The sequence below is a fragment of the Phyllobates terribilis genome, unplaced genomic scaffold (assembly GCF_046119375.1).
Source record: "Phyllobates terribilis strain yellow unplaced genomic scaffold, ASM4611937v1 Scaffold_1__5_contigs__length_1240528914, whole genome shotgun sequence".
Taxonomy (NCBI): domain Eukaryota; kingdom Metazoa; phylum Chordata; class Amphibia; order Anura; family Dendrobatidae; genus Phyllobates; species Phyllobates terribilis.
In genome coordinates this window covers 362,617,851-362,906,208 of record NW_027362761.1, presented here as the reverse complement: position 1 = coordinate 362,906,208, position 288,358 = coordinate 362,617,851, and the positions used below count along the sequence as shown (strand labels likewise).

General features: G+C 44.1%; 5 protein-coding genes and 1 long non-coding RNA gene across 7 annotated transcripts; 3 read left to right on the top strand and 3 right to left on the bottom strand.

Moving 5' to 3' along the window:
• Positions 1 to 85,138: 85,138 nt before the first annotated feature.
• Positions 85,139 to 88,263, bottom strand: LOC141262657 (uncharacterized). 2 transcript variants are annotated; one of them, XR_012319797.1, is made up of 3 exons: positions 87,429 to 88,263; positions 86,721 to 86,911; positions 85,139 to 85,884 (listed from the first exon to the last, which is right to left on the bottom strand). It is a non-coding gene; the product is annotated as an uncharacterized lncRNA (long non-coding RNA). The 2 variants fall into 2 exon arrangements; XR_012319796.1 differs by having other exon boundaries at positions 87,739 to 88,263.
• Positions 87,705 to 123,578, top strand: PPTC7 (protein phosphatase targeting COQ7). The gene is made up of 6 exons (XM_073676311.1): positions 87,705 to 88,217; positions 107,932 to 108,111; positions 114,069 to 114,267; positions 117,393 to 117,516; positions 117,860 to 117,989; positions 119,778 to 123,578. The coding sequence occupies exons 1-6, from the start codon at positions 88,016 to 88,018 to the stop codon at positions 119,834 to 119,836; spliced, it is 894 nt and encodes a 297-aa protein (XP_073532412.1). The 5' UTR covers positions 87,705 to 88,015; the 3' UTR covers positions 119,837 to 123,578.
• A 12,243-nt stretch (positions 123,579 to 135,821) lies between these two features.
• Positions 135,822 to 200,500, bottom strand: RAD9B (RAD9 checkpoint clamp component B). Its single transcript, XM_073677582.1, has 11 exons — positions 200,193 to 200,500; positions 196,203 to 196,273; positions 183,624 to 183,773; positions 182,001 to 182,115; positions 180,061 to 180,160; positions 177,506 to 177,612; positions 162,100 to 162,209; positions 144,241 to 144,305; positions 144,022 to 144,132; positions 137,847 to 138,021; positions 135,822 to 135,854 (listed from the first exon to the last, which is right to left on the bottom strand). The coding sequence occupies exons 1-11, from the start codon at positions 200,224 to 200,226 to the stop codon at positions 135,822 to 135,824; spliced, it is 1,071 nt and encodes a 356-aa protein (XP_073533683.1). The 5' UTR covers positions 200,227 to 200,500.
• Positions 200,390 to 223,374, top strand: VPS29 (VPS29 retromer complex component). The gene is made up of 4 exons (XM_073676310.1): positions 200,390 to 200,544; positions 210,309 to 210,500; positions 221,094 to 221,329; positions 222,956 to 223,374. The coding sequence occupies exons 1-4, from the start codon at positions 200,542 to 200,544 to the stop codon at positions 223,071 to 223,073; spliced, it is 549 nt and encodes a 182-aa protein (XP_073532411.1). The 5' UTR covers positions 200,390 to 200,541; the 3' UTR covers positions 223,074 to 223,374.
• Positions 223,375 to 227,124: 3,750 nt separating this feature from the next.
• On the bottom strand, positions 227,125 to 244,136 carry FAM216A (family with sequence similarity 216 member A). Its single transcript, XM_073676306.1, has 6 exons — positions 243,875 to 244,136; positions 243,210 to 243,244; positions 240,793 to 240,917; positions 240,063 to 240,177; positions 227,745 to 227,817; positions 227,125 to 227,445 (listed from the first exon to the last, which is right to left on the bottom strand). Exons 1-6 carry the CDS (start codon positions 243,964 to 243,966, stop codon positions 227,352 to 227,354), a joined length of 534 nt encoding a protein of 177 aa, XP_073532407.1. The 5' UTR covers positions 243,967 to 244,136; the 3' UTR covers positions 227,125 to 227,351.
• Positions 244,137 to 244,149: 13 nt separating this feature from the next.
• On the top strand, positions 244,150 to 256,939 carry GPN3 (GPN-loop GTPase 3). Its single transcript, XM_073676304.1, has 8 exons — positions 244,150 to 244,301; positions 244,784 to 244,892; positions 249,053 to 249,220; positions 250,007 to 250,131; positions 251,856 to 251,971; positions 252,386 to 252,482; positions 252,784 to 252,912; positions 256,602 to 256,939. Exons 1-8 carry the CDS (start codon positions 244,254 to 244,256, stop codon positions 256,665 to 256,667), a joined length of 858 nt encoding a protein of 285 aa, XP_073532405.1. The 5' UTR covers positions 244,150 to 244,253; the 3' UTR covers positions 256,668 to 256,939.
• Positions 256,940 to 288,358: the final 31,419 nt, after the last annotated feature.

Genomic DNA, 288,358 nt, shown 5'->3' with positions numbered 1-288,358 from the left:
GTATATATACCCCCACAGTAAATACACACACAGTATATACCCCTCACACACAGAGTATATATAAATATACACCGCCACAGTAAATCCACACACACACAGTATATACCCCACAGAGTATATATACCCCCACAGTAAATATACACACACAGTATATACGCCCACAATACATATACACACACACAGTATATTCCCCCACAGTAAATATATACACACACAGTATATACCCCCACACTAAATATATACACATACACACACACATAGTAAATCTCTCTCCCCCCTCCATGTATTCTTCGGTGTCTTCAGCTCCAGTGTGAAGCAACTTCTCTGAGCTGGGTGTCAGCTTGACACCCTGGTCAGAGTTCGGCCGAATCCCGGTTCGGGGGGCGGCAGAACCCAGCTGCTGGGGGAGACACCTCGGACCGCCACATTAGACGGCCCGACTGCACCCCACTGCCGGCTTGCTGCTCTCGTGAGTATTTTGCTGATTTTTATTTTTTAATCTGACATACGGTTCCAGAGATATCGGCCTTTTTATTTGGTGTGTTCATTATGCTAATTTTTATAGTCTTAATCAAGGGGGCATTGCTCATAGGAATCCCAGGAATTACGGTTAGAAACACCCTTTTGGTGAAAATCAAAAAATAAAGCATACCAGTGCACACTAAATAAAAAGTCCCATTTCTTTAAAACCATATGGCGGATGTAAAAAAAATGAAAAAAAAACATTAGAAGTTACAAAACAAAAATATATAATTGCATTGGATTCTAAACTTTCTACAATTAATACTGTTAAGATGTTATTCCTGTGGTCACACATAATACAAGTCATAGACTTAATGTTCCAATGTTGTGAATTCCTATTGGCTGCAATGAACGATGAGCTCATAACCAGGTTCCAATAGCATGGCTGATGACATCACAGAACTTAAAATATTAGCTCTCCGAGTGTTCCATCACATGCATTAGCCTGGTGAAGAAAATCTGTGAAGACGTCTTCAGGAGCTTCTGCATATTACAACATGGACAATACTAGTATAAATTCTTGTGATGAAGAAGCCTTCAACACCGAGAGCAGGCGTCTATTATCAGAGAATGCTCAACTGCGACAACTGATGGGGTTAATGCAGGAAAACGTGGAGCTGCGCTGTACTTTAAAAGAACATGAGAGAAAAGCTCAAATCCTGACACTGCCAGGAAAACATAAGAAATACCACAAGGGTAAGACTGGGATAACACAAAGCGGATTTCCCCCAAATCAAAAATTGCAATGGGCGGATGTTTGAAGTTTCCTAAAGTGATTGGTGGAATCTTGGTCAATAATGTCTAGAATGGTTTAGATTAGTGGACACTTTTACCTTTTATTCATTCTCATCAGTGAATGTGAATTTCTAAGGTTATCTAGTATTAGTCATAGGAAGCCATTTTTTGTATTCTAGGCATGAAAGACAAGAAAAAAACAGACATGTTGCAACATGGATGTGAGTAATATATAAATTGTTTTCTTGATACCTGATATTTTGTATATTACTCTATAGTTAAGATACAATTTTTGAAAATTGCATCTTTCCAGGATCATTATTACAATGACCCTACATTGTTTAGGTAGAACCTGACTTTTTTAGGTAGATCTTATAATTCAGGGTTTATCATGAAGTAACTGTAACGGGGTTCCCATCTACAATGTAACATACATGATTTGAGAGTTTAATTTTGTGGCAGGTGAACCTGTCGGGCACCCTCAGGCTTCAAGCCCTGAGTAGGACTTTTACCTGTTTATCTTATCCCGGGTGTATGGTTACAATCATGGGGATTTTATCATTTATGTTTATTACAGACAACTAATTTTATTATTTATATCTTCTAGACCCCAAAGAAGAAGAACGAGTGGTCAATTCACTCCCACTTCCAGGTGACAAATCCTATACCATTAGTCTCAATATAAGCCAATGTAGGGATTTGATATAAGCCTAATTATTACTATTGAACTTTTACACACCCTGAAAAAGTTAAGACATGTCAGCGTATTGTTGGCGAGATCGCCTTTCAGCTGGACCGCCATATACTCTGTGCCATCTTCCTAGAACAGCAACGACTATACGGATACAGAGTAGCTGATATAAAAGAGAAGATTTTACTGGTGAGAAACCTAAAATTATTATTAAAATAGATATTTAAAATCCAAGTTCACAAGGGAGCACATTTTACAAGTTATAGAATTATTCTACAAAAAGATCATTTTGCAATGAAATCCCATGATTTGATTGTATTGGTCCAGAGTCAGAGCCTGTCCAATAATTTAGAGATGTATTAATTTTGCAACTCACAGAGCTGAAATCTCCCATCATTCCTTTCTTATTCAGTTTCTGTACAGATCTTGCGATGGATTGCATTTTTGGAAGCGTAGTCTTTCCATCAAGCACTTTACAATAAATTGATGAAGAAAAACAAGCTATCCCTTTGCATTATAAACATTTATCTAGACACAAATGTCTGTCACCATGCTCGCCAACAGTTTCCAAAGACTAGCCATATTGTGATTACCCCAGTAAATTAAATGTCCATTTTATGATTACAGGTGACCACGAATCCATTAACCGGAAAAGTAGAGGAGAACTTAAGATCCGAGCTGTTCCAGCGCTACCACCACACCATGGATCAGCTGAAGACGATGGGCTATAATCCTGCAGTGCACCCTCACTTTGCAGAGCACTTAATCAACACCTATGGGATCACGAAGGATAGAAATGCAATACCTGAAGATTTATCCTGCTGTAAAGACCCACAATACCTAAACAAGATGATAGCAGAATGCATGCCATGTGACGAAGTGAAGGACACCACAATAATCCTCCAGTGTCTGGTATATTTCACGAGACAGGATGGAAAATCTCTTTTCAGATGGAGTTGCCATTCATCACCAAATCACATATAATAAATGCTCCCATCTGAGAATAAAAAAGTACCTGATGTAATTTAATAAAATGATCACAAATTGATCCTGTTTATTAAAGACAATTATATAAAATTACCCTCAAGGTTTGTGCCCCACTAGCACATGGAAATCTTACTTAGATTGCTGCCATATTGTGCTTAAAGGGAACCTGTCAGCTGATAGTTGCTGCCCAAACCCCAGCATGCATCAGCCAGTGGCTGTATTATCCCAGCCAGTCTCTGCCCACATGCGCATATAGAAGAGATTACCGGAGGCGCTCCCGTGGATAATGATAGAGAGTCCACTGTAAGTTTAGTGGAAATGTGCCAATAGGCTCGCAGGTGACTGCTCAAAAGCGCATAGGTTCAAGATATAAAAATGTATTTGGAATTAAAAACCTCTCAAGAGATGAGTGGTTGACATATAACAGCATATAATGGTATAACGCGTTTCTGCTCTCAAGGAGCCTTCATCAGGTGCACCCCCACATCAGGTGCATCTGATGAAGGCTCCTTGAGAGCAGAAACGCGTAGTGCCATTATATGCTATTATATGTCAAACACTCATCTCTTGAGAGGGTTTTAATTCCAAATAAATTTTTATATCTTGAACCTATGCGCTTTTGAGCAGTCACCTGCGAGCCTATTGGCACGTTTCCACTAAACTTACAGTGGAGCCTCTATCATTATCCACGGGAGCGCCTCCGGTAATCTCTTTCACAAACCCATGTGGAGGCAACCTGTCGGGCCAGGACAAGGTGTGAAAACACGGCTTTCGGATGAGCGGCAGACCATTGGTGGAGACCCTGTAAAACATTTTATTAAATCTCTACTAGAGTTGTGCCTGGATCTGCACAACCCACAAAGGTGAGCTTCTCCCGTTACCTTATCAAAATTCTATATGTGATGTTATTTACTGCGCTCAGATAGCGCTCCTTTCTTCTCCCAGTTTTTTTTTATCTTTCTTACTGCCCAGATTTTCTCCACATGCGCATATAGGCCGACACTAGTCACTGTCATTTGACAGGAAGAAGCTGCAGGGGACTCGACTGTACGACTTGTCAATAGAGCGGCTCGGTCCCCAGCGGCTATTAAAAGTATGTTTTTCTCTGAAATGCTGCAGCATGATTAAAGAACATGTATGCAAGTACCTTTATGAGAATGAAGTGATTAACCAGAGCCAGAATGGGTTTGTAACTAATAAGTCGTGTCAGACTGCCACTGGTGTGTCAGATGTAACAGACAGTCGCTTTGCATCTGGCTGCAGAAGGTCACTGCGTTTGGCATTGCAGAGGTCTTCTTCTTCCTTCTGACTTTTGGATCCAGCAGCGACCTCCTTCCAGCTCTGATTGACACACCCTGGTCTGGGTGTTTGTAAGCTCTCGGTCTGCTTCAGGGAGTCACCGGTGGTATTCTCATTTTCCCTTGTGAAGGCTTGGCGCTATCACAGTCGGCTAGCTTTCTCTTTGGTGCCCTTGGAGGACGTTTGGCGTTATCCCTCTGGTGTCAGTCGGCTAGCTTACTCTTTGGTGCCCTTGGAGGACGCTTGGCGTTATCCCTCTGATGTCTGCTCAAGCTAAGTTTTCCCCCTTTGTTTGTCTCCCTTGTTGCCTTTAGTTCATAGTTGGGACTGACCAGTGCTCACCCACCCCCTCCCTATCTAGGGCCTAGCTCTAGGGATATACAGGGCATAGGTTTCCTGCTTGGCGAATGGTGTGGAACCAATATAGGGATGCTAGGGCAGGCAGGATGTTATTAGATCTGCATAGGGGTCTCTACTCCACCTTACCCTAGTATTTGGGCTTCCTTCCCCACATCCCTTTGTGTTGCACTTAGTCTTTCCCACTGTGTGCGTGACACTAACTTAATTTACTTCTATGACAGAAGAACTGACCGGGCGGATCAGGGAAGCACAGTAGATTGAGTATATATTGACTTCAACAAAGCATTTGACAAAGTATCTCATACCATCCTTATTGAAAAAATGACCATGGAATGGTCAGCACCAGAATGGTTTCTAACAGGGAGAAATGAACAGTTCTACATCTGGGCAAGAAAAATGAAAAAAGCATATACAGAATGGGAGTAATAGGGCTAAGCAACAGCACAGGTGAAAAAGACTTGGGTATACTAATAGATCACAGACTGCACATGAGTCAACAGTGTGAGGCAACAGCAAAAAAGGCAAACATAATTCTTGGTTTCATTAACAAAAGCATAGTGTCTAGATTACGTGAAGTAATTATCCCCCTCTACTCCTCTTTGGTCAGACCTCATCTGGAATACTGTGTCTAGTTCGGGGCACATTTTTAAAAAGACATTGAAAAACTGGAGCAAGTTCAGAGAAGAGCTACCAGGATGGTGACCGGTCTACAAACAATGTCCTATGAGGAACAGTTAGAGGATTTGGGAATGTTTAGATTGCAAAAGAGAAGACTGAGAGACTTCATAACTTTCTACAAATATCTGCAGGGATGTCACACTGTAGAGGCAGCTTTTTTTCTCATTTGTATAAATAAAGTGTAGCGCCGGCGTCCCTGCCCTCTGCTAGGCAGGGACGCTGTTCCCCTCACCGCTCTGCTCCGTGCCCGGCGTCCTCCTCCCGCTCTGCTGGCAGCGCGCGCTCCTTCCCGGCCACTGTGCTTAGGGCGCGCGCGCGCGCTCTCCCTCCCTCTTAAAGGGGCCGCGCGCGCCGTCCTAAGGAATTTCCCGGCCAATGGCCGGAGGACTTCACCATATATAAGGCACCTCCTCCAAAATGGAGGTGCCCGAGCAATGTTGTTGCACTGTTCACTACTCTGCTTCAGCCCTCAGGTCCCGTTGCCAGTTACCTGCCAGATACCTGCCAGATTCCTGCCAGCTTGCTGTCTTATTCCTGCCTGATATTCTGCTACCTGCCTGCTAGCCTGAGGTCCGACGGTCTGCCTTACAACTCCTGTCAGTCTGTCTAAGGACCAGCTTGCCCGCTCACCTGGGAGCGCACATCAGCTACCTGCCTGCTTGCCTGAGGTCCGACGGTCTGCCTTCCAACTACTGACAGTCTGTCTATGGACCAGCTTGCCCGCTCACCTGGGAGCACACATCTGCTACCTGCCTGCTAGCCTACCTGGAGGCTCCGCCGTCACGTGCAGTGACCACCTGCCTGTCCAGTGACTCCTGCCCGCTCACCTGGGAGCGCTCATCTGCTGCCCGTCTGCTAGCCTACCTGGAGGCTCTGCCGTCACGTGCTGTGACCACCCGCCTGTCCAGTGACTTCTGCCCGCTCACCTGGGAGCGCTCATCTGCCGCCTGTCTGTTGGTCTTCCTGGAGGCTCCGCCGTCACATGCTGTGACCACCCGATTATCCAGAGACTCTCGCCTGCTCACCTGGGAGCTCACGTCTACCATCAGCCGCCACAGGTCGTACCAACCCTTTACCCAGAGACTGCCCCGGTCACTTGCCGTGACCTCCTGCCCGTTCATCCAGAGACTGCCCCGGTCACTCTGGTTCCCGTCCATCCCGTCCGTCCTTCTCCTACCCCAGCTAATCTACCTGGACTTCCGATTCCTTATTGGTCTTATGCTGATGTCTTTAATAAAAAGGAGGCAGAGACACTACCCCCTCATAGACCATACGACTGCCCTATCGACCTGTTACCCGGTACTACTCCTCCCCGTGGGCGTATTTATCCATTATCCGCTGCTGAGACCCGGTCGATGTCCGAATATATTGAGGAGAATCTGGCCAGGGGATTCATCCGGAAATCTACCTCCCCGGCGGGAGCAGGCTTCTTTTTCGTCAAAAAGAAGGACGGTTCTCTCCGTCCCTGTATAGACTATAGAGGCCTTAACCAGATCACGGTGAAGAATAAGTACCCCCTTCCGCTCATTCCGGAGTTATTTGATCGTCTGAGGGGGGCTAGAATCTTCACCAAACTGGACCTCCGTGGGGCGTACAACCTGGTTCGTATCCGTCAGGGGGATGAATGGAAGACGGCATTCAACACCCGGGACGGCCACTATGAATATCTGGTAATGCCCTTTGGTCTCTGTAACGCTCCTGCCGTCTTTCAAGAGTTGGTCAATGACATCTTCCGGGACCTTCTCTACTCCTGCGTATTGGTGTACCTGGACGACATCTTGGTCTTCTCTCCGGATCTCCAGACTCACCGGAGGGACGTTCGTCAGGTCCTGCTCAGGCTCAGGCAGAATCACCTCTTCACTAAATACGAGAAGTGCCTCTTTGAGCAGACCTCGCTTCCGTTTTTGGGCTACATTATTTCTCAGACCGGCCTACGAATGGATCCAGAGAAACTGTCTGCCATCGAGAAATGGCCTCGACCGGAGGGGTTGAAGGCCATTCAGCGGTTCCTGGGCTTCGCCAACTACTACCGCCTCTTCATACCACACTTCTCTTCCCGGACTGCCCCAATTTCCGCGCTCACCCGTAAGGGTACTAATCCCAAAGAGTGGCCGCCCGAAGCAGAGGAGGCCTTTCTTTCCTTAAAACAGGCCTTCTCTTCCGCCCCGGTGCTGCATCGCCCGGACGGCAACAAGCAGTTCTTCCTGGAAGTTGACGCCTCCTCCTCTGGAGCCGGAGCGGTACTTACTCAAAAATCATCTTCCGGGAGGATGGTAACTTGCGGCTTCTTCTCTAAACTCTTCTCCTCCTCAGAGCGCAATTATTCCATAGGAGACCGAGAGTTATTGGCCATCAAACTGGCATTGGAGGAGTGGCGTTACCTGCTCGAGGGGGCTCTTCACCCGGTAATAATTTACACTGACCACAAGAACTTGGCTTACCTCCAGCATGCCCAGAGACTTAACCCGCGCCAAGCCCGGTGGTCCTTGTTTTTTGCTCGCTTTGATTTTGTTCTTCATTTTCGCCCGGCTGACAAAAACGTCAAGGCGGACGCTTTGTCTCGATCCTTTCTGGTGTCTGATCTCGAGGAAGATCCGAAACACATCATCGATCCCGCCAGAGTAATGCAGGTGGCTCCCGTGAGTCTAAATCGTCTCCCTCCCGGAAAGACGTTCGTATCAGTACCTGATCGGGAGAAGATCCTTCACTGGGGTCACTCGTCTAAACTGGCTGGCCATGCCGGTCAGAAAAAGACCCTCCAGCTTATTACCCGGCACTACTGGTGGCCTACCATGCACAAGGACGTAATAGACTTTGTTTCTGCCTGTGTGTCCTGCGCCCGCAACAAGGTTCCGAGACATCTGCCAGCCGGTCGCCTCCTTCCGCTTTCTGTACCTGCTGCCCCCTGGCAGCATATAGCAATGGACTTTATAACTGACCTCCCAGTCTCTGCCGGTTGTACGGTCATTTGGGTGGTCGCTGACCGCTTCTCCAAGATGGCTCATTTCGTTCCCCTGCCAGGCCTTCCGTCTGCACCCGAGCTAGCTAAAGACTTTATTCGTCACATCTTTCGTCTTCATGGCCTGCCCCTCCACATCGTGTCGGATCGTGGGGTACAGTTCACCTCACGCTTCTGGAGAGCCACTTGTAAACTGCTAGACGTCACCCTGGACTTCTCTTCCGCTTACCACCCACAGTCCAATGGTCAAGTGGAGCGGATCAATCAGAACCTGACCAGTTACCTCCGGCACTTCGTTAATGCCCATCATTCAGACTGGGTGGATCTCCTACCATGGGCCGAGTTCTCTTATAACAATCACGAGAGCGAATCCTCCTCCAAATCCCCGTTTTTTGTAGTCTTCGGTCAGCATCCTCGGATTCCTTTTCCTGTCTCCACCTCTGTGGACAACCCGGCTGCGGAATCTCTCGTTAGCAAATTTTCCTCCATTTGGGAGAGTACCCGATCCGCACTCCTTCAGTCGTCCGAACGGATGAAAAGACACGCTGACAAAAAACGCCTGGATCCTCCACAATTTCGTCCTGGAGATAAAGTCTGGCTCTCATCTAAATATGTCCGACTCAAGATACCTTCTTACAAGTTAGGGCCTCGGTTCATCGGTCCTCTGGAGGTCATCAATCAGATCAACCCGGTGGCCTATAAATTGAAACTCCTGGCCAACTTACGGATCCCTAACTCCTTCCATGTATCTCTCCTCAAACTTGTGGTTCTTAACTCTTTTTCCAAGTCTACAGGTACGCCTCCTGCTCCGGTTTCTGCTGAGGATGAGTTTGAGGTAGAGAACATTCTTGCCACCAAAAGGGTAAGAGGAAAGACCTTTTTTCTAGTAGATTGGAAGGGGTTTGGTCCTGAGGAGAGAATGTGGGAGCCCCGGGAGAACATCCATGCCCCTCTTATCCTTGCTAAATTTCTGTCTGGCCTAAAAAAGGGGGGGCCTAAAGGGGGGGGTACTGTAGCGCCGGCGTCCCTGCCCTCTGCTAGGCAGGGACGCTGTTCCCCTCACCGCTCTGCTCCGTGCCCGGCGTCCTCCTCCCGCTCTGCTGGCAGCGCGCGCTCCTTCCCGGCCACTGTGCTTAGGGCGCGCGCGCGCGCTCTCCCTCCCTCTTAAAGGGGCCGCGCGCGCCGTCCTAAGGAGTCCCCGGCCAATGGCCGGAGGACTTCACCATATATAAGGCACCTCCTCCAAAATGGAGGTGCCCGAGCAATGTTGTTGCACTGTTCACTACTCTGCTTCAGCCCTCAGGTCCCGTTGCCAGTTGCCTGCCAGATACCTGCCAGATTCCTGCCAGCTTGCTGTCTTATTCCTGCCTGATATTCTGCTACCTGCCTGCTAGCCTGAGGTCCGACGGTCTGCCTTACAACTCCTGTCAGTCTGTCTAAGGACCAGCTTGCCCGCTCACCTGGGAGCGCACATCAGCTACCTGCCTGCTTGCCTGAGGTCCGACAGTCTGCCTTCCAACTCCTGACAGTCTGTCTATGGACCAGCTTGCCCGCTCACCTGGGAGCGCACATCTGCTACCTGCCTGCTAGCCTACCTGGAGGCTCCGCCGTCACGTGCAGTGACCACCTGCCTGTCCAGTGACTCCTGCCCGCTCACCTGGGAGCGCTCATCTGCTGCCTGTCTGCTAGCCTACCTGGAGGCTCTGCCGTCACGTGCTGTGACCACCCGCCTGTCCAGTGACTTCTGCCCGCTCACCTGGGAGCGCTCATCTGCCGCCTGTCTGTTGGTCTTCCTGGAGGCTCCGCCGTCACATGCTGTGACCACCCGATTATCCAGAGATCCTCGACTGCTCACCTGGGAGCTCACGTCTACCATCAGCCGCCACAGGTCGTACCAACCCTTTACCCAGAGACTGCCCCGGTCACTTGCCGTGACCTCCTGCCCGTTCATCCAGAGACTGCCCCGGTCACTTGCCGTGACCTCCTGCCCGTTCATCCAGAGACTGCCCCGGTCACTTGCCGTGATCTCCTGCCCGTTCATCCAGAGACTGCCCCGGTCACTTGCCGTGACCTCCAGCCCGTTCACTCAGAGACTGTCCCGGTCACCTGCTGTGACTGCCTGCCCGTCTTCCCTGGTCGCCACCCGCTCCCTTACAAGGACCGCCCCCTTGTATAGTAGCTTAGAGGTTCCGCCTCCCAGACCCGTTACATAAAGACTAGAAGCAATGGGATGAAACTCAATGGAAGAAGATACAGATTAGATATTAGAAAAAACTTTTTGACAGTGAGGTGATTAATGAGTGGAGCAGGCGGCCACGAGAGGTGGTGAGTTCTCTCTCAATGGAAGTCTTCAAACAGAGGCTGAACAGACATCTGTCTGAGATGGTTTAGTGAATCCTGCATTGAGCAGGGGTCTGGACACGAGGACCCTGGTGGTCCCTTCCAACTTTAACATTCTATGATTATATGACAAACATACCTAGCAGGATAATACAGCCAGTGGTTGATACCTTCTGCTCACAGTTTGGGCAGCATTTATCAGCTACCATTTTCCCTTTAAACTTGTATTTGAAATGTAACATTTTTTTATTCCCACTACCGTCCATTAGTTAGGTCCCATAATCAAGCCTCGCTCCATTTACTTGAATGTGGGTAAGGTGCAATACCAGACAATGCCCATAGATAAGAATATACATTTTGCTGAAGTTTCAAGGGTGAGATGTATATAAAAAAAGATATTTCTTACTGTATGGGTAGCAGAATTTACACATGCACAGTTAAACCTGATGCACAAAATAGTGCTAGGGCAGTATGAGGTATGGTTGTACACATGGGTGCAGCTACAAGTGGCACAGATAAGAGTGGCACTGTATCCTTGACCCCACCAGATAAAGTGGAGTACAATGACTCCGAAGCTCAGCTGGAGGATTGGTGTCAACAGCTCCATGTTGGGACTGACGCCACTCCTGTCCATCAAAAACACGGTGTCTACAGAGTGGTTCAGGAGTATGAACAAGTGTTTAGTAAACACCCACTTGATTTTGGAAAGATCAAAGGGGTACAACACCACATACCCACCGGTAACCATCCACCCATTAAGGAGCGTTACAGACCCGTACCACCAGCAAATTACCAAAAAGCCAAGGAAATGTTGCATGACATGAAAAAGGCAGGGGTAGTAAGGGATAGCTGTAGCCCCTGGGCAGCTCCCCTGGTCTTGGTCAGAAAGAAGGACGGTAGCATGAGGATGTGTGTAGATTATAGACAAATTAATCGAATAACACATAAAGATGCATACCCTTTGCCCCGTATAGAGGAATCCCTGGCTGCATTAAAATCTGCCAATTACTTCTCTACATTGGATCTCACTAACGGGTACTGGCAAGTCTCTGTTGCTGAGGAAGACCGGGAGAAGACAGCCTTCACCACCCCGATGGGACTGTGCGAATTCAACAGCATGCCGTTTGGACTCTGCAACGCACCTGGAACGTTCCAGAGGTTGATGGAGTGTTGCTTGGGACACCGGAACTTTGAGACAGTGCTGCTGTATCTGGATGACGTTATCGTGTACTCGAGGACGTATGAAGACCATCTGAAGCACCTGGCGGAGGTATTTGAAGAATTGTCCCGGTATGGGATGAAACTAAAACCTTCTAAATGCCACTTGCTCAAGCAGAAGGTTCAGTACCTGGGACACATAGTCAGCTCAGAGGGAGTAGCGCCAGACCCGGAGAAGGTGACTGCCATCCAGAAGTGGCCTGAACCGAAAAACATCAAGGAAGTACGGCAATTCCTGGGACTGGTCGGGTACTACAGGAGGTTCATAAAGCACTATACCAAAAAGGTAGCACCTCTACAAGACCTCCTGTTAGGACAGTCCAAAAGAGGAAAGAGTCCCCCATTCCAGTGGGGCAAAGAGCAGACTGAGTCCTTTGCATCAATGAAGGAAATCCTTACCGGTGAAGAAATCCTGGCTTACCCTGACTACAGCCAGCCTATTCTGCTGTACACCGACGCCAGCAACGATGCACTGGGAGCTGTGTTGTCCTAGAAGCAAAATGGCAGAGAAAAGGTAATTGCGTATGCCAGTAGGAAGGTTCGCCCTACTGAGAGGAACCCGGAGAATTACAGTTGCTTCAAGCTGGAGTTCCTGGCCTTGGTCTGGGCTATCACTGAAAGGTTCAAGCATTATCTAGCCTCAACGAAATTCACAGCCTTTACTGACAATAATCAATTGACACACCTGGAGACAGCCAGGTTGGGAGCCATGGAACAGCGTTGGGTGGCCAGACTGTCGAATTATCAGTTCACCATCAAGTATCGGGCAGGTCACAAGAACACCAATGCCGATGCCCTGTCAAGGATGCCCCACCAGTCAGACAACGAGGTTGAAGTGGATGATTTAGAGGAAGTTGAATTACCTGCTTTCCACCGAAGCGGAGTGGTCCACGAGCAACACGCCACCGGAGGACGTCATGGAAAGACGCCAAACCCTCTACCTCATCACAGCTGGAAGGAGACCCAGGACAGTGACCCGGTTGTCAGCCTCATCAAATGACTGATAACCCAACCCAAGAAGGTTCTCACCTGGAGAAGGATGCTCCTCCACAAGCCAAAAACCTGTGTAATGAGAGAAGCCGGCTGTTCATCTACAGAGAGAAGCTGTGCAGAAGGTATGTCAACCCCAAGACTCATGAAATGGTGTGGCAGATTGTTGTACCAAGGACTGATATCCAGATGGTGTTGGAGGCCTACCACAACCAAGCAGGTCACTTTGGATGGAAGAAGCTGGGGACCCTGCTGAAGGACCGGTTCTATTGGGTTGGAATGCGGAGCTCCATAGAAAGGTGGTGCCGGAATTGTGGGCCCTGTAGCCTCAGAAGGAAAGACTACGGCAGCCAGAAAGCACCCTTGCAGTCCATCAAAACAACCCAGCCCCTGGAGATTGTCGCTCTGGATCACGTCAATCTGTCACCCTGCAGGTCAGGCTATTCCTATGCACTGACCATGGTGGATCATTATTCCCAGTTCCTGGTGGTAGCCCCTGTCAAGGATCTGACAGCAGAAACTGCAGCAAGAACGTTCCAAGCATACTTCTGCAGGCCCCATGGATACCCGGACAAAGTGCTGACGGATCAAGGCCCTGCCTTTGAAGCCGAGCTGTTTAAAGAATTCTGTCATCTGTATGGGTGCAAGAAGATCCGGACTAAGCCGTATAACCCTCAGACCAATGGTTTGTGTGAGAAAATGAACAACAACATCATAGACCTGCTGAAAACCTTACCCTTGAAAGAAAGGAACCAGTGGCCAGACAAACTACCTGACCTGGTAGATCTGTACAATCACATACCTGTGAGTTCTACTAATTGTACCCCAGTGGAAAAGAGAGCCCTACACTGTGCTAAACTCCAGATTTGACAACAGTAAAACCTGCCTGATTAGTAAGGATGGAGGTAAGACAACCGCAACAGTCTCAAGAGACCATTTGAAAGTGTGCCCAGGTCTACTGAAGACAACGGAGGAAGAAGTACCTCTTATAGCATCGGAAGAACCCAAGGAAGATGTGCTTCACACAGTTCTAGGAGATTTCCCTGTGGACTGAGCCCAACTTGATGGAGCAGTTATTATACCAGTAATACACTTCTATCAACCACAAGAAGAACCTGTGAGCGCCCTAGAGGAACCTGCTCAAGAACAGTCAGAGGAGGATCACCCATTGAAGTAGAGCCTGCAGGCCCAGTGGACAGTGCACTTGCCAGTCCCATAGAGAGATTAAGGCAGTTTTATAATCTACCAGCACGTACACCTGCTAGATTAACAGAAAGTGCATGCACAGACACTAGTAACACCCCAGTGCTACGAAGGTCCACACGCAACACACAAGGCCAAATCCCTGCCAGGTTTAGGGATTAAAATACAACGTGCCTAAAGTATAAATAGTTACCCAGTTGGGTATTGCCTATTGTTTATTGTATGAACTGAAATAATATGTGCAGGGGTGTTTTAAGAGTAGCCAGGGCCCCGGGCAGTTTAGACGGTGGTCACACTATATAAATCCATGCAACCGGCATGGATTTATATACTGTGATGAAAAGAATGTTTAAAAATAAAAAATAAATCTATACTTACCTTCTGATGGCCCCTGGAGTCTTGCTTCTCTCCATTCTCCCGTGTCGGGAGATCGCGGTACACTGAAGGACCTGCCGACGTCAGCGTTGCGTGACCCGTCACATGACTATGACGTCAGCGCAGGTCCTTCAGTCCATCGCGATCTGCCGGCATGAGAGGAAGAGCGCACCGGGGGCCGCCAGAAGGTAAATATAACATTTATTTTTTATTTTATTCTTTTTTTCACAGTTTATATGGTACCCGGGTCCGGAGGAGAGTCTCCTGTCCTCCAGACCTGGGTACCATCCGCACATTGAAACGTGTGGATTCCACATCTACATATGCAGTGATGCGTAATCCATGCGTTCCAATGCAAGTCAATGGCGGCGAAAACGCAGCACTTCTGCAAAATAATTGGTAGTGCTGCAGATTTTTCTTCAATGATAATCCACAGTGGAAATTTCCGCAGCATGTGCACAGCACATGTGGATTATCATTGGGGAACATGGCAGACCTTCTACCAAGCGTTTTTTAAGCGTTTCTGCAGCGTTTTTGCCGCTGCGGAAACGCTTAAACGCATCATGGGCACAAAGCCTTAATATTGAGCAGAATTAAGTATGCTGACATCCCCCTATATACAGTTTGAGCCCCCACATAACTCCCTAGATACAGTATGAGCCCTCACATAGCTCCCTAGATAGAGTATGAGCCTCCACATAGCTCCCTAGATACAGTATGAGCCCCCACATAGCTCCCTAGATACAGTATGAGCCCCCACATAGCTCCCTAGATACAGTATGAGCCCCCACATAGCTCCCTAGATACAGTATGAGCCCCCACATAGCTCCCTAAATACAGTATGAGCCCATACATAGCTCCCTAGATACAGTATGAGCCCGAACATAGCTCCCTAGATACAGTATGAGCCCGTACATAGCTCCCTAGATACAGTATGAGCCCGCACATAGCTCCCTTGATACAGTATGAGCCCCCACATAGCTCCCTAGATACAGTATGAGATCCCGCATAGCCCCTATATACAATATGAGCCCGCACATAGCCTCCTATATATAGTATGAACCCCCACATAGCTCCCTATATGCAGTATGAGCCCGTACATAGTTCCCTATATACAGTATGAGCCCCACATAGCTCCCTATATACAGTATGAGCACCCACATAGCTCCCTACATACAATATGAGCCCGTACATAGCTTCCTTCTCTGATTGATTGTCGGTTCCACAGCCAGCTCAGAGAATGGTCGAATGCAAAATGCAGCTACCTGGGAGACACCTCTGACCACCGCATGAGGTGGCCCGAAGGCACCCCCCTGACGGCTGTACCCAGGTCACATGCCCCCCTGATTCCCCTAGGTATAGCCCTGTATAGTTTATTTGACAATACATGACTGGTATCTATAGTATAATCAGGGATGTATCCTTCTGCCAGAAGCCTCTATAGATTGTGCAAGCGCAATACCTGCGCAGTCTGGCCACAGACAGAAAGACACATCCACATCCCAGACAGGGATGAGGAGTGTGGCGCCGGAGATAGCGGTATACATAAGCACTGAGCGCATACCGCGATCTCCGGCACCATAAACACATACGTGTTCGGTCCTGTCATCTCTGGAGAGGCCAGGGGAGGGGTGTGGCGCAGGCGCCGATTTCCGGCGCTATTTTAGTGAAGACAAATATGAACAGTGTCTTCGACAAAATGGACAGCGTGGTATACACATGCGCTTACTTTGGCGCCATTTTGTTGAATACACTCTGCACATTTGTATTCATTCAAATGAAACCAGATATCACGCTATGCGGACATGTGGAGCATGGACCAGAGTGAGGGGGAAGCATATACCAGGATGGGGGGAAGCATGGACCAGGATGGGGGAGCATATACCAGGATGGGTGAGCATATACCAGGATGGGGAGAAGCATGGACCAGGATGGGGGAGCATATACCATAATGGGGGGAAGCATGGACCAGGATGAAGGAGCATACACCAGGATGGGGAAGAATACACCAGGATGGGGGAGCATACACCAGGATGGGGGAGCATATACCAGGATGGGGGAGCATACACCAGGATGGGGGACCAGGATGAGGGAGCATATACCAGGATGGGTAAGCATAGACCAGGATGGGGGAACATATACCAGGATGGGGGACCAGGATGGGAGAGCATATACCAGGATGGGAGACCAAGATGGGGAAGCATACACCAGGATGGCAAACCAGGATGGGGGAGCATATACCAGGATGGGGGAGAATATACCAAGATGGGGGACCAGGATGGGGAAGCATATACCAGGATGGGGGACCAGGATGGGGGAGCATATACCAGGATGGGGGGAGCATATACCAGGATGGGGGACCAGGATGGGGAAGCATATACCAGGATGGGGAAGCATATACCAGGATCGGGGGCATATACCAGAATGGGGGACCAGGATGGGGAAGCATATACAAGGATGGGGGAGCATATACCAGGATGGGGAGCAGGATGGGGAAGCATATACCAGGATGGGGGAGCATATACTAGGATGGGGGAGCAGGATGGGGAAGCATATACTATGATGGGGGACCAGGATGGGGGAGCATATGCCAGGATGGGGGAGCATATACCAGGATACGGGGCCAGGATGGGAGAGCATATGCCAATAAAAAAGCTCGCCACCCGAGCGTAGAACAGGTTCAATAGCTAGTATGATATACTGTGATACAGACATTAGATGTTATATGCTATACTCATTGTTATATCCCATCTGATGTCTGTACCACAGTATACCATACAGTAATCGATATACTGGATGACATTTTTTGTACATGGATATACACTGTACTGATCACACTTGGACCTGCCTACAGGACCTCACATATTATACATGGAGCAGTATAGTATGTGACGTCCTGTAGGTTCAGGGTTGATCAGTCAGTGCAGGATCCGCTCTGCTGATGTCTGTGGTCGCTCTGCAGGGGCTCAGTGTGATTTATTAGAGGATTCTGAATTTTCCTGCAGATCTGGTGACTCTGGAGCCGATGACCCAGAGTGACCTGATCTGCAGCAAAGGTCAGACTCCGGCCATAAGTCACACAGGGCCCCAGCAGAGCGGCCGCCGACCTGACACTAAGGGATCCGTGTGAACTCATCAGGAGGGGAGCAGCGTCCTGCAGCCCCCTCCTCACTCCAGACATCCTGCCCAGGGCCCGACCTCGACCTCGTATTTACCGCCATCCACTGATGCACGAGCTCCTCTCCGGCAGGATGAAGTGAAGAAGCTCCAGGCGCTGCTGTGTGACGTCAGTCCTGGAGACACAGCCACAGCGTGCAGGGGGCGTGTCTGTCTCCCTGATGCGGCCGGCCGGCATCTAATGGTAATGTGCCGTCCCCCTGCCCCTGCCTCTCCAGAAAACATTATAATGAGGGAGATCTGGCCGTGGGCTCTGCCGGAGTCTCGGGCCCCGGGCGGTAGCCCAGATCATCCTCATTATAATCCGCCTATGAATATGTGCATTTAGTTACCCATCAGGGTACAGAGACTTGTAGGCTGAGGACTGAGCAGCCAAGTACTGATCATGTAAATAGTTGCACTCATCAAAAGTGCCCCCTTATAAGACCACAGAACAAAAACCCGTTTGGCGTGGCCGAAGACGTGGTCCAGGACCTGGATCACTTATGCCCTGTAGCCACGCCCAGGGCCTACGTTGAGGGTTTTCAGGCGGGTCCCTCATGTTACCCTTGTTACACTTTCTTCGGTGAAATGGACACCAGGTTACGGGACATACTGTAACTTTATTATTATTATTATTATTATTGTTATTGTTGTAACCTGTTATAAAATGCTTCAGTCCAGGAGTACTGAATTGTACTAGGGGGGAATGTGGCGCCCTGCTGTTCACAGGTACTACAGGACCCAAAAAGGGTGCATGGACGGACTTCTCCACAAGAGGCCCTCATTACATACAAACACCTCCACCCTTCCACCTCATACCACCAGAGGAAGCCCGGATAGGGATATATATATATATATGGAGGGTGGAGCCAGGCAGTGAGGTGAGTCAGAAGTTAGTTAGTCTGAGGAGAGCAGTGAAGACGCAGCACGTCTGCTGCCGTATTGAGGGCCCCGAGTGTGGCCAAAGGAAAAGAGGAGAGGAGAGAGGAGTTGAGGGGGCAGAGGAGCATCATAGGCTCACCCCCGAGTACACAAACCGGACACCAGGTCCGCGCCTATAGGGTCCCTTTATACCCAGTAGGGATCACCAGCATACCAGGAGGACTACAAGTCCCTGGCCGACCTGAAGCTAGACCCATTACAGGACCAGGAACCACGAAGTCCCCGGCGCCCAGGGATAGTGGTTGCCAGCGGAAGGTCCTACTACCAAGCGACAGGTGAAGGAACAGCACGACACATAAGCTAGGCCCAGTTGCAGGCATGCCAGGAGCTTAGAGAGAGGGAGACACGGACCAGGAGGCCCTTTACCCGCTCACTGGGGAGAAGTCCTGAAGTGCAGCCTTCCTACCGAGTACCCTGGACCGTACCTGACATCCGCACCAGTGAAGGTATTGAAGCGCATCCCCTGTCTCTGTCAGTTATTCCTGCTGCGCCATCCGCCTGCACTACAAGCCCCAGCATCAGCACCCACCATCAAACTCTACACTGCCCTGAGGCCCTATCCACCTGTGGGGAGCTGTTCCATCCTAGCTGCCTATCAACTGCCTCAGAGGTCTGCAGCAGCGCTGGTACAAATTACCAGAAACCACAGGTGGCGTCACGATCAAACTACAAATCCCATATAAACTATCCCCTTTTTGTTGACAGCCCTGGGCCACGGACCGGGCCGGCCACTGTGACATATTCCCCCCAGCATCCATAGGCCTGGACACCGAGTACCCCACTGCCCTGGGGGCGCGTCACTAATAGCCGCGGGTGGAATTACGATCCACCCGCAGCTTTTAACATGTTAAATGCCACTGTGAATCTCTGAGCGCACCGGAAGCACATCACAAACCATCCCCATCGGCACCCCTGTCACATGATCGTGGGGCGTCGATGGGCTGGCATGACAGCTGGGTCTGCAGGAGACTCCCGTGCATGTCATTGTACATCTGCTATGAGCGCCGCCCCGTGGCCGGCGTTCGTAGCAGATGATCATTTCTGCTACACATAAAGCAGTGCTGAAGCACTGCTATGCATAGCACAAGTGATCAGAAGATCACAGCTTAAAGTCTCCTAAGGAGACTATTGAAGCAAAAAATATAAGTTTACATCAACCCCCTTTTGCTCCATTCAAAATAAAATAATAACAGGAAAGAAAATACACATATTTGGAATCGCTGTGTCCAGAAACGCCCGATCTTTCAAAATATAAAAATAATTAATCCGATCGGTAAACAGTGTAACTAGAAAATAATTCAAAAAGCCAGAATTCCATTTTTTTTGGTCACCACAGCAGTGCAATAAAATGCAATAACAAGAGATCAAAATTGTATGTTGCTCAAAATGGAATCAATAAAAAACGTAATCTTGGCATACACAACATAAGCCCTCAACCAAGAGGTGTATCTAGGTCTTCTGGCACCTGGGGCAAGAATTCAGTTTGGCGCCCCCATCTTTGTCCCAGCACATATGTGATTTGCACACTTAGTCACGTGCCGACAAGCTGCTCTCCCTAATTCTCTCAATGTTCAGTGGAAAATTGAGAGAAGCAGGAAGAGAAGCTCTATGTCAGGTGACCGTCAGTATGAAAATTGCGTATGAGTGAAGTGGCCGTGTGATGACTGATGGAAACAGCAAGCAGAGCTACATCATGACAGTGAGTATATTACTCCTTGTTAGGATTGGCTATAGGGCTTCATTTTACAACTAAAGGGCTTGTCCAGGCTTGAGATGAAAGTCTGCGGTCACTCTGTGTATTCGGGCTTCTGAATTCTCACAGTGCATGCACTGCACACTTTTAGGATTCTCCCTTGCACAAGTATGAGATTTGTATACTTCTGGCCACATTCCGACTAGACGTGTCCAGGCTCGCTCAATTCATTTTCATTGAGGCCACGCATGTCTAGTCGGCATGTGACCGCATGTATGCAAATCTCCGGCACCAGAGAATTCTGAAAGCGTGCAGTGCGCACTGTGAGAATTCAGAAGTCCGCAGTCACATAGAATTCCTGCAGACTCCTCACAAACTTGGACATCCGCTTTAATGCTCCTAACATAAATAAAAATATGAGAATTAGTCAGTATCACAAAAAACATTTACATCCAGGTACCTGATAGATGATGTTGTCTCTGGAGTCATTCTCTTTCTTTTCTTCTTCATCTTGTCCAAACTCCATGGTGACTTTTCTCATCCACAGCTCGTCTCTGCAGACTTCCATCTTCTCCTGTCTTCTGCAGCACATCCCCACATGATGCCCTTAAATATAGCACTGTCATTATAATACTCCTGAATAATAATATCTGCCCTACAATGAGCCCCTGAATAAATAATTGCCCCTCACTATATTTCCTGCACAAAATATGACCCCCACTCTGTATCTCTTATGGTACATGCCCTCCACACTGCCCTCTCCTTTCCACACGTGGCCCTTTCACCACACTCCCCTTCCTTGGCTTAATATCCATTCCTGGCTGTGCCCTTACACTGTCTCCCCATACCTCCCCCCACACTACTCAGTCTCTATTCTGTGCTCACTCACACTTTTCTCCCCATACTGTCTCCTAGATATTCCCCTCAATAGTCTCCCCACACGTTTCCTTCTCCCTCCTAATACATTTAACCTCTCACTTTCCACACTGCCTCCTCACACATCCCCTTCAACTCCCCATACTATGTCTGCACCCATCCCCCCCACTCAACATACTGTGTCCGCACCCATCCCCCCACTCACCATACTGTGTCCGCACCCATCCCCCCACTCACCATACTGTGTCTGCACCTATTGTGTCTCCTTGCTCCCCAAACTTGTGTCCTCAAATCTTCCTCCCATTACACTAAATCTCCCCCACACAGTAAATCCCCCCCAGACCTGTTATACTAAATCCCCCCCACAGTAAATCTCCCCAGATCCTTTATACTAAATCTCCCCCACACCCGTTACACTAAATCTCACCCACACAGTAAATCTCCCCCACACCCGTTACACTAAATCTCCCCCACACAGTAAATCCTCCGAGACGCGTTGCACTAAATCTCCCCCACATTAAATCCCCGCAAGATCCTTTATACTAAATCTCCCCCACACCCATTAAACTAATTCTCCCCCACACAGTAAATCCCCCTTAGATCCATTATACTAAATCCCCAGGCCTCACACAGTAAATACCCACACACACTCAGAGTATATACCTCCCAAACAAACAGTATATACACCCCCACACAAACAGTATATATGTGACATGCAGAAGTAGTGCTGTTGCAAAGTGTGACATGCAGAAGTAGTGCTGTTGCTTTAAAAGCATTCAGCAATGATTAGAAGTAACACAAGCACAGGAGACAGGAAGTGTTGTGCTCCAGAAGCATCCAGCAACTAGAGGGGTTAACACAGTCACAGCAGAAGGGGAGTGTTTTAGCAAAGCCCAAGGGGGATTGTGGGGAAGTTGTTTACTGTCTGGCTGGAGCCAAAGTGAAAGGTGGCTTATGATCTATATCTCACAGAAGGCAAGGGAGCAGAATTCAGGTCAGGGGGGAAGCCAAACAAAGATCAGTTAGATTCCCTGAGCTAATAGTGTGGAGTGTTATCGGCCAGGAAGATAAAAACTGGAAGGAGGCCTGTCATAGAGATCATCTCCCTCATCACACCCTTCCCCCTCTCCATCTCCATGGAGGATGCTGTGTACTATTGAGTCCTTGTGAAGGAAAAGCCTGTTCTTGTGTATGTGACGCGCCCCCTGGGCTAGTGTTGTTTGGGGGATACCCGGAGCCGGATCAGATGGGGGTTGTAGTCTCCGAGTGGCGGTGACCCGGTCCGTGCCCAGGGTGTCAAGCTCAGTGTGTGGCAGTCCTTATAGATGTTACTAGATGTTCTTTTATGTCGACTACGCCACCCGTTGATTTGCGGTCACTACGGCCGCCGCTGCAGCAGGGTCCGCTGAGGCTGGTGGTGTGTGTGCAGCTCAGGTAGTATAACCCCCAACGGGAGGGGTATAGCCTCAGGGGGTCAGGTGTAGAGGATGGTGGTTGTGGAGGTGCAGGGAGGATAGTAATGAGACTCAGAGTCGGGCTGTGCAGTTCAGGGTCTTTACTTACTGCTGTTGTTCTGGTCACTCCGGCCTTGAGTGACCGCCCGAGCCGTGCTGCGTCCACCAGGTCCTGGACTCGGCCAACTCCCAAGTAATTCTGGAGCGTGATCCTGAGCTCCCTTTCTGACGTTCCTTCTCTCAGGCCTTCCCCACCAGGGATCCACCTAAGTCCGGCTCCCTCGGGCCTCTTGTTGGTAAACCCTTGTCTCTGGGTTCCCTGACCCTATTCCTGGTCTGCCTTCCGGGTGGATTTAGTGGGTGGTCGTGGCAGATCCTGCCCACGACCTCCGGTCTCTGGCTGAGGATTAGTGCCCTCCACCAGCTTGGGATCCGGTACCCTTGTGCCAACTCTTCACCCGCTGATCTAATCCTGGGTTCTTGGAGTTCTCTCTTCTCCCCCTCTGGGTCCTTCTTTCTCCTCTCTCTCTCTGGGCCTTGGAGCTGCTCTTCTCCTCTGCTCTCTTCTTCTGACTCAACTCTGACAGACTGACCAAACCTCTACAAAGACCCTGTTCTAAGATGGTTCCCACCTTATATACTCCCTCTATGTGTGAGCTCAGGTGACCAGCACCCAATGAGCTCCTAGCTTTACCCAGACTGCTCCCCCTATCTGCCCCTACACTACTGGGATGTTCCAACCCCCTCCCACTCCAGCCAGGGACAGACGCTGTCGTACCTGCACATTTCCCTAGTGGGAGTACCATTGGTCTGTCCCCCGGAAATGGGATGTGTGTAGTGCATGCAGCCTACTGAGCTCAGTTCCACACTCCATCCTTACCCGGGAGTGGAATATCACACCTCTGGGTGAGGTGCAATACCCCTGTAGCAGCCGAATCCTCAGGGTGCTACATTCCCCCCTGGTAAATCACAGCACGTCCTCGGGCTGTAAGATATAAAAACATCCAAAACATACAAATTTTTATAACAACAATAACATATAAAACATTATATATACTATCAGCATAAAACTTTTTCATATAAACATTCTTGTTCCTCCGGCCACGGTGCAACTTGTGACCGGGTAAAGTGCGACAGTCTCTTGAAGAAAATGGTTTCCTATAAAACCAGTAGGGGGCGCTTTAAGAAGCGCAACTATGTACAAGGGGAGGTATGGCCGCTCTCAGTCCTCGGCCAGGTAATGGGAATAGGGACACACGGGTTAACAGTTCACTCTTGTCCCAAAGGGGACATATTTAAATCAGCAACAGTTCTTGGTACCCCGACGGGCAACTTTATACAGTCTCTCTCTACCGTACTTCAACGACGGCGTCCTCCTGCTCTTTCTTGTTGGTTGGTTTCAGTTTCAGACCCGTCCGGGTCCTCTTGCTCCTCCTCACACCGCAGCTCCTCCTCCGTCAGGCGATGCACATGGAGGGCGTAGGGTCCTTTGGCACACTTGTGCCGGGTGAAGGTGACCTCATCACCCAGGTAAAGGTCACGACCTCTGTGTCCCTCCGGCAGATGGCTTTCTACGTCTCTGCGGGTGACAAAGACGTCGCCGGGGGTATGATGGTCTCTTATGAAGCCCCACCCATGCTGCAGGTTGAATTTAATCACAGTCCCGGTGGTACGGGGACCATGAGCTGCACGGGGGTTCCTCCTGGTCCGGCTCTTCTGCTCCGCGCTCCTTATCTGTGCTTGCTGTTCCCGGACCCGCCTCTCTCTCCGCTCCTTCTCGAAGACCTCGAGCTGCTGGCGGCAGCACTCTGCACGCTCCGCTGCGGCCGCCCGAGTCTCCTGAGTGAACCCCATGAGGTCTCCTCCGGTAGGGTCCCACTCAAACTGTGCCTCCTCTAGCGGGGGCGAGGTCCTCTTTACAGGCTTCGGAGCCGGAATCAGGGGCTCGCACATGGGCCTTGCTCTCTGGAGTTCCAGCTGAATGTACTCCTGGGGCCATACGAAGGGCTGCCCATCCGGGCACGTATGCTGGGCGAACAGGTCCTCACCCAGGTGTCATGGGCGCTGTGGTGGTAGCGGCGCCCGGGTTGACCAGGCCTTGCGACCAGGCTTGGGGCACGCTAAAGGAAAAGGGCACCGTAAGAACGGCGGCGCCCGTGGTTACTCGGCCCTGCGACCAGGCTGGTGGCTCCGCGGAGGTAGGGGGCGCTGTTGGAATAGCGGCGCCCGGGGGTACTAGGCCTTGCGACCAGGCCGATGGTATTTCCTGCTTTGCCGCGCTCAGGGTCGAGGCGCGTGACGTCACAGGGGTCGCGGCCGCGGTTTCCGGTTGAGGCCTAGTCTGCGGCGGTGACGATGCAGCGACGGGCACGGCAGGGGGAACTTCGGGCTCTGCGACGGGGAGCTGGGGCGGGCATGCGGTTTCCCGGTTCGGGGTAGAGACGTCCCCTTTACCTGCCTCCATTCGTTCAGCTCCCTTCTCGGCGCCGTCTCCGGCCTTGAGTCCTCCTGCACCATCCTCAGAGGCGGTCTGTCTCCTCGTCTCGGGTGGCGTGCTCCGCTGACGGGTTTCGGTCTGCTGGGCCATCTCTCGGCTCCACTCCGCCAACGTCTCTCGCTGTACCCGGGCCATCCTCCGTGCGAGGCTCTCCAGCGCAGTCTGTGCACACTCCCGGTCTCGGGGGAGCTGTGCCAGGACCTCCACTAAGCCTAGTGGGGTTGTTGCTTGCAGCAGGCTCCTGACCACTGGGTCGGTGCTGCCTGACTCTCCCTCCATCTCCGGGTAGGCTTTCTCTGGACTCCTCTCCAGACTTCTTGTCTCCGGGTGCGCTCTCTCCAGACTGCTCCAGGCGACACCCATCTTCGTTCTCTTGTTCTGTCTCCGCCCACATTGAGGGTGGTCCCGGGGCAACTTTGTGATTGTCAGTTCCAGGGGCAGTTCTCTCACGCTGATGGACACTGCCAGCATCACAGTCTCTGTTGGTGGGGGAGGTTTCCGCTTTTGGTGCCATTCTTCGACCTGGCCCACGATGGGAGGTGACCTCTTGCCACCCTCTGGCACGCCCATAATGGCGTCCGCTCTTCCAAGGCGGGAAATCTTTGGAAATGGCGGGAATCGTCTCCCAGTGGCGGGAAACTCCATGGATGGCGGGAAAAAGCTGCAAATGACGGACAACCGGCGGGAAACGACCTGTGATGGGGTCCGTTGGCGGGGACCCTCCGGAACCGGCGGGAGACTTCTTTTTAAGGTAACGGTGAACTTTTCTTCAGGCACGCAGTACCCGGTTGTTGCGGGCACGTAATCCTGCCGACTACGCCAAAGTTGACGCGCCCCCTGGGCTAGTGTTGTTTGGGGGATACCCGGAGCCGGATCAGATGGGGGTTGTAGTCTCCGAGTGGCGGTGACCCGGTCCGTGCCCAGGGTGTCAAGCTCAGTGTGTGGCAGTCCTTATAGATGTTACTAGATGTTCTATCCTGCCGACTACGCCAAAGTTGACGCGCCCCCTGGGCTAGTGTTGTTTGGGGGATACCCGGAGCCGGATCAGATGGGGGTTGTAGTCTCCGAGTGGCGGTGACCCGGTCCGTGCCCAGGGTGTCAAGCTCAGTGTGTGGCAGTCCTTATAGATGTTACTAGATGTTCTTTTATGTCGACTACACCACACGTTGATTTGCGGTCACTACGGCCGCTGCTGCAGCAGGGTCCGCTGAGGCTGGTGGTGTGTGTGCAGCTCAGGTAGTATAACCCCCAACGGGAGGGGTATAGCCTCAGGGGGTCAGGTGTAGAGGATGGTGGTTGTGGAGGTGCAGGGAGGATAGTAATGAGACTCAGAGTCGGGCTGTGCAGTTCAGGGTCTTTACTTACTGCTGTTGTTCTGGTCACTCCGGCCTTGAGTGACCGCCCGAGCCGTGCTGCGTCCACCAGGTCCTGGACTCGGCCAACTCCCAAGTAATTCTGGAGCGTGATCCTGAGCTCCCTTTCTGACGTTCCTTCTCTCAGGCCTTCCCCACCAGGGATCCACCTAAGTCCGGCTCCCTCGGGCCTCTTGTTGGTAAACCCTTGTCTCTGGGTTCCCTGACCCTATTCCTGGTCTGCCTTCCGGGTGGATTTAGTGGGTGGTCGTGGCAGATCCTGCCCACGACCTCCGGTCTCTGGCTGAGGATTAGTGCCCTCCACCAGCTTGGGATCCGGTACCCTTGTGCCAACTCTTCACCCGCTGATCTAATCCTGGGTTCTTGGAGTTCTCTCTTCTCCCCCTCTGGGTCCTTCTTTCTCCTCTCTCTCTCTGGGCCTTGGAGCTGCTCTTCTCCTCTGCTCTCTTCTTCTGACTCAACTCTGACAGACTGACCAAACCTCTACAAAGACCCTGTTCTAAGATGGTTCCCACCTTATATACTCCCTCTATGTGTGAGCTCAGGTGACCAGCACCCAATGAGCTCCTAGCTTTACCCAGACTGCTCCCCCTATCTGCCCCTACACTACTGGGATGTTCCAACCCCCTCCCACTCCAGCCAGGGACAGACGCTGTCGTACCTGCACATTTCCCTAGTGGGAGTACCATTGCTCTGTCCCCCGGAAATGGGATGTGTGTAGTGCATGCAGCCTACTGAGCTCAGTTCCACACTCCATCCTTACCCGGGAGTGGAATATCACACCTCTGGGTGAGGTGCAATACCCCTGTAGCAGCCGAATCCTCAGGGTGCTACATTTGCATTAAAACTGTGCTGTACTGTGCTACCGCATAATAGACTGTGTACTGCTGTGCTGAAAAGAAGACTGTACTGTTATTACTGGAGCCTGTTGCTCAAAGAGACATTTGCATTGCACTGGCCATGCCTCATTAAATGTTACTGTTCTACCATTTATGAAGACTCTTGTCAGATGTGTCTGGTCTGCAACTGAATCTATTGTGTGCCTGTGAGAAGCAGCAGCCTATGGTCGCCCTGAGTAACCGTTCTCCCAGGATGCCAATGAATTCATGTAACTGGTCTCGCCCCTATCTGAACTTAGGCGGCATGCATGTAACATTGGTGGCCCATACGGGGAATACTGAGTGGGAATTAGAGTGTAGAGAGAGAAAAGGAAAAGTGTCTGGAAAAACACAGCAGCACAGCACCTCAATTCAACTCTGCTACACCAATTAGAAGGGAACAGCCCTAAAGAAAAACTCACTAGCAGCAATGGATGTGGAAATACAAATGGACAGAATTAGTGAGCTGCTTCTTCAGTAAACCTGTGAAGAATTGAGAACAGTAGCAGAACATATAAAGATGTCAGTAGAACAGATTTCCAAAGCACACAACCGCAGGCAACTCTTAGCTGCCATTAATGCAAAAATGGATGAGCTGTGGGAGAAAGAAGCTGAAGACGTCATGGGGACATTCCTCCAGGAACTAACACAGTTTCTAACCAGGTTGAAGTTGGAGGAGGAGGGGCAACATCAATTACCAAAAGCGGGAATCTCCGTCCACAGACTGAACTACAGGAATTGAAAGAACAATTCAAAGCCCTAACAACAGCCCTGCAGGATTCAACCAAAACCTCTGAACGGAAGAGAGACAATAAGTCACCAGCAGTATCTGTTTTAATTAAAAAATGGACGAAGCTCTACCTCAGTGAAGACGGTATCCTGTATCGTAAAGGAGGACAAAACCAGCAGTTCGTACTACCCAGAGTATTCCGTAGGTTGGTCTTCAAAGAACTCCATGAAAACATGGGACACCTGGGAGTGGAAAGGACAACAAATTTTATCCCTGAACGTTTCTTCTGGCCATACATGCAGAGAGATATTGAGAGGTACGTGACCAGGGAGTGTGGGTGTCTGAAAGAAAAACGTCCCAAGACATCAACCCGGGCACCTATGGGCAACATCCAAACTACGTATCCATTTGAGATGGTCTCAATAGACTTTCTACATCTCGAGACGTGCAAGGGTGATTACGAAAACATCTTGGTTGTGATGGACCATTTCACTCGATTTGCTCAAGCATATGCCACCACCAATAAATCGAGTCTAACAGCGGCAGAGAAGCTCTTCAATGATTTTGCTTTGAGGTTTGGGTTCCCTACGAGTTTATACCACGACCAAGAAAGAGAATTTGAGAACTAGCTCTTTGCCAAGCTAGGAAACTACTGTAGAATTCAGAGATCCCACACAACGCCCTATCGTCCAGAGGGTAATTGACAAGTGGAACATTTTAACCAGACATTATTGTCGATGTTGCACACTTTAACAGCTGATGAGAAGAAAGACTGGAAGAGTTCTCTGTCAAAAGTGGTACATGCCTATAACTGTACAAGGAGCGATGCAACAGGTTACTCACCATTTTTCCTATAGCATGGACGATAGCCAATACTGCCAATTGACATCATGTTCGATACTCTGGTGTCAGAGACTTACAGAACGTATTCGGAAGGAAGGAATGGATGGCAGAGGCATACAACATAGCGTCCAAAGCGGTTACGCAAGGACAGAGCAAGAGTAAGGAGTACTATGATTGAAAATGTTATGGAGCAGAATTGCCACCGGGAAGCCGGGTGCTAGTCAAGAACGTACAGTACCGACCAAAAGTTTGGACACACCTTCTTATTTAAAGATTTTTCTGTATTTTCATGACTATGAAAATTGTACATTCACACTGAAGGCATCAAAACTATGAATTAACATATGTGGAATGATATACTTAACAAAAAAGTGTGAAATAACTGAAAATATGTCTTATATTTTAGGTTCTTCAAAGTAGCCACCTTTTCCTTTGATGACTGCTTTGCACACTCTTGGCATTCTCTTGATGAGCTTCAAGAGGTAGTCACCGGAAATGGTTTTCACTTCACAGGTGTGCCCTGTCAGGTTTAATAAGTGGGATTTCTTGCCTTATAAATGGGGTTGGGACCATCAGTTGTGTTGTGCAGAAGTCTGGTGGATACACAGCTGATAGTCCTACTGAATAGACTGTTAGAATTTGTATTATGGCAAGAAAAAAGCAGCTAAGTAAAGAAAAATGAGTGGCCATCATTACTTTAAGAAATGAAGGTCAGTCAGTCTGAAAAATTGGGCAAACTTTAAAAGTGTCCCCAAGTGCAGTTGCAAAACCATCAAGCGCTACAAAGAAACTGTCTCACAAGAGGACCGCCCCAGAAAAGGAAGACCAAGAGTCACCTCTGCTTCTGAGGATAAGTTTATCTGAGTCACCAGCCTCAGAAATCGCAGGTTAACAGCAGCTCAGATTAAAGACAATGTCATTGCCACATGGAGTTCTAGCAGCAGACACATCTCTACAACAACTGTTAAGAGGAGACTTTGTGCAGCAGGCCTTCATGGTAAAATAGCTGCTAGGAAACCACTGCTTAGGACAGGTAACAAGCAGAAGAGACTTGTTTGGGATAAAGAACACAAGGAATGGACATTAGACCAGTGGAAATCTATGCTTTGCTCTGATGAGTCCAAATTTGAGATCTTTGGTTCCAACCACCGTGTCTTTGTGCGACGCAGAAAAGGTGAACGGATGGACTCTACATGCCTGGTTCCCACCGTGAAGCATGGAGGAGGAGGTGTGATGGTGTTATGGGGAAGGAGAGTGATGGGGTGCTACGCCAGATGACCTGGCTTCACAGTCACCAGACTTGAATCCAATTGAGATGGTTTGGGGTGAGCTGGACCGCAGAATGAAGGCAAAAGGGCCAACAAGAGCTAAGCATCTCTGGGAACTTCTTCAAGATTGTTGGAAGACCTTTTCCGGTGACTACCTCTTGAAGCTCATCAAGAGAATGCCAAGAGTGTGCAAAGCAGTCATCAAAGCAAAAAGTGGCTGCTTTGAAGAACCTAGAATATAAGACATATTTTCAGTAGTTTCACACTTTTTTGTTAAGTATATAATTCCACATGTGCTAATTCACAGTTTTGATGCCTTCAGTGTGAATGTACAATTTTCATAGTCATGAAAATACGGAAAAATCTTTAAATGAGAAGGTGTGTCCAAACTTTTGGCCTGTACTGTACGTGAGAAAAGCGGTCCAGGAAAACTTTGTTCGTACTGGCAAGACAAGGTGTATGTGGTCGTAAGGAGAAGAACACACCGTTGTATTTCTCGGACCGGCAAGGAGAGGGATGTACCATTCTCAGGAGAGTGAACTAAGTCCTGAGGCTCAAGAGTTCATACCAAGGAGTACAGATGAAGTCCAATTTAGATCTGATGTTTGAACACCGGCCCCTGAAGAGGCCGACTGACACTCAGGAGGAGCGGAATTACCAGACTGTCCGGAAACAAGCGACTCAGGAGAAATACAGGAACTTACAGAGGCAGCTCCAAGAGAATCTGAGGAAACACGGGAAATGAGTGCGGAGGAAGAAACTTCTGTGACCGAAGAACCTGTGGTCTCTGAGGAAAAACCCACCAGGAGTATGTCGACTCGAGAAGTGAGGAGGCCTGTGATACTGACGTATGAGACACTTAGTGAACGAAGTCAAGTGCCAAGGACTGTCGACCGGAAACAGGTATCTCTGCCTGCAGACCAGGTAAGCGCCCTTGAGTGCTATTCACCACCAAGAGGCAGTATGGAAGATGTTGCCTGGTGGAAAGACTTGCTTTCCTGCTTTGATTTTCCTTAAAAGACTTGGATGAAACAAAGAACTGTTAAAGCATAGAGAGAGAGAGCTGGTTGAAGACATACGAAAAGCTCCAGCTGAAGAGATGCTGATTGTTTTAATTGTGTTGTTTATTTCTTACAGGCATCCTACAAAAAAAAGGTTGTAAGATTAGGTTGTTATCAATGTTTATGAACGTTATACCAATTTCACAATGGCAATTTGTATATAAAGTTATCCAACTTTCACCACTGTCTCAGAATTGGTCAGATTGACCAATTAAGACGAATGTCGAGGACGACATTCAAAAAGGAGGGAAGAGTTTGACATGCAGAAGTAGTGCTGTTGCAGAGTGTGACATGCAGAAGTAGTGCTGTTGCTTTAAAAGCATTCAGCAAGGATTAGAAGTACACAAGCACAGGAGACAGGAAGTATAGCGCTTCAGAAGCATCCAGCAACTAGAGGGGTTAACACAGTCACAGGAGAAGGCGAGTGTTTTAGCAGAGCCCAAGGGGGATTGCGGGGAAGTTGTTTACTGTCTGGCTGGAGCTGAAAAGAAAGGTGGCATATGATCTGTATCTTACAGAAGGCAAGGGAGCAGCATTCAGGTCAGGAGGGAAGCTAAACAAAGGTCAGTTAGACTCCCTGAGCTAATAGTGTGGAGTATTATCGGCCAGGAAGATAGAGACTGGAAGGAAGCCTGTCATAGAGATCATCTCTCTCATCACACCCCCCCCCCTCCATCTCCATGCAGGATAAAGAATGCTGTGTACTATCGAGTCCCTGTGAAGGAAAAGCCTGTGGTTGTGTATGCATTAAAACTGTGCTGTACTGTGCTAATGGATAATACAGGGTGGGCAATTTATATGGATACACCTAAATTAAATGGGAATGGTTGGTGATATCAACTTCCTGTTTGTGGCACATTAGTATATGGGAGGGGAAAATTTTTCAAGATGGGTGGTGACCATGGCAACCATTTTGAAGTCGGCCATTTTGGATCCAACTTTATTTTTTTCAATGGGAAGAGGGTCATGTGACACATCAAACTTATTGAGAATTTCATAAGAAAAACAATGGTGTGCTTGGTTTTAACGTAACTTTATTATTTCATGAGTTTTTTACAAGTTTATGACCACTTATAAAATGTGTTCAAAGTGCTGCCCATTGTGTTGGATTGTCAATGCAACCCTCTTCTCCCACTCTTAACACTGATAGCAACACCGCAGAAGAAATGCTAGCACAGGCTTCCAGTATCCGTTGTTTCAGATGCTGGATCCAAAATGGCCGACTTCAAAATGGCCGCCATGGTCACTCACCACCCATCTGGAAAAGTTTTCCCCCTCCCATATACTAATGTGCCACAAACAGGAAGTTGATATCACCAACCATTCCCATTTAATTTAGGTGTATCCATATAAATGGCCCACCCTGTAGACCAGGGGTCTCAAACTCGGCTGGGTATATGGGCCGCACATGGAAAAAATTTTAATTTGGGGGGCCGCATTCTTTGTTCAATGTGACATTTTTAGTGATACCATTTTTTTTTGTGTACACCTTTTGAACATTTTTGCCGTGTTTATTTTTTTATGGCTTGGGTCGTTATGGATGTGGCGATAATAAACGTGCACTTTTTTGTGTTTACTTTAGTTTACATATAAAACAGCATTTTTAGTGCCCAATATTTTTTCATGCTTTATTTTATTTTTTATTTTTTTTACAATTTTATTTCCCCCAATTGGCCACATACAGTAATATTGTCTTACAATTAGCATCATATAGTAATAATGGAAAACATCTTGTAGTAATGTTCCCCATCCAAGTTCCCATCTTGTACTAATGTGCCCCATCCAGGTCCCCATCCTGTGGCTATGTGCCCCATCCAGGTCCCCATCCTGTGGCAACGTTCCCCATCCTGGCGCCCATCTTGTACTAATGTGCCTCATCCAGGTCCCCATCTTGGGGCTATGTGCCCCATCCAGGTCCCCATCCTGTGGCAATGTTCCCCATCCAGGTCCCCATCTTGTGGCTCTGGTCCCCATCTTGTGGCTCTGTGCCCCATCTTGTGGCTCTGTGCCCCATCCAGGTCCCCATTATGTGCCCCATCCAAGTCCACATCTTGAGGCTATGTGCCCCATCCAGGTCCCCTCTTGTGGCTCTGGGCCCCATCCAGGTCCCCTCTTGTGGCTATGTGCCCCATCCTGGTCCCCATGCTGTGGCTCTGTGCCCCCTGTGCTGTTCTTCACACACATAAAATGGAAAAAAAAAAAAGATGATTCTCACCTGTCCTCCGTTCCCTCGGCGGCCTTCCTGCAGATGTGGCCCGCAGGCACCACAGAGTCCGACCCCTTGACGATCCCGACCTGGTCCAGGAGGAGCCGCCGACAGCAGCGCTGCATTGCCGCACAGAGACTGTCTCCCAGCACAGCATTTTCAATGTCAGCCGCCGGCCAATCAGAGGCCAGCAGCTGACATCTGCATATGGCAATGACGTCATACTCGCTGCGCCGACACGCAGATATCAGCTGCTGGCCTCTGATTGGCCAGCGGCTGGCATTGGAAATACAGTGCTGGGAAACAGTCTCTGTGCGGCAATTCAGCGCTGCTGTCGGCGGCTCCTCCTGGACCAGGTCGGGATCGTCAAGGGGTCTGTGCCTGCGGGCCGCATAAAGCAGCCTCAGGGGCCGCATGCGGCCCGCGGGCCGCGTGTTTGAGACCCCTGCTGTAGACTGTGTACTGCTGTGCTGCAAAGGAGACTGTACTGTTATTACTGGAACCTGTTGCTCAAAGAGACATTTGCATTGCACTGGCCATGCCTCATTAAATGTTACTGTTCTACTGTTTATGAAGATTCTTGTCAGATGTGTCTTGTCAGCAACTGAATCTATTGTGTGCCTGAGCGAAGCTGCAGTCTATGGTCGCCCTGAGTAACGGTTCCCCCAGGATTCCAACGAATTCATGTAACCGGTCTTGCCCCTATCTGAACTTAGGCAGCGTGCGTGCAACATATACCCCCCACAATAAATCTCCCTGAGCCCCGTTATACTAAATCTCCCCCACACAGTAAATCTCCCCCAGCCCCGTTACACTAAATTCCGCCCAGCCTCACACAGTAAATACCACCCACACACACAGCGTATATACACCCCCAAAGTGAATAGCGCCCCACACCCTAAGTATATACAGTGGGCACGGAAAGTATTCAGACCCCTTTAAATTTTTCACTCTTAATTTCATTGCAGCCATTTGGTAAATTCTAAAAAGTTATTTTTTTCTCATTAATGTACACTCTGCACCCCATCTTGACTGAAAAAAAACAGAAATGTAGAAATTTTTGCAAATTTATTAAAAAAGAAAAACTGAAATATCACATGGTCATAAGTATTCAGACCCTTTGCCCAGACACTCATATTTAACTCACATGCTGTCCATTTCCTTGTGATCCTCCTTGAGATGGTTCTACTCCTTCATTGGAGTCCAGCTGTGTTTAATTAAACTGATAGAACTTGCTTTGTAAAGGCACACACCTGTCTATATAAGACCTCATAGCTCACAGTGCATGTCAGACCAAATGAGAATTATGAGCTCAAAGGAACTGCCCAACGAGCTCAGAGACAATTGTGGCAAGGCACAGATCTGGCCAAGGTTAAAAAAGAATTTCTGCAGTACTCAAGGTTTCTAAGAGTACAGTGGCCTCCATAATCCTTAAATGGAAGAAGTTTGGGACCACCATAAGTCTTCCTAGACCTGGCCATCCAGCCAAACTGAGCAATCGTGGGAGAGAGGTAAAGAAGAACCCCAAGATCACTGTGGCTGAGCTGCAGAGATGCAGCAGAGAGATGGGAGAAAGTTCCACAAAGTCAACTATCACTGCAGCCCTCCACCAGTCGGGCCTTTATGGCAGAGTGGCCCGACGCAAGCCTCTCCTCAGTGCAAGACATATGAAAGCCCGCATAGAGTTTGCTCAAAAACACATGAAGGACTCCCAGACTATGAGAAATAAGATTCTCTGGTCTGATGAGACGAAGATAGAACTTTTTTGTGATAATTCTAAGCGCCCCTTGTTTTTCAGCTGCAGGGACAGGACGACTGGTTGCAATTGAAGGAAACATGAACGTGGCCAAGTACAGAGATATCCTGGATGAAAACCTCTTCCAGAGTGCTCTGAACCTCAGACTTGGCTGAAGGTTCACATTACAACAAGACAATGACCCTAAGCACATAGCTAAAATGACAATCTGTGACCATTCTTGACTGGCCCAGCCAGAGCCCTGACCTAAACTAATTGAGCATCTCTGGATAGATCTGAAAATGGCTGTACACCAACATTCACCATCCAACCTGATGGAACTGAAGAGGATCTGCAGGGAAGAATGGCAGACGATCCCCAAATCCAGGTATGAAAAACTTGTTGCATCATTCCCAAGAAGACTCATGGCTGTACTAGCTCAAAAGGATGCTTCTACTCAATACTGAGCAAAGGGTCTGAATACTTATGACCATGTGATATTTCAGTTTTCCTTTTTAATAAATTTGCAAAAATATCTACATTTCTGTTTTTTTCTCAGTCGAGATTGGGGTGCAGAGTGTACGTTAATGAGAAGAAAAAATGAACTTTTTAGAATTTACTAAATGGCTGCAATGAAACAAAGAGTGCAAAATTGAAAGGGGTCTGAATATTTTCCGTACCCACTGTACCTCCCAAACAGTATATACACCCCCACACAAACAGTATATACCCCTCAAAGTAAATTCTCCCCCACACACTGAGTATATACAGTACATCCTCACAGTAAGTAACCCAAGAGTATATACCCCCCACGTACACACACAGAGTATATACACCCCCAAAGTAAATACCCCCAGAGTATATACCCCCCACCTACACACACTATATACACCCCCACAGTAAATATCCCCCACACAGAGTATATACACTGCCACAGTAAATCCCCCCCACACCCACACACAGTATATACCCCCCACACACAAAGTATATATACCCCCACAGTAAATACACACACAGTATATACCCCTTACACAAAGAGTATATATACCTCACACACAGAGTATATATAAATATACACCGCCACAGTAAATCCACACACACAAACAGTATATACCCCCACAAAGTATATATACCCCCACAGTAAATATACACACACAGTATATACGCCCACAATACATATACACACACACAGTATATTCCCCCACAGTAAATATATACACACACAGTATATACCCCCACAGTAAATACATACATATACACACACACATAGTAAATCTCTCTCCCCCCCTCCATGTAATCTTCGGTGTCTTCAGCTCCAGTGTGAAGCACTTACCACCACCGATGCTCTTCGCGCTGGGTGCCGGTGAGTGACGTCAGTAGCGTGATAACATGACCTGATCACGCTGCTGGCGTCGCTCGGACCTGCAGGGGTCAGAGCTTCAATTGTACTTGGTCTGAGAGATGCAATTGCAATCACTGAGCGCCGGCGCACTGCAGCTTCTCTGAGCTGGGTGTCAGCTTGACACCCTGGTCAGAGAACGGCCGAATCCTGGTTCGGGGGGCGGCAGAACGCCACATTAGGCGGCCCGACTGCACCACCCTGCCGGCTTGCTGCTCTCGTGAGTATTTTGTTGATTTTTATTTTTTAATCTGACATACGGTTCCAGAGATATCGGCCATTTTATTTGGTGTGTTCATTATGCTAATTTTTATAGTCTTAATCAAGGGGGCATTGCTCATAGGAATCCCTGGAATTACGGTTAGAAACACCCTTTTGGTGAAAATCAAAAAATAAAGCATATCAGTGCACACTAAATAAAAAGTCCCATTTCTTTAAAACCATATGGCGGATGTAAAAAAAAAAGAAAAAAAAACATTAGAAGTTACAAAACAAAAATATAGAATTGCATTGGATTCTAAACTTTCTACTGTTAAGATGTTATTCCTGTGGTCACACATAATACAAGTCATAGACTTAGTGTTCCAATGTTGTGAATTCCTATTGGCTGCAATGAACGATGAGCTCATAACCAGGTTCCAATGGCATGGCTGATGACATCACAGAACTTATAATATTAGCTTCCCGAGTGTTCCATCACATACATTAGCCTGGTGAAGAAAATCTGTGAAGACGTCTTCAGGAGCTTCTGCATATTACAACATGGACAATACTAGTATAAATTCTTGTGATGAAGAAGCCTTCAACACCGAGAGCAGGCGTCTATTATCAGAAAATGCTCAACTGCGACAACTGATGGGGTTAAAGCAGGAAAACGTGGAGCTGCGCTGTACTTTAAAAGAACATGAGAGAAAAGCTCAAATCCTGACACCGCCAGGAAAACATAAGAAATACCACAAGGGTAAGACTGGGATAACACAAAGCGGATTTCCCCCAAATCAAAAATTGCAATGGGCGGATGTTTGAAGTTTCCTAAAGTGATTGGTGGAATCTTGGTCAATAATGTCTAGAATGGTTTAGATTAGTGGACACTTTTACCTTTTATTCATTCTCATCAGTAAATGTGAATTTCTAAGGTTATCTTGTATTAGTCATAGGAAGCCATTTTTTGTATTCTAGGCATGAAAGACAAGAAAAAACAGACATGTTGCAACATCGATGTGAGTGATACATAAATTGTTTTCTTGATACCTGATATTTTGTATATTACTCTATAGTTAAGATACAATTTTTGAAAATTGCATCTGGCCAGGATCATTATTACAATGACCCTACATTGTTTAGGTAGAACCTGACTTTTTTAGGTAGATCTTATAATTCAGGGTTTATCATGAAGTAACTGTAACGGGGTTCCCATCTACAATGTAACATACATGATTTGGGGGTCTAATTTTGTGGCAGGTGAACATGTCGGGCACCCTCAGGCTTCAAGCCCTGAGTATGACTTTTACCTGTTTATCTTATCCCGGGTGTATGGTTACAATCATCGGGATTTTATCATTTAAGTTTATTACAGACAACTAATTTTATTATTTATATCTTCTAGACCCCAAAGAAGAAGAACGAGTGGTCAATTCACTCTCACTTCCAGGTGACAAATCCTATACCATTAGACTCAATATAAGCCAATGTAGGGATTTGATATAAGCCTAATTATTACTATTGAACTTTTACAGACCCTGAAAAAGTTAAGACATGTCAGCGTATTGTTGGCGAGATCGCCTTTCAGCTGGACCGCCGTATACTCTGTGCCATCTTCCTAGAACAGCAACGACTGTACGGATACAGAGTAGCTGATATAAAAGAGAAGATTTTACAGGTGAGAAACCTAAAATTATTATTAAAATAGATATTTAAAGTCCAAGTTCACAAGGGAGCACATTTTACAAGTTATAGAATTATTCTACAAAAAGATCATTTTGCAATGAAATCCCATGATTTGATTGTATTGGTCCAGAGTCAGAGCCTGTCCAATAATTTAGAGATGTATTAATTTTGCAACTCACAGAGCTGAAATCTCTCATCATTCCTTTCTTATTCAGTTTATGTACAGATCTTGCGATGGATTGCATTTTTGGAAGTGTAGTCTTTCCATCAAGCACTTTACAATAAATTGATGAAGAAAAACAAGCTATCACTTTGCATTATAAACATTTATCTAGACACAAATGTCTGTCAGCATGCTCGCTAACAGTTTCCAAAGACTAGCCATATTGTGATTACCCCAGTAAATTAAATGTCCATTTTATGATTACAGGTGACCACGAATCCATTAACCGGAAAAGTAGAGGAGAACTTAAGATCCGAGCTGTTCCAGCGCTACCACCACACCATGGATCAGCTGAAGACGATGGGCTATAATCCTGCAGTGCACCCTCACTTTGCAGAGCACTTAATCAACACCTATGGGATCACGAAGGATAGAAATGCAATACCTGAAGATTTATCCTGCTGTAAAGACCCACAATACCTAAACAAGATGATAGCAGAATGCATGCCATGTGACGAAGTGAAGGACATCACAATAATCCTCCAGTGTCTGGTATATTTCACGAGACAGGATGGAAAATCTCTTTTCAGATGGAGTTGCCATTCATCACCAAATCACATATAATAAATGCTCCCATCTGAGAATAAAAAAGTGTCTGATGTAATTTAATAAAATGATCACAAATGGATCCTGTTTATTAAAGACAATTATAGAAAATTACCCTCAAAGTTTGTGCCCCACTAGCACATGGAAATCTTACTTAGATTGCTGCCATATTGTGCTTAAAGGGAACCTGTCAGCTGATAGTTGCTGCCCAAACCCCAGCATGCATCAGCCAGTGGCTGTATTATCCCAGCCAGTCTCTGCCCACATGCGCATATAGAAGAGATTACCGGAGGCGCTCCCGTGGATAATGATAGAGAGTCCACTGTAAGTTTAGTGGAAACGTGCCAATAGGCTCGCAGGTGACTGCTCAAAAGCGCATAGGTTCAAGATATAAAAATTTATTTGGAATTAAAAACCTCTCAAGAGATGAGTGGTTGACATATAACAGCATATAATGGTACAAAGCGTTTCTGCTCTCAAGGAGCCTTTTTCTCATTTGTATAAAGAAAGACTAGAAGCAATGGGATGAAACTCAATGGGAGAAGATACAGATTAGATATTAGAAAAAACTTTTTGACAGTGAGGTGATTAATGAGTGGAGCAGGCGGCCACGAGAGGTGGTGAGTTCTCTCTCAATGGAAGTCTTCAAACAGAGGCTGGACAGACATCTGTCTGAGATGGTTTAGTGAATCCTGCATTGAGCAGTGGTCTGGACACGAGGACCCTGGTGGTCCCTTCCAACTTTAACATTCTATGATTATATGACAAACATACCTAGCTGGATAATGCAGCCAGTGGTTGATACCTTCTTCTGCTCACAGTTTGGGCAGCATTTATCAGCTACCATGTTCCCTTTAAACTTGTATTTGAAATGTAAAATTTTTTTATTCCCACTACCGTCCATTGGTTAGGTCTCATAATCAAGCCTCGCTCCATTTACTTGAATGTGGGTAAGGTGCAATACCAGACAATGCCCATAGATAAGAATATACATTTTGCTGAAGTCTCAAGGGTGAGATGTATATAAAAAAAATATATTTCTTACTGTATGGGTAGCAGAATTTGCACATGCACAGTTAGACCTGATGCACAAAATAGTGCTAGGGCAGTATGAGGTATGGTTGTACACATGGGTGCAGCTACAAGTGGCACAGATAAGAGTGGCACTGTATCCTTGACCCCACCAGATACAGTGGAGAACAATGACTCCGAAGCTCAGCTGGAGGATTGGTGTCAACAGCTCCATGTTGGGACTGACGCCACTCCTGTCCATCAAAAACACGGTGTCTACAGAGTGGTTCAGGAGTATGAACAAGTGTTTAGTAAACACCAACTTGATTTTGGAAGGGTCAAAAGGGTACAACACCACATACCCACCGGTAACCATCCACCCATTAAGGAACGTTACAGACCCGTACCACCAGCAAATTGCCAAAAAGCCAAGGAAATGTTCCATGACATGAAAAAGGCAGGGGTAGTAAGAGATAGCTGTAGCCCCTGGGCAGCTCCCCTGGTCCTGGTCAGAAAGAAGGATGATAGCATGAGGATGTGTGTAGATTGTTATGCACACGCCCGGACTGACTGGCGTGTGCGGGTGTTGTGGTTCCACTGGACCATGGACCGGAGAGTGCCTGGAGGGGCGTGACTAAGTATCTGGCCGATCCGACCAAGGTGGCACGACGGCATACGACGCCAGTGCACCAGGGAGAAACCGGGCAGAGGGACCAGGTGCTACTCCAGGTCAAACTCCGGACACGGGGGTTGACCCACACTGGGATTACTGGAACAGGCAGGTTAGGCTGGCACAGACTGGTGGATGTAAGCAAACACGGCAGGTATGCAGATGGGTGGATACAGGCGAGTATGCAGGCAGGGAGGTACTGGCCGAAAGGACGGGCTGGAGCACAGAAAGGTTAAGACCCAGTACAGACTGGGTCACAGAACCGCAGATGCGGTAGACAACCACAGCAGAGAGGGAACGCCCGAAGCGGTGGGCAAGAACAGAGCAGGACGGGGCTGCAGGAGCAGCGAGCACAAGCAGGGCAGGACAGGACTGCCGGAGCAGCGGGCAGAAGCAGGGCAGGACAGGACTGCCGGAGCAGCGGGCAGAAGCAGGGCAGGACAGGACTGCCGGAGCAGCGGGCAGAAGCAGGGCAGGACAGGACTGCCGGAGCAGCGGGCAGAAGCAGGGCAGGACAGGACTGCCGGAGCAGCGGGCAGAAGCAGGGCAGGACAGGACTGCCGGAGCAGCGGGCAGAAGCAGGGCAGGACAGGACTGCCGGAGCAGCGGGCAGAAGCAGGGCAGGACAGGACTGCCGGAGCAGCGGGCAGAAGCAGGGCAGGACAGGACTGCCGGAGCAGTGAGCAAAAGGGTCAGAGCGGAGCAAGGCTGCCGGAGCAGTGAGCAAAAGGGTCAGAGCGGAGCAAGGCTGCCGGAGCAGTGAGCAAGGAGTCAGAGCAGGACGGACAGGGCTCTGTTCACACGGAACAGACAGGAAGGGAAAGGCAGAGCCAGATACCCACAGGGTATTTGCAGTGAAGTAGCAAGTGGACCACAAACTCACAAACGGGAGTACAGAGACAACAAGCAGGAGTTAGGTACGAGTACAGACTCTGCAGAAAAAGGAAAGGAACGGACATAGAGGCAAAACAGGTAAAGGATAGGAGAGAGTTCAGACTGGAACTGAGTGTACGGAAGAGACCGACACTGCAGCGGGATACAGGAGCGGGTCTGGGAATACGGCCCCCAGAGAGGCGGGACGAACAGGCAAGGAGCGTGTTCAGACAGGACAGACAAGATACAGGAACGGATCTAGGTAATCGGCCCCTAGAAGGCGGGAGGAACAGGCTCGGAGCGTGTTCAGACAGGCCTGGAAATACAGCCTCCAGGAAAGGCAGCAGGCAAGAGTACACAGACAGGACTCAGTTCAGACACGGGAACTGATACCGCAAGGCAGGAGACATAGACAGGACTCAGTTCAGACACGGGAACTGATACTGCAAGACAGGGGAAATAGACAGGACTCAGTTCAGACAGGAACAGATACCGCAAGGCAGGGACACAAACAGGACTCTGTTCAGACGGGAACAGATACCGCAAGGCAGAGACACAAACAAGACTCTGTTCAGACGGGAACAGATACCGCAAGGTACAGACAGGCAGATCTAGGAATACGGCCCCTAGAAGGCGAAAGAACAGGCAAGAAGCGTGTTCACAAGAACAGACCACAGTTCAGACACAGAACTGGAAAACAGGATAGGACCTGGCATGTCAGAGACAAAAAGCCGACTGACAGGACACAATGCTCAGGCGCCATCTTGAGGAAGAAGGTGGTATAAATACCCAAAGATGGACAGCAATAGGCTGAAGGTGCAACAGGGGCGTGTCCGCAGCAGGTACAAGAAACAGGAAGTTCAGCGGGCGTCGCCCTATGCAGCCAAAACAGACAAACAGACAGCAAGGAGGGAAGCCAGAGAGACATTCTGGACTGGAGATCAAGTGCGCGCTCTTGCACAGTGGGAGATGGACCACCATGCAAGGACGCCGCCAGGTATGTTACAGTACCCCCCCCCCCCTTACGCCCCCTCTTCTTCAGGCCTGCCAGAATCTTCCGCAGGGAATTCGAGGACCAGTCGTTCACTTCAAGGAGATCACTTCCACTGTCCACAGGAAAAATTGATCTCATCTTGTTAGCTAGGATGCTACCTCCTATCCAGCCATCCTTAGCAACAGACGAAACGGGTGGAGTACCAGGAACAGCACACAAGGAAGTCTCTCTCCACATATTTTCAGGTGGCACCCCAGAGGGTACAGGAGACAACTGGAAGTCCTTCACCGGGTTGGAGGGGGACAGAGACTTGGGGGTAATCTCTGCTTCGAGGTACATCTTGTCAAGCTCACAGGAAGAAATAGACGGGTTATCAGGTACGTAATGAGGAAAAGTCACTGTCTCTTTGTTATCTGGTGGTACCCCGGAGAATTCAGGAAACAACTGGAGGTCCTCCGCCGGGTCAGAAGAGTGCAGAGGCTCAGAGAAAACATCTGCTTCAGAGTACACTAGGTCGGACTCACTGGAGGAAGCAGGCGAGGTATCGGGTACCGAGTATAGGAAAGTCTCTGTCCATTCACCATCAGGTGGCACCCCGAAGGGTTCTGGAGACAACTGGAGGTCCTCCGCCTGGTCAGAGGGGTGTAGAGACTCAAGGGTAACCTCTGCTTCAGAGTACACAAGGTCGGACTCACTGGACGAAGCAAGCGAGGTATCAGATCCAGGATATAGGAAAGTCTCTGTCCATTCACCACCAGGTGGCACCCCGAAGGGTTCTGGAGACAACTGGAGGTCCTCCGCCTGGTCGGAGGGGTGTAGAGACTCAGGAGTAACCTCTGCTTCGGAGTACACTTGGTTGGACTCACTGGACGAAGCGAGCGAGGTATCAGGTACAGAGTAAAGGAGAGTCTCTGTCCTTTCGCTACCAGGTAGCACCCCGAAGGGTTCTGGAGACAACTGGAGGTCCTCCGCCTGGTCGGAGGGGTGTAGAGACTCGGAAGTAACCTCTGCTTCGGTGTACACTAGGTTGGACTCACTGGACGAAGCGAGCGAGGTATCAGGTACAGAGTATAGGAGAGTCTCTGTCCTTTCGCTACCAGGTAGCACCCCGAAGGGTTCTGGAGACAACTGGAGGTCCTCCGCCTGGTCGGAGGGGTGTAGAGACTCGGGGGTGACTACCACTTTGGGGTACCGATTGTCAGGCTCACAGGACAAAGCGGACAAAGTATCGAGTACCGAGTGTAGAGAAGTCTCTCTCCATTTGTCATCGAGTGGTATCCCGGAGGATTCAGGAGGCAACAGGAGGTCCTCCGCCAGGTAGTAGAGGTGCACAGACTCAAAGGTAACCACAGCTTTGGAGCATCCTTGGACATGCACACCGGTTAAAGTGGGTGAAGCATCTGATGCCGGGTGCAGGAAGTTCTCCTGTGTGGAGTCTGGATGGGCAGAAGTCTCTTCAGGCAGGAGAACTGGAGCACTACCCACGCACATTACCCGTTGGGGCTTCTCCGGGATACAGGGAGATGAAGCTTCAGTAGGGACTTCAAGGTTGGGGTCAGGAGGTCTCAGGGAGGACAGACCCTGGCGTGACGGCTTGCCTCTACGTCTAGCACGTCTGGACTGCCTCTTGAGGTTGGGAGAAGTATTCCGGAAAGCGTAGTCACCCTGTGAGGATTCTGGGTGGGCAGTAGTCTCATTGGGCTGGAGGACTATTGCGCTACCCACACACATTACCCATCGGGGCTGCTCCGGGATATTGGGAGGTGAAGCTTCAGCAGGAGCCTCCGGGTTAGGATCATCGAAGACCATTAGAAAGCCCACCAGGAAGGCCATTAGGTCCAGGAGGATCGGATCCTGTGTTTCATATAGGGGGTTGATCCATTCCAAGGCATCACCCGCCAGGTAAGACATAATGAATGCCACCTTAACCCGATCGGTGGGAAAACATAGAGGGTAGAACTTGAAGTGTAGCATGCATTGCTCCACAAATGCACGACTTTGTCTTGGATCCCCATAGTAACGTGGCGGATCCGCAGGAACGAGAGCAGATAGATCCATCTGGACGGGTGCATAATTCGCCTGGAATTCAGCTGAGAAAAAATAAATAAATTTTATTTATTTATTTATTTTTAATGCATGTATTCGCTGGAAAACTTCTCAGAGAGCGAAGGCCGTGGGGCTCAACGGGAACCATGGCCTGAGCATGCTGTTATGCACACGCCCGGAATGACTGGCGTGTGCGGGTGTTGTGGTGCTGTTATGCACACGCCCGGACTGACTGGCGTGTGCGGGTGTTGTGGTTCCACTGGACCATGGACCGGAGAGTGCCTGGAGGGGCGTGACTAAGTATCTGGCCGATCCGACCAAGGTGGCACGACGGCATACGACGCCAGTGCACCAGGGAGAAACTGGGCAGAGGGACCAGGTGCTACTCCAGGTCAAACTCCGGACACGGGGGTTGACCCACACTGGGATTACTGGAACAGGCAGGTTAGGCTGGCACAGACTGGTGGATGTAAGCAAACACGGCAGGTATGCAGATGGGTGGATACAGGCGAGTATGCAGGCAGGGAGGTACTGGCCGAAAGGACGGGCTGGAGCACAGAAAGGTTAAGACCCAGTACAGACTGGGTCACAGAACCGCAGATGCGGTAGACAACCACAGCAGAGAGGGAACGCCCGAAGCGGTGGGCAAGAACAGAGCAGGACGGGGCTGCAGGAGCAGCGAGCACAAGCAGGGCAGGACAGGACTGCCGGAGCAGCGGGCAGAAGCAGGGCAGGACAGGACTGCCGGAGCAGCGGGCAGAAGCAGGGCAGGACAGGACTGCCGGAGCAGCGGGCAGAAGCAGGGCAGGACAGGACTGCCGGAGCAGCGGGCAGAAGCAGGGCAGGACAGGACTGCCGGAGCAGCGGGCAGAAGCAGGGCAGGACAGGACTGCCGGAGCAGCGGGCAGAAGCAGGGCAGGACAGGACTGCCGGAGCAGCGGGCAGAAGCAGGGCAGGACAGGACTGCCGGAGCAGCGGGCAGAAGCAGGGCAGGACAGGACTGCCGGAGCAGTGAGCAAAAGGGTCAGAGCGGAGCAAGGCTGCCGGAGCAGTGAGCAAAAGGGTCAGAGCGGAGCAAGGCTGCCGGAGCAGTGAGCAAGGAGTCAGAGCAGGACGGACAGGGCTCTGTTCACACGGAACAGACAGGAAGGGAAAGGCAGAGCCAGATACCCACAGGGTATTTGCAGTGAAGTAGCAAGTGGACCACAAACTCACAAACGGGAGTACAGAGACAACAAGCAGGAGTTAGGTACGAGTACAGACTCTGCAGAAAAAGGAAAGGAACGGACATAGAGGCAAAACAGGTAAAGGATAGGAGAGAGTTCAGACTGGAACTGAGTGTACGGAAGAGACCGACACTGCAGCGGGATACAGGAGCGGGTCTGGGAATACGGCCCCCAGAGAGGCGGGACGAACAGGCAAGGAGCGTGTTCAGACAGGACAGACAAGATACAGGAACGGATCTAGGTAATCGGCCCCTAGAAGGCGGGAGGAACAGGCTCGGAGCGTGTTCAGACAGGCCTGGAAATACAGCCTCCAGGAAAGGCAGCAGGCAAGAGTACACAGACAGGACTCAGTTCAGACACGGGAACTGATACCGCAAGGCAGGAGACATAGACAGGACTCAGTTCAGACACGGGAACTGATACTGCAAGACAGGGGAAATAGACAGGACTCAGTTCAGACAGGAACAGATACCGCAAGGCAGGGACACAAACAGGACTCTGTTCAGACGGGAACAGATACCGCAAGGCAGAGACACAAACAAGACTCTGTTCAGACGGGAACAGATACCGCAAGGTACAGACAGGCAGATCTAGGAATACGGCCCCTAGAAGGCGAAAGAACAGGCAAGAAGCGTGTTCACAAGAACAGACCACAGTTCAGACACAGAACTGGAAAACAGGATAGGACCTGGCATGTCAGAGACAAAAAGCCGACTGACAGGACACAATGCTCAGGCGCCATCTTGAGGAAGAAGGTGGTATAAATACCCAAAGATGGACAGCAATAGGCTGAAGGTGCAACAGGGGCGTGTCCGCAGCAGGTACAAGAAACAGGAAGTTCAGCGGGCGTCGCCCTATGCAGCCAAAACAGACAAACAGACAGCAAGGAGGGAAGCCAGAGAGACATTCTGGACTGGAGATCAAGTGCGCGCTCTTGCACAGTGGGAGATGGACCACCATGCAAGGACGCCGCCAGGTATGTTACATAGATTATAGACAAATTAATCGAATAACACATAAAGATGCATACCCTTTGCCCCGTATAGAGGAATCCCTGGCTGCATTAAAATCTGCCAATTACTTCTCTACATTGGATCTCACTAGCGGGTACTGGCAAGTCTCTGTTGCTGAGGAAGACCGGGAGAAGACAGCCTTCACCACCCAGATGGGACTGTGCGAATTCAACAGCATGCCGTTTGGACTCTGCAACACACCTGGAACGTTCCAGAGGTTGATGGAGTGTTGCTTGGGACACCGGAACTTTGAGACAGTGCTGCTGTATCTGGATGATCTTATCGTGTACTCGAGGACGTATGAAGACCATCTGAAGCACCTGGCGGAGGTATTTGAAGAATTGTCCTGGTATGGGATGAAACTAAAACCTTCTAAATGCCACTTGCTCAAGCAGAAGGTTCAGTACCTGGGACACATAGTCAGCTCAGAGGGAGTAGCGCCAGACCCGGAGAAGGTCACTGCCATCCAGAAGTGGCCTGAACCGAAAAACATCAAGGAAGTACGGCAATTACTGGGACTGGTCGGGTACTACAGGAGGTTCATAAAGGACTGTACCAAAAAGGTAGCACCTCTACAAGACCTCCTGGTAGGACAGTCCAAAAGAGGAAAGAGTCCCCCATTCCAGTGGGGCAAAGAGCAGACTGAGTCCTTTGCATCAATGAAGGAAGTCCTAACCGGTGAAGAAATCCTGGCTTACCCTGACTACAGCCAGCCTATTCTGCTGTACACCGACGCCAGCACCGAGGCACTGGGAGCTGTTTTGTCCTAGAAGCAAAATGCCAGAGAAAAGGTAATTGCGTATGCCAGTAGGAAACTTCGCCCTACTGAGAGGAACCCGGAGAATTACAGTTGCTTCAAGCTGGAGTTCCTGGCCTTGGTCTGGGCTATCACTGAAAGGTTCAAGCATTACCTAGACTCAACGAAATTCACAGCCTTTACTGACAATAATCCCTTGACACACCTGGTTGGTAGCCATGGAACAGCGTTTGGTGGCCAGACTGTCGAATTATCAGTTCACCATCAAGTATCGTGCAGGTCACAAGAACACCAATGCCGATGCCCTGTCAAGGATGCCCCACCAGTCAGACACCGAGGATGAAGTGGATGATTTAGAGGAAGTTGAATTACCTGCTTTCCACCGAAGCAGAGTGGTCCACGAGCAACACGCCACCAGAGGACGTCATGGAAGGACGTAAAACCCTCTACCTCATCACAGCTGGAAGGAGACCCAGGACAGTGACCCGGTTGTCAGCCTCATCTAAAGACTGATAACCCAACCCAAGAAGGTTCTCACCTGGAGAAGGATGCTCCTCCACAAGTAAAAAACCTGTGGAATGAGAGAAGCCGGCTGTTCATCTACAGGGAGAAGCTGTGCCGAAGGTATGTCAACCCCAAGACTCATGAAATGGTGGGGCAGATTGTTGTACCAAGGACTGATATCCAGATGGTGTTGGAGGCCTACCACAACCAAGCAGGTCACTTTGGATGGAAGAAGCTGGAAACCCTGCTGAAGGACCAGTTCTATTGGGTTGGAATGCGGAGCTCCATAGAAAGGTGGTGCCGGAATTGTGGGCCCTGTAGCCTCAGAAGGAAAGACTACGGCAGCCAGAAAGCACCCTTGCAGTCCATCAAAACAACCCAGCCCCTGGAGATTGTCGCTCTGGATCACGTCAAGCTGTCACCCAGCAGGTCAGGCTATTCCTATGCACTGACCATGGTGGATCATTATTCCCGGTTCCTGGTGGTAGCCCCTGTCAAGGATCTGACAGCAGAAACTGCAGCAAGAACGTTCCAATCTTACTTCTGCAGGCTCCATGGATACCTGGACAAAGTGCTGACAGATCAAGGCCCTGCCTTTGAAGCCGAGCTGTTTAAAGAATTCTGTCATCTGTATGGGTGCAAGAAGATCCGGACTACGCCGTATCACCCTCAGACCAACGGTTTGTGTGAGAAAATGAACAACATCATCATAGACCTGCTGAAAACCTTACCCTTGGAAGAAAGGAACCAGTGGCCAGACAAACTACCTCACTTGGTAGATCTGTACAATCACATACCTGTGAGTTATACTAATTGTACCCCAGTGGAAAAGAGAGCCCTACACTGTGCTAAACTCCAGATTTGACAACAGTAAAACCTGCCTGATTAGTAAGGATGGAGGTAAGACAACCGTAACAGTCTCAAGAGACCATTTGAAAGTGTGCCCAGGTCTACTGAAGATAACGGAGGAAGAAGTACCTCCTATAGCACTGGAAGAACCCAAGGAAGATGTGCTTCACACAGTTCTAGGAGATTTCCCTGAGGACTGAGCCCAACTTGATGGAGCAGTTATTATATCAGTAATACACTTCTATCAACCACAAGAAGAACCTGTGAGCGCCCTAGAGGAACCTGCTCAAGAACAGGAAGAGTCCCCAGTCAGAGGAGGATCACCCGTTGAAGCAGAGCCTGCAGGCCCAGTGGACAGTGCACTTGCCAGTCCCATAGAGAGATTAAGGCAGTTTTATAATCTACCAGCACGTACACCTGCTAGATTAACAGAAAGTGCATGAACAGACACTAGTAACACCCCAGTGCTACGAAGGTCCACACGCAGCACACAAGGCCAAATCCCTGCCAGGTTTAGGGATTAAAATACAAAGTGCCTAAAGTATAAATAGTTACCCAGTTGGGTATTGCCTATTGTTTATTGTATGAACTGAAATAATATGTGCAGGGGTGGATTAAGAGTAGCCAGGGCCCCGGGCAGTTTAGAAGGTGTGGGCCCCCCACAGGTACCCGATGTATCACGTGACATGTCACATGATCCCCTTTGATAGATCATGTGACTAACACAGATGCTTTGGTGACATCTGTAGATGGAAAATTATGGAAATTTTTTTCCATTATGTACACAGCCCTATACATAACATAGCGCTATATATAGTAGAGCAGCGGTGGGAGATTAATTTCCTTGAGGGGCCACATGAGAGACCATGACTGTTGTGGAAGGTGAATCAATAGGCTGAAATTAATTCTGCTCAATATTAATAATATTAACAAAATAATAAAAAAATATATTAATTGTATGACTCAGGCTATGTGCCCACGATGCAGAAATGCTCCGGATTTTTCCTGAGTGTTTCTGCATCTTCCTGGCAGAAAAAACGCATGTGGATTGTACATGCGGATTGTACAAAGAGTTTGATACCGTGCCACACAAAAGGTTGGTATATAAAATGAGAATGCTTGGTCTGGGGGATAATGTGTGCAAGTGGGTAAATAGCTGGCTGAGTGATAGAAAGCAGAGGGTGGTTATCAATGGAGTAAGCTCAGGGTGTGTCAGGGTTACTAGCGGGGTGCCTCAAGGGTCTGTCTTGGGCCCTATATTATTTAATAGATTTATTAATGATCTAGTGGAAGCGTTGCATAGTAAAATAGCAATATTTGCAGATGATACTAAACTTTGTAAAGTAGTTAATACAGATGAGGATAGGGCACAGCTACAGGAGGATTTAGATAAATTGGGGAGTTGGGCCAAAAAATGGCAAATGGGGTTCAATGCCGATAAATGTAAGGTCATGCACATGGGAAAGAAAAACAGCAGTCACCCATACACATTAAATGGGAAACCGTTGGGGAAATCTGACATGGAGAAGGACCTGGGCGTTTTGGTTAACAGCAAATTAAATTGGAGTGCCCAGTGTCAGGCAGCAGCTGCGAAGGCAAATAGAGTCATGGCATGCATCAGAAGAGGAATAGGGGCATATGATGAGAACATTGTTCTTCCTCTGTATAAAGCGCTGGTAAGGCCGCACTTAGAATATTGTGCACAGTTCTGGGCTCCGGTGCTCAGGAAAGACATATTGGAGCTAGAGAGAGTACAAAGGAGGGCGACTAAGGTAATAAAGGGAATGGAGGGACTAGAATACCCAGAGAGGTTGTCAAAATTAGGCCTATTTACGTTGGAAAAGAGAAGGCTTAGGGGAGACCTCATAAACATGTATAAATACATCAAGGGGCAGTACAGAGATCTCTCCCATGACCTGTTTATACCAAGGATGGTGACAAAGACAAGGGGGCACACTATGCATCTGGAGGAAAGGAGGTTCCTGCACCAGCATAGAAGGGGATTCTTTACGGTCAGAGCCGTGAGACTCAGGAACTCTCTGGGAGAGGAAGTGGTGATGTCCAACTCACTTAATGAGTTCAAGAGAGGCCTGGACGCCTTTCTTGAGAACAATAAATTTACATCTTATACTTAGTGATAGTTAATTAATCCAGGGATTTAATCTGACTTCCAGATTGGTGTCGGGAAGTGAATTTTTCCTCAGTGATGTAAATTGGCCTATACCGCATGTTTTTTTTTTGCCTTCCCCTGGAACAACGCTGCGGAATAGCTGCAGTGCACAAGAAATAGGCTGAACTGGTTGGACGCTTGTCTTTTTTCGGCCTTATAAACTATGTAACTATGTACATGCGGATTGTACATGCAGATTGTACATGCAGATTGTACATGCGTTTTCCTGCCATGGACATGCAGATGTGAAGCGTTCTTCACATGCATTTCCGCATGTGTGTTGACAAGCGCTTTCCAAGCAATTTTAGCATGACTTGGAAAGTGCTTGACAACTTGGTCACACTATATAAATCCATGCAACCAGCATGGATTTATATACTGTGACGAAAAGAATGTTTAAAAATAAAAAATAAATCTATACTTACCTTCTGATGGCCCCTGGAGTCTTGCTTCTCTCCATTCTCCCTTGTCGGGAGATCGCGGTACACTGAAGGACCTGCCGACGTCAGCGTTGCGTGACCCGTCACATGACTATGACGTCAGCGCAGGTCCTTCAGTCCATGGCGATCTGCCGGCATGAGAGGAAGAGCGCACTGGGGGCCGCCAGAAGGTAAATATAACATTTATTTTTTATTTTATTCTTTTTTTCACAGTTTCTATGGTACCCGGGTCCGGAGGAGAGTCTCCTGTCCTCTAGACCTGGGTACCATCCGCACATTGAAACGCGTGGATTCCGCATCTACATATGCAGTGATGCGTAATCCATGCGTTCCAATGCAAGTCAATGGCGGTGAAAGCGCAGCACTTCCGCAAAATAATTGGTAGTGCTGCAGATTTTTCCTCAATGAAAATCCACAGTGGAAATTTCCGCAGCATGTGCACAGCACATGCGGATTATCATTGGGGAACATGGCAGACCTTCTACCAAGCGTTTTTTAAGCGTTTCTGCAGCGTATTTGCCGCTGCGGAAACGCTGAAACGCATCATGGGCACAAAGTCTTAATATTAATCAGAATTAAGTATGCTGACATCCCCCTATATACAGTTTGAGCCCCCACATAACTCCCTAGATACAGTATGAGTCCGCACATAGCTCTCTAGATACAGTAAGAGCCCTCACATAGCTCCCTAGATACAGTATGATCCCCCACATAGCTCCCTAGATACAGTATGAGCCCGTACATAGCTCCCTAGATACAGTATGAGCCCAAACATAGCTCCCTAGATACAGTATGAGCCCGCACATAGCTCCCTAGATACAGTATGAGCCCCCACATAGCTCCCTAGATACAGTATGAGATCCCGCATAGCCCCTATATACAATATGAGCCCGCACATAGCCTCCTATGTATAGTATGAGCCCCCACATAGCTCCCTATATACAGTATGAACCCGTCATAGCTCCCTATATACAGTATGAGCCCCACATAGCTCCCTATATACAGTATGAGCACCCACATAGCTCCCTACATACAATTTGAGCCCGTACATAGCTCCCTTCTCTGATCGATTGTCGGTTCCACAGCCAGCTCAGAGAATGGTCGAATGCAAAATGCAGCTACCTGGGAGACACCTCTGACCACCGCATGAGGTGGCTCAAAGGCACTCCCCTGACGGCTGTACCCAGGTCACATGCCCCCCCTGATTCCCCTAGGTATGGCCCTGTATAGTTTATATGACAATACATGACCGGTATCTATAATATAATCAGGGATGTATCCTTCTGCCAGAAGCCTCTATAGATTGTGCAAGCGCAATACCTGCGCAGTCTGGCCACAGACAGAAAGACACATCCACATCCCAGACAGGGATGAGGAGTGTGGCTCCGGAGATCGCGGTATGCATAAGCACTGAGCGCATACCGCGATCTCCGGCACCATAAACACATACGTGTTTGGTCATGTCATCTCTGGAGAGGCCAGGGGAGGAGTGTGGCGCAGGCGCCGATTTCCGGTGCTATTTTAGTGAAGACAAATATGAACAGTGTCTTCGACAAAATGGACAGCATGGTAAGCGCATGCGCGTACTTTGGCGCCATTTTGTTGAATACACTCTGCACATTTGTATTCATTCAAATGAAACCAGATATTGCGCTATGCGGATATGTGGAGCATGGACCAGAGTGAGGGGGGAGCATATATCAGGATGGGGGGAAGCATGGACCAGGATGGGGGAGCATATACCAGGATGGGGGAGCATATACCAGGATGGGGAGAAGCATGGACCAGGATGGGGGAGCATATACCATAATGGGGGGAAGCATGGACCAGGATGAAGGAGCATACACCAGGATGGGGAAGCATACACCAGGATGGTGGAGCATACACCAGGATGGGGGAGCATATACCAGGATGGGGGACCAGGATGGGGAAGCATACACCAGGATGGGGGACCAGGATGGGGAAGCATATACCAGGATGGGGAAGCATACACCAGGATGGGGGAACATATACCAGGATGGGGGACCAGGATGGGAGAGCATATACCAGGATGTGAGACCAGGATGGGGAAGCATACACCAGGATGGCAGACCAGGATGGGGGAGCATGTACCAGGATGGGAGGGCATATACCAGGATGGGGGAGCATATACCAGGATCGGGGAAGCATATACCAGGATGGGGGAGCATATACTAGGATGGGGGGAACATATACCAGGATGGGGGACCAGGATGGGGAAGCATATACCAGGATGGGGGAGCATATACCAGGATGGGGGAGCAGGATGGGGAAGCATATACCAGGATGGGGGAGCATATACCAGGATGGTGGGAACATATACCAGGATGGGGGACCAGGATGGGGAAGCATATACCAGGATGGGGGAGCATATACCAGGATGGGGGAGCAGGATGGGGACGCATATACCAGGATGGGGGACCAGGATGGGGGAGCAAATACCAGGATGGGGAAGCATATACCAGGATACGGGGCCAGAATGGGAGAGCATATACCAATAAAAAAGCTCGCCACCCGGGCGTAGAACAGGTTCAATAGCTAGTATGATATACTGTGATACAGACATTAGATGTTATGTGCTATACACATTGTTATATCCCATCTGATGTCTGTACCACAGTATACCATACAGTAATCGATATACTGGATGACATTTTTTGTAGATGGGTATACACTGTACAGATCACACTTGGACCTGCCTACAGGACCTCACATATTATATATGGAGCAGTATAGTATGTGACGTCCTGTAGGTTCAGGGTTGATCAGTCAGTGCAGGATCCGCTCTGCTGATGTCTGTGGTCGCTCTGCAGGGGCTCAGTGTGATTTATTGCAGGACTCTGAATTTTCCTGCAGATCTGGTGACTCTGGAGCCGATGACCCAGAGTGACCTGATCTGCAGCAAAGGTCAAACTCTGGCCATAAGTCATACAGGGCCACAGCAGAGCGGCCGCCGACCTGACACTAAGGGATCCGTGTGAACTCATCAGGAGGGGAGCAGCGTCCTGCAGCCCCCTCCTCACTCCAGACATCCTGCCCAGGGCCCGACCTCGACCTCGTATTTACCTTCTTCCACTGATGCACGAGCTCCTCTCCGGCAGGATGAAGTGAAGAAGCTCCAGGCGCTGCTGTGTGACGTCAGTCCTGGAGACACAGCCACAGCGTGCAGGGGGCGTGTCTGTCTCCCTGATGCGGCCGGCTGGCATCTAATGGTAATGTGCGGTCCCCCTGCCCCTGCCTCTCCAGAAAACATTATAATGAGGGCGATCTGGCTGTGGGCCTTGCCAGAGCAACGGGCCCCGGGCGGTAGCCCAGATCGTCCTCATTATAATCCGCCTATGTTAATGTTACACGCACGCCGCTAGGTTTAGATAGGGCGATACGGGTTTCATGAATTCGTTTGAATTCTGGGTAAACCGTTACTTAGGGCGACCATAGGCTGCAACTTCTATCAGGCACACAATAGATTCAGTTGCTGACCAGACACATCTGACAAGAGTCTTTTTTAACAGTTTAACAGTGGAATTTAATCTGAAGCACGGCCAGTGCAATTCAGGGATATTACAGCCACAATCTTCATTACAGTACAGGTTAATAAACCAGGCACAGTAACGTCAGTTTCTTCAGTAGCATAATTCAGCACAGATTAGATCTCTTTGCAGCACACTTCTATGCATACACAACCACAGGCTTTTCCTTCACAAGGACTCAAGAGTACATAGCATTCTTTATCCTGCATGGAGATGGATGGGGGGGGGGGGTCTGTTGAGGGAGAAGATCCCTATGACATGATTCCTTCCAGTCTTTATCTTTCTGCTCAATAATTCTCCGCACTGTAAGCTCAGGGAGTCTATCTGACATGTGTTACTGTTTAGCTTCCCTCCTGACCTGAATTCTGTTCCCTTGCCTTCTGTGATATACAGAACACACACCACCTTTCTCTTCAGCTCCAGCCAGACATTAAACAACTTCCCCACAATCCCCCTGGGGCTCCGCTAAAACACTCCCTGTCTCATGTGACTGTGTTAACCTCTGTAGTTGCGGGATGCTTTTGGAGCACAACACTTCCTGTCTCCTGTACTTGTGTTACTTCTAATAGTTGCTGGATGCTTATGAAGCAACAGCACTACATCTGCATGTCACATTAATCTGCAGGATAATAGCATTGTAAAGTTCCCCGGCCGCCACACTGACAGTCCAGCTACTAGGAAGAAATTAACTTTATTCCTCCCGGCAGCCTCCGGCTTTAAGTTGTAGCATTGCCGCAGCAGCAGCTTCAGTCATCGCTCAGTACATAGTGATGCTTCAGTACTGACAGCCGACTCTGTACTGATGCACTGCTAAGCTGGCTGTCCGTCAGTGCCGAAGAATGGTTAACAGCAGCCGCTCACTATGTACTGAGCAGTGACTGAAGCCACAGATCTATGGTTGAAAACCGGAGGCGGCCAGAAGGAAAAAAAGTAATTTCCACCTGGTAGCCGGACTGAAACGTAGAAACATAGAAAGGTAGAGTTGGAAGGGATCTCCAGGCTCAATGTAGGATTCACTAAAGCATCTCAGATAGACGTCTGTCCAGCCTCTGTTTAAAGTCTTCCATTGAAGGAGAACTCACCACCTCTCGTGGCAGCCTGCTTCACTCATTGATCACCCTCACTGTCAAAAAGGTTTTTTGAATATCTAATACCTGGCGGCGTCCTTGCATAGTGGTCCATCTCCCACTGTGCAAGAGCGCGCACTTGATCTCCAGTCCAGTCTGCTAGCCTGGCTTCCCTCCATGCTGTCTGCTTGCCTCTGTTTTTGCTGCTTAAGGGCGGCGCCCGATCACTTCTTGTTTCTTGCACCTGCTGCAGACACACCCCATGTGCGTCCTCAGCCTATTGCTGTCTGTCACCTGGTATTTAACCCAGCTCCTCCCAAGAAACCCTGCCTGAGCATTGTGTTCTGTCAGTTGGCTTCTGGTCACTGATATGCCAGGTCCCGTTTATGTTTCCTGCCTTCGGTATCAGTTCCCGTGTCTGAACTGTGTCCTGTCTGTATTATCTTCTAGCCTGTTGTCTTCTGCCTATCCTGGAGGCTGCATTTCCAGGTCTGTGTGTACACGCTCCTAGCCTGTTCATTCCGCCTTCTAGGGGCCGCATACCTAGACCCGCTCCTGTATCTTGCTGTTGTGTCTGTTCTTGTCTGAATACTCTCCTAGCCTGTTTCCTGTTTTTCTCTATGTCCGTACCTTCCCTTTTCCTGCAGAATCTGATCCCGTACCTATTTCCTACTCGTTGTCTCTGTACTCCCGTTTGTGAGTTTAGAGTCAGTTCTGCCTTTCCCTTCCAGTCTGTTCCGTGTGAACAGAGCCCTGTCCCCTCTGCTCTGCCTTGCTTACCGCTCCGGTGGTTCTTGCCCGCTCTGCCCTGTCCACCACGTCTGCGGTTTCGCTTTGCTCAGCCCTGTCCACCGCGTCTGCGGTTTCGCTTTGCTCAGCCCTGTCCACCGCGTCTGCGGTTTCGCTTTGCACAGCCCTGTCCACCGCATCTGCGGTTTCGCTTTGCTCAGCCCTGTCCACCGCGTCTGCGGTTTCGCTTTGCTCAGCCCTGTCCACCGCGTCTGCAGTTTCGCTTTGCTCAGCCCTGTCCACCGCGTCTGCGGTTTCGCATTGCTCAGCCCTGTCCACCGCGTCTGCGGTTTCGCTTTGCTCAGCCCTGTCCACCGCGTCTGCGGTTTCGCTTTGCTCAGCCCTGTCCACTGCGTCTGCGGTTTCGCTTTGCTCAGTCCTGTCCACCGCATCTGCGGTTTCGCTTTTCTCAGCCCTGTCCACCGCGTCTGCGGTTTCGCTGTGCTCTGCCCTGTCCACCGTGTCTGCGGTGTCGCTTTGCTCAGTCCTGTCCACCGCGTCTGCGGTTTCGTTTTGCTCAGTTCTGTCCACCGTGTCTGCGGTTTCGCTTTGCTCAGTCCTGTCCACCGCGTCTGCGGTTTCGCTTTGCTCAGCCCTGTCCACCGCGTCTGCGGTTTCGCTTTGCTCAGCCCTGTCCACCGCGTCTGCGGTTTCCCTTTGCTCAGCCCTGTCCACCGCGTCTGCGGTTTCGCTTTGCTCAGCCCTGTCCACCGCGTCTGCGGTTTCGCTTTGCTCAGTTTTGTCTACCGCGTCTGCGGTTCTGCTCTGCTCAGCCTTGTCTACCGCGTCTGCGGTTCTGCTCTGCTCAGCCTTGTCTATCGCGTCTGCGGTTCTGCTCTACTCAGCCTTGTCTATCGCGTCTGTGGTTCTGCTCTGCTCAGCCCTGTCCACCGCGTCTGTGGTTTCGCTTTGCTCAGCCCTGTCCACCACGTCTGCGGTTTCGCTTTGCTCAGCCCTGTCCACCGCGTCTGCGGTTACGCTTTGCTCAGCCCTGTCCACCGCGTCTGCGGTTTTGCTTTGCTCAGCCCTGTCCACCGCGTCTGCGGTTTCGCTTTGCTCAGCCCTGTCCACCGCGTCTGCGGTTTCGCTTTGCTCTGCCCTGTCCACCGCGTCTGCGGTTTTGCTTTGCTCAGTCCTGTCCACCGCGTCTGCGGTTTCGCTTTGCTCAGTCCTGTCCACCGCGTCTGCGGTTTCGTTTTGCTCAGCCCTGTCCACCGCGTCTGCGGTTTCGCTTTGCTCAGTTTTGTTTACCGCGTCTGCGGTTCTGCTCTGCTCAGCCTTGTCTACCGCGTCTGCGGTTCTGCTCTGCTCAGCCTTGTCTATCGCGTCTGTGGTTCTGCTCTGCTCAGCCCTGTCCACCGCGTCTGTGGTTTCGCTTTGCTCAGCCCTGTCCACCGCGTCTGCGGTTTCGCTTTTCTCAGCCCTGTCCACCGCGTCTGCAGTTTCGCTTTGCTCAGTCCTGTCCACCGCGTCTGCGGTTTCGCTTTGCTCAGTCTTGTCCACCACGTCTGCGGTTTCGCTTTGCTCAGCCCTGTCCACCGCGTCTGCGGTTTCGCTTTGCTCAGCCCTGTCCACCGCGTCTGCGGTTTCGCTTTGCTCAGCCCTGTCCACCACGTCTGCGGTTTCGCTTTGCTCAGCCCTGTCCACCGCGTCTGCGGTTTCGCTTTGCTCAGCCCTGTCCACCGCGTCTGCGGTTTCGCTTTGCTCAGCCCTGTCCACCGCGTCTGCGGTTTCGCTTTGCTCAGCCCTGTCCACCGCGTCTGCGGTTTCGCTTTGCTCAGCTTTGTCTACCGCGTCTGCGGTTCTGCTCTGCTCAGCCTTGTCTACCGCGTCTGCGGTTCTGCTCTGCTCAGCCTTGTCTATCGCGTCTGTGGTTCTGCTCTGCTCAGCCCTGTCCACCGCGTTTGCGGTTTCGCTTTGCTCAGCCCTGTCCACCGCGTCTGCGGTTTCGCTTTGCTCAGCCCTGTCCACCGCATCTGCGGTTTCGCTTTGCTCAGCCCTGTCCACCGCATCTGCGGTTTCGCTTTGCTCAGCCCTGTCCACCGCGTCTGCGGTTTCGCTTTGCTCAGCCCTGTCCACCGCGTCTGCGGTTTCGCTTTGCTCAGCCCTGTCCACCGCGTCTGCGGTTTCGCTTTGCTCAGCCCTGTCCACCGCGTCTGCGGTTTCGCTTTGCTCAGCCCTGTCCACCACGTCTGCGGTTTCGCTGTGCTCTGCCCTGTCCACCGCGTTTGCGGTTTCGCTTTGCTCAGTCCTGTCCACCGCGTCTGCGGTTTCGCTTTGCTCAGTCCTGTCCACCGCGTCTGTGGTTTCGCTTTGCTCAGCACTGTCCACCGCGTCTGCAGTTTCGCTTTGCTCAGCCCTGTCCACCGCGTCTGCGGTTTCGCTTTGCTCAGCCCTGTCCACCGCGTCTGCGGTTTCGCTTTGCTCAGCCCTGTCCACCGCGTCTGCGGTTTCGCTTTGCTCAGCCCTGTCCACCGCGTCTGCGGTTTCGCTTTGCTCAGCTTTGTCTACCGCATCTGCGGTTCTGCTCTGCTCAGCCTTGTCTACCGCGTCTGCGGTTCTGCTCTGCTCAGCCTTGTCTATCGCGTCTGTGGTTCTGCTCTGCCCTGTCCACCGCGTCTGCGGTTTCGCTTTGCTCAGCCCTGTCCACCGCGTCTGCGGTTTCGCTTTGCTCAGCCCTGTCCACCGCGTCTGCGGTTTCGCTTTGCTCAGCTTTGTCTACCGCGTCTGCGGTTCTGCTCTGCTCAGCCTTGTCTACCGCGTCTGCGGTTCTGCTCTGCTCAGCCTTGTCTACCGCGTCTGCGGTTCTGCTCTGCTCAGCCTTGTCTACCGCACCTGCGGTTTCGCTTTACTCTGTTTGTTTACCGCTTCTGCGGCTCTGAATTTGTCTCCCAGTCTGTACTGGACCCTACCCAGCCTGCGCTCTAGTCTGCCTGTTCCTGTATTCCCCGGTGTGGGTTAACAGCCGTGTCCGGAGTCTGACCTGGAGTAGACCCTGGTCCCTCTGCTCGGTTCCTCCCTGGTGCACTGGCGTCGTATGCCGTCGTGCGACCTTGGTCGGATCGGGCAGATACTTAGTTACGCCCCTCCAGGCACTCTCCGGTTCATGGCACAGTGGAACCACTAAACACGCACACGCCAGTCAGTCCGGGCGTGTGCATTACATGTATCTTCTCCCATTCAGTTTCATCCCATTGCTTCTAGCCTTTCTGTGTGCAAATGATAATAAATTTGATCCCTCTACAGTATGACAGCCCTTGAGATATTTGTAGACTGCTATTAAGTCTCAGTCTTCTCTTTTGCAAGCTAAACATTCCCAAATCCTCTAACCGTTCCTCACTGGACATTCTATGCAGACTGGTCACCATTCTGTTCGCTCTTCTCTGAACTTGCTCCAGTTTTCTTCATGTCTTTTTTAAAATGTGGTATCCAGAACTGGACACAGTATTCCAGATGAGGTCTGACCAAAGAGGAGTAGAGGGGGATAATTACTTCACGTGATCTAGACTGTATGCTTCTGCTAATGCAACCCAGAATTGTGTTTGCCTTTTTTGCTGCTGCATCACACTGTTGACTCTTTTTCAGACTGTACTCTATTAGTATACCCAAGCATTTTTCACATGTGATGTTGCTTAGCCCAATTCCTCCCATTCCATATATGCTTTTTTTTTTTCATTTTTCTTGCCCAGATGTAGGACTTTGCATTTCTCCCTGTTAAAAATGATTCTGTTAGATGCTGTCCACAGTTCCAGTTTGTTTAGATCTTTTTGAATCCTCTCTCTCTCTTCTCTAGTATTAGCTATCCATCCTAGCTTTGTGTTATCAGCCAATTTAATCAGTTTACCCTCAATTACTTCATCTAAATCATTGATATACAATGTTGAACAACACAGGGCCCAGGACAGAGCCTTGTGGTACCCCACTTGAGACATTCTTCCAACTGGATGTACAACCATTTGGGTCCGATCAGTTAGCCAGTTATGAATCCACCTAACAGTTGCCTTGTCCATTCCATAGTTGGTCATTTTTCAATAAGGATGGTATGAGACACTTTGTCAAATGCTTTGCTCAAGTCAAGATATAGTATATCTACTGGTTTCCCTGATCCACCCAGTCAGTGATTCTGTCATAGAAGGAAATTAAGTTAGTCTGACAGAACAGAAGCGTCACTACTGGTCACGGAAAGTGAAGGAAGCGTCAGAGAACATCCAGAGGCAGACAAGTGGAGGCAAGTGACCAAAAGAAGCAAGAAGACCATGGAGACACCACCAACCACACAACTGAGAAACAGATTCCAAGGACTTGTGGAGGACGAAGATGGCACACCTAAGGATGAGGCACTACCAGCAAGCAAAGAAGAAAAGAGCACCCAGAAACACCCAGAAGCGACAAGAAAAAGGACAGCCAAGAAGGGAAGAAGAGTGGTGGTGGTGGGAGACTCACTACTGAGAGGAACAGAAGCAGCTATCTGCAGACCGGACTTAACCGCAAGAGAAGTATGCTGCCTCCCAGGTGCAAAGATCAAGGATGTTACCGATAGGATACCGAAGCTCATCAGTTCCAAGGATGTCCACCCATTTCTTCTGATACATGTTGGCACCAATGACACGGCAAGGAAGGACCTACCGACAATCTGCAAGGACTTTGAAGCATTGGGGAAGAAAGTAAAAGAACTGGATGCACAGGTAGTTTTTTCTTCTACCCTTCTAGTAGATGGGCATGGCGTCAGGAGATGGAACAGGATCCTTGATGTGAACAACTGGCTGAGACGATGGTGCAGACAACAAGGATTTGGATTCCTAGACCACGGTGTGAATTACCTCTATGACGGACTCCTTGCCAGAGACGGACTACACCTCAACAAACCAGGGAAACACACATTCGCCAGGAGACTCGCAACACTCATCAGGAGGGAGTTAAACTAGAAGAAGAGGGGATGGGAAGAAAAACGCCGGACACGAACATGCAACCAGAGAACATACTAATGAAAGATATGAAGTGCGACAAAGAAGGTCCAAGACAAGATACTTGGAAGGGAGGTAAGAAAATTTCTAATACAATCCACAGGGAGAAGATTGGAACAAAACAAAATCGTGTAAACTGCGTGCTAGCAAATGCCAGGAGCCTGACAAACAAGATGGATGAACTGGAAGCAGAAATATCTACAGGTAACTATGACATAGTGGGAATAACCGAGACATGGTTAGATGAAAGCTATGACTGGGCAGTTAACTTACAGGGATACAGTCTGTTTAGAAGGGATCGAAGGAATCGGAAAGGGGGTGGAGTCTGTCTATATGTAAAGAAGTGTCTAAAGCCTACAATACAGGAGGATGTATGGGAGGGAAATGAGGAGGTCGAGTCCTTATGGGTGGAGATACATGGGGCAAAAAACAATAATAAAATTATCATAGGAGTCTGTTATATGCCACCAAATATAGCAGAAGCCACGGAAAGTCTATTAATGAGACAAATAGACGAAGTAGCAAAAAATAACAAGGTGATTATTATGGGGGACTTCAACTACCCCGATATAGACTGGGAAACCGAAAGCTGTAGATCTCAGAAAGGAAACAGGTTTCTGTCAATTATCAAAGACAATTATTTGTCACAACTTGTGCAGGAACCAACTAGAGGGATGGCCCTTTTAGACTTAATATTAACTATCAGGCCAGACAGAATAACTGAGGTGCAGGTTGGGGGGCACCTGGGAAATAGTGACCACAACATTATACAATTCCACATGTGCTTCAGTAGGGTGCCCAGCAAGGGAGTCACAAAAACACTGAACTTCAGGAGGGCAAAGTTTGATCAGCTAAGAGATGCCCTTCACCTTATAGACTGGGATAGTATCTTCAGTAATAGGAGCACGGATAGAAAATGGGAAATTTTCAAAACAGTCCTACATAGTCACTGTAGAAGGTACATACCTTATGGGAATAAAAGGGCTAGGAATAGGAGGAATCCAATGTGGCTAAATAAGGAAGTCAAGAGGGCAATGAAAAACAAAAAAAGGGCTTTCGGTAAACTTAAACAAGAAGGCAGCGAGGAAGCGCTAATATCTTATAGGGAAAAAAACAAAATCTGTAAGAAACAAATAAGAATAGCAAAAGAGGAGACAGAGAGACTAATTGCCAAGGAAAGTAAAACGAATCCCAAACTGTTCTTTAACTATATAAACAGTAAAAGAATTAAAACTGATGGAGTTGGCCCATTGAAAAATAACCTGGGTAAAATCATAGAGGGCGATGAGGGTAAAGCAAACCTACTCAATAGCTTCTTCTCCACTATTTTCACAAAAGAAAACTATTTATCGGAGGAAATGCAGAGTGATAAAGTAAACCCTCCGCTACATATCACCCACCTAACCCAGGAGGAAGTTCAGAAACGCCTAAATAATATCAAAATAGACAAGTCATCAGGCCCAGATGACATACACCCCCGGGTACTAAAAGAAGTAATGTGATAGACAGACCGCTGTATCTTATATTCAAGCACTCTTTATGGACAGGGACTGTCCCACTAGACTGGCGCCAAGCAAATGTGGTAATATTCAAAAAGGGGTCTAAAAGTGACCCTGGGAACTATAGACCAGTCAGCTTAACGTCTGTTGTGGGTAAATTGTTTGAAGGATTTCTTAGAGATGCTATTGTAGAATATCTTAATGATAATAACTGTCTAACTCCATATCAACATGGATTCATGAGGGATCGCTCCTGCCAAACAAACCTGATCGCCTTCTACGAGGAGGTGAGCTCACAGCTGGACCGGGGAGAGTCAGTGGATGTTGTATACCTTGACTTCTCCAAAGCGTTTGATACCGTGCCACACAAAAGATTGGTATATAAAATGAGAATGCTTGGTCTGGGGGATAATGTGTGCAAGTGGGTAAATAGCTGGCTGAGTGATAGAAAGCAGAGGGTGGTTATCAATGGAGTAAGCTCAGGGTGTGTTAGGGTTACTAGCGGGGTGCCTCAAGGGTCTGTCTTGGGCCCTATATTATTTAATAGATTTATTAATGATCTAGTGGAAGGGTTGCATAGTAAAATAGCAATATTTGCAGATGATACTAAACTTTGTAAAGTAGTTAATACAGATGAGGATAGGGCACAGCTACAGGAGGATTTAGATAAATTGGGGAGTTGGGCCAAAAAATGGCAAATGGGGTTCAATGCCGATAAATGTAAGGTCATGCACATGGGAAAGAAAAACAGCAGTCACCCATACATATTAAATGGGAAACCGTTGGGGAAATCTGACATGGAGAAGGACCTGGGCGTCTTGGTTAACAGCAAATTAAATTGGAGTGCCCAGTGTCAGGCAGCAGCTGCGAAGGCAAATAGAGTCATGGCATGCATCAGAAGAGGAATAGGGGCATATGATGAGAACATTGTTCTTCCTCTGTATAAAGCGCTGGTAAGGCCGCACTTAGAATATTGTGCACAGTTCTGGGCTCCGGTGCTCAGGAAAGACATATTGGAGCTAGAGAGGGTACAAAGGAGGGCGACTACGGTAATAAAGGGAATGGAGGGACTAGAATACCCAGAGAGGTTGTCAAAATTAGGCCTATTTACGTTGGAAAAGAGAAGGCTTAGGCGAGACCTCATAAACATGTGTAAATACATCAGGGGGCAGTACAGAGATCTCTCCCATGACCTGTTTATACCAAGGATGGTGACAAAGACGAGGGGGCACACTATGCATCTGGAGGAAAGGAGGTTCCTGCACCAGCATAGAAGGGGATTCTTTACGGTCAGAGCCGTGAGACTCTGGAACTCTCTGGGAGAGGAAGTGGTGATGTGCAACTCACTTAATGAGTTCAAGAGAGGCCTGGACGCCTTTCTTGAGAACAATAGAATTACACCTTATGCTTAGTGATAGTTAATTAAACCAGGGATTTAATCTGACTGCCAGATTGGAGTCAGGAAGTGAATTTTTCCTCAGTGATGTAAATTGGCCTATACCGCATGGGGTTTTTTTTGCCTTCCCCTGGATCAACGCTGCGGAATAGCTGCAGTGCATTAGAAATAGGCTGAACTGGATGGACGCTTGTCTTTTTTCGGCCTTATAAACTATGTAACTATGTGACTTATTAGTTACAAACCCATGTTGGCGCTGGTTAATCACTTCATTCTCATAAAGGTATTTGCATACATGTTGTTTATTAATTTGTTCAAAGATCTTTCCTGGTATAGAAGTAAGGCTTACAGGCCTATAGTTCTCTGGGTCCACCTTCTTCCCCTTTTTGAAGATAGGACAACATTCGCTCTTCTCCACTCTTCTGGGACTTCTCCTGTTTTAAAATAATTTTCAAAGATTATGGAGAGTGGTTCAATAATTTCCTCTGCTATCTCCTTCAGTACACTAGGATGTAATTCATCTGGACCTGGAGACTTGAATTAATTTATGTTAGCTAAATATTCCCTCGCTATCTCTGTTTATAGGTAGCGTGGATTCTTCTAATACTTCAATAGTACAGTGAAGATCAGTTGATGTTACATTTACTTTCTGAGAGAAAACAGATGTTTTAAAATGTAAAAGTTCGGTCTTCTCAGCATTATTTTTTACCACTTTACCATTTTCATCCTGTTAAAATCCATCTTTGACTTTTATTTTATTTTTGACATACCCCCAAAATCCTTTCTTATTGCTTTTGACATCTCTTGCAAGCCTTAATTCAGTATCAGCTTTAGCTAATCTGATGCATATCCTACAGGTTCTGCTGACAGCATTATATTCTTCTTTAGATATTCCTCCCTCTTTCCATTTGATAAACATTTCTTTCTTCCTTTTTGCATGTGTTTAAGTTCTGTGTTCATCATCCATCCTGGTTTCCTTAAAGGCTTCCTATTCTTCCCTCTTTTACTGATTGTTAAAGATTGTGCTTTGTGAATTTCATTTTTCAAAATTCCGATCCTCCTGGACATTTCTGTCTTTCAGGACATCCAGTCATTGGTTCCCTATCCTCTTTCTGACTCCCTTGAAATCTGCCTTTCTGAAATCCAACATTGAAGTCTATTTCTTCACAGGTCTTCCTCTTCTAGTTATCCAAAATTCTATGATAGCATGATCGCTGCCTCCTAGGGTCCCAACCAAACTTTCCTCCTCAACCATTTCCTCCCTGTTTATGAGGATTAGATCCAAGGTAGCTGTTCCTCTTGTTCTCTCTTATTCCTTTTAAAGTTGTCAGCAAGAGAGGATAAGAATTTGCTGGACCTGTTACTTTTGCCTGAGAGACATTCCCAAAAAATGTCTGGATAGTTGAAATCTCCCATGATAACTACGTCATATTTTTTTGATAACTTGGCTATCTGATGCATTAAGAGTTCATCCATATCTTCAGCTTGCCCATGTGGCCTATAGTAAATGCCTACAATGGTGTCCTTTTCATTGTTCTCTCCTTGTATTCTTACCCAAACAGTTTCCACAGAACTTCCAGTCTCTGAAGTTTCAATCTCTGTGGAGATATACGCTTTTCTAACAATGCAACACATCCTCTCCGTTTATTAAATCTGTTTCTTGCAAATAAGCTGTATCCTTTTAGCCTTGTATTCCAATCATGTGTATGGTCCCACCAAGTTTCAGTGATTCCAATGACATCATATTCCTTTTCCTGTGTTAGTAGCTCCAATTCTCCTTGTTTGTTGCCCATGCTCTGTGCATTTGCATAGAAACATCTTAGTTTGTGATTCGTTTCTCTTTCTCCAATATTTTTATTATTATGATTTTTTTGTCTTTGTTCTTCCTTTACACTTCTAATAGCAGAGCTCTCAATAGTACTTGTTCACTGTATGGCTTTCCGTGACCTTTTGCTTCCCTTCCCACTATGTTCTAGTTTAAAGCTCTCCTGACTGTCAGCTGCGCACCTTTAGATTGTGTAAGGCAGCGCTAGTCATCATACTGGGGGATGCTCGCTTCATCGGGTAAATTAAGCACACATGCAATGTCCTTCCGGTATTTCACAATGCTGCAGTTTATTGTTTATCATAAACCGCTTTTCACACAGTCCATCTTAGTATATCACCGGCATGTTTACAAACATAACATCAGGGAGTCTCTCAAGTAGCAGACAGGCCCACTTGGCCCAAGTTACAGCCTTCAGCAAGGTAATAATATAGCAATGTCCATATCAATGTCCATATAGCGCAATGTATTACCTTTGCCGGGTTTTAGCTGCTTCAGTCCATTTGGTTCGCCACCACTGTGGCTTTGCAGCTTCCCAGATGGGGTTCTCTAGCGGTCGATCCCTGTAAGGCTACTGGTATGTTTATACCGTCAACATCCAGCCTGCGCCTTTCAGGAATCTTCACCAAGCCAGCTGCCTTCCAAGGCCACTAGCATCCACTCACAGGATCCAGTCTCGACCTTTCAGGCTGCCAGGCTTCACTCGGCCTCACTAGGCCTCACACGAACGGTGCCCCACACACGGGAACAGGCTTCACGCCTCTCACACTGTCTCAAGACTACCAGGGTTTATATATCCTGTAGCACACACACACATACACAGACAGGACCTTAGCTGATGTCACAGTCATGTGTTCAGACCTTCTGTGTGCAAAAGGACCTGTGCGATGTCACAGTTATGTGACCAGTCAGCTGAGGGGGAGGTACATGGTCGGCCAAAACACACCCCGGACCATACAGTAATGCCAAGCAAGGCGCTGCATTACATATCCCCCCCCTCTGTTCAAACTTGTGGGGTTGAACACATAATATACACAATCACCTCATATCCCACAGTTCACACAGAGACCATGTACTTGTCCATTGCGCTGTTCAGCCCCTGGAATATTAGCCAATGACATTCGCCCATTCCTTAGGGACCTACCGTCTGTCATTATCACTGACTTCGTCAAGTCACATTTCTGGGTTGTAACTTTGTTAGACCTCCCCCGCTCCCAGCGGTCAGTCGTAACCTTGTCAGGTCTCCCCCGCTCCCAGTCGTAACCTTGTCAGACCTTCCCCGCTCCCAGTCGAAACCCTGTCAGGCCTCCCCCGCTCCCAGCGGTCCATACAGCAGTGTGACTCACATGCCCTGGTATTTAAGGTCCGGTTCGACTCCGTATTGTCCCGTCCTCTATTGGGTCATTTGTCTGGGCCACTCAAACCTGAGTTACTGGAGGTCTCACTACCTCTAAACCTACGCCCACTACTCTCAGGACATCTTGAAAGGTCCCTAACTTCAGCTGTAGCTGTTCGATTATTTAGGGGGCCCTTTCTCTGTCGGGTCTCACTATTTCTAGATGGCTGCCACTTTCTGCCGCTCAGGCGATGTTGCCTTTCCATTTGTAGTCTGGCGAGATTCAACTGTTCTACCTCTCGCAGGTAGGTCACTCGGTACTCGATCAGCATGCGTATATATGCTAGGCTTTCTTCCGTTCCTACAGCGGAGAATGACACCATGCCGTCTTCATCTGGTATCCAGTCCTGACGATCACGTAGACTGCTTACTTTCACCACACCAGACTTCTTGACCATCATCTGCATGGCTCGACCATTTCTCCCAACGAGCTTTCTCACAAGAACATGAGGCAAACGGATGACCTCTTCCCGCAGACTGTGAGCTTTTCTCATAAGCTCCAGTCGTCTAACGGAGAAACCGCTTCGTGCGAATACATCGCCAGTGCATGTCACTTAGGAGAGCCACCCTCTTCACTGTGACTTCGGTCCTGGACAGGACCACCAGCTGTTTAGCTTCTGAGGTCGAGTACACCCTATAGGCTCCCACGGCTTTCCTAAACTCTTCATGCATGGACTCACTGGTGCATTCTTCCCTCAAATCCTCGGGTACATCTACGAGGCATTTGTAACGAGACGTTTCTGTCTCACCAGTGGTTTCCAGACAATCAACCAGCTCAGGTTTCAGGGACAACTGACTTTCAGCCTCTTCACCCTGTATGCTTCCCCTGAGCTGACTCACCACTACAAATTCGCGAATTTTCGTCTTGACCACTTCCATTTCATATTTATCATCTGTTAACACTCTCTTAGCTCTCCTCAGGTCCACCTTCTCATGGTATAAGGGAGTGAGTGCAACGTGTTTGCCCTTTTCCTTCTCCAAGGAGGCCTCGTTCACTGAGTGATACTTTGCCAGGCAACTTTTGAGCCCAGAAACTTCTTCCTCTAGTTCCGCCACTCGCCTCTCAGCGGCCCGTCTCTCAAGCTTCTCTTGCGTCCACTGGTCTTGTAGCAACTCCTTGAGCTCCTTGGTCTCGGCTCCTACATCCACCGAATCATCCGAACTCACATCACTCGAGGAATTATCTGCTTCATACCTCCCATCTCCAGTGGCCAACTCCTGGCCCTGGTCTGTGGCCTCTCCGATGGACTCCTCCATCTTTTCCCGCTCAGCTTCCATCTTGCTGAGCCCTTCCTTAAGGCACGTCTCTACCCTCTGGAGATTTTCACAGAACTTCTGCAGCTCCTTCACCTGAGCTTCCAGACCTAAGGTCTTTCTGCGGAGATCACCATTTTCATCACGGGTGTCTTGCAGAGTGGTCTCAACCACTTGGCGCACTTGCTCTGCATCCGCCTTATCCTCCTCTAGTTTTTCTTTACCCTTGAGGAGATCCTCATAATCTCTCTTAATCTGTTGCAGCTCCTCACTGAACTTTTCATGCCTCTTTTCTGCCTCATGGTCGTGACCAGACACTTCAACTTTTATTGCCTCTTTCAGGGCGGATAGCTCCTGGTCTCGCTGGTACAGAGAGACCTCCAGCCGCTCCTTCTCCTGCATTAGAGGCTTAATTGGTCCTGGAATTGCTGCAGCTCCCTCATGAGTTCACCATACTCCTTTTTGGATTCACACAGCTCCTGGTTGAACTGTTCGCGCAGTCATTCTAGTTCCTGATCACGTCCAGAAACTCCATCCTGCCGCGTCTCCTTCTCAAGCTTCAACTGCAAAACGTCTTCCTTGATTTTGCGGCGGTCCTCCTTAATTTCGTAGTACATTTCCTTCCACTGGTTAATTTCCTCGTTGCTTCCCTTCAGGTCTCGCTGGTATAATTTCTGCCTTTCAGACTCCAGGCTCTGCTGGTCTGAGGACACGATCTCCAGGTTTCCACATAGTTGCTGCATGTCACTCTGACACTGCTGCCTGATAGGCTCCAGCTCTTGGTCACGACTGGCCGCCTCCTCTTTCAGGGCTGTCAGATCCGGTACTGTACCAGAGGTTGCTACTGGCAATGTCACCTCCTCTTCTGCCTCGGAAGAAGGATCTACCCTTGAAACAACGGCACACAGCATTCAATTTTTTTTATTTTCTCCTTCAGCGAAGACTACAGGAGCAACCTTTTTGTGGCCCTTCCGCCGTCTATGAGATGGGGACTTTCTCACCTCATCTAGCCCCTCCTGACTGACCTCTCCTACTACTTTCGTAGTGTCACCGTCAGCTACGGGGTCTGTGTCACTCCCAATGGTGTTGTGGACTAACAGGTCACCTCCCACTTTGACGCCACCCCCTTCTACTGGAGCAACCCCGTTATCAACGGTCACATTGTCATTTTTAGGAGGTACCAACCCACCACCAGTAAAGATTTTTTGATTTTCTATACTCCACGCTGTTTTGAATAACCGCCCCTTTTTTAGACTCCGCCTCCTTTTTAACAACCACACCGGCAGGGGAATTTTTACAAGAAAAATCAACAATAGTCTTAGGACTCAGTTCACAACAGCTCTTACCACCTCCCCGGGCACTCTGGGACAACAATGGCGCCCCCGGAGAGTTCACAGAATGGTCCACTGCCGCCTTTCAATACGGTGCCCACCGCTCCTGCGGTTCCTGCACCATGTCCAGTAGAAGTTTCCCAAATACCTGCTCCGGTCCCAACCGGCACCTTAATCGCTCAATAGCTTCATTCACTTTTGCTGCTCCGTTCACAGCCATCGCGGTACACTGTTCACATTAGAACTTCACCGCTCTCCCTGGAAAATTTTCGTGGCCCCGCCGAGCCACAGCAAACCAGGTTTGAGTGCGAGGACAATTTTCCTAATCCCCGCTGAGGTACAGCAAGATGCTTTAAGCTTCGTGACGCCGCCGAGTCACAGCAAAACCGGATTTGAGTGCGACGAAAATCTTCGCAACCCCACCGAGTTGCAGCCAGATGCTTTGATCTTCGTGACCCCGCCGAGCCACAGCAACGTCGTCCTGTGCCGTTGCCCCTAGCAACCGGGCTGCAGTTGCCTTTAGCAACCGGACTGCAGTTGCCTCTAGCAACCGGACTGCAGTTGCCCGCATTCTCGAACCACATGTAAGGCAGCGCTAGTCATCATACTGGGGGATACTCGCTGCACCGGGTAAATTAAGCACACATGCAATGTCCTTCCATGCTGTTCATCCATCCATCCATGCTGTTCATCTATCCATACATCCATGCTTCTCATCCATCCATTCATGTAGCTCATTCATCCATTCATGTAGCTCATCCATCCATCCATGCTGCTCATCCATCCATCCATCCATGCTGCCCCTTCATCCATGCTGCTCATCCAGCCATCCACTCATGCTGCTCATCCAGCCATCCATCCATGCTGCTCATTCATCCATGTATGCTGCTCATCCATCCATCCATGCTGCTCATCCATACATCCATCCATGCTGCTCATCCATTCATACATGCTGCTCATCCATACATCCATTCTGCTCATGCATCCACCCATGCTGCCCATCCATCCATCCATCCTGCTCATCCATCCATCCATGCTGCTCATCCATCCACGCTGTTCATTCATCCATCTATGCTGCTCATTCATCCATCCATGCTGACCATCCATCCATCCATGCTGTTCATCTATCCATACATCCATGCTTCTCATCCATCCATCCATGTAGCTCATCCATCCATCCATGCTGCTCATCCATCCATCCATGCTGCCCCTCCCTCCTGACCGCCGGGGGAGTGTATGCTCCAGTAATGAGGGGGAGGGGGGAAGTGTAGGGCAGGAAAGACAGGTTCTGGTAGTGGGTGACTCTATTATTAGGGGGACAGACAGGGCAATCTGTCACAAAGACCGGAATCGCCGAACGGTGTGCTGCCTCCCTGGCGCTCGAGTCCGGCACATCGCGGATCGGGTTGACAGGTTACTGGGTGGGGCTGGCGAAGACCCAGCAGTCATGGTCCACATCGGCACCAATGACAAAGTGAGTGGTAGATGGAGGGTCCTTAAAAATGATTTCAGGGACCTAGGTAGGAAGCTTAGGGCAAGGACCTCCAAGGTAGTTTTCTCAGAAATACTACCAATCCCGCGAGCCACACAGGAGCGCCAACGGGAAGTTAGGGAGGTGAATAGGTGGCTAAAGAGTTGGTGCAAGGCAGAAGGGTTTGGGTTCATGGAGAACTGGGCCGACTTCGCGGTCGGCTACAGGCTCTACCGTAGGGACGGGCTGCACCTCAATGGGGAGGGTGCAGCGGTGCTGGGGAAGAAGATGGCTAATAGGTTGGAGGAGTTTTTAAACTAGAGACGGGGGGGGAACCAAGGAAATAGGTGGGATGTGAGGCAAGCAAGGGGGAAGGGGAGAAGTGAATATAATGAGGGTGGAGAGGGGGGTGGGGATAGTACAGTTAGATCGTTAGAGAAGAATAGGATGCTAAATAACCCCAAAGTTTTATCTTGCATGCTGACCAACGCAAGAAGCCTGACCAATAAGGCGGATGAGCTGCAGGCGCTTATATCGGAGGAGAGGTATGACATCGTAGGTATAACAGAGACTTGGCTAGACGATAGCTACGACTGGGCGGTAAATTTATTAGATTATAGTTTATTTAGAAGGGACCGGAAACAGGGGAAAGGCGGAGGAGTCTGCTTATATTTAAAGTCATGTCTAAAACCCAGACTAAGGGAAGATATAGAAGAGGGAGAAGAGGGGGTCGAGTCCATGTGGGTAGAGATAGAGGGAACTAAAAATAATAATAAAATATTACTGGGGGTCTGCTATAAGCCACCAAATATAACAGAGGAGAATGAGAATCTGCTATTAGGACAAATAGACAAAGTAGCAAAACATAATGAAGTGATTGTAATGGGGGATTTCAACTACCCGAATATTGACTGGGAAACAGAAACCTGTAGATCTCAGAAAGGAAAAAGGTTCTTGACAAATATTAAGGATAATTATCTCTCCCAACTAGTGCAGGAACCAACGAGAGGGAAGGCCGTGTTGGACTTAATATTGACTAGTAGGCCTGATAGAATAACTGAGGTACAGATAGGGGGGCACCTAGGTAATAGCGACCATAATATTATCGACTTCAAAATGCCCTTCAGTAGGGTTATCAATAAGGGAACAACAAAAACATTAAACTTTAGGAGGGCGAAGTTTGATCAGCTGAAAGAAAGCCTTCAACTTATTGACTGGGACAAAGTTCTTAATCAAAGGAATACGAATAGTAAATGGGAAACCTTCAAAAGAATTCTGAATATTCAGTGCGAGAGGTATATACCGTATGGGAATAAAAGGGCCAGAAATAAGAGGAAACCAATATGGTTGAACAAGAACGTAAAAGGGGCGTTAAATAGCAAAAAAGAGGCATTCAAGAGATTAAAACAGGAAAACAGTAAGGAGGCACTAATGTGTTACAAGGAAAAAACGAGAACCTGTAAAAAACAAATAAAAATAGCGAAGGAGGAAACAGAGAGACGTATTGCTAGGGAAAGTAGATCAAATCCCAAACTGTTCTTTACGTATATAAATAGTAAAAGGATTAAATCGGATAATATTGGACCGATAAAAAGTGAGGAAGGCAAAATCATAGAGAAAGATGAGGATAAAGCTAATCTATTAAATAATTTTTTTTCGACAACTTTCACAAAGGAAATCGAACTAACAGGAGAAATTAGAAGTGACAAACTTAATCCTCCACTAAGTATGACAAATCTAACCCAAGCTGGGGTACAGAAACGCCTCAGTAACATTAAAATAAACAAATCACCAGGACCTGATGGCATACACCCACGGGTACTAAGGGAACTAAGTAATGTGATAGATAGACCGTTATATCTTATATTTAAGGACTCTGTTGAGACTGGGTCTGTGCCACTTGATTGGCGACAGGCGAATGTAGTGCCAATATTCAAAAAGGGAGCGAAAAGTGAAGCCGGAAACTATCGGTCGGTGAGTCTGACGTCCGTTGTGGGCAAAATTTTTGAAAGCTTCATTAAAGAGGCAATTACGGAGCATCTTGATGCTAATAATCTTTTAATCCCGAACCAACATGGATTCATGAGGAATCGCTCCTGCCAAACAAACCTGATTGACTTCTACGAGGAGGTTAGCTCTCGAGTAGATCAGGGGGAACCAGTGGATGTCGTGTATCTCGACTTCTCAAAAGCGTTCGATAGCGTGCCACATAATAGGTTGGTATATAAAATGAGAATGATGGGGCTGGGGGAAAATGTCTGCAAGTGGGTAGCTAACTGGCTAAAGGATAGAAGGCAGAGGGTGGTTATAAATGGAATATACTCAGATTGGGTAAGCGTCACTAGTGGGGTACCACAGGGGTCTGTACTAGGCCCAATGTTATTTAATATCTTTATTAACGACATAGTCAACGGGATAAATAGTAAAATATCAATATTTGCAGATGACACAAAGTTATGTAAAACAATTAATACAAAAGAGGACAGTGCAGACCTACAGAGGGATTTGGATAAGCTGGGTAGGTGGAGCATTAAATGGCAAATGAGGTTTAACGAGGAGAAATGTAAGGTCATACATATGGGAAGGAAAAATGGAAGTCACCAGTACTCACTGAATGGGAAATCATTGGGGAATTCAGAGATGGAGAAGGACTTGGGCATCTTGATTGATAGCAAACTAAATTGGAGTGCCCAAAGTCAGGCCGCTGCTGTAAGGGCAAACAGGGTAATGGGATGTATCAGAAGAGGTATAGCTGCAAAGGATGAGAACATTGTTCTTCCACTGTACAAAGCACTGGTCAGACCACACTTGGAATACTGTGCTCAGTTATGGGCCCCAATACATAGAAAGGATATAAATGAGCTTGAAAAGGTACAAAGGAGGGCAACAAAATTAATAAAGGGAATGGAGGGACTGCAATACCCAGAGAGGTTGGCAAAACTAGGACTATTCAGCCTGGAAAAGAGAAGGTTGAGGGGGGACATAATAAATGTGTACAAATATGTTAGGGGACAGTATAGAGATCTTGCCCGGGATTTGTTCAAAAGGAGGGATATTACGGTAACAAGAGGGCACTCACTAAGACTGGAAGAGAAAAGGTTTCAGCACCAGCATAGGAAGGGGTTCTTTACGGTAAGAGCAGTGAGAATATGGAATTCACTGAGTGAGGAGACGGTAATGTCGGATTCACTACACCAGTTCAAGCGGGGACTGGATGCATTTCTAGATACCAGGCAGATTTCAGCATATACTTAAAAATAAAATAAAATAGTAGGTTGATACAGGGATTTATTCTGACTGCTGGTTTCAGAGTCGGGAGGGAATTTTTCCTCAGGTGAAGATTGGCCAAATCATTTGGGGTTTTTGCCCTCCTCTGGATCAACTTTAGCAATTACAGAACTAACAGGTCGAACTTGATGGACGCAAGTCTTTATTCGGCTTTACAAACTATGTTACTATGTTATGTTACTATGCTACTCATCCAGCCATCCATTCATGCTGCTTATCCAGCCATCCATCCATGCTGCTCATCCACTCATGTATGATGCTCATCCATCCATCCATGCTGCTCATCCATCCATCCATGCTGCTCATCTATCCATCCATGCTGCTCATCGATCCATCCATGCTGCTCATCCATACATCCATTCTGCTCATCCATCCACCCATGCTGCCCATCCATCCATCCATGCTGCTCATCCATCCATCCATCCATGCTGTTCATCCATCCATCCATTCATGATGGTCATCCTTCCATTCATGCTGCTCATCCATCCTTCGATGGTGCTCATTCATCCATCCATACTGCTCATCCATCCATCCATGCTGCTCATCCATCCATCCTTGCTGCTCATCCATCCATACATCCATGTTGCTCATCCATCCACTCATGCTGCTTATCCATCCATACTGCTCATCCATCCATCCTTGCTGCTAATCCATCCATACATACATGCTGCTCATCCATCCATGCTGCTCATCCATCCATACATCCATGCTGCTCCTCCATCCATACATCCATGCTGCTCATCAATCTATCCTTGCTGCTCATCCATCCATACATCCATGCTGCTCATCCATCCATCCACAAACACTCCTACTCACCTTTTCCCCACTCCTCTACAGCGTGTCATCTGTGTTAAAAAATTAAATGAAATGGTGCCGGAGTCAGCTCATGTGCGAAGCGCGCTATCCGGCACCATTTTGTTGAAGACACTATATGCGAATTTATCTTCAACAAAATGGCACCGGAGATCGCGCTATTTGCAGGCGTTGACTCAGGCGCCACACTCCTCCTCCCGCCTTGCCGGAGATCGTGGTATGCAGCCAACGCCTACGCCACACTCCTCCTCAATCCTCGTCCTCCTCCCGGTTTGTATGCGTCCCTCTGACTTCGGCCACACTGTGCAGCCATAGTCTATACTGGCATCGGACAGAAGGACACATCCAGTGTTATATTATAGACGAGGCAGTAAAGTTCAGGTCAGTAGACCTGCGGCCGGTTGGTGAATATCTGGCCTGTGACACATAGATGAGCTGCTGCTCTCTCTTCCTCCGGATGAATGTGATATGTCCAAAGGTGGGTAGAGTGAAGCCAGCGCTGATGACATAACGCTGGTACGCGATCCGAGTGCTGACTCCGCTGGAACGGCGCCGGAACTGGAAGTGAGTATAAGTTTTATTATTTTTTTAAAAGGGGAAAACATTCGGATTGAAAAGGGGTTGTCCGAATAGTGGCCAACCCCTGTAAAGTGGTTATCAAACACGTTTAAGCAAGTGGCGTAACAAGTAAAGCAAGATTCGACACGACCTGTCAGTGCTCTACGAATTGAGTTGAGGACATTTATTTTATGTGGGCTGGTGAATTTTGTGTGCCAAGGCTGCTTTTTAGTCCCAGTCCGGTCTTGCAGAGCACAGATGGGGTCTTGCAGATAAAGGCATAATGAGGACGGTTTCTGCTAGACAGAATTAATCATATTAAGAGAGCAACTGCTAAAATACCATTACAAAGCAGCAAACAGGTATTTGAGCTGCTGGTGCCTCTGGTATATACTGTAAGGCCCCATACTCCATCCAGGTATATATGTCCCCCTTCCTGGTTTATACAGTACTGGCCAAAAGTATTGACACCCCTGCAATTCTGTCAGATAATACTCGGTTTCTTCCTGAAAATGATTGCAATCACAAATTCTTTGGTATTATTATCTTCATTTAATTTGCTTGCAAGGAAAAAACACACAAGAGAATGAAGCAAAAATCAAATCATTGATCATTTCACACAAAACTCCAAAAAAGGGCCGGACAAAAGTATTGGCACCCTCAGCCTAATACTTGGTTGCACAACCTTTAGCCAAAATAACTGCGAACAACCGCTTCCAGTAACCATAAATGAGTTTCTTACAATGCTCTGCTGGAATTGTAGACCATTCTTCTTTGGCAAACTGCTCCAGGTCCCTGATATTTGAAGGGTGCCTTCTCCAAACTGCCATTTTGAGATCTCTCCACAGGTGTTCTATGGGATTTAGGTCTGGACTCATTGCTGGCCACCTTAGAAGTCTCCAGTGTTTTCTCTAAAACCATTTTATAGTGCTTTTGGAAGTGTGTTTTGGGTCATTGTCCTGCTGGAAGACCCATGACCTCTGAGGGAGACCCAGCTTTCTCACACTGGGCCCTACATTATGCTGCAAAATTTGCTGGTAGTCTTCAGACTTCATAATGCCATGCACACGGTCAAGCAGTCCAGTGCCAGAGGCAGCAAAGCAACCCCAAAACATCAGGGAACCTCCGCCATGTTTGACTGTAGGGACCGTGTTCTTTTCTTTGAATGCCTCTTTTTTTTTTCCTGTACACTCTATGTTGATGCTTTTTCCCAAAAAGCTCTACTTTTGTCTCATCTGACCAGAGAACATTCTTCCAAAACGTCTTAGGCTTTCTCAGGTAAGTTTTGGCAAACTCCAGCCTGGCTTTTTTATGTCTCGGAGTAAGAAGTGGGGTCTTCCTGGGTATCCTACCATACAGTCCCTTTTCATTCAGACGTCAACGGATAGTACGGGTTGACACTGTTGTACCCTCGGACTGCAGGGCAGCTTGAACTTGTTTGGATGTTAGTCGAGGTTCTTTATCCACCATCCGCACAATCTTGCGTTGAAATCTCTCGTCAATTTTTCTTTTCCGTCCACATCTAGGGAGGTTAGCCACAGTGCCATGGGCTTTAAACTTCTTGATGACACTGCGCACGGAAGACACAGGAACATTCAGGTCTTTGGAGATGGACTTGTAGCCTTGAGATTGCTCATGCTTCCTCACAATTTGGTTTCTCAAGTCCTCAGACAGTTCTTTGGTCTTCATTCTTTTCTCCATGCTCCATGTGGTACACACAAGGACACAGGACAGAGGTTGAGTCAACTTTAATCCATGTTAACTGGCTGCAAGTGTGATTTAGTTATTGTCAACACCTGTTAGGTGCCACAGCTAAGTTACAGGTGCTGTTAATTTCACGAATTAGATTAGCATCACATGATTTTTCAAAGGGTGCCAATACTTTTGTCCCCCCCCCCCCTTTATAGGTTTGGTGTGGAATTATATCCAATTTGGCTTTAGGACAATTCTTTTTGTGTTTTTTTCATTGAAGACAAATTAAATGAAGAGAATAATACCAAAGAATTTGTGATTACAATCATTTTCAGGAAGAAACTGAGTATTATCTGACAGAATTGCAGGGGTGCCAATACTTTTGGCCAGCACTGTATGTTACAATTTCTATGCCCTCAAAAAGTCTTACAATGCACAAATATCAGGAGAAAATCTCTGTAAAATAACTAGTCATGAAATTTCGGAGTGATTCTTGGCGCTGAGGTGTAATGATAGGTGGCAGCGGCCTTCTGCCCATAGTGCCATCATGCAATGTAGCTTTCCTGTCCACTGGCATAGGTGACGGTGACATTTGCTACAGTAACATTTTGCCCTTGTTATTACAAAAGGGCACTGAGGACTAGTATTCAAGTTCCTGCAAAGTGTTTAGATGGTAACATAATACAAAAAACCCCTCCATTGTTGATGGTAGAGGGCAAATGACCATTATGGCTGACAGGCACACAGGATATTCAGTCTCTTCGTTATCTGTGCCTTTTGACCCTTAAAAGTTTTTTTTTTCATCATTAGCGGTTCAGCAGGGACAATTAGAACAGTAGCATTGGAGCAGTTAGCGGATTCATGGGGTGAGTAGATCTTCTTTTATCCCCATTGCTTGCCTCTGTCAGTTTTGTTGGAAAACCCATTCAAAATATTCTGCAGCCCTCTTGCATGAGCTTTACCGCTTTATTGTTTTCTGTTCCATCTGCTCCTCACCTTTGTCTTCCTCATCCTTCCTTCAAACTCTAAAATAACAATGGAAATAATCATTTTAGCTAAAAGACATATTGCAAGAACATAAAATTATAAAATTTTCTTATTCTGTTGTGCAACTCATGACACAAGTTGCTGCGTAGCTCCAGCTTTTCTGAATATTTTGTTACTATAAATTATAATCTGCTAGATACACCTAACCCTAAGGCATCATTCAGATATCTGCTTGTCACCTATGTATTCTATCGTTGGTTTCCATAGATAAAACCCATACGCATTATCATCTATGAGGCTGTTCACATGTTCCTGTTTTTTTTTTCGTTTTTTTAGGTTTTATTTTACAGCAACAAAATCACGGAGGCATGTCCGTTTTTCATCATCGTCAAGAATGCAAATCACTGAGATGATTTATAACTTATTTTTTTATTTTTTCCAGATGTGAAAAACACTGGTGAAACTGATGATAAAAGCTGACACTGTCCAAACACTGATGAAAATAAGATCAAAAACTCGGACCATTTTTAGCATATATGTGAAAAATCATTGACGTCTGAATAAAGTCTAAACTGCAGATGAGACAGTCGACTGATGAACACAACTTTAGCGCAGCTTTACTAGACATAACATATATCACCTTACAGCCAGATCTAGGTCATAATGCCTGGCAAGTACAGAATCATTAGAAGTGTTTCCTATTTTAGCCTGAACTGTAGGTCATGGGTAAAGGAGATACTTGTGTGACTTCGGAACATAGGACATGCACGTCAATCTAGGAACACTCGACCCACAATCTTTCCATCTCTTCTTAGGTCTCAAAACAGAACTGCCAGTGAGATGGAAATACATAATTTATTACCCTTATTTTCTTCATACATTGGATCACACTAATCAATAATGTCTAGTTCTTCAAGAGGTTGTCTCTTAAAGAGGTAAAATTGCAAAATCCTTGCTAAAACAAGAATGCAGAATTAAAAGTGTATATAGTTTACAATGCATTGCTTAGGTTACTGGCCACCCAGCTTTACCTAGTTAAGAAGCACGCACCGCTAGCAAGCTCTGTGCTTTAGATCAGGGGTGAGGAATCTTTTTTCTGCCAAGGGCAATTTGGATATTTATTCCATCCTTCGAGGGCCGTACAAATCGTGCTAACTCCGCAAACAAAATACGTCCTGACAATGGCACTGGTGTCATGACGTAATCTTTCCCTGCACGCGCCTTAGTGTTCTGCAGTGATCACTGCATGCGCATGCTCACAGAGCAAGAAGAAATGAATGGGCCGGCAAAATACAGCTGCCGTGTCAAGCACTACGGTCCCAGGAAATCTGCCTGGGGGCTGGATAAAAGGTCATTGAGGGCTGTAAATGGCCCGTGGGCCTGAAGTTCCCACTCCTGCTCTAGAGCCTGCTCCTTTCTGCTCTGAATCTAGGATGGATAACTGGATCCGGCCAGCTTCAGTCCCGCTATGCTTCTACCATGCTGCAGAGCCTAAGTTCCCTCTGCTAGCTGCCTGGGATAGTGCCCAGTTGGGAGCAGCGGTGCAACCATGTTGGTGGTCTGAACTGTAAATCTTTGAGAGCATTCCTCCCCCAGCAAGCCGGCGGGAAGTCGGGAGGCAGCGGAGTAGTGTGTACTTGAAGATGCAACAGGAGAAACCCCCTTTAAGGCCACGGCCCCACTATCAGTATTTGGTCAGTATTTTTTCTCAGGAGTGGGAGCCAAAACCGGGGGTGGGTGATAAATGCAGAATTGGTGACTTGTTTCTGTTATACCTTTTCTCTGATTGTTCCTCATCTGGTTTTGGCTCCCACTCCTGAGAAAAAATACTGACCGAATACTGACCGAATACTGATAATGGGGCCGTGGCCTAAGCTGGCCATACAAATTAGAAAGCTAACCGGTCGAGCGCTCCTGTGTGCTCTGCGAGAAAGCTGCTGCCATACTCTTCTGGAAGCCGCTTATTTTCTTGCAGAACAAAAGTATCTGCACTTAATTTCTACAAGCTGAATCTTACTCTCCCCCAACATCATAAGTCAGGGAAGTTTTGGGAGGCTCATACAAACATTGGATGGTCAGCTAATCCCGCTGTAAACTGTGAGTTTGGATGACTTTTATCTAATCTGTATGAAGGCCTTTAGACAGTCCTAGAGCCAGATATATCATAGCGCTCATGCTGCATGATAATACTGGCACATCATTAGAATAGTCTGTGTACATAACCTATTAGCTAGTTTAATTTTTGGCAGAAACTTGTTCAACATTTCGGTGTACTGTTTTGCATGTTGGGTCACACCCTTTTCTTGGAAACAAGGCTCCTTTTATTTCCATTTTGTTGTCAAGGGACAAAAGTGTCTAAAACACATAAATATGGTGCAAATCATGAAATTTTTTGTTTCAAATTGCAACATAATTCTGGCAGGTTTTACTTTATATGTCTCTCTCCCACATATTTATAATTACACAATTATTATCATACAATCATATTAGTGTAACATACAAGCTGAACTTTTGTAATTATAAAACACAAAATTGACCGACAGATGGATTTTTTTTATTAAGATATATATTTTTATGCCATAAATAAATTATATTTAAAGGGAATCTGTCTGTCCCTCTGTTGCTGAAAAATCAGTGTTTGAATTATTATAAAAATGAGACTGAAGAACTATTTGTAAATATGGAACCTCTGTCACTCCAGCTCTTTTCCCCGCCCAGCGCCGCTTGCTTCTGCTTGACTGACAACTCCTTTGCCTGAAGTCACACAGCATAGAGGCTGTCAGTCCAGCAGGAAGAGGAGGCACTGGAAGGGGAGTAGACATGGAGTGACAGAGGCTTCAGATCGTCAGCCTCATTTGTATATCAATTCAAACACTGATTTCTCAGTAACGGAGGAATGGACTGGCCATGTAAAGGAATTGCTCGACTTGTCTTTGAAAGAGCTACAGCCACATATAAATAATTTGGTGTGAAATCCTGTTGACAGATTCGCTTGAAATGGTCACTGTAATTTTCACAAGCTTTGCATAAATCAAATGAATATAAGAAACTTTTCTTTCTCTACTTTTCAGCCACTCTCCTTCCCCATGCTTTCTGAACTCATCATTCTGATATAGTGCTAAACTCTACCCAGAGATCTGATGAACTAAGAAGCCATGCTGCCCATTATTTATTTATTATGCATTTGTTATATAGTGCCATTAATGCCACAGCGCTCTACAGACATTATCATCACTGTCCCCACTGGGGCTCACATCTAAATTCCCCATCAGTATGTCTTTGAAGTGTGGGAGGAAACCCAGGCAAACACAGGAAGAACATACAAACTCCTTACAGATGTTGTCCTTGGTGGGATTTGAACCAAGGACCCCAATGCAGCAAAACAACAGTGCTAACCTCTGAGACAACATGCTGCCCATAGAAGTATATGGAGAGGTGAAAGAAGATGTTAAGAGTTAGGCAGAGATATGGTGGAGCAGCAGCCAGTGTTTTATCTCACCCCATAGTTGGATTAAATCTATAATGCACTGAACTGCTGTAAAATGTCCTCCATACTCTTGCTGCTTCTGGGGGTGTTCAAGAGAGATATGTCAGAAAAGTTTCTCCTATGTTTTTCTGTGTGCTGTGTTAGTAAGGGAAACATCACCACAGCTAGTTTCCTCCCACTAGCTCACAGACAACTGAAAATGGTAGATAGAGCCGGCAGATAGGAAAACTGGTAAAAATGCAGGATACAAGTTATATAATGCCAAGAATTAGTGTTATTCTTCATGTACACATACGAAAAGTCACCTGAAGTGACAAACGATCTGATATAGCAATGTATTTGTCTGCAGGCTAGTATTTATGACTTTTACCCCTAAAAGTGAAAAGTCTGCATACTGTATAAAAGTGCTTTGCATTCTGGTTGCCAATTCCAAATACATGTATATATGTATATACTGCATATCTACAGAAACTGGTATATACATGCATAGATGTTCATATATTCTTTGCTACAAATGACTTTATCTATGAAAGTGTCTCTCCAATGTTACTCTATTGCCTTGCTCATTGTTTAGAAAGGGAGTAGAGAGCCACCACTACCCTCTGGGCAGTACAGCGGGTGAGATAATTATACAACAGAGATCAGGCTAAATTCCAATTCGCCTGTTAATGCGGCGTTTACAGGGAAAGTCGATTTGCAGACATTATTCGCTGTGAATTTAGCATCCCTCGTTATGCACTGGGGTCTCTCCAGACCTCAGAGTAGAACATACAGTACATAAGATGTAAAAAAGAATAAAAAATACCTCAGCTCCCCAGCCCCTCACCATCACTTGTCTGGTCCTCGTTGCATCTTCTGATCCCCGCAGCTTGCACTGAAATACTCGGGTCTCTCACACTGAGCCAGGACTTGCTCTGATGAGGCCCAGGAGGGTTCTGCGCAAGTGCATAAAATGTCACAATGTCATGATGAGCGCCATGTCTTTGCACACGCATGCTTAGATCCTTCCCAGGTCTCATCAGAGCTGGAAGACCCAGCTCTGTGTGAAAGGCCTGAGTATTTTAATGGAAGCGGCGGGGACCAGAAGATGCAATGAGGACCAGAAGAATGATGGTGAGGAGTGGCAGGGATGGAGAAGTGAGATTATTTTTAACTTTTTGATGGCCCTTTATGGTTCAGAAAAATGATGGCCAGTGGCTGCTATTTTACTGAATCCCCAAGTAAGTGGATTACAATGAATCCACATTTTGGAGAATCTGAAATTCAAGAAGATTTAAATTCTACTAACATTTATTCTCTCATCACTATGCAACAACTGGCAAGGATCATGCACAGGTTCTGTTAATTAAAATAGGACCCTTGCATGATACTCACTAGGCATTGAAAGTTTTCATGCGTAGTTGAGTTGCTTAGGCTTATTTCAATGTCAATGGAATGGCTTTTTGACCACAGTTCTTCCATTAAGACCACTTCTGGCCAGACTTTTCCGAACAGTAGATAGGTGTAACTGAGTTGTACTGGTTTCTTCCACTTCTGATCTGATGGCACTGCTGGATATCTTCTGATTTTGAAGTATGATGTGTCTTCCTACTGCTGCACTAAGTTTTCCTTGACCATAGAAGCTTCGGACTACTGCATCTACCATCCTGAATGTTGACCAGCTCTTGGTGCTTCCTCAAAAGAGTTTAAATAGCTCCTATTGAATCCCCAGTGTGCTTTGAAATCTTTGCCTGGGAGTGACCTTGCTGATGCAGTATAACTACCTTGTGTCATGTTACTGTGCTCAGGCTTGCATTTTGTATGACCTGTAAAATGAAACTGTCTTCCACAACCTAATCTTTGTAGCAGTTTGACTGTCCCTCCCCCAGTTTTAAACCTCTTACACATTTGTTTCAGTTAATGACAATGTTTCAAACTACATATGAAAATAATTGTCATTATCACCTGTTGGTACAATTTATTATTGATCTACCCGACTATAATCTTACAAAATCTCTGACTGTGTGGCTGTGTGTATCTACAAGAATTAATACAGTTTTAAAGGGATAAAGTGATCACACCAAGTATTGATTTTTATTTCCATGCACTTTGCATTTTGTTAATTGATAAAAAATATATTTATTCACACTTATATTTTTGATAGCATTCTTACTGTGCAGCATTTTTCCCACTTGCACAGTACTGTATAAAGCATATACAATTAGGTCCAGAAATATGACACTGACACAAGATTTGGCATTTTAGATGTTTACCAAAACATATTCAAGACCATTATATAATCAATATGGGATTAAAATTCAGACGCTCAGCTTTAATCTGAGGGTATTCACATCCTAATGGGAGTAAGGGTTTAGGATTTACAGCTCTTTGATATGTCACTGCCTCTTCTTAAAGGCACCAAAAGTAATTGGACAGATATTATTATTATTTATTATTATAGCGCCATTTATTCCATGGCGCTTTACATGTGAAAAAGGGGTATAATACAAGAACAATTACAATAATCTTGAACACAATGTGACAGCGACTGGTACAGGAGGAGCGAGGACCCTGTCCGCGAGGGCTCACAATCTACAAGGGATGGGTGAGGATACAGTAGGTGAGGGCAGAGCTGGTCGTGCAGCGGTATGGTGGAGCGGTGGTTACTGCAGATTGTAGGCTTGTTGGAAGAGGTGGGTCAAGAGCTCAAAAGCTCTTTAATAGGCTTCATGGTCTATTCCCACATTAATCCGTTATCAACTAAGTAGGTAAAATGTTTGGAGCTGATTTCAGGTGTGGCATTTGTAAGCTGTTGCAGTCAAAGGAGCTCTCAATGGAAGAGAAACAGATATTCATTAGGCTGAAGAAAAAAAAAAGAAGAAATCCATCAGCGAGATAGCAAAAATGTTAGAAGTGGCCAAATCAACAGTTTACAGCAATCTGACATAAAAAAGAGCACTGGTGAGTTTGGGAACTCGAAAAGGCCTGGATATCCACAGAAGACAACAGTGGTGGAAGACTGCGGAATCCTTTCCATGGTGAAGAAAAGCCCCTTCACAACATCCACCCAAGGGAAGAACACTCTCCAGGAAGTAGGTGTACTGCAAAATCAACCGAGGACTTAAAGGGGTTGTACACTACTATTTAAAATATACCAAAGCGTTTTTATGATGAAAAGCAACTTCTTTATAATTACCTCCCTCTGCCTTTTCTGCCTGTGAGCAGCACTATCACTGGCCGCTCACAGGCAGCACATGACCGGCGTGACTCAGCGATGGGGTCCCAGCGGTGGTGCTGGGTTGTGGGCAGGGTTACCCCACCGCATCACACCCAGCAACCACCGCGCGCTTTCTCAATGAATGGGGAGAGGGAGAGCGTGCGGTGGATGCTGGGTGTGACGCAGGGGAATAACCCCGCCCACAACCCAGCATCCACCATGGAACGCGGAAGAGAGATACCCCCAGCTGCAGCCTGGATTTGTGACGGCAGCGGATGTCAGAGCCGGCTGCAGCCGGGTGTCAAGTGATGCCTGTGAGCGGCCAGTGATAGCGCCGCTCACAGGCAGTAACAGCAGCGGGAGGTAATTACAAAGAAGCTGCTTTTCATCATAAAAACGCTTTGGCATATTTTAAATAGTAGTGGACGATCCCTTTAAGGTAAAGAAGTGGAATATTCTGTAATGGCTGAGTTAGTCACCAGATCTGGGGCCCATCGAGCAGGATTTCACATGCTGAAGACAAAACTTAAGGCAGAAAGATCCACAAACAAGTAACAACTGAAGTCAGCTGCAGTGAAGGCCTGGCAAAGCATCACAAAGGAGGAAACCCAGCAGTTGGTGACGTCCATGGCTTCCAGGCTTCAGGCCGTCATCGTCTGCAAAGGATTCTCTACAAAGTATTAAAAAAAGTATTAAAAATTAGGAGTTTATTTATAGTAAAGTTAATTTGTCCAATTACTTTTGAGCCCCTGAAATGAGGAGACTTTGTAGAAAAGTGGTTGCAATTCCTAAACGTTTCACAGGATAATTTTGTTCAACCCCTTTAATTAAACCTGAAAGTCTCCACTTGAATTGTATCTCTGTTGTTTCATTTTAAATAAAAAACCGTGGCCTGCAGAGCTGAAATCACAGAGATTCAGTCACTGTCCTAATATTTCTGGTCCTCGTTGTATGTGTATAATTGTATATGGATGTCATGTTATTGTAAGTGGTGGGTGTGTGTAGCAATGCGCCTGGTGCAGCGCTCCTCTGTGGCTAATGACGGGGGTCAGGGATGGATCCAAATCACAGTTGCTGTGAAGATACATTTATTATGGTCGGAGGTCTCTTCGGAGCTCAGGCCATAATAAATGGAGCAGGAGCGAAGGGGTTAAAAATAAAGTATTATACTCCCCCCAACCACTGACCTCCTGCAATCATGTGAAAGAACCGAGCACTGAGCGGCGGTGATGGCCGTGGGCTGGTGAATATAATGTACTTATCACCCCAATGGCCAGTTGTCAGCATTTCTGTGAATGGAATCCCCCCAAACATTAGGATTTACCAGAATTCAAAATGTATGTAAATTATAAATTCATAATGACGGGCAATGATTTATGGCAATGATTGATTCGCTCCCTGCCGGCATCTGCGCGGGTCCGCCTGACAGAACAGCGCCGTGCCTACTGCGGGGAATCCTGGTGACGTACACTGACGTCAGGCGGTCACGTGCCTCACCGCAGTTGCCTCCCTCCTCCGGCCTCCTGAGTGTCAGTGCGGTCCAAGATGGCGGCAAAGGTCGACCGGACTCCTGGAAATCGGCACTGAGTGCGTCGAACAGGACACAGAGAGAGTCACCGGGGCGGCGGGAAGAGTGCGGCCAGGAGGGCTTGTGACCAGCAGGAGGCGCTGAGGGCGGACTAGTGAGGAGCCGGCGTGTCCTTGAGGAAGAGGAAGGAGCGACACGGAGGAGGACGAGGAGGAGAGCAAGAGGCACGGGGGACCGTCCGGGGCCATGTTCTCGGTGCTGTCGTACGGCAGGCTGGTGGCCAGAGCCGTGCTCGGCGGTCTCTCCCAGACAGACTCCCGGGACTACAGCCTGGTCACCGCCAGCTGCGGCTTCGGTAAGGATGCCAGGAAGGGCATCCTCAAGAAGGGCATGTGCTACGGAGACGACGCCTGCTTCATCGCCCGGCACCGGACGGCGGATGTCCTGGGTGAGTGTCCGGCGGCTGTGTCTGTGGGGGGCGCTGCCTCCTGTGTCACTTTATACCACTTTTATATACGTCCGGTGTAGTGTGCGCGACACGTGATAAGACCCCAACTCTCCAGGCTTAAAGGGGCAGCATTTACTACAACTAGATACTGTCAAAGCTGATACCAGGGAACAATAGCTTATAATGCACTGCGTAGAGTAACACAATAAGCAGTGTTCTCTGGTAGATTGACCACAGGCAGTGCTTATTACATGGTGTCATGGCGGTGTGGTCCATTGCGGGGTATCTGCTGGTTCTTATTCTGCACACAGGGGTACATGTGGGGGGGAGGTGCCCCTCCAGCCCGGACCCTTCTTTATGTGGGCACGGTCTCCAGACCTCGTGATTTGGGGGAGACCCTGCTTGATTTCTCCTGTAAGGCGCCTGTGGTCCATGTTGTGTATAGGGATATAGGGGCGGCAGAATGGGGACTCCAGGCCCAGCCCTACTGCTGCACCGCCTGTATATTGTGTGGTGGAGTCTTCCTATAGCGCACATTGGCTTGGTAGAGCGGGACCCTCACTCAGGACCCCTGATGCAGTATGACCCCCGCACTGTGTGCACCATGCTTACAGGACAGGGTCATTCTCGCCCTCCACATATTAAGTGTCCTTGAATTGTGCTATCAGTGGTGACATTGCCAGCCGTGCAGAGGACATGGGACCAGGGCTTGTACTCAATGTCCTGACCTCCTCCCGACAAGTAACCCAACCCTTACCTTCTGGTGTAAACTGATCTGAGCAGGATCTCGGCTGCGGCTCGTTCATACAGTCAGTACTCGATTTTGCTTTTTTAGCCCCCTTTGGTAACCTTGCACTTTATTTTTTCCCCTCTTTTGCTGCCTGGCAGATCTGTCTATATTGTATTTCTGCTGCCATAGTAGAAGCAGAGCTGCAGGATTTCATGGCCGCTCCCAGAGACTGGCCCGGTCTAAACCATTAGTGGGAATCTGACGATGGCATCAGTTTGATTCCCTAACAGGATATATTAGTTGGTTGAAGTTTGATACCCACTGAAAGTGCCAAGCAGGGTACTGGCACAGAAAGCGACCTGATCTGCAATCATATAGTACCACATGATTCCTCTCAGCCAATCTGCATCACTAAATAGAACCATGTGATGTAGTTTGTGACAAAGGAGTCATGATGTGTGTGACACATGATCTAAGTCGGAGTCCTCTGGCTGAAAGGACTTGTGGGGACCTTGAGAATCAACAGAATCCAGAAGTGTTGGGTCATAAACTTGCTAGTATAGTTATTTTAGGGCATCACACTGATGTTATAATTTCAAGGAATTTTCTCGAATTAGAAAAACAAGAGACTTCTACCAAAAATAGCGCCACACTTGTACACAGGTTGTGTGTGGTATTGCTGCTCTAATTATTTTAGTTTTTTTCAACAAAACTGAGCTGCAATACCAGATAATAAGATCGAGGCAACAGATCACAGCAGAGATTTAATGACGTATTGTCACTTTAACTTCTGGCACTCTCCAAGTGAATGGGAGATAAAGCAAAGTATGTGGCTTCTGTGTCCCTCCTAGTATATTGCTTAGTGCAGGCCGCAGTCAGTGGTTATTCGTTAACGGTGTGGGGTGTCGGACCCCCACTGATATTATAATGGTAACCTATCCTATGGATAGGCCATTAATCTCATTCCCAAACTATTTCTTTAAGGTTTATAGCACTGTGCAAGAAGACCACACAAGGGATAAGTTGCATCAAAAAAAGAGTTAAATCCCTTAAAAAAAAAAAAAAAAAATACCTCTACTCCCCTGATCTGGCCAATTTTTTTCATTTTGCGCTACGTTGTTCCATTGGAAATTGTTTACAATTGTTGCTTTTGTAGCACAATAGGAGAAATCTCTGCTTGTAGTGCCACTGAGCCGTTCTTCAGGCTTTCTCTGAGGGCGTACACTTTCACTCCTCCTTTCCAGATGCTGCCAATCATGGCTCGGTCATCTAATGGTTTGAGCCTTTTCTTAGCTCATGCTTTCACCCTTCCCGGACAGTGCCAATTACATCTACCGAGCTGTGATTGGCAGCGTCTGGGAGGAAGAGGCGCATGCTCCCAGAGAAGAATCTGAAGAAATGCCCACTTGTAATATAAGCAGAGATTTCACATATTGCACTCCAAAATAAATGTGGATATCTCTGCAGAGAAACGACGCAGAGCAAAACTGAAAGTAATGGTGAAACCAGGGGAGCTCGTGGATTTTTTATAAAAGATTTAACACAATTTTTTGAGCAAGTGACAGGTTGTCTTTTAAACAGGTTCTCCATGATTTTACAAAATCTGTCCTAAGTTAATGTTATAAATCTACATTAAATCCAGCCCCTTGGAGGTCCCGGCTACTTCCAGAAGTGATGACTACCTGTTTACCAGTCACCTGTTCTCTGCAGCTGATCACGCGAGCCGCAAGCCAAATATGATGACCAGAACGCCATCACTTCTATCTGTAATGACCACAGAGTTGCTGGAGTTTAGTTTCAAGGAGTAAGCAAGTTATCTCTCTAAACCATACCAGTCCCTACCCTGATGGAGATTTTGTAATGTTGTGGAAAACCCCTTTAAAACCTGTTTATTTTTACTTCTCCACGTGCTGCACAGGAACCAGAGCTGCATGGTGCCCTGCTGAGCTTTTGTGCCTCTTTGTTATATTAATTATATGCAATTATATTTCTATTAATACCTGTGTACTGTATGTGACACTGGATGAGATTAGCTATTGTGGTTCCTGCAACATATGAACACATCGCACCTGCATTAACCAGGTTGTCCTGAGATGCCCATAACCCAGGCATGACAATCCTCTGTATTTCACCCTCTGGCTAAATAGTTTGTTGTGATATATTACCAGACATTTGTGTACTGCAGAGAATACTGAATAAAAATAAGTGCAGCTAATATGGAGCTAGTTATTCATAGTAAGATATTTCTTCTCTCATTCTGCTCTGGGAAATGAAATCTACATGTTGTAATTTTAAAGGTCTGTTCTCAGATTTGACCCCTCAACTGCTGACAATGCTATATGGGTGATGTACATGGTCCTGTAGGTTTAATGACCAAAGAATCCCAAGTTTTAATCATCCCAGGACTGCGACCATAGAAGATCCTTGGGCGGCCCATTTAGGTGCAGTATCTCAGGCTCTCACCATTGGGTGCTGCCTAACCTCTCCTCTTGCTCTTGAGTGATGGATGTACCATCTAATTAGAATATACCTTGTACAGCGTAGTCTGTAACTTTAAGTGTTCAAGAATTTTGATACACATCTTTTACAGAGGATCTATCACCTCCTGGAAAACATCATGACTTAAAAGGAGTCTAAAATATAAAGCTTTTCTCAAATTTATATATTTTAGGAAAACTGAAAGATTCCTGTTGAATTGAGTTATAATAGCTCTGGCCCTTTAAGAATGGTAGGCTGAAGTTAGCTAAACTTAGCTCTTCAGTGTGTCACTATTTTGACAGCGGTGTGAGGCTTCTTGCCTCTGAGCAGAAAGAACTGTGTAGGGGAGACAGTCAGTGTGTAAGAAGGATTCCTGTGTATTATGGAGTAGCAGGAGCAAACTGGAAATGGTGGTGAGGAACAATCAGAGAAAAGGTATAATAGAAACAAATCACCAATTCTGCATTTATCACCCACTCCTGGTTTTGGCTCCCACGCCGAGAGAAAAAATACTGATGGTGGGGCCATGGCTTTACCATTTTACCGGCAGGTGTTTGCTTCTCTTGCAGATGAACCCTTAAGAAGCTGCTGTATTCTCCTACTTTATTTGGTTTGCATAATACTCAGGGTTGTCTTATTATACGGCTGATAACTATTAATTAACAATATGATGTAAAGTCCAGGTTCCTGGCAAATTTATGTTGATTCGCTGCCAGGGCTGTGGAGTCGGAGTCCGAATCGGAGTCGGTTTAAAATGGACTGACTCCAACTCCTAAAATATATAATGAATTGGGTACAGTAGTACAATGCAGTTTGTGGGGACTATTTTTTCATAAAAATTTGGGAAAGTTATGAAATGTCCTATTCCTGATCTAAGGGTCTAGACCAGGGGCCCTCAAACTTTTTAAACAGGGGGCCAGTTCACGGTCCCTCAGACCATTGGAGGGCCGGAATATAGTTTTAAAAAAAAACTATGAACAAATTACTATGCACACTGCACATATCTTATTTTGTAGTAAAAAAAAAACAATACAGAAACAAATACAATATTTAAAATGAAGAACAAGTAAACTTAAATTAACCGGTATTTCAATAGGCAGGTGAATGTCCCCAATAGGCAGGTGAATGTCCCCAATAGGCAGGTGAATGTCCCCAATGGGCAGGTAAATGTTCCCAATAGGCAGGCTGTTTCCCCCTTATAATGCCATATGCAGGCTGTTCCACCCCCATATAATGCGCCATTCAGCATGTCACCCCCCCCCCATATAATGCCCCATGCAGGATGGCCCTTTCCCCCCATATAATGCCCCATGCAGGATGTCACCTCCCATATAATGCCCCATGCAGGATATCACTCCCCTGTCTTTATAATGCCCCATGCAGCATGTCACCCCTGTCTTTATAATGCCCCATGCAGCATGTCACCCCCCCCCATATAATGCCACATGCGGCATGTCACCCCCCCCCCCCATATAATGCCACATGCGGCATGTCACCCCCCCATATAATGCCACATGAGGCATGTCACCCCCCCCCCATATAATGCCACATGCGGCATGTCACCCCCCCCCATATAATGCCACATGCGGCATGTCACCCCCCCCCCCATATAATGCCACATGCGGCATGTCACCCCCCCCCCCATATAATGCCACATGCGGCATGTCACCCCCCCCCATATAATGCCACATGCGGCATGTCACCCCCCCCATATAATGCCACATGCGGCATGTCACCCCCCCATATAATGCCACATGCGGCATGTCACCCCCCCCCCCCATATAATGCCACATGCGGCATGTCACCCCCCCCCATATAATGCCACATGCGGCATGTCACCCCCCCCCCATATAATGCCACATGCGGCATGTCACCCCCCCCCATATAATGCCACATGCGGCATGTCACCCCCCCCCATATAATGCCACATGCGGCATGTCACCCCCCCCCCCATATAATGCCACATGCGGCATGTCACCCCCCCCCCATATAATGCCACATGCGGCATGTCACCCCCCCCCCCATATAATGCCACATGCGGCATGTCACCTCCCCCCCATATAATGCCACATGCGGCATGTCACCCCCCCCCCATATAATGCCACATGCGGCATGTCACCCCCCCCCCCCATATAATGCCACATGCGGCATGTCACCCCCCCCCCCATATAATGCCACATGCGGCATGTCACCCCCCCATATAATGCCACATGCGGCATGTCACCCCCCCCCCCATATAATGCCACATGCGGCATGTCACCCCCCCCCCCATATAATGCCACATGCGGCATGTCACCCCCCCCCCATATAATGCCACATGCGGCATGTCACCCCCCCCCCATATAATGCCACATGCGGCATGTCACCCCCCCCCCATATAATGCCACATGCGGCATGTCACCCCCCCATATAATGCCACATGCGGCATGTCACCCCCCCATATAATGCCACATGCGGCATGTCACCCCCCCCCCATATAATGCCACATGCGGCATGTCACCCCCCCCATATAATGCCACATGCGGCATGTCACCCCCCCCCCCTATATAATGACCTATGCCTCAATACATTAAAAAAAAAAAAAAAATCCAATACTCACCTCACTTCTCACTTGCTGCTCTACTCTGGTCTGGACTCCAGTGTCGCGGCGGCGGCGTCCCGCTCTGCGCTGCCTGTGACAGCACTCGGGAGGGCACGGTGTAAAGACGTCACCGCACCCTCTGACCTGAGACGTCACAGGAAGCGCAGAGCAGGAAGACAGCGGATCTGCAGAGGCACGGGGAGCGGTAAGTATCCGGCTGCCGGGGCCCTGAGCAAGCGGGGGAGAAGGGCGGGCGCTGACGCCGCTCCCCTCTCCTCCGCCCATAGCCCGGCGGGCCGGATAAAAGTCCTCTGCGGGCCGCATGTGGCCCTCGGGCCGTAGTTTGAGGACCCCTGGTCTAGACTTTTAGCTGAGATGAATCTGTGCTACAGTAAATTTATCACTTGAACATGAGCCGTGTACGAGGGAGTCGCAGTTGAAGTTGGTGCCATGGAAATTGAGGAGTCGGAGGTTTGGCTTACCGACTCAATAGCCCTGGTCACTGCCCTTTGGGATGCATTGAAATAACTTGCCATGTTATAGATTCTCCACTAGTGAAATTGAGGGGGGAAAAAAGGTAAATTTGATTCTCCGATTGTATTCTATGGACTGATATGTTAACAAAACGGTGATCAGGCGAGATCCCAGCACAAGGCTCTGTCTATCAGATGCTATAAGGAATCTGGTGTCTCCCAGAGTAGAGTCTTGCCGGATTATGCGCTCATTTTTGCTAAAATGAAAGTAAAACCTGTGTTCCTGTAATACACTGGTAATCGTCTCATTAATCACATGTATTTGAAAAAAGAATTATAATTTTTTTCTGTCACTTCTTGTTTTTCTTATAACCCATAGGTTCTCTTCAAGGATAAATATTCCTGATGCTGCAGCATACCAAGGCGTATTAGAGGTTCTGAGTGTCATTACTAACACAGAACGTCTTCCAAGTATATTGATACAAATTCATATTAAAGGATCACTAGTGAGTTTTTTGTTTTCCCATGTGCTGGGTATCATGTATGTGAGTGGAATTAGTGTACTGACATATTGTTCTCACCGGCTGCCGTCCTCTCCTGGTATCTGCCAGGACCGGCTGAATCACACAGTGGTTGCTGTATGGAGAAGAGGTCACTTTCTGAATATTCTCAATGTGATTCTATGGGACTTCAGAATGAGACTCTGTAGCCGCGTTCTGAGTTCCATACACATACATTGAGATTGTAACATCTTCAACACACAGTGATCCGGGAGGTGGTAGAGGTCGTCATGTGACGCCAGAACGCGGCTCATACAGGGAGAAGATGGCGGCCGTGAGAGTGTTACTACACTAATTACTCACAAACATGATACCTAACACACAGGAAAATTCAATGTACTGCTCCTTTAACCTTGGAGCCTCATAAAACATTGTACTATTTCTCCTTTTAGGAACAGTTTGGGTAACAGAGCGGCAAGTGTCAGAAAAACAGATTTCACACACTGCCCTGCAGGCTCGTTGGCAGAAAGCAGATGCAGTGTATGATGCTGGTATTCTCTGAGCATTAGGCAGCTCTGCTGAAGATTGTGACGGACTGCGGCTCATCATTTACAGAACACCGACTGTAGGGAAGGCGACTACACCGTCATTTCTCTGCCTTTCTCTTACATTGTCCAAGTCACTTCAATTTTATAAAGAAACTAGTTTGGTTAACCAATCGCCATGTTTTTCTCATGTAAAGTAGGGGCATCACTTGGAAGCTCTCTTACATTATTCTAGAATGCTGCATATGTCCCTAATGTGCTCTACATAACAAAAAAAATAATGGACGTCTCTGGTCTTGATCCAGTGCCTCCTCTCTCTTTTTACGATCACTGTCCTCCTTCGCTGCTTCGTGTGGATGGCACATCCTATGCAATCCACACTGTGCCCTCCATCGCGCTCCTGCACAGGAATACTTCTCTCTGCCCTGCCGAGTGCACATGTGCGGGGAAAGGGCAAAAAGCACCAGTACATGCACACTACAGTACTTTGTCAGGGTAGAGAGCAGTATGCCTATGCAGAAGTGTGATGGAGGACATCGATCGTAAAAAAAGAGGAGGCGATGGACCAAGACCAGTGATGCCCATTGGACCAGACCACTGCTTAGGGGAGTATAGTAAAAGCTATTTTTTGTGTTATGCAACGTGCACTGGGGACATATATTCAGCATTCTAGAACGCTGTTTATGAGGGCGTACAGGTGCTGGCCCTACTTTATATGGGAAAAACCTGGTGACAGGTTCCCTTTAATGATTATAAGTTACTGATAATTTCTGGAAGTTGTGAAAGGGGTTTTCCTGTAAGAAGTATAAATACAGTGGTGGTCAAGCATGTAGCGCTATTCACCATCTGTGGAGCTTTCAGAAGCTGCCACGTGCTGTATTCAGGAAGCATATACACCGAAGAGAACAGCAGAGTAAATGCTCATCCGCCTTCATTCAAAGCTCTCGTCGCTGCAGTTGTGCAGTGAGGAACAATGTGAGGGCTTGGGACCCCAGTTCTAGTGATTACTGGATCCCCCAGTGGTCAGACATTCAACACATAGCCAGTTAATAGATAATTGTCAGTGTGTAGTCAGGCATGCCCAGGTTAATTTGTGCTTTAAAATATTCCCTCAGTCTAAAGTTTAACTGCATCCACAATGTGCTTTTAAGAATTTAGGGTTTAAGATTTCTCCTGGTTTTCTTCAATATATTCTTAAAGCACTATTCTTTTTTTCTTTTTTTTTTTTTTTTAATCACTGGTGGATTGGTAGCACTAATCTAAGTTCTCCGCCCTTAGTAATATACTTACCAGCCGCCGCCTTCTGCTCTTCCCATGCTTGGCTCTGGTCCCATTCCGCCATCTTGTAAGTCAATGTAAGTCTGAAAGTCCTTCTGGCTGCCATAGACTTGCATTTAGAAGTGACCACCGGCTCGCCCAGCAGGTCACAACTAGCAGAAGATGACTGGAGTGGCATGGAGAGCGGAAGGCAACTGGTATGTATATTACTAGGGGCAGGAAACATGCATTAGGGATATCACTCCAGTGGTGAAAAAGAAAACAAAAACACCGGAGTGGTGCCTTCATTCTGCATGCCTATGTAATTGTACTATTTCCAGTTCTTGCTCATGACCCTGCAAGCTTCCAAGAGAAGCTCCATAATTCTTCACTTTTTTCCTTCTTGACATCAGTTCTAAGGCTGCACGCCGGCTGAGACTTACACTGTCTGATCATACAGGGGGACCTGTCACTAGATCTGAGTGTGACCTGCTGCCAGGTTTATTGAAATCTCATTGTTGGGAACATCGATAACAAAGGACTCCAGAAATTAAATTACTTATTTAGACAGTGGTGAAGCAGAGAGTGCAGTCACATTTCTGTAGCTAATTCTTGCATGTGCTTTATTTAGGCACAGAATGGGGTGTGGAGAAATGTAGAATAAAATGAGTCACTCCTCCACAGTGGAAACGTTCAGTTCTGGGCCTCGTGGATTTTCCACAGTTCAGTGACTCATGCGGGAGAATGATTCTCTTATTTCGGCTTTGCCATATATGGGATCAGTGTTCTTTATGGAGACATAAGAGGGCAGCAAATACTCCAGTTCGTACAGCTATATTTAATTCCCTTTTCTTATGCTTCCAGCTACATTTAGTTTGTTCTGTAGCTATTCGCTGCAGTGTTACACTTGAATGGAATACAGATTTTACTTAAAGGGAACCTGTCACTTGATTCATGTTGTCCAAACCAGGATTGCTGCCAGGGATGTCTTTCTGAAAGCGAGACCATAGAAAGACACCGGACTAGTGCAATGCTGTACCCGGCTGGCTTCTTCCCTTTCCTGACCTGTTAATCATCTGAAATTGTGTGGAGGGGAAAAGCCAGCCTGGAGCCACACCGGATTAGTCAGGTCTCTCCCTATAGTTCTCAGTCGGCTTTTCAAACTGTTTTCTTTTAAACACTACAGCGTTTCATGGAAAGACATAGGCTCTGATTCATGTTCTCCTGGTCTGGGAAGCATGACTCAAGTGACAGGTTCCCTTTAACCTAACACATATGATTGTATATAGTTTCTGGTGTTTAGATATTCAAGGTATGGGAATGTGACCGACTTTGGCGGCTAACCACAATCTCTAGTATTGCTGAAGGTCATAGAAAGGACGTCCATCTAATATGTAATTTGTGTAATCTCCTTTAGAAATGTCTGGTGGATCTTTTAAAGGTGGACTGTGAAGAATAAGGGCTAGGAAAATAAATAGTAAAATCAAAAAGAAAAAAAGGATTGGGTGTTAAAATCTGGTGAACCAGGGTCACAATCCCTGCCGTAGGCACTTTATATACCTTGAATCACATTATGCAACAGTCTGAAAGTGAATTGGAAATTTTTGTTCCCATACTTGAAGAGAATCAGCCACCAGGTTTATGCTACACTATCTGAGGGTTCAGATACCTTGATTCCAGTAATTTGTCAGTTACTGGGCTCCTTGCTGTAGTTTTTATAAAATCACTTATCTGCTGTAGCTCTGCTAGTCCTCTCAGTGATGCACTCCTGTATAACCTCACCCTTCCCCTCCCCCAGTGATTGATTGTTTTCTGCCAATACCATGCATAGCTAGAAAGCTGCCGAATAGTAGATGTGGGTGGGAATAAGCAGAGCTCATGAATATTGAAGATTACAAAGCAGGATCTCATGAGGACGAGAACTAGCAGGATCTAAGCTAGTGATTTGTAAAAACAAGAAGCCCAAGATCTGGGTCTCTGCCTCTACTTTATGCAGTGCTCAGTTGGGGCAGTAAAATCTTGGCGACAGTCTCTTTTTAAAGGGAATCTGTCACCAGTTTTTTGCTAGTTAATCTGAGAGCAACATGATATAGGGACAGAGACCCTGATTCCAGCAATGTCGCTTACTTTGCTGATTGCTGCAGTTTTGATTAAAAAATGTTTTCTCTGCTGCAGATCTACCAGTTCTCTGAATCCTGAGCTCTGTATAACCCCTCCCACACCACTGATTGGCAGCTCTCAGTGTACTCTGTGCATAGGCTGAAAGCTGCCAATCAGTGGTGGGGGCGGGGCTCTACCGAGCTTATGAATGTGAAGGACTACATGGCAGCAGGTTTACTAGTCCTCTAGTGATAACATCACTGTTTTATCAGCATGAGATTATGAAAACTACAGCAAGCAGCCCAGTAGATGACACACCGCTGGAATCAGGACCGTTGTCCCTACATTATACTGCTCTCAGATTAGGTGGTAAAAACCTGATGATGGATTCCCCTAAAGTAAAATCATTGTCATTACAGTAGTCTTACTACAGGGTAGGTGTTTTGAGGAAATGTTACTTTTTTTACAACTTTTATATCACTTGCATGTGTTTTTGTTTGCAAACATTTTACCAATGTCAAAGAACAATATTTTCTTTGAGGTCAGGTAACACATGAAAGAGCGACTGTTTACATGCCTGGGATTTATTTTCAATCTATTAATTTCCAGGCATGATATAATTTAGTTAGTTTATCTATGTCATACAAAATTAAATCCCCCATACACATTACACTAAGGTCGGGCAAACCCGCCAATATCGATGTGTTCGGCCAACAGTCTGTACAACAGATAATTGTCAGGGGAGATAAGGGTCCGGAGAGTTTGATTTAAAACTGCCGATCCTTTTGTTCTCTAATATATAAGCCGCCCCTGTGTATGGGAGAGTTGGGCAAGAGAGCTGCAGGCCAAACCTTCGTTTCACCGACGGCTATCTAAAGGGTATGGGCGGCATTGGTCATCACTTCCTAACAAAGTGAAGTAAAATACAGGAATCCTAAAGTCATCACATTTTTTCTTCTATGCAAACAACTCAAGACACTACAAATAGTTTCTGGTCTGTCCTCATATCCCAAGTCATTTGGTAAGGACCTTCAAAGAGTCGATTATTGACTTTTACTATTGCTACCTCCAATGAGCGGCACTAGATTTCCTGTTCTTTTACTCTCTGAAAGAGGCTATTTGCATATTTAAATTTATCATAATTCTATCTACGCCAAGTTGGCACTCTCCACAGGGATAAACTCTACCGCTTATGCTCCCTGTAATATACAGATGTAAGTCTGGTGTAACTGCAATGCAAAAGCAAGCATACGTGAAAGCTGCAACTTCACCCCTGCAGGAGCTAAGATTCATCGGCACTCTCAAGCTATATGTCTTGACACTGATGCCAAGAAAATCCCTCGGTAGACAAATTACACTTATTCCTAAGGTCCCATTCATATAATGGAGGCCAAGTGTGTCCACTTGGCCTACTGCGGTATTATCTATCAAAATCCTTTTTTTTTTTCAATTGGAAAGGAAAGCGCAGTAAACTACTTTTCTACACACAAAGGTCAATTGCTGATAGAAAGCATATTGTGCTGTATAAGTTTTTGCATGGTCCTATGTCAGGGCCTTCTGTTGGAGGTATTTAGAAAATCTTCCAAATAATTCTTCTAACTGGTAGATGTAATACAGTATTTACAGTTCAGTGGAAACATGGGGTTTATCTAATTTGATAGATAATTTTTACTTAGTGATTTGCAGATTGTTTATTTAGCATATTATGTTGTCTTCCCCTCCCCGCCTCTACTGTCTCACTTGCTACCCACGGGCTGTACTAGGTGTAATCCATCTCTGGCCTCAGACATTGACAGATTACAGGAATTCGGGAGGTGTCTTTGTCTCTGTGTTCCTGGCCTGAATTCTGTCAAACCAGTCTTGTCAGAGAGGTAATGGACAAGGTGGTCGCCCAAGCTCGATAACACTCCATTAACACAGGAGACTTCAATACTTATGAATGGGGAGAGGACAGTAGGCTGATGCCAGATACCCCTGGAAGCAGCTACTCTCCATTAAGAACAGTAGAAACATAGTGAAATTCAACATGCCCCATGATTTTTTTCCACTCTGCCAGGTGAAGGCTGTTTCAAGCACTTTAATCAGGTGATATTTGATATGTGATATCCGTGTCCTTCAGATACTTTTCTCCTAGCAGTCTGTAAATTGTTGGAATATTTAAACTTCTGTTTGGAAAATACATAAAGTCACCTCGTGTTATTTGAAGTTCACTAACGTTTATCTCACATGTTCTTTATTTGGTAAACAAAGACAGGGATCTGGTGATCAGCGGGGCCCATGATGTATCTGCTGACTGCTCCCCTCACCAATGCTACTTCTGTGGTCTTAGATCTTAGTCAGATGTTTCTCTGGTTACTGTAGAACAATGATCAGCATTTCATAGATGTTTTAACTTTTACTCACAAATACATCAAGTTTATGTAAAGACTCAATATTTACCGTGTTGACCCATATTTTTTCAAGATAGCTGCAATTCTCTCCCTGGCAGCTGGTTATCAGCTTCTGGGCCAAATCCTGACTGATGGCAACCAATTCTTACCTAATCAGTGCTTGGAGTTTATCACAATTTCTATGGCTTTATTTGTCCACCTGCTATTAGAGGATTGACCATAGATTCTCAATGGGATTCCTGGCATAAGTCCTAAATTTCAATGTGTTTTTTTTTTCACTGAACCTCTGTTATCACACTTGCCTTATGACATCGTGCTAAATCATGCTGGAAAAAAATGTTGTTAATCACCAAATTGCTCCTGGGAGAAGTTGGTCTTGGGCGATGTTTAGATTCCAGTCTTTTTTCATGGCCGTGTTTTTAGGCAAAATTGTAAGTGAACTCACTGCCATGGATAAAAAAGCAGCCTCACACATGAATGGTATCAGGATTCTGCAGAGCCTCCAAAAGCCTTTGCCTCGCTGTGCATTCAGTTGCCTTGATGCCTTGTCAATCTCTGACAGTGGCATTTACAGTGAGCGCGCCCCGTGTGGCTGCGCCATTCAAAGCTTTCATTGCCCCACACCCACGATGCGCCAGTGGTTTACCTTGATGTGGTTCTGCTGTCATAACAGTACTACTATGAAGATCAGCCTTTTCTCTGCTATAAATCTAGCAGTGCTCAGAATGCTGAGCTCTGCGTAACCCCGACCACTCCACTGGTGATAGGGGCAGAGTTACACAGGAGGCACAAGACAATTAGTCCTGTAGTGATGATAATCTCCTTCTGATTAAAACACTGATGTTATTGAATTGGCAACACACAGATTTGTATGTGTGACACACCTGGAATGAGGCTCTCAGCCCTTACATCATGCTGTTCTCAGATTGTCGCAAAAACCTGCTTACTGATTCTATTTTAACTCATTACGCTGTAATGAGGAAAAAAATACACAAGAATTGTTTTTGGGGTTTTTTTGTGCCACAACTCTAAATAAATGCAATAAGAAGCAATCAAAATGGTATCAATAAAAATATCAACTCGCCACACATGAAACAAGTACTCTCACAGTTCCATCAACCAAAAACTGAAAGTTACAGGCCTTTTAAAATAGTGACACAAGTGAAAAAAAACAAAAAATAAAATAAATCTATATATATATATATATATATATATATATATATATATATATATATATATATATATATATATATATATATATATATATATATATATATATATATCAAGAGAATGCCAAGAGTGTGCAAAGCAGTCATCAAAGCAAAAGGTGGATACTTTGAAGAACCTAGAATATAAGACATATTTTCAGTTGTTTCACACTTTTTTGTTAAGTGTATAATTCCACGTGTTAATTCATAGTTTTGATGCCTTCAGTGTGAATGAAAAACCTTTAAATAAGAAGGTGTGTCCAAACTTCGCATCCCCTGGACACCAAGCCTGTGCACAACATAGTTTATAAAAACACTTTTCTCTGCAGTAAAACCTCTACCATGGGCCATACAGGTATGTATAGATTTACTTTTCTATACCCTTTATGCCCAGAGTAGAGGTCTGCTAACTCCCAGGGGGTGACGGCTTCCTTTTAAACTCGTAGTGTGGCTGGCTCACTGCGTGCGGAGGCTTGAAAATAAGACAGTGTTTTATACTGTAATTTGTTTCATATGCTAGCCTCAGGACAGGGTGTTAGCTAGTGCTGCAATCTGTGCTGTGTCTTGGTGTACTGATTTCGCCTCTTATCAGAGAGATGATACAGGTTAGGAAAGCTTTCTTCATACTTCATCTAGTAATATAGAACAGAACTGTTCAACTAGTTGACATCCATTATTTATTTATTTTTTTATCCTGTCCACCACAAGACTTCTGATAGACAGAGGATCAAATACTTGTTGTCTGCCTAGTAATGCACATGTCATCCCTCCAACAAGGGCTGTGGAGTCAGTAAGCCAAACCACCGACTGAGACTCCTCAATTTCCCTGACTGACTCCACAGTCCTGCCTCACTACTGAGTGTGTACATAAAGTGCAGCACAGATTCATGTCACCTAAAAATATTTATACAAGTCCTCAAAATAACAGAGGATCCCTTCATGTACAAAACATTAAACCTACAGAGGATAATGATGGAACAGTTGATCCAAAATATTCAATAAAAATCAATTTTATTCAAAGTTATGCAAAATTAGATAAAATACTTTTTAAAAGACATATCCAGACATGCTACAAGAAACATAGAAAGGAGCCCTGTATTTCAATACAAATATAATATATCAAGCTAACTAGCAATATTCTAAATCTGAGACTCTTGTGACAATCATAGCATGCAGTAAGGGAGCTGTTCTGTTGGCACTGGCTCTCCCGGCCTCTTCATTCTCCCCTCCTTCGGACAAATCAGACATTCGGAGGGAGTGAGATCTACAGCTGTTCTCTCACTTCCTCTGGATGTCTGATTTGTCTGAATAGGGGAGAATGAAGAGGCTGGGAGAGCCAGTGCCAACAGAACAGCACCTGCACCAGAAGTAAGTATAGCTGTTACCATTTTTAAAGGGGGAATGTATTGAATGAGAAGGAATTGTCCAAGTAATGGACAACCCCTTTAAATATGTCTGCGATTTCACAGTCCAAGGTATGTTCACACTGATTTCAGCACACATTCTCCACATGAAATGGGTCACTTATTGAAGCAGATCTGCAGCACAAATTGGAGGGTCTGCCTCGGATTTTCTTGCACATCTGCATCAGGTTTAACAACTTTAAAGAATCAGTTGTGTGAACATGGCTTGAAAGAGAAGAGCTAACAATGCATTGAGACAAAAGTTCTTCGAGAACAGTCTTGGGAACGGCTATAGACAGAAGTTAGCAAGTTTGGTGTTGAAAACCTTGTTAGGGACCAGTGAGCCAAACTTTATCTCCCAACAATCAGTTCCTGACCTTGCTTATCTTGTAATTGAATGGACAATGATCCATACTGTCAGGGGATGGTGAAAGCAGCAAAGACTGTAACCAATGTCAATGGTTTTGTAAGATCTTCTGCTGGTGCATATGGGGGTCTTGTTTTGGTGTCCACATACTTCTGGCCATGTCGAGTATGGGTTTGTGCTGATGTGTTGCACTCACTGTTTGCATGTAATCATACTCTTAGTGTTAATCTGCACTAACCTCTAATACCTGGCATTCTGCATCAGATTTACCTACCTATAAAGAAGTTGTGACATGAACAGGAAAGACTGTTTTTTTATATGTATTACTAAATACTTTGTCAGACTCTTCTCATGAATATCAAATTGTCCAATTCTGTGAGTGGCATCCAAGAGAAATCCCAATCACACTGCATACATCCAATTTTCTTTCACTGCTGGAGTTCACAAAATCTTGAGTAACTTTTTCACATTGTCAGTGGGGATGACCTGTATATTGCTATCTGTCCTCTTTTATGATGAACAGGTGGTGGTAAAGTTGACCTCTATTCTTTTTAATAGAATCTGATTAATCTGTCCAGGCGGTAGTCTGGCAACATGTTTCTCTCAGATTATAGGGTTCAAAGCTGGGTCAGGACAAAAATCCCATGCTCAGTCTGTCAAGGCACCTTTTTGAAGGACATTATGTTCCAGTAAAATGTATGCTGTGTATTGTAAAGAAGGTTCATTAGGCTTTCTTCACATCTTCACTAGTTATTTCCAGATTTGTGTTCTGTTACATGAGAAGAAATGTCAGAAAAAAATGGCAATGATGGAACTGTCACATATCGGAAACCAACAGTGCTCGACAGACTCCATTGACTATGATGTGGTTCATCAGGTTTCTGTCATGGTGGCTGACATTTTAATAGATACAATAGAGCAGAATGCTGCATTATTTTGTTGAGCATTTGTGGCAGAATCTACAAAAGAGCCTCCGTCATAGATGTGATTGTAGCCTTACCTTTTACTTTAGTAATCTGGTGTTATACGTGCCTCAACATTGAAATTGCAACATCAAGAAGGACTTGCAGTAAGGTTATGTAAATGGTAAGTGTTGGGTGTCGGTAAGAAATGCAAATCATCCCATTCGCATCTACCTCTGGCTCCAATCTGTGGCATGAGGGAGGGGGCTTAAAAGCCTGATTGAAAGAATTTTTTTTTTCATTTAGCCACATACTTCCTCAAAAATTGGATCAAGCCTTGTGGGATGATTGTGTGATGCCAGCTGACATGCTAATTATCGCCACTTGATGCAAACTGAGTGATGCAGAATCTTTTAACTGAGAGACGTTGTTGTATCCAGGGCTGTGGAGTCGGTAAGCCAAACCTCCGGCTCCGACTCCTCAATTTCCACGACTCCCTCATACATGGCTCATGTTTAAGTGATAAATTTACTGTAGCATAGATTCATCTCAGCTAAAAGTCTAGACCCTTAGATCAGGAATAGGACAGACATTTATAGGACCTTTCATAACTTTCCCAAATTCTTATGAAAAAATATTCCCCACAAACTGCATTGAACTACTGTACCCAATTTATTATATATTTTAGGAGTTGGAGTCGGTCCATTTTATTCCGACTCCACCAAAATGGACACAGATTCCATGACTCCGACTCCACAGCCCTGGATTTATCACTCCGGCAGATCGCATCCAGTGTAGGCTGAGATGTTGGCACTGATCAGCGTTGTATGCCCCAACTAGAAAGACAGCAAGAGGTGCACAGAGGCGAAACTCGGCACAGACAAACTGTCAGATTACAAGAATGGTTTCTCCAAAGTTTCTCAGGAGCCATTTTTCAACACTACAATGCCAGGCTGCAAGTTGCCTGTACTACTCTGAGCAGCCTGCATGGCCTAAACATCCTACCATGGTCTGCAGCATGTCCGGATTTGTCTCCCATTAAGCACATCTTGTCATTGGTCAGCAATTGTAAAGGGAGCTGCCAACAGCAGATCTTGATGATTTGCCCGAGTGCATTCAGCGTGGCAGAACATACGTCAGACAACTAGCATTAATCTCTTTGATGGCAGCCAAGGCGTGTAAGTGCGGGAATTTGTGTGTGACACTCACAATTGATACTGAATAAATTGAGATGTTTTCGAAAATGTTTCCATTCTTTCATCATTTGCATATCAATAAAATGTCTATCAATTCTGTGATTTCCATAACTCCAAGACTTTTCCTTCTTGGTGTGGTAATTTCAATATTGAGGAGTGTACACATTGTAACAAATTCTGACTTTATTTTATTAATCTCATTCTGAAACATCTCGAATTTGCAATTTACATGCTCAGATCTTTTCATTGAAATCCTAAATAACAGCATTTGTATATCTTTTCACGCTTTTCTGAGCATTTTTTTTATATTGGAAGATACTATTGCATAGTTAATGTATGCGGAGGGCATCTGTGTCTAACCCTGCACAATCAGGATCACTATCACTGTGGTCCCTCTTTGTTACAACACTTTCAAAGGAAGAAGAATTATGAGGGAGAAAGCTAGAAAAAGGACCCGTATATTTTAAAATGGGGGAACATCATTCATTAAAGGGGTTTTCTGGGCTTGACATAATTTTCTGCATTCCCGTGCTGTTATATTCGTGAATCCTGGCATTTTGCAAACCCCTCAATTATCAGACTGAGCAGGTGGTCACATGCTGAGTAGTTCTTACCTGTTCTTCAATAGACCATTGAGAGAAGTGGGTGAAAAACCAGTTGGCAGGTGACCACCAACTTAATCTGGCGATTTAGGAAATCTTGATAGTGTGTGTATAATGCACACTGTCAGAATTCTCCATCCTACAGTCACATAATGACTGCGGAAATTTTACCTCACGCCCAGAAAACCTCTTTAGTAAATCTGTCCCAATATTTTTTTTAATGTGTTTGTATCAGGACCTGGCGCAAAAGGTTTGTGTGTTACACCTATTTAAAAAGCAAATGACCAAAAATAAAAAATAATTGACTGCACCTAGCCAACCCGTTGGGCTCTCTAGCATTGTAAGGGGGGTGTGGATTAATGTCACATGAGCAAGCATTGCAGCCGATTAGCGGTTGTTGATCAGCTGCAGTCTTCACCATTCCATCAGTGCAGACCCCCACGCTGACTGAATAGTGAAGGCTGCTGCAGTGTTCCTGTAGTAAAATCTGCTTCTTTCTCCATTCATTCCTATTGAACTTGCCATTCACTCAGCTAAAAAAGTCAACGGACAGCCCAGTGAGGTGTCTGGTCACAATGTATTATACTCTGTGGGGGTAGAGCAGATGGAGACAGATTGTGCAGAGATTTCTAACAAGTCTTTTACCTCACCCAAGAGCTGGAATCACATGTACAATTCTCAGTACTTCTGTATATTGTAATTCAGGCTGCTTCTTCTGTCTGTGTGCTAAATAATGAAGAGCAGGAATCCCTCTGTGTGCTGTGTATTTGGAGAGATCACTGCAGCTAATCTCCTTCCACCAGCCCAGAAGCAATTGTAAGTGACAATAGAGAACCTGCAGAGGGAAATACCACAGCCAGAAATACACCATTTATCCTAAAACATTATGTGAATGTAGTTACTCTTTAACGTATAAGTAAATTGACAATTGCCTTTTAATTGCATGTTTATCTGAAGCCATAACTTATTCCTCTATTTCCAGGTGTGGCCGATGGAGTGGGTGGATGGCGAGATTATGGAGTTGACCCATCTCAGTTTTCCGAGACCCTTATGCGCACATGCGAACGTTTGGTTAAAGAAGGACGGTTTGTGCCAACGAACCCTGTTGGGATCCTGACCTCAAGCTACTGTGAGCTGCTCCAGAACAAAGTACCTTTATTAGGTAAATAGTATGACTGATGATGTTAGTATTCTCTGGTATAAAATGTTTGGAGTAGTAAATTAGTTTTCATTTAATATTTTTAATATGTGAAAACAATATGGTACTGCAGCCATGGACAAATCTTAGCCAGGTCTAGGAGGCCGCAACGACTGCACAACCGGATTGAGGAATAAACTGCACTCATAAGAGGCCATGTCCTTGCTTCCTAATCACTTCCCAGCAAACAGAGTAGAATCCCTGCAATAGTAGTTGTCACTTGAGCTTATTCAGCTGGAACCTAGTCTGCAGGTTTTGGTTCAGTCCGATGCTATATATATGTATAATATATATATATATATATATATATATATATATATATATATATATATATATATATATATATATATATATATATGTATATGTATAATATATATATATATATATGTATAATATATATATATATGTATAATATATATATATATATATATATATATATATTTATTAGTGGCACAAATATGTCCTATAATGTCTGGACCAATGCCCTCAGCTGTACCAACTTTTCTCTGGAGGGTTAAATCCTTTTAAGAAAATGCAATATGCAACATATCAGGAATTGCAATCCTGTTATATTACACTTTGTCCTGAAGGGGGAGGTTCAATTAAGTGATTTGGGGTCTGTTAAAGATTTACTTAGAGACCAATGCGTTCCAGGATTTTGTTTACAGAATCATTCTCTCCTAGTCTAAAATGACTTCTCCACAGATGTAGAAATAGGCATTTTGGTGATACATGCTCTGTGTTCGATTTCACATCTCGATGAAATACAGAGGAAGGATTTGATAAATTTGAGCTAGACAGGAGTCTGTCCTGTATATGCTCATTCTTAGCTGAAGAAGCATTGTATAATGAATTTGTGGTGGTGTGGAGTAAGTCTTGAGTGGATTATTTTAGTTACCTCCGCTCTTTATAAATATAGTTTCATATATATGTATGTATGTATGTGTGTGTGTATATATACAACTGCTGGAAATTAGGAGAATGTGTGTGTGCATTAACACCTATAATCCAAATGTCACCCAAACAATGGCCCAAGGAGAACAGTACAGTACATCTAGAAATCCCCTAAAGCTAAGATCGCTGCAACACAACAATATACAAATCATTATTTTGGTAAATTCTTTATAATCACACTGGGGTCTGAGGCAGGGCTGCTTCACATCATGTCCATTACTTGCCTGCAATGACGTCTGTCCTGGTATTTCAGTTGTACTTGAGTTTCATTGTCGCAGTCATTCCGGGGTATTTGCCTATTTTGTAGTATACTTTTTTTTCATACAGGTATCAGTGGCAGATAATAGCCTCCTTCTTTCATCGCTGATTTTATTAAGTATTTCATAAAATGTGCATTTCTTATGAAAGTAGTGAACATAGTACTCTTTATGTTGTATTGTGTTGATCTCTAACATGCAAGGCAGGCACCACAACATAAATACCTGTGCTCTTGTGAGCAGTGTAAAGGAAACTAAGCAAAATAACACAACAAATAGATACATTGTAAAAACAAGGCACATCCTATTACCAAAGTAAATGTGCAAAAAAAAGTGCACAAATTGTATTTATAGATTTTTAAAAACCCCAATATAGGGAAGACAAACCTAAGATAAAACACAATGCACACGAGTATAAACAAAAAGGTACAAGATATAACCACTGTTGTAGCCGAAAATGAGCAGACACAATATTCTGATCATGGGATTAAGCATCCAATAGTGATGATGGGCCAGACCGTGCTATAAAAAGCCTAAACAAATGGAAACACATAATATATGTGAAAAAGGAGGCCTATGGATGGTTAAAGAAAAAGATGGAGTATATGTAGTTGTAACAGACAGAGGAAATCTATCAAATTCCAAATAAGAAGTGAAGTACAGTACAGACCAAAAGTTTGGACACACCTTCTCATTTAAAGATTTTTCTGTATTTTCATGACTATGAAAATTGTACATTCACACTGAAGGCTTCAAAACTATGAATTAACACATGTGGAATTATATACTTAACAAAAAAGTGTGAAACAACTGAAAATATGTCCTATATTCTAGGTTCTTCAAAGTAGCCACCTTTTGCTTTGATGACTGCTTTGCACACTCTTGGCATTCTCTTTATGAGCTTCAAGAGGTAGTCACCGGAAATGGTCTTCCAACAAACTTGAAGGAGTTCCCAGAGATGCTTAGCACTTGTTGGCCCTTTTGCCTTCACTCTGCGGTCCAGCTCACCCCAAACCATCTCGATTGGGTTCAGGTCTGGTGACTGTGGAGGCCAGGTCATCTGGCGTAGCACCCCATCACTCTCCTTCTTGGTCAAACAGCCCTTACACAGCCTGGAGGTGTGTTTGGGGTCATTGTCCTGTTGAAAAATAAATGATGGTCCAACTAAACGCAAACCGGATGGAATAGCATGCCGCTGCAAGATGCTGTGGTAGCCATGCTGTTTCAGTATGCCTTCAATTTTGAATAAATCCCCAACAGTGTCACCAGCAAAGCACCCCCACACCATCACACCTCCTCCTCCATGCTTCACGGTGGGAACCAGGCATGTAGAGTCCATCCGTTCACCTTTTCTGCGTCGCACAAAGACACAGTGGTTGAAACCAAAGATCTCAAATTTGGACTTATTAGACCAAAGCACAGATTTCCACAGGTCTAATGTCCATTCCTTGTGTAGTTTAGCCCAAGCAAGTCTCTTCTGCTTGTTGCCTGTCCTTAGCAGTGGTTTCATAGCAGCTATTTTACCATTAAGGCCGGCTGCGCAAAGTCTCCTCTTAACAGTTGTTGTAGAGATGTGTCTGCTGCTCGAACTCTGTGTGGCATTGACCTGGTCTCTAATCTGAGCTGCTGTTAACCTGCGATTTCTGAGGCTGGTGACTCGGATACTTATTCTCAGAAGCAGAGGTGACTCTTGGTCTTCCTTTCCTGGGGCGGTCCTCATGTGAGCCAGTTTCTTTGTAGCGCTTGATGGTTTTTGCAACCGCACTTGGGGACACTTTCAAAGTTTTCCCAATTTTTTGCACTGACTGACCTTCATTTCTTAAAGTAATGATGGCCACTCCTTTTCTTTAATTAGCTGCTTTTTTCTTGCCATAATACAAATTCTAGCAGTCAATTCAGTAGGACTATCAGATGTGTATCAACCTGACTTCTGCACAACACAACTGATGGTCCCAACCCCATTTATAAGGCAAGAAATCCCACTTATTAAACCTGACAGGGCAGACCTGTGAAGTGAAAACCATTCCCGGTGACTAGCTCTTGAAGCTCATCAAGAGAATGCCAAGAGTGTGCAAAGCAGTCATCAAAGCAAAAGGTGGCTACTTTGAAGAACCTAGAATATAAGACATATTTTCAGTTGTTTCACACTTTTTTGTTAAGTATATAATTCCACATGTGTTAATTCATAGTTTTGATGCCTTCAGTGTGAATGTACAATTTTCATAGTCATGAAAATACAGAAAAATCTTTAAATGAGAAGGTGTGTCCAAACTTTTGGTCTGTACTGTATATGAGATGTAACGTGAAAAATAGTTCTCTTTTCATAGAAAAGAGAGGAAAAAGTCTCTGATGCAGGGGATTTATAGGAGGGAGAGTGTATATGTATAAAAGTGCATTTACACTGCACAATTATCGTGAACAAGCTTTCTTAGGAACGCTCATTCTAGATTATTGTGCAGTCAAAACTGGCTGCCAATCACCTGATGAACGAGCAAAGCGTTCGTTCGGGTGAAATGATCTTTTGTTCTCGGCAGCGCATCAACAGGACTTGCACTTCTGAGAACAAGTGGAGTCTGCCTTTGGATGGATTGCCTCCACCCATCCTGAGAATAGGCAGTGCTGATATTTTATACTTTATGCATCCTAAATCGGCACTGCGTTCTTTTATTCTCTGGATGGTGGCAGCCCAAGAGGTTGGACCCCCACATAAATTGATGGCATATCCTAGAGATGTCTCATCACATTTTATAAAATAGAAATACCCCTTTAAAAAAATGAAGAAAATCTGGGGGTCATTTTGTCACTGAAGTAGTAGTTTACATGATTCACTATGTATCTGTTTAATATCTACAGTACATTTTTTTTTAAAGTTCATTTTCCATTCTTGTCATATTTAGTCCCCAAATCTTGAAGAGGGTCAGGCTGGAATGTATCTGGTGGGCTCATGCAGGTCTTGTGATAGACCATATGTCCCTCTTAATCTAATCGGCAGAACATGCTGCTCCTGTCTGACCTTTACGAAGTACGAAAATCCATTTTATGACTTTCCAAGTATAGAGGATATTAATAACTCACAAGACGGATGGGTTTTTAGTACAGAACGGGACCAGTGATTACAGCCAATGTGTCTGGGAAGGTTTCGCCGACCTTCTGAACAGCACTTGTTGCTGTGGAAGCAGAAGAACCTGATGCTAATTTATAGAAAATGACAGCTACTTGTCAGACTGCACTGGAAATACAATGTAATGAGGGATCTAAAAGGGGTTGTTTAATTTTAAACCCCCAAGTTTGTAAACCTTACTAGGTACTGGGTTAACAGAAGGGCTCTGAACACTAAATTTTTTAGCTAGTTTTTATAAATATTAGCGACATTTTTTGTACCGTATTACATAAGCAACCCATTGATTTTAATGGGCGTTATGTGATGCTTAAAGAGATTGTCCATTACATGTTATTTTAAAATTGGGACCACGAGGTGGGGTGGGAGGCTTTTTTATAAAAAAACAAACAAAAAAATAAATAAAAACACACTACTTGCCTAGCAGACCTCTGCCGCTCCTCCTCATCACGACCTGTGTCCCCCGCAGGTCTTCACATCTTCCTCTTGTGTGGCCACTCTTCACATTCATTTTTAGTGGACTGACAGATTCCCTTTAAGAATTATTAGAAATAGAAGCGCCTACTTCTTTCCAGCACTGAGCACATTAGGTGGGATGTTCTAAGAGGGAATAAAATTGCACATCAGGGGGCGCTATAAAAGTATTATTTAATCATGGGACAGCCTCTTTAAAGTCCCAATGGCTTGCTGACAATGATATTATGTAATACTTTATTCCTAGATTTAGAAGAGGATTTTAGATATATTATGTAACTTTTTTTTCTTCCCAAGGATCTTGTGCTGCTAATTGCAGTCCTTGCTATGAGCTTCCTAGCTATGTGAAAGTTGTAATTTGTATTAGCGCCTCCTAACACATGCTGCCAAATCTGAGGAAAGGCTAGTATAAAAGGCTTGTACAATCTTGCTGTAATGTATTATTCAAGCCATGCTCACACAGTAAGGCCTCATTCACACGTACATGTTTAGACATGGTCTGTGTGTCTGTTTTTACCATCAGTGTGTGATCAGTGTTTTTCACTAATGGATAAATAAATGATAAAGCATCTCCTATACTTTGCAACGTTAAAATTGGACAGCATGCAGATGTCTGAACGAGGCCTAATGGGGTACTCTGCACTCCCAGCGAAATTAAAAGATCTGTATGGGTTTTATTAAAACGACAATCCATAAAGTTAAAGTAACATTTCTGTTTGCAATCCTCAAACCCTCAGACCTTCCTCATACAGATTGTTTGGCGTCAGTGGGCATGTTTAGGGCAGTATTGGGAATGCTGAGTACCTTAACTCCTGAGTTAAATAGGAGGCGGATGTGCAGGATCCTGCGGCGGCCACTACAAGTAGACGGCTAGCTCCATAGGTAAGTACTGCCGTCACCGATAACAGCTGATCAGTAGGGGTGCCAGGTGTCGGACCCCGGCCAATCAGACATTGATGACCTATCCTAAGTATATGATAAAGTAGTGGACAACCTCTTTAAAGGACATATTACATACTTGTTACAATCTTACTAGTTTTATGTTGTTTGCTTCAGTTTCTGTATAACAATGTATTGGTCCATAAGAATTTTACAATTTTACTTTTGTTTCTTTCAAGGAAGCAGCACTGCCTGCTTAGTTGTTCTGGATAGAAGTAGTCATCGTTTACACACAGCAAACTTAGGAGATTCTGGTTTCTTAGTGGTACGGGCCGGAGAAGTAGTGCATCGGTCAGATGAGCAGCAGCATTACTTCAACACTCCATTCCAGCTGTCTATAGCACCTCCTGAGGCTGAAGGTGTGGTACTCAGTGACAGGTGGGTATCCATGTACCAGGTGATGACTAAATATTGTGACCTTCCTTTTTACTTAGCATTTAGCTCCTAGTTTTCTATCCAATCCTGGCCCCTTATACAGCTAATTGATGATGCTGGGAGTTGGATCCCTAATAATGTAGTATGCATGGCCTATTCCAAGACTAATCCATTTTAAAGAACTGAATAACTGATAGTATAGTGTAATATAAAATAAGCCAAAAAATAAAATGTTTGCATAATACAGGAGTTTTCAGCTATGTACTATAACTACCTGTGGTCCACCTGTAAACTAGAACCGTCCAGATGATTCGCGTTTTGCTCTGCAATGACGTTCTTAAAAAGTCACTGAATAGTAGATCAACTGCACAACATCTTGTGGGAGTATGGAGTCGGCTGTCAGACACAGCCAGACTCCCCATAGAGAAGGCAGGTTTATTACAGTCTCTGCCTTTCCTATCTCTGTATAAACAACACTGAACAAGCACTGTGCATACAGAATAAAGTGTAGAGAGAGCAGGAGCAGCTGGGACCTAGGAGACTGCCAGTTCTGCTATTCAGCCATGAGGCTGAATTTTCCCTGTAATTAGCTGAAATAAATGAAAAATAGCCGTACCACGTCGGTAAAAAGTGTCCGAGAGAATGTATGTGTGTGTGTGTGTACAGTACCGACCAAAAGTTTGGACACACCTTCTCATTTAAAGATTTTTCTGTGTTTTCATGACTATGAAAATTGTACATTCACACTGAAGGCATCAAAACTATGACTTAACACATGTGGAATTATATACTTAACAAAAAAGTGTGAAACAACTGAAAATATGTCTTATATTCTAGGTTCTTCAAAGTAGCCACCTTTTGCTTTGATGACTGCTTTGCACACTCTTGGCATTCTCTTGATGAGCTTCAAGAGGTAGTCACCAGAAATGGTCTTCCAACAATCTTGAAGGAGTTCCCAGAGATGCTTAGCACTTGTTGGCCCTTTTGCCTTCACTCTGCGGTCCAGCTCACCCCAAACCATCTCGATTGGCTTCAGGTCTGGTGACTGTGGAGGCCAGGTCATCTGGCGTAGCACCCCATCACTCTCCGTCTTGGTCAAATAGCCCTTACACAGCCTGGAGGTGTGTTTGGGGTCATTGTCCTGTTGAAAAATAAATGATGGTCCAACTAAACGCAAACCGGATGGAATAGCATGCAGCTGCAAGATGCTGTGGTAGCCATGCTGGTTCAGTATGCCTTCAATTTTGAATAAATCCCCAACAGTGTCACCAACAAAGCACCCCCACACCATCACACCTCCTCCTCCATGCTTCACGGTGGGAACCAGGCATGTAGAGTCCATCCGTTCACCTTTTCTGCGTCCCACAAAGACACGGTGGTTGGAACCAAAGATCTCAAATTTGGACTCATCAGACCAAAGCACAGATTTCCACTGGTCTAATGTCCAAACAAGTCTCTTCTGCTTGTTGCCTATCCTTAGCAGTGGTTTCCTAGCAGCTATTTTACCATGAAGGCCTGCTGCACAAAGTCTCCTCTTAACAGTTGTTGTAGAGATGTGTCTGCTGCTAGAACTCTGTGGGGCATTGACCTGGTCTCTTATCTGAGCTGCTGTTAACGTGCGATTTCTGAGGCTGGTGACTCGGATAAACTTATCCTCAGAAGCAGAGGTGACTCTTGGTCTTCCTTTCCTGGGGCGGTCCTCATGTGAGCCAGTTTCTTTGTAGCGTTTGATGGTTTTTGCACTTGGGGACACTTTCAAAGTTTTCCCAATTTTTCACACTGACTGACCTTCATTTCTTAAAGTAATGATGGCCACTCGTTTTTCTTTACTTAGCTGCTTTTTTTCTTGCCATAATACAAATTCTATCAGCTGTGTATCCACCAGACTTCTGCACAACACAACTGATGGTCCCAACCCCATTTATAAGGCAAGAAATGCCACTTATTAAACCTGACAGGGCACACCTGTGAAGTGAAAACCATTCCCGGTGACTACCTCTTGAAGCTGATCAAGAGAATGCCAAGAGTGTGGAAAGCAGTCATCAAAGCAAAAGGTGGCTACTTTGAAGAACCTAGAATATAAGACATATTTTCAGTTGTTTCACACTTTTTTGTTAAGTATATAATTCCACATGTGTTAATTCATAGTTTTGATGCCTTCAGTGTGAATGTACAATTTTCATAGTCATGAAAATACAGAAAAATTTTTAAATGAGAAGGTGTGTCCAAACTTTTAGTCTGTACTGTATATGTGTAGATAGATATAGAGAGAGAGATATGTATATGTGTGTGTATTTATGTGTGTATAGAGAGAGATATTAGTTGCAGAAATGGGAGCAAGATTTAAAATGTATTTTAATGGTCCTTTGTGGTCATAAAAAAACAATAAGCATGTATTTCCTTTATTTTCCCACTGATATCAGGGGCAATGAGTATGAAAATAAAGTAAAAATTAGGCCCCATGTATCACAAAACAAAGATGCAAAAATCATGATTTATCCATAGAAGTAAAAAATGTACAACTTTTTAAACTGCTTGTAGGAATTAAAAAAAAAAACTCTGAAAATGTGCCTGGTCTGGAATGGGGGCAAATGGCCTGGTGTTGAACTGGTTAAAGACACTGCAGTCGTGCTTTAGTGTAGACTGATGAGCATGTGTTGGATGGGATCCCTCATTTCCTTTGAGCAGAACTGTAGGCATGTGATCAAAGTGGTCTCATGTTGCTTTCACATCAGTGTGAAAAAATTTCCAGCAGCACACTGTGTTCTTGCAAGGGAAAGCAACAGTACACTTGGCAGCCAGCGAGCTGTGTTGCAGATGGGAGTGTTCAGAGGCCGCCTGTTCATAGGATGCGTGCAGGATCATTCCCCCAGCCCATCGGATGGAACACGATGCACATTCAGCAGGAGGCTGACCATTGTACTGAACCTTGATATGTAAATGAAAATGTTCTAACACACAACAAAAAAACACATAGTAGATTAATGAAAACGACTGGTTATATTAGATCAATAATAAGTACATTATTTTAATAGTAACTAGTTATTGCACATGAAACAACTAGTGATACTGATGTGAAGCTTCTGTATGTATAGCAGAGAAGATGCTAATTTCTGTTCTCTGTACAGTCCGGACGCAGCAGACAGCAGTTCATTTGATGTTCAACTTGGTGACATTATTCTAACAGCAACTGATGGACTTTTTGACAATATGCCGGATTATATGATTCTCCAAGAGTTAAAAAAGTTAAAGGTATGTGACCATGATGTGCACTTATTTAGTATGACCTGATTTCACCTAATCATTAACAACCATGTCAATACTTTTTCTCCATATGAATAAATATTGAAGCTAATAATGCTGGTTCCAATGACTGTCAGTTCAGAACCGTGTTTAGTCATTTATTGTGCACAGATTGTTTGGCGATGAATACAATGAAAAGTAATCTCTGCCGGGGAACTGTTCTAGGTTGAAGGACAAGGGGGCAGTAACTTAGTGCCCTTTACATTAGGGACCGGTCATTGAATATATGATGTTGCAGTGTGTATTTTAGGTTGGTGACCTTTCTAATGATGGATTTCCTCCTTCTCTCCAGAATGCAAACTATGAAAGTATACAGCAGACGGCACGCAGCATTGCCGAGCAAGCGCATGACCTGGCATATGATCCCAATTACATGTCACCATTCGCACAGTTTGCATGCGACTATGGATTGAATGTCAGAGGTGAGACTGAGTCTGTATATATAATGCACAGCAAAAAGTCTGGGCGTTTGCATATATGCAAACAGTGCATGCTGTTCCAGATGACAGGCACTCAATCGCATACAATGCTCCAGAATTTAAAGAAAAAAGATCCCCCATCTCACTCCTCCTGATTCCTACTATTATACTTATAACGATCATCTTTGAACCCTAAATGGACTCTAAGGACAGCTTGCTATAGGGACAGAGACCATGATTCCAGCAATGTATCACTTAATGAGCTGAATGCTGTTATTCTGATACAATCACTGTTTTCTCTAATGTAGATCTAGCAGTTCTCTGAATGCTGAGCTCTGTATAACGCCGCCCACAGCACTGGCAGCTTTCTGTGTGCTGTGTGCATTGTCAGCAAGCTGCTAATCAGTGATGGGAGCGGGGTTACATGATCAGATTGACTAGGATGCACGAGACAATTAGTCCTGTAGCGATAATCTTTTGCTGATGAGTGATTTTATTGAAACAGCCCATTAAGTGACCCGTTAATGGAATCAGACTTTCTGCCCCTACATCCTGCTGCTCTCAGATTAAATGGCAAAACCTGCTGACAAATTCCCTTTAAACCCCTTCACCCCTGCTTTATTTTCCATTTTTTCCTCCCCTTCTTCCAAGAGCCATAACTTTTTTATATTTCAGTCAATATGGCTCTATGAGGGCTTATGTGAATGCCTGATTGAGCTGGTTAACAGCTGTAGGTGGTGCACGGCTCCACCTGCAGCTGAAAGGCACATGACAGCTGATTAAATCAAAGTCAGGGACACTACATAGGAGTATATGTGTCTTGAATGGGTTTCAACTGTTTTAAATTCTGGGCTAAAAAAGGCTCACCCTTTCCATACAGCCCTGGGATTTAGAATTTTTTTTCTCTTAAAACTGCAATTATGGTCTGGCTATAAACACATGACAAAATATCTGTAAATTCATGTCACAAGTTGCAAATTCTTGACCATATTTGCGACCAGTTTGGTTGTCATTTTGAGCCCTGCTAAACACAAATAAGTATAGAGTGAGCTGATCTGCAGTAGGCACGATGGAGCTGTGCTTTTCACTTTTTTAAATGGAGCTGTGTTTTTTCAGCTGTATTCAGTGTTATTATTTTGCTGATATAGCGCCATCATATTCCGCAGCGCTTTACAGATATTGTCATGACTTCCCCATTGGGGCTCACAATCTATATTTCCTATCACTATGTTGTGGGAGGAAACCGGAGTACCTGAGGAAACCCAAGTAAACGGGGGGAGGGGAAACTCTTTTCAGGTGTTTTCCCTTGTGGACCCCAGAGCTGCAAATCTACAGTGCTGACCACTAAGCCACTGTGCTGTTTACATCCGGCGACCACCAGGTCCAATATCTGATCAGTGATGGGTGTCGGACCCCCACCAATCCGCCATGAATGACCTATCCAGAGGATAGGTCATCAACATTTTATGCCAGAACAACGCCTTTTATCTTCTTAAGCATAAGACAAGTTTTTCTTTTGCCATTTTCTTTATTCACACCAGATCCAGAGCCCACTCAGTTCACCCATAATATCCCTAGGACGTGCATTGTGTCCTGAGAAGGGGCTGCGGCATTAAGCTGATGGCTAATACACAATTTTGCAACTGGATTTTGATTTGTTGACCATTATTAACCATTTTTATTCTCTTGCCTGCTTGATGTCCTCATAGATTTCAGATTATAGTTGATAAAATGTCTGCTGTGTACAACTAAAATAATTAAAATTTTACTGTTGTTTTTTTTTTTCTTTAGGAGGAAAACCGGATGACATCACTGTTCTTCTGTCAATTGTAGCTGAATATACAGACTAAAATACCTGGAACATCTGCTACAAATTTAGCTTTCTTTTTCTTTCTCCATAACCCTTGAACTTCTAACTTTGTTATACTGTATCCTGCTGGCGGGACTGCAATTTTTCAGCATATTTCATTGGCCATTTCTAAAACCATGCCGTCTGCGGATTACAACTAAGGACGAAGTTAAAACCACTACTGTTTAATGGTTGTGATTTACAGAAATCATATATTTTCCTTCATCACCCAACTAGAAGCAACATAAAGACATGTCTCTGTATAAAGCAGTGCTTTTATCAGGACTGTGGGTTTTATTTCTAATTTTTCATTTTGCCAAAAAGCACATTTAGGATCCATTCAAAATTGGGGGGAAAAAATATGGATTTTGTAATTCGTGAATTTCCTGTTCTGACATTTAGTAGATGTTGAATTCCCCGTCCTCATTTTGCATCTTTTGAACCTTGACTAGAAGCCTTTTTATATTCTGAGCTGCTGTACTATACAACACAAGAAGTTCCTTCAGATGTTTGGGTTATTTTTAAGACTACTTAACTTAAAGCCATGTTTCTATATGTGTTATATACAGATCTGTATATAATATATATTTTGGGTAACATTTCGTGACTATGCAGTGAAATTCTACCTGTCACTTCAGTTTTGGGTGTAAGTCGGTCACTTTAAAGGACTTTACTGTATTTTAAAGATTGCAACTCAGAAATATTATGTGACTGTGATTTCATTGTATTTTATACGTGTGTTGTGTGTAATGTTACCTCAGATTGTATATTAACGTTTTTCTTCATTTTTGTGAAAAATTGTATATTTGCATACCTATGTTGGGCTTTTATTTAAATGTCAACATGTACCATGTACATGTCATAATGATAGCACATCATGCTTGTAACAGGCATTAAATTCTCAATGAGTTACTCGTGTACGCAGTTAAGAAATGTATGTTCTCTTGCTAACCTGTCTAGTCTACACAAGGTCACGTTGAATGACTTCTGATATTGCCTTAACTGCCCAAAACTTGACAAAGCAGGAAAACCAGCATGTGTACTCACAAAAAACATGAATTTACAATGGAAATTTGACATTCATTGCAGCTTGCCTTATTCATCCTTCTCATTCACTTTTCACAAATGCCCTACTCATTCTCCCAGCTGGGCTGTTATCTCTTTTTACTTCTATACCTATTTGCTAATACACTTTCTTTCACTTTTCTAAGATTTTATCCAGGGAGAAAACATCTAGAGACCCCCATACACATTTAGATAAGTGTCTGAACTCGCCAATTTTGGCATGATCAGCCGAAAATCTAATGTATATGGGGCCTTCCAATTGTCCCCTGACCAATTATAAGGATCGGGCAATTTCAATTCAATCGGCTGTCAGATGGGGGCTCTCTAATAGGGAACATAAGGGGGAGTTGGAAGAGATGGCTGGCAGCTGAACTACAGTTAAACTGATAGCCATCTTGTGAATGGCCAGCTTTTGTTGACATGGCTACTAGCCTGAAGTACCTCATTGGTGAATGCAGGGTAAAGTGAAGGTCCAGTTTTTACTATACATGTGCTGTACAATTCTTTGTAACTGAAGGGGGCACTGTGCTGATGAGTGCCATTGGCCCCTTTTCAGCATGGATTACACCTGGACCTATCTAAAGGCACTTCTAGTAATAAGTGCCATTAACTGTGGCTTGGTATTCACAGTAACCACTAGCTCCAAAAAGGAGGGAAGCCTGTTCCCAGGGAGAGGTTACCATCGATTGACACAAACCTCCTATTTCCCTTTAAAGGATTATTCCTACCTTCATAGATGGATATTGTCAGATAGTGCTTAAAAATAAATACTTTTGCAATTTACTGCCAATAAAAATTTGCAGCCATTCTTGAGAAATTAAGAATTTTGTTTACAACTCGTTGCCAAAGGGACCAACCACTGGTGTTGTCCAGCTTGTAAGCACCGTGCTCTTAAGGTGGCCGGGATTAAGAGTTGACTGTGCGCTCCAGGGGTCCTGGCCTTCTTCAAAACAGTTGTTACAAGCTCTATAGAGAAGAACTTGCAAGCGCTGAACATGTTCTGCTGTATAGCAGCAATGGTCGGCCTTCTAGGCAACGATCTGTAAGAAAAAGAAAATTAATATCTCAATGACTGAAAATTTTAATTGCAAAAGTGCTTGTATTGCAAGAGCCATCTGACAATACCTCTATATGGAGATATGAATAACCCTTTAACATCTGGACCTTATTGGTCATGCTGTTTTAATAGGCCAATTAGGCACATTATAAATTGTTTGCTGGAATTGAAAATGACGTAAAGGTTCTCTCCCCAATCACTCAAGTGTTTTTGTATCATCCCACTATGAAATCCTTGCCCTGGAGATGGATAATTGCTGCGATACTTTAATAAATTAGTACATTTACTATTGTTAATAGTTTCACTGTCCGGAAAGAACATTTTGGAATAATAACTCTAAGATTGCTGACAACCAGTTATGTCGTATTGGGCTTGTTACATTTGGGTCTGACATAATTTATTACCTATGTTCTTCTCCTTCACAAAACCCCAAGGCATAATAATTAAGTCGGAAGTAGAATTAAACTAGAAAACCAAAATGTAGAACTGGTCAGAGGCTGGCTTCTATATGTGGACATGATCATGTATTGGTATTTCTTTTGGAATGTATGGATGATATTGGCCACCATTAAATGTGGTTAAGTTATAAACTGCCTTAGCTACATTAACCTCCTATAAACTGCATATGCGAACATATGTAAACATGACAACCAAATATAGCTCTCGGGTAGCTATCTTTTTAACCTGGTCATCCATAGGATGGTCCTACTGCTTTGAGATTCTAGTGGAAGCAGATGATACCCCTTCCTATAAATGCTGGCCATGTTTGCAAGCTGGTGATTGATGACAGACCATATCGTGTTGTCCAGTTTGCACTAGAATGTGCAGCAACTTGGTTAATCTGCTTACAGGGGCATTATACTGTTTCTTGATCCTCTGAGAACCTGGATCAGGTCACTTATCAGCACACTAATCATCCTCTTTGTCGCATTAGTTCAAGAACCTGACCTTGCAGGAGGGTTGAAATAAAAGAATGCAGACTGCTTTTATTCTAGTATTTTGCTTGTGAGTTGTACTGGTTATTATGTCTTATTTGTATGGCAAGAACAAATTTTCATGAGGCGGGGAATGGTGGTGTCTAATCTATTAGATTGGCCAAAAATTTTTGCTTTCCATAAAGTCTTTTCGGATAGCCCAACCTTCCATAAATTGTAAGTGAGCCTGAAAATACCATGGAAAGTGACTTCTTACCTGGAAGTTTTTGATTCTTCGTACAACGTAACATTTACTGAAATTTGAAATGGTTGCTCTTATTAAAGCTCAGTTGTCAGGGTTTCATGAATTATGATTAATGTAATCTTCTTGAGGCCAATGAAATGTCTTACTATTTTTTAGTCTTCTGTTGGGCCATTTCACAGAGAATCTTAGTTGGATATGAAAAATTTCAAATTGCATATTGGCAAAATGAGTTTATGGACTTGGCTTTTAGTCTTGCTATGGGGGCTTTGATTAATCATGTTCTTGGTTACTTAGCAGTGAATATGAAGTCATATGACAATCCAAATTAGCTGTCGGCATGTAGATAGGGCTAATAAATTATGCATCTTAAAGAGGCTGGAATGGAAAGCAGCTATTCTTGAAGATTCACCGATACATTTTAGGGCAATCACAATGTAAGTTATGTAAAGAAAAACATTAGAAAACAAGTTTGCTTTCTTATAAAAAATCGTGCCACTTCTGGCTACGTGTTTTGGTATTGCAGTTCAACTCCACTGAAATTAATTAGGGATGAGCTGCAATAACACACACAATCTGCATACACAAGTGGCCCTGTTTTGTCTGGATCCAGACATGTGGCTCTAAGGGTTAGATTTATACTCTTGATCTCTGTATTTCCTCTGCCATAGCAGCATGAACCAATCATGTTGCCCATTCAACAAGATTCAATAATGTTATTGCTGATCAAATTAAAAAGTCTCATAATTGAAGATATTTACCCATCCAGGTTGTCATTGGTTCTATACAGGGTAAATTTCCTTTTTTTTCCTTTTTTTTTAAAATTCTAAATAAATTAGATCGTTCTGCTGTGTTAAGTCTTTTCATCTTGGGCATTTATGGCATAATCTATGAATATATTTTGGCCCCACATTTGAGACGAGAAACACAACTAAGATGTTAATGTAGAAACTGTCTTTCCATTTGTGAATGTTTTGTCTGCTTCTATACCTCTACTCATAATGATCAAAGTTGGAACACTGAGCAACGTAGCTCTTGGCTTCTCCCTCAAGTAACACCAAAGATGGGTAACCTTTAATAGCTTTCCATATCTCTAAAAGCAATATTGTAAGATAGATGCTTACTTTTTGCCACTTGTGTGATGTTCTGCACTCTACATATCAGCCTAGTCTCTTCCTTTTAAAGCTGAATGCGCACAAAACATCTATTTTAAGATGAAAACAAAACCCATGCACTTCCTAAAGTGAAAATGGTAATGTGATCAAAGTTGATGCTAGGACTAGTTCTGTGAGATATGTACTGAAATTCTCATGTGTGTTTAGGTTTTTGTGTTTATTTCCTTCTTTTATATGTTGAGAGTTTAATGGTTTGGGGGTAAAAAGGGATATTCAGCTACTAAAATGCTGCTTTATCAGTATGTCACTACATTGTGTAAATATGCATTAGTGGGAATGTTTTGTGTGCCCGCTCTCTGCTGAATGAAAAGTGTAATGTAAAAATAAGTGTACTCAACTGAACGTAGTCTTAGTGTCTTGACGTTTGGTTTCTTCCCTGGAAGAAAGCATACGATTTGTTATAAAGGGGTTGTACAAAATTGGAAACACACTTTGTGTGTGTGTTGTAGTGCAACTCGGCTACATTAAAGCGGATGTGGTTTGAGTACCACGACAGGCGCCTAGTCCTGTATAATCCGTTGTAGGTTGAAACTTGGATGTGCATATAACCGCTATTTATGAGTGATCTATGACAGATTATATCTAGGAGTGTGTAAATGTTCAGTTACGTAAAGTTGCTAAACTTCTACCTTTCAGTCGGAAAATCTACTTTAAGATATTAAGACTGTAAATGGTAGATCTTAGTGACAAGAGTACATAAACAGAGTATTTGAATGTTTTTGTTATATAGCTTCTAAATGGAAATGTCTGCATTTCATGTATGACGTGTCACAAGTATGGGAATAGCCTATGTAAATAAAGTAAACAGTAATATTATTTAATAAATATAGTATTTATACTAAAATGTTTGTAGTCATGATCAGTGTGTTTTTTTTTTTTTTTTTTTTTTTAAATTCCACTTGACTTATTAGAATTCTATTTTGTTGGTTTTGCCAAAGGGTTTTTTTGTTTCCTCAAGAGCAATCTGTTTTATCCATTTTAAATTAAAAAAAAACAAAAAAAAAACAAAAAACCCTGACCAAACAACATCATAACAGATAAATTGCATGAAATTAAACAAAGGTAAGATTTCTGAGCACCATGCACATTATTCTGCTAGATTTATATGTAAGATTACTGAAGTTAGTAATCTGCCATAATAGCCATGTAGTGAGCAATGGGTTGCCAGCAAGCATCTTGGATCTGAGTACTTTGGTTCTTAAAACTTGCATAATCTTCATATCCAATAAAATGTTGGAGCTAAAACATTTTAGACAGTTTTTTTTTTTTTATTTAAAGAAAATCGCATTTGTAGTAACTGGTGTGAAAAAGTGTTTGCCCCCTTTCTGATTTCTTATTCTTTTGCATGTTTGTCACATTTAAATGTTTCAGATCACAAAACAAATTTAAATATTAGACAAAGATGACACAAAATGTAGTTTTTAAATGATGGTCTTTATTATTAAGGGAAAAGGAAATCCAAACCTACAGGGCCCTGTGTGAAAGTGATTGCCACCTAAACCTAATAACTGGTTGGGCCACCCTTAGCATAAACAACTGCAATCAGTCTTTTACAATGCTCTGGAGGAATCTTGGCCCACTCATCTTTGCAAAATTGTAATTCAGCCACATTGGAGGGTTTCCAAGCATAAACCGCCTTTTTAAGGTCATGCCACAGCAACTCAATTGGATTAGGGTCAGGACTTTGACTAGGTCACTCCAATCATAATTTTGTTTTTAAGCCATTCAGAGGTGGACGTGCTGATGGGTTATGGCAGCAGGACAATGATCCAAAACACAAGTGCTCTTCAGCTTAAGGTCACGAACAGATGGCTGGACATTCTCCTACAGGATATTTTGGTAGACATTCATGATTCCATTTACGACAGCAAGTCTTCCAGTCTGGGGCTGTTTTGCTGCTTCTGTACCCACCAGCATATTTTACGGTTAGTATGATGATCCTTTTCTGAAATGCTGTTACTTCTATGCCAGATGTAATGGGACATACAACTTTCAAAAAGTTGTAACTTTTGTCTAGTCTGTTCACAATTCTCCCAAAAGTCTTAGCGATCATCAAGATGTTTTCTGGCAAAACTGAGATGAGCCTTTGTTGTTTTTGCTCAGCAGTGGTCTTCGTCTTGGAACTCTGCCATGCAGGCCATTTTTGCCCAGTATCTTTCTTATGGTGGAGTTATGAACACTGACCTTAAGTGAGGCCTGCAGTTCTTTGTATCTTGTTGTGGGGTCTTTTGTGATCTCTTGGATGAGTCGTCGCTGTGCTCTTTGGGTAATTTTGCTTGGCTGGCCCCTCCTGGGAAGGTTCACAACTGTTCCATGTTTTTGCCATTTGTGGATAATGACTTTCACGGTTTGTGGGAGTCCCAAAGCTTTAGAAATGGCTTTATAACCTTTTCCAGACTGATAGATCTCAATTACTTTGTTTCTCATTTGTTCCTGAAGTTCATGGATTGCCGCATGTCTAGCTTTTGAGGATCTTTTGGTCTACTTCACTTTGTCAGGCTGGTCCTATTTAAGTGATTTCTTGATTGAGAACAGGTGTGGCATAATCGGGCAGGTGTGTGACTAGGGAAATTGAACTTTGCTTTCCAAATATATAATAAACCAGTTAATTTGTTTTAAGTGAGCAGGGTGGGGGGGGGATTACCACTTTTCACACAAGGCCCTGTAGGTTTGGATTTCTTTTTCCCTTAAAGGCCTTCATTTAAAAACTGTATTTTGTGTTTGCTTGTCTTATATGTCTAATATTTAAATTTGTTTTGTGATTTTAAAGATTTGTGTGACAAACATGCAAAAGAATAAGAAATCAGGAAGGGGGCAAACACTTTTTCACACCACTGTGACATATGATTCAACGACTTCAGCCTACAACATTTTCCTATTACACAAGTGAGTAGTAATCAAACGCTTCAAAGGGTCTGCTGGCACTTAATACAGGACTTTAGGACAAAGTGGGTGGGAAAAGGAATGTAAATCGCAAGATCGAGGATTACCAATTAGGGATACTGAAGATCTGCTTAAATGAAAAGTGTAGTACTGCTTTTTTTCCTTTAAAATGAATGTTAATGGCAGACTGAACCCCCAGTTAAGAGTTGTATAGATTTCATCCTGGTCCTATGTAATCTGATGCATTCAGTGTCTGTTTCTAGTGAATGGTTTCCTACAAGCCATTCACAAGCTCATCCTGGCAGCATGTCTTGCGTTTTTGTGCTTTTTGTTTGATAGTAACCAAGAGTAACCAAACAGTTGCTATGAAATGAACTTGGCCGTTTCATCTTTTTTCCTCCTATTGATCTTAATGCCCTACCCCCAATTATTTTATATCTCTGTATTATACAGAAGGTTTCCTGGACACTGCCTGCAAACTGATTTGTTTCATACTCAAGAAGCGGCTCTGTCAGCAGCACATAACGTGTTTGGCCTCGTTTCCTGGTTACCTAAACAGGCGCCGAGTCACACAGGGGGCCTCTGCTTCCTGACATTGTTACTATATCTCCCCTGGTAATCACTGTTCATCTTTACCCTTTTGTCACCAAGCTAAAAAGAAATTATACCCATTATGATGCATGAATGTTGTATGGCAGCATCAATGTTTCTAAGAGTTGCATTTTTGTGGGCATGATGTGAACGCTCCTTAGTAAACATTTCCTAAAATGGCAGTAGAAAAACCACATCCAGATGTAAAAATAACACAATGCGGGAAGAGCTATTTCAGCAATGCCATGAATCTGCTGCATGGAGGATTCTACAATGAACCGTTGCAGTTACTATAAAGGCACTTTACATCTATACGTATAAACGTGTGTGTATAGCGCTACATACATACTGCAAGATGTGTAAATTGGCTCCCATCCAAGAGGAAGAAAGCTGGATCTTTAGTGCCACCTAGTGGAGGTAGGAAATTTAGCCAGACCAAAGACCCCAATGTCAAATGACATCTATTGGTAGACAGTTGGTGTGCTTGGCCATTGTCAGTGGCTGGGTGGGAAATCTTCAACAAAGGTCCTGGTGGTCCTGTTTCCCTTTGTAATAGTTCTCTCTGCAGATGAATGTCTTTTTAATAAGCCTTGCCACATGAGGAAGAGTCAGACTGTTAGAGATCATGTAGATGCCCATGTGAATGGACCGCCCACAGGTCTCTTGACCTGCGTGTGACAGCCTCATAGAAATATGAGGCTGTCACACTTGGGTTAGGGGAGACACTGACAGGCGAGATGCATTGTGGTCCAAGATTGGAATGAGATCCACGGACCTCTGCATGAGCCCTTACTTATTTGGTAGCTATATAAAATAGGAGGCACTAGAGCACATGCTTTCTATATGGATGAGTAGTAGTTTGCATACTTCTTTGCCAAGGAGCACTGTCTGGCCTGTAAATCTGCCTTTGGAAAGTTTGCGGTCTCCACAAGAAAAAAAAACTGTACTGCTGGGGAAAAGTGACCACTTCCTCCTCCTAGCTGAGTCACCCACAAGCTACCTGCAGTACTGGTAAAAATGGGCTTGGATAGTGCAGAGGTAATTTGAAGAATAGAGAAGAGACTCAGAAGTGCCATACTATTTCCTATGCAAATATGAACATACCTATCAATTATCAGGAATAAATTTGCTGCATGGAAAAAAAATCCCTTCTATATTAACTCCCGATACTATATTATTTATTGAACTGAAGCACTGAGACATCAGGGAAGAACATAGAGCACTGAACGTCAGGCATAAATAATAAATGCCCAGGACTGCATTGCTACTACGGATCAGGATTGTATTACGGGCTATGGTAACATTGACACTGTACTTATGTTTGGACATGGTGCAGTATATGTCTGAGCAGAGTGGTGCAATGTCTTTTTAGGCAACTTCACATTACCTTATGGTGTCCACACAATTGTTAGAAATAACTGTGCTTGGTAGGGACATGACCTGAATGTTACCAGCACCAAACAATGTGCAGACATTGCATATGTTCTGCGGATATGTCAGCAGCTCATCTGCAGCATAATATAGTAACAGCAATGTGGAGGAGATGTGACAAATCGCAACTACATGTTGCAGATATTTTCTGCATGTGAATTAACATGCAATGAAGATTTTCAAGTCTGCAGCATGGCAATTCTCTTTACGGAATACGCTGACTTCACTCATGCAATGCACAGGGTGAAGTCTGCAGCTTTTTCATAAAATCCATAGTAAACCCCGCATGTAACGCATGTGGATTTTTTGCAAATTTGTGGTGGTCTTGCAGCTAAATATGTTATAACTGTGAACATTAAATAAAAAGTGTACCTCTGGATTGGATCTGGATAAAGGTGCATTCACATAGCTACACTATGCAGTTTGTGCTCAGACCACGACACCTGGCCCAACTCTGGGTCTCCTGACCTGCCAGGAATTTATTAGGCTTTTATTTTGGCTCCAAAGACCAGCAGTTGGGCCAGAAATTGCGATTTAAGAATTGTATGATGTGGCCCTATGAATGTAGTAGCCTGGGGCCACGCTCAGTATTTGGTCAGTATTTTACCTCAGTATTTGTAAGCCAAAATCAGGAGAGGAACAATCAGAGGAAAAGTGTAATAGAAACACGTCACCACTTCTGTATTTATCACCCACTCCTGATTTTGGCTGACAAATACTGAGATAAAATACTGACCAAATACTGAATGTGTAAACTTGGTCTAATAGTGAGAAATTGTATATTAGGCAGACATATACAGAAGTGGGGCAACGTGCTTTAATCCAACAGCATATGTTAATAACACGCATGCAATATGTAAAAAGCTATTAGCTTCTTAAACACCATAATATTCAACAGAGTATTGTTAAAACTTCCCCCAAAAACATATCATAAAATGGGATCTGATGCAATAGGTGCACGTACAAGACCCTTTTGCAATAAGAGCAAGTTATTAATGCTTTAACAAAACATTTACTTTCTGTCTATGGCAGGACTATATATGCCCACGGAGCTAGGCCACCTACAAATGAAACCTAGAGATATGTGCACAAGACATTTTTTTCATGAGGATCCTGCATGAAATCCACCTAAAAAAAGCACTTAAAAATACTAAAAAGCATAAACCTATGCACTGCAATGTCAAAATGATTTGCTGTTCATATGTTCAATCCTTTTAAACTTCTTTTAACCGCTTCAAGCCTCAGAAGCCATGAAGCAGCTATCAGACGTCACCTGACAATTCTTCAGGCGGCTTCAGTTTGGAGGGAGCTCAATCGTTTCAAATATACATTCTCCTGAAATGTCCTCTGCTTCAAAAACCCAACAGGTATGATGGCATCTAAAAGACTTTGTGTGCACATACCCTAACTGTAAACCCATAGGGGCAGCAATATTCAGAGGTAAGGAAGTATCTGGTTGGAGAGCTCCGTCACCAGCAGAGATTAGAAAGTCTGTGAGACTTCTCTGCAGAATTCTTCATCCTCATCTTCACTTGCTGTCACCAAGCTATACAATGGACGATGAGTGTTTTCTTGCTGTTCTGATGAAATTGCTCCAAAAAACAGGGCACAAAACTAAAAAAAAAATGCATATGAAGTTTATAGTTAGTTTTATCCCTTAAAGTAGCAGACATAGTTTTACATTCAGTATGACATCACCTGTTTTACAAATGTGCACCGTCTATACCAGATGTTCTCCAAATATCAATTCCTGCTTTATCATTTACATCTGGAATTGGAGTTAAAAAATGGAAAGTGACACATTTTGTCTCAGTAAAATGTGTCTAGTTGCACTTTTTTAAATGCAAATATACCCATTTTACTCATTTTGTTTTGTTATCTTGTCACCTTTGCTCATCCTTATACACAGTGTATAGTAGGAAGGTGAGTTTTATAGATCAGGTTACTTGGTGTTGTGTCTCTAGGGTGTTGTGGATCAGAGCCGTGGGAGCTTTGCGTGGCAACATGGGTGTTGCAGGGCACATAAGTCGCTCTTCCTGCTGGTACAGAGCAATCATGGCAGCAGTCGCCTCACAGTGCTACTCCTGATAGGTTGGGCACCTCGCTGTGATGCCGCAGTGGGTTTAAACATTCTAATCAAAATGTTAATCAAGAACCTCCTGTTCGGTTTTTAAAATTTTGCTTAGCCGCATTGACTCAATGTATGATATTTCTACAGTGGCATGTAAAAGTCTGGGCACCCCTGCTCAAAATTACTTTTATTGTGAACAGTTAAGCAAGTTGAAGATGAAATGATCTCTAAAAGGCCTAAAGTTAAAGATGGCATATTTCCTTTGTATTTTAGGCAAAAAATATATATATTGTTTCATCTTTTAAATACTACAAAAAGGAAAATGGGCCCATGCAAAAGTTTGGGCACTCTTGGGAGATTTGTGTGCTCAGATAAGGTCTGAAACCTTGGTCAAAGTTAATTAGCCTGTTAGGGTTATGGCTTGCTCACTATCATCATTAGGAAAGGCCAGATGATGCAAGTTTCCCAGCTTTATCAAAAACCCAACCTCCTCTAACCTTGTGCCAAAAAACAGCAGCCATGGGTTCTTCTAAGCAGCTGCCTAGCACTCTGAAAATGGTGGAGGCCCACAAAGCAGTAGAAGATCGCAACGCATTTTCAAGTTGCCCTTTCCTCAGTTCAAAATGTACCGTATTTTTCGGATTATAAGACGCACTCCACCCCCCCCCCAAATTTGGAAGGAAAAAGGGGGTGCGTCTTATAATGTGAAGGTACGGTATTTTACCTGGAGGGCGGCGTCTGTGGAGCGGGGTCACAGATACAATAGGTTGGCGGCAGCTGCAGCAGGAGAGGGGCGATGCTGCGGGCCCCGTCTTCTCAGAAGGGTCACAGATTAGGTGAACTGGGGAGGCGGCTCAGTCTTCTCAAAAGAATTCGGCAGTGAGAAAAGGTTCCCTCTCCCATACATAGCCCTGCGGTGGGCTTCGGGAAAATGGCCACCAGAGCATGCGTAGATTGAGATCTCGATCTGCGCCTGCTCGGGCAGCCATTTTTCCTAAGCCCACTGCAGGGCTATTTATGGGAAAGGGAACGTCTGCTCACCACCGACTTCTGAGGACAGGGCCCGCAGCATCGCCCCACTCCCGCCCTCGCTTCAGTCCTCCTGAATCAGTGACCCTTCTGAGGGGACGGGGCTCACAATATCGCCCCCCTCCTGCCGTAATCACCGCCAACCTCTTGAAGCAGTGACCCTTTCTCCTGTGACCCCCGCTCCACCGCCGCTGCCCCCCAGGTAAAACGGATTAGAAGGCGCACCATTTTATTTAAAAACAAAACATTTTTTCCTGCTTTCCACCCCAAAATTTAGCGTGCGTCTTATAATCCGGTGCAACATATTATACGGTAATTAAGAAACGGCAGTTAACAGGAACAGTGGCGGTCAAGATAAGGTCTGGAAGACCAAGCAAAATTTCAGTGAGAGCTGCTCATAGGATTACTAGAGAGGCAAAGCAGAACCCGAGTTTGACTGCAAAAGACCTGCAGAAAGATTTAGCAGACTCTAGAGTTTTGGTACATTGTTCTACTGTTCAGAGACACCTGCACAAATATGGCCTTCATGGAAGAGTCATCAGAAGACAACCTCTCCTGCATCCTCACCATAAAATTCATTGTCAAAAGAATGCCAAAGAACACCTAAACAAGCCAACAACAATCTAAAATGATGCAGTTTGGAAACAAGTCCTGTGGACCGATGGAGTTAAAATAGAACTCTTTGGCCACATTGATCAAAGGTATGTGTGGAGAAAAAAAAGGGCAAAGAATTTCAGGAAAAGAACATCTCGCCAACCATTAAGCGTGGGGATGGATCAATCCTGCTATGGGGTTGTGCTGAAGCCAATGGCACGGGTAACATTTCACGGGTAGAGGGAAGAACAGATTCAATGAAATTTCAACAAATTCTTGATACAAACATACCACCACCTGTAAAAAAAAAACCTGAAGTTGAAAAGAGGATGGCTTCTAAAGATGGATAATGATCCTAAACACACATCAAAATCCAAAATAGACTACCTCAAAAGGCTCATGCTGAAGGTTTTTCAATGACCCTGACAGTCCCTTGATATGATCATCATTGAAAATCTGTGGCTAGACCTCAAAATAGCAGTGCATGCAAGATGACCCAGGAATCTCACAGAACTGGAAGAATTTTCCAAGGAAGAATGGATGAAAATCCCTCAAACAAAAATTGAAAGACTCTTGGCTTACAAGCTGTGATACTTTCAAAAGGGGGTGCTACTAGGTACTAACCATGCAAAGTGCCCAAACTTTTGCATCTATCCATTTTCCTAAAAGATGAAAAAATATATATATATATATATATATTATATATATATATATATATATTTTTTTTTATTTTTTATTTGCTTAAAATACAAAGGAAATGTGTCGTCTTTAACTTTAGGCCTTTTAGAGATCATTGCATCTTCAATTTGCTTAACCGTTTACAATAATAGTAATTTTGACCAGGGGTGCCCAAACTTGTACATGCCACTGTATGTGTCTTTTCTCCTAGTTGGAGAAAAAATGCTGCTTATTGCACTAGGACACTCAGAAGTATCATGTACTGAGAAGTGTATAAGTGACACAAGCGCACTATTAAGCAGAAGACATGCATGATACCTACTGGGCACTGGATGTGATTTCTGCAAAACCTAGTATATATATATATATATATATATATATATATATATATATAATACTTTCCAGATTTCCTTCACTGGCAGCATACCTATTTTAGCTGTAGAAAATGACCATACATATTGGACACTGAAAAATTGTCAGTGTTAACATGTACACATATATTTTATTTATTTGAAGTTGAGAACAGTCACAATTCCTGGTTGATCCAGAAAACTCAGAGCAATGAAATTGGTTTTCTTTTTGGACAACCCCGTTTGCTCGAATGGTCCCTTGACAATAATCGGTTGTTATCTGTGGGAAAACCTAGCAGCAGTAAAGTGTTCGGTGTTCCTGTAGCACCACCACTAGATTGTTCTTGCTATTTCTACTTTGTGGTTTGAATCAACTATCTGCCTTTGTATTTTTATAACTCTTTAGCGCTGTTTTCTTGAATATATCTAATCTATGATAATTCCCCAAAATAAAATTTCCATCTAGGTAAAGTCTGGTAACCATTGTGGCCATTGAACCATGAATAATCTACCTATCCACTTCTAATAATAATACAAAAATATGACTAGCCACTGTATACCTACATATGCACCCCTCTGTTGCAGATATTGGCTACCCCATGTAGAATTGTTATGTGCATAAACGAAATATAGCCTTTATACTTACCTGATCCCGCTTTTTTTTTCATGTAATTGGTTCTAGTCTTTTACATATTTTTCATAACATTTAATCATGTATTTTATTTAAACGGAGCCACAAGCGGCATGAATCAGAGACAGGCTCCTGCATTCTAAACATCTATGTTTTACTCTGAAAGTCTGTGGCATTTCAGCGAAAAACATAGTAGTAACTGTGGCTAGGAAGGAGGTGACTTGTCCAAGTTGCAAGTCCCCTCCGGCTTCTCCCCGTTGACTCTCAGCTAGGCTTACAGGTCTCTCCCTATACACACACAAAAGAATAGACACGTCAGTTTAGCAGAGTTGTGAGAAGTCAGCACGGACCTGTGTCTTGTATTAGTCATCCTACTCTCCTCATCCCTGGCCGTGTTTCAGGGTAAAACAGGGATGTTTAAAACGTACAAGCCATTCTCTGATCTATGAGATAAGCAGGTGACAGTCCTCTACTAAGAACTCCCTAATAAGGTAAATGAAGATTAGTTTTCTAAAGTTGAAAATTTTCAGTTATACTACTAAACTAGGGCAGCACAGTGGCTCAGTGGTTAACACTGCAGCCTTGCAGCTGGGGTCCTGGGTTCAAATCCCACCAAGGACAACATCAGCAAGGAGTTTGTATGTTCTCCTCGTGTTTGCGTGTGTTTCCTCCAGGTTCTCCGGTTTCCTCCCACACTACAAAGACATACTGATTGGGGCTCACAATCTAGATTCCCTATGGGGACAGTGCTGATAATGTCTGTAAATTGTCTGAATTGTAAAGTGATGCGGAATATGTTGGCTCTATATAAATAAAATTATTATTATTATTATTATTATTATTAATAAACTTAAATACATCTATTCCCATAAAAAAACTAAACATAGAAAATGTCTGTTTTCATTTTCAAATCTCTTCCTGAGTTTATCTAATAAGTTACAGTATGTTCTTTTTAAGAGCTGCAACATAAGAAAATACAAATATCGAACTGATACAGATGTGGCAATCATTAACTTGACATTTAAAGAGGACTTTTCAGCAGGTTTAAAATGGCCAGTTTTTGCTCTTACCTTACTTCTGTTGCTCCCCTAAGTACTGTTTTTTTTATCTGCCATACAATTCCAGAGATATGGGCATTTTATTTAGTGCTAATCTTCATGGTCTTCATTAAGGAAATGTGGCTCATGTTTTTAGGCTGCTCTGCATAATTACCCTGTGAGGGGTCTTTACCAAGGGGGTGTTGCTCACAAGGTAATTATGCAGAGAAATCTAAAGACATGTGCCCAGACTATAAGAATTATCATTAAATGAAAAGGCCCATATCTCTGGAATTGTATGGTGGATTTAAAAAAAAGAAGAAAGAATATTTAGGGAACAGCAGGAATAGAATACGAGTGGACACTTTTGACATGATGGCAGGTCCTGTCTGAAGCATTTAGATATCATGATGCAGCAAACATTTTCAATGGCTTGTACTTTGTTCAGTGCAAGATAAGAATGCATCAAGGTAGGTAAAATCAAGTTAAAGTTTGTTCCATCTGTAGTTAATGTGGCAACCCAGGAGTCCGGTTGCCACATTGGCATGGCCTCCCTCACAGGGGGTGATGCCATGCCTGGAAGCAAGAAGGGGTCCCCTTATCAGGTAACACCAGCATCCAACATATTTCCTGGCTCCAGACCAGAAGGGGGAGCTCTAACCCGGTTTCAGGGGAGCTTCCCCTTTAAATTGGTGCCCGGAGGGGGGGGTTAGAAAAGTCAGTTGGAGTGAGAAAAGTCAGTTGGGGACGGAGGAGAGCAGGAGAAAGACTAGGGAGAGAGAGAGAGAGAGAGATAGGTTTCTGCCTACCATATAATACATGGTCCGCAAATCCCTATAATAAAAGCAAAACCAAAAAAAGATCTATTCTGGAGAAAAAAATATATTACAATACGGGGGAGAGGAAAAACCTTTCCCTCCGAAACAGGTGATAATTAAGGTCTATTAGTAGATGTTCTCCAAACAGACACATATAAGGGAAAATAGAGAAAATATTCTTTATTGAAAAAGATATAAATATCATAAAAATTACAATCAATATAAATAATAAAGTACAAAATAAAGACAGCAGGGGAGGGGAAGAGGGAACAGCTAGAGAGTAATAGAATAAGGTGATAAATATAGCAGAGAGACTAACACCCCAAAAAAGCATTCAATCTATGACAGATGTAAGTGTGCTGCCAATGGATAAAAAATCCTAACACTGACCATATCAGATAATAATAATAACAGATCCTCTAGGGGAAGCTGAAAACATGTCTAACATAGAACCAATAATCCTATATATAAAATACATATAGGTAGGTACCAGAGTTGTTATATGCTGTCAAGTGGACTGTATAATCATAATAAATGCGCAATGAGATATACATGTCAGTGAGTCATAGAGACAGACATGGAGCTTCCATTACCTTGGGTCATGTCAGTGGGATTCAAGGCAGCGTGGGAGAGAATGCTAGGAGTGCAAGGCAGCCTCGACGCGCGTTTCGCCCGGAAATGGCTTCGTCAGGGAGAACCTGGGGAGGGGAGTTGTGACCAAGCTTGCCCCAGAGAAAAGCACCAGAAACCGGACACCGAAGTCCGTGATTGCTCGGGTACTGAAGTAGCATACTAGAGCCCGGAGCCGCCACGAAGAAGCGACACCTGTAAAAGGCTCAAGCTGCCTGCCATACAGGCTAGGATTTAACGATCACTCAGGAAAGAGGGCCGCAGCATAGCTTTAGGCAGCCGGGCCAAAGAGGACAGCGCAGAAGGAAGGCCTACAACCCCACCTGGCGAGGTGGATCCCAAATTGCTTCTAGGCTGCCCGGATCTCCATTACCTTCTGTTACCAGTGCCCCGGTCTGCACCATCAAACATCAAGTAAAGGTAGAGGAAACCACCATTCCTGTGTCGTCTGGTCATTATCTGCACCCTCAGTCCTGCACCCCAACATCCACAATCCCCTACATAAACCGTACCGGTAGCCCTGGGGCCCCGCTCTACCAGTGGGGAGCAAATCCATCCCAGCTGCGTCACCAACGTCCCCAGCGGTCTCTTTCAGCAGCGGCGGCCACCTATAGCTGCATACCACTGGTGGCTCACGAAACTTTTCCCCTAAATAAACTGTCCTTTTTATAGACTGCCTAGGGCCCTGGACCGGGTCACTCCCCCGTGACAATCCCAAGGAACTGACCGATCCGGGGGCGAGTACTCCACGGTCCTAGGGGGCGCGTCATTATCATTACGCCTCCTTCAGACTACCTTGTTATAACCAGTAGTAGGTAGCGGCTCCTCTGTGGTATGCTGGTTTGGGTTGTTGGCAGTCATTAACACTGGAGTGGTTGTATACGGTGGGCCATTGTTAGCTATATGACTCTGATTTTCTTTGCTTCTTTTAGCCAATGCACTGGCTCCTTTGTTCACAGTAGGAGTAGACCTATTTGAAAAAATATATCACATTGCACAACTAATATTATCTTGTTTTACTTTGATTTTCAAGTAGCTTTAGATGTGTCAGTGCCTGAATAGAAAGTAAGGGCTTTTCCTACTACTTGGCATAATATCAATTTAAACAAAAAGCTTACAACTTTTTTTTAGCTGCATCTTGTATTTTTTTTTTCAGTTTCCTGGTTTTTATTATGAATTGGAGGTTTTTATTATACAGTATTAATTACAAATATTAGTAAGCACAAATGAATCTGAAATACTAAACAGTATATATTTAGAATAAAATGAAGGCGTGGTATTTAGAGAGCCGGATTTCAATGTATTCAAATCTTTCTTGTATGATTCCTATGTTTGAGCCCATCGTATATTTAGCTGTTGATTAGACCTGTGCAGACTTGCTCAAAGCTCTATGTTAGTTTATTCAGAGACAACCAGATGATAGATCCACATTTAAAGCAGTTGTCCACTACGTTTATATTGATGGCTTATCCTTTGGCTAGGTCATTAATATCAGATTGTTGGGGGGTGCGACACCCGGAACACCCCACTGCCGATCCGCTATTCCGATGCCGTCCGAACGTGATCACTTGTGGAGCTGAACAGCACAGTTCTATCAACTGTATAGTGGCTGCGTCCGGGTACTGCACATCCGTCCCTATTTGGCTGAGTAAGAGGCTACTGTACAGTTGAAGGAGCAGTGCTGCTCTGCTCTGCAACTGATCACATCCACCTGCCACAGGCAGCAGGAACAGTTGATCTGGGAAGGTGCTACACCCCCACCGATCGGATATTGATGACCTATTCTAAGGATAGGCCATCAATATAATAGTAGTGGACAACCCTTTCAAAATATCTAAAATGTTTACAGTGGTTTAAAAAAATGTATAAATGAGGCAATTCTACACTGTCATAAAAGGGAAATTGATATGACCACATATTGTAATTCACAATAATAAATAATAAAAGAAAAAATATCAGGTAACGCACACATTATACCTACGTGAGCTTTTATCGCATCCCATTATATATCCATAGGCATTGGAGTAATATAGAGCTTCCAATTTTGTGGTAAGGCTTTCTACTTATTTTTGGAGCACTGATGTTGGACGAGAGGGCCCATCTGCAATCTCTGTTCTACTTCATCCCAAAAAATGTTTGATAATAATGAAATAAGGGCTCAGTCAAATTCTTCCACGCCAAATTCATCCAACCTTGTCTTTATGGACCTTGCTTTGTACACAGGAGCACAGTCATGGTGGAGCAAAAAAAAAGAGCCTTCCCCAAACTGTCCTTACAAAGATGGAACAAAACAATTGTCTAAAATGTCTTTTGAGCATTAACCCCTTTACAACCCAAGGTGGTTTGCACGTTAATGACCAGGCCAATTTTTACAATTCTGACCACTGTCCCTTTGAGGTACGGTAATTACTCTGGAACGCTTCAACGGATCCCCCTGATTCTGAGATTGTTTTTTCGTGACATATTGTACTTCATGATTGTGCTAAAATTTCTTCGATATCACTTGCGTTTATTTGTGAAAAAAACGGAAATTTGGCGAAAATGTTGAAAATTTTGCAATTTTCAAAATTTTAATTTTTATGCCCTTAAATCAGAGCGATATGTCACACAAAATAGTTAATAAATAACATTTCCCACATGTCTACTTTACATCAGCACAATTTTGGAACCAACATTTTTTTTTTTATTGGGGAGCTATAAGGGTTAAAAGTTGACCAGCGATTTCTCATTTTTCCAACAAAATTTACAAAACCATTTTTTTTTTTAGGGACCACATCATATTTGAAGTCACTTTGAGGGGTCTTTATGACAGAAAATACCCAAAAGTGACACCATTCTAAAAACTGCACCCCTCAAGGTGCTTAAAACCACATTGAAGAACTTTATTAATCCTTCAGGAGCTTCACAGGAATTTTTGGAATGTGGAAGAAAAAAATGAACATTTAACTTTTTTCACAAAAATGTTACTTTAGACCCAATTTTTTTTTATTTTCGCAGGAGTAACAGGAAAAAATGGACCCCAAAATTTGTTGTGCAATTTCCCCTGGGCACGCAGATACCCCATAGGTGGGGAAAAACCACTGTTTGGGCGCAAGGCAGGGTTCAGAAGGGAAGGAGCGCCATTTGACTTTTCGATTGTAAAATTTGCTTGAATAATTAGCGGATGTGCCCCTGATGTTCCTAAACATTGGAAACCCCCCACAAGTGACACCATTTTGGAAACTAGACCCCTCAGGGAACTTATCTAGATGTGTGGTGAGCACATTGAACCCCCAGGTGCTTCACAGAAGTTTATAACATTGAGCCGTGAAAATAAAAAAATCTAACTTTTTCCACAAAAATGATGATTTAGCCCCAATGTTTTTATTTTCACAAGAGTAAGAGGAGAAAATGGACCCCAAAACTTTTGTGCAATTTCTCCCTAGTACGCCAATACCCCATATGTGAGGAAAATACAGTGTTTGGGCGCAGGGAAGGAGCACTGTGTGACTTTTTGAACACAAAATCGTCTGGAATCGAGAGCGGACGCCATGTCGTGTTTGGAGAGCCCCTGATGTGCCTAAATAGTTGAAACCCCCCTCAAGTGACCCCATTTTGGAAACACCCTCAAGGATTTTATCAAGGGGTATAGTGAACATTTTGAACCCAGAGGTACGACACAGAATTTGATAACATTAGGTCATCATATTGAATAAGTAAGTTGTCATTAGTCTTGAGCGCAAGTGCTCGCTACTTGAGTTTGCATCGGGTACTCGGGTATGCACCATGTACTGCGTGTGCTCGAGTGACATGCTCAAGTCCCCGCCCGGATGTTTCACGGTTATTAGACACCCCAAAAAAAACATGCGGGGATCGCTCGTGCATGGCAGGCAATCCCCGCGAGGTTTTTTTGGCCGCTAAGCATATGGAACGGAGACCGATGCAAACTCAAATAAAGAGCAATTGCGCTCAACACTAGTTGCCATATCGTCATTTTTTTTTTTTTTTTTAACTTTTGAAAAAAAAAAAAAACAACCCTAACCCTAGCGTTCCTAGTGCGGTATAAGTGAATAGACTACTTTATTCTTCGGGTCGGTGCGACTACAGAGATACCAGAATCATATGGGGTTTTTATGATTGACAGCTGTCACACACTAAAAGACGCATTTTTTTGTAAAATCTAGTTTTTGCATCGCAATATTTTGAGAGCTATAATTTTTCTAGATTTTGGCTGACAGAGTCATGTGACGGCTTGTTTTTTGCGGGATGAGTTGACGTGGTTATTGGTGCCATTTTCAGGCACGTGACATTTTTTGATCGCTTTCTATTCCGATTTTTGGGAGGCAGAATAAACAAAAACCAACAATTCAGGAATTGTGTTTTTTTTACTCTGCTCCGAGTGTGGTAAAATTGATAAGGTAGCTTTATTCTTCGGGTCAGTACATTTACAGCGGTACCACATTTATATACTTTTTCTATGTTTTGGCGCTTTTACATAATAAGCTATTTTATAGAAAAAATTATTTTTCTGCATCGCTTTATTCTGAGAGCGATAACACTTTGATTTTTCAGCTGATGGAGCTGTATGGCGGCTTGTTTTTTGCAGGACAAGATGACGTTTTCAGCGGTACCATTTTTTTTTATATTCGTCTTTGATCGCGTGTTATTCCATTTTTTGTTTGGCAGTAGGATGATAAAGCATTGTTTTTTTTTGCTTCGTCTTTTTTTTTTTTTTTTTTTTACCGTGTTCACTGAAGGGGTTAACTAGTGGGACAGTTTTATAGGTCAGGTCGTTCCGGACGTGGCAATACCAAATATGTGTACTTTGTTTTTTTTTTTTTTTTTTTCATAATATTTATTGATGGCTACATTATATTTTTTATTTTTGGTGGATTATTTTTATTTTTTTACAATTTTTTTTTTTTTTTCACTTTGACAGTTTTTTTTATTTTTATACTTTGTCCCACTCTGGGACTTTCACTTTTTTTATTCTGATCGCCTGCATAGCACAGGAATGCAGCACCATCCCTGTGCTATGCAGGCTGTCAGCACTGCACAGTGAGAAGATAGTTTGCTCATGCACTGCGCATGACCAAAAAATCTTCCTGCTGTCTGGTGACCCGGATGTTGTCATGTCGACATCGGGTCGTCATGGCAATATCCAGGAAGCCGCAGCAGACAGCGCTGGAGGCCAGAAGAGGAGGTGAGTATTCCGATCACCTCCCCTTAGCCACCGCAATGCTGCGATCGACTTCGATCGCAGCATTGCGGGGATTAATGTGCCGGGAGCGGTGCGGGACTGCTCCCTGCACATAGTACCGGGTGTCAGCTGTGACAATCAGCTGACACCCGGCGGCGATCGCGCCCGCACAGCCTGTGTGCACGTGCGATCGCCATGACGTATTAATACGGGTCAGGCTCTTAAAGCCCAGGGCACAGACGCGTATTAATACGTCATGGGCTTTAAAGGAGTTAACATTTCCCACTCCATCCAAAGCTTGGCATTGTGCTTGGTGATGTAACACTTGCATGCAGCTGCTCGGTCATAGGAACCAATGCCACGAAGCTACCTGCACACAGTTATTGTGCTGATGTTAATCTTAGAGGTGTTTTGAATTTCTGCAGTTATTGTGTCAGCAGAGCATTGGCAACTTTATGTACTATGTGCCTCAGCATTCGTGCTTTGGTTTCTAAATACTACCAATTTTCGATATTGCCACTTGTGGAATATTAAGGAGGGAAGAAATTTCACAAATTGATTTGTTGAAACAGTGGCATCCCATGACTGTACACCTGAGGAAGCCATCTTGGTATGGCAATATGCGTGAGGTAGCAGTCCCAACATGGTTTAATTTTGGAGGATCGGACATAACCTTTGGCCCCGAGTCATCAAAGCAATTTTGCTCCAACCCCCCCCCCCAATATATACTACAAAAAAAAAATGAATACATGAACTCCGCTATTGTAAACATTAAAAATGTAAGGTACTTGGTTAGAGTTTTTTGATCAAAGAATTCAAAAGTCATTCATGTCAAGGGGCTCCTTTTACAAAAAGGGATTCTTTACGATCTTCCAATATCTTAAGAAGAATTTGAACATCTTGATTTGGAGTTTTCCTCTGTGTCGGAGGCCCACCAACATATTACCCAAAAAAAAAAACCTTTAGCTTTCCCAAAAAAAAATTCTACAACTTCTTGATAATCTAAAAGACAGCAGTGTGTGGAAATGAAACAAAATTTACAGTATATTTAACAATGATCTGGAATTGGGAAAAAGCAAACAATCATCATTAATTGGGAAAAAAGACCTAAAAAAAGCAACTACATTCCACAGCAATGCCAACACCAATCTATTATCACAACAAATGGATCTTCTATCTTTGGGATTGAATGAAGTCCCTAAAAATACTAGACCTACTATATGCTGAATTCTATTAGTCACATAATTACATATAGCGTCCAAATGGAAAAACAAGATCAACTCCATTTCTTTCAGAAAATAATAGACAAAGTTTCAATGTGCAATATTTTTGAATATGACTTTGGGATTAGAGACTAAACCTTTCTAAAATTCCTCCCAGGCTTAATTATAGAATAATTCTTTTTTGAGATATTAAAAAAAAATCAAGCCAGACTTAAAAATCAAAAAGATACAAATATAGTAACTTAGATATGTAGATTACATAATAAAGTTTTGGTATTTGTTAAAAAAAAAAACTATTATTGTATAAGGTCTATGAGGGTATACAAAAGTCTAGTTGATACCGTTTTCATTTTTTACACCCCTTCTTTGTATTCCTCTCCCTCTACCCCCAACACCATAACCCCTCAAACCTCCCTGATTTTGTATAAGTTTGATATCACTAATAGAAAGGTCTTGAAAAATAAAAATACACTAAAAAAAACACTTTTGAAAAGGAAGAATCCTATCCATGGCAAGTAAAAAAGGATCAATCTATGTGGGATATGTTTGTAAAAAAAGACTGACTTACTGAATAACTGTGTTATGTGACTTTTCAGAAGATGAATCGTCCATTTCTTCTAATGTTGCCAAAACAACGTTTGCTTCAAATACCATGTCATCTATACTGAAGATTATTGGTCTAAAATGTTACAGTAAAGTAATTATTGGTCTTGAAACAAACAGTTTGTTTATATGATGGATGATTAGAAAATAAACTTTATAAAGAAATTTATAGGATAAAACCTACTCTCCTGGTTTGCAGAAATGAATTGTAATGACCGCATTGGTCGCCTCTGCAAATGACAACAAGCCCTAAAAAGAGAGAGCAATGCGTAAGAAATGAATGTCACAAGACAATTACATTAAGCATGGCTTTAGTCTTCACAATATAAAATATTTACATAAAACTTAGATTATTTCTACTTATCTTTCTCTATTGTTACATGTTTTTTTTTTCATATAGATGGCTGAGGTCTACTAGAGCACTTGTCTAACTGGCTCATATGATATCCATATGCCCTCATAGGGCATACCAAGGGTTTAATTCCTTTAGCACCAGAGCGTGTTTTGAGGCAAGACTGCCTTAATCCAGGAACACAGAAAACAATAGTCTTCATTCAGCAGAGCTGGCAAAATCATCAGCAGGTGTTAGCTATATATCATAGCTGACAGGGCCGCCATCAGGGCATTACTGCCCTTACTGGTGTACGGCGGCTGGTGAGCAGGAGCCAAGAGGGAAAAGCTGGACCCAGTGCTTCTGCTCACTGGGCACTAGGAGCAGGGGTGATTGTGGCGCACATCTCGCTAGCAAAGGGAGCTTTCTTGGTGCTGCATGGCCGTAAACAGAACAGCAGCGCACAGCTCCAAGTTCCCTCTGCTCTCTTCCAGGACGTGCTGGTGACTATGCCTTAAGCGATGACGTCATCGCGTAAGGCACCGGTGTAATGTACGCACGCTGGACATCGGAAGCTGAGCTGCAGGGGATTATATGAGAGGTAAGTATGAAAAACTTTTTCTTTTCAAAATGAAATGAATTAAAAGGGTGTGGGGGACAGCAAATAATGATGGATTGAGAGTGGGGGACCAGGGACAGTAAATAATGATGGATTGGGGGACAGCAATAATGATGGATTGAGGGTGGGGGATGGAGGACAGCAAATAATGATGGATTGGGAGACAGTAAATAATGATAGATTGAGGGTGGAGGATGAGAGACAGCAAATAATGATGGATTGGAGGTGGGGACAGCAAATAATGATGGATTGAGGGTGGGTAACAGCAAATAATGATGGATTGAAGGTGGGGGGACAGCAAAGGATGATTTGAAGGTGGGGAGTGGGGAGAGTAAATGATGGATTGATGGTGGGGGAGAATAAAAGATTATGTATTGAAGGTAGGAGGGCAAATGATTATGAATTGTGACTGGGGAACAGCAAATGATTACTTGAGGGTGGGATGTGGGGGGAGAGAAAATTATGAATTGAGGGTGGGGGGAGAGCAAATGATAAATTGAGGGGGGTGTCCTGTTCCTGTGCAGGGCGACACTAGGTTGCTTTTTTCTTCATCTGGTGTAGTGTAGAAGTTGGGGAAAAAGTAGAGAATGTGCTCTAGATAACTGCTATTCTCTGCAGAAACAAGTCCCGGCTGGAAGAAGTTATTGTTGTCTGCGCTGGATGTAAAAAAAAAAGCAAAAATTAAGGACTTCAACTTGATGCGTCACTAGTGAGTCAGTGTGTTATCAGTACACTTAACACTATACACTATGTACAAAGCTCCTGTGTATAATGTCACTGGTGATCACTGTATTACCTGTACACTGACAATATATAGAGCTCCTGTGTATAATGTCACTGGTGATCACTGTATATCTGTACACTGACATTATATACTGTGTACAGAGCTCCTGTGCATATTGGCACTTATGGTAATATTAGTATTGTTTTTTTAATGATCAATATTACAGCATTTGGTCACTATGTGGTGGTAATATGGTCATGGTATGGTGGTATTTGTCCCTTGCATGTGGTATTATTCGGTCACTGTGATGATAATATGTGGTCCGACCATAGTGTGACTGTATTTATTCTTTGTATGTGATGTTATTAATCATTATAAAAAATGTATGCGACTCATTCCCTTAAAGAAAAATAAATAAAAATATACTCAAAAAGAGTATTGGATATTTTAAGAAATGTTTAATAGGTTAGAGGAGAGTAGGACCCTGCCAAAAGAGTCTACCTTGTCGTGGTGGCAGCTTAAAAAGTCTTTTAGTCAAAACAAAAGCTGATGGCCATGTATGTGATATGGTGTTTGATGGGAACTGTTAATGTGTGGAGGGTGAGGATGTGGTGCAGAAGTGGAGTTTTTCCAAGAGTGGGCGGTGGTACTGTGGAAGGTTTGCGGGGTGGAGGCGGAGCTGTGGTGGAGGCAGAGCTGGGGTGGAGCCTGGGCGGAGTCTCAAGGGGCCCGAAAATTTTGCCAGTATGGGCCCCTGAAATTCCTGGTGGCAGCCCTGATAGCTGACACCCTGCAGTAAGGCCCACGATCAGTGTGTGAGATTGACAGGTCTAATACTCTGCAATGCAGAGTATAAGATCAGCAATTAGAGCTGTGAAAGCTCATGTCCCATACTGGGACAAAGTAAAAAAAAGTAATAAAAGTTTGGAAAATGTGAAAAAATAAAAAGGGAAAATACGAAAAAAAAATGAATGAACCAATCTATAGAACTGTCATATTAAACCCGTTCAGTGATCACCGTAAAAAAAACAAAACAAAAAAAAAACGCCTTAGTTATTTACCGGTAACGGGATTTTTTCAGAGCCCATGACAGCACCACGAGAGAGAGGATCCACCCATCAAGGACAGGAAACCTACAGGTTAAAAAGGGCGGCACCTCTCTCCCGCCTCAGTTTAAGTTAACAGAGCATGAGAGGACCGCCAAGGTTAATTACAGCAAGATAAAACACAACATTCAATTTAAGCCAACGACTAACTAATTTCCCCCGTGGGTGTAAAAAGAAGGAAACAACCTTATGGGGGTGCAAAACATCAGTGTAGGGAGGGAATATAAGGGTGCTGTCATGGGCTCCGAAAAATCCCGTTACCGGTAAGTAACTAAGGCTTTATTCGTACTCCCATGACAGCATCACGAGAGAATTACAGAGACAAAGGAGATTAGGGAGGGACCACAGCCTGAAGCACCCTTCTCCCAAAGGTGAGGAGTCACCCAAATCTAACCTATAATGCTTATAGAAGGTGGAGGGAGAAGACCAGGTGGCAGCCTTACATATGTCTTCGATGGAAACCCCCGTCTTCTCGGCCCAGGAAGTTGCTACTGCTCTGGTGGAGTGTGCCCTCAACCCTTCCGGTACTTCCTTATCTCCCGAGGAGTAGGCGAGGGTGATGGCCTCTCTAATCCACCTTGCAATTGTAGATTTTGAAGCTTTACAACCCTTCCTAACCCCCTGATGGCATATAAATAGGGAACCATCTTCCTAAAACTCTGTGAAACCTCCAGATATTTAAGCACGCACCTTCTAACATCTAATGTATGTAGTTTCTCCTCTTTCTGATTTTTAGGGGGGAAACAAAAAGTTGGAAGATTTACCTCTTGAGTTCTATGAAAACGTGAGACTACTTTTGGAAGAAAAGCCGGGTCAGGCTTTAGTACAATTCAATCATCCAGAATTTGAGTAAATGGTGGGGATATAGAAAAGGCCTGTATGTCACTTACTCTTCTGGCCGAAGTTAGGGCAACTAACAGGGCTGTTTTAAGAAGAATAATTTTATGGGTGGCTGAATCTAGAGGTTCGAAGGGGGGGGTTAGTCAAGGCATTTAAGACCAGGTTTAAATCCCAGGGAGAGGGTCTGGATTTAATAATAGGTCTACACCTGAAAGAGGCTTTTATAAACCGTGCTACCCAATAATTAGCTGCTATATCAAAAGAAAATAAGGCTCCTAAAGCCGAAACTTGTACCTTCAACGTACTAGTGGTTAGGCCCTGTTCTAAACCCCGCTGTAGAAATTCTAGTATCTTCCCAATAGGGATCCCATCCTCTACTTTGAACTCTGCAAAGGACAGGAACTTTCTCCAAGTTCTAGCATAAATACGGGTGGTAACGGGCTTTCTGCTACATAGGAGAGTGTTTACTAAATTCGTGTAAAAACCTTTGCTGGTTAACAGTGCCCTTTCAAATTCCATGCCGTTAAATGGAGATTTGAGGCTGGAGGATGGGAAACCGGACCCTGAGTAAGAAGGTCCGGAATCTCCGGAAGGACCCAGGGGTCTGATATTGACATTCTGCGGTGACAAGAGAACCATGGCCTCTTGGGCCAAAAGGGGCATATGAGGATCATTCTGGCCTGGTCCGCCCTGATCTTCCTTAGGACTGACGGAAGCAGGACCATAGGAGGGAATGCATATGCCAAAGGAAACTCCCAGTGAATCATGAAGGCGTCCACTGCCAGGGGCTTTTCTCTGGGGTTTAGAGAACAAAATGTTGCCACCTTCCGATTGGATTTTTTCGCGAACAAGTCCACTGCTGGAAGACCCCACATTGCCACAATCTTGGAGAATATTTGAGGGTTCAAGGACCAATTCTCCTTCTTTTAGGGAATTGCGGCTGAGAAAATCTGCTCTGGTGTTTTCTTTTCCTCTTAGATGAACAGCAGAAAGGGAGAGAAAATGAACGGCTTCCCCCTTGATGATTTATATAGGCTACTGAGACTTGATTGTCCGAGAGCATACGGACATCCTGGCCCTGTAAATATACAAGGAACCCATTGAGCGCATAATCAACCGCCAAAAGTTCCTTAACATTCGAGGAAAAAACTGTACCTCATTCTCTGACCAGGTTCCCTGAATTAAGTTATCTTCAAAATGAGCTTCCCAACCTGTAGCACTTGCATCTGTAGTCAAGACTACAGTAGGTTTACTTTCCCAAGGGACTCCCCTAGAAAGATGTGTATACCAACCACCAACGAAGGGATTGTAAGGAGCGAGGGGCCAAGGTAAACTCCTGGTCTAGATATCCATCTAGAATTGAGATATCCATCTATAATATATCCCATTGAAGAGCCCTTGAGTGAAATTGGGACTAACGCACCGCAGTAAAACTTGAGGTCAGGGTTCCTAATAATGACATGGCTTTACGGAGTGTCATAGAGGGTCTATCCATACAATGTCTCACTAGTCCCTGGATTTTTACAATCTTCTCATCTGATAGATGGCATACCTGTCTTTCTGAATCTAAAATGACCCCCAGGAACTGTTGGGCTTTCTGTGGGGTCAACCTAGATTTTTCCAGATTTAGAAACCAACCTAGGCCTTCTAGGACAGAAATTGTTACCTAAAGGTGGGCCTTGCATTGTACAAAGGTGTTCCCCACTATCAGGAAATCATCGAGGTAAGGGATTATTAAGATAGCTTTTTCTCTTATATGGGTCATAACTTCTGCCACTAGTTTGGTAAAAACCCTCGGGGCTATAGCCAACTCAAAGGGAAAGGCGGTATACTGGAAGTGTTTTATTACCCCTTTTATTTTGATGGCCAATCTTAAATACTTTTGATAATCCCCATGAATGGGAACATGGTAATAAGAGTCTTTAAGATCCAGGACTACCATATAACAGTGGGGAAAAGGCAATTTTATTATTGTTTTTAATGATTCCATTTTAAATGTGTATTTTAAGAAAGCTATTTAAGGATTTTAAATTTATGATGGTCTTGAAACACCTATCTGGTTTGGGGACCAGGAAGAGCGTGGAGTAGAATCCGTGTCCCTCTTCTGCTTTTGGAACCTCAATCAGGACATTTTTCTCTGTTAGGTCTTGCATTTCCGATAGGAGGGCAGTCTGCCGCTCTGGGGAGGACCTAGAGGGAATAATCACGAATCTTCTGTAAGGAAGGGCATGAAATTGAAATTTAAGACCAAATCTAATCAGGCTCAAAATCCAATTGCTATGTGAAATACGTTCCCAAGCCGGAAAAAACGACAATCTCACTCCCACCTGGGCCGATTGTGATTCCCCTGGTTTCTGCTCATCTCTGGAAGAAGAACCAAAGAGTAGGCCTCTACCTTTGCGACCTCTTTCCTCGAATTTCTCCTGTTCTCTAAAAAATCTTCTTCGGACAAACTTCTTTTTCCGAAATGATTTCTTAAAAGAGGGTAAAAATACAGATGGAAACCCCCTCTTAGGATCTCCAGCTTTCTCCAACAGATCATCCATGGTTTGGCAGAAAAGATATTCCCCCTCACAAGGAATTGTACAAAGTCTAGATTTCGTTTGTACATCTCCAGGCCAGCACTTAAGCCATAGGGCTCGCGGAGCAGCATTTGTGAGAGCTGATGATTTCGCTGCTAGTCTGAGTCCGCGGACGCGTCAGCAAGAAAGGTCGCTGCACCCTGGACTAGGGGGAGGGAAGAAATAATCTCCTTCCTGGAGACACCCTCCTTCAGTTGGTTGTCTAGCTGTTCCAGCCAGACCATCAGGGCTCTGGATGTGCAGGTGGCAGCCACTGCTGGTTTCAGGGCTCCTGTAGTTGTCTCCCATGCACCTTTCAAAAAGGTATCTGCTCGTCTGTCCAGGGGGTCTCTTAAAGCTCCCATGTCGTCGAAGGGGAGGGAAGCCTTTTTTGATGCCTTAGCAATAGCAACATCAAGCCTTGGTACCTTTGACCAAGAGGAACATGCGGTATCATCAAACGAATACCTCCTTTTGAAGGAGGGATGCTGCCCTTCCTGTCTGGCTTTTGCCACTCTCTATCAATGAGATCCTTAATTTTTGTATTCATGGGGAAGCATCTTTTCTTTTTTTGACCTAATCCTCCAAACATTATATCCTCTAAAGACTTCTCTGGTCTCATGTCCACAATGCCCATGGCAGAACGGACAGCTTTCACCAAGGCATCCACCTCATTTAGAGGAAAACACTGTCTATCAGATTCGCTATCAGAGGAAGAGAGGGAAGAGGAAGAAATGTCTGAGATATCAGAGTCTGAGCCTGGTCGAGGGTCGTGAGGAGAATGCCTGGCCTCAGAATTCCCTTGCAAAGCCTTGCCTATTTCTTCTTTAATTAGAGTTTTTAGACCCAAGGAAAACCCTGGGGTTTCTTCAGTCATCACCTTGTCAATACAAGGCTGGCATAATTTCTTAATATATGCATCAGGGAGCAGACTGTTGCATAGGGCACATTCCTTATGTTTTGATTTAAATGGACATTTCTTGCTCTGAAAAATTTATAGACAGAGAAGTAGAAGAAAACAAAATTAGTAGAGCTTTCACGAAGATTCCACTTACCCCCTGGAATATGTGGTACCGTAGAAGCAGAGGAATCCTTCTTAACCGGCGGAGGATCACGCCGAACGACAGGACCTTCCTTCCTGCTTTTTGCGGTGAATTTCCTGGTTGAACGATTGGACCCGGACCAGGAACTACGTTCCTGTTGTGAGGGCTCCCCAGAGGGCTGCTCCTGCAGCAGTTGTTCTTGCTGAGGTGATAGCTCCTGAGTATCTCCCATGTTGCCAAAGAAAAAACAAGGGGCTGGGAAGCACCTCTGTATGCAACCAGGCCTTTTAATATACTGGCCATATAAAAAGGACCTCCCCCTCCCCCGGTGGGCAGAACACTGCCTCCCAGCAGCACTGGCGGGACGCCCTTCCTGTCTCCTCATTCAGCAGAGCTCCAGCATCCCCACTTTGCTCGCATGCGGTCCTGCACTTCCTGGCCGCGCGCGAGCTGCGCTCACTTCCGGTGGAGGCCGGCGCCCGGAAACACGTCATAGGGCCGCCGTCACAGGGCCGCGCCTGAACGTTCCCCGCTGGCGCGGCCCAGATCTCTTGTGTAGTGTAGCGGGGGGTTGCCCGCATGCGGTCCCACACATAGCGGACTATCCAGCTCCACCGAGGGGATGTCACGCTGACCGCAACGCACACGGGGGTGCCCCAATGAGCCCTGCCGTAGAGTCTCCAGAAGAACAGGACCGACTAGGGCAGGAACATCACCGCTCCAGGCACCCTGTCTATCCATCTGGGCAAGAGACCAATCTTCATCCTGCATGTACCTGATAGGTCTCCCATCAAGGACAGGAAACCTAAACTGAGGCGGGAGAGAGGTGCCGCCCTTTTTAACCTGTAGGTTTCCAGTCCTTGATGGGCGGATCCTCTCTCTCGTGGTGCTGTCATGGGAGTACGAATAAATATAGCTTTTTTGTTATGACACACAAAGCAATGAATAAAAAATCATGGTAGAATTATGTGTTTGTAGCGCCAGCGTCTCAGCCTCCTGCCCCGCTCCCCAGGCGGACTCCTTTACCGCCGCGGCCCCCAGCCAGGGTGTCCCGCTCCTCCATTCACCCTCCACGCTGACACAGATACTCGGGCACTGTGCTTAGGGCGTGCGGGGCCCCTTTAAGAGGTATCGCTGTCCTGAGGAGAGGTCCAGGGAAGACATCCATGCCCCTCTCCTAATGAACATATTTCATGCGGGTTTGAAAAAGAGGGGGCATAAAGTGGGCGGTACTGTAGCACCAGCATCTCTGCCTCTTGCCCTGCTCCCCAGGCAGAGATGCCAACCCCCTTACCGCCGCAGGGCCCAGCCAGGGTGTCCCGTTCCTCTGTCCTCACTCCACGCCGACTTTGCCCGGGGTACACGCACTGTACACAGATCCCCGGTACTGTGCTTAGGGCATGCACTCCCCGCCTCTTAAAGGGGCCGCGGGCGCCGTCCTAAAGTGTCCTCAGCCAATGGTCAGAGGACACTAACTACTTAAGGCGCTTCCTCCAACATGGAGGTGCCTGTGCAATGTTGAAAGTTTTGTTGCATAAACACTCTTGTCAGATCTCAGGTTCCAGTGCATGTATTACCATTCACCTGCCTGTCTACCAGCCGTGCCAGCCTACCGTCCCTCGGGGGTCAGCTGCCATCAACCCGAGGTCAGTCCAGGAGTAGCACCTGGGTTACCTTTCTCGTCCCTCCTCAGATCACAGAGTCGTGAAGCTGCCGTACATTTGAGGCCGGATTAGGTGAGGCCCTTAGTCACGCCCCTCTGGGCTCTGCTCGCGCCACGGCTCAGTGGTTCCACCACCCGCCTCGTTACAGTTTGCACAGGCTATGAAATCTGCAGGCTCCCAGGCTCATTTAATCTCTGACCTATACCAAGAGGACTCCCGTCAGAGATCTCAACGGGACACAATCCTGTCCTTTTTGCAGACTGAACACCTGCCTGGATGTGCTGACAACACCGGCTGCCCTCGCCTCTACCCAAGCGGTAAAGACTTTGCCAGCATCTCAACCCTGTGGCAGTGCTGGACCCCGACTGTCTATTCCTCCACGCTATGGCGGGGATTCTGCTCTATGTCGTGGATTTGTGAATCAGTGCACGCTACACTTTGAGCTCTTGGCCCATCGGTTTACTTCAGACCGGGCCGAAGCAGCCTTCATCATGTCACATCTTACTGATGAAGCACCGGTGTGGCTCAATCTCCTATGGGAGAGAGGGGACCCTCTGGTGTCTAACCTTCAGGCTTTCCTAGAGGCTTTCCGATGAGCCCAGCCGTGGGCCTCAACTGCCTCGTCTCTCTTCTGACTGCGTCAGGGGAATCTAACAGTGGGCCAGTACGCTGTACATTTTCGCACTCGTCGGAACTCGCTTGGAATAACGAGGCTCTGGTGGCTACGTTTTGGAGGGCCTTTTTTTGGCAAATCAAAGACTAGCTGGCCAGTCATGACATACCCACCTCTTTGGATGACCTGGTGTCTCTGGCTATACGGACTGACATCAGGTACCAAGAGCGTTCCAAAGACGTGGTCCATGAGAGAAGACCTCTACGCCTGGCACTTACGTTTCAAAGGCCGGTCTCACAGCAAGCCTCTGCCTCGGCATCCTCTCCAGAATCGATGCAAGTTGACAAGGTGCTTTTATTAAGGCATTAAATACTCGGGATGGCCACTATGAGTATCGTATTATGCAACGCACCAGCAGTCTTTCAAGAGCTGGTGAATGACATCTTCTGGGACCTACTCTATACGTGCACAGTAGTGTACCTGAACGATATCCTGATGTTCTCTCCTGACCAGCCCTCACACTGAAGGGATGTTCACCAGGTTCTGCAGAGGCTTTGGAAGAACGAACTGTATGCCAAATTCGAAAAGTGCATTTTTGAGCAGACTTCTCTACCATTTCTGGGATACATAATCTCGGAGACCGGCTTGAAAATGGATCCCAAAAAGGTGTCTGCCGTTCTAAAGTGGCCTCGGCCAGACGGTCTGAAGGCAATTCAGCGGTTTCTTAGTTTTGCAAATTATTACCGCTTGTTCATTCCCCATTTTTCTTCTCGGACTGCTCCTATCTCAGCCCTGACTCGCAAGGGGGTCAATCTCAAGGTATGGACTCCTGAGGCCGAAAGTGTTTTTAGTGTCCTTAAAACAAGCCTTCTCTTCTGCTCCGGTGCTGCATCGTCCCGACAGTAATAAGCAGTTCTTCCTGGAGGTGGATGCTTCTTCCTCAGGGGCCGGAGCCGTCCTCACCCAGAAGTCCTCATCCGGTCGCATGGTGACCTGCAGTTTCTTTTCCAAACTCTTCTGTTCTTCGGAGCGCAATTATTCTATTGGAGATCGGGAACTGCTGACGATCAAACTGGCGCTGGAGGAGTGACGATACTTACTAGAGGGGGGTTTGCATCTGGCGGTTATCTAAACGGACTATAAGAACCATGCCAACTTGCAGTCCGCCCAACAGCTTAATTTTTGACAGGCCAGACGGTCCCTGTTCTTCCCCAGCTTCAAATTCACTCTCCACTTCCAGCCGGCAGATAAAACTATCAAGGCAGATGCACTTTCCATATCATTTCTGTTGTTTAATCAGGAGGAGAAACCTCAACACATCACTGAGCTCTCCAAAATAATTACAGTGGCTGCGATTGATTTGCCTCATCTTCCTCCCGGTAAAACGTACGTTGCGGCACTAGATATGAAGTGGGTCCTTCTCTGGGGTCGCTTGTCTACACTAGAGGGCCATGCCAAACAAATGAAAACAATTCTTTTCATCTCCCGACATTACTGATGGCCAAACCTGCGCAAGGATGTTGTGGATTTTGTCTGTACCTGCTCCTCTTGTGCCCGAAATAAAACTTCTAAACAACTTCTGACTGGTCGGTTACTTCCTTTGCCAGGATCTCCTTGTATTGGTCGGCAGTACCGTCATTTGGGTGGTTGTGGATTGTTTTTCCAAGATGGCTCACTTCATTCCTCTGTCCGGTCTTCCATCCGCGCCAGTGCTTGCTGAGAAATTCATTCTTTATATTTTCCACCTCCACGGCCTGTTCTCTTCAGATTGTCTGAGAGGTCCAGTTTACTTCACGCTTCTGGAGGGCCACATGCAAGCTTCTGAATATCACATTGGATTTCTCATCCGCTTATCATCCGCAGTCCAACGGCCAAGTAGAGCGTATCAATCAGATTCTCACTAACTTTCTCCAGCAATTCGTCAATGCCCGTCACAGTGACTGGGTCGAACTCCTGCCTTGGGCCGAATTTTCCTACAATAACCATGTGAGTGAATCTTCGGACAAATCTCCGTTCTTTGTGGTATACGGTCAGCATCCCAATATTCCATTCCCTGTCTCCACTTCCATCGACAATCCTGCTGCTGAATCTTTCGTAAAAAGCTTCTCTGAAATCTGTGAAGACACTAAGTGTACTTTACTGAAGTCCTCTGAGCGGATGAAGAGACTTGCAGACAAGAGATGTCTGGATCCGCCTCTGTTTCGTCCTGGGGACAAAGTCTGGTTGTCGGCCAAGTATGTCTGTCTCAAGGTACCGTCAAATAAATTGGGCCCGCGTTTCATTGGTCCCTTCAAGGTTCTGAAACAAATTAATTTGGTAGCCTACAAACTTAAACTCCTTGCCTCGTTACGGATCCCCAATTCCTTTCATGTGTCTCTCCTCAAACCTGTCGTCCTCAGTCCTTTTTCAGGAGACCTGGGTACAACTTCTGCTCCAGCCAGCACTGAAGACGTTTTTGACGTAGAGAATATTCTGGATACCAAGAGGGTAAGAGGAAAGACCTTTTTAATTGTAGATTGGAAGGGGTTTGGTCCTGAGGAGAGGTCCTGGGAGCCCAGGGAAAACATCCATGCCCCTCTCCTCCTGGAGAGATTTCTTGCGGGCTTGAAAAAGAGGGAGTGTAAAGTGGGGGGTACTGTAGCGCTGGCGTCTCTGCCTCCTGCCCTGCTCCCCTGGCAGAGATGCCGACCCCCTTACCGCCGCGGCCCCAGCCAGGGCATCCTGCTCAACCCTCCATGCTGACTCTGCCCGGGGTACGAATACTGTACGCAGATCCCCGGGCACTGTGCTTATGGCGTGTGTGCTCCCTGCCTCTTAAAGGGGCCCGTGCACGTCGTCCCAAAGTGTCCCCGGCCAATGGTCGGAGGACACTAACTACTTATGGCACCTTTTCCAACATGGAGGTGCCTGTGCAATGTTGAAAGTTTTTGACTTAAACACCCGTCAGTTCCCAGTGCATGTATTACCATTCACCTGCCTACCAGCAGTGCCGGCCTGCCTACCAGACGTGCCCGCCTGCCCGTCCATCAGCCGTGCCCACCCGTCCATCAGCCGTGCCCGCCTGCCTATCAGCCGTGCTCGCCTGCCTGTCCATCAGCTGTGCCCACCTGCCTTTCCATCAGCCGTGCCGGCCTCCCATCCCTTCGGGGGTCAGCTGCCATCAACCCGAGGTCATCCTCGAATCACGGAGTCGTCATGCCGCCATACATCTGAGGTCGGATTAGGTGAGGCCACTAGTCACACCCCTCCAGGCTCTCCTCGCGCCACGGCACAGTGGTTCCACCACCTGCCTTGTTACAAGGTTGAGGGCTAAATTAAATAAAAGAGGAGATAGGGGCCAACCCTGGTGGGTTCCTCTAAACATGTTGAAGTATGGAGTATTAAGGCCAGTCACTGTTATCTGGGTCACCGCCTCCTGCTGAGTATATGTATGGAGGTTGCAGAAAGTTTCCCCAAAACAATACTGTAAAAGTGTGGCACGCTGGAATGGCCCAGGACACAGTGTCAAAGGCCTTCCCTGCATCAAGACCCAACAACATTGAAGGCGGATGTGACTGAGTCCTTATTTTTTCCAGGGTGACCAGTCATTTTTATTGATACTATTTTGGTATGGATACCACATTTTGATCGCTTCTTATTGCATTTTTTGGAGAAGCTGTGGCGACCAACAAACCGCAACTCTAGCATTTCGATTCACTTTCTCTCTACAGCGTTCCGAAGTCGGGTTAGTTAATTTTATATTTCGATAGATTGGACTTTTATGGACACAGCGATACGCGATACCATATATGTGTATTATTTTTATGATCTTTAAATGGGGGAAAAAGGGTTGTGATTTCAAATTTTATGCTTTCTAATTTTTTAAATATTTTTAAAAATATTTTTTCCACCTTTTTCACAATACCACAGTATTGCTGTATATAGCAGAAATCATGGACTCTTATGAACACCAGCCAGAAAATGGCATTCACAGAAGTACCATCATGACATTCATGGGAATCTCTAGCAGACCACCGGCTGTCATGGTGAACCAATGGCACCCTGCATCACGGGGCGCCAATGGGCCGATACAGCCATCATCAGTTGGGAATGGGGTGGGCTCAGCTCCTCAGTTTTCTTCATTCATCCTCTGCTGATGAGCAATGTATATGTACGGCCCTGGTCATTAAGGTCTTTAAAATCATGGTTTTTCGGGAGAACATCATCCTGTGTAAGGGCTCGCTCATACAACTTTAGATTCTCTCATCCAAGAGAACTGGGTCAATTATGCTATTGACACTGATCAAACTCTGATCAGACTTTGATCCGAGTGTCAGCATGGTGTGATCCAAGTCTCTCGGATGAGGACAAAATTTCTCCATCTTCTCCATTCTGTGAGTAAGCAAACATCGGACTGAAGTTAGATGTCATTCGAGTGCAATCCGATGTTTTCCATGCACCCATTGACTTGAATGGGTGAGTGGCATCAGATTTCAAAAGTGAAAAAAATTAGGCTTCAGCACTGCTCCATTGAATAAAATTGGTCGGTGTGCTATTCGACAGCACATGTCCGATGTATAGGCTTGTGTGAGTGAGCCCTAAAACGGACATGTTATGCCGAGAACTATGATAGTCCATGCACAAAGAGCTATCCTGTGCGTATTGAAGTGTGGTGGGCCTGTCTAAACTGGCTATTATGCAGCCACCTATTGACTTGCATGTAGCAGATCGGCAATCATTTAAAGCAGAGGTCCCCAACCGCCGGTCCGCGGACCAGGACCGGGCCGTTGGGGTTTTTCAGCCGGTCCGCGGGGAGAGGGGGCCCCTCCAGCCTCCAGCAGGGCCGCCATCAGGGCATGACTGCCCTGACTCCAGTATGGGGCCCGGCCGGTAGGAGCCCCCTCGGAGCCCCCCTCTTGTGCGTCTCTCTCCTCATGGGGCCCCCGGCCGCATGCTAAGCGCCGGGTCCGGGACATCTTAGCGCTGCGCTGCTGCGGCAGCACCTTCATGATTCCCCTGACTTCAGGTCATGTGACGGCGCCGTCACATGGCCGGAAGTCAGGAGAACCTGGTGTCAGCGATTTGGACGAGCGCCAGGATTCTGCAGGGATCGCATGGGGGTAAGTATAACAAGTTTTATTTTTTTTTAAATACAATTAACTAGGAGTGGGGGGAATGGGAGATGCACATGGGGGGAGGGGAGAGATGAGAGATGCACATGGGGGGGAGGGGAGAGATGAGAGATCCACATGGGGGGGAGGGGAGAGATGAGAGATGCACATGGGGGAGGGGAGAGATGAGAGATGCACATGGGGGAGGGGAGAGATGAGAGATCCACATGGGGGGGGAGGGGAGAGATGCACATGGGGGAGGGGAGAGATGAGAGATGCACATGGGGGGAGGGGAGAGATGAGAGATGCACATGGGGGAGGGGAGAGATGAGAGATGCACATGGGAGGGAGGGGAGAGATGAGAGATGCACATGGGAGGGAGGGGAGAGATGAGAGATGCACGGGGGGGTAAGAGATGCACGGGGGGGTGAGAGATGCACGGGGGGGTGAGAGATGCACGGGGGGGTGAGAGATGCACGGGGGGGTGAGAGATGCACGGGGGGGTGAGAGATGCACGGGGGGGTGAGAGATGCACGGGGGGGTGAGAGATGCACGGGGGGGTGAGAGATGCACGGGGGGTGGATGAGAGATGCACGGGGGGGATGAGAGATGCACGGAGGGGATGAGAGATGCATGGGGGGTGGATGAGAGATGCACGGAGGGGGATGAGAGATGCACGGAGGGGGATGAGAGATGCACGGAGGGGGATGAGAGATGCACGGAGGGGGATGAGAGATGCACGGGGGTGAGCTGCACATGGGGGGGTGAGAGATGCACATGGGGGGGTTATGTTTACATAACTTTGTTGCCTTATGAAGGGCGGGGGGGGCCCCCAAAAATTTCTTGCACAGGGGCCCACTACAGTCTGTGTTCGCCCCTGGGATGAAGTAAATGCAGCTGAACAGCAGCTGTCAGGACAGCTGCCCTGTCCTGCTGCAGGGCATGATGGGGCCTCAGTGATGCGGCTCCTGGCACAGCACATTATGTGGGGCTCCTGGCATAGCTCCTGGCGGGGACCTGGTCTACACTATATGATAAGTATGCACTAAACTCCAAATCCCTCCATTACCCCGCCCCCATATGACCAAAGCCCCGCCCACCCCACCCCCTCCTTGCTGGGCCATGGAAAAATGATCTTGCTTCAAGCCGGTCCCTGGTGCAAAAAAGGTTGGGGACCACTGATTTAAAGGATGCGGTCAGTCAGTGTGCATGGGTCTTTAAAGTAGTTTTCCAGTTTCAGCAACCTATTGTGACACTTTAGTGAAAGCAGATTTAGGAGGGAGAGAAGGACAACAGGCATTCCTGTCCCAAATCAGAGATCGAACTTTTCCATGTTTGGGTTGTTGCAACAGTAACAACATCATGAGAGGTAAAACCTTCAGACACACCGGAAAACAGTTCTATGTTAGGGAATATTATACATGTATACAGACTTCATCATATATTTAATCTCCTGTCTGTGTGGTCTACACTGTGGGAGAGACTACAAAATCTGTGAAGAATCGAATTGGCAACACAAGTCAAATATTAGAACAAAAAATGTGGAGTTACCTACAGAGCTGTGGAGTTGGTGTCCATTTTGGTGGAGTCGGAGTCAGAATCGGCAAAAATAGACCGACTTAGACTCCTAAAATATATAATAAATTGGGTACAGTAGTACAATGCAGGGGATGTGCTGTAAATTCTTTCATAAGAATTTGGGAAAGTTATGAAATATCCTATAAATGTCTGTTCCTGTTCCTGATCTAAGGATCTCGGCTGTTAGTTGAGATGAATCTGTGCTGCCCTTTATGTACATGCTTAGTAGTGAGGCCGTGCTGTGGAATCTGGAGCCGGGGAAATTGAGGAGTCAGAGTTGGAGGTTTGATATACTGACTACACAGCCCTGGTTACCCATCACTAAGCATTTTCATTAGGCAGGACATAATGTCCGCTAATTAAAATATCAAATGATTGTTATTGTACTGATTATGTGAGGTGATCGTACAAAATTCCTAAAGAACAAACAAATGATGTGGATTTGGAGACTGAATACTTTAAAGGGAATCTGTCACCACTTTGGAGTTATCAGACCTCTACTATGGGCATACAGGGTATAGAAAAGTAAATCTATACATACCTGTAAGGCCCACAGTTATTCCCCTTATTATCATATTTCCCCCCTCCCCTGCACGTCACAGGTCCCTGTGACAGGCCCTGTGACGTGCACTGTGCTCCCTGACTTCCCGGGCATGCGCAAAGCGCTGCTCACATACAGTGCGCTTTGCGCATGCCCGGGAAGTCAGGGAGCACAGTGCACGTCACAGGGCTCTGTGACGTGCAGGGGAGAGGGGGATATGAGAATTAAGCATATAGGCGGGGACTTGGGGGAATAATAAGCACATAGGCGGGGATTGCTTGGCGTCCCCCGGACGCCAAGCCTGTACAAAATAGAATTGATTAAAGTGCTTTTCTCTGCAATCAAACCTCTACCATGGGCCATACAGGTATGTATAGATTTTATTTTCTATACCCTGTATGCCCATAGTAGAGGTCTGATAACTCCAAAGTGGTGACAGATTCCATTTAACACCTAATGGCTTAAATGTAGATTATAATTTCCTGCCATTTATCTAGTCTTTTTAAAAATCTTTTTTTGCTTCTTTATACAGATTAAGGGAAAACTGACAATTCTGCAATTCCTGGGTGTAAGAATGGAGGGACATATGGTGGGAATGTTTTCCTAGTGCTGGGCCTAAGTTAGTCCTACGGTGTAATAAATTCTGCACATACACATGCTTATAAATTGGATTTCAATACTTTTGTAGTTGGAAGTATTATTTTAAATAGCATGGAGTGGTAAAATATTTCTCATGTTGGACCTATGTTTTTGCATAGATGCAATGTTTCCAGTCATTCCATATCCATACTCTTGTTACTATGGGTATTGGTTTGATAAACAATTATTTTCGGCCCATGATCCAAGGTAGTGATTGACTCGGTATTGGGTAGGTGGAGCGTTGATGTCATTGTGTCGTTATAGTGTAAGTAATTGGTCATGTAACTAGGTCTATTGACTTACACTATTTAATTCTGAAAGACGATAAGAAAAGGGGCGCATACGAGGTAGGATGTGATTTGTCGCCGTGCTGGTGGAAGTGATATCATCCAGTTAACACACCTCCTGATCGACATGATTGGCTCCAGGTATAATGACAGTATATGTTAATTAATGGTATACCAGTTGTTATGACAATATGTATAGAACGAGGATAATGATATATGTTTTACTGGCTGGATCAATCACTAAGAATAGACTGACCTCTTATGGTGAGCTATAGTGTAGAGGGCAGGCTATGGTCCATAGGGTTTACCTTGTGTGATCCTTATTTTCTCAGGCGGAAATACTGTTCTGGAAATATTCTATAGGAATTAGTAATTTTCTATGTATTTTATCACATTTCATGTCTTACCCTGACTTCCTTTAAACAAAAGGTTACATCAGACGAGTCAATGTTAATTTGAAAGTCATTAAATTCATCAGGGCCGAGGTGAATTTCAGTATGCATTAACTTTGAGAAACCTGCATAAAACAAATATATACTGATTTACCTCTGAAGGATTAAGACAGTCTAACATTAATATTACTTCACTTGTGAACTTACCTTTTGAGATTTTTCAGAGGAATACAAAAAATATATATTGCTTTTTAAATGCAATATGGTACAGAAGTCAGCTAATCGCGGTTGGTCAGGCTGCAAAGTCCTCTGGCAATCAGCTGTTATGGTTGAGGAAAAATGCTTTTAGCCAACTACAGGAAAAATGTATTTTTTTTACGATGGCTACTAAAAAGAATAAATGCCCATGTAACAAATGGATGGACCAAGTCTAGTAGAGCATAAGACACTTTTGTTAGTAACTCTCTGCTCTGGTACAAAAATTGAATTTTCTACTGGGGAACCATTCTATATTATGTCCAAATGAGCCAATAGTGCATATGAAAACATGATGTCTTTTACAAAGAACTCATTTAAACATCCACCCTATAAAACAAACCTCTCAGCAGCATTTATCTTTACAACTTGCTTTTTGGGTTTCCTTTTCTGAGCGTTCTGTCCTCTTTGCCTGTCTATGAGACATCTTCCATCACCCTGCTGTCAATGCAATCACAGTGGGAACAAGTAGGAGTCTGTTGATGCTGTGCAATCAATGACAGACATTTCTATAAATTGCTTGTAGAAAAACCAGTGCAACTTGCTATTCTGGCCACCTGCAATGGCCATAGCTCTTCCTAACAGCAAGCCATATATCTAAGTAGGTTCCAGAGTTCTGTGAGATTCTATCAGCACAAGAAATGTTTTACTAATGGAATACCTTTAAGTATGAAGGTATTATAGGGTGGACCTGGGTGAATCAAGTGGTAAGACCATGATCATCACTGTATTCTGAAATTCCGTTCGTCTGTTTTGTTTTTAAGAACAAACGGAATTCATGTCCAAATTGGATGTTACATAACTGTTGCAAACAGAGAGGCTTGATTGATTATAATGGGGTCCGTCTAGGGTTTGTTATTTTCTAGTATTTAGAACTGCAAAAAGGTTCTTTTTTTTTCCTTATGAAAAAGGACCACAGACATGACTCCATAATAATCACTGATTATTACTAAATGATTATGTTTGCATCAGTTTTGTAACAGATCCATACTGGATACAAATTCTGTTTCTATTTTCCTAAAACTGAACAGACAAAAGTAATTTCCGAACACAGGTATGAACATTGTCTCTAAGGCTAAGTATGGTTCCTCTAATCTTCATAAAATGCACCATGATGGTTCTAGAAAGAATGGACACAGAACCAAAACAAAGGCTTTTATTACCAAGAGAATAGTAGTTAAAGGGGTTTTACCATGAACAAAAGTTGATTTTAATCAATAGATCTTGGAATAATAATGAGTTCCACATTTGGATGTGTTTCAATAAAATGTTCTTGTGCTGAGATAATCTTATAAATGTGCCCCTGCTGTGTACTGTGTAATGGCTGTGTCTGACCGTGCAGGAACATGATCTGATCATACCACATCTCTTGGGCGGTGGGGGAGGGAAATGTACAGACATTACAGCACGGGATCACAAATGATTCTTTCTTTGAAGTAAAACTTTGTTTAAAAACAGACAGGGAAATGTTTTATCTTACAAAAAGAATCAGCTAGGATCCCATGCTGTAATGTCTGTATACTCTTTCGCTTCCTCTCCTGGCTAGGAGATGTGGTATGATCAGACCATGTTCCAGCACGCACGGTCAGACACAGCCATTACACAGCACATAGCAGGGGTATATTTATAAGATTATCTCAGAGCAGGAATATTTTATTTAAATACAACCAATTGTGGAAGTTATTATTATTCCAAGATCTAAGGAGTAAAATCAACTTTTTCTTGTGGGAAAACCCCTTTAACCACTTAACAACATTAGACGTACTAATACGCGTCGGTGCCCTGGGACTTAAGAGCCAGACCCGTATTAGTACGTCATGGCGATCGCGCGCGCACACAGGCTGTGCGGGCGCGATCGCCGCCGGGTGTCAGCTGATTGTCACAGCTGACACCCGGTACTATGTGCAGGGAGCGGTCCCAGCACATTAACCCCCGCGATGCTGCGATCGAAGTCGATCGCAGCATTGCGGTGGCAAGGGGAGGTGATAGCAGATACTCACCTCCTCTTCCGGCTTCCAGCGCTGTCTGCCGTGGCTTCCAGGATGTTGCCATGACGACCCGATGTCGTCATGACAACATCCGGGTCACCAAACAGCAGGAAGATTTTTTGGACATGCGCAGTGCATCTCCAAACAATCTTCTCCCTGTCCAGTGCTGACAGCCTGCATGGCACAGGGATGGTGCTGCATTCCTGTGCCATGCAGGCGATCAGAGAAAAAAAAAGTGAAAGTCCCATAGTTTTTATACTTTATTACTTTGTCCCACTATCAGAAAGTGAAAAAAAAAAAAAAAAAAATTGTAAAAATATTTAAAAAAAAATTAAAAAAAATAATCCACCAAAAATAAAAATATAATGTACCCATCAATAAATATTATTATAAAAAAAACAAACAATAAAAGTACACATATATGGTATCGCCGCGTCCGGAACAACCTGACCTATAAAACTGTCCCACTAGTTAACCCCTTCAGTGAACACGGTAAAAAAAAAAAACAAAGCAAAAAACAATGCTTTATCACCATACCGCCAAACAAAAAATGGAATAACACGCGATCAAAAAGACAAATATAAATAAAAATGGTACCGCTGAAAACGTCATCTCGTCCCGCAAAAAACAAGCCACCACACAGCTCCATCAGCCGAAAAATAAAAAAGTTATAGTTCTCAGAATAAAGCTATGCTAAAAAATATTTTTTTCTATAAAATTGCTTTTACTATGTAAAAGTGCAAAACATAGAAATACAATATAAATGTGGTACCGCTGTAAACATACTAACCCGAAGAATAAAGCTGCCTTATCAATTTTACCACACGCCGAACAGAATAAAAAAAAACAACAAAAAAAAACAATTCCTGAATTGTTGCTTTTTGTTTATTCTGCCTCCCAAAAATCGGAATAGAAAGCGATCAAAAAATGTCACGTGCCTGAAAATGGCACCAATAACAACGTCAACTCATCCCGCAAAAAACAAGCTGTCAAATGACTGTCTGCCAAAATCTGGAAAAATTATAGCTCTCAAAATATGGCAATGCAAAAACTAGATTTTACAAAAAATGCGTCTTTTAGTGTGTGACAGCTGTCAGTCATACAAACCCCATATGATTCTGGTATCGCTGTAGTCTCACCGACCCGAAGAATAAGGTCGTCTAATCACTTATACCGCATGAGGAACGGCGTAAAAAATAAACTCTCAGGTTAGGGTTGTGCTAGGGTTAGGTTTGTGCTTCGGTTAGGGCTGGGGTTGGGATTTTTTTCAAAAGTAAGAAAAAAAAGATGACGATATGGTGACTAGTGTTGAGCGCAAGTGCTCGCTACTTGAGTTAGCATCGGGTGTTCCGGTATGCATTGAGTATCGTGGGTATTTGAGTGACATGCTCGAGTCTCCGCCCCATATGCTTCACGGCCCAAAAAACTTTGCGGGGATTGCCTGCCATGCAAGAGCGATCCCCGCATGTTTTTTTTTGGGTGTCTAATAACCGTGAAACATCCGGGCGGGGACTCGAGCATGTCACTCGAGCACACGCAGTACATGGTGCTTACCCGAGTACCCGATGCAAACTCGATTAGCGAGCACTTGCGCTCAAGACTAATGACAACTTATTCAATATGATGACCTAATGTTATCAAATTCTGTGTCGTACCTCTGGGTTCAAAATGTTCACTATACACCTTAATAAAATCCTTGAGGGGTATAGTTTCCAAAATGGGGTCACTTGTGGGGGAGCTCCACTGTTTAGGCACATCAAGGGCTCTCCAAACGCGACATGGTGTCCGCTAACAAATTGAATGGAAAATCGGCTCAAATTGTTAGCGGACGCCATGTTGCGTTTGGAGAACCCCTGCGTGCCTAAATTTTGGAGCTCCCCCACAAGTGACCCCATTTTGGAAACTAGACCACCCTAGGCACCTATCTAGATGCATAATGAGCACTTTGAACCCCCAGGTGCTTCACAAATTGATTCGTAAAAACAACACTTTTTCATTTTTACGAATCAATTTGTGAAGCACCTGGGGGTTCCAAGTGCTCACTATGCATCTAGATAGGTGCCTTGGGGGGTCTAGTTTCCAAAATGGGGTCACTTGTTTAGGCACATCAGGGGCTCTCCAAATGCAACATGGCGTCCGCTAATTATTCAAGCAAATTTTACAATCAAAAAGTCAAATGGCGCTCCTTCCCTTCCGAGCCCTGCCGTGCGCCCAAACAGTGATTTTTCCCCACATATGGGGTATCTGCGTGCCCAGGGGAAATTGCACAATAAATTTTGGGGTCCATTTTTTCTTGTTACCCCTGTGAAAATAAAAAAAAACTGGGTCTAAAGTAACATTTTTGTGAAAAAAGTTAAATGTTCATTTTTTTCTTCCACATTCCAAAAATTCCTGTGAAGCACCTGAAGGGTTAATAAAGTTAATAAAGTTCTTGAATGTGGTTTTGAGCTCCTTGAGGGGTGCAGTTTTTAGAATGGTGTCACTTTTGGGTATTTTCTGTCATAAAGACCTCTCAAAGTGACTTCAAATGTGATGTGGTCCCTAAAAAAATGGTTTTGTAAATTTTTTTGGAAAAATGAGACATCGCTGGTCAACTTTTAACCCTTATAGCTCCCTAACAAAAAAAAATTTGGTTCCAAAATTGTGCTGATGTAAAGTAGACATGTGGAAAATGTTATTTATTAACTCTTTTGTGTGACATATCTCTCTGATTTAAGGGCATAAAAATTCAAATTTTGAAAATTGCAAACTTTTCAAAATTTTCGCCAAATTTCCATTTTTTTTCACAAATAAACGCAAGTGATATTGAAAAATTTTACCAAAATCATGAAGTACAATATGTCACGAAAAAACAATCTCAGAATCAGGGGGATCCGTTGAAGCATTCCAGAGTAATTACCTCATAAAGTGACAGTGGTCAGAATTGTAAAAATTGGCCTGGTCATTAACGTGCAAACCACCCTCGGGGGTTAAGGGGTTAATATTAGAAATGTATGAGAACATTTCATACTGGTTTGCAGCACAAGCTTGATTCTATTCATTTATACCTGGCAATGTCTTGGACTCATATATTGATGACCTATCCATCACCCCATCAATTAGCTGCTTGCAAAAACGCTGCTGGAGGATGTGCACAGTGTATGCAGGGTCATAACAGCTGTGACGAGAGCTGAGCTGCAGTACCAGAGAAAGACTACTACACCGTGCACGGAGCCATGCAGTTCTAGCACTGTACGCTGTGTACATCCAACCAAAGTCGGAGATGCAAACCAATGTACAGTGTGTGCATGTTAGGGTTCGGAAGGGAAGGAGCGCCATTTGACTTTTTGAATGTACAGTGGGTACGGAAAGTATTCAGTCCCTTTTAAAAATTTTCACTCTATTTCAGTGCAGCCAGTTGGTAAATTCTAAAAAGTTCATTTTTTTTCTCATTAAAGTACACTCTGCACCCCATCTTGACTGAAAAAAAAAAAAAGGAGAATTTTTTGCACATTTCTTAAAGAAAAACTGAAATATAACATGGTCATAAGTATTCAGACCCTTTGTTCAGACACCCATATTTAAGTCACATGCTGTCCATTTCCTTGTGATCCTTCTTGAGATGGTTCTACTCCTTCATTGGAGTCCAGCTGTGTTTAATTAAACTGGTAGGATTTGGAAAGACACACACCTGTCTATATAAGACCTCACAGCTCACAGTCCATGTCAGACCAAATGAGACTCATTAGCTCAAAAGGAACTGCCCAAGGAGCTCAGAGAATTGTGGCAAGGCACAGATCTGGTTAAAGGTTAGAAAATAATTTCTGCATTATTCAAGGTTCCTAAGAGCACAGTGGCCTCCATAATCCTTAAATGGAAGAAGTTTAAGACCACCAGAAGTCTTCCTAGACCTGACCGTCCAGCCATACTGGAGCAATCGTGGGAGATGAGCCTTGGTGAGAGAGGTAAAAAAGAACCCCAAGATCACTGTGGCTGAGCATCAGAGATGCAGTAGGGAGATGGGAGAAAGTTCCACAAAGTCAACGATCACTGCAGCCCTCCACCAGTCGGGCCTTTATGGCAGAGTGGCCTGACGGAAGCCTCTCCTCAGTGCAAGACATATGAAAGCCCGCATAGAGTTTGCTCAAAAACACATGAAGGACTCCCAGACTATGAGAAATAAGATTCTCTGGTCTGATGAGACGAAGATAGAACTTTTTGGTGATAATTCTAAGCAGTATGCGTGGAGAAAAGTAGGCACTGCTCATCACCTGCGCAATACAATCCCAACAGTGAAACATGGTGGTGGCAGCATCATGCTATGGGGGTGTTTTTCAGCTGCAGGGACAGGACGACTGGTTGCAATTGAAGGAAACATGAACGCGGCCAAGTACAGAGATATCCTGGATGAAAACCTCTTCCAGAGTGCTTTGTACCTCAGACTTGGCCGAAGGTTCACCTTCCAACAAGACAATGACCCTAAGCACACAGCTAAAATAACAAAGGAGTGGCTTCAGAACAACTATGTGACCATTCTTGACTGGCCCAGCCAGAGCCCTGACCTAAACCCAATTGAGCATCTCTGGAGAGACCTGAAAATGGCTGTCCACCAACATTCACCATCCAACCTGACGGAACTGGAGAGGATCTGCAAGGAAGAATGGCAGAGGATCCCCAAATCCAGGAGTGAAAAACTTGTTGCATCATTCCCAAGAAGACTCATGGCTGTACTAGCTCAAAGGGTGCTTCTACTCAATACTGAGCAAAGGGTCTGAATATTTATGACCATGCAATATTACAGCTTTTCTTTTTTAATAAATTTGCAAAAATTTCTACATTTCTGTTTTTTTTCTTCAGTCAACATGGGGTGCAGAGTGTACTTTAATGAGAAAAAATGATATTTTAGAATTTACCAAATGGCTGCAATGAAACAAAGAGTGAAAAATTTAAAGGGGTCTGAATACTTTCCGTACCCACTGTAAAATTAGCTTGAATAATTAGCGGACGCCATGACGTGTTTCGGGAGCCTCTGATGTGCCTAAACAGTGGAAACCCCCCATACTCAGGAGAAATTGCACAACATTTTTTGGGGTCTATTTTCTCCTCTTACCCTTGTGAAAATATACAATATGATGACCTAATGCTATCAAATTCTGTGTCATACCTCTGGGTTCAAAATGTTCACTATACCCCTTGATAAATCCTTGAGGAACTTCTCTAGATGTGTGGTGAGCACCCTGAACCCCCAGGTTATTCACAGAAGTTTATAACGTAGAGCCATGAAAATAAAAAAAAATATCTAACTTTTTCCACCAAAATTATCTTTTAGCCCCAAATTTTTTATTTTCACAAGGGTAAGAGGAGAAAATGGACCCCAAAAATTGTTGTGCAATTTGTCCTGAGTACGCCGATACCTCATTATGTGGGTAAAATACACTGTTTGGGCACACGGCAGGGTTCAGAAGGGACTTTTTGAACGCAAAATTGGCTGGAATCGAGAGCGGATGCCATGTCGTGTTTGGAGAGCCCTTGATGCGCCTAAACAGTGGAAACGCCCAGCAAGTGACCCCATTTTGGAGACTAGACCCCTCAAGGATTTATCAAGGGGTATAATGAACATTTTGAACCCAGAGGTACGACACAGAATTTGATAACATTAGGTCATCATATTGTATAAGTTGTCATTAGTCTTGAGCGCAAGTGCTCGCTAATCGAGTTTGTGTTGGGTACTCGGGTATGCATCATGTATCACGGGTGCTTGAGTGACATGCTCGAGTCTCTGCCTTGCATGTTTCATGGTTGTTAGACACGCAAAAAAAAAGATGCGGGGATCGCACATGCATGGCAGGCAATCCCCGCATGTTTTTTTTGGCTGTACAACAGCCGCAAAACATATGGGGCGGAGACTCGAGCATGTCACTCGAGCACCAGCGATACTCAGTGCATACTCGAGCACCCCATGCAAACTCAAGTAGCGGGTTCTTGCGCTCAACACCATATCGTCATCATTTTTTTTTCTTTATTTTTTTTTTTAAAATCCCAACCCCAACACAACCCTAACACTAATACAACCCTAACACTAATACAACCCTAACCCTAGCACAACCATAACCCTAACAAAATCCTAGAGTTTATTTTTTACGCAGTTCCTTGTATACACTGTGTGCAGAATTATTAGGCAAGTTGTATTTTAGAGGATTATTTTTATTATTGATCAACAACTATGTTCTCAATCAACCCAAAAGACTCATAACTATCCAAGCTATTTTTGGAAGTTGGAGTGTTTTTTTTTTTTTAAGATTTGGCTATCTTAGGAGGATATCTGTTTGTGCAGGTAACTATTACTGTGCTGAATTATTAGGCAACTTAATAAAAACCAAATATAATCCCATCTCACTTGTTTATTTTCACCAGGTAAACCAATATCAGTGCACAAAATTTAGAAATAAACATTTCTGACATGCAAAAAACAAAACCAAAAAAATTACTGATAAATATAGCCACCTTTCTTTATGATGACACTCAACAGCCTTCCATCCATAGATTCTGTCAGTTGCTTGATCTGTTTTCGATCAACAATGCGTGCAGCAGCCACCACAGCCTCCCAGACACTGTTCCGAGAGGTGTACTGTTTTCCCTCCCTGTAGATCTCACGTTTTATGATGGACCACAGGTTCTCTATGGGGTTCAGATCAGGTGAACAAGGGGGCCATGTCATTATTTTTTCTTCTTTTAGACCTTTACTGGCCAGCCACGCTATGGAGTAGTTGGATGCATGTGATGGAGCATTGTCCTGCATGAAAATCATGTTTTTCTTGAACGATACCGACTTTTTCCTGTACCACTGCTTGAAGAAGTTGTCTTCTAGAAACTGGCAGTAGGTCTGGGAGTTGAGCTTCACTCCATCCTCAACCAGAAAAGGTCCCACAAGTTCATCTTTGATGATACCAGCCCATACCAGTACCCCACCTCCAACCTTGCTGGCGTCTGAGTCAGAGTGGAGCTCTCTGCCCTTTACTGATACAGCCTCTGGCCCATCCATCTGGCCCATCAAGAGTCACTCTCATTTTATCAGTCCATAAAACCTTTGAAAAATCAGCCTTAAGATATTTCTTGGCCCATTCTTGACGTTTTATCTTATGTTTCTTGTTCAAAGGTGGTCGTTTTTCAGCCTTCCTTACCTTGGCCATGTCCCTGAGTAGCGCACACCTTGTGCTTTTTGATACTCCAGTAACGTTGCAGCTATGAAATATGGTAAAACTGGTGGCGAATGGCATCTTGGCAGCTTCACGCTTGATTTTCCTCAATTCATGGGCAGTTATTTTGCGCCTTTTTTGGCCAACACGCTCCTTGCGACCCTATTGGCTATTTGCCATGAAACGCTTGATTGTTCGGTGATCACGCTTCAAAAGTTTGGAAATTTCAAGACTGCTGCATCCCTCTGCAAGACATCTCACAATTTTGGTCTTTTCAGAGCCCGTCAAATCTCTCTTCTGACCCATTTTGCCAAAGGAAAGGAAGTTGCCTAATAATTAAGCACACCTTATATAGAGTTTTGATGTCATTAGTCAACACCCCTCCTCATTACAGAGATGCACATCACCAGATTTACTTAATTGGGAGTTGGCTCTCAAGCCTATGCAGCTTGGAGTAGGACAACATGTATAAAAAGTATCATGTGATCAAAATACTCATTTGCCCAATAATTCTGCACAGTGTATAAGTATAAGTGATTAGACGACTTTATTCTTCGGGTCGGTGCGATTACAGCAATACCAGATTCATATCGGGTTTTTATTTTTGGCAGCTGTCACACACTAAAAGACGCTTTTTTTGCATAGACTAGTTTTTGCAATCAATTCCATATTTTGGCCGACAGAGTCATGTAAGGGCTTGTTTTTTGCGGGACAAGTTGACGTTTTTATTGATACCATTTTTGGGCACATGACATTTTTTGATCGCTTTCTATTCCAATTTTTTGGAGGCAGAATAAAAACAAAACCAACAATTCAGGAATTGTTTTTACATTCGTCTATTTAATCGCCTTTTATTCCATTTTTCATTTCACGGTATGATGATAAAGCATCGTTTTTTCTTTTAGTATTTTTACCGTGTTCACTAGTGGGACAGTTTTAAAGGTCAGGTTGTTCTGGACGTGGCGATACCAAATATGTGTACTTTTATTGTTTTTTTCATAATATTTATTTATGGGTACAGTATATATTTTTTTTGGATTATTTTTTAATTTTTTTTTCACTTTCTTTCACTTTTATACTTTGTCCCACTAGATGTCACGACGACATCGGGTCACCATGGCAATGATCGGGACCCCGCTGTCACGCAAGGTGAGAAAGAGACTAAGTGCAATACAAAGGGAAGAGGGGATATAAGCCCAAACACTAGGGAAAGGGGGAGTGGAGACCCCTAGGCAGATCTAATATCATCCTGCCTACCCTGCCATCCCTATATAGGTTACACACCTATCGCCGAGCAGGAAAGTAAGCCCTGAATGTCCCTAGAGCTTGGCCCTAGATAGTGAGGGGACAATGTGCGCACTAGTCAAGCACCACTACAAACTAAAGACAACAAGGTAGACAAACTAAGGGGATACACTTATCTCTCTGGTGTCTGCTCAAGCTAACACCAACTGTCCTCCAAGGGCACCAGAGAAGAAAATAGGCAACTGCTAGTGCTCCAAGCCAACACAGAGGTACATAGAACTATCACTGCCACCTCTCTGGAGAAACTGAGAGTTTTTAACTGCCAAGCAAGGGTGTATCAATCAGCAGCAGAAGGTGGAGGTAGCTGCTGGACCCTAAAGGAAGATGGATACAACAATATCAAAGAGATGAGAGGATCAAGAAGGCGTCTGCAATGCCAAGCGCAGTGATCTACTGCAGCTGACTCCAGAACGACTGTCTTTCACACCTGACACACCTGTGACACCCGCACACATAGCGCAGGGTCTCTGATCCAAGGTAAGAAAGGCGCTCTTACCTATGCTTGCCCCCCGAAGTCGATCACAGCATTTCAGGGGTTAATGTGCCGGGAGCTGTGCGGGACCGCTCCTGGCACATAATACAGGGTGTCAGCTGTTAGAATCAGCTGACACCTGGCGGCGATCGCGCCCACACAACCCACAGGTGTAATAATCCGTACCTGGTAATTAACCCTTCTCTGACATGGAGCGTAATAGTACGCCCCACGTCAGTTCCCCTTGTTTGGTGCGGGCTCCGGCGCTGAGCCTGCACCTTTTCGGGCACATGTCAGCTGATCTATACAGCTGACATGTGCCCGCAACAGCTGCGGGTGTAATCGCGATCCACTCACGGCTGTTAACTTATTAAATGCCGCTGTCAATCTCTGATGGCGGCATTTAACATACGCTTCCGGGAAGCGCGTCATTGGCCCCGCCCATCGGCGACCCATCACATGATCGCGGGTCACCGATGGGTTGGCATGACAACCCGGGGTCTGTAGAAGACCCCTGTGGTTGTCATTGCCAGATTGCCCAGTGGTCGGCGCTCATAGCAAGTCAGCATTTCTGCTACAAACAGGTGATCTGATCATCGCCTGTGTGTAGCAGAGGGGGATCAGGTAACTGCAGCTTCTAGTCTCCTATGGAGACTATTGAAAAATGCATGCAAAAAGTGTAAAAAAATGTTTACAAAAATATTAAAAAAATAATAATAAAAAAAAAAAAAAGTTTAAATCACCCCCCCTTTCACCTCATTCAAAATATAACAGTAAAAAAAGAACACACATACACATATTTGGTATTGTCGAGTTCAGAATCCCAATCAATATAAAAAAAGAATTAATCCGATCGGTAAACGGCGTAATGAGAAAAAAATTCTGAACGCTATAATTAAATTTTTTTGGTCGCCGCAACATTGCAATAAAATGAAATAACGGGCGATAAAAACATTGTATCTACCCCAAAATGGTATCAATAAAAACGTCAGCTTGGGGCGCATGAAATAAGGTATAGGATATATTAAAATATAACTTTTAATGATAATGTAATAAAATGGACACTCGCTCAATAAAAATAGACAAATAGACATAAAAAGACCAACAAACGACACACATACATTGAAGTCACAATAACCACGGGGGTGAGGGTAAAATTGCCCAATATTGCAACCTCCCGGCTGTAAGGCAGTGACAAATAATTGAGAAAGGAACAATCTCACCAAAGGTTGGAGTATGGCCTTACTCAAAGCGCAAGAGGATCCCCACTTATTTGGTTACTTCATCCAGAGAAGAGCCTTCCAGAAGGAGAGATATAAACAGATGGGGGGGGGGGGACTACCCACACATTACCCATAAACAATATCTCATATATAAAGTGGATGGGTGTGCCACAAGGCGCTCCGGAAGTGATGCGGCGCTTTTGTCTGCTGTGCGACATCTCACGTATACGTTCCATGCTGGAGCGCAGTAGACCGGATGTGATATGTTGGCTCCGCCCCTTCCGGTTCCACTTTGATCGGCAATGCGTTCCAGCTTGGAGCGCTTCACTTGGCTATTACCCGAGCCTCCATTTTGATTACATGAACGCCTCGGTGCGTCATATCGCGCACCGGAAGTGACGGTTTGCTTGTGTTTATAGCGCCAAAAGTGAGCATATAAAACGCCACCGATCATTTGAGCATTCAGCACATGTAACTTCCTTATATATCTTTTTCTGGGAAATTTTATTATGCTGTATTCATACAGCGGTCCCTTACCTTCTCACTATCCCCTGATGAGTGATTTACGAAACGCGTAGGGAATGGGAAATATTTTGGGACATGTGCAATAGATCCCTGGCCCATCCACTTTATATATGAGATATTGTTTATGGGTAATGTGTGGGTAATGTGTGGGTAGTCCCCCCCCCCCATCTGTTTATATCTCTCCTTCTGAAAGGCGCTTTTCTGGATGAAGTAACCAAATAAGTGGGGATCCTCTTGCGCTTTGAGTAAGGCCATACTCCAACCTTTGGTGAGATTGTTCCTTTCTCAATTATTTGTCACTGCCTTACAGCCGGGAGGTTGCAATATTGGGCAATTTTACCCTCACCTCCGTGGTTATTGTGACTTCAATGTATGTGTGTCGTTTGTTGGTCTTTTTATGTCTATTTGTCTGTTTTTATTGAGCCTGTGGCCATTTTATTACATTATCATTAAAAGTTATATTTTAATATATCCTATACCATGCTAGATTTACATTGTTATGGATGGTAGTTTTGATTCTATAAGTGCATAAAATAAGCCCTCACCCAGCCCCAGATCCCAAAAGATGGAGATGCTACAGGTCTCGGAAAATGGCGCCATTTTTTTTTTTTAAGCAAACTTTGGAATTTTTTTTCACCACTTAAATAAAAAAGAACCTATACATGTTTGGTATCTACAAACTCCTCATGACCTGGAGAATAATAATGGCAGGTCAGTTTTAGCATTCAGTGAACGTTTTTTCCTCCCCTTCTTCAAAGCGACATAACTTTTTTATATTTGTGTCAATATAGCGATTTGAGGGCTTGTTTTTTTTGCAGGACGAGCTGTACTTTTGAATGGCATCATTGATTTTACCACAGAGTACTGGAAAACGGGAAAAAAATTCCAAGTGATTTGAAATTGAAAAAAAAAAAAATGCAATTCCACAGTTGTTTTTTGGGTTTTTTATTTACCATATTCATTATATGGTAAAACTGACCAGGCAATATGATTCCCCAAGTCAGTACAAATACACAGATACTAAACATATATAGTTTATTTTCATTTAAGTAGTGACATTTTTTTCTGAAATTTGCATAAAAAAAGTTTTTCCATGTCACCATTTTCCAAGACCAGTAGCATTTCCATTTTTCGAGATCTGGGGCTGATTAATGGCTTATTTTTGCACACAGAGCTGACGTTTTTATTGATACCATTTTGGGGTAGATATGCCTCTTATTGCATTTTATTGTAATATTGCGGTGGCCAAAAAAATGTAATTATGGCATTTCGATTTTTTTTTTTTTTCTAATTACGCTGTTTACTGATCGGATTAATTTATTTGATATTTTAATAGATTGGACATTTCTAAACGCAGCAATACCATACAAGTGCATCTCACTAAATTAGAATATCATCAAAAATTGCAAACATTACAAACAGAGTGATCTATTTCAAGTGTTTATTTCCGTTAATGTTGATGATTATGGCTTACAGCCAATAAAAACACAAAAGTCAATTATCTCAGTAAATTAGAATACTTTATAAAAACAGCTTGAAAAATGTTTTTAGAATCCAAAATGTTGACCTACTGAAATGTATGTTCAGTAAATGCACTCAATACCTTGTCGGGGCTCCTTTTGCATCAATTACTGCATCAATGCGGCGTGGCATGGAGGCGATCAGCCTGTGGCACTGCTGAGGTGTTATAGAAGCCCAGGTTGCTTTGATAGCGGCCTTCAGCTCGTCTGCATTGTTGGGTCTGGTGTCTCTTATGTTCCACTTGACAATACCCCATAGATTCTCTATGGGGTTAAGGTCAGGCGAGTTTGCTGGCCAATCAAGCACAGTGATACTGTTGTTTATAAACCAGGTATTGGTACTTTTGGCAGTGTGGACAGGTGCCAAGTCCTGCTTGAGAATTAAATTTCCATCTCCAAAAAGCTTGTCGGCACAGGGAAGCATGAAGTGCTCTAAAATTTCCTGGTAGACGGCTGTGCTGACTTTGGTCTTGATAAAACACAGTGGACCTGTACCAGCAGATGTGTATACACAAGTGGACCTACACCAGCAGGAGGGATAGATGCCACCTCAAGGACACCTAATGGACCGGACCGGCAGGATTTATATAGAGCGTGGGAGAATTTCAAAAGGTTTTTAGGAGTATAAAGGAGGGAGTCAGAGGGTTATATAACCATTCATGGAAATCAGCACAGACGCTGATTAAGGTGCTAGTCTTAGTTCAGACATGAAAAATTGTTGACAGATTCCCTTTAATGTGCATACTTTTTCCCATGGAGCATTGCCTGTAAGACTTCATACATATACAGATACAGATGGATCTCCTCAATAAGAACCAGTACCTCCAAGAGTTGTGGCAAAGGTCTCCATATGAGCTGCCTAAATATAGAGGTATGAAGTCATGAAGGTATGAAGATTGGGATAGATTAACAAAAGCTAAATGACACCGACATAACTTAAATTGAAAGATGCCCTTACCAAGATCGTCCTCACTATAGCTTTTCAATATAATTTTGTGAGGAGTAGAAGAGAGCGTGATTTCCTCCTGACATGATGGAAAGTGAATCAGAATATCAGATAATGCCCTGCAAATGAACATTAGATTAATTTGTATAGGGGATACAACAAAATTTACATGTATAGCATACAACAAAAATAATATACAGTTGAAACCAGAAGTTTACATACACTATAATAAAAAGACACATATGCATGTTTTCTCAATATCTGACATGAAATTGGAGTAAACCTTTCCCGTTTTAGGTCAATTAGGATTAGTATAATTTTTAATATTTTCCAAAATGCCAGAGTAATGAGAGAGAAAATGTTTAAGCCATTTTATTGCTTACTGCAAAGTCAAAAGTTTACATACATTTCATTAGTATTTAGTACCATTGCCCTTAAACGGAATGACTTGAATGAGTTTATTTAATTTGAAAAACTGATTAAACATATCAATACATTTTAATTAAGAGAAATGCCCTGATAACGAGATTTCAGCACTGACCTGACAGCTCCATGTCCACACTGGTTTTGACACCAAGGATAGTTTCACCTGCCATGTATTTGACTAGCTCATTTCAATAGCTAAGCCAGCCTCTTCTCTGTCCATGTATGGGCCATGACAGCGGACAGGACTGACTTGGTTATTCAAATAAGCCAGTCAGCCCGCCTGTTTCATACACATCACTAACACAGGAAGAGGGAGTAATCTCTGGCATGTGTTGTAACCAGTGCGAAAGTAGAGCTGCTAGGACCTAGGCCAAATGCTGAAATCTCAACATTGGGGCAGCTTTCCTAATTAAATTATGCAGTCCTACAAAAACTATACCTCTAGGGACGCAATCATAATCCACTTAGTTGGCTCAAAGAGTAGTTGGAGATAATGGGAAATTGCCAAAATGAAGCATGATTTTATAGCAGTATGATTTTACAAATAAATATAAGAAAGGAATTTATCATGGGAATGGAGATAGTCAATCTCACCAGAGCAAGTAAGCCAATTTTCCAGGCACCTCCCCCTTAGGTGTAAGGGAAATTATAATATTAGGAATATAAAATTAGGATAAGTCTGAAACTCTTGATTAACACTGCACAAATGACCATAACATTTGTGTACTCCGATTACAGATCAAGAGGCTAACAGGAACTCAGAACCAAGGACGGGTTCCGAAATGCAAAATTCCTTACACTTTGGCCTGGTGAGCACAAGCTTAAAAGTTGGGCACATGATCCTTTGTGGTCAGGCTGGACATCTCCCATTTACTATAGGAAGGAAATTTAAAATGCAATGTATTTGGCTTTGTATTATTCAATGGTCCAACCACAGACTTTTGATTTCCTTCCTTATTACAATAATGGCCGTCCTGGAAACTTGATCCCAGAACCAGGCATAGAAAAATATGGATTAAACAATGGAAAGGTGTTTGTATCTGGGAGTCAGCTGAGTGTAATCCATAAACCTTCACTATTCTTAAGGAAACAGATGAACAACTTTAGAGATGGAAACATTTTGGTATTTCTTCATTTTTTCTTCTTTATTTTGTAACCGTTTTGCATATTTGTGTGTCGCCTTTATTTCTCTTTTTCTACCTCTTCTTATAAGAACTGTACTTTTTATATTAAAGCATAAAACGAATAAGTTTCATCCTTGTATCTTATAAAGAAACTATAGTCTTTCGGAGCGTATTTGGCCTTTTGACTGTCGGACAGCAGTGTATATGGTCGTTTGTTTGATGAGTGGTGGCAGTGTCTTGTGCATCTGGGGTGTGTGGACTGTGTTGAGATGTGATTTTAAGCTCAATTTGCAGCTATAACAGAGTTTGAGTCCAAGATTGAGTGAGAGGAGATAGAATAACCCTTGCTTTCGCACCCCATGTCACGTGCTGAGAAGTGTAAATGTTACACAGTATATTACTAATTTTAACCAATAATTTTTGCCACATTAAAACAACAATTTATCTTAAGGCATATGAATGTAATAAAGAGACGTTCTCTTAGAAAGTACCACTCCATCTTTTTTTTATTTATTGCAGTTCTGGAGTGGTGCAAACTAATCTAAGTTTCCCCTAGTATTATACTTACCAACCGCTGTCTTCATTTGTCATCAACACCGCTTCGGTTGTCTTCTGTAACTTGTGACCTGCAGGATCGCTCCAGTGTTTGCTGGGCAAGCCGTAAGTCACTACTTAATGTAAGTCTATGAGAGCCAGAAATAAGCCCAGAACAAGCCTCTCAGACTTAAACTGAGAGCTTGTGACCAGTACCTTTGACTTCTGATCAGTCAGAAATTGCAATCACAAAATGTCAGATCAGGAGCGGCGCTGGTAATAGCTGAAGATAGCAGCTGGTAAGTATAAGACTATGGTCAGGGAACTTACATTAGTTGCAGCACTCCAGTGCAGATTTAAAAAACCCCCCACTAAAGTAGTGCTTTAAAAGCATATGATATATAATTAATATATTAAATATATACTTGAGATATGAATACACCCAGTAAAAAACGAGTGTGCATACTTGTGGGGTAAGCATACCTGGATTGGATCTTTAGTACATTTGGACACAAACATTTGGAATAAATGGCTTGTATTGGTTCACAGTCTTCATAGGTCAGGTTGTAAGTTTTAGTAAGACCTTGAAAAAATGATACATTATATAATGCAATGTACTGTATTCTACTGCATACTGTAAAGGTAGATTTTTCATCTGTATTGTCATTTGTAGGTCATCCATATAGCATTTATTTTTTATATCAGCAGTGAATAAAATTTAGAAGACCAAAAAATGTTCTATGTCAAGAGAGTATATTCATGTTGTCTTTTGAGCAGCTCACAGCTCTGCAGTTTCCTTACTTCTTAGTTCCTGGGGGAGGGTACATCTGTTTGAGTGAAAGTTATGTCAGTTTCCTTCTGCTACGGTCATTGTTCTGAAGTGAAATTTGTGTATACAGATAACCTCAACCTAAATAATTATATTAGATACATTAAAGGGAACATGTCATGTATAAAATGCTATTAACCTGCAGATAAGGGGTCATTTTGCAGGTTAATAGCGTTCTGACATCATGAGGCCGCAGCACTGAGAGCCCCATTGCTGGGAGGAAATTAAATTTATTCACCCCAGCAGCCTCGGACTTTTAGTCATAGGGGGGGCACCGGCACAGTTTCAGTTACTACTCACTCCATAGAGAGCAGCAAATGTAACTGAACCCCTGGAACTAACTTACACCAGGCTTAGCAATAGAGCTCAGCATGATGTCCCAGATATACTCCATGAGAGACAGGTCTGGAGATGCTGCAGGCCGTCGTAGCACATTAGGACACTTTGGAAAAATGAGCGTACAACTGGTCCCACCACCAAATCAATGTAATGCTGAGCTGTTAGTGTACCTGGAAAGAAGACTAGAGGGGTCTGGCAACCATTCATTATGCCACCTTACACCATAATCCTGGGACTTTGACTGGTATGACATTTCCTTGTGAAGAGCTCTTCATGGGGTTGCCCATGTGGCCCCAAACTATTGCATCCCAAGACAAAAGCGGGACTCATTACTGAAGAGGATAGACCTCCATCCTCGTCTTGCTCTGCACCATGATAGCCTTTGAGCGCAGTGGCATGAGATCAATAGAACATCTGTAGCTGGACGTCTGGCTTGTAGCCCAATGTCGTGCAAACGACTTCTGATGGTTTACGTAGATACTGTTTGACATTGTAGGCTTGGTATGTGACATCAAATTTCATTCGAGTGCAGAATGGATCAATCGTGCAACAAGTGCTACGGCCATGTCTCCAAAGTGTCCAAGGAACCGTTTTTCAATATGACATTGCTGGGCCGCATGTTGCTTATGGTACTGTAAGCAGACTGCGTGGCCTAAATGTGCCACCTTGGCCAGCAGTGTCTCCAGATCCTCCTCCCATCGAGCACATGTGGGACGTCATTGGTCAGCCATTGCAAAGGCAGCTGCCAGCAGCAGATCTTCATGATTTGCATGCCCAAGTGAATTCAGCACGGCAGAACATTCCTCAGAAAACCATTAATAATTACATTTTTAGCAGCCAAGGAGTGTAAGGCCACAATTACACGTTCAGTATGTTGCATCAGTATTTGTAAGCCAAAACCTGGAGTGGAGGGTAAAAGCAGACGTGGTGAACATGTTTCTGTTATACTTTTTCTCTGGTTGTTCCACTCCTGATTTTGGCTTACAAATACTGATGATTAATACCGAATGTGTAAACGTGCCTAAATGTGTGTATTTCGGCACATGGCTCTCATACTTGATACTGAATAAATTGAAAATGTTTTGAAAATTTAGAACTACGACTTTTCCTTCTTGGTGTGAGGAATGTATCTAATTTCTTCTTATATCAATCAGCACAGTGGGGAATGAAAAATGTTGTAAGAGTAGTAATACCTGTACTGGGGGCACTAGAGATATAAAATACGAAAACTAGGATTTAATTACCATTTACTCACCCTTCTTGTAGAACAACTGAAAAACCATGTGGCATGAGCCAAAATGTAAGTATATAAGGCATTTTTCCACATTCCTGTCCAATGTGCTTAAAGATCTAAACACATGAAGAACTGACTGCAATACAAAAGTGTAATCAATAAGAAAGTGCAATGCACACAGTGTATGATCATTTAGAGAATAAGTTGACACGTACGCATATTCACTATACCGTCTGGTACCTGTACTGTAAATGTTAAATCACTTTGTACTTAAAGTATTGCCACTTAGGCCTAAGTACATACCATACATAAGTACAGTATATACAGGTGCATCTCACTAAATTAGAATATCATCAAAAAGTTAATTTATTTCAGTTCTTCAATACAAAAAGTGAAACTCATATATTATATAGAGTCATTACAAACAGAGTGATCTATTTCAAGTGTTTATTTCTGTTAATGTTGATGATTATGGCTTACAGCCAATGAAAACACAAAAGTCATTATCTCAGTAAATTAAAATAATTTACAAAAACACATGCAAAGGCTTCCTAAGTGTTTAAAAAGGTACCTTAGTCTGTTTCAGTAGGCTCCACAATCATAGGGAAGACTGCTGACTTGACAGATGTCCAGAAGGCAGTCATTGACACACTACACAAGGTCCCAGAGTTCCAATTTTCGTTTGTAAATCAAGGTCCCAGAGTCTGGAGGAAGAGTGGAGAGGCACACAATCCAAGCTGATTGAGGTCTAGTGTGAAGTTCCCACAATCAATGATGGTTTGGGGAGCCATTTCATCTGCTGGTATAGGTCCACTGTGTTTTATCAAGACCAAAGTCAGCGCAGCCGTCTACAAGGAAATTTTAGAGCACTTCATGCTTCCCTCAGCCGACAAGCTTTTTGGAGATGGAAATTTCATTCTCCAGCAGGACTTGGCACCTGTCCATACTGCCAAAAGTACCAATACCTGGTTTAAAAATAACAGTATCACTGTGCTTGATTGGCCAGCAAACTCGCCTGACCTTAACCCTATAGAGAATCTATGGGGTATTGTTAAGAGGAAGATGAGACACCAGACCCAACAATGCAGACGAGCTGAAGGCTGCTATCAAAGCAACCTGGGCTTCCATAACACCTCAGCAGTGCCACAGGCTGATTTCCTCCATGCCATGCCGCATTGATGCAGTAATTGATGCAAAAGGAGCCCCGACCAAGTATTGAGTGCATTTACTTAACATACATTTCAGTAGGCCAACAGTTCTGATTTTAAAAATCATTTTTCAAGCTGTTATAAAGTATTCTAATTTTCTGAGATAATGACTTGTTTTTTCACTGGCTATAAGCCATAATCATCAACATTAACAGAAATAAACACTTGAAATAGATCACTATTATATGACGCTATATAATATAGGAGTTTCACTTTTTGTATTGAACAACTTAAATAAATTAACTTTTTGATAATATTCTACTTTAGTGAGATGCACCTGTACCATAAATTTGGCAAAGAAAACGTACACATGATAAACGTATACTAAGCATACACATGAGTATTCAGTATTCATGACATAATAGAGGTCTTTTTTGCTAGGTCATTTTTTCGTAACACAATACACTTTTCCATATTTATAAAAACCAAAACTTACCTTTATTGAGAATTTGCAATTCAGTTGCAAAGGAACATTCCCATGGCCTTGCTCATGAATAAAAGCTTTATGATAGCTATAGAAGAAGAAGGATGAAAAGAAGATGCAGGCATACGCTGATCTGGAAGTACCCACTGCTCGTAAGGCAAGCTGAGAAAAAAGTATAATAATAATAGGCAACAGTCCTTGCAAAAGTAATTATACAGTAGGTCCCAGAGAGGAAAGTGTTAGGTTGAAAAACCCAAGGTAAAAACACAACATGTACAGTGGGGAAAATAAGTATTTGATACACTGCCGATTTTGCAAGTTTTCCCACCTACAAACAATGGAGAGGTCTGCAATTTTTATCGCAGGTACATCAACTGTGAGAGACAAAATGTAAAAAGAAACAGCAGAAAATCACATTGTATGATTTTTAAATAATTGAATTGAATTTTATTGCATGAAATAAGTATTTGATACAATAGAAAAAGAGAACTTAACATTTGGTACAGAAATCTTTGTTTGCAACACTCCTTAGTTGCTCTGGCTGTGTGTTTGGGGTCTTAGTCATGCTAGAAGACCTAGCCACGACCCAGTATCAAATACTTATTTTCCCCACTATATATCCTATATATTATATATATATATATATATATATTATATATATATATATATATATATATATATTTCATCATCCACAGCAGTGATGCCCAAAATAAAGCATTCAGCTGCTTTGCCCAGGGTATCAAGTATTAGCACTACCCAACTATAAAGAATAGAAAAGCCACTATTTTCTCCTCTGTTACTGTCAGTCTCAAAATGTATCAAGTTTATGTATTTAATATGCATGTACATACATGAGACATATAAAAGAGAGAGAGACCAAAAGTTTGGACACACCTTCTCATTTAAAGAAATTTCAGTATTCTCATGTCTATGGAAACTGTACATTCACACTGAAGGCATCAAAACTATGAATTAACACATGTGGAATTATATACTTAACAAAAGAGTGTGAAACAACTGAAAATATGTCTTATATTCTAGGTTCTTCAAAGTAGCCACCTTTTGCTTTGATGACTGCTTTGCACACTCTTGGCATTCTCTTGATGAGCTTCAAGAGGTAGTCACCGGAAATGGTCTTCCAACAATCTTGAAGGAGTTCCCAGAGATGCTTAGCACTTGTTTGCCCTTTTGCCTTCACTCTGCAGTCCAGCTCACCCCAAACCATCTCGATTGGGTTCAGGTTTGGTGACTGTGGAGGCCAGGTCATCTGGCATAGCACCCCATCACTCTCCTTCTTGGTCAAATAGCCCTTACACAGCCTGGAGGTGTGTTTGGGGTCATTGCACTGTTGAAAAATAAATGATGGTCCAACTAAACGCAAACCGGATGGAATAGCATGCCACTGCAAGATGCTGTGGTAGCCATGCTGGTTCAGTATGCCTTCAAGTTTGAATAAATCCCCAACAGTGTCACCAGCAAAGCACCCCCACACTATCACACCTCTTCCTCCATGCTTCACGGAACCAGGCATGTAGAGTCCATCCGTTCACCTTTTCTGCGTCGCACAAAGACACGGTGGTTGGAACCAAAGATCTCAAATTTGGACTCCTCAGACCAAAGCACAGATTTCAACTGGTCTAATGTCCATTCCTTGTGTTCTTTAGCCCAAACAAGTCTCTTCTGCTTGTTGCCTGTCCTTAGCAGTGGTTTCCTAGCAGCAGCTTTTCAAAGTCATGAAAATACAGAAAAATCTTTAAATGAGGTGTGTCCAAACTTTTAGTTCTGTCTTGATATAGAAATAAATATATATATATATATATATATATATATATATATATATATATATATATATATATATATATATATATATACACATACATACAGTACAGACCAAAAGTTTGGACACACCTTCTCATTTAAAGATTTTTCTGTATTTTCATGACTATGAAAATTGTACATTCACACTGAAGGCATCAAAACTATGAATTAACACATGTGGAATTATATACTTAACAAAAAAGTGTGAAACAACTGAAAATATGTCTTATATTATAGGTTCTTCAAAGTAGCCACCTTTTGCTTTCATGACTGCTTTGCACACTCTTGGCATTCTCTTGATGAGCTTCAAGAGGTAGTCACCGGAAATGGTTTTCACTTCACAAGTGTGCCCTGTCAGGTTTAATAAGTGGGATTTCTTGCCTTATAAATGGGGTTGGGACCATCAGTTGTGTTGTGCAGAAGTCTGGTGGATACACAGCTGATAGACCTACTGAATAGACTGTTAGATTTTGTATTATGGCAAGAAAAAAGCAGCTAAGTAAAGAAAAATGAGTGGTTATCATTACTTTAAGAAATGAACGTCAGTAAGTCTGAAAAATTGTGAAAACTTTGAAAGTGTCCCCAAGTGCAGTTGCAAAAACCATCAAGCGCTACAAAGAAACTGGTTCACATGAGGACCGACCCAGGAAAGAAAGACCAAGAGTCACCTCTGCTTCTGAGGATAAGTTTATCCGAGTCACCAGCCTTAGAAATCGCAGGTTAACAGCAGCTCAGATTAGAGACCAGGTCAATGCCACACAGAGTTCTAGCAGCAGACACATCTCTACAACAACTGTTAAGAGGAGACTTTGTGCAGCAGGCCTTCATGGTAAAATAGCTGCTAGGAATCCACTGCTAAGGACAGGCAACAAGCAGAAGAGACTTGTTTGGGCTAAAGAACACAAGGAATGGACATTAGACCAGTGGAAATCTGTGCTTTGGTCTGATGAGTCCAAATTTGAGATCTTTGGTTCCAACCACCGTGTCTTTGTGCGACGCAGAAAAGGTGAATGGATTGACTCTGCATGCTTGGTTCCCACCGTGAAGCATGTAGGAGGAGGTGAGATGGTGTGGGGGTGCTTTGCTGGTGACACTGTTGGGGATTTATTCAAAATTGAAGGCATACTGAACCAGCATGGCTACCACAGCATCTTGCAGCTGCATGCTATTCCATCCGGTTTGCGTTTAGTTGGACCATCATTTATTTTTCAACAGAACAATGACCTCAAACACGCCTCCAGGCTTTGTAAGTGCTATTTGACCAAGAAGGAGAGTGATGTGGTGTTACGCCAGATGACCAGGCCTCCACAGTCACCAGACCTGAACCCAATCGAGATGGTTTGGGGTGAGCTGGACCGCAGAGTGAAGGCAAAAGGGCCAACAAGTGCTAAGCATCTTTGGGAACTCCTTCAAGATTGTTGGAAGACCATTTCCGGTGACTACCTCTTGAAGCTCATCAAGAGAATGCCAAGAGTGTGCAAAGAAGTCATCAAAGCAAAAGGTGGCTACTTTGAAGAACCTAGAATATAAGACATATTTTCAGTTGTTTTATGGCGTAAAATATGTCCATATTTCTGGCCACACAAAATTTTGCGTAGACCACTATTGATCTACATGTACACCAGAGAGGAGGATTCACCAATAGTGTCTCAGACTGGATAGCAACCAATCAGGGTGCAGCTTTCATTCCTCCAGGTCAGTTTATGGAAAGATTAGTTCTGATTGGTTCCAAAGAGCAACAAGGATAATCTTACTTATGATGTAGGATATTCATAAACCAGTGGCTCACAAGCATTCATATTTCTGTAAACGATTAGATATCAACACTGTTATAAAAGATGCCATAGCTTAGAAAAAAGGTCATGCTTTCCTGGGGCTAAGGAGGCACAATGACAGATAAAGCCATTGCTCACATGAACGAAAGACTGAACTGTAGATGCATATCAATCCAAAGAAATTTTAAAGGTGTTGTCTAGCCCCAGAAGAAAAGTCTGCTGTCACTCTGTGTGACTGCAGATTTATGAATCCCCCCAGCAAACGCACTGTGGGGATTCGCTGGTTTCAGACCCGGGACCGGAGGGTATGTATGCATTATTATACATACCCACGGCAAGTGGGCCTGGCCTCACTACCCATACACTTGTATTGAGCGAGGCCGCACCTTCTAGTCGGACACGCCCACTGGCCATCCGCGTCACTAGACAGGGTGTGGTCTAGCTTCATACAAGTGTATGGAGCGAGGCGGCACCGACTGGCCGGGGGTATGTATAACTTATACATACCTTCCGGTCCCAGGTATGAAACTGGCGAATCCCTGCAGCACACAGTATGACTGCATACTTATCACTTTTGATCGGACAACCCCTTTAAAGTGGTACAGTAGATATATGGCCATCTTTTTACTACAAGGACTGTTCAAGTCCAACAGAATGGGAGCTGCTTATAAAGAGAGCCTTTCCATTCTGGCTCATAGATGGAAGTTCTTACGTGGACCTTCCTCTGACATTTTCGTGGCCAAATAGGGTTTGTGGACAGGAGATACGGGTGCATCTCACTAAATTAGAATATCATCAAAAAGTAAATTTTAGTTCTTCAATACGAACAGTGAAACTCATTATATAGAGTCATTACAAACAAAGTGATCTATTTCAAGTGTCTATTTCTGTTAATGTTGATGATTATGGCTTACAGCCAATGAAAACACAAAAGTCATTATCTCATTAAATTAGAATACTTTTTAACAAAAGCTTGAAAAACTGGAATTAGTCTTACCGGTAATGATGTTTCCAGGAGTCCACATGACAGCACCATAGGAGGAGTAATCCCATATCCTGTGTAGGGACAGGAAGCACAAGAGGTTAAAAGCCCTCCCACCCCCAACCTCCTCAGTGATTTTCCAAGAACCACATTGGCTGAGTACAACAAAATTTTATTTTTAGACTTGCTTAGAAGACATACAGTATGTTAGAATCACATACAGTAGCAATATAGGGAGGGAAATAAGGGTGCTGTCATGTGGACTCCTGTAAACATCATTACCGGTAAGACTAATTCCAGTTTTCCAGTAAGTCCCCATGACAGCACCATAGGAGTATACCCAAGAACTCATAGCTTATGGTGGGATAACTGCATGAAGTACCTTCCTACCAAACGCAGATCTCTGCTGTGAGAGAACATCTAGCTTGTAGTGTTTGCAGAAAGTAGTATGTCCTGAACATGTGGCTGCGGTACATATCTGTTCAATGGTAGCCCCTGCTCTAGTTGCCCATGAGGTGGAAATTGCTCTGGTGGAATGGGCTTTGATCATTTCAGGGGGAGGCTGTCCTTCTGAAAGATATGCTAGATTAATCATGGATGTAACCCATCTAGCTAAGGATGGTTTTGAAGCCTCCCTGCCTCTATTTTTCCCCCAAACTGTATAAAAAGATTAGAGTAATCTCCAGTTACGAGTGGCTTCCAAATAGGCCAACACTGCTCTGCAGACATTGAGATGGTGGAACTCTTCCTCCCTCGGATTACTAGGGTTTTTGCAGAATGATGGAAGAACCACTTCTTGGTTGAAGGTCATTGATGACACCACCTTCGGGGAGAAACTTGGATCCAGCTTCAGAATGATGCAATCATCCAGATACCGGCATACAAGGCTCGACAATAGATAGAGGCTGGATTTCACCCAACCGTTTAGCCGTAGTGATTGCCACCAAGAAGACTGTTTTCAGAGTTCTTTATTCCCAATTCATTAACTGGGCCGAAGGCAGGTTTACAAAGGACTCTCAGGACAAGATTCAGATCCCACGGAGGGGAAGAAATTCTCTGGGTAGGCCTAAGTCTCTGGATTGCCTTGACAAACCTGATTATCCAGGGATGCGAGGACAATGATGTGTAGAAGAAAGCACCTAGTGCCGCAATCTGCACCTTCAAGGTACTTGGTTTAAGACCTGCGTCAAATCCTGCCTGCAAGAAATCAAGGATCGCAGGGATGTCTGGCTGAGAGGTGTCTACCGTCCTGTGGAACTGACAAAAGGTCTTCCAGACTTTTTTTATATATGGCCTGAGTTACATGTTTTCTACTAGCCTGCATAGTCTGGATCAATCTGGCAGATAAGCCCTTATTCTTCAGGATCTCCCCCTTCAGAAGCCAGGCTGAGAGCTGGAGTTGTTGAAGATTCCGATGCAACAGTGGACCTTGCATCAGAAGATCCTCCTGAAATGGTAAAACGATTGGGTCTTCCAACGCCAGATGACGTAGAAGGGAGAACCAACTCCTCCTTGGCCAGGACGGGACTGTCGCCCGATCTTCCCAAATTTTCTGCAGCATTCTCGGAATTAGAGGGGTAGGTGGGAAGGCATATGTTAGGCCTTCTCCCCAATATTGTGAGAGAGCATCCACTGCCAGAGGATGATCTCCTGGGTCGAGAGAGAAGAAAGATGTCTTTGCATTCGTTCTGGATGCAAAAAGGTCTAGGTGCGGCTGACTCCATCTGCGAGTTAGTTGCTGGAACACCTCTTCGTTCAGTTCACATTCTGAAGCCTTCATCTGATGCCTGCTGAGATAATCTGCCTCCTGATTGTCGGATCCCCGAAGGTGAACTGCTGAAATGGAGCTCACCATTTTCTCTATCCCTAAGAATATCCTTTTGGTCAGGGACTGGAGAAGTGGATGTCTTGGTCCGCCCTGATGTCTGATGAAGGAGACTGCCGTGATGTGTTGTCCAACAGGATTTTTACATGTCTGTCTCTTAAGACCGCCCGGCTTCTCTGTAGGGCTTCCCAGATTGCCTGCAGTTCCCGAAAATTTGATGATCGGTTCTGAATCTCTGTGGACCATGTTCCTTGGAGATAAGAATCTCCCACTCGAGCTCCCCATCCTGAGAGACTTGCGTCCGTGGTCACTAAAAGACAAGGTTCCAGAATCCACTGCACTACCGTCTGTAGATTCTTCTGGTCAAGCCACCAGTGTAGAGTCCTGGGCGTCTCTGGACAAAGACATCCTCCCGTCTAGGTAATTCTGATGTCCGTCTGTCACTTCCATGATGCATTTCTGTAGAGGCCTGGAATTGAACTGGCTCCATCTGACGCAGGTGATGCATGACGTCATAATTCCCAAAATACTCATTGCCTTTCGGATTGAAGGTTTCTTCTCTCTTGAAAAAGAACGAATCCTTTGTGGAATTGAGAGCATTTAAGACATTCGCCTTTGGGAATCGAGCTGGACTCCCAGGAAGATGTGTGAAGTACTGGGGATAAGATTGGATTTTTCTTTGCTCACAATCAAACCCAGGTTGGTAAATGTCTGTAGGACAACTTCCAGATGTTGCGTCATACCTAGAGGAGATCCTGCCACCACCAGGAAGTCATCCAAGTACGGAATGATGGTAATATCCCTGAGTCGGATATAGGCCACCACCTCTGCCATGATCTTCGTAAAGATTCTGGGAGCAGATGACAGACCAAAGGGAAGACATCGAAACTGGTAATGTAGAATCTGACTGCCTGATGGTAGTGCAAATCTCAGATATTGCTGACTTAAGGAATGTATTGGCAGGTGGTAGTATGCATCTCTGAGGTCCAGGGTGCACATTAGCGCATCTGCGTCTATTTGAGGAAAGGCTGATCTTACTGATTCCATGCGGAATTTTTTGTAACGGACCCATCGGTTTAGGGGTTTCAAGTTGATTACTGTAAGGAACTCCCCTGACGGTTTCTTTATTGAAAACAGAGAGGAGTAATGGCCGTGATGTTGTTCGTGTTCCGGAACTGGCACAATAACCCTCTGATGTAGCAGCTTCTCTATGTCTGCCCGTAGACGGGAAAGAGAGGTAGGGGAACCCTTTGTCAGGCGTAATTTTTGAGGGGGATATTGAGAAAATTCTATCCTGTAACCCTGTGCTATAGTTATTAGTATCCAGGGATTTTGAGTGACCCGATGCCAACTGTTTTTTTAAAAACTTTCATCGCCCCCCCCCCCACTCTGACAGTCATTGTCGTTTTGGACGGGAGCTAGTACTGGGCTGGTATTTCCTATCTTTGTTCCCCTTATCAAAACTCCAGCTTGTGAACCCCCTTTTTTTCTGAGTGTTATATTTACGGGAGGGGAAGGGTTTGCGAAAGGGCTGCTCCTTTTTCTCCTCAGGGAAGCCCTTCTTTCTATCGGACGCTTTTTCTAGAATGTCATCTAGTACAGGTCCGAATACTCTGAGCCCTGAAAATGGAATAGAGCACAGCTTGTTCTTAGAAGCTGTATCTCCAGACCATGTTTTTAACCAAACAGCTCTATGGGCTGAGTTGGAAAGCACATTATTTCTGGCCGCAAATCTGACCGATTCTGCCGAAGCGTCGGCCAAAAAATTTGTTGCCATCTTTAACAGGGGCAATGATTGAAGGAGAGTTTCCCTTGAGGTGCCATCCCGTAGGTGACTCTCTAACTCTTCTAGCCAGATTCTCATGGATCTGGCAATAGATGTAGCAGCGATATTAGATTTAATGATTGCCACCGAAGATTCCCAGGCTTTTTTCAAAAGTCCGTTCGCCTTCCTATCCATAGGATCTTTAAGTCCTGATGTGTCCTCAAAGGGCATAGAGGTTTTCTTGACCACTTTAGCCACTGGGATGTCAATTTTAGGAACAGTGTCCCACACATTGGTGTCCTCTGGGTCAAAAGATAGTCGGGCGCGGAAGTCTCGTGGTATAGAAAGTCTCTTCTCCGCATCTTCCCATTCCTCCAGTATCATGTCCTTCACATGAGCATTAACAGGAAAAACCATGGATCTCTGGGTTTTAAGACCACCAAACATCTCATCCTTAATGTTACTGCTCTTCTCCATTTCCTCTACTTGCATCGTGTTTCAGACTGCTCATAGAAGAATATCCATACCATCTGAGTGGAACATACAGTACAGACCAAAAGTTTGGAAACACCTTCTCATTTAAAGATTTTTCTGTATTTTCATGACTATGAAAATTGTACATTCACACTGAAGGCATCAAAACTATGAATTAATACATGTGGAATTATATACTCAAGAAAAAAGAGTGAAACAACTGAAAATATGTCTTATATTCTAGGTTCTACAAAGTAGCCACCTTTTGCTTTGATGACTGCTTTGCACACTCTTGGCATTCTCTTGATGAGCTTCAAGAGATAGTCACCGGAAATGGTTTTCATTTCACAGGTGTGCCCTGTCAGGTTTAATAAGTGGGATTTCTTGCCATATAAATGGGGTTGGAACCATCAGTTGTGTTGTGCAGAAGTCTGGTGGATACACAGCTGATAGTCCTACTGAATAGACTGCTAGAATTTGTATTATGGCAAGAAAAAAGCAGCGAAGTAAAGAAAAACTAGTGGCCATCATTACTTTAAGAAATGAAAGTCAGTCAGTCCGAAAAATTGGGCAAACTTTGAAAGTGTTCCCAAGTGCAGTTGCAAAAACCATCAAGCGCTACAAAGAAACTGGCTCACATGAGGACCGCCCCAGGAAAGGAAGACCAAGAGTCTCCTCTGCTTCTGAGGATAAGTTTATCCAAGTCACCAGCCTCAGAAATCGCAGGTTAACAGCAGCTCAGATTAGAGACCAGGTCAATGCCACACAGAGTTCTAGCAGCAGACACATCTCTTCAACAACTGTTAAGAGGAGACTTTGTTCAGCAGGCCTTTATGGTAAAATAGCTGCTAGGAAACCACTGCTAAGAACAGGCAATAAGCAGAAGAGACTTGTTTGGGCTAAAGAACACAAGGAATGGACATTAGACTAGTGGAAATCTGTGCTTTGGTCTGCTGAGTCCAAATTTGAGATTTTTGGTTCCAAACACCGTGTCTTTGTGCGACGCAGAAAAGGTGAACGGATGGACTCTACATGCCTGGTTCCCACCGTGAAGCATGGAGGAGGAGGTGTGATGGTGTGGGGGTACTTTGTTGGTGACACTGTTGGGGATTTTTTCCACATTGAAGGCATACTGAACCAGCATGGCTACCACAGCATCTTGCAGCGGCATGCTATTCCCTCCGGTTTGCATTTATTTGGACCATCATTTACTTTTCAACAGGACAATGACCCCAAACACACCTCCAGGCTGTGTAAGGGCTATTTGACCAAGAAGGAGAGTGATGGGGTGCTACACTAGATGACCTGGCCTCCACAGTCACCAGACCTGAACACAATCGAGATGGTTTGGAGTGAGCTGGACTGCAGAGTGAAGGCAAAAGGGCCAACAAGTGCTAAGCATCTCTGGGAACTCCTTCAAGATTGTTGGAAGACCATTTCCGGTGACTACCTCTGGAAGCTCATCAAGAGAATGCAAAGCAGTCATCAAAGCAAAAGGTGGCTACTTCGAAGACCCTAGAATATAAAGACATATTTTCAGTTGTTTCACACTTTTTTGTTAAGTATATACTTCCACATGTGTTAATTCATAGTTTTGATGCCTTCAGTGTGAATGTACAATTTTCATAGTTATGAAAATACAGAAAAATATTTAAATGAAAAGGTGTGTCCAAACTTTTGGTCTGTACTGTATATCTTTTCAGTTCCCCGCTCTGAGATAAACTAATGGTCTCACTGTCAGAGTCGCCAGATGGGTTGATTTCACCCTCAGAAGACGGTGCTATATCTTCTCTGGGTCTTTTGAGTCCCGGGACATCCTGGACTCCTGAACCTGGGGGCTGTAGAGACGTGATAGAAGCCTGAACTTCTTCTTTAATTGTACTGCGCATCTCATTTAATAAAGCCCCGTGCTCTTCCTTTAGCATGGAGGCTCTACATTCAGCACAGACGCTTTGTATATAAGTCGGGAAGTCTGATGTTACAATCCAGGCACCTCTTGGATTTTACTGTGGCCTTTTTTCCCGTATCCTTCTTTTTTTCAGAAGGAGGTGGCAACTGCCCAGAGACATCCTATAAAAAAATATGGAGGGCCTGGTAAGTGTAAGCCCCATTAGCCATATAAAAAGGGGTAATGGTACACTTACTTGCGATCCAGGGTGGGTATCAGGGTGTGACGTCAGCCATTGTACTGCCAGGGGTGCCAAAGCTGTAAGCCTGCCGTTGCTGCTCCCCAGCCCCCCTTCTTATACCTTACCTGGTCGACCTCTCATTTTATCCTGCTCCCTGGTCTAACCGCGGCTTGAATTTGCCGTGCGACCGCCACCGGAAGTCGTCATCTCTGGACTTCCGGTTTCGACGCCGGGCGGTCCTGGAGCCGGACCCACCGAGAGCCCCAGCGATGGGGAAGCGGCACCCAGAGGCTCCAGCACACCGGAGAGCTGAGGGACTCCCGGCAGGGAGTGTCAACCCAGGACCCGCTTGAAGGCGGGAAGGAGAGAGCCGCGGCCCCCCCCAATCCCCCGGGGTCCCTCGAGGTAAAAACCTTTTCTTCAGTGCTCCTGCACCAGCACTCCTCCTGCACTCCTTGTTCTGTGTAGGGACAGGAAAATCACTGAGGAGGTTGGGGGTGGGAGGGCTTTTAACCTCTTGTGCTTCTTGTCCCTACACAGGATATGGGATTACTCCTCCTATGGTGCTGTCATGGGGACATACTGGAAAGTGTTTTTAAAATCAGAAATGTTGGCCTACTGAAATGTATGTTAAGTAAATGCACTCAATACTTGGTCGGGGCTCCTTTTGCATCAATTACTGCATCAATGCGGCGTGGCATGGAGGCAATCAGTCTGTGGCACTGCTGAGGTGATATGGAAGCCCAGGTTACTTTGATAGCAGCCTTCAGCTTGTCTGCATTGTTGGGTCAATCAAGCACAGTGATACTGTTGTTTATAAACCAGGTATTGGTACTTTTGGCAGTGTGGACAGGTGCCAAGTCCTACTGGAGAATGAAATTTCCATCTCCAAAAAGCTTGTCGGCAGAGGGAAGCATGAAGTACTCCAAAATTTCCTGGTAGACCGGTGCGCTGACTTTGGTCTTGATAAAACACAGTGGACTTACACCAGCAGATGACATGGCTCCCCAAACCATCACTGATTGTGGAAACTTCACACTAGACCTCAAGCAGCTTGGATTGTGTGCCTCTCCACTCTTCCTCCAGACTCTGGGACCTTGATTTCCAAATGAAATGCAAAATTTACTTTGCATTTACTTAGTGTCAATGACTGCCTTCTGGACATCTGTCGAGTCAGCAATCTTCCCCATGATTGTGGAGCCTACTGAAACAGACTAAAGGACCTTTTTAAACGCCTAGGAAGCCTTTGCAGGTGTTTTGTTAATTATTCCAACTTACTGAGATGACTTGTGTTTTCATTGGCTGTAAGCCATAATCAAAAATAACAGAAACACTTGAAATAGATCACTCTGTTTGTAAAGAAGCTATATAAGAGTTTCACTTTTAGTATTGAAGAACTGAAATAAATAAACTTTTTGATGATATTCTAATTTAGTGAGATTCACCTGTATCTGTATGAGCCAATCCTCTTACATTTTTATATAACAAGGTCACACCTCACGAAAGGTCTTGTGTGATTTTACTGTTAATGACCAGACCTGAGGGTTAATGGTGAAGCTTTTTTTTATGTCTGTCTGCATTTTATTTTTTAGACCAGTCATGTTCTAGAGTATGTAACTCATTACATTAACTTATCAGGTTATTATGACCCTACTGATCGCTAGGTTGAAGAGGCAGAGGAAGTCAGAGAGTTGTGCCCCTCTAGCTCTGATAATCTTAGGGCAATCTAATAAACAGACCTTCTGACAGGTCTCTATGATAGACCAGGAATTTTGGAAATGATAGTTATCCTTCAAAAAAAATTCTGGAATAAGTAAACTTACACCTTTTTCTAATGGGTCAAACCACAGCTCATCACCAATTCGTGAAAGAGAGTGAAGCGCTTTTCCAAAGACTAACAAAAGAGACAACAACACAGCTTGATAATATTGCAGTAACTAAACAAAACATGCAGAAAACATCACAGATAAAAACAATATTGATTTGATGTTTTACAAGTAAGCATTGTGAATTTAATTACGGTAGGAGGCAGAGAACGTATACGGCATATGATTATATCATCCCAAAGGCCTATTACTACAATCTGGGTGTCTAAACAGCCGACATATTAGTCATCACAGAGTGTTCCACTCAAGTGTCAACTGGGCGGTGCTGGTGTGATGACGAGTCAGAATGTCAGAGCTGTTAGCAGAGTACCAACTTTATTGATTTCCCACTGTACATTTGATGCCATCACTAGCTGTGTCCAGAAGGGTGACAACCAAGGAAGAATAGTCGTTCTAGCAGCAAAGACACAGTGGGCCCGATTCACCAAGCGACGTTGTTCACACCAGTCTTGAGGAGGGGCATGCTGTAATCAGACGCTCCTGATTCATGAAGAGGTGCAACTCCAATTTTGCGACTCATCAAAGTTTTACACCAGAATCCTGGTGCAAAAACTTTGATGAATCCGGTCCTCAGACTTCAGCACTGCTCAGATGAATCTTGTTGAGTGGCTTGTGTTGTTCTTCTTCCTCATAGTAGTTTGCTGATTCAAAGGGAACCTGTCAGAAAATTTGAGCCGCCTGAACCACAAGCATTGTGAATTAGAGACCGGATCCTGCATTCTAAACATTTATGTTTTTCTTTGAAACACTGCTGCATTGAAAATGCAGCTGGGGATGAGGTGACTAGTCCAAGCAGCAGGTCCACGCATGCATCTTTAACTTGCGCACGTAGACAGAGAGATCTTTCCCTATGTGAGAGACTGACAGCTTGCGCTGCAGTACATCAGTGCAGAGCTGGCTGTCAGCCAAAGTACCGGGGCGTGCTTACAGAAGCCTTTCACAGTCCTGGAACTCCTGTATGACTGAAAACCATAGGCAGAAGCTTCTCTCAGGCACACGATAGATTCAGTTGCTGACCAGACACATCTCACAAGGGTCTTTTTCAATAGTAACAGTGGAACTTAATCTGAAGCACGGCCAGTGGAATTCAGGGATATTACAGCAACAATCTTCATTACAGTACAGTCTCATAAAGCAGGCACAGTAACGTCAGTCTCTTCATTAGCATAATTCAGCACAGATTAGATCTCTTGGCAGCACACTTCTATGCATAAACAGCAGGCTTTTCCTTCACAAGGACTCACTAGTACACAGCATTCTTTATCCTGCATGGAGATGATCTCTGTCACATAATTCCTTCCAGTCCTTATCTTCCTGCCCGATAATACTCTGCACTGTTAGTTCAGGGAGTTTATCTGACCTGTGTTTAGTTTCTCTCCTGATCTGAATCCTGTTCAGTTGCCTTCTGTCAGATACAGATTACACACCACCTTTCTCTAAGGCTCCAGCCAGTACAGTAAACAACTCTGTTAAAACACTCCCTGTCTCCTGTGACTGTGTTAACCCCTCTAGCTGCTGGATGCTTCTGAAGCACAACACTTCCTGTCTCTTGTGACTGTTAACTCTTAGGCTGAGTTCACACGATGCGTATTTCATGCGTTTCCGTGGCGTTTTTGCAGTTGCGTAAACGCCGCGGAAACGCCTGAAAAACGCATGGTAGAAGGGAAGCAATGTTCCCCAATGGAAATCCGCATGTGCTGTGCCCATGATGCGGATTTTTCCGCAGCGTTAACGCTGCGGTCAAAAATCCGCAGCATGTCAATTAATTTTGCGGAAACGCGGCGATTTCGCCGCCATTGACTTGCATTAGAACGCGCCAATTCCGCAAGACAGCATTTGTACTTGCGTTATTGGCGCGTTCTAATATGCGGATGGTACCCGGGTGTGGAGGAGAGGAGAGTCTCATCCACACCCAGGTACCATTAAAAAAGCTGTAAAAAAAAGAATAAAATAAAAAATAAATGTATTTTTACCATCTGTCGGCCCGCGCTCCGCTCCCGCCACTTGCAGTGAGTTGTAGGACCTGATCTGACGTCAGAGTCATGTGACGGGTCACGTGACGCTGACGTCGGCAGGTCTTTCAATTCAAAGTTGCCGGCGAGGGAGAACAGATTGAGCAGGACAGCGCGGGCCATCGGAGGTAAGTATATACACTCTCTCGGGTCACACTATATAAATCCATGCTGTTTGCATGGATTTATATAGTGTGACCTAGTTGTCAAGCACTTTCCAGGTGATGCTAACATCGCCTGGAAAGCGCTTGTCAATCTGCATGCGGAAACGCATGTGAATCTGCATGTGGATCCGCATGTATTCTGCAGGAAAAACGCATGCACAATATGCATGCGTTTTTTCTGCCAGGGAGATGCAGAAATGATGCAGAAATTTTCTGCTTCATTTCTGCATCGTGTGCACATACCCTTATAGTTGTTGGATGTTTTTGAAGCAACAGAACTACTTCAGCATGTCACAATTATAGTGGTTGAAACTCAATGACACAGTGTTGGAATGCTGCAAAAGAAAAGGCTGAACCTTAATGAATGTGTGTCCATAAAAAAAAAAAAAAAAAAAAAAAAAAAAAAAATCACAGAAAGAGGTCACATCGACATTTTTCATCCAATTCAAAATTACCCAAATCTATAAAAAATTTCGGATAGCACATGGGGCCATCAGCAAGCTGTGATTAACACTGTAACGTATAGGAAAAGCACTGATGGTAAAAAGTGACACTGACCAAACATTGATCTATATCGGACTCTTTTCTGCAAACATGAAAAATCACGGAGGTCTGAATGAGGCCTTAGGCTATGTTCACAAATCATGTTTTTTTCAGCGTTTTTTTGCGAGTTTTCAGCTGCCTTTTGCAGTACCAGCAAAGTCTATGAGAAACCAGAATTTTCTGTTCAAACATCATGTTTTTTGTTGTTGCACATTTTGTGCCTTGCAGTCTTTTTCAGAAAATAGAGCATGTCACTTCTTTCAGTGTTTTTCCACCCATAGGAAGTAACGGGTGGAGAAAAAAAGCTGAAAAAAAACGCACCAAAATTTGCATCAGCGTTTTTTCAGCATTTTTGATGGCAAAATAGAATGTGGTTCTTTTTTTCACAGAACTTTATGTACATGCATAAATAGAGACACAAGGACAGTAAAAAAAAAAAAAAAAAACACGAAAAAAACAGCAAAACGAGAAGAAAAATACTGAACATAATGCCCCTGAAGATAGGTATTGCTGCAGATTTGTGATGCAAAAAACCCATGATGTGTGAACATAGCCTTATTCTACCTATCATACATATCAGAGGACAAGATTTAAGGAATGGTGCACCCGCCGGTGCCAGCTCCCCTTGTTTGCAGATTAGTGCTAGAGGTGGGACCACATCTAGCGGACATGTGGCCCACCCTGTGGCTATGCCAGTAATTTATCAGATAAGACCATTTTTGACCGAGTGTCAGCACAATTTGTGACAAGAAAGGGCAAGACCGAAGCCAACTAAGAACAGTTATCCAGTTTCCCAAACTGTTATCAGGCGCCATCTTGTGCAGTCGCTGCCATAACTGGAAAGTATCTGTGACAGGAGACATCACAAGTCTAGCATCACAGGGGAGCTGTCAGCCATTATTTCATCCTGAAAGTCACTGTCTAAACTCTGTAGTGTATGGCCGGCTGACTGGTTATAAAGCATTAGAAAAATAGCGCCACTTTCATCCACAGGTTGTGTGAGGTATTGCAACCTAGCCCTAAACTAAGACTGTGGTTCCCTCACATTTCACCTAGGCGATGGGATGTGGAAGAAGCCAACATTGACCCAAACCGCACACATTTTGGACAAGGAGCCATGGGATATTATAGAGCTATTGGACTAATTCTGTTCAGCTTGGACAGGGTAAAGATGGCAGATGGGCACTACTAGCCTTAGACCTTGATACCTTTCAGGTGTCCTCCTGGAATGACACACTTCATGATTAGTGGCAATCACTGAGATGGTGACCCACTCACTACAGTGACTCCTGCACCGGTCTAATAGCCTCGATCTCGCTCAGTAACCCTTATTCAAAAAGGCGGGAATATGTCCCATGACATAAACAGGGAGGGGCTTCGTTTACTTCTGCATTCTCTTAGGATTGGCACTTCCCGAGCGCCGTAGACAAATGGTCACATGCTCCCTCCTTGATTGGCTGTTGACGCCATCCTGTGATTGGCATTGGTTGTTGCTTTCCTATTGGCCGAGGCGCTTTCTTGCTACTTCCATTCTGGCTGTCGGCCCCGGTTCGCAGGATGGTAAGCTCCTTCTTAGCGGCGAGGCAGGACTGGGTCTCTTGCGTTGTACACGTACTACCTTCCTTGGCGGCTGCTCGCCTGCAGGTTACAGGGCGAGCTGTGCAATGACCGGCGCAGTATGGGCGCAGGTCGGCTCCGGGCCTGTAGTGCTCAGTGGCTGCAGATGGGTGTTGGTTCTGTCATATGATCTCGGGGACACGGAATATAGCCAGCTCGTGACAGCGGATGCCTGCGGTGCCGCACTTATCTGAACACGCCTAGATAATAGATCAGGCTGTGTTATTTAATAATATCGCAGGAAGGCATCGCACAAGATGTATGTCACCTGCAATACTTAGTGGTCATTGTGGGTCCTTAGGCTGGGACTACAGGTCATGTGACCACTGTGATAACTGATCACACCCAGCTGTCCTTAATCGTCATCTCTTGCAATCTGGTTTCAACTGGCTCAACAGTTTTGCGATCAGCAGACCACCACAGATCTGGCTGCTGAAAACCCATCAAAATTTAAAGGGGTATTCCCATCTCCAAGATCCTTTCCCAATTATGAAGTAGGTGTAATAATAATAATATTAGCAAATACCGTTTTTCTAATTCACTATGTCTCTTTCCTCATGTGCAGGCATTGCATGACCTTAGGTATCCATGGTTATGACCATTGATATAGTGACAGTTAGCTAGTTACTAGTGGTCGTAACCATGGATACGTAAGGTCCTGCAATACCTGCACATGAGGAAAGAGACAGCGAATCAGAAAAACTATACTACATTTCTAATTAGAAGTATTTGCTAATATTATTAATATTACGCCTACTACATATTGGGATAGGATCTATCTTGGAGATAGGAACACCCCCTTAAGGGTTTTTTAGGATAACCTTTGACCCCAAATGCAGATTTTATTAAGAAAAACAAAACTTTTTGTCTTATTGTCTGCAGCCCTGATGACACATTGACAGCGCTGCAGACAATCACTGAGCTCATCAGCTCTGCCTGAGTTGACTGCACAAGCCACTGAGCTCACTGGCTGCAACGCTATAGAACGGGAGCAGTAATGGAGATTCAGAGCTGGACCCAGGGAGGGTGAGAAATGAATTTTTTTTTTATTTTTTAATCAAACTGCTGTTGGGTATCATAGATTTTTTTTTTGAACCTGAATAACCCCTTTAAGCACATGTACACACATGAAAATCTGTGTGGATTCTTTGGCGGGTTTTGTTACAGATCTGCAGTAAATTGTCGATTTCAACCAATGCAGTGCAAAGTGAAAATCTGCATAGAATTGATGTGATGTGAATTTAAAGAGAATCTGCTAGACTGTTTTTACTACCTGTATGCGAGCAGTATCATGTAGGGGAAGAGACGTTTATTCCCGTGATGTAGCCCTCACTGTGCTGCTTGCTGCAGTTTTGATAAAATCACTAGCTTTTCTGCAGCAGATCAGCCAGTTCTCTGAATCCTGAGCTGTGTATGACCCCACCCACACCACTGATTGGCAGCGTTCTGTATACACTGTGCATAGGCAGAAAGTCATCAACAGGTGGTGGTATACAGAGCTCATGAATATGGAGGACTACATGGCAGAAGGTTAATAGTCCTCTAGTGATATTCTGCTGATAAAAACGTTTTTGTTTTTTTATCAAAAGTATGGCAAGCAACCCAGTAAGTACCACATCATAGGAATCAGGTTCTCTGTCCATATATTATGCTAGCGCTAAGATTATGTAGCAGAAAGCTGGTGACTAATTCCCTTTAACAATCTGCTCATACACTTGGAGATTCTGATTCAGCTCAGCGCATGGGATGAGATTTTTGATACTTTATTCACTTTCCTGCTACAGTAATCTGTTGAGGATTTTCCATCCCCCAAATCTGGATAGAAAGTCTGCAGCATGAGGCTGGGTGCCCACGTAGCGTTTTTCAAGCGTTTATGCTGCAGAATTTCCGCAGCACAAACGCTTGTTAAACGCTAGGTAATCCGCACCCCATGGTCCCCAAGGGGATTCCGCATGTTCTATGCACATGCTGCGGATTTTTCCGCAGCGTTTATGCTGCGTACAAAAATCCGCAGCATGTCATTTAATTTTGCGGAAGCGCAGCGGAACTCCCGCCATTGACTTGCATAGAAACCGCGACTGTACATTTGTACAAGCGGCTTCTATGCGTCTCTATGTGCGGATGGTACCCAGTTCTGGAGGAGACTCTGATCCAGACCTGGGTACCACTGTACCTGTAAAAAAAGAATAAAATAACAAATAGTTATATTCACCTGTCCGGCGGCTTTTCTCTGAATGCCGGCATCGCTTAAGGACCTGCGGTGACGTCACAGTCATGTGACCGCTGGCCCTTCACCGCTCTGTCTCGCGATATGCCGGCAGCCAGGAACCAGACAGGAACGAGCGCAGCAGCACACACCGGGGCCTCGGGGGTGAGTATAGCTTTATTTGTTTTAATTTTTACGGTTCACACTGTATAAATCCATGCTGTTTGCATGGATTTATACAGTGTGACCTAGTTGTCAAGCACTTTACAAGTGATGCTATTGCCTGGAAAGCGCTTGTCCATCTGCATGCGGAAACGCATGTGGATCCGCATGTATTCTGCAGGAAAAACGCATGCACAATCTGCATGTGTTTTTTCTGCCAGGGAGATGCAGAAATGCTGCAGAAATTTTCTGCTTCATTTCTGCATCGTAGGCACATAGCCTAACTGCAACGCATTAGGTGAATGGGACAGACGCAGAAAGTTCTGGAACAAATCTGCCATGTGTGACTCAGTTCCCATGTCCGTTCACACATTCCCTGTCTGTTCTGTTCTAGGAGCAGACAAATGGAATCAGTGATCTGATGCATCACGTAGTCAGGGGCTACACAGCGACTTTGAAACGTGCATTTTTCTGGTGTTTGGCAGGTCCTATCTAGAGAAACCTATGGAAAAATTCCAACCAAAAATTCAAAGAGCCAAATTTATCATCTGCATTTTTATTTTAGTCCTTTTTTTTTATGTCTTGTTCATTCCTTGACATTCTTTGCTCTTAATTCATCACAATGGTGCACATGGATCATGAATTTTCTGCAAGATAAAAGATGTTGTTATTATTGTCTAGAAAAATATTTAGATTTGAGAGTCCTCAGTGGTTGATACCTTTTTAATGGCTAACTGAAAAGATAGTAACAAATTGCAAGCTTTCGAGACTACTCAGGTCTCTTCATCAGGCATAGTATACCACAAAATTTTAAGAGTCACATATTTATACACAATATAACACAGAAATAATGCAATAGATGAGACAAGAGACTTAAAGCAGAACGGAGTATGGGAGAGGGATAAACAGTTGTAGCCGAAAAGAGACATGAGTAGTCTGAAAAGATAGTAACAAATTGCAAGCTTTCGAGTTAGCCATTAAAAGGTATCAACAACTGAGGACTCAAATCTAAATATTCTTCTATTTACTGGCTAACACTGTACAAAGATGGGTTAAAGACAAAAATAACTTTTTATTTTTGCAACTTTTTAGCACATATTCTGCTGCAGTGTTGCAAAATTTGCACCAAAAATCTAGGTTTATACAAAATCACTCCAGGGATGGACTGAAGTACATTTGTGCGAAACTGTAGCATCAAAAAGTAACATTGGATTAATTAGCCAAATATCTATAAACCACAGCCCTTAAAGATGAACGTAATAAAACACAAACGGGCAAACAGCTATAAAATAAATATCAAAAAGGTCGAAAATTAAAAGAACAAGGCACAAATGAATAATTTAGTATAGACTTTAAAGGTCGCCCATGCCCTCACAGGTCGCCCATGCCCTCCAACCCAACAGCATCTGTATATTTCTTACTAAACCCCCTGCCTAACCAGCCCTTTATAGTGTTTGACACCTAAACACATGTTAGAAAAAGTATTTCTAAAGTCTGTTTCTAATATACAAATTAGCCTTTTGACTAGTCGGCCCTCTCTGCCGTTATCATGCCCCTGGGGCTGAGAGAACATGGTCTGAAGGACTCGGTGCCAACGCCAGCTCTCTGCAAATCTCAATCATGTGCTCGGCCTTCTTCACCTGTATCATTGCTCCTCTGGAGCCAGGTGTACGCTTTCCGGCTTCAGCGATACCCTGCGCATGTCCGGAAGTGAAGAAGATGAAGGGGACCGCTGGTTTAGACGCACATAAGGCATACATTTTCAGGAAATCACATCCACTTTGCTTACACTGTTTAAACACTGCAGAGAAAAATTCAGTATTTACCCTACATGGGAACATGGCCCCATTAAAATAGAAAATTAAATTAGTTATGGAGTGAAAGACACAACCAGGCGGCTGTTTCTATAATTAAAAGGCAACTGAGTAGATTAATTTTTTTAATTTTCTGTTCACTTCTGTCACCATTATGTAAAACATTGCTTCTTCTTTTTTTTATTTGTAAATATTTTCTTTCCTAACATCCCAGGTCGATTATTATTTTTGCATTCATTTTCCTAATTTGTCACCCATTTCTTTTGCCTTTATTTAACATCGCTCATGTTTCACCCTTTCACACTCCCTTGTCTGCAATCAACTCCTCCATAAGCCTGGGCACAGAGTAAGTTCCCTCTAATCTTGTACTAACACTGGTGAGGTGGCAATAATTTGGGTTTCCATGTCTTTACCTTTCTCTACAGTTTGATAGTTTAACATTACTTATATTGCACCATTGTACCAGATCTTTCCCCCAGCCCCATCTTTTTATTGTGAAAACTACATCCCTTGTAGAATTAATTTGTAATCACAACTCACACTTCAGTGATCATGGGGGGTCGTTCACACTCTTGTGTTTTGTTTTTTTTGCCTGTTTGCTTTATTTGTTCCTTTATTTTTTTTTATAAACTTCTAATCCCTTAAAAGGACCCTCTTCCATTCTGTAAGCTAAAATAGAGAGCTGCTAAACAAGTGTCCCCCTATCTGGTGGGGCCAGTGTATCCGTTGAAATCAGTGGAGAAACCATTTATTTCCATGAATCGTCTTGCGTTTTTTTTAATTGAAAAATAAATGTCAGCTAGGCCTCTGCAAAACAGCAAAGGGAGTCCAACCTATGTACAATAAAGCTTTTATTGTGGTATAATTAAAAGGAACCTGTCATGACACCTCAAACTAATGGCATGTATGCACAGGCGCTTTCCTGCTCATTAAATCCTTGATTGTAGAAATCCGCAGCTTCTGAGAAATCAAGCTGCAAGTTCTTTGGAGTAGGACATTGCACTTGCAGCTCTCCTTCCCTCCCTTTCTATTCCTTGTCTCTGTCTTTTGTATTTGATGGACAGGTCATTTTTGTGTCTATTACCTGCCTACCCTAACCTGACAGTCAGACACAGGAGGCAATGGGCAGGGAATAGTGAGAGAAAGGGTAGGAGAGCTGCAAGTGCAGTATCCCACCCCTGAAGCACTTGCAGCTCATTTGCATATGATTTCAATGTTGGATTTTTCAAACAACAAAACTAATTTCTACAATTGAGGTATGGATTTAATCAGCATGGCAGCACCTGTTCATACATGCCATTAGTGTGAGGTGTAAAATCCCCCATGGGTTCCCTTTACTGTATATAATTTTCTAATATACTTGTTATAATTGCTCAGCTATCTGTCGACTTTCACAAAAGGGAGGGTGTGGATGAGCAATAAGCTGTGATTACGGGACAACCCCTTTAAGCTTTATTGACATAATATTAACTCCTTTAAGAAAGCTGCCCCCCATGCCAGTTAAAGGAATGCACTTCTCACAGTTCCATTGTAACAGTAAATTTCAATGGGGCCTCATATGCTTTTCCTCTTTTTCATATTTAATATTTGTGTGCAACCGGTCGCTTATGCATCATTTTCTTTTATCCATCTGTTTTAATAAATCCCAAGATCTGTCACTTCTCGTGTCTTGTTGGACTTGGGAATTGATTGCAGTGTCCTGTGCTTGTTGTGTGTGAACCTAGATGGATGCAGTAAAGGGGGATGTGCTGGATTGTGATATTGCTTTCTGTAGTACTGATCTTGCCTCCATTTCCCCATATACATGCTAGGGATAATTGTAACAGAGGGCGGACGGACACTGCAGTGTTGATGGAGTAGTGGTGTCTATGTAACTCTATTACTGCTCTCCAGCTTTAGGTTATGGTCTAAAATCCACATAAAAACACTTCAAATACACTTGACCACGCTTCTTATTGATACCCACAGTACAGCAAGTTTTTTCTTTGTACCAATGACTGGACACTTTAGTGATGTGGAATCTCACCAAACTTAGCAAAAAATCAAAAGGCTGCAAAAAGCAAAACACAATGGGGGACAAAACGCTTCAAAAACCACCTTCGTTCACACACATCGTTTTTAGAACATTTCTTAAAGGGGTATTCCCATCCCCAAGATCCTATCCCAATATGTAGTAGGTGCAATAATAATAATATTAGCAAATACCTCCAATTAGAAATGTCGTATAGTTTTTCTGATTCGCTATGTCTTTCCTCACGACCACTAGCAACTAGCTGTCACTTTCAGTGATCGTAACCATGGATACCTAAGGTCCTGCAATGCCTGCACATGAGGAGAATCAGGGGAACTATACTACATTTCTAATTTGGAGGTGTTGGTTATTATTAATACTATTACACATATTTGGGAATACCCCTTTAAGCAAAAAACTACTCTATTGGCAGTTAAAACACTTTTAAGCAGCTTTGCTACTGTTTTTGCTGCGGAATACATGTGATTTGTCTATAGCACGTGATTAATAAAGTTAGTTTTATTCACCAAAAATGCAGCTAAATTTGTTTGCTGTGTTTTTTTTTTGTTTTGTTTTTTTTTGCGCTTTCTATGGGTGAAAAAACACTGAAAGAATTGCCGCGCTCCAGATTTCAAAAACACTGCGTGCTCAAATTCAGTCTGCAAAGAACAAAAGCGTGTGCATGACATTTCTAAAATCTCATAGCTTTTGCTAGTATTGTAAAACACATATTTTCTATAGGAAAAAAAAAGCTGCATGTGAACGTAGCATTAGAGTATGTGCACACTGAGTTTCTAGAGCGGAAGCTAAGCGCAAACTCTCCAAATACCTCAGCAAAATCACAAAATTCCTCAAAAATTGGAAGTTTATTCTCTGTGTACACACACCCTTAGAACTGGAAATCTTATCAAACCCTGATTTCTGCCCTTGATTTCTCTTGGAATCCATGTTGAATTTTTCCACTTAAGAAAAAGAAAGCCTTAGTATGAACATAAATATACAGTGAAAGTATTCTTGGCAAATTTTGATCTATTGACATTGCAGTAATTTTAGCGACTACAAACCTGTTATGAATGGCATTGCATCTACCACATGCAGAATTGTGTGGTTTTTTTTTTTGTTTGTTTTTTTTTAATAATAACAAACCCCTTTAAAAATTAGGGGTTCAGTTGCACCAATTTCTGCAGTATGAAGCAATGGAAATCTGCCATATGTAAAGATGCACTTATGTTTCTGAAAGCAATATCTTATTTTTGCAGAACCCCCACCTGGCATTAATCTAGGTTTTCACATTGATTTTTACTATTGTTATTGTGATAGTCGCCTTGTGATTCCTTTTCTAATTAAAGGAAACCTTTCACTTCCAGTAACGCTATTAAACCTGTAGATACAGGGGTTATCTGCAGGTAAATGGCATTTAAATCCTGTTTAGCTGGTTTCCTGGGTTACAGTGGCTACCTACCTCTCTGACCGCTCCTTCACTGTATCTTTTGCCGGCTCCTCTTCCCCTCCTCATCCCCTTACTATCGGGGTTCCTCAGGGCTCAGTCCTAGGCCCCCTCCTCTTCTCTCTATACACTGCCCCTATTGGACAATCAGCAGATTTGGGTTCCAGTATCATCTCTATGCTGACGACACCCAACTATACACTTCTTCCCCTGACATCACCCCTACCCTAATACAAAACACCAAGGATTGTTTATCTGCTGTGTCTAGCATCATGTCCTCCCTCTATCTCAAATTGAATCTCTCCAAAACTGAACTTCTTGTGTTTTCCCCCCTCTAGTAACCTAACTCTACCTAATATCGAAATTACCTTGGAGGGGTCAACCATAACTCCCAAGCAGCACGCCCGCTGCCTTGGGGTCATATTCGACACTAACCTTTCCTTTACTCCCTATATCCGATCACTCACTCGCTCTTGTCACCTGCATCTTAAAAACATCTGCAGAATCCAACCTTTTCTCACTTTGGAAACTGCTAAAACTCTTACTGTCGCTCTTATTCACTCTCGTCTGGACTACTGCAACTCTCTTCTGATCGGTCTCCCTCTTACCAAAATTTCCCCTCTCCAATCTGTCCTGAATGCGGCAGCCAGGGTCGTATTTATGTCCAGCCGCTTCACCGATGCCTCCACCTTGTGCCAGTCATTACACTGGTTACCCATTCACTACAGGGTCCAATATAAACTCATTGCTCTCACCCACAAAGCTCTCTACAGTTCTGCACCACCTTATATCTCCTCTCTCATCTCAGTCTATCGTCCTACACGTGCCCTCCGTTCCACAAATGACCTAAGGCTAACATCCCCTATAATCCGAACCTCACACCTCCGTCTCCAAGACTTCTCTCGTGCTGCACCAGTTCTCTGGAATGCTCTACCCCAGACGATCCGATTGATGCCTAGCCCCGATGTCTTCAAGCGCGCTTTAAAAACCCATCTCTTTAAACAAGCCTACCACCTCAACTACTCAGTAAACTAACTTTCCCGTTCCCTCCTAAATACTATTCGGAATCTGCTCTCTACTGTTCATCTGTTTCTACACCCTCCATGCACTCGATAACTGCACTCGGTAATTGAGTATTGCACTTTAACATACAGGCTGATGACCGGATCATACAGCTTTATATGATAATCCCGACTTATTATAATTGCCAGACCTGAAATAACAAGCACTTTCCACCTATTGTGTCCCCCCATTTCCATGTAGATTGTAAGCTTGCGAGCAGGGACCTCACTCCTGATGTAACTGTTAAACTGTCTCACCTTGTATTGAATTTATTGTTTGTACATGTCCCCGCTTAATTGTAAAGTGCTGCGGAATATGTTGGCACTATATAAATAAAAATTATTATTATTATTATTACAGGGAGAAAACTAAGCTTTATTCTCCCTGTAGTCGCCCTCTTCCAGTCATCAGGGCAGTGCAGGGGCTGTTACTCTCTATACATGGAGTGTGGCTGTAATCACTCCCCAGCACTTTGACAGCCTGTTCTGTATGTGTGTGCGGAGCTTTGTCACAGTGTCGGGGAGAGATAACCACACTCACTGTATAGTGAGTGGTGACTGTTACAGCCCTCTGCCCCACCCTGATGACTGGAAGTGAGCGGCTGCAGGGAAAATATTTAATTTTCTCCCTGTAGCCGCGCTTCCAATAGGCCAGTTAAACAGGATTTAAACACTTATTTGCCTGCAGATTACCCCGTTAACCTACATAAATAGTTTATTGCAGATGACAAGTCATACTCGTGCGATTATTCGCCCCTCCATGTAGGCATCACCATGTGGCCAAACACATAGAACACAACCTTACTGGATTCTATGCAAGTGGTGACAGTACACACAAGGCATCTATTTCATCCACATGTATGTTATATGATCCTATATCCATTGCATGTCATCTAGTTTATTTAAGGAATCCCAGTTTTGTGTGCATACTAAATTAACGTTTTGATTGCTGCCTGAAATTATATGATTTATAGCTAACGTCTTGTTCTACCCCACAACTTTGTAGTTGGTCTTGGTGTTAGGAGATCTGCACATCCCACATCGCTGTAACAGCTTGCCAGCAAAATTCAAGAAACTGCTTGTCCCTGGTAAGATACAACATATTCTGTGCACCGGGAATCTCTGCACCAAGGAGAGCTATGACTACCTCAAGACACTGGCTGGGGACGTCCACATCGTCAGAGGAGACTTTGATGAGGTTCTCATTTATTTTCTCTTGTTTATTTTTTGTGAATTACCATTTAGAACAATATACAGTTGAAACCAGAAGTTTACATACACTATATAGAAAGACACCTATGCATGTTTTTCTCAATATCTGACATGAAATCAGAATAAACCTTTCCCGTTTTAGGTCAATTAGGATTACCTTAATTTTAATGTTTGCCAAATGCCAGAATAATGAGAGAGAGAATGTTTTAAGGCATTTTTATTACTTACTGCAAAGTCAAAAGTTTACATACACTAAGATTACTATGCCTTTAACCCCTTTACCCCCGAGGGTGGTTTGCATGTTAATGACCAGGCCTATTTTTACAATTCTGACCACTGTCACTTTATGAGGTAGTAACTCTGGAACGCTTCAACGGATCCCGCTGATTCTGAGATTGTTTTTTCGTGACATATTGTACTTCTTGATAGTGGTAAAATTTCTTCAATATCACTTGCGTTTATTTGTGAAAAAAATGGAAATTTGGCAAAAATTTTGACAGTTTCACAATTTTCAAACTTTGCATTTTCATGCTCTTAAATCAGAGATATGTCACACAAAATACTTAATGAATAACATTTCCCACATGTCTACTTTACATCAGCACAATTTTGGAACCAAAATTTTTGTGGGTTAGGAAGTTATAAGGGTTAAAAGTTGACCAGCGATTTCTCATTTTTCCAACAAAATTTACAAAACCATTTTTTTTTTTTTTTTTTTTTTTTTTTTTTTTTTTTTTTTAGGGACCACATCACATTTGAAATGACTTTGAGAGGCCTTTATGACAGAAAATACCCAAAAGTGACACCATTCTAAAAACTGCACCCCTCAAGGTGCTCAAAACCACATTCAAGAACTTTATTAACCCTTCAGGTGCTTCACAGGAATTTTTGAAACGTGGAAGAAAAAAATGAGCGTTTAACTTTTTTCACAAAAATGTTACTTTAGACCCAAATTTTTTTTATTTTCGCAAGGGTATTAGGAAAAAATGGACCCCAAAATTTGTTGTGCAATTCCTTCTGAGCACGCTTATACCCCATATGGGGGGGGGGGAAACACTGTTTGGGCACCCGGCACGGTTCGGAAGGGAAGGAGCGCCATTTGACTTTTTGAATGTAAAATTTACTTGAATAATTAGCGGACGCCATGTTGCGTTTGGGGAGTCCCTGATGTGCTTAAACAGTGGACAAAACACAGCAAAAAAAGGGCAGCAGTGTTTACCTGCCCAGATCTCAACACTAATGCACTATATATACAGTGGGTGCGGAAAGTATTCAGACCCCTTTTAAATTTTTCACGCTTTGTTTCATTGCAGCCATTTTGTAAACTCTAATAAGTTCATTTTTTTTCTCATTAATGTACACTCTGCACCCCATCTTGACTGAAAAAGCAGAAATGTAGAAATTTTTGCAAATTTATTAAAAAAGAAAAACTGAAATATCATGTGGTTATAAGTATTCAGACCCTTTGCTCAGTATTGAGTAGAAGCACCCTGATGCGCCTAAATAGTGGATACCCACACACACGCACATGCACCATGTTGGAAACTAGACCCCTCAAGGATTTTATCAAGGGGTATAGTGAACATTTTGAACCCAGAGGTACGACACAGAATTTGATAACATTAGGTCATCATATTGAATAAGTTGTCATTAGTCTTGAGCGCAAGTGCTGGCTACTTGAGTTTGCATCGGGTACTCAGGTATGCACCATGTATTGCGGGTGCTCGACTGACTTGCTCGAGTCCCCTCCCCGCATATTTCACGGTTGTTAAACACCCACAAGAAACATGCGGGGATCGCTCGTGCATGGCAGGCAATCCCCGCAAGGGTTTTTTGGCCGCAAAGCATATGGGGCGGAGATTCGAGCATGTCACTCGAGCACCCGATGCAAACTCAAGTAGAGAGAACTTGCACTCAACACCAGTTGCCATATCATCCCTTTTTTTTTTCCTTTACTTTTGAAAAAATCCCTAACCCTAGCACAATCCTAACTCTAGCACAACCCTTTTTTGCTTTGTTTTTTATTTTTATTTTTTTATCGTGTTCACTAAAGGGGTTAACGAGTGGGACACTTTTATAGGTCAGGTAGTTCCGAACGCGGCAATACCAAATATGTGTACTTTTATTGTTTTTTTTTTCTCATACTATTTATGGGTACAATATATTTTTTATTTTTGGGGGGGATTATTTTTCATTTTTTAAAAAATATTTTTACAATTTATTTTTTTTCTTCACTTTCTGACACTTTATTAACTTTTACACTTTGTCCCACTATAGGACTTTCAGTTTGTGCAGGCTGGTCACTTGTATAGCGTAGAGATGCAGCAGCTGCATCTCTATGCTATACAGGCTGTCAGCCTGCATGCAGAAGTGACTTTGATCACTCACTGCGCATGATCAAAGTAACTTCCTGGTGCCTGGTAACCCAGATGTCCTCATGACGACATCGGATCACCATGACAACCTCGGGGACACTGCACAGACAGCGCGGGGTGCCGGTGAGCAGGTAAGTAAGCGGATCTTACCTCCTCTTGCTCCAGGAATGCTGTGATTGTCTTTGATCGCAGCATTTCGTGGATTAATGCCTCTGTGCGGGCGTGATCGCTCGGGCGTAATAATATGTATGTGGTCCAATAGGCCCAGGGCGCAGTTACGTATTATTACGCCCCACGTCAGAAAGGGGTTAAACAATTCTGGACTGCCCATATGAAGTCATGTGTTTTGGAAGCTTCTGATAGTCTTTTTTTTTTGGCAACATCTGAGTTACTTAGAGACACACCTGTGGATGTATTTTAATGCACACCTGAAACACACTGCTTCTTTTTGTAGCATCATGGGAAAATCTAAAGAAATCAGCCAAGATATCAGGAACAGAATTGTGGACTTACACAAGTCTGGCTGATCCTTGGGTACAATTTCAAGATACCTGAAGGTGCCTCCATCTGTACAAACAATTATACACAAGTACAAACAAGATGGGAATGTCCAGCCATCATACCGCTCAGGACGGAGACATGTTCTGTGTCACAGATAAACGTGCTTTGGTCCGATATGTGCATATCAACCCAAGGACAAAAGCAAAAGACCCTGTGATGATGATGGTTGAAGCTGGTAAGATTGTGTCAATATCCACAGTGAAACGAGTACTGTATCAACATGGGCTGAAAGGCCACTCTGACAGGAAGAAGCCATTACTCCAAAAGAAACATAAAAAAGCCAGATTAATGTTTGCAAATGCACACATGAACAAAGACCTTAATTTTTGGAGACATGTCCTGTGGTCTGATGAAACTAAAATTGAACTTTTTGGGCATAATGACCATCATTACGTTTGGAGAAAAAGGGAGAAGCTTGGAAGCCTAGGTACACCATCTCAACTGTGAAACACAGGGGTGGCAGCATCATGTTGTGGGGTTGTTTTGCTGCAGAAGGGACTGGTGCTCTTCACAAAATAGATGGCATCATAAGAAAAGAAGATCATGTAGCAATACTGAAGCAAGAAAGTTAAAGCTTGGGCAGAAATGGGTCTTCCAAATGGACAATGATCCGAAGCATACTGCCAAAATGGTAACAAAGTGGCTTAAGGATAACATAGTCAATGTTTTGGAGTGGCCATCACAAAGCCCTGATCTCAATCCTATTGAAAATTTATGGGCAAAGCTGAAAAGGCAGGTGCGAGCAAGGCGACCTACAAACCTGGATCAGTTACACCAGTTTTGTCAGGAGGAATGGGCCCAAATTCCAACCATCTATTGTGAGAAGCTTGTGGAAGGATATCACAAACGTTTGACCCAAGTCATTCAGTTTAAGGACAATGGTACCAAATACTAATGAAATGTATGTAAACTTTTGAATTTGCGGTAAGTAATAAAAATGCCTTAAAACGTTCTCTCTTTTTCGCTTCTTTTTCTCTCTCTTTCTCTCTCTCTTTCTCTCTCTCTCTTCTCTCTCTCTTTCTCTCTCTCTTTCTCTCTCTCTCTCTCTCTCTCTTTCTCTCTCTCTTTCTCTCTCTCTTTCTTTCTCTCTCTTTCTCTTCTTTTTCTCTCTCTTTTTCTCTCTCTTTTCTCTCCTTTTTCTCTCTTTTCTTTCTCTCCTTTCTCTTCTTTCTCTCTCTCTCTCTTTCTCTCTCTCTTTCTCTCTCTCTCTTTCTCTCTCTCTCTCTCTCTCTTTCTCTCTCTCTCTCTTCTCTTTCTCTCTCTCTTCTCTCTCTCTTTCTCTCTCTTCTCTTTCTCTCTCTCTTTCTCTCTCTCTTTCTCTTCTCTCTCTCTCTCTCTCTTTCTCTCTCTCTCTCTCTCTCTTTCTCTCTTCTCTTTCTCTTCTCTCTCTCTTTTTCTCTCTCTCTTTTCTCTCTCTCTTTTTCTCTCTCTCTTTTCTCTCTCTCTTTTTCTCTCTCTCTTTTTCTCTCTCTCTTTTTCTCTCTCTCTTTTCTCTCTCTCTCTTTCTCTCTCTCTTTTTCTCTCTCTCTTTTTCTCTCTCTCTTTTTCTCTCTCTCTTTTTCTCTCTCTCTTTTTCTCTCTCTCTTTTTCTCTCTCTCTTTTTCTCTCTCTCTTTTTCTCTCTCTCTTTTTCTCTCTCTCTTTTTCTCTCTCTCTTTTTCTCTCTCTCTTTTTCTCTCTCTCTTTTTCTCTCTCTCTTTTTCTCTCTCTCTTTTTCTCTCTCTCTTTTTCTCTCTCTCTTTTTCTCTCTCTCTTTTTCTCTCTCTCTTTTTTTTTTCTCTCTCTCTCTCTTTTTTTTTCTCTCTCTCTCTCTTTTTTTTTTCTCTCTCTCTCTCTTTTTTTTTCTCTCTCTCTCTCTTTTTTTTCTCTCTCTCTCTCTTTTTTTTCTCTCTCTCTCTCTTTTTTTTTCTCTCTCTCTCTCTCTTTTTTTTTCTCTCTCTCTCCTGGCATTTGACAAATATTAAAAATTATGGTAATCCTAATTGACCTAAAACAGGAAAGGTTTATTCTGATTTCATGTCAGATATCAAGAAAAACATGAATATGTGTCTTTTTGTATACACTGCTCAAAAAAATAAAGGGAACACTCAAATAACTCATCCTAGATCTGAATAAATGAAATATTCTCATTGAATACTTTGTTCTGTACAAAGTTGAATGTGCTGACAACAAAATCACACAAAAATCATCAATGGAAATCAAATTTATTAACCAATGGAGGCCTGGATTTGGAGTCACCCCCAAAATTAAAGTGAAAAAACACACTACAGGCTGATCCAACTTTGATGTAATGTCCTTAAAACAAGTCAAAATGAGGCTCCGTATTGTGTGTGGCCTCCACGTGCCTGTATGACCTCCCTACAACGCCTGGGCATGCTCCTGATGAGGTTGTGGATGGTCTCCTGTGGGATCTCCTCCCAGACCTGGACTAAAGCATCAGACAACTCCTGGACAGTCTGTGGTGCAATGTGACATTGGTGGATGGAGCAAGACATGATGTCCCAGATGTGCTCAATCGGATTCAGGTCTGGGGAACGGGCGGGCCAGTCCATAGCTTCAATGCCTTCATCTTGCAGGAACTGCTAACACACTCCAGCCACATGGGGTCTGGCATTGTCCTGCATTAGGAGGAACCGAGGGCCAACCGCACCAGCAAAAGGTTTCACAAAGGGTCTGAGGATCTCACCTCGGTACGTAATGGCAGTCAGGCTACCTCTGGCGAGCACATGGAGAGCTGAGCGGCCCTCCAAAGAAATACCACCCCACACCATTATTGACCCACTGCCAAACAGGTCATGCTGAAGGATGTTGCAGGCAGCAGATCCCTCTCCACGGCGTCTGCAGACTCTGTTACGTCTGTCACATATGTTCAGTGTGAACCTGCTTTCATCTGTGAGGAGCACAGGGCGGCAGTAGCGACTTTGCCAATCCTGGTGTTCTGTGGCAAATGCCAAGCATCCTGTACGGTGTTGGTCTGTGAGCACAACCCCAATCTGTGGACATCGGGCCCTCATACCACCCTCATGGAGTCGGTTTCTAACCATTTGTGCAGACATATATGCACATGTGTGGCCTGCTGGAGGTCATTTTGCAGGGCTCTGGCAGTTCTCCTCCTGTCCTTCTTTGCACAAAGTCGGAGGTATCGGTCCTGCTGCGGGGTTGTTGCCCTCCTATGGCCCCCTCCATGTGTCCTGGTATACTGGCCTGTCTCCTGGTAGCGCCTCAAGCCTCTGGACACTATGCTGACAGACACAGCAAACCTTCTTGCCACAGCTCGCATTGATATGCGATCCTGGATGAGCTGCACTACCTGAGCAACTTCTGTGGTTTGTAGAGTACGTCTCATGCTACCACGAGTGTGAAAGCACAACCAACATTCAAAAGTGACCAAAACATCAGCCAGAAAGCATTGGTACTGAGATGTGGTCTGTGGTCCCCACCTGCAGAACCACTCCTTTATTGAGAATGTCGTGATAATTGCCAATAATTTCCATTTATTGTCTATTCCATTTGCACAACAGCATGTGAAATTGATTGTCAATCAGTGTTGCTTCCTAAGTGGACAGTTTGATTTCTCAGAAGTTTGATTTACTTGGAGTTATACTCTGTTGTTTAAGTGTTCCTTTTATTTTTTTGAGCAGTGTAGTAGTGTATGTAAAGTTCTGTTTTCAACTGTACATGCAGTGCACGTCTACACCCTCCAACTTCTCTACTAATAACGGTGACACCTCATTCATGCCTGCCACACACAGGGCACACTGGAACACCTTGGTTGTTTGATATGTACTCCTGAAAAAAATCGAGAGGGGGGAAAAAATTTGTTTTCTTGCCAATGCTGTTTTTCCACTATCTTACAAAATGTTGGACAAATTGGCTGCAAAGCCAAAAATAGCGTCTAAAATCAAGCTTTTGCTTTCTCCGCATGTACCATATAGTAATGTCCATTTAATAAGGTGTGGCATATTGCTTGGACTTGCCATAGTCTGACCAGAGACCACCATTTCTGAGTATAAATGCACCAGCTGCACTAATTTAGTGCTACGTCCTTTTTGGTTTTTTTTCGTTCCAGCAGTATAATCCATGAAGTGTAAAAAGCTGCAAGCTATCATGTTGAATATGTAGCAACTTTTTTTTTTTTTTTTTCCTGTAGGTTACAACACAGTAATGTAACTCAAAAGTGAAATTTATCGGCGTTGCACATCCACCTTACGACCAGGGAAAAGTCCTAACAGCTAATTATAAACGGTGCTGGTCTACAATAATAGTCTAAAGGCTCATGTAGACGTCCGTGGGTCTCAGCCCACCTTCATATATTTCTATGAAGCTGTCACGCTCTTATTGTTGCGCTCGGGTCGGGAGACCTGCGGCCTCTCCATGCATTAGCGGACTGTGCTTGGACAGATTTGCACAGACGTCTGCATGAGCCTTTAGAGAGAACTTCTTAAAAGGAATTGAGTTTGGACACTCGCTGATTACAGGTATATAAATCTTTTATTTGAAGCTCCTAAATAAGACGGGGAACACAAATAAATGGCACACTGCCTACGGCCTTTTCACATCTTGCATGATGCTTCTTCAAGGCCTGATGGGTAGATGCCAGAGCAGAAGCGTCATTGATGACGTGAAAAGGCCGTAGACCATGTGCTGTTTATTTGTATTCCCTGTCTTATTTACATGCTTTAATTAAAATTAGATTTATACACCTTCACTCAGTGAGTGCCACAGTTGAGTTCCTTTTAAGAAGTTCCATTACAGTAACCATGGAATTTTACTGCAATAAACATCAAAACTATAGTGCCCGTGTCTAAATTTACATTTTTGCAAACAATTTTTTTTTTGTTACTACTCCTATGTACCTAAAATGAAGAAACTTTGCCATCTCCATAGATTACAAACCTAGTTAGTAGGTCTGATCCTGCAGTTAAGAGTTGAGCAATTAAATTCCTGCTGCTTTAGTCGTGTGTCCAGTCCGTTCATCCACGGCAGCCCGTTTTACCTTCTGCACACAGCATCCTGGGCATGACTGGGCGCCTCTGCATCATGTTTGTGCCACGCTGCAACATCATGGCATCCTGAGGCACCCAGGATACCGGGCACAGAAGGTGAGACGGGCTGCCAAGCAGGACCAGACTGAATGCCAGACCAGGATAATGCAAATTAAACTGCTCAGCTCTACCCGCGGGCATGCTCCTTCATTTTTGGCACCCTACTAGATCAGCATGCGCTTAGTTTGATAGTGGTTAACAGAATTGTACAGGATTAGAAAAATTTCCTTCTAGAACAGTGCTGATTGTTAAACATTTTGTAGAATTGAATAGAGATAGAAATGAAAGCTATGATTAAGGGAGTTCATTGCGCCACAAACGCGTCAGTATTTTAATTTCCCACCTGTCCCTCGTTTTTTAAAAATGGATCACTAATAAAGGCTTACCAATATTTTAATATTGCTGGATGGAAGGATCAACCTCTTTTCGCTTGTTCCATGTTATATTATTATTACATTATTGTAGTTCAGACCAATTCAGTTTTGTGAAGCTGAGCAGCAATATCAGACACTATCTGTGGACAAGTGTGGTGTTGTGCCTGAAATAAATCAGACCTGTATCTGTAAGGTTCATACGTCCGTTTTCACAACTACTGGAGACACGTACACCCCCCATTATCATCTGTGGGGCTGCACACATGTCCGTGTTTTCATAGGGATGGAATAGAATGTAGAATAGAAATTACAGATGTTTAGGTGTTAAAGATGTGCAAATATAGCTAGATAAATAGATAATGAATAGATATCTGTGAGATCAATTAGTACCTTGCGTGTGTAGCTTACTGAACATTCATTAACCTAATAAATGAAAAAAAATGACGTGGTGTCCCCCCCAATTTTTGTTAACCAGCAAAGGTAAACCAGACAGCTGAGAATTGATATTTTCAGGCTGGAAAGGTCTATGGTTAATGGGCCCTTTCCAGCTTAAAAATAGCAGCCTGCAGCTGCATCAGAAGTGCAGCATGACATGAGATGCTGTCCTGGTGTGTTCGCAATTGGGTAATGGGGCTTGGGGTTGATGTCAGCTGTGAATTGTCCAAAAACACTGCTGACATCAAGCACTGGTGTTGGTAATGGAGAGGCATCTATCAGACACCTCCATTACTAACCCAGCAATAAAAAAAAAAAAAAAAAAAAAAAAAAAAACACACACACACAAATACTTTATTTTAAATAAACACTCCCTGACACTTTCCCTGATTCACCACATTAAAATCCCACTCAGGTCCGCCTTAGTCATCCAAATCCAACGTAGTTCAACAAATGAAAACCTAAAAAAAAAAAAACATGCACGCAAAATACACACACTTTCACTGAGTCACCACTTTATTAAAAAAAAAAAAAAAAAGTTCCCACTAAGCTCCTATGTAGTCCAAGCAAATCCTCTGTATAAAGTCTATGGAGCCTCATTCTGCGTGACCCGGCAGCTGAGCGGTAACGTTAATGACGTCACCGCTCTTATGAGTTGCTGAGTCTTGCGCAGCGTGACTCTGCAGTAGCTGTTTGCAAAGACTATGGAGGCTCGTATCGAGGCTCCCTAGGCTTTGTACCATGGATTCAATGGATTTCGCGTGGACTGTGTCAGACCTGCGTGGGATTATTATTATTATTTTTTTTTTTTTTTAAATAAAGTGGTGAACCAGGCTAAGTGTCGGAGTGTTTATTTAATCTTTTTTTTTGTGTTTTTTTGATTACTGGGTTAGTAATGGAGGTGTCTAATAGACACCTCTCCATTACTAACACCAGGGCTTGATGCCAGCTGTGATTTTAGATGATTCACAGCCGACATCAACCCCATTGCCCTGGTGAATTGGCAATCTGAAAGAGCAAAGGCAAAGAGCCAGAACTGGAGCATCTCGTGTGATGCGCCACTTCTGGGGCGGCTACAGGCTGGTATTTTTAGGCTGGGAAGAGCCCAATAACCATGGACCTTCCCAGCCTGATAATCAGCTCACAGCTGTCTGCTTTACCTTTTGCTGGTTACCTAAAATCGGGTGGACCCAACGTCATTTTTTAAATTATTTATTAGGTTAATACATGTACAGTAAGCTACACGCGCAAGACACTAATTGATAGATATATATATATATATATATATATATATATATATATATATATATATATATATATATATATATATATATATATATATATATATATATATAATATCACAGATATTTATGTATCTATATTTTTGCACATCTTTAACACCTAAAAACCTGTCATTTCTATTCTGGTACGTGACCCACGAATGGCACACAGATCGTACACACAGACGTCTGACAGAAAACGATATGGATATTAAAAATGGACATACATTTTTTAAGCAGATGTGTGAAGATGGCCTACTACTGTACAATCCCTTCAAACTGGAGATACACGTTAGAGTAGTTTAGTTTCAAATGAACGTTCACCGCTGTTAAAATGCTTGGATGTGTCTGAAGATATCGGTGCTTAATGTTTTCTAGCATTCCCTTCCTCCTGCTGATTTGTGCTCTGAACCCCATCAGTTTTATATTGAGATGTCTCTTGACTATTTTAACCCTTATGGGTTTGATACTTCTGCTCATCCTTTAATGTGATGTCTTTTTCTTCTATAGAACTTAAACTATCCAGAACAAAAGGTTGTGACTGTTGGCCAGTTTAAGATCGGGTTAATCCATGGTCACCAAGTGATTCCCTGGGGTGATATGGCCAGCCTGGCTTTGTTGCAGAGGCAGCTGGATGTAGATATCATGATTTCAGGACATACACAAAAATTTGAAGCATTTGAGCATGAAAACAAGTTTTATATTAATCCTGGGTCTGCTACAGGAGCCTACAATGCATTAGAAAAGTAAGTACGGTAATTTATTTCCTGGTAAATTAGTATTTAAAATGATTCAGAATTTTAATGGAAAGATGGACACACACATCAGATCAAAGATGGGTGTTTAACAATTGATCATTTGTGAGAACACCAAGTGTCTTAAAATTTTAATGTAGCCTCTTAGTTGCGCTAAAATTATTCAACTTTTCAAAGCTTTTTATGCCAAAATATTGGCTTAAAAACTTTGATGAATCGGGCCCTATATCTATACATTGAGGTACTGGGGACCTGTTACGACCAGAAATTACATTTACTTGCAGTGATGGGGGCAATCTGCATGTAAAAAGCATTTAAATCCTGTTTAGCTGGCTTACTGGAGCACTGGCTACAGGGAGAAAATGAAGTTCTATTTTACCTGCAGCTGCTCGGTTCCAGTCATTGGGGTGGTGCAGGGGGCAGTTACAGTCCCCGCTCACTACAGAGTACTGTTAATTGCTCCCTGGAATTTTTTGAGAGCTTTCTCATGTGTGCTGTGCAGGCTGTCAAAGTGCCGGGAGTGACTTACAGCGCTTTCACTGTGCATGTAACTTCATTTTCTCCTTAGAGCTGCTGTTCCAATAAGCTGGCTAAACAGGATTTAAACGATTTTTACCTGCAGATTTCCCCCTTATATCTGAAGGTAAATTGCATTTCTAGACGTAACTGATTCTCTTTAAGGAAATATGGAGATCTATATGGCTCAATTCATCAAAGCCATAAAAAAGGTTTTAAAAGCGGCATAATTTTGGCATAACTCAAGTCTGTGCTACAATTTTGCAACCTTTGGCTTTCTCACACCATTTCCTCCCAGTGGGCGGGAGAGAGGTGACCACTTTTCGTCAAATTCATGATGAGCAGCGGTGTTTGCTACGCTCCTTCTCTGACAGGCATACTCCAGCACATCTCATCATTTCTGGCATGAACAACACCGGTCTTGATAAATCGGGCCCACAATATTGTATACATATATGGCTTCTGCTGGTAACTTTCCTCTGACAATGATGCACTGTTAACAGCTATAATCAGGGCTGTGGAGTCGGAGTCTGTATGAAATGGACCGACTCCTAAAATATATAATAAATTGGGTACAGTAGTACAATGCAGGATGTGCTATAAATGTTTCCATAAGAATTTGGGAAAGTTATGAAATGTCCTATAAATGTCTGTTCTGTTCCTGATCTAAGGATCTCGGCTTTTAGTTGAGATGAATCTGTGCTGCTCTTTATGTACATGCTCAGTAGTGAGGCCGGGCTGTGGAGTCAGTCAGGGAAATTGAGGAGTCTGAGGTTTGGCTTACCTAATCCACAGCCCTGGCTATAATATGAGCTATTATACTGTATATTTATATGAGCTCTTACACTGATTGAGGAGAGCTTCTGATTGACAGCCATTCTCTATTGAAGGCTTGCTGCCTTGTCCTTTTTAAAAAAAAAAAAAAAAAAAAAAAAGCCACATTTTATTATGGTCCTCATTTAAATTGTCTCCTACCAGTAAAATCTAAGCATAGGTTTAACCTTGGCTTTACATATGTCATGCTGTAGAAAAGGCTATATTCTAAAAGCATGTAAGGGATAATTGCGTATCATTAAATGTTTTTAATGTCTTTATTTTCAGCAACATCATTCCTTCTTTTGTTCTCATGGATATCCAAGCTTCAACCGTTGTCACCTATGTCTACCAACTGATAGGAGATGATGTCAAAGTAGAAAGAATTGAGTACAAGAAGTCCTAAGACGAATCCTTTGAGCTTTCCATTGCCTTGAACCTTCCTATCCATGCATTATTTAATCGGTGAACATCTCTAGGCAGTTTATGTAAGCTTTGTACCGTTTGTAAAGTGATTTTTCACTTTCTGCTGCTTTAATGTTTGGTGTAAACTAACTAGTGATTATTTCTTAGTTTACATGTGTTATAAACAAGTGTGCCACATTGAATTAATACCCTGTATAAATAGATAACCTTGTACATATAACATGTAATGTTAACATTCACTGATGATACAAAAGTAACAATACAAATTTTCATTTCCTATATGATCTGACTTTCATGTCCTTTTTGTCTTGTGTTTTACCTTTGACTGCCTTAAAACCCTAGAATTACATGTGAGATAGTCTTTCAGATTTCTTAAAATGGTAAAAAGAAACGTGGGCTCTGCCCTCCCTTTAAGTGCTACTTAGATCCTTTGCCACGGCAGATCTTCTGCCTGAGTAGTTTGTCAAGGACACTTGCCCCCCTGAGAGAATGAGGAGTGATGTTTTTGACGTGCTAGATAAAGCCGGCCAATAGAAGAGGTTCCCATAGAGAATAAGCAGGTCTGACCCACTTGTGAATTTTAAAGGGGTTGTCTCTCCTTAGGTTACAAGTCTGTAGTCACTCTGTGACTGCAGACTTGTGAATCCTCACATGGCGTGTACTGCTTTCTATGAGGGTTCTCTGGCGCCGGGAGTGGTGGTCATGTGATCACAAGTACGCAATTTGCATACTTCCGGCCACATTCCTACTTGTGCGTCCGTCCTCCCTCAATACATTTGCATTGAGCAAGGCTGCGCCCATCTAGTCGGCACGTGACCACATGTATTCAAATCACATTCTCGCGGTGATGCTCAACACCGGAGAATCCTCGCAGTGCGTACGATGAGAGGATTCACAAGTCTGCAGTCTCAGAGTGACTGCAGACTTGTAGCCTAAGGCCAGGCAACCCCTTTAAGCACAGTCCTAATATCTGGTACCTTTTTATAATCTTTTTATTATCGTGTCTAATCTGTAGTTTTACAACCTCTGGGACATGTTAAGCATAACAAATGGGGGGGAAAGCACCTTTTAAAGGAAACCTATCAGAAATTGTAACCCCCTAAATTATTTATATAACTGTAGCCATTTAAAAGATAAGCCATCTGTTCCCTTCATGATCCCCAAATGCTGCTCCAGTAGTGAGTAATCACATATTTTGAAGTTGTCTGTAAGTTTTATTGGGGAGTGACTATGCACTTATAGCGCCTCAGTCTCTGCTGTATTTTCTACCTAGCAGCACACTCCGCTGGCTCCTTGACAGGTCAGTGGCCATGTACTAGAGCTAATGGCCTGTCAGTCAGCGTGAGGCTCAGAAGCTACAAGTGCATAGTCATGCCAAAATGCGCTTTCGGACACAACTTCAGAATCGGATTTCTCGCTGCTGCAGCATATTAGTGTTTTGGGGAAGGTGTAGGGGTAAAGTATCTGACCAGTTCCCTTTTTAAGTATGTGCCCTACTTTTTTAGTCTGAAATATTAAAATCTTTAAAGGGGTTCTAGAGTTTTAAATTTAAATTGGCCAATGTTACAGTACAGACCAAAAGTTTGGACACACCTCATTTAAAGATTTTTCTGTATTTTCATGACTATGAAAATTGTACATTCACACTGAAGGCATCAAAACTATGAATTAACACATGTGGCATTATATACTTAACAAAAAAGTGTGAAACAACTGAAAATATGTCTTATATTCTAGGTTCTTCAAAGTAGCCACCTTTTGCTTTGATGACTGCTTTGCACACTCTTGGCATTCTCTTGATCAGCTTCAAGAGGTAGTCACCGGAAATGGTTTTCACTTCACAGGTGTGCCCTGTCAGGTTTAATAAGTGGGATTTCTTGCCTTATAAATGGGGTTGGGACCATCAGTTGTGTTGTGCAGAAGTCTGGTGGATACACAGCTGATAGTCCTACTGAATAGACTGTTAGAATTTGTATTATGGCAAGAAAAAAGCAGCTAAGTAAAGAAAAACGAGTGGCCATCATTACTTTAAGAAATGAAGGTCAGTCAGTCCGAAAAATTGGGAAAACTTTGAAAGTGTCCCCAAGTGCAGTTGCAAAAACCATCAAGCGCTACAAAGAAACTGCCTCACATGAGGACCACCCCAGGAAAGGAAGACCAAGAGTTACCTCTGCTTCTCAGGATAAGTTTATCCGAGTCACCAGCCTCAGAAATCGCAGGTTAACAGCAGCTCACATTAGAGACCAGGTCAATGCCCCACAGAGTTCTAGCAGCAGACACATCTCTACAACAACTGTTAAGAGGAGACTTTGTGCAGCAGGCCTTCATGGTAAAATAGCTGCTAGGAAACCACTGCTAAGGACAGGCAACAAGCAGAAGAGACTTGTTTGGGCTAAAGAACACAAGGAATGGACATTAGACCAGTGGAAATCTGTGCTTTGGTCTGAGGAGTCCAAATTTGAGATCTTTGGTTCCAACCAACGTGTCTTTGTGCGACGCAGAAAAGGTGAACGGATGGACTCTACATGCCTGGTTCCCACCGTGAAGCATGGAGGAGAAGGTGTGATGGTGTGGGGGTGCTTTGCTGGTGACACTGTTGGGGGTTTATTCAAAATTGAAGGCATACTGAACCAGCATGGCTACCACAGCATCTTGCAGCGGCATGCTATTCCATCCGGTTTGCGTTTAGTTGGGCCATCATTTATTTTTTAACAGGAAAATGACCCCAAACACACCTCCAGGCTGTGTAAGGGCTATTTGATCAAGAAGGAGAGTGATGGGGTGCTACGCCAGATGACCTGGCCTCCACAGTCACCAGACCTGAAGCCAATCGAGATGGTTTGGGGTGAGCTGGACCGCAGAGTGAAGGCAAAAGGGCCAACAAGTGCTAAGCATCTCTGGGAACTCCTTCAAGATTGTTGGAAGACCATTTCCGGTGACTACCTCTTGAAGCTCATCAAGAGAATGCCAAGAGTGTGCAAAGCAGTCATCAAAGCAAAAGGTGGCTACTTTGAAGAACCTAGAATATAAGACATATTTTCAGTTGTTTCACACTTTTTTGTTAAGTATATAATTCCACATGTGTTAAGTCATAGTTTTGATGCCTTCAGTGTGAATGTACAATTTTCATAGTCCTGAAAATACAGAAATTTCTTTAAATGAGGTGTGTCCAAACTTTTGGTCTGTACTGTATGTCAACAAAGGCTCTGTACAACCATGTACATTGAAATATGAAAGAATGGAATGTTATCAGCAGTATATTGCAAAGTATTACTAAATTTAGCCAAATGTTAAAGGATATGGACACCTTAGGAGGCATTATTTTTTTGGCAATGTGGTTTCATTAAAGTGTTTTGATCTTTTGGCTTCTACATCCTCTATGTATTACATGGCGGTACATGGCAGAATGAGTTAATTGTGAATCCATGAATGATTTTTAGCCAAAATTTGCCTGCATTTAAAGGGCATTTGTCACCTAGGAAAATACTATTTACCTGCAGATATGGAGTTGATCAGCAGGTAAATAATGTTACAATGCAGCCCAACCACCCTACTGAAAGTGCGACTACTGGGAAAAAATTTTGTCTGGGAGCTGCTGGCTTTCAGTCAGTGAGGCGGTGCAGGGAGTGATTTACAGTTACAGCAGTGCACACTATACTGTGATGGGCAGCTGTAAGCACACCCCAGTACTTTGACAGCTCGCTCTGCAGCACAACTGTACGCGACGAGCTTACAGTCTCTGCTTATAGTACAGCGAGCAGTGACTGTGATCGCTCCCTGCACTTCCCCACTGACTGAAAGCCGGCTGCTCCCAAGAAGAAATTTAGTTATTTTTCTTTCCCTAATAGTTGTACTTTTCAGCAGGGCAGCCATGAGGCTTTGCAACGCTATTCACCTGCAAAATAGCCCTATATCCACGGGTAAACAGTGCTTTCAAAGGTGACAGATTCCCTTTAAAAAAAACAAAACCCTACCGGCATTGACAATACGATCTGTTCCTTATAAGCGAGTAACTGACATTCACTCAAATCTTCTATTCTCCTTTCTAGATTTTTATTAAATAAATAAAAACACTGAATACAGGGGATAGTAGGATGGTGTTTGTGTGGTAAAACACACTCACACTATACTGTATTTATCACATTACATACATTATCTTGGCCATGGATGGTAGGAGGGTAATGTTTATACAATTAAGAAGAGGAAGAGTAAAAAAAAAATCCATATTGATTTATTGCTTTTGCAGTGTTTTCAGCTCTCAGTTGGTCTCGTTCATGGAGAGAGAAGTGATTTGCTCACGCATGTCCTCTATGGTCCTTGAGGCTTCAGTAGTTGTAGCTGCTGTATGTACTCTAAATGGCAATAAAACATCAGTCAGTGATGCCATCAAAATGTGGCTATGAAGGTCATATGCACATAAGCTGTATAGAGGCAGACAGGATACCTATACATCAGTGCTACAGAGCCATAGGAGCTGCACATGCTGCTGTTGGTACCTCTGAATGGCACTGTATTGTGAAGATCTTTTCCGATAGAAGCCATGCTGCTATGGAAGAATTCTTCCATGATGCTGTGCTACATCATAATAGCACTTTCTTTCTAGATACCATTTGTGTTTCAGATTGCAAGACAAGGGTTAATAAAACTGTACCTTCTACGATGTCCCATTATTTCATTCTTGCTTTTTCCGCAAGCGGGAGGATTCAGTTGAGCTTTCTTTGAACCTATGTACAGTATAAAATCACAGTTCTAAGACCCAATGTAAAGCAACAAACCAATAAACCCACTCGTCGTATGGTGTGACACAGTATCGTCTGCATGGCCACACTATACGAATCACATTTTCATTGTTTCACAAGCTTAAAAGTGTTCCTATAAATATGTATCACCTATGATCACTGAGGGTTTGATTGCAGGGACCTCCACATATCCTAAAAAAGGGGTTCCCAAGGTCCCCTGTTGGAATGGAGCAGTCGTGTGCATTTGTGTCCATTCAAAGTCAATGGGGTTACTGAAGATGACTAAGAAATACTGCACAGCTATCGCCATCAGTCCTTTTGCTAGTGATTGGAGCTATGGTCACACATGCGCACTACCGTTTCACAAGTGTCTTTGGGACCACCCCGATTTTTGATGGTGTGGTTTCCAGCGGTCGTGGATTTAGCACTTTTGCTTTGGATAAATAATTAGTGTTTAGTATTAGAAAACCTCTTAAATAACATGTCTCATTTGGTCTTAAATACCTTTCACCAGTATGAGCATATAAAAGTGCCCACATCATGGAATAGTGGCTGCAGAGCTGAATAAAATGTAGTTTTTATTATTTAACCCTTTGACGTGTGCCGTAATAGTACGACACAAGTCATATCCCCGTTTGGTGCGAGCTCCGGCGCTGAGCGTGCACCTTTCCGGGCACATGTCAACTGATCTATACAGCTGACGTGCCCGCAACAGCCGCGAGTGGAATCACGATCCACCCGCGGCTGTTAACTAGTTAAATGCCGCTGTCAATATCTGACGGCGACATTTAACTCACGCTTACTGGAAGCGCGTCGTTGGCTCTGCCCATCAGCGATCCTGTCACATGATTGCGGGTTGCCGATGGGTTGACATGACAACCCGGGGTCTGCAGGAGACCGCTGCAGTTGTCATTGTCAGATTGCTATGAGCACCGCCCAGCGCTCATAGCAAGTCAGCATTTCTGCTACACACAGGCGATCTGATCATCGCCTATGTGTAGCAGAGGTGATCAGATAAGGGCAGCTTCTTGTCTCCCATGGAGACTATTGAAGCATGCAAAAAGTAAAAAAAAGTTTTTAAAAATATTAAACTAAAAAAAAATGTTTAAATCCCCCCCCTTTTGCCCCATTCAAAATAAAACAATAAAAAAATCAAATATACACACATTTGGTATCTCCGTGTTCAGAATCGCCTGATCTATCAATATAAAAAAAAAATTAATCCGACTTAATGGCGTAACGAGAAAAAAAAATTCCAAATGTCAGAATTACGTTTTTTTGGTTACTGCAACATTGCAATAACGAGTGATTTAAAACATCGGATCTACCCCAAAATGGTATCAATAAAAACATCAGCTCGACGTGCAAAAAACAAGCCCTCCCCCGACCCCAAAAAATGGAGACGCTACGGGTCTCGGAAAATGTTTTGTTTGTTTGTTGTTTTTTTTAACAAACTTTGGATTTTTTTCCCACCACTTAAAAAAGAACCTATACATGTTTGGTGTCTACGAACTCCTAATGACCTGGAGAATCATAGCGGCAGGTCAGTTTTAGCATTTAGTGAACATGGTAAAAAAACAAAACTGTGGGATTGCACCTTTTTTTTGCAATTTCACCGCGCTTCGAATTTTTTTTCCCGTTTTCCAGTACGCGATATGGTAAAACCAATGATGTCATTCAAAAGTTCAACTCGTCCCGCAAAAAAAAAAGCCCTCACACGACCATATTGACCGAAAAATGAAAAGTTATGGTTCTGGGAGAAGGGAAGAAAAAAAACAAAAATGAAAAAAAATATGGCCCAGTCATTAAGGGGTTAATTTATCAACTCTATTGTGGCGACATTGGCTTGTAAAGGCTATAATTTATGTTAAAGAGGTTGTCCAGGTTTGGGATCATAGTATGCAGTCACTCTATGTGGCTGCAAACTTCTGAATGATGAAAGTGTGCGGTGCAAATGCCATCAGGATTCTCCATTTACCCAGTGGAGAAACTTTTTTTTTTTATTCACATACAAGAAAAACTGATGAAAATCCCTAAATAAATTCAGTCACATTTGTATTCCATGTGGAAAAAAAACCAACTCAGTTTTAATCAGTGTTTTTGATCAGTGATATCACTGTTTGGTCAGAGTTTCAGCAGTTTTTCTCAGATGGAAAAAAAAAACTGACGGATATTTGTCAAGCTTCATCTGTCAACCCGTCCATGAAAAACAAGACTGCTCACTCATTGCTATCTGTTTTTTTTTTTTTTCACTGATCCATACACTTGCATTGTGAACTACCCCAGAGGTTATTATAGCTATGAGAAAAACTGATGTCTGACAGGCTGCCTAATAGATTGTGCAAATCTATTAGGCTTTGATCAAGTGCAGATTCGGAGGCCAGTATTAGGCCTCTGGTTTCCATAGCAAACATCCACTTCCTACGATCACGCTGCGAGAAGCTGATGACGTGACAGGGGGGGTGATCTCCATCTGTCAAACACCTTATCGCTATTGACTGCGGCATTTAAGGAGTTAATTGAACAGCTGCAAACATTGACAGCCATTAATGCGGTTCTCCCAATTTCCTTAAAGGGAACCTATCACCAGGAAAAAACGCTATTAACCTGCAGCTACATGGTTAATCTGCAGGTTAATTGCGTTACTAACCTACCCGGCTCCTGCAGTTAGCCAGAAGCTGTGGGGAGAAAATGACCTTCATACCCCCTGCAGCGTCCCGGTTTCAGTCACAGGGGCGGCGATGACTCTGACGCTGGTTCAGTCACTGCTCTGAGTATACAGAGCGGCAGCTGTAACCGCCCCCCGGCACTGACTGACACCCGACCCTAATGCTGAGCCTGTGTCAGGGCTGGGGGAACGGTTACATCCGCCGCGCTATATACTCCGAGCGGTGACTGAACACGCGCCGGCGCCGCCCCCGTGACTCAAACCGTGATAATAAAGTTCATTTTCTCCCAGCAGCGTTCGGATACGTGCAGGCGCCAGGCAGTTAAGAACGCTATTAACTAGCAGATTAACCCATATCTGCAGGTTTATAGTGTTTTTTCCTGGTGACTGTTTCCCTTTAACTCCTTAATGTAGTTTCTGCTGCTTAGCTTAAAGGGGTATTCCCATCTCCAAGATCCTATCCAAATATGTAGTAGGTGTAATAATAATATTAGCAAATATCTCCAATTAGAAATGTAGTATAGTATTTTTGATTCGCTATCTCTTTCCTCATGTGCAGGCATTGCAGGACCTTAGGTATCCATAGTTACGACCACTAGCAACTAGCTAACTAACAGTAACTTTATCAGTGGACGTAACCATGGATACTTAAGGTCCTGCGATGCCTGCACATGAGGAAAGAGAGATAGTGAATCAAAAATACTAACCTTCATTTCTAATTGGAGATATTTGCTAATATTATTATTATTACACCTACTACATATTGGGATAGGATCTTAGAGATGGGAATACCCCTTTAAATCAACCCTTTCATACAACAGCTGTAAATCCTAGTCCCTAAGTTGCTGTTAGGCCTCATTCACACATCAAAACACAGAAAAGGTGTCAATCTTTTGTTTATCGTTCCACTCCTGGCTTTGGCATGCAAACACTGATGTAAAAATACTGACATGTGAACGAGGTCTTAGAAACTGCAATAGCCACCACACTACAGGCAGAAAAATGTTCATTCGTGAAACCAGCCACAAATCACAAAACCAGTGTTTTGTGTATCTTACGGCTGCATTCACACATCCGTGTGCTGCGCTTTTTTTTTTTCTGGACAGCACATTGACCCTCAGAGTTTCATTGATCATTATGCACATCCGTTTTAAGAACGGGTCCGTGCCTCTGGCCCGTGAGACTCCGAGCATGTCCTATTCTCCTCTGCTTGGTGGATAAGACTTGAGTATTAAAGTCAATGGGAATCCATGAAAACGGATGAAGCATGGAAGACATACTTTGTATTTCAGTGTTCCAACCGTTTTTCACTAATTTATTGCTAAACGTAAATGGTTAAAACAGTCTAACTACTTCAGTTTTTAAAAACCCATGAGAAAAAAAAAAAAGCAACGCTGAGACAATATAGATGCCATATGGGAGAAAATAGAGGATTTCGGGTACTTGCCATAAAATCTTTCTCGGAGCCTTCATTCAGGGACACAGGAGACCATGGGTGTATGTTGCTGCCACTACGAGGCTGACACTAGGCAACAAAAAGTTGGCTCCTCCTCAGTAGTATACAACCACTAACTGGCACAAAGCTAATTAGTTAGTGAGAAAGCAGTAGGAGAAGCAACAAGAAAAACAACTTCTACAGGCCCATCATAGGCACAAAAAGGGAGGGTGCTTTGCCCCTAATGAAGGCTCCGATAAAAGATTTTACGTTAAGTACCCAAAATCCTCTTTTCTCTATCCTTTCATTGGGCAACACAGGGGGCCATGGGGTGTCCAAAAGCAGTCCCAAGAATCGGAACAAATAAGGAGAAGTTCATGCGACTACCACTAGCAGAACCTTCCTACCTAAGCTCGCATCGCATCATAGGTATAAACTCTGTAGAACTTTGAGAGTGTATGAACAGAAAACCAAGTAGAAGCCTTGAAGAGCTGCAACGCAGAGGCCTGATGACGAATGGCCTAGGAAGACCCCATTGTGGAGTGAGCCGTGACTCCGGGCGTGGGCAGTCTATCCTGTACTCAATATGCTTCCAGGATGGCAGAGCAGATCTAACGAATGATTTTGGCCCTGGCGGCCGGAAGTCATCCGCAGTGGCCCACGGGAATCACAAACAAGGAGTCGTAGCGTCCGAAGAATGCTGTTCTGGAAAGATAAAAGCGCAGATCTCTAAACAGATCCAATCTGTGGAGGGACTGTTCTCGAGGAAGAGTTGGGGATGGACAGTAGGATGAAAGGACGATGTCCTCGTTAATTTGGAACGGAGATAGAAGGGAACTGGATGCAACACTGCTTTTTCCTGATGGAGGACAAGGAAGGGAGAACGGCAGGATAGGGCCGTCAGTTCCAAGACACATGATTTTGGGTTGATCGCTACAAGAAAGGCAACCTTCCAGGAAAGCGAGAAGAGAGAAACTTCCCGAATGGGCTCAAAGGGGGAACCCTGAAGGACAATCAGGACTGGATTGAGGTCCCAAGGATCCACAGAAGGAAAATAAAAAGAAACCGAATAGGCAACTCCCTGCAGGAAAGTCCTGACCTGGGAGTGATAAGTCAGATTCCTCTGAAAGAGGATTGAAAGGGCTGAGACCTGACCTTTAAAGGAACTGCTAGACAGACCAGACTCGAGACCTCATTCTAGGAAAGCCAGGAGGAGAAGAGAGAAGGATATGGGGGTTGTCTGGTTGGCATCGCACCAGCGAAAGAAGGCCTTCTATGTGCGATGATAGATGCGAGAGGAAGAGGACTTCCTCACTTTATCATGGTCTGGATAACCTGGTCAGAGAAGCCTGCATCCTTTAAGACTGCGGCTTCAACAACCATGCCGTTAAACTGAGAGACTGAATTCTGGTGGAAGAGGGGACGCTGGGAAAGAAGGTCAGGACGATCCGTGAGCTTCCACAGGGCATTTGCAAAGAGATTGACCACTTCGGCGTACCAAGCTCTTTTGGGCCAGTCAGGAGCCACGAAGATGACTCCTTCTGCCTTGATTTTGAATCTGGGAATGAACGGTAGGGGTGGAAAAAGATTTGGATGGTTGAACTGAGATCATATGAGAACCAGAGCATTGGAGCCGGTCGCGAGACCTGGACATGAAACGCGTAACCTTATTGTTCATTCTGGATGCCATCAGGTCGACGTCAGGTGTGCCCCATCTTTGACAGATCTGCCTGAAAACCAATGGGTGCATGGACCACTCGCCTGAGGAGAGGCCTTGTGACTTAGGAAGTTGGTGACCCAGTTCTCCACCCCGGGATTGTGCACTGCAGATATCGCTGGCACTCTCTGTTTGGCCCATGACAGAATTCAACAGACTTCTGGCATGACTGATTCGCTTCAAGTTCCGCCCTGGTGTTCATGTATGAAACGGCCGTGGCATTATTGGACTGGACTCACACTAGGCGGCCTGCTAGGAGCTCCTGCCAGTGCAGGAGAGTGAGATAGTTGGCCCTGAGTTCCAAGATGTTGATGGGAAGTGAGGATTCCTGAGCTTTCCAGCAGCCTTAGACTGTGAGCTGGTGAAACACTGCTCCTCACCCCAGCAGGCTGGCATCCGTTGTCACTATCTGCCAGTGTAAGAAATGATCTCCCAAGGCCAATGAGGGGAAAAAGACGCAGCCAGGTAAGGGTCTGTCTCACTCGCATAGGAAGGAACATGGGACAATCCAAAGAGGAGATCTCCTTGTCCCAACGCAATAGAAATGCAAGTTGAAGGGGGCGAGTGTGGAACTGTGTGAAGGAAACTGCTTCCATTGCGGCTACCATCCTGCCCAGCACGCTCATGCAGATCCGAAGCATGCAGTGCGATGGGCGCCTGAGGGAAGTAGGAGGGAGGAAGCCTTTTCTTCAGGATGAAAGACCCTGGCGCCTTCAGTGTCGATCGTTGGGTCAGGATCAGAGACAACATAGCCCTGTTGATGAGCCAGCCCAGGAAAGAAAGGGTGTTGAGAGTAAGCTGAAGACTCTCGCAGCAGTCTCGATAGGATGGAACTTTGATCAGAAGGTTGTCCAGGTAGGAAATGACTAGGGTCCCTCTGGGACGTAGGAGTGCCATGACGGCCGCCATGACCTTCGTGAAGACCCTGGGGGTGGAGGAGAGACCGGAGGGGAGCGTTGTGAATTGGAAGTGACAATCCTGTACTGCGAAGTGGAGAAATCTTTGATGTGATGCGCAGATTGGAATGTGAAGGTAGGCATCCTGGATGTCCTCTAAACAGAGGAATGGGTTCCTTGGAGGCTATCACCAAATGGAGGGACTCCATCCTGAAAAGGCGAAGATGCTCTTGCTTGTTCAGGAGTCTGAGGTCCACGATAGGATGGACAGAACTTTTGGAACCACAAAAAGGTTTGAAGGGAGGAGATGGCCTGAAAAAAACAGGAACCAGTGAGGGATGCCTTGGGGGCCCGGATTGAAAATAAAACGATAATGGGGAAGAGATGGAAAATTTTGTAACCGGTGGAGATAACCTCACTGACCCAGGCGTTGTCTACTACGGAGAGCCACACATCCCTGAATAGAAGAAGATGGCCACCCATCCTGGGAAATAAATAAAAAGGGAAAAGATTAATAAAACACATCAAAGCATCACATCAGATAGAAACGAGTCTGAGAGAAGACCAGTGTCAGCCTCCTACTAACACTAAGCTAAAACTGATTAGCTTTGTGTCAGTTGGTGGGTGTACACAGCTGAGGAGGAGCTAACTTTTTTTTTGCCTAATGTCAGCCTCCTAATGGCAGCAGCATACACCCATGGTCTCATGTGTCCCCCAATGAAGTGATAGAGAAATGGTCTGTTTTACATGGATATAAAAAACAGGCACAGGTGAGTAAAAAAAAAAAACTTTTTTTTTTTTGCACAAATTAGGCCAAAATTCTGTCACGCTAGCTTGATCAATATGCTGAAATAGATCTTCCCAATTTAATGTGTTTTCAGCCTAATTCTGTAGTATCTTTAGCTACGCCTTTACACTAATTAGAATTGTCCTAAAACAACTGAACTATATTTTCAAACATAAATCTTCCTATTAAACGTAGCCTGTACACTATGCCTCATTCACATTTACGTATTTTCAGTATTATGCAGCAACTTTTAGGTTGCGTTCACACGTTCAGTATTTTCCATTAGTATTTGTAAGCCAAAATGAGCAGTGGAACAATCAGAGGAAACTTATAATAGAAACACGTCAACAATTCTATATTTATCACCGGCTCCAGGTTTTGGATTGCAAATGCTGATGTAAAATACTAGCCAAACGCTGAAGGTGTGAACATGGCCTTAGGCTACATTCCCACCATTTCTACACCCATTAAGTAAAATAGATAACTTGCATTTTTTCAAAAATACACAGAATAAAAAAAACTCACCAAAAACTCATCGTGGGAATGTAGCCTTAGGCTAAGTGCAGTCCACTCCTGATTTTGGCTTGCAAGTACTAAAGTAAAAAACTCACTAAATACTCAACATGTGCATGTAGCCTTAAAGTCGAAAACTGCAGTGGATACTAAACACAGAAATATACTGCAATTATACTTCTCTTTTTTGTATTGAAAAAGCACTTTGCATACATTTTCCATTTTGACAAAAATATAACAGCAGACAGAAAAAAAATAAAACATAAGTAAAAACATTTTCCATCATCATCATGGATAGGATACAGAGGTACTGTAACAACATAGTACATCCAACTTGATAGTAAACCATCAAAAATGCAAGAATCAGAGCATAAATATGAAATATTGCTATGGAGATATATCATCAGACCAAACTCTGTCTGCCTACCCACAATAAAGAACCCTGAGCTGCAGAATGTCGAAATTGCATTGGGTTTCTGAAATTAGTCTATTCATCTAAGATTTGTGTAGGGAGGAGCGACATAAGCCCCAGGTCTCTTAATGAGATAGCCTTGTCTTCTAGAATGACTTGTATTCATGCTTAGTATTATTTGTTTTATTTTTTGTTCATTAAAGGGCACCTGTCTGCAGGTTTATAGACCCCAAACTAACATCTATGTAATGGTGATTACGTTCACACCTTTATTTTATAAGTCCATATCTCTGTTTTGTAAAACATCCAAATTTTTATGCATATGAACCACAAGCGCAAGGGGGCATGTCCCTGCACTTACAGCTCTTTGTCCTCTCTCCCTTTTCCTCCCCCACGGCCAACCTCCTGTTAGTGACTGACAGGTCAATTCTCTCTGTCACCAGGTCCTCCGCCTGAGATCTCACACAAGTGGAGGCCCCATGCGCAGTAAGGTCCTGATAACGTTATGAGCCACCCCTGGGAATGACGGCGTTTGCACAAGATCGCTGGGAAAAGGTCACAGAGAAGAGTGACCTGTCTGTCACTAACAGGAGGCAGGTAGCGAGAGGAGAAAAGGGAGAGACCAGAGAGCTGAAAGATCACAGCTAAGCCCCTTCCACTTGTAGCTCATTTGCATAAAAATGTATCCACATACTTCAATAAAGCGGAGACACAGACTTAAAAAACAAAGGTATGGACGTAGTCAACATTACAGGAATTTCACATAGATGACGTTAGTTTGGGGTCTACAAACCTGCTGACAGTGTCCCTTTAACTCTTGGGAGGGCTCAGGTCCAGCTAATAGAATGCCAATAGTGTGAGTGCCTAAAAGAGGATGCGGGAGGCACCCAAAGCCACAGCTAATCAGAATTCAAGCCCTTCTCTAACACCCAAAACACATTTCCTGGGATCTGCCAGGGGCCTAATCCCATATACTTTCTTCACTTAGGTCCCCTCCAGTAAGTTACTATGGATGAGCATCCCCATCATTACATCTGGGGCAGTCTCCATCCGGGCATAATTTTTAAGGGCTCTTTCACACATCCAGATATTTCGAGTACTGGAAAAAACAGTACCGGAGATATCTGAGTCCGTGTGTACCTGTGTGGCATAGATTGGGTACGGAAAGTATTCAGACCCCTTTAAATTTTTCATTCTTTGTTTCATTGCAGCCATTTGGTAAATTCATTTTTTTCTCTCATTAAAGTACACTCTGCACCCCATCTTGACTGCAAAAAAAAACAGAAATGTGGAAATTTTTGCAAACTCATTAAAAAAGAAAAACTGAAATATCACATGGTCATAAGTATTCAGACCCTTTGCTCAGTATTGAGTAGAAGCACCCTTTTGAGCTAGTACAGCCATGAGTCTTCTTGGGAATGATGCAACAAGTTTTTCACACCTGGATTTGGGGATCCTCTGCCATTCTTCATTGCAGATCCTCTCCAGTTCCGTCAGGTTGGATGGTGAACATTGGTGGACAGCCATTTTCAGGTCTCTCCAGAGATGCTCAATTGGGTTTAGGTCAGGGCTCTGGCTGGGACAGTCAAGAATGGTCATAGAGTTGTTCTGAAGCCACTACTTTGTTATTTTAGCTGTGTGCTTAGGGTCATTGTCTTGTTGGAAGGTGAACCTTCGGCCAAGTCTGAGGTCCAGAGCACTCTGGAAGAGGTTTTCATCCAGGATATCTCTGTACTTGGCAGCATTCATGTTTCCTTCAATTGCAACCAGTCGTCCTGTCCCTGCAGCTGAAAAACACCCCCATAGCATGATGCTGCCACCACCATGTTTCATTATTGGGATTTATTGGGCAGGTGATGAGCAGTGTCTGGTTTTCTCCACACATACCGCTTAGAATTATCACCAAAAAGTTCTATCTTCGTCTCATCAGACCAGAGAATCTTATTTCTCATAGTCTGGGAGTCCTTCATGTGTTTTTGAGCAAACTCTACGCAGGCTTTTATATGTCTTGCACTGAGGAGAGGCTTCCGTCGGGCCACTCTGCCATAAAGGCCCGACTGGTGGAGGGCTGCAGTGATAGTTGACTTTGTGGAACTTTCTCCCATCTCCCTACTGTATCTCTGGAGCTCAGCCACAGTGATCTTGGGGTTCTTTTTTACCTCTCTCATCAAGGCTCTTCTCCCATGATTGCTCAGTTTGGCTGGATGGCCAGGTCTAGGAAGACTTCTGGTGGTCCTAAACTTCTTTCATTTAAGGATTATGGAGGCCACTGTGCTCTTAGGAATCTTGAGTAACGCAGAAATTCTTTTGTAACCTTGGGCAGATCTGTGCCTTGCCACAATTCTGTCTCTGAGCTCCTTGGGCAGTTCCTTTGAGCTCATGATTCTCATTTGGTCTGACATGCACTGTGAGCTGTGAGGTCTTATATAGACAGGTGTGTGCCTTTCCAAATCAAGTCCTATCAGTTTAATTAAACACAGCTGGACTCCAATGAAGGAGTAGAACCATCTCAAGGAGGATTACAGGGAAATGGACAGCATGTGACTTAAATATGAGTGTCTGAGCAAAGGGTCTGAATACTTATGACCATGTAATATTTCAGTTTTTCTTTTTAAATAAATTTGCAAAAATTTCTACATTTCTGTTTTTTTTTCAGTAAAGATGGGGTGCAGAGTGTATTTTAATGAGAAAAAAATTAACTTTTTAGAATTTACCAAATGGCTGCAATGAAACAAAGAGTGAAAATTTTAAAGGGGTCTGAATACTTCCCGTATCCACTGTCCATGTGGCTACCATGTGCTGCATCAGAATCACACATACTGGTGCCTAGGAAACAGCGGTACAATTTGCGCTGTTCCCAAGCGCTGGGTGCTGAAGGAATCTCTCATGATTGTCCCTTGCTTGTGCTGTGATCAGCGCGAGCAAGGGACAATATTGAGAGTAGTATTCTGCTGCGGCTGTCTCCAACAGGTGTAAAAATAAGAATAAAATAAAAAAAATCATTATACTCACCTAGCTTGAGACGACTGCACATGCTGAGGAGCAGATGAGAATGACTCGCTGCAGCAAGCAGGCCATTGAACTGCACTGAGCTCACTGAGTGACAAGACACCGCTAATGAGCTCAGCGCAGGTCAGGGGCCTGAGCGCTGCATTGAGTCATTTTCTCTGCTCCTCAGCGTGTGCGGTCGTCTCAAACCAGGTGAGTATAATGTTTTTTTTTATTTTATTCTTATTTTTACACTTTTTGAAACAGCAGCAGCAGAATACTACTCTCAACTTTGTCCTTTGCTCACGCTGATCGCAGTGCAAGCAGGGGACAATGAAAAGAGATTCCTTCAGCACCCAGCACTTGGGAACAGTGCAAACTGTACCGCTGATTCCCAGGCGCCGGTACGTGTCACATTGATGACACGCGGATGTCATCCATGAGTCATCAATGCGGAGTGCAAAAAAAGGACATGTCAGCGTATTTTTCACACGTACACATGCTTTGTGGAAACACACTGACATGTGCGCAGACCCATAGATTTGAATGGGTCTACGTGTGTATGTGTCTCCAGGGTGTGTGAAAACTGTCACCATACTTACTGGAGACACTGACATGTGAAAGAGGCCTTATCCACATTTTTGGATATAATATAGTAATTACATATATAGTTAAAAAAAGGAAGATTTTCAAGCTGAGCTGTTGATAACAGCAGAACTAAATCATTTATAGAAACCTCCTCACATTCCATATTTACTGTGTATCTTAAGTATGATTAGATAAAAACATTTCTTTGTGTTTTAACATGTCGTACCACATCGTATCTGTGAACGCAGATGTTTTTCAGTCAGGGCTCTCATGTTGCTGGTGCTGTAGATTTTGGCAATGCTGCATAAATATCGTTTTTGGCCCATAGTAAGGTCTGCATGCTAAAATATAAAATGTACATGAAAAAAACAGAATTGTACCGATTAGTTGTCAGCTTCATAGAATTGTTATATTTATCTAGAATATTATCTACAAGCCAACACTGCCGCTTGAGGGCCTCACTCCAGAAGCCCCATTGGTTTTGGTGGGATGGGCCAACTATCTGATGCATATGGGGGCCTTCTGACTTTCCCAGTTGGGGGGAAAAATGATCGGTCAGTTGGAATTTCAACGGCTGATCTTTTGTTTTCAGGAGAGATAAGCCACAGCCAAAGGAATCCGATAGCGCCATTCTCCACTCTCCCCGTTGAAAACACAAGACCACTCAGCCAAGGCATACTCCTGTAGAAGCAATTGTAGGGTGTATTGTCTGTGTATGAATCTTATACAAAAAGCCTCCATATGAAACCAGAGGAATGTGGAGGTACAAAACAGCCCTACAGGATTTTATACACCTCGTATTATCGCCTCATAAAACTCTGACCCTAAGACCCCTTCCCAATCCCAACTCCCACCCACCCCCCACCCCACAAAAAAAAAAACACATTAGATAACCCCTACATTTTCCTTTGTGCTTTCTGCTATTTATACACTAAAGTAAGTAAAAAAGACCCTACCTTCAGAAATGCTTCATTCTTCATAGTCCTTGGAATTTTGACAGTTTTAACCTGCTGTCTTAAAGGAACACTCTGCAGTCGGCATCCTTTCTGTGCTTCCTTTGAATTCATATTAGCATGAGTTCCTTTAAAAAAAAAGTAAACAATTCTTCCTCTACAATCTTTAATGCAGTGATCATGCACATAAAGTTTACTTAGAGTTCACAGAAACACCATATTTCCATATTTATTGCCATAACAAGGGGATTCCCTTTGGATGTCCTAGAGGAATACTGATTGAAGCTGTTTAAAACCAATCTAATACTCTCACTGCAAAGGTTAAGAATTAGTCCGGCTGCCCCACTATAACAAGTGGAATCCCCTGACATTTATTTAATAGTTATAACCATCTTAAAATTAAGGTTTTGTATTAATCTGAAACATAAAAAATCTAAATAATTACACTTTGTACAACGGACAATAAAGTAGTGAGAATAAGCTGACAATTTCATGCAGCTCGCTTGTCAGCTTTGCCGTATAGACTGGGGCAATATGAACAAAGTCCTGTTACTATCATAAAAAGGGGTTTCCTGTGTTTTTTTTTTTAAGTCAGCCATGGAAGGGAAAAGCTAAAAAAAGACATGCTTACCCAAGAAATCTGCCCTTCCCTACGACTGTCTCTGCTAGACCAGAAGAGATGACGTTGCGACTTCCATTCACCTGACCCTGCAGCCAATCAGTGGACAGGTGGTTATGATGTCATCTTTCCTGGTCCGTGAGCAATGATTGGAGCAGCAGTGCTGGAGCAAAGGACAGATTCCCGTGAACAGTATGCTTTCTTTGTTCACTGTATAAGCATCCCTTCCCATACCTTACCTTTAAAAAAAGTCAGTAAAACTCCATTAATTCTCTATTGTATAGCTGGAGATCTAGATAATAAAGGATAGCAACACTACAATATTTACACGTATACAGATGATTGCGGCCTGTCCTAAGGTCTGTTATTGGCTGTAGCGGTCACTTGCACATGTATGGCACACCATCACTGCAGGAACTAAGCAGACCAACACTGACCATAAAAGTGGCAACCTTAGAAATTCTTATTTCTTCCTCATGGCCAATTTTTTTAAAATACTAGAAAACCTCTTTAGGGCATGTAAGTTAATTAAAGAAGTAACTCTGGTAGCTAAAGTGGAAGCAAAATTTTTGGTAAGTAACCAGAGGAGGCGCAGGATATGGTAGCATGCAATAGTTGCAATGATACCTGGTTAGTTTGCGATCAGCCAAATTCGTCTTTTTATCCATATGCAGATTAGACTTCAAGTGCACTTGGGGTGTATTGAGCACTTGCAGTCCATAGCTCCTTTTCACTTCTTCTCACCCGATGCCGTTGTTTGCTACTTGACAGTGGAGACGTAGGGTGTGATTCGATAGTTTTCTTTTTTGTCTTGTAATATTCGTTGCCATTTTTATACCAAATTCTTCAAAATGGTGCACGCAGTTACAGAATTTTGCGCAGAATCTGAAACATTCTTTGCTTTTACCGTGTTTTGCGACTTCTTAGGGCAAACAGTTGTACATTTTGCAAAATGGTGCAAAAATTGCGCAGGAATTTCAAGTGTACATGAAATAACTCTGGACAGGGACTGGAGGTTATTGGCAAAATAATTTTCGAGAAAGTCGCAAATAATTGGTTGAAAACTTCTGGAAACCCTAAACTTCATCCAAAGTGGCAAACTAAAATAAAAATGGCGAACACATTTAAAAAAGGTTTCATAAAAGACACAAATGGAAAAATTAATATAGTACACAAAAAAGTAAAAATATGCTAAAAACTCAAGAAAAACAAATGCAGTATTGAATTGGAGCCATTGTCTCTGCTATATGACGTCACCTCTGTCTGTGGCTGAAATATCTCACCCACGCAGAGCTCTTCTTTTGGGTGATGCATGTAAAATATGTTACTATGTGTTCCTCAAGTCCTTACATCTTGTACTGCACATGCCTCAGCCAATTTTGTGCAGAGGGAGAGATGATGTCTTACAGCTGAGACTCTGTCTACACGGTCATTCCAGCAGCAGAACGTGCTGTTCGGAGGGGAACAGTGGAGAGGGCCATGGACTGCAGGTGCATAGATACGTTCCCAATGCACTTGCAGGATAATTTGCATATAGATAAAAATATGAAATCTGTCGTAATTGTTGCACACCGTCCCATCCTGCACTACCTCTGGTTGTCAACCAAAAATGTTGCTGACCTTTCCCTTTAAGAGTGACCCCAGTTTTGTTTAGTGGACCTATCTATGTATTACAAGGAGGACCATTTAGGAAAAAGATGTCTGGCATCTCACAACTTCCACCAGTTGAATTAGTGACTACCACGGTGGCTTGTATCTGGGAAAAGTAATTAATAGGACAGAAATCTGATCTCACACACACCTTCTTGAAGATCCTTGTGACTAAAATCCATGGTCCTAAAAGAAAAAAAAAAGATGTAGCTGTGTGTAAAGAATATAATATAGTACATAAGAATATACATTATAGCAATATATATAGTTTATAACATACAGAATGATAATATATAGTGTATAATATACTTTCTAACAACATATAGTATATAATATACAGTGTAACAATGTAATACACAGTATTTAATACACAGTATAACAGAATATATAATAAACAATATGTAGTATATAATATACAGTATAACAATATAATATATAATTATATACAGTATAACAACATATTGTATATCATATATTAACATACATTATAGAAATATAATATATAGTATATAACCTACAATATAACAATATAATATATAGTATATAATAATTTAGAAGATAGCAATATAATATATACCGCAGTTTAGTATAACAATATAACATAGTAATATATAGTGTATAATATACAGTAGAACAACATACAATATAATATACAGTAAAACAATACACTATATAGTATATAATTTAGAATATAGCAATATAATATATAGTTTATTTAGTATAAATGTAATATAAAGTATATAATACGCAGTATAACAATATAACACATAATGTGAACACACAGTACAGCTGTCAGTAGCAGGCATCCACACTGACCTTACAGTGACCTTCTTCTGGTCCTGCTGATCCTCCGGTGGCCTCTTCTTACCCGTAGAAGCAGGGGCGCTGCAGGCCGAGTGTCCCTCCATCTTCTCTAGCTGCCTCTCCCAGGTACCAGCCTTCTAGGAACATGTCCGGTCTCCATGGTGACAGGCGCACTGTGGGATTCACATCTGTCGCCTCCTTGGATGCTCTTGGAGAGAGAAGTCAATAACTGCAGCGCATGCGCAAACTTTTAGCAGCGCTACTGCAAGTAGTCATTCTACATTCGCAGATTGAGCAGTTGCGGCCTCCGTACTGTCCCGGAAGTAAAACCACGTGTAAACATTCGCTGTCTCTTCCAGTTCGTTCTGGCCCGGCGTCCAGGGCAGACACCATGCCTCGCTATGCACAGCTGGTGATGGGGCCGGCGGGCAGCGGGAAGGTGAGGGCTGCTGACGTGGGGCCCCCAGAATGAGGACAGTTATACAGCTATAAGCACATTACAGCTTCTGTGTTGTATCCGGGCTCGTTGTCTGTGAGAGGAAACATTCTTATTTCTATAGAGAGGCTGAAACAGACGTAATAGTTTTCTCAGCTGGGAGTTTGCTACAATGTATCCATGATTGTCAGTCCTCTGTAAGAGTGTTATCAGCAGCACACATCTCCTGGCTGCAAGCTTTGCTACAATGTGTCAGTGCAGGTAGTGCAGCACCTACAGCCCCCACTGTTTAGGTCAGAGGATTGTCCTGACTGGTACAACTGCAGCTAAAGCCTGGATTGTATTAAATTTATAAATGTGCCCCAGTATATTATGTCAGGGCATGCTGGGGATTATAGTTCCACAACTGAATGGCTGCACAATGTAGATTTGAACCTTCTGACCCTGTTACATTAGTGATCTTTACTTGTGATGTCTTTCTGCAGAGCACCTACTGTTCTACCATGGTCCAGCACTGCGAGGCTCTGAACCGGTCAGTTCAGGTTGTAAATTTGGATCCTGCAGCTGAATATTTTGACTATCCAGTCATGGCAGGTAAGCTGTGTCCCAACATATGTTTATTAACGGGGTTTTCCCATAAACAAGTACACTTTTTAAAGAGAACCTGACAGGTCCCCCTGCCCTCCAACCCAGCAGCATTCACATATGTATGAGTAAATTCCCTGCCTAACCAGCCCTGTATAACGTTATTGAGTGAAAACAAGGTATAGAAAAAGCATTTATAATGTCCCCGTTTCGTGTGCTAATGAGGGCTTTGACTAGTTGATTGGGCTTTAGTTCCTCAGACTAATCAGCCCTCTTTCTTTGTTATCACGCCCCTTTGGGCGTTCAGAGCCATCTTCTGAACTTCTGGTCATGTGCAGTGCGCTCCTCTGAAGCTGGGAAGTGTATACCTGGCTTCAAAGATGCAGTGAGCCTGCTGGAATGAGCGGCGCACGTGTGCGAGATTTGCATAAGCGGCGATGGCAATGCTCTTGCAAGTTATGTTATCACGCCCACAGGAGCGTGATAACCTGGAAAGAGGGCTGATTAGTCTGGGGAATTAGGATTAGGGCTTATAAATGATTTTTTTTATACCTTGTTTTCACTCAAGAACATTATACAGGGCTGGTTAGACAGGGAATTTACTCATACATAGGTGAATGCTGCGGAGTTGGAGGGCATGGGCGACCTGACAGGTTCCCTTTAACCAAGAGATCTTGGGATAATAATAAGTTCTACAATTGAATGTGTTAAAAAAAATGTTGCTGTGCTGAGAATCTTATAAATGTGCCCCTGCTGTGTACTTTGTAATGGCTGTGTCTTACAGTGCAAGAACACTGTCTGATCATACCACATCTCCTGGGAAGGGGAGGAAGCAAAAGAGTATACAGACCAGTGCTGTGGAGTTGGTATAAAATGGACCGACTCCTAAGTTGTGTAATAAATTGGGTACAGTAGTACAATGCAGGATGTGCTGTAATTTTTTCATAAGAATTTGGGTAAGTTATGAAATGTCCTATAAATGTCTGTGCTGTTTCTGATCTAAGGATCTCGGCTTTTGGTTGAGATGAATCTGTGCTGCACTTTATGTACATGCTCAGTAGTGAGGCCGTGCCCTGATACAGACATTACAGCATGGGATCACAGCTGATTTATTTTTTTTCTGTTTTAAACTATTTAAACCAAGGCAGGGAAATGTATTACTTCTCAGGAAGAATCTGCTGTGATCCCGTGCTGTAATGTCTGTGTACTCTTTTGCCTCCTCCCCTGCCCAGGAGCTGTGGCATAATCAGACCATTTTCCTGCACGGTCAGACACAGCCATTACACAATACACAGCAGGGGCACATTAGTGCTGCATGCCCACTATGCGTTTTTTAAGCGTTTACTCAGCGACAAGTCCGCCACGGAAACACTTAAACGCATGGTAGAAGGTCTACAATGTTCACCAATGATAATCCGCATGTGCTGTGCACCTGCTGTGGAAATTTCCACTGCAGATTATCATTGCCGAAAAATCCGCAGCACTACCATTAATTTTGCTGAATCGCGGCTTTTTAGCCGCCATTGACTTGCATTGGACCACATAACATCTGCATGACTACACGTGCACATGCAGATATTATGCGGTTCAATGCGCGGATGGTACCCGGGTCTGGAGAAGAGGAGATTCTCCTCCAGACCCGGGTACCATAGTACCTGTAGTTAAAAAAAAGAATTAAAATAAAAAAAAAAAAAACTTATACTCACCTTTCCGGCGCTCCCCGGTCTCCTCTGAGCGGCGCTGCTGTCTCCTTGGCTTCCAGCGGTGGTCTGCAAGGACCTTCCCTGATGTCATTTAGTCATGTGACAGTCGCGCGACCATCACCTGACCGCTGACGTCAGATGGCCCCCGGTCTCCAGCGATGTGCCCGGTATCTTCGGCGGCTTCCGGTGCTCTATAAAGGACCTTCAATGACGTCATTTAGTCTTGTGACAGTCATGCGACCGCTGACGTCAGCGGTCAGGTGATGGTCGCGTGACAATCACATGGCTAAATGGCGTCATTGAAGATCCTTTTTAGAGCATCAGGAGCCGCTGAGGAGATCGGGGGCCATCTGAAGGCGAGTATAATTGTTTTTTTTTTTGTTTGTTTTTTTTACTATTGATGCTGCATTTGCAGCATCGTAACTTGGTCACACTATATAAATCCATGCCGGTTGCACGATAGTGTGACCAAGTTGTCAAGCACTTTTCCAGGTGATGCTAAAATCGCTTGGAAAAGCGATTGACAACCCGCATGCAAAATCACTTGCGCTTCTACCTGGCAGAAAAACGCATGTAAAATCCGCATGCGTTTTTTCTGCCAGGAAGATGCAGAAACGCTCCGGAAAAATCCGCAGCATTTCTGCATCGTGGGCACATAGCTTTAGAAGATTATCTTAGAACAGGAAAAACATTTTTTAACGCATCCAATTTCAGAACTTTATTTTCTTTATTTTATTCCAAAATCTATTGATTAAAATGTAGTTTGTGGGAAAACCCCGTTAACTGCACAAAGAAAAAGAAAATGGCAGAGGTGTATCGCTGTGCTCAAGTAAAATTGGCTATAAGTCACAGACCATTTGGACAACCGAAATTACCAATTTAGACCATAACAGTTGTACACAAAAGACAGATAACGGCAGAATAGTTGATATGCCAAGTTGTACTTTTTCCGTTTTTTTTTTTTCATTTAGACCGACCATATCTTAAAGGGTTTGTCTGGACATATAATAAACTATCCTAAGTATATCATTGTCAGATTATGGGGTCTGACTCCCGGCCACCCCCTGAGGAGCTGATCAGCAGCCGGAGTTAATTAAAGCTGATTAGGTGGAGATGCCAATTGTCAGAGCCCCACCGATCTAATATTAACCTATCTTAGAGGGAATCTGTCCCCCTCTTGAGCTTTTTGAGTTTTTAATATGGGCATGCAGGTTGTATATAGGTGAAATTAGTTATACCTGTATGTCTCTTTGAAGTTATAAAAAGATGATTTTTACTGAACAAGGCATCATCAATCTTCCAGGCTATGGAGCACACCCTGCACAGAAGATAAGACTGCCTCCGGTCTTCATTATACAAGGTTTCTCCTCCCCTTCTTTTCAGATATCTCTTTGACTTCATGTGCGCGGCCGGAAATCCTGCGCCTGCGCATTCTGTCTGCCGTCGCTCCTCTGCACTGTTCCGCCCTTCTGTGGGCACTGTCTGCAATTTTGATGTGCGCAGGCACCTGAGAGTCACTGTAACTTCAAGTCCCAGTGATCTCCGGCGCACAGTGAAGGTGAATTCCCCACAGTGTCGAGAACGGCCATGCACATGACTTAAAAGGGACACTGAAGAGACTGAGAGGAGAAATATTTTATAATGAAGACCAGAGGCAGTCTTCTCTTCTGGGCAGTGTACGCCCCATAGCCTGGAAGATCAAAGCTATAAAAGATGCTTTTTCTGAACAAGGCCACATCCAGGAGGCATACAGGTATTACTAATTTCAGCTGTATGCTCATATTAATAACTTGAAAAGCTTAAAAGGGGGACAGATTCCCTTTAAGGATATGTCTTCAATATAATATGCCCAGCCAACCCCCTTTAGTTAGTGCAACACACCTTCAGAGTATCTTCCATTTCTTTGTTGTACGCATGACTGGAATTTATTGTTTCTAGTAAGTTCACGCTGAATATAGTCTGACAGTATGGTACTTCAGCGGGATTGGGCTCTGCTATGGTTTTTTGGGGGGCTTCCCAGTGTTTTCAACAGCAATAAATAGAACAGTTTGCATAAATTTGCTTGTTAAAAAAAACACACAAACCCAACAGATTTAATGAAAGTTATTGGTCCCAGTCGCAAAATTAATGGTTTGCAACAGATGTGGCTCTGTTTTAATGGTGAAAAAGTTATTATATATAGATATGACACTAGTATCAACAAAGCCTTACTGACCAGAAGTCTAGCAGTATATCTGTCACATGATCACTACTTTGTCTTGAATATATATATATATATATATTTATATTTATATTTAAAGATGACCATAAAGAATATTGTGACCAGCATGTTAACAGGGCAATTATTACATCTACGGTATTTGAAAAATTGGTTCCGATTAAGAGAAATCTTCCTCATTGCATATGGCATGAACGTATGAATGATTTTCCATGTTCCAGATGACTTTTTCTTTTATTCCAACTCAGATATTCGAGAGCTGATTGAAGTAGACGATGTAATGGAAGATGCATCCCTTCGATTTGGTCCTAATGGAGGACTAGTGTACTGTATGGAGTATTTTGCTAATAACTTTGACTGGCTGGAGAGCTGCTTGGGCCATACTGAAGATGATTACATACTGTTCGACTGCCCAGGTACTTGTATGTTCTTTGTATCTTCAGGGTAACCTTTTGCTATTGCAGCGTCTAGACAAATAATTAACTGTAATGCTTGTTAAATATCTCCACATAGAACATCTGTCTGACATTAGATTTTTATGGCTATATTTCCATTATTAACCTCAAACTTTATTTGAGCATATACATTTTTGAATATAAATGTATGAAAACGGATTGCATGCGAACGTAAGAAAACTGACACCCAGATGACCTTATAGATAATTGTTTAACTTTCCTGGATGAAACTTTCATATGCTCGTCTGACCCTGGCCTTATAGTGAGGATGTTCTAGAGGATCTACTTCTCTTAGACTGTGGTCACACATTGTAATCGTAAATAGTTTTAAGGTGGGTTCAGTGCTTTTTTTTTTTTTTTTTTTTTTAATACGGTTTTACGAAATGACTGCACCGTAGTTCAGCACTGTTGCCTTGCAGCGCTGGGATCCTGGGTTTAAATCCCACCAAGGACAACATCTGCAAGGAGTTTGTATGTTCTTCCCTTGTTTGCGTGGGTTTCCTCTGGGTTCTCCGGTTTCCTCCCACACTCCAAAGACATACTAATAGGGATTTTTTTTTTGTGAGCTCCAATGGGGACTGTAATGATGGTGTTTGTATAGCGCTGCAGTATAAGATGGCACCATATTAGCGAATAAAGTAAAAAATGACATGGTTTTGCCAAGAATTTGGAAAATATTTTGTGCCTTATAAAGGTGGGTTCATGTGGATAATTCCAGCATAACTGAGCTTCTTTGAATTTATCTAGGTCAAATTGAACTGTACACACATCTCCCAGTTATGAAGTACCTGGTGGATCAGCTTCAGCAGTGGGAGTTCAGAGTCTGTGGTGTTTTCTTGGTTGATTCTCAGTTCATGGTGGAATCTTTCAAGGTAAGTCTTACAGGCAAGCAGTAGTATGAGCCATCGGAAAACCTGTCCTGGAGGTGACATCGTCATCTTTTGCAATGGGAAAACAAAAAGTATGTGCAAAAAGAGGACATCATATCAAAAAAATTAGACTTTATCGTGAAAAATAAAAAGAAATAAAAAAGGGTGATTAAAAACACCAAAGGTGTGAATGATAACATATCTCAGCCCAAGATTTTGAGCAAGAATAAATCTTGGCATCAAATCAAAATAATGGGTGCAGATATGTAGTTGTTAGGGTATGTGCACACGATGCAGAAATGAAGCAGAAAATTTCTGCATCATTTCTGCATCTCCCTGGCAGAAAAAACGCATGCAGATTGTGCATGCGTTTTTCCTGCAGAATACATGCGGATCCACATGCAGATTGACATGCGTTTCCGCATGCAGATTGACAAGCGCTTTCCAGGCGATTTTAGCATCACCTGGAAAGTGCTTGACAACTAGGTCACACTATATAATCCATGCAAACAGCATGGATTTATATAGTGTGACCCGAGAGAGTGTATATACTTACCTCCGATGGCCCGCGCTGTCCTGCTTTACAAAGTTCCCGGCTGCCGGCAACTTTGAATTGAAAGACCTGCCGACGTCAGCGTCACGTGACCCGTCACATGACTCTGACGTCACCGCAGGTCCTACAACTCACTGCAAGTGCCGGGAACCAAGCGGGAGCGCTGCGCGGGCCGACAGATGGTAAGTATACATTTATTTTTTATTTTATTCTTTTTTTTACAGCTTTTTTAATGGTACCTGGGTGTGGATGAGACTCTCCTCTCCTCCACACTCGGGTACCATCCGCATATTAGAACGCGCCAATAACGCAAGTACAAATGCTGTCTTGCGGAATTGGCGCGTTCTAATGCAAGTCAATGGCGGCGAAATCGCCGCGTTTCCGCAAAATTAATTGACATGCTGCGGATTTTTGACCGCAGCGTTGACGCTGTGGAAAAATCCGCATCATGGGCACAGCACATGCGGATTTCCATTGGGGAACATTGTTTCCCTTCTACCATGCGTTTTTCATGCGTTTCCGCGGCGTTTACGCAACTGCAAAAACGCCGCGGAAACGCATGAAATACGCATCGTGTGAACTCAACCTTACACACACAAAAGAAATTACCGACAATAATAATGTAATACAGTTGAAAAAAATATTTGTAGAATGGGTGTGTAATAAATGTTTCAAAGCTTAAAAACCTACATTTAGGGTTTGAAACATTATATTTATTACACATCCATTCTTCAAAGATTTTTTTTTTTTTAATTGTGTTACATTATTATTGGAAGTAATAGTAATGTTTTATTTTTATTATTTTTGTGTTCCAGTTACATATCTGCACCCATTATTTTGCTTTGAGGACATGGTTGCTTTTACTCATTATCTTGGGATGAGATAGTATTAATCGCTGTTATATTTGTTCTCTTTTTCTTTTCTTTTTTTCATAAAGTAGTTACTTTTTTTTTTTTTATATAGGTATGCAGTCCTCCTTTTGCATATTCTTTGTTTTCCATTGGTTGATTTTAAAGGCTTGACTGACACTTTCCATACATATTAATATTTGTGCCCACTGCAATTTCTCTTCATCTTTTGCATCCTTATTACATTATTTTTATTTAAATTTTTCATTTTTTGGGCAAGGAAAGATGCTAGTGCACTCTGTACAGCTGTTTTATTTCTTTATCAGTTTATATCCGGTGTCATGGCTGCCCTCAGCGCAATGGTCTCCTTGGAGATACCACAATGCAACATCATGACCAAGATGGATTTATTGAGCAAGAAAGCAAAAAAAGAAATTGAAAAGTAAGATTAAAAGGGAGTTTGTCAATCGAAACTGACAGTAAAAATTAAGTACAGAGCCCGAAGGGAATATAGCCCTTATAAAAATCATACCTCTATTGTTCTGATCACTGCCTCCATTCTGCAGGAAATCAAGTCTTTAAAAAACCTATTAATTACTGTACTCGGTGCACTGTTGTGTGGCCAAGAAGCTCGCTGTGCTGTTCTACCCACAAATTTTGCCACCTCCCTCACTGCTGGCTTACCTGGAGCAAGCAATGTCTGCTCAGTCAAGCCGGAGCTATGTGCTTACTTTATACTGTAAGTTTGGGCTGTTGGGACTACCTTTAAAATAGTCCTACTTGTTACTATGCAATCTGTTAATGTTGCACATGTAAATTATGTTGGTTCTCAACATATTTCTTTTCCCTTTAACAGATTTTTAGACCCAGACATGTATTCCATGATTGAAGACTCAACAAGTAAACTGAGAAGCAAGAAATTCAAGAAGTTGACAAAGGCGATTTGTGGATTGGTAAATTGTCCCGGTTTTATTCAATTTATTGTATAAACTAATCTTGAATATCTTTGATTCAGAATTACAAATCTCTAGCAAATTAAAATACAATTCTATACATGTGGATGGGGCTTTCACGGCATGATAGATTTCAGCATGTTCAGCTTGATAGTTATGCCACAAATTTAAATTCTTCAATGTAATAGGGGTGAAATCCACCGTACATGTTGAATCACCACAGACAATGGTGAGATCTATGGTTGGGGTAAAAATGTGTGGCCCTGGCTTATGATTCTTTCTTTATTTATTTATGTGATAGATTGATGACTACAGCATGGTTCGATTCTTACCGTTTGATCGATCAGATGAAGAATGTATTCACATCGTCCTCCAGCATATAGATTTCTCTATACAATATGGGGAAGACCTGGAGTTTAAAGAGCCAAAGGTATGTTCAGGATTGATGGAAAACAAAGGATCTTTTCATGTATTCATTTGTGTTTAATAGAGTATTATTAATACAGTCTATATTAAGAATAGTGTGGATCATGCTAAAACCATCAAGAAAACATAAGTGATCTCATACACAAGCTTTCACACTATCACTCTCAGCTAGGGCACGTTGAGCTCTATGTAAGACAGCCTAGCCTGCGATACTTCAATGTGATTAAAACAGATCACGGATACTTCAGCTGCTGTATAAGAGCTGTCTGTCAATAAGCTCCATATTTTATGAATTATACTGTACACAAGGGCATCTCTACCAGTACCTTAGTATGTGCCAATAGTTAGATGTAAATCAACCATGTTCATTTTTTTTGAAAGTGGTGTACAAAATGAAGAAACTATATTCCATGATTGATTTTTTTTTTTTTTTTTTTTTTTATTAAGCATCATTTTAATAAAATGCATCTTGGTTCTGTGTCCATAAACAGTATATTCAATTGGCTGTCTGCAATGCACCCACCTCATGACCAACGTATCTTTTCCTGGCTAGAGAATGGTTTGGCATGCTTTCATAATTATGTCTTCCCTGTTATAGAGAAGTCAGAATTAATTTGGACAGCAGATGTCTCCAAATATAGCCTCTCCTATCCCTTATTGTAATGAATGGCTAACTATGTAACATATGGACATGCTTGGTCTGTCCATGTAGTAGCAGGTTTGTAAGCGCAACTCCCCTTTCTGGCACATAGCAGGGATCATTAGTGGGAGAGCTTTATCTATGATGACAGTAATAAAACACATTCACTGTGGGCACAATTTTTAGGCAATTTGGTTTTGCTTTTCAGTAACAGTCATAAGCCTTCCATCCATGCAGACTGTCAATCAACTTTTTAGCAGCACCAACCACAGCTTTCCAGACACTTCTCAAAGAGGTGTACTGTTTTTCTTCATCGTAAATCTCTCATTTAAGAAGGGCCCACAAGCTCTCAACAGGGTTTAGGTCGGGAGAGGAAGTGAGGCATGTGATTATCTTTCCATCTTTAAGGCCTTTACTGGGAGGCTTCTGTGCATGTGATGAAGCATTGTCCTGCATAAAAATCATAGTTTTCTTGAAAGATGCAGACTTTTTCCTGTACCACTGCTTGAAGAAAGTGTCTTCTAAAAACTGGCAGTAGGTTTGGGAGTTTATTTGGAGTCCATCTTCAACCCAAAACGGTCGAACCAACTCCTCTTTAATATACCAGCCCATAGCCGTACCCCACCTCCACCTTGCTGGCGACTGAGTCAAAGTGGAGGTCTGTGCCTGATACTGATCCAGCCATGGGCTCATCCATCTGTGCCATCAAGAGTCACACTCAGCTCATCAATTCTTCAATTTTGTGTTCAGTTATTTTTTGGCCCAGTCTTGACGTTTCTCTTGTGTTGGTTGGTTTTCCGCCTCCCTTACCTCGGCCATGTCTCTGAGCACTGAACACCTTGTATTTCTGGACCTCCAGGGAGGTTGCAGTTCTGGAATATGATAGCACTTGAGGATAATGGCTTCCTGGTGGCTTTGGGTATGTACAGATTATCCGGAGCCGGCTGCGGAGGAGCCGCCTCCAGCTTCCGCTCATTATGCAAATGACCGCCAGCCTCTTTCTTCTTTTTTTTTTTCTCTCACATGCAGACTTTCCCCATAGTGATTAGGTCTATGGAGAAAGCCCGCATGCGGACCCGCTGGAGAAATTGACATGCTGCTGTCTGGAAAGATGCGCCGCATGTCAGTTTCCGCCGGTGAGCTGGAGACGCATAGTGGGCATGGGATTTGTATAAATCCCATACACTATGATGTAACATCTGGCCGCTGCGGATTGCACACAGCGCACCTGCGCGGCGTCTAATCCGCAGTGAACACTGATCGTGTGCACATACCCTTCATGTGTGATTCTTCTCAAATCCTTAGCAGTTAATGTACGTCTTTTTTGCGACCTTATTACAATGACACTTTATTTGCAATTAAACTTTTGATGGTTCTGTGATCAGGCCCCAATATTTTAATCATTTCAGGAATGCTGCTGTTAAGACTTGTCACAATTTTTTTGAGTCAGTAAATCTCTTTTTTGGCCCATTTTACCTGAGTATAACAAGCTGCCTAGTAATTCTGCATATCTTGATAGAGAGTGTGGTATCCTTAGGCCTCACCCTCCCTCATTACACACTTATACATCACCTCATGTGCTACGTCTAATAAGCTTTCATGTTTATACAGTGCGGAGTTGGAAAATCTGCATAAAATGAGGATATGGTCAAAATACTCGCTTGCCTATAATTTTGCGCACAGTGTAGCCTTATAAGACTATATCTTTTAAGTGGTTGACCACTTTGGGTATACCATTTACAGATGTGTGTTAAACATTGAAATGGGCTACTCACTAATACGTTCTTTTTAGAAGGTCTGCTGCATTTTTGCTATATGTGAAGCCGAGCACTCTGTGTCCTATATTGTTCTCTTATGAACCGTCGAACAAATCCACTGCACATGTGCTAATTTGCTCTGCTTTTCGGTGGTCCTGGGCAGTCAGGAAAATGACGCATATGCAATGGGTTTTATTTGGAGGTTGTAGATGGATGTAGGTTGTGACTTCCATTTGTGACTATATCATGGATTAAAATAGTTTGCTTTGAGCAGGGGTAGGATTATATATGAACTAAAAGCCATGGCCTCACCACGAACACTGGAGAACTTCTAAAAAGGTTTAACATATTTATAAGGAGCATATCAAATAAACTGCTGCATTAGAGGGAACCTGTCAGCATTTATTTACATGTGGAAGTAGTGGTATGGCTGTGCTGGCTCGTGTCTCCCAATAAAAATTGTAAAATTATAAAAGTTGCAAAATTTTGGAAAACTCGGGAGTTGTGCGTAGATTTAAGACTTTTGCCATTTTCACACCAGTTTTGCCTGTATCCGCTAAAATGGATAACTCATGACGAGCTGTGTGCGTTCATGAATTGGGAGCGTGTGACTCCACCACGCTGTTTTATCAGAACTGTAGCTGGCAGCACAGTAAGTGATGCATTGCTGTAATTGAGGTCTTTACTCCAACATTACACTGCTTTCAGGTGAGGAAGCAAAAACCTGGTAACTGAGTGTCTTTAAAGGGGATCTGTCAACAGGTTTTTGCTACTTAAGTTGAGAGCAGCATAATATAGAGACAAAAAACCTTGATTCCTGTGATGTCACTTACTGGGCTTCTTGCTGTAGTAGTTTTGGTAAAATCACTTTTTTTCAGCAGATTATCACTAGAGGATTAGTAAACCTGCTGCCATGTAGTCCTCTGTATTCATGAGTGAGTTCTACATAACTCCACCGTCACCACTGATTGTCAGCTATCTGCCTATGCACAGTATGCACAGGAAGCTGTCAATCAGTGGTGTGGGCAGGGTTACACAGAGCTCTGCATTCAGAGAACTGGTAGATCTGCAGCAGATAAAATCAATGAAATCCCTATTTTATCAAAATTGCAGCAAGCAGCCCCGTAAGTGATACATTGCTGGAATTGGGGTCTCAGCACCTACACCATGCTGCTCTCAGATGGGGTAGCAAAAATCTTGTGACAAAATTCCCTTTTAAGAATCTGAGCATTTGCTGAATCTTTTACTATTTAATTAAATCATGTTTTGTGTTTTTTCTATTTTCTTTCTTTATAGGAGACGGAGGAGGATAAATCCCAGAATTTTGATGAATTCTTCCAGGACCGAACAGATGAAGATTGATATTGATGATATATCAGTAAGAGAAATTTGGATTGTATCTTGACTCCACTATCCTTGAATGATGGGAACATATTTTACCTGCAGAATTAAGACTGCTTTACTCTGATGTGTGCTGATCTGTTATGCAACCAACGTGCCCTTAGCTTGATGACTATGTAGAGGTGTCTTCTACTTTGGCATCTTGTACAATCTAAGCCTGTACCTGACTGCAGCTGTAGAAAAATGAGTACAATAATTACCATCTCAGTGACTATTAAATACACATTTTTTTATATTGTTGTTCTTAATAGGCTGGTTTATTGTAGTATGTGTCATGATTTTTCCATTTAATTTACTTTTCAATTCTCTTAATAGAAGATATTTTGCTGTGTATATGTTATACACATACATTGTAACATGCCTTAAATGAGCACTAATGATACAGAAATGTCTCAAAAATTATTGTAATTGAAAATAATCGATTTTCAAATATTTCAATTAATGCTGATTGTGTGTATGTTTACAGCAGGTGAAATAAGTATTGAACACGTCACCAATTTTCTAAGTAAATATATTTCTAAAGGTGCCATTGACATGAAATTCTCACCAGATGTCAGTAACAACCCATCCGATCCACACAGGCAGAGAAATTAAACCATAGATGTCCATAAATTATGTGTAATGAGAAATGACACAGGGAAAAAGTATTGAACAGGCTTGCTGAAGTTTATGTAATACTTTGTACAAAAGCCTTTGTTGGTGATGACAGCTTCAAGATGCCTCCTGTATGGAGAGACCAGTCGCATGCATTGCTCAGGTGTGATTTTGGCCCATTGTTTCACACAATCAATCATCAAATCCTGAAGGTTCTGTGGGCTCCTTCTATGATCTCTGAGCTTTAGTACCTTACATAAATTTTCAATTGGATTCCGGTCCGGTGATTGTCTTTGGGCGATTCTAGCAGCTTTATTTTCTTTCTCTGAAACCAATTGAGAGTTTCAGAGAATCTGTGTTTGGATCATTGTCATCCTGATAGATGGCAGGAGATTTTTATCAAGAATGGCTCTGTACATTTGTCCATTCATCCTTCCTTCAATTACAGGATGTTTGCCATTGCCGTATACTGAAAAACAGCCCCACACCATGATGTTCCCACCTCCAAACTTCACTGTTGGTATGGTGTTTTGGGGGTGCCCTTTGGCTTCCAAACATCATCTGACACAAACACAAACAAACACACACAAACACACACACAAACACACACACAAACACACACACAAACACACACACAAACACACACACAAACACACACACAAACACACACACAAACACACAAACAAACACACAAACAAACACACAAACAAACACACAAACAAACACACAAACAAACACACAAACAAACACACAAACAAACACACAAACAAACACACAAACAAACACACAAACAAACACACAAACAAACACACAAACAAACACACAAACAAACACACAAACAAACACACAAACAAACACACAAACAAACACACAAACAAACACACAAACAAACACACAAACAAACACACAAACAAACACACAAACAAACACACAAACAAACACACAAACAAACACACAAACAAACACACAAACAAACACACAAACAAACACACAAACAAACACACAAACACACACACAAACACACACACAAACACACACACAAACACACACACACACACACAAACACACACACAAACACACACACAAACACACACACCACACACACACACACACGACTTCTGCGCCGGCCTGGAGCCCTTTTGGACATCTGCTTATAAATTTACACCGTGGCTCCGGCCTAGCTGAAGCCGCCGCCCATTCTCCGCCCCCCCAGATGACGAATATGACACTCTACAGTGTCATAGAAGGGGTGGAGCCAAACTGAAAGGGTGTTTTTTTTCAGCAATACTGCCGCCCTTTTCAGCTCTCCGCCCACCTTCTTCTTCACACTCCGGCCATTATCTGCTGCAGGAAGACATTAACCCTGCAGCTACCGGTCGGCACATACAGACCAGGCCTGCCAGGATTGTGGATCTTCGGCGCTGGACTTGAAGGCACACTGGTGGGGTAAGATCACAGCTGGAGTCTCTTACTCGGCTGTGAATCCTATAAGCTTCTCTGCATTGCTGGGCCCCTCTGCATAGCCACCCCTGTATACTATGCCGGGCTCAAGGTCCAAGAGAACCAGGCAGGACTGCTATTATGCACTCTGTACAGCCTGCAGTAATACTCTCCCCAGTGTCAGCATGTACCCACATTGCCAGGACTGCATGCAGACTGCTGTGCCAGAGCCCCAAGAAGCCCTTGCCAATACTTCGGTGCCTAATACCACACCGAAATGGGTCACTCAGATGTCGCAATCTATGACGCAGTCTATATATAACCTCACATCCACATTGCTTCAGGCTCTGCAGAGTCATGCCTCGGCTACGAACACTACTCAGCAAAGGGAGAGTTCCACTCGGGGACATGATAGCACGGACACATACACATACACGTCTAGGTCAGGACGCAAGCGGACCCACAGGTCACGTTGATCTGCGTCATCCCATACCACACGGTCGTCCCCTTCCAGTGAGAGACACCGTAGTCCCAGCTCATCTAGACCGTTCCCTGACAGGGACAGACAATGCAGATCCCCACAACCATCCCTGACCAGAGAAGGTCTCCGCTCCGGTTCTCCCAGCAGGAGACGCCTTAGTGATACACAGGATTCGGAAGACATCTGTGATTCCGACTCAGACAAGGAAACCGAAGGGTCCCTAATCCCTATCCCCCCTAGCAATACAGTGCTAGTTGATGATCTAATCTCATCCATCCATCGGGTGCTGGACATCTCCGACCCACCACCGGAGACACCAGGACATAAGATTTCCTTTGAAGGAGTCCTGAAACCGCCTAACGTCTTCTTTGACCACCCAGAGTTTAAAGCGATCCTTAAAAAGCAGTTCTCACAACCTGAGAAGAAGTTTACTAATCGCAAATATCTGGAGGCGCGGTACCCCTTCCCATAGGAGGTCACCAAACAATGGACAGATCCACCTGAAGTGGATCCCCCAATCTCTAGACTAGCAGCACAGACACTCCTTTCACTGCCAGATAGCTCAACCCTCAGGGACACAGCAGACGGGCAGGTAGAACTCATGGGTCATTCAATTTTTGAGGCTGCAGGGGCCTCCCTGGCTCCCGCGTTCGCCTCAGTTTGGGTTGCCAAGGCCATCTTGGCCTGGGCCCAAAATTTACAATCTGGCCAACAAGCATCTACCCCTGAACTGTCGGACCAAGCGGCCCAAATAGCAGTTGTAGCAGATTACATGCTCCATGCAGCTCTGGATTCTGCAAGGGGTGCAGCGGGGATAGCATCAAACGCCATCACGATTCGGCATATCCTCTGGCTGCGGGAATGGAAAGCAGATGCAGCCTCAAAAAAGTCCCTCACACACCTCCCATACCTCAGTGGTCGGCTTTTCGGTGAACAGTTGGACACAATGATATCCAACGCCACCGGGGGTAAGAGTACCTCTCTCCCCCAACTGAAGCCCAAACACACTTACAAAAAGCGCAATCAAGCACGATTCCGATCCTTTCGGAACTCTTCCGGCTGGTCCGTCTCGTGACCTGCACAAAATAACAACCGCGCCCCACGCAGGGACAACTCGCAGTCGACGCAAAACTCGGACAAGACCTGGCAATCAAGAGCAGGCCAGTCAAAGTTTAAAGGAGGAAAATCTCGGATTTCCTCCTCATCATGACTCACGGACTCCGGAAGACACCCCACCTGTAGGCGGCCGTCTTTCGCTCTTTCACCAAGTCTGGCTGCCTATTACAGAAGAAAGGTGGGTCAGGGAACTAGTGTCTTCAGGATACAAGATAGACCCACTTCCAACCCACCAAACAGATTCTTTCTGTCTGTTCCCCAAAACCGCCAGCCAAGGCTCTTGTCTTCCACCACGCTGTCTCCTCGCTTCTTCAAGCAGGAGTCATAGTACCGGTCCCCACGGCCGAGCGCTTCCAAGGGTTCTACTCACATTTATTCGTAGTCCCCAAAAAAGGAGGCAGCGTACGGCCCATACTGGACCTAAAACAGCTCAACAAATATGTACGGGTACGTCATTTTCGTATGGAGTCCCTTTGGTCCATCATTGAGTCCATGGAGAAGGGAGAATTTCTCGCCTCCATAGACATTCAAGACGCATACATGCATATACCAATTGCGCCCGCCCATCAGAGATTTCTCGGGTTCGCAATCGACCAGGAACACTACCAGTTCGTGGCTCTCCCGTTCGGACTCGCCACGGCTCCCAGAGTGTACCAAAGTCATGGCAGTCACCATGGACGTCCTGCACTCCTCCAGAGGCATAGTAGTCGTTCCATATCTGGACGATCTCATCAAGGCTCCCACCTTCAAGGACTGCGAACTCAGCGTCTCAATCACAATCGACATTCCGAGTCGCCTGGGCTGGTTAGTCAACCAACAAAAGTCATCACCAACCCCGAGTCAGTCTCTGACCTTCCTGGGAATGTTATTCAACACCCTCAGGGGTCTAGTACTCCTTCCCAAGGACAAGGCACTGCCTCTCCGTTTAGGAGTCCGCACCCTACTAGGCAAACCCCCTCGTTCTCTCCGGTTTGCCATGAGAGTCCTTGGCAGGATGGTGGCGGCAATAGAAGCGGTCCCATTTGCCCAGCTTCACCTCAGGCCTCTCCACCTAGACATCCTCAAGTCATGGGACAGGAACCCTTTTTCTTTCGACAGGGAGTTTCAGTTGACGTCGTCAACCAGGAGGTCTCTGCACTGGTGGCTCAAGCCAACCTCACTAACAAAGGGGAAATCCTTTCTCACGGGTCAATGGAAGGTTCTGACCACCGACGCGAGCCTGACGGGTTGGGGTGCGGTACACCTACACCACAGGGCAAATGGTCCCCAACAGAAGTGACCATGCCCATCAACATCTTGGAAATTCGTGCCATCCTCCTGGCGTTGAGAGCCTTCCATCACTTACTGGCAGCCTCTCACATCAGAGTACAGACTGACAATGCCACGGCTGTGGCATATGTGAATCATCAAGGGGGGACCCGCAGTGCCCAGGCGATGCGAGAAGTGACACACATTCTCCAATAGGCAGAAGACACAGGTTTTTGCTCTCTGTGCTTTTTCAGAGGTGCACTGCTAACAAGCCGCAAGTAAAGACATTTCTTCAGGGGGTTTCCCGATTGGTCCCCCCCCCCTACAGACAACCACTAGAAACGTGGGATCTCAACCTGGTGCTGACAGCATTGCAGGAAACACCTTTTGAACCCCTTAGGGAAGTCCCACTTCGCCTTCTATCCCAGAAGGTGGTTTTCCTAGAGGCAATCACCTCACTACACAGGGTGTCTGAACTCACAGCACTCTCCTGCAGACAACCCTTCCTGGCTTTTTACCAGGACAAGGTAGTTCTCAGTACGGTCCCATCCTTCCTTCGAAAGGTCGTCTCCAACTTTCACCTCAATGAAGAAATTTCTCTGCCATTCCTCAAAAATTCTCCTCTTCCAGCAGGTATTACGGCACACTCTACACGTGCGGTAGGGGCCTCCTGGGCAATTCGGCACCATGCCTCGGCACAACAAGTGTGTAAGGCAGCCACCTGGACTAGCCTACACACGTTTACCAAACACTACAGGGTTCATACCCAGTCCTCAGCAGACGCGAGCCTGGGTAGATGTATCCTGCAGGCGGCAGTGCCCCAATTATTATAGGGGCCTGTCTACACAATATTCGTCCATTGCTTCCCAACCAGGGACTGCTTTGGGACGTCCCATGGTCCTGTGTCCCCCAATGAGGCGACAGAGTAAAGGAGATTTTTGTGTACTCACCGTAAAATCTTTCTCTAATTGGGGGACACAGCTCCCACCCTGTTGCCCGTTCGAGGCAGTTATGTTGAGTTCTCATATTGTCTTTGTTTGAGCTCGTACATAGTTGCCTTTTTAAAGGCATGGTTATGTTATCCATGTTACGTTCCTCCTATTGCTTTTGCGCAAAACTGGAGTAGGTTGACGCCGTCCAGGGGGTGTATACTGCAGAGGAGGAGCCACTGTTAATCTTTTTCAGATTAAGCATAGTGTCGTCTCCTAGTGGACAGCAGCATAACACCCATGGTCCTGTGTCCCCCAATTAGAGGCTAAGAGAAAGAGATTTTACGGTGAGTACACAAAAATCTCCTTTTCCATGGCTTTTTGCGCCTCTTTCTTCATGTGTTCAATACTTTTTTTTCTTGTGTCAATTCTCATTATTACACTTAACTTAACTTATGGATATCTATGGTTTGATTTCATTGCATGAGTGCATTGGTTGGGTTGTTACCGATATTTGGGGAGAAGTTCATTTCAATAGCACCTTTTTAGAAATATATTTACTTAGAAAATTGGTGACGTGTTCAATGCTCATTATATACAATCTGCATTATTTGAAATTATTGTAATTGAAAATAATCGATTTTCAAATATTAAGTTTACAATTCCCTTGATTTTTTTGAGACATTCTATCAATAGCACCTTTTAGAAATAGATTTACTTAAAAACTTGGTGTTCAATAGTTATTTCACTAGCTGTATATGTATATACAGATATCAATCATTACATTTCACATAAATATTTCCTTTATCTATTTTTTTTAATTTGTGTTTTACGTTAATGGGATTAAAACAATGGAGGAAAAAACTGCTAAAAGGAAAGCTATAGGTAGAAAGCATTGTACAGTTTTGATGCGGTACTGCATATGGGTTTTTTAATGGAATATATTTCTAGATGTGTTTTGTATTCAGGGATGCATACACTGTGTAATACACTCCGTGAAAGTTAAAACATGCTGATATAACTTGAGAAAAGACTCAAAATTATTAAAGTCCTGTGTGGTTATTTTTTGCATATTTTACAGGAAAAGGCTGATGAGTGTTCTGTATTATGTAATAAAATTATTTTTTTTAATAGGTCTCTTTTGATTCTATTTAAATGTTCATTTACAACTTCTGATGCTTGGAAAAATAGAATAATAAACCATGCTGTATTTTGAGATTTATTTATTTTTTTATTAACCCCTTAATGACCGGAACATTTTCCGTTTTTGCGCTTTCGTTTTTTTCTCCCCTTGTTCCCAGAGTCCAAGCCTTTTTATTTTTCAGTCAATATGGCCATGTGAGGGCTTATTTTTTGTGGGACGAGTTGTACTTTTGAACGACATCACTGGTTTTACCATATTGTGTACTGGAAAATGGGGGGGGGGAAATTCCAAGTGCTGTGCAATTCCACAGTTTTTTTTATGGGCTTTTTTTTATCAATTTCAGTGAATGCTTTAACTGACCTGCCATTATTATTCTCCAAGTCATTACGAGTTTGTAGACTCCAAACATGTATACACACATGGTCAAAATTGTTGGTACCCCTCGTTTAATGAAAGGAAAAACCCACAATGGTCACAGAAATAACTTGAATCTGACAAAAGTAATAATAAATAAAAAATTTATAAAAATGAACAAATGAAAGTCAGTCATTGCTTTTCAACCCTGCTTCCACAGAATTTTTTCAAATATTAACCTCATGAAATAGGCCTGGACAGAAATGATGGTACTCTTAACGTAATATTTTTTTTTAACCTTTTGAGGCAATCGCTGCAATCAAACGATTCCTGTAACTGTCAATGAGACTTCTGCACCTCTTGACAGGTATTTTGGCCCACTCCTCATGAGCAAATTGCTCCAGTTGTCTCGTGTTTGAAGGTTGCCTTTTCCAGACAGCATGTTTCAGCTCTTTCCAAAGATGCTCAATAGGATTTAGGTCAGGGCTCATAGAAGGCCACTTCAGAATAGTCCAATGTTTTCCTCTTAGCCATTCTTGGGTGTGTTTAGCTGTGTGTTTTGGGTCATTATCCTGTTGCAAGACCCATGACCTGCGACTGAGACCAAACTTTCTGACACTGGGCAGCACATTTCTCTCTAGAATCCCTTGATAGTCTTGAGATTTCATTGTACCCTGCACAGATTCAAGACACCCTGTGCCAGATGCAGCAAAGCAGCCCCAGAACATAACAGAGCTTCCTCTGTTTCACAGCAGGGACAGTGTTCTTTTCTTGATATGCTTCATTTTTCCGTCTGTGAACATAGAGCTGATGTGCCTTGCCAAAAACTTCCTTTTTTGTCTCATCTGTCCATAGGACATTCTCCCAGAAGCTTTGTGGCTTGTCAACGTGTAGTTTGGCAAATTCCAGTCTGGCTTTTTTATGATTTTTTTTCAACAATGGTGTTCTCCTTGGTCGTCTCCCATGAAGTTCACTTTGGATCAAACAGCGACGGATGGTGCGATCTGACACTGCTGTTCCTTGAGCTTGAAGTTCACCTTTAATCTCTTTAGAAGTTATCCTGGGCTCTTTTGTTACCATTTGATTTGATTTGTCATCAATTTTCCTCCTGCGGCCACGTCCAGGAAGGTTGGCTACAGTCCCATGGATCTTACATTTCTGAATAATATGTGCAACTGTAGTCACAGGAACATCAAGCTGCTTGGAGATGGTCTTATAACCTTTACCTTTTAACATGCTTGTCTATAATTTTCCGTCTAATCTCCTGAGACTACTCTTTCCTTTGCTTCCTCTGGTCCATGTTGAGTGTGGTACACACCATGTCACCAAACAGCACAGTGTGTATCTGTAGCCCTATATACAGGCCCACTGACTGATTACAAGATTGTAGACACCTGTGATGCTAATTAGTGGACACAACTTGATTTAACATGTCCCTTTTGTCACATTATTTTCAGGGGTACCATCATTTCTGTCCAGGCCTTTTTTATTAGTTTAATTTTTTTTTTAAATTCTGTGGAAGCAGGGTTGAAAAGCAATTTCTGACTTTCATTTGTTCATTTTCATAGATTTTTAATTTATTATTACTTTTGTCAGATTCAAGTTATTTCTGTAACCATTGTGGGTTTTTATTTCATTAAACGAGGGGTACCAACAATTTTGACCATGTGTGTAGTTTCTTTTTTATTTAAGTAGTGGAAAAAAAATCCAAAGTTTGCTTAAAAAAAAAAAAAAAATATGGCACCATTTTCTGAGATCCTTAGCGCCTCCATTTTTGGGATCTGGGGCCATGATGAGGACTTATTTTTTGTGTGCTGAGCTGATGTTTTTATTGATACCATTTTGGGGTAGATCTGATGTTTTTATCGCCTGTTATTGCATTTTATTGCAATATTGCCGTTTACCAATCTGATAAAAAAAAAATTTATATATATTGATCGGGCGATTCTGAACGCTGCAATTAAAAAATGTGTATGTGTGGTTTTATTTTTTTTTATATTTTTAAACTTTTTTTTGCTTACTTCAATAGTCTCCATGGGAGACTAGAAGCAGCACTTGCCTGATCGGCTCTGCTACATACAGGTGATGAGCAGATCGCTTGTATGTAGCAGATATGCTTACTTGCTATGAGCGTCGACCGCTGGGCGGCACTCATAGCAATCTGGACATGACAACCACAGGGGCCTCCTGCAGACCCCGGGTTGGCATACCAACCCATCAATGACCCGCGATCATGTGACAGGGTCACCGATGGGCGGTGTAAGTGACACACTTCAGGCGCGGCGCTGTTAAATGCCGCTGTCAGAGATTGAAGAAACTATTTATACCCCTTTTAGGATCCGTCTATCCTTTGAACTGGGGGATGTAAAGGTCTGGGAAGAGATCCCGAAGATCAATGTTCCAGTTGCCAAGGTTGCGAAGAAGACTTCAGTCCCGTTTGAGGACTCAAGTCTCAGAGAACCTATGGACAGAAAGTCATGTTGCCTGCTGAAGAGAGCTTAGTAAGCCTCAGCAGCTATAATGAGGGCAAATATAGCTGCTACTGCAGTAGCCAGGTCCATGCACCTTTTGGATCGATGATCTAGTGGATCATTTGAGGAATAAGACATCCATGGAGGTTAGCCACGGGGTTTATGGCAGATGCTTCCCCGGAATCGGTTAAAAATAAAAAATAAACTCTGCTCCATCCCTTTTTCAGGTTTACAGGTATTTGGTCCTGTGTTGGATGAGATTTTAGAGAAGGATGCAGATAACAAGAAGGGGTTCCCGGAAGATAGATCCATAAGGTTTCAATCCTTTCGTAGGTCCCGTCCCTCCCAAAGCCAAGAGTATAAAGGGAAGGGGAAGTCGGGCAGATGGAGCTACCGGAAAGGAAGTAGAGGTTCCTTTTTCAGCTCGGGTTCATGAATGGGGAGACAATGACGCCAGGACGATAGGGGAGTGGCTCCGGTGGTTTCTAGAAGGATGGCAGTCTATATCTCGGCTAGTGGGTTTTAAGAACCATTTCAGCCGGTTACAAAATAGTTTGTCCAATTCCCACCATAAAGATTCATCCTAACAGAGTCTCAGTCCCCAGCCGCCCTTGCACTCATGTCAGATATAAAGGATCTAATAACATCAGGAGCAATAGTTCCCGTTCCTCAAGTAAAGAAATTATGGGGTCACTATTAAAACCTTTTTTGCTATCAAAAAGTCCTCAGGGGAATCTCGTACCATAATGAACTTAAAACCTTTGAATCGTTGGGTCACATACAAGAGGTTCAAGATGGAATCAATAGGATCAACCATTCCCTTGATAGACAACACGGTAATGTGTACTGTAGATTGAAAAGAGGATTATTATCATGTACTCTTTCATCCTTCTCGGCAAAATTTCCTAAGATTTGCGGTAAGATCCCAGGGTCAGATTCACCATTTCCAATTTCAATGTCTCCCGTTTAGTGTAGCCTCGGCCCCTCGCGTGTTCACGAAGCTGATTGCGGAAATTGTAGCCTTTATGAGATGGAAAGGGATCATTAAAGTCCCATATTTGGACGACTTCCTCATTATAGCAAACTGAGAGGGAGTGTTAAAGAACCATCTGGAAGTATCTATTTCAACTCTGCAGAGGTTGGGTTGGATCATAAATTGGAGAAAGTCAGACCTAGCTCCAGGGACCTGGAAGATGTTCCGAGGTGTTCTCCTGTACACCCATCAGAGAACATCATTCCTTCCTGTAGCGAAACAGGTGTTAATAAGAGACTGAAAACCGATTCTGTTGGAAAGATAGAATGCAATCAGGTCAGCAATGAGAATTCTGGGGATAATGACTTTTTGTATCCTTAGTGTACGGTGGAGTCAGTATCACTCAGGAGAAAGTTAAAAAGCTGTCCTGTCAGCATGTGACTGACATCAGGTAACCCTGGACAGAGAAATAACCCTGTCTCTGGCACTAAACAGATCTCTGGCCTGGTGGACTATCCCCAAGAACCTTCAAGTAGGGTTCCCCTGGGTTTCCTCTCCCAGTGTGACGATTTTTACCGATGCAAGCCAGTCAGGGTGGGGGGCTCACCTAGTGGGAAAGTTCCTACATGGAATCTGGCACCCTGAAATTCAATACAGAACCTCTATGTACAATAAAAAGTTATATTGTGGTACGGTGTCAGCCAGAAAAATCTATGTAAATACTTTTGTGCCCAAAAATGACAAAAGTATTCTCGGAGTGATACGTTTATTGGCTAACCAGAAAAAATATATTTGCAAGCTGCACAGAGGCTCCTTCCTCAGGCAGGTTTACAAAAAAAAATCCAGAACCTCAAATTACAGAGACCTTGTATGAGAAACTCTGCGAAAGAGTCAATCTTTGCTCAAAGGACTGCATGTAAAGATCCTCTCAGACAATATAACGACAGTATCTTTTTTACGTCATCAGGGGGGTCTGAAACATCAAACCTTACAATGTCTAGCCTCAAAGATCTTCCTATAGGCAGACAGAACGGTATTGTCGATTTCAGCAGTACACCTGGAATGTTATGAGAACCCAGTGTCAGATTACCTTAGCAGGCAAAGAATATGACCCCAGAATGGGAATTGAAAGGGGACGTATTCCAGCAGCTTTGCCATAATAGGGGGCTTCCTCGGCTAGATCTTTTCGCAACAAGAAAAAATATGAAGGTGGCGAGGTTCTACTTTTTGAACCCATTAGACAATCCCGAGGGGGTCGACGCACTGACCCAGGACTGGAGCGGAAGCCTGTCTTACACTTTTCCACCGCTGCCCTTGATTTCCAGAGTTCTGAGGAAGATTCAGGAGGACCAGGCAAGGGTAATACTAGTGGTTCCCTTCTGGCCGAAGAGGAGCTGGTTTCCTCTGTTAAACAAGATGGCCCTAGAGGAACCTATACTGCTTCCCTTGAGGGAAGATCTGCTACATCAGGATCCTCTTCTTCATCATGACATAAGATTTGCCTTTCAGGATCCATGCCGATAAGTGAAATCTTCTTAAGATCTCAGGGATTTTCAGACCAGGTGATATATACTATCCAGGTAAGCAGGAAGCCAGTCACCTCATAAATTACCAGTACATATAAATTCATTTTCATTTATTAGTATTTTGCATTTCTATTTTGCACTGTCACCTTGCACTGTATATTAAACATTTTAATTTTTTTTTTCTGTCTAATGTTTCTATTTGACATGTGGTTTAGTGATTATTTTTTCCGTTGTATTTCTCTTTCACTTTTACATGTGTCCTTTTAGCATATTGCTGTGTCACACTGTCACTCTATCACTCCTTCTGTGTATTCCATTCAATCGTGTTACTCTCCATTTTATTACTATTTTAATTGCATGTTTTCCTATATTTTCTATTGATTTAAATATATCCATCCAGTATATATTCATAATGTCTTTATTCCATATATTTGGCACCTGTCCATATGCACTACTTTTCCTCAATAAATATTGACATGGATTCCAAATGATATTGACTAAGTTACTTGTTTAGAATCAGCTCATTTTGGCACGGAATATCCCTCAAAGATACTTACCCCTCCCACTCTATCCTGCGGCGTGCGCTTCACCTCCTGGCTTCTGGCTGGTTGTCCGAGACGACGCGTCTATGTGCCTTGCTTCCGCCCTCCTCCATCATGACGCGTCTGATGGGGTTGGGTGGATGCCACGTCTGACGCCGGCTCCCGCGGCTTCCGGTTAGCGACACAGCAGCTGTGAGCGCCGTTAACAGCCACTTCACAGGGTACCTATAAAAACATCAGGTCTGACATCCCCAGTAGCACCCCTCTGAGGAAGCGCATAGCAAAACGCGCTTCAGAGGTTCCTGTTGCAGCACAAACAGGTTATGTATTTGCTTTGGCACACATTTATTTTCTACTTTGTTCCCTGTTGTTCTCTATTTATCACTTATCCATAGGTGTTTTATATGTTATTAGGATAAGCCTTTATCCCTGTGATTTTGACTATTCCTCTGTGCCCCTATTTGCCTCTTTATTGTTTGGGGATATATGTGTATATACCTCAATTAATATTAACATTATCTACCGCAGTTTTGTAGGACATTGTCCACAGTTGGGTCTATAATTTGTTAAAAGATCTATGGTAGCACATTTGAATTGGTCTAATATATTTATAGACAACATATGGGATTTTCCCTATTTATGTTTTTACGTCACCTATCTGTCATATGCCGATATATAATAATTAGTGACCAACACCTGTGCGGCTAGCCTAAGTCTGAATTTCTCCTTTTATATTGTATTTTAATAATTGTAATAATAAAGTCTATTTTAGTACTATTTTGGCATTTTGCTCCAATGTTTTGTATAGGCTTTGTGTACTATGGGAGTGCCTATAATGTCTTGGTCTATATAGGTGTACACATTAAAGAGAACCTGATTGCTACCCTAGCCCCCTAAACCAGCGTCACCATTGACCCTTTGCAAATTTTGCGCATGCGGACATTTTTTTTTTAAATTGGATCATTTTTATTAAGAACATTGCACAACAATAATTTTACAAAGAAAGATCAGTAGAACAAAGAAATATTCAATGTTACATGTTACCATTATATATTATTGTTGTGCATAAAATAAAGTTGTCATTTTCCAAGGATTCAATTTTTTCCATTCAAACAAACGAATACAACCCCCCCTCCTCCCCCGATGACACTCCAGAGAAATCTATATTCATACTATTTTTTGTTATATATATATATATATATATATATCTGCCATTCAGTTATAATAATTAGTTTGCATGTGTACTGACCATACTTATAACATTTAACCTGGAATCATCATATCACAAGTGTTCATGAAATCAGAAATTGCCATATGCTCTCAGGAGCACTCCAGATGGCAGGCCTGGAACATTCAACCAGGGTCCCCAGATGTTGTCAAATTTCTCGATTGCTTTTCCTTCTGTATAACCTACATTTTTCTCCTTCTTTGAGAACGTGCAATGAAGTCGAGTGTACGTACCCCACTTCATTGGCGCACTGCCAGGGAGGCAGCAGTGACGCCAGCCGCAAAGTTTGGAAAAAGCTGATGATAATGTCGCTTTTGAAAATCTAAAAAACACACTGGCGCTTCGCACAGGATATTAAAGCTTCTGGTAGTAAGCAGGCTCTGTGTGTATCTGCCTGCACAATGTAATAATAATAATAATAATAATTAATAATAATAAAAAAACAACCACAAATACTACCACGCTAAGTACACTCAGAGCTGGTGGCTCAGGGTCCCTGAGAAAGAAGGACTGCGTCCTTTGAAACGCGTCGGTTTTCTTGTGGCACCCTGTACATCTTGTACCTTGGGCTGTGATGTCACAGTGCCACGCCCTCACCAGCTCTGCACTCACACGGCCAAGCTTCCGGCCGGAGCACGCCGCGTTTGTACCAGCGTTACAGAGTGGGTAAGAGGCACCTTTTCGGGAGGACGCTCCTGCTTTACCCCGCCGGCTCATCAGTACAGACCCAGCTGGACATATGGTAACAGTGAGCATCAACTGCTGAACCATTGTGCTCGGTCTGGCTGGCTGATGACTTCCACGCCACAACCAACAGCTGATGGCTGTGATCCTGCAAAGCCTGCCTAATCAACACACCTTTCTATGGAAGCAGCTCACACTTCTCAGAGTAAGTGCTGCCACTTTTCCCTCTGTTTCTTTCTCGTAGAGCTATTGTTGATTACAGGTAGGATCAATGTGTGTATCCTCACTGAGGATAGAGTTAGAAGTAAGATATCCATTTGGGTTGCATTTTAATTTTCCTTTTTTTGTATTTATCTACATCCATCTAGTCAGAGCCACCAGCTCTGAGTGTACTTAGCGCGGTAGTATTTGTGGTTGCTTTTGAAAATAGTCATCCACACCAATAGGGTTGTGCTTACACAACAAGAGGGAGGATTAGTCCAGGGATATCAATACCCCCTGATTTAGTCACCCAATGATTTACATAGCTCGATAACATGTTTAACCCCTTCTAAATCCCTATATTCCTCCTTGTAAAATAATAACATCTATACTCCCCTCCGGGGCAGGGGGCACTTCCAGCGGTGTCAGCACTGGCTCTTCCAAAGGTTGCTTAACATTGTTACATCATGCGTTCCCTGTGGCCAATCATTGCTGGCTTCACTCTCCTTGCTTTTGGATAAATCCAGACATCCATAGGAAGCGAGAGCTGCAGTTGCTCTCACTTCCTTCTGATGTTCATTACGTCCAAAGGAGGTGAGAGTGAAGCAGCCGCTGAATTGCCACAGGGATCGCCTGGAACGGCGCCGGCATCAGAAGTGAGTATAAGTGTTATTGTTTTACTGGGAGGAATAAAATAATAGTGATTGAGAAGGGGTTATCCGAATAGTGGACATCCCCTTTAGTTTTACATTAATCATCAATCACTAATCTTTAATCATCAATCACTAAGCTAAAAAGAGGCTAATGAAAATGTAGAAAAAGAGTGCAATACGGTCATGCTTTAGTTATTTTTTTGCCTATTTCCTTTTTGATGATGTTCCATTTGAGAATTTCATTGCATGCTGGGGTACTCAAACGAGTCGTCATCATGAGGAACAGGCTGCGGTCAGTGCCGCAACCTCTGTCCCCACCCTGAAACAAAGTGTCATTGTCACCAGTGATGTCCATTTCAGGGCTGGGTTAGCCTCTGATCTACTGAGCATGCTTAGGTTGTCAATTTCGATGTATCCTCCGAAGGATCTTGTCATTGTGCAATATTCTTCTCAGTGCGCAACCTCACCGGCTCTAATGAGAAGTGACGAGCTGTGCATCAGTGCACAGCCGGCTGTCAGTCAATGTACTGGGGTGTGCTTACAGCTGTCGCACTCACTGCTGTGAGCGGTGACTGTAACTGCTCCGGGCACGCCTGCATGACTGAAAGTGGCTCCTGGAAGAAATAAATGTTATTTTGTCCCAGGTGCTGCACTTTCAGTACAGCAGCTGGGCACCTTTCTAATGCTATTAACCTGCAGATTAACCCTATATCTGCAAGTAAATAGAGTTATCTGACCTGACATGTTCCTTTTAAACTTCACATAGTGTTATTCTGGCTTCACAGCAGTTTGTATTCTGTAAGGCCACATTCACACATTCAGTATTTGGTCAGTATTTTATGTCAATATTTGAAAACCAAATACTGAATGTGTGAATGTGGCCTAAATATGATATATATCTTGAGTGATCCACAAAAATTGACGAACATATTTCACATTCACTTCACAGCTAGTGGGCCTGTGTGCTCTCAAATGCCTGGGCTGAATTTCAGTCCCAGTCTGACCCTGCCCCCATTTTCTAAATGCAAGGAAGAGTGTGAACTTGTGCTAATTGCGCAGTAACACTTTGTCATCTCTGCTCCATCTTGTTTTCCAGCACAGGGTTAGAAATGCTCCAACTCCATACCTCGCTTCATGGCTTGATCATAGATGCTGGATCCTGATTCCCAAGAAAATCCCATTAACCAAGATTGTGAAAGAAACGCTCAAAACACTTTTATGGGATGTTAAATTGACAGAATTTTATTACAAATACCATTATTATTATTTTATTCAGTGTCTGAAATTTAGAATCAGTCAATTGCTATGAAAAAGACACTGAAAATGGCAAACCTCCGACTCACGAAGAATCATCCTTCGGCACTCAGGAGAGGAAAACCCCCTGTGGAGGAAACCTCTAGGGAGCCATGGCTGGAGGACTGCCCATCCCTTGGGCTTAGAAGGGTAATGCCAATACATAACAGCGAATTGTACCAGAATTTGTATATTGTATCATATGTACAGTGAGACATAATATACATCCACTATAGATATGATAGCAGTGACAACACATAGTCACACAAGTTACATATTACATCAGCAGAAAACACAGTAATAGAGAAAGTCAAAGCAGGTGCCCTGAGCGAGCACCATATGGAGAAGCCTAATGTGACAACTCTAGGCCATAGACATAAAGGTGAAGGCGGCTAGTACCGGACGTGAGGGAGATCTGGCTGCAACATCTGTCACCCCATTGATTGCTATGGTTAGGTTGATCTGGCTGGCTAGGCGGTATGGCTGATCTGGCTGGCTAGGCAGTATGGCTGATCTGGCTGGCTAGGCCTTATCCCCTTCCTCCCTTATAGGTTGAGGAGTGATGAAGCTCCAGGTCTCCAGACACATCAAGTACGGCGCCTCATACGGCTGAATGACCTGTGGTTCCGGAATCTTCTTTTACATCCATGCTATATGTGTTTATGACATCAGCACAGTTGCCGTAGTTACCACAGGTATTTATTGCTGATGCTTCATTGGCTAGAAAGTCCCTCTCAGTGTTCCAAAGAATTAACCCTTGAATGACTGGCATTGTGCCTTTCTCCAGCAGCCTGTAAAATAAACTTGCCACATATTTTAAATTTGCCCTAAATCTAATTAGTGAGCGCATCTACAGATTTGATGTGTAACAAGCACAATAATTTCTTTAAGCCAGGGATGGGCAATTAATTTTCCCGAGGGGCCACATGAGAGGCCATGACTGTTGTGGAGGGCCAACCCAATAGGCTGAAATTAATTCTGCTCAATATTAATATAAACTATTTTATATTAATTGTATCTCTTAATATTGAGCAGAATTAAGTATGCTGACATCCCCTCTATACCGTATGAGCCCCCACATAGCCTCCCTATATACAGCTTCCCTATACACAGTGTCAGCCCCCACACAGCCTCCCTATATACAGCATCCACCCCCACACAGCCTCCCAATCTACAGTGTCAGCCCCCATACAGCCTCCCTATATACAGCATCAGCCCCCACACGACCTCCCTATATACAGCGTGAGCCCACATAGCCTCCAATGTACATACAAACATCCCATACACATGATAAAAAACCACACCACATACTCACCTCCCTCCCATTCCTCTGGCACTCTTCTTCTGTCTCCTGTGCACTGACTCTCCGCAGTGCACAGCTGATGCGATGAAATGACGTCATCGCGTCTGCTGTTGTACACGCTGATTGGTAGAAGAAGAGGCCAACGGCACCTCTTCCACCAATGTATTCACTGATGTCTGCATCCCGAGAATGTGGAGAGCGGTGACAGCGGGCGGCGGATGGACGACGGGCGGCAAAGAACATGGTGCTGCCCTTGGGCCACTGTTTCAGCCCTTTGACTGTCTTGGTCCGTGGCCCAGACTGGAACAGCCAGAGAGCCAGATGTGGTCTGCTGGCCGCACTTTGCCCAGGTCTGCCTTAAGCCCTACTAAATGCATAAATGCACAATATGAGTACATAGCAGTCCCATAGAGAATGAATGATACTGAGGTCAATGTAGTTAGATAGAGAAGTAGAAAGCCAAACCAGGGTGAGTGTTTCCCGTGACACAATACAGCGTACACTGCAGAGGTATGGCATGGATGGGTGTCATCCACCAAAGAAGCCACTCCTAAAACCAAGGAACAAAAAAGCTTGCTTCCGAGTTGCCAGGGTATATGCTGAAAAATATGAAGACTACGAGAACTCTATACTCTGGAGTGATGAGACCAAAGTAAATGTTCTTGAAAATGATGGCTTCAAAACTGTATGGTGTCACAAAGGTGAGGAGTGCAAAGAAAAATGCATTCTGCCTACAGTGAGATATGGCGGTGACAGTGTCCTTATGTGGGGCTTCATGAGTTCTGCTGGTGTCAGGGATCTTCATTTCATTGATGAAATTCACAGATGTACTGATCTATATTTAAAGAGAAGATGCTGCCATCACTCTGTGCCCTTGATAAACTTGCACTTTTCCAACACAACAATGATCCAAAATACGCATATACGTAGATTTCATATGCAGTTTCATCCAGCTCTGCCAAAGTGGGCAGAGCTGAGTTGGAAGAGGGGTAAGACGCCGCAGTTCGCCTAATTCATGATGAGCTTCAGCGTATGTAATACCAGAGATTTTACTCCAGTCCACACACAGCACTTGTCAGACGCACCAGGATTCAATAAGAGACATGTGCCTGTTAATAAATCCAGCACCTCTGACTCCAGCACACCCCCTCATCACATCTAACACACCCGTGACACCCTGGTCTTGATGAATCAAGGCCATAGTAGCTGATGTTTGGCCTTGAAGGTGTTGCCCACTATTCAGACAGCCCCTTCTGAATACCTATGTTTCTTCCCCAGTAAAATAATAACACTTATACTCACCTACAATCCCGGCTTCACTCTCCCGTCCATCTGACGTAATTGATATTCGGAGGAAATGAGAGAGCTGCAGCTCTCGTTTCCTCCAGGTGTCTGATTTGTTTGCAGGAGGGAAAAGTGAAGCCAGTACTGACTAGCTGCAGGGATCTCGTGACATAACAATGTCACATGAGCCCCGGGAGAGCCAGTGCCGACATCGCTGGAATGGCGCCAGGCACTGGAGGGGAGTATAAGTGCTATTATTTCAGTATGGGAGAAACATAGGGATGGAGAAGGGTTGTCCAAGTAGTGGACAATCCCAGTAAAGGGAACGTGTCATGTCAAAATATGTTGTAACCTTCAGATATGGTGTTAATCTGCAGGATAATAGCATTCTAAAGCTCCCCGGCTGCCAGACTGACAGTCCAGCTACCAGGAAGAAATGAACTTTATTCCTCCTGGCGGCCTCCGGCTTTTAGTCATAGCGTTGTGGCAGCAGCAGGTTCATTCATAGCTCAGTACATAGTGAGCGGGGGCTGTAACTATGCTCCGGCACTGACAGCCGGCTCTGTACTGATGCACTGCTGAGCCGTCTGTCCGTCAGTGGCAGAGCATAGTTACAGCAGCCACTCACTATGTATTGAGCGGTCACTGAAGCCACATATCTATGGTTGAAAGCCGAAGGTCGCCAGAAGGAATAAAGTTAATTTCTACTTGGTAGCCGTACTGTCAGCTGTGCAGCTTTAGATTGCTATTAACCTGCAGATTAACCCAATATTCGCAGGTTAATAGAGTGAAAAACTTCAACTGCCGCTCAATGGTTAAAATCAGTATGCAGTGCTTCAAAATGTCACTGGTGTGTCGGAGGTAACAGACAGTCGCCCTGCAGTTGGTTGCAGGAGATCTCTACGTTTGGCATTACAAACATCTTCCTAGAGGCCGGCTGTCTATAGGACCAAGCGGCTACCTCCCTCTGGCTAATTAGCTTCCTTGCCTGGGTGTATAAATACCTGGTGTGTCTGAGAGGGAGGTGCCGGCGATATTCATTACTAGTTGTGAGGCTTAGCAAGAGCAGTACTTCGTACTCTCTGGAGCTTGAGGCCGTGTGTGCATTTGTTTGGAGTCGTCTAAAGCTAAGCAATTCCCCCTGTTTGTCTACCCTTCTTGTCTATAGAGTTTAGTGGAGATCGACTAGTGCTCATCTCCTTCCTTCCCTAGCCTTAGCCATACGCCAGGGAAAGTCAAGGCAAGGCACGCGTGTGGCGATTGGTGAAGAGCCAATATAGGGACAGTAGTTGAGACAGGGTGACACTAGACCAGACTAGGAGGTCTCCACTCCTCCCTTTTCCTCTTCCCTCTGTGTTGCACTAGTCTTTCCCACACCTTGCGTGACACAAAATGTGTCGCCTAGACCTAACGGACAACTGGGGGTTGCGCTTCCCCTCCTCGAAGGGATGTGTTCTTACATTCTGATATTGGGAGTGATAATGGTACACTGCCAGACTGTTGATAGAAGAATAGTGACAATTTATTCAATTAAGGCAGGGGTGGGGAATCTTTTTTCTGCTAAGGGCCATTTGGATATTTACACCATCCTTCGGGAGCCATACAAATTGCACCGTAACACCACCCGCAAAGAACATCCTGACGCTGGCACTTATGACAGGACGTAATCTTTCATTGCATGTGCCTCAGCATTCAGCAGTGAACACTGTGTAAGTGTACTCACAGACCAAGAAGAAATTAATAGGCCAGCAGCCATTAAAATACAGCTGCCAGCCCAAGCACTGCAGTTCCTGGGAATCGGGGGCCGGATAAAAGGTCATCAAGGGCCTAAAACAGCCCGAGTACCTGAGGTTCCCAACTCCTGAATTAAGGCCACATTCACACATCTGTGTGTCGCGGTCCAAGTACAAACCGTCATTCACCAACTGGCCAGAGGTCTTTTGACCCAAAATTGACAACTTCATAAGCAAATACAGTATGAGGCTGTAAAGTTCAGGACAGGAGACCTGCGGCCGGTTGGAGAATACCTGGCTGTACTCAGCCTGTGACACATAGATGAGCTGCTCTCTCTCTTCCTCCGGATGTATGTGATATGTCCGAAGGTGGGTAGAGTGAAGCCAGAGCTGATTGGCTACAGGGATTGCATGATGTAACGCTGGTATGCGATCTGAGTGCTGACACCGCTGGAACGGTGTCAGAACCGGAGGAGGATATAAGTTTTATTATTTTTTTAAAAGGGGAAAACATTCGGATTGAGAAGGGGTTGTCCGACTAGTGTAGAACCCATGTACAGCGGTTATTCAACACGTTTAAGCAAGTGGTATAACAAGTAAAGCAAAATTCAATACGACCTGTCAGTGTTATATGAATTTATTGTATGTGGGCAGGTGAATTTTGTGTGCCAGGGCTGCTTTTTAGTCCAAGTCCGGTCTTGGTCCCGCCCTAATACTTGGCTCTGGTATTCTCCTTGGTGCTGTCAGGAAGGACATCCTGGAAAAGAGCAATTAGTTCTACCGGTAATTATGCTTCCAGGAGTCCATCCTGACAGTACGTTTAGTTTCCCCCCTTGCTGGCACGTGTTAAATACCTCTGTCAGAGTTTGACAGCGGCATTTAACAGATTAACAATCACAGGAGAGCTCCACTCGCGATTGTTAAAAACAGGTCCTGGCTCTAGCACACAGCCATGATCTGCCGTGTATGGGGTGGGCTCAACCTGTGAGCCAGGTGACAAAGTCACTGGCAAAGTACTGGAGGGGAGATATGTAGCACTGAGATTCTTAGCTCCAGTAATATAAACTTAGAAAAGTGTTCCAGCACACAAAGTACTGAGAGGGGTTAGTCAGCCATTTTTAGTGCTAGGGTGATTAAACACTTAGCCTTTTAGAGCATTTGGTGTGGGGTGGGTCTGGAGGTGAAAGCTCTGGTGCAGTTTTGTACTGTGAAGGAAAGCTAAACCTTGGGTTGTTTGTTACTGAAGCGGGCGGTTACCCATAGCAACAAGGACTGTGCCATACGTAATGTTTTTTTTTTCCTGTTAGGCTGGGAAGGCCTTGTTTGTTTTTGCTAACATTACCGTGGTTTATGCAGTGCTCTTTAAAGAGACAGTGTTCCTTTGTCTACCTTTATGTGCAGCCGAGTGAGCCGATCTACCACAGCCCGCTCTGTATGTATACTTTATAGGGATTGTCTTATTTATCTTCTAGAAGAGTGCACTTCCTCCCTGCTTCCTGTTTGCATTGATTGTCTGTTCAGACGAGGGACATAGTTCTGTCTCTGGGTCGAACTGTCCACCCTCTGATGCTGAAAGGAGAGGCAGCTTTGCCTCTGTAGCTTCGGTGGAGCACAGGAATGGAAGCTGACTGGGATTGGCAGACAACTAGCCAGTTTCAATGCAGTGCTTACAAGCTCTATTGCAAAGAGCTTGTAAGCACTGCGCATGATTGGCCACTGCTGATTGATTGCATTGTGAATAGTAACCTAGGCAACGTGCTATAAACAATAAAATTAAAATCCATCTGTTCTTAAAAATAAAGAGAATTTTTGAATAAAATAAATTGCAAAGTTGCTTGGTTTTTTTTTTTTTTTAAGTGCATGCGATTTTACTCATTCACATGAAAATAACTCTAAGATTTTTCTCATGCATCACATATTTATTGTTCATTTTAGTTGCAGAATTCTCCAAAAAGTAATAGTTTTTTAAAAAAAAAAAAAAAAAAAAACCTAATTCATGAACATCAGACATTATTTACAGCGGAGTCTTGGCAGCATCTGGATTTTCAGATTTTTGCCATAATTTTTTTCCCATTGTAATGCAACCTGAGTGACATTTTAGTGCGGATTTCATCAGCTCGATGTGTGTGAACGTAGTGTCAGACCCCAAACACACATGGTGATTGTAAAGCCGTTCATAGCAATCATATGCAGCACTTATAGGGCACGCACAACATAACAATAATTTTATTTCTATAGCGCCAAAATAAAAATGTGGGGGCTAGGTATTAGTCGGATATCAAATCTAATGTTCGTTTCATCTGGAATCTAACAGAAAAAAACGCCATTTGAAATTCGAGCCCTATAAATGCACAGTAATGTCCCAGTGGACCACAATGGGAGCCCTGTTTACAGGTCGGTATAAAACAGTCACAATACCGCCATGTGCATGAGGCCTAAAAAAATATTAAAGCCGCTTTTTGTTTTATACTTTCAAAGCAAAGCTACGAGCGAAGTACTTCAGGCTAATTTTACATTTATATAGTGTTACCGCACAATGTATATACACTGCTCAAAAAAATAAAGGGAACACTCAAATAACACATCCTAGATAGTGTTGAGCGAACATGCTCGACACTGCTCGGTACTCGCCCGAGCATCACGCTACTCGGGATGTTCGGCGAGCACCGAGCATTTCCGGGTTACTCGGGCGGGAGCTCGGGTCTCCGCCCTGCATGTTTGGCGCTCTTTACAGAGCCAATGAACATGCAGGGATTGCCATCCAGTCACTGTAATGCCGCAGCCATGTTGTTTGTGGGCATTACAGTGATTGGCTGGCCGCACAGCATCACCTCGAGTATTTAAAACCGGGCGCCGCCATCTTGGACACAGTCGCTCCGGATCAGACAGTGTAGGGACAGCGCTGCTGATTTAGGGAGAGATATATCCTGCAAAATAGTTAGTGTAGGGTCTGTAAAGGCTGCCAGTTCAAACAAACAGTCCTTCTCAGGACTAATATCTATCCCAGGTATATCAGGCAGGCAGGCAGGCAGGCTGTATAGGAGACGCAGTGGTTATACCAGCAAAGGCTGCATTACAGTCCTGTGTGCTGCTCCTGTTGCTGAAATTGCTGGACTTAGCTCCAGGTCCCGGGGGCCAGGAAAAATCCTTTTTTTTAATCTAAATCCTCTTTTTTTTTTCCTCCTTCACAATGTACAAATACCCATCTTATTAACCTTTTGGTGCCCCCCCCCCCCCCCCCAAAAAAAAAAAAAGTGTGCCTCTGATTTTTCAGACACAAATATATCTGTTGAAAATAGTCTGGTGTAGGCCAGAGAAATAGAAGTGTGGTTTTGCAGTTCTATGGGCCATTTGTATCTAAAAAAAACAGTTTGAGTGTGTCGCTCACTGTTCAGCCGCAAATATATATATATATTTTAAAAAGCCTGGTATACACCAGTAAATTATTACTGTGGTTTTGATGTTCCACGGTAAAACATCTCTATTATCCTGTTTTTGGCATTTTTTGCTGTATAAAAATAATAATAGTGTCTCCCTGATTTTTCAGACACAAATATATCTGTTGAAAATAGTCTGGTGTAGGCCAGAGAGACAGAAGTGTGCTTTTGCTGTTCCACGGTAAAAAATCTCTATTTTCCTGCTTTTTGCATTTTTTGCTGTAAAAAAAAAATAAATAATGTCTCCCTGATTTTTCAGACACAAATATATCTGTTGAAAATAGTCTGGTGTAGGCCAGAGAGACAGAAGTGTGCTTTTGCTGTTCCACGGTAAACAATCTCTATTATCCTGCTTTTTGCATTTTTTGCTGTAAAAAAAAAAAAATAAATAGTGTCTCCCTGATTTTTCAGACACAAATATAGCTGTTGAAAATAGTCTGGTGTAGGCCCGAGAAATACAAGTGTGGTTTTGCAGTTCCACGGTACAAACCTCTGTATTATCCACTTTTGGGCCATTTGTATCTAAAAAAAACAGTTTGAGTGTGTCGCTCACTGTTCAGCCGCAAATATATATATATTTTAAAAAGCCTGGTATACACCAGTAAATTATAACTGTGGTTTTGCTGTTCCACGGTAAAAAATCTCTATTATTCAGGTTTTGGTATTTTTTTCGTAAAGAAAAACAGTAGTGTCTCCTGACTGTTGTGACACAAAAATATATCTGTTGAAAATAGTCTTGTGTAGGCCCGACATCCCAGTGTGGTTTCGCAGTTCCACAGGTCAAATCGCTGTGCTATCCAGTTTTGGGCCTTTGGTATCTAAAAAAAAAGCAGTTTGAGTGTGTCGCTCACGGTTCAGCCGCAAATATCTCTATTTAAAAAAGTGTGGTATACCCCAGTAAACAATAACTGTGGTTTTCCTCTTCCATGGTTCTAATCTACTCTTTATTACCCTTTTTCCATTGATAGTGCAAGTGTAAGCTATTTTACTTCATTTACAATGGGCAAGGCGCGTGGCAAGGGACGTGGAAGTGGACGTTCTGGTGATGGTTCGTGCAGAGGACGGGGCCGTGGCCAAGGTGAAAATGTGCCACAACCAACAGCCACATCTTCTCGCTCCCACTTCTTGACCGAATTACTAGGGAGGCACAGAACAACACCAGTATTGAGAACTGATCAGTGTGAACAGGTTATTAATTGGATAGCAGACAATACTTCCAGTTACCTGGGCTCCACCACCTCCGGTCTGTCTTCCACACGGTCAACTCTTAGTAGCCGTGAGTCTCGACCGCATACTCCTCCTCACCCTGACAGCAAGTGATCCCACACTTGGACACTCTGAAAAGCTGTTCACTAGTCCATTTCCATATTTGGTCCCCTCGCCTGATACGCTTGAAGTGGTGGAAGAGGAGATCCCATGTTACGATGCCCAAATATTTGAACAGCCACGGCCACAGGAAGTCGACGTTGGCAATCTGTCACAAGAGGTGGACGATGACGAGACACAATTGCCAGGAAGTGAGGAGGAGGATCGTGGTGCGCAAGTGGAAGAGGAGGAGGTGGTGGATGATTTAGTAACTGAACCAACGTGGAAGGAGGACATGCAGAGTGAGGCCAGCAGCACACAGGGGGAGGGAGGCAGAGTACCCCAACAGGCAGGAAGAAGCAGTGTGGTGGCCGCAGACAGAAGGCAGGCAACCGTTCCCCGTAACACCAACACGAGGGACGTTGCCAGTACAAGCGGTAGGTCTTCCAGGGTCTGGAATTTTTTTAAAGACTCTGCTGATAACCCCAAAAAGGTCATATGTTCCATCTGCCATGCCAGCATCAGCAGGGGTGACAAAACTACCAGCCTGACCACCACCAGCATGATCAGGCACATGGCAGCAAAGTACCCGACTTTGTGGGGCGAAACTCAGGGTCCACGACCAGTGTCAGCGGGTGTCACCACTGCTTCTTCCACTGTTGTGCGTGCAATAGAACACCCTGTTGTGTGTGCAAGGCAATCCCCTGTCCATACTGCATGTAAAGATGCCCCCTCCTCTCAGTCTTCACTTGTTATGGCAGTTTCTCAAGAAACAGCATCAACGTCCACGTCCCACCGCAGCGTTCAATTGTCCATATCCCAGACCTTTGAACGAAAGCAGAAATTCGCAGCTAACGCCCCACAGTCCTAAATTCGCACATTTCACGACTGCTTGCATTGGAAATGCTGCCTTTTAGGCTGGTGGAGACGGAATCCTTCCGCAATCTTATGGCGGTGGCTGTCCCTCGGTACTCGGTCCCCAGCCGACACTATTTTGCCCGGTGTGCCTTCCCCGCACTACACAAGCACGTGTCCCAAAGCATCTGCCGTGCCCTCAACAACGCAGTTACTGGGAGAGTCCACCTGACAACGGACACGTGGACAAGTGCTTGTGGCCAGGGACGGTACATCTCTCTGACGGCACACTGGGTAAACATAGTGGAAGCTGGGACAAAGTCGGACCTTGGGACGGAACACATCCTCCCCACACCGAGGATTGCGGGCCCTATGTCAGTCAGAGTTGCCCCCACAGTGTACAGCTCCTGCGCATCCTCCTCCTCCTCCTCCTCCTCATGTTCAGCCTCCATCTCAGATATCACCACATCAGTTACAAGCTGGAAGCATTGCAGTACTGCCTCCGCCAAGCGGCAACAGGCTGTGCTGAAACTCATAAGCTTAGGTGATAAACCTCACACTGCTTGTGAGTTGTGGACAGCTGTGAAAGAGCAGGCAGATCTGTGGCTGAGACCGCTGAACCTACATCCCGGCATGGTCATGTGTGACAATGGCCGTAACCTGGTGGCGGCTCTGAGGCGAGGTGAGATCACACACATACCATGCCTGGCTCATGTGCTTAACCTCGTGGTTCAGCGGTTTCTTAAATCGTACCCCGAGTTTCCAGATCTGCTCGTGAAAGTACGCCGCCTGTCAGCTCATTTTCGCAAGTCGGCTACAGCTTCCGCCGCCCTTGCTGTGTTGCAGCAGCGTTTGAAACTTCCGGCACACCGACTGGTGTGTGATGTCCCCACACGTTGGAACTCTACCCTCCACATGTTGCAAAGGATTTGTGAGCAGAAGAGAGCAGTTGTGGAGTACCAGCTGCAACAAGGCCGTCGATATTCAGGTCAGACTCCACACATAAGACCTCAGGAGTGGACCTGGATGTCTGACATATGTACCATCCTGACAAACTTTGAGGAGGCCACCAAGATGGTGAGTGGCGATGACGCCATCATTAGTGTCAGCATCCCACTTGTCTGTCTTTTGCAACGCTCTCTGCAGAGAATTAAAGAGGAGGCATTGCAGCCAGAGTATGATGAGATGGATCAAGAAGCCGTAGCGGGCGATTACACACAGCCTAGCCTCATCTCATCCCAACGTGCATTGGGGGGACAATGAGGGAGAGGAGGAGGAGGAGGAGGAGGAAGAACAGGAGCTGCTATCATGCGTTGTAGACGGTAGTACCTGTACAAGTGTCATACCGTCGGTTCAGCGTGGGTGGCCTGAGGACAGGGGGGAGGAGGAAGAGGAGGAGGAGGAGGAGAGCATGGTCAGTCGTCATCTTGGTGAGGACACGGAAATCTTGCCCGTTACCAGTCTGGCACGCATGGCTGACTTTATGTTACGCTGCCTTAACCGTGACCCTCGCATTGTCAAAATGTTGGGTGACAGTCATTACTGGTTGATGACACTTTTAGACCCTCGCTACAAGGAGAACTTTCACTCTTATTCCTGAGTTGGAGAGGTCTACAAAAATGGGGCAGTACCAGAAGGCCCTTGCTGCAGAACTATTAAAAAAATTCCCATCTGAACACGGTAGCGGCAGAGGTCACAGTTCGCTGCCCAACTAAGGCATACAGGCGAGAGAGACGCAACTCCAATCCAGCAGAGGCAGGGGAACACTGTCAATGTTCTAGGACAGTTTTCTGACACCTGCCCAGCTTACAGGCCCTGAGGCGCAGGGTACTCTCACAAGGAGTGGAAAGTTTCAAAAGATGGTGAGGGAGTACCAGCGTCCTCCATGATTCCTCTGTGCCTTTTAATTATTGGGTATCCAAGCTGGACACTTGGAATGAACTCACTCTGTATGCCTTGGAGGTCCTGGCCTGCCCTGCCGCTAGCGTGTTATCGGAGCGTGTTTTTAGTGCCGCTGGGGGAATTATAACTGATAAGCGCACTCGCCTGTCAACTGACAATGCTGACAAGCTGACCCTTATCAAAATGAACAAGGGCTGGTTTGGGCCAGACTTCTCATCACCACCAAATGACAGCAGAGTAACATAAAGTCAAATCCACTGTGTTATTTCGGGAGGTGTATTCCCATGCATCGCTTCACACCCACACATGGGTATACGCTTCCTCATTTCGGCTGTTTTTTGCTCTTCTCCTTATCCTCAGCCTCCACGACCACTATACCACCAGTGGTCCATGTTGCCAGCATTGAAAGTTCCTCTGTCCTAATTTTTGCCAGCTTTTGCTTGGAAGGCATAGGCAAAGACTATGGGAGACCCACTCCCCAATAATGGGAATAATGTTTTTAATATGCTGTACTGCATGGCTCTTGTAAGGGACATTGCAAGTTCCCCCTTCCTAATTTTTGGCAGCTTTTGTTTGGAAGGCATAGGCAAAGACTATGGGAGACCCACTCTCCAATAATGAGAATAATGTTTTTAATATGCTGTACTGCATGGCTCTTGTAAGGGGGATTAAAATCGTCTTGTTAAGCTACTGTGACCTCCACGTCTCTTCCAAGGGTCGTTAATATTGTCTTTTTATTCCACTGCGACCTCCACCACTCTTCCAAGGGGCATTAAAAGCTTCTTGTTAAGTTACTGTGACCTCCACGTCTCTTCCACAGGGCGTTGATATTGTCTTTTTATTCCACTATAACCTCCACCACTCTTCCAAGGGGCATTGATATTGTCTTTTTATTCCACTGCGACCTCCACCACTCTTCCAAGGGGCATTAAAACCGTCTTGTTAAGCTACTGTGACCTCCACGTCTCTTCCACGGGGCATTGATATTGTCTTTTTATTCCACTGTAACCTCCGCCACTCTTCTAAGGGGCATTAAAACTGTCTTATTAAACCACTCTGAACTCCACGTCTCTTCCAAGGGGCATTAAAACCATCTTGTTAAGCTACTGTGACCTCCACATCTCTTCCAAGGGGCATTAAAACTGTCTTGTTAAACCACTCTGAACTCCACGTCTCTTCTAAGGGGCATTAAAACCGTCTTGTTAAACCACTCTGAACTCCACAGCTCTTCCAAGGGGCATTGACATGTTGTTTCTAATTACCTCTAACCTCCACGACTCTTGCAACGGGCATTGCATTTCCTCCTAATTTTTGTCAGCTTTTGCTTTTCAATGCATAGGCGAACACTAAGGGAGACCCACTCCCCAATAATGGGTAGAAGGTTTTTAATACGCTGTAATCCACGTCTGTTTCAAGGGGCATTGCAGTGCCTAATAATTTTTGGAAAGCCTTCCATTCCCTGCTTAGGCCAACAGTGTACAGGAGACCCAGTTGCTATAAATGGAAAAAATGGTTTAGTTAAGGCCCTCTGACCTCCATGTCACTTCCAAGGGGCATTGGAGTGCCTCGAAATTTTTGGTAGGCATTGCATTCACTGTATGCCTTATAACTGTGTAGCTGAACCGCTCCTTTTGGTACGGAAACATCCTACAAGACATGTGTGGTTGGCTGGCCTGATATTGATGTGAATGGTCCCTGTTCCTCCTGCTCTTTCTCCTTTGCCACCACCTCATCCATCATTCATCACCTGAAGCTTTGTTTTAACGGGAGTCATAGAACTGGGATAGTAGCAGGAAAACATCCAGCAATCCTCGAAGGAGGTAGAATATGCGCCAAAACGCTGACCACCTCAGGCCTAGCTGCTACTACATACATGCGCTTGCATTCCAAGGAACAGAAAGCTAAGGAGGTGGATTGCCTCATGATCATGAATAATTTACTCGTTGTGTAGGAGGCCGACCACTGCTGCTGTCTACCTTCTGAACTTTGTGTTGAAGCCTGATTAACCCAGGACCCGCAATCCTCTATGTCTGGAGGACGTGTTGCATCCCAGTGTCCAACTGTGTCCCGGCTTCCACAATATTAACCCAGTGTGAAGGCGTCAGTGAGATGGACCATTCCTGGCCACATTCACTTGTCCACGTGTTTGTGGTTAGGCTGTCCTTCCCACTAAATGAACTGGGGAGGGCACAGGTAATGTTTTGGTATGCGCGCTTGTGTATAAGGCGCACCGGGACAAATAGGGGCGGCTGGGGACCGTTTATGGATACCCGGCCACCCCCACGCGGCTGGGGACTGTGTGTGGGCACCCGGCCGCGGGGCGGCTGGGGACTGAGTATGGACACCCGGCCGCCCCCTGGCGGCTGGGGACCAAGCGTGGACACCCGGCCGCTGGGCGCCTGGGGACTGAGTATGAATACCAGGCTACCGACGCAACCATGACGTGGTGGCCAGATTCCACCTCCACATGCCTAAAACGCCCAATTTCAAGTGCAAGCAAGCTAGCAGTATGGTATTGCAGCCTGGGGGGTGGGTGGGTGGCAGGCTGCATACTTGCGCTTGTATTGCAAGTTATGGGGGAGGTACAATTGAACACTGCCCTGGGACAAGGACTTGCACGGGGATAGTTGCAAGTCTGCATCTTCTGATGCGGCAAGGATCACTTCTGATGGGCACACTTTTAGGCAGTGACCTGGGTGTCAGAGATGCTTCCAGGGGTCTTCCCCATGCTGTTCCCATGTCTTTTTAGCACTGTATGCATGTGTCACACAGCACATGGCCAGATAAGGTTGTAAAATGTTAAAATGACATTTCCCGGTGAATGCATTTGTCACGGTTGAAAGCAATACAAACGTGCAAAAACGCATAAAAAATGCTACTTGTGAACATAGCCCAAGGTGTGGAGGAGTATTTTTGTTTTCGGTTATTTATTTTACCTTATACACAAGTCTTTACC

Excerpts from the sequence above, each read along its gene's own strand:
- RAD9B (XM_073677582.1), bottom strand. The coding sequence starts at position 200,226 with ATGAAGTGTGTCATTCCAGGAGGACACCTGAAAG. Across the intron at positions 183,774-196,202 it reads TTGACCCATTAGAAAAAGGT|CTTGCCTTACGAGCAGTGGG; the intron begins GTAAGTTTACTT and ends CTTTTTTCTCAG. Across the intron at positions 144,306-162,099 it reads TTTGTTTAAAGGAAGTCAGG|GGCTTGTTGTCATTTGCAGA; the intron begins GTAAGACATGAA and ends CTCTCTTTTTAG.
- GPN3 (XM_073676304.1), top strand. The coding sequence starts at position 244,254 with ATGCCTCGCTATGCACAGCTGGTGATGGGGCCGGCGGGCAGCGGGAAG. Across the intron at positions 244,302-244,783 it reads GGCCGGCGGGCAGCGGGAAG|AGCACCTACTGTTCTACCAT; the intron begins GTGAGGGCTGCT and ends GTCTTTCTGCAG. Across the intron at positions 252,483-252,783 it reads CAAAGGCGATTTGTGGATTG|ATTGATGACTACAGCATGGT; the intron begins GTAAATTGTCCC and ends TTTATGTGATAG.
- VPS29 (XM_073676310.1), top strand. Across the intron at positions 210,501-221,093 it reads TCAGAGGAGACTTTGATGAG|AACTTAAACTATCCAGAACA; the intron begins GTTCTCATTTAT and ends TTTCTTCTATAG. Across the intron at positions 221,330-222,955 it reads GCCTACAATGCATTAGAAAA|CAACATCATTCCTTCTTTTG; the intron begins GTAAGTACGGTA and ends CTTTATTTTCAG.
- PPTC7 (XM_073676311.1), top strand. The coding sequence starts at position 88,016 with ATGTTCTCGGTGCTGTCGTACGGCAGGCTGGTGGCCAGAGCCGTGCTC. Across the intron at positions 88,218-107,931 it reads CCGGACGGCGGATGTCCTGG|GTGTGGCCGATGGAGTGGGT; the intron begins GTGAGTGTCCGG and ends CTCTATTTCCAG. Across the intron at positions 114,268-117,392 it reads GGTGTGGTACTCAGTGACAG|TCCGGACGCAGCAGACAGCA; the intron begins GTGGGTATCCAT and ends TTCTCTGTACAG.
- FAM216A (XM_073676306.1), bottom strand. The coding sequence starts at position 243,966 with ATGGAGGGACACTCGGCCTGCAGCGCCCCTGCTTCTACGGGTAAGAAG. Across the intron at positions 240,918-243,209 it reads TCACAAGGATCTTCAAGAAG|GAACTCATGCTAATATGAAT; the intron begins GTGTGTGTGAGA and ends TTTTTTTTAAAG. Across the intron at positions 240,178-240,792 it reads AGAATGAAGCATTTCTGAAG|CATGCAGACCTTACTATGGG; the intron begins GTAGGGTCTTTT and ends TTTATATTTTAG.